This window comes from Zalophus californianus, chromosome 4 (genome assembly GCF_009762305.2).
Source record: "Zalophus californianus isolate mZalCal1 chromosome 4, mZalCal1.pri.v2, whole genome shotgun sequence".
Taxonomy (NCBI): domain Eukaryota; kingdom Metazoa; phylum Chordata; class Mammalia; order Carnivora; family Otariidae; genus Zalophus; species Zalophus californianus.
In genome coordinates, this window is record NC_045598.1 from 45,476,822 (window position 1) to 45,732,010 (window position 255,189).

General features: G+C 40.3%; 2 protein-coding genes and 2 pseudogenes across 5 annotated transcripts; 2 read left to right on the forward strand and 2 right to left on the reverse strand.

Moving 5' to 3' along the window:
* Positions 1-3,366: 3,366 nt before the first annotated feature.
* On the forward strand, positions 3,367-80,086 carry PRKAA2 (protein kinase AMP-activated catalytic subunit alpha 2). Of its 4 annotated transcripts, XM_027605111.2 has the most exons (11): positions 3,411-3,547; positions 13,109-13,229; positions 21,338-21,497; positions 35,765-35,906; positions 55,981-56,074; positions 56,975-57,119; positions 58,534-58,621; positions 60,032-60,256; positions 69,538-70,042; positions 71,465-71,591; positions 72,820-73,058. In XM_027605111.2, exons 3-11 carry the CDS (start codon positions 21,488-21,490, stop codon positions 73,056-73,058), a joined length of 1,575 nt encoding a protein of 524 aa, XP_027460912.1. In that variant the 5' UTR covers positions 3,411-3,547; positions 13,109-13,229; positions 21,338-21,487. The 4 variants fall into 4 exon arrangements, 3 of the variants coding, with proteins under 3 accessions (XP_027460912.1, XP_027460920.1, XP_027460901.1); XM_027605119.2 differs by lacking the exon at positions 21,338-21,497 and having other exon boundaries at positions 72,820-80,086; XR_003521989.1 differs by lacking the exons at positions 13,109-13,229; positions 21,338-21,497 and having other exon boundaries at positions 3,367-3,547; positions 71,465-71,679; positions 72,820-72,957.
* Positions 17,563-17,901, reverse strand: LOC113928880 (annotated as a pseudogene).
* A 6,478-nt stretch (positions 80,087-86,564) lies between the features above and the next one.
* On the reverse strand, positions 86,565-218,263 carry FYB2 (FYN binding protein 2). The gene is made up of 20 exons (XM_027569484.1): positions 218,135-218,263; positions 188,275-189,019; positions 185,015-185,176; positions 181,989-182,022; positions 151,611-151,711; positions 140,784-140,818; positions 138,081-138,112; positions 133,629-133,737; positions 130,817-130,976; positions 123,175-123,289; positions 123,024-123,064; positions 121,231-121,294; positions 120,095-120,193; positions 115,162-115,190; positions 113,481-113,541; positions 95,638-95,724; positions 93,071-93,152; positions 89,977-90,133; positions 89,832-89,865; positions 86,565-89,582 (listed from the first exon to the last, which is right to left on the reverse strand). The coding sequence occupies exons 1-20, from the start codon at positions 218,141-218,143 to the stop codon at positions 89,561-89,563; spliced, it is 2,178 nt and encodes a 725-aa protein (XP_027425285.1). The 5' UTR covers positions 218,144-218,263; the 3' UTR covers positions 86,565-89,560.
* Positions 99,233-99,673, forward strand: LOC113908890 (annotated as a pseudogene).
* Positions 218,264-255,189: the final 36,926 nt, after the last annotated feature.

Here is a 255,189-nt window from a genome sequence, read left to right on the forward strand (position 1 = left end):
AAACTATAGAAAACAAGTATTATAAAGGTTTGTGGGATATTAATTTATAAAAATATGTTATTTTCCTGGATTTAAGGATGTTTGTGTTATTTGTCAGCTTCAAAAAATCTGTAGTTATGTTCTCTATTTTCAAATAAACATTCACTTTCATACCTTATTTTCTATTTGTTTTTCCTTAATCAGCTCCCCCTCATTATATAAACTTCAGGTGCCACACAACCTGAATCCACGTGGGTGCCTATAATTTGGTAGACACTGTTCTGGGAGCTAAGGGTCTGTCAGTGAACAAAACAGAGAGAAATCCCCTCTCTCTTATGAAGCTTACATTTTAATTGGGAGAGACAGACGAAACAAAAACATAATAAACAAGGAAATTCAATAGTACTGTAGAAAGTAAGTGCCATGGAAAACAGTTGCGAAGGGTTAGGAGTATGGAGAGTGCAGGGCAAGGAGTGCGGGTGAGCTGGAACTGCAATGTTAAATAAGGTAGTCGGAGTAGGGAAGTCTCACGGAGAAGGTGACTCCGAGCAGACTTGAAGAAACTGGTTATTGAGAATACCAGTGGAATCTAGTGTAGCATATTAGTTTAGTGGTACTCCATTATTCTCTTATTCAGGTCCTGCCTTAGAGTATTTGAAATAAAATAACCCCAAGGACCCAACACCAGTGGGGAAAGCAGTAACAGCTGGATCAGGGTTAAGAACTGAATGGTCGTCTAGGACACTGCTCATAGAGATTGGTACTAAAGAACATAGGGACACTACAACATCACAGAAAAATAAAAAAGGGGAATATGATATTTACCAAAACATCTCTGGTAGCTGGGGTGAGAACCCCAAGGGGCATGGCACTGAAGGAGATCTGGTCTGATGAACTATCAGGTTTGTACTGCTGAGTAGGGTGAAGCAATAGGGAATCACATCTGAAATGCGTGGGCGACCACTTTGCTGTCACTGGCAGTGACAATGGTGCTTTCCCACCCTTCCCACCCCGTAGCATTCAATCATGCCACCACACAGAAATCAGGAAGACAGCTAAATATGTAAGCTTAAAGTATACGTTGTCAGCCTGCCCTTGAAATAATAACTATGGGAACGAGACTATAATTGTGAATATTTTAAATGTTCTTAGAGCATCATGTTTGTTTGTTTTTCTTTGGCAGCTGTGGTATAGTAGAAAGACAAAAGGACAAGTCAGAACTGGAAATGAGTTCTGAGTCTGCCACTTAGCTGATTAGCCTTGGGCAAACCAGAAAGTGAAAAACTAAATTTTATCATCTATAAAATGGGGGCAGTAATAAGTTTCTTTTGTGGCAATCAAATGAGGTAATTGTGTTTAAATGAACTTTTTAAAAAAATATTTTATTTATTTGAGATTGAGAGAGAGAGAAAGAGAGCGAGAGCGAGCAGGAGCAGGGGTAAGGGCAGAGGGAGAGGGAGAAGCAGACTCCCCACTGAGCGGGGAGCCCGATGCAGGATTCTGTCCCAGGACCCTGAGATCATGACCTAAGCCCAAGGCAGCCGTTTAACCAACAGAGCCACTCAGGTGCCCTAAATGAACTTTTTAATCAACAAAGTATCATATTCTTTTCAGCATAATAATAAAGGTACAAGGTTGTTCACAGTTGCTAGGTAAGGATTACAGTTATGATGTAATAACAAGTTGTAATAATCAGCGAATAGTTAAGACAGCATGTCAAAGGCTTTAAAAATCTCTATAATCTGCCTTCACTCAATTCAATAAAACAATTGAACAGACTTTTCAATGTTTTTTAATGGTATATTAGAACAAGAAACAGACAAACATATTTCAAAAGCAAAAATAGGTATTTTGTTTTCTTACTCACTTGAATGGATACTGAAGGAGTGACCCTTAACCAAATGAAGGTGCAGCATCAAAAATAACAGGCTATTTTCTCCAAATTGCCAGCTAGGTAGAGTGATTCTTAAATGATACTTCTTGTCAGCAAGAAAGATGATCCCAAGAATGAACAAAAATAGCCTCTGTTCAACAGCTGTGATATTTATAATTTATAAACTGATCATCTCTCATCAGATTGTCTTGGTGTCTAAACAAGAATGGATGTCTGTTTGCCATTTGTATATTTATCACTCTTCAGAAAACAAGCTTTTATTATATCTTACTCTTTCTGATCAATGCATTTCTCTCTTCACATATAAACAGTATGATAAGAAGCTTCTTGTTTGAGGAACATGACCTTGGAACTCCAGTGTCATGTACAATGTTAAAAATGTTCAACTAATCCTTAAACATTTATTTCCAATCAGCAAATACCTTTTAAGCACTGAAAGGCAAAACACTGAAGACTAGGATAACATGGAAGGAAGAAAGGGAAGTAGGGTGGGAGCGATAATCAATTCATTACTAAATTCTTGTCAGTCTCTAATACTCTGCCTGGGTGTCATGCTTCTAGTTTCCTCTTACGGTTCTTCCCCCACTTCTATTTTTCTTTAATTCGTGCCCTTCCATTGCCCTTGCTCTTCACCAATCTCTTTGTGCCCTATGTATTTTATTTGCTTTGCTCACTACATTGATTCCCTCTTCACTTCTTTCACTACTTCCCTCTTGTGCAGCCCTACGACAAGGTATTTCTACACTTTATACAAGCATGCGCTAAATTACAATTGAGCAAATTTCGTGACTCTCTCTTTCTTGGAGAACTTTGCGCAAATTAGAACTGAGAGCTCTGGAGGAGGGGGCTCTTGCATCCACAAGACAAGAGAACTGAGAATTATAAAATACGTGGGGGAGAACTGAGAGAGCACAGAACTGTGTCCTCCATGTGCCACGACCTGCATCAGAAATACCTCGCCCGTGACTCAAGAAACTTCCTGCAGCGCTCCGCGGACTGACCTTCGTTCGAGGCCCTTCCCCACCGCCGCCTCCCCCTGACTTCCCCTACACCCACATTTTCGTCTTCACGTCCCTCCCTCCCCACACTTCAGGCCCATTTCTCTTCAAATTCGACTCCCACCTTGCACGCCGAGATCTGGCCCCTCTCCGCTCCCATGTTCGCTCCCCTCGGTTTCTGTCACAGACCCCCCCCTCGAAGTCCCCCCCCCCGCTCGACGCCCCCCACAGGTGAAGGGCCAGTCTCCTCGCAGCCTCCTCCCCGCCCCTCCCCCGCACACCTGGCGGCCCCCTGCCTTCCCCTCCCCCTCCGGCGCCCCGCCTGGCCCACAGCCGCCGCCGCCGTCGCCGCCGCTCGCTCCCGCACGCCCCCACGCCGCCGCCACCCGCGCGCCGCGCCCGCCTCGCGCCCCTCGGCGTTTCGGTCCTCCCCCGCCCGGCCCCCCCCCCCCGCCCACCGCGGGCCCGCTGCACTGTGGGTAGGCGGCGGCCGCACTGAGGAGCCCGCGGCGGCGGCGGCGGCGGCGGCGGCCGCACTCGCACTGAGGAGCCGGCGGCGGAGCTAGGCTGCGCGCGCCGAAGATGGCTGAGAAGCAGAAGCACGACGGGCGGGTGAAGATCGGACACTACGTGTTGGGCGACACGCTGGGCGTCGGCACCTTCGGCAAAGTGAAGAGTTGAGTATGCGCCCGAGGCCAATACGCGGGGCTGTCCGCTCGCAGGAGGCCGGGCCGAGCGGCTGGAGCCGGGCGCCCAGGGCCGCGGGGCGGGCGCGGGCCTGGCGGCAGGTGGAGCGGGCCCAGGAGCCCCGCGACGGGGGCGGGGGGCGGCGGCGGGGACGACGGGAGTCCCGGGGTCTGTCGGGCGCTCGCGGACCTCAGTGCCCGGGTCGGTGAAACCGGAGGTCGGACTGTTGGGCAGGGTGCCTTCCAGCTGAGACGGTGTGGGCAGCACCGGGGAGTAATACCTGGTGCTGGTGATTGAGTTCCCAGCGCGCCAGGTGCCCTGCTGGGTGCTTTACTTGTGATCTCATTTAATCCTTACAGCGACTCGGGGCAGCTGTTGTCCTCACCTTGAAGGTGAGAAAACGCGGACCCCTAGAGGTTTGGGAACGTGCCCAAGGTCACACAGAAATTGGCAGAACCACGATGAAGTGTAAAATGTCTTCCAGTTCTGGCTAGGCCGGGGAGGTCCCTGCCATCTGACTCCTTCGTGCGCCAGGACTCGGGCGGGGTCGGTGGGGTCTACGCTGTGGGGCAGGTTCCGGGGGCCTGGAGGTGGGGGCGTGAACGCAGAAGGCCGCTGCATGGGCTCGGGGCTTAATTAGAGCTGGAGGTCCGAGGGGTGCTTGACCAGTGGAAAGAAGCCTAGGAAGGCTTCTGGGATGGGGGGAGGTTCCTTGGTGTTGGACCTTGGAGCGTGCGGGGCTGAGGAGGCCAGAACTGCTAAGGCGGACTCTGCTGAGGTCTCTTTTCTTGGTGACAGGAATCCCATTTTGGGTGTAGAAAAACAGGCTGTTTTTGAAATAGTTTTAACTTGTTACTAGTTAAGTATTGAACTTTCCTCCTTTTGCGGTTAATAACAGTCACATGGGATTTAATTAATCTGCCCTCTCTCCTGAACTAGAGCCAGCTTATTAATATTTTACGGTTGATTGTTATAAATTCAGAATTGTAAGTCAAACGTTAGCTTTTCTCGTTTTGCTGTAAAAATGTTGGGTAGGCAGTCTGGAGAATGTATCTCAGGCCTCTATTTCCTTGTAAAATACGTATTTTAACCTCAAGTCATGGGTGTTAAATAGGTAGAAGGAACTCATTCATTCCTGTGGCAAAGATCAGCTCCTATTTACTTCCACGTATCTGAAGCTCTTCTCTTCGGAAAACCCTTACTGAGCACCTGCACTGTGCTAGACACTGTTCTCGGCAACGGGGATACAATAAGGAGCATAAACCACATTCAAATCTCTCCTGTGGAGCGTATATTCCAGTAGGGGAACACAAAAAATAATCAGAATATATATGTAAAATACGTAGTATGTTTAGTGCTACTGAGAAAAATGAATCAGGGAAGGGAGAATGAGTTTTGTGAGGTTAACAGTTTTCAATAAGGTGATCCGGCAAGGTCTCACAGGCAAGGTGGTATTTGTGTAAAGACCTGAAAAGTTTATAAAAATCTTTGAAGTCCTATGTGGGCCATAAAGTCCTGGGGTATTTATGAAAGACTTTATAAGTAGAGTGGATAGCTAAGAGAATATATTTAGAATGAATATAGGAAGATCCAGGCATTAGGTTAATGCCTGAAAGGTTACCTGTCATTAAATATCATTACTGAGGACTGCTGTGTTACGATATTATTCAGTTACTCAGGCAAACTGTGCCTTTGCCATCTGGGTATGTACACTCTCAAAATTACATAACTTACCCTACATCCTTTCAAACTGTGTTAAAATGTTTGTCTTTTTTAATTCTTCTGTACTCTGAATGTAGACTAAAACACCCATCAGATCAGTTGGCCCATTGTCAAGGACAACCTAAATCTCTTTTTGTATATATTCTTGTGCTGCTTCCAGCCACTGGCTTCTTAAATATAAACCAATGGAAGGTACGTTGGTTTATGAGAAATCCTTTTACTGGAGGACCCAGTCTAATGGGCATCCAATCAGAGGCGTGTTTTTAACACTACGTTAGAGCCTCTCTCATGTTATGCTGTGATTTCCTATCCAGGATTAGAGTTAGTACCATTGTTCAATAAAAATGATGGAAGTTGCTGCAGTTCAGTTATTTAATTCTTCAGGGGACAAGAAATAAAAGTACATGTATTTTTAAAAGTAAAAATATGCCTTTTTTGTGGTATATTGTACATATCATTCACCCATTCCAAGTGTACAATACAGTGATTTTTTTTTTTGTAACTTTACTGAATGATGCAACCGTCATCATAGGTGCAACCAACATCAATTTAAAAAAAAATTTATCGCCACAGTAAGGTCCTTCATGCTCATTTACAGTTCATCTTTGTTCCCACCACCAACTTCAGGAAACCCTGAATCTGTTTTCTGTGTGTATAAACTTGTTTTCTCTGGATACTTCTGATAAATGGGATCATTCAATATGGAGTCTTTCATATTTCCTTTAACAATGTTTTTAGGTTTATGGATGAGATAGCATGTGTCAATAGTTTATTCCTTTTTATTGCTAATAATATTCCATTGCGTGGATATGCCACCTTCGTCTATACATTCACAAGTTGTTTTTGGTTTGGGACTGTTAAAAATAATGCTGCTACAAGTATTTGCATGCAAGACTTTGGGCACATGTTTTCATGTATCTTGGTTAGGCACTGAGGAGAAGAATTGCTTGGTCCTATCGTAGTTTCATGTTTAGCTTTTTGAGAAACTGCAAACTATTTTCAAAAGTGGTTGTACCATTTTGCAATCCTACCAACAGTGGATGAGGGTTCTCCCTTTCTCCGCATCCTCACCAGCATTTGTTGTAGGCTGTTTTAAAGGCATTCTAATGGTGTGAAATGATGTCCCATTGTGGCTTTAATTTGCATTTCTTTAATGAGTAATGAATGATATTGAACATCTTTAGGTACTTATTAGTCATTCATATATCTTATTGGGTGAGATGTCTGTTCATATCTTTTGCTTATTTCATGAACTGAATTATAAGAATTCTTTGTAAATTCTGGATTTGAGTCCCTTATTAGATAAAGTTTGTAAATATTTTCTCCCAGTCTTTTTCATTTTCTTCATGTGTCTTTTGAAGTCTAAAAGTTATGAATTTTCATGAGGTCCAATTTATTGACCTTTTTTTTCTTTTTATGGACCTTGCTTTTGGTGTTATAGCCCCGAAATCTTTGCTTTAGATTTCAAGGATTTTCTCTCATGTTGTCTTCTAAATATCTTCTAAATTTTATTGTTTTAGCCCTTACATTTAAGTATATGACCCATTTTGAGTTAATTTTTGAGTATGGTATAAGATGAGGTTTTAAGATCAGCTTTTTGAATGAATATCCAATTGTCCCAGCACAGTTGAAATGTATATGTTGAAAACACATGCACTTTTAACTGTTACATAATTTAGACTTTGTAAAGTTAATTTTTACTAAAAAACTTAATAGATGATTTAGTTATATATATATACATATGTATCTTAAGATTTTATTTATTTATTTGTCAGAGAGAGAGACACAAGCCCCGGGGGATGGGGGAAGCAGCAACAGAGGGAGAAAGCATGCTCCCCTCTGAGCAAGGAGCCTAATGTGTGGGACTCTATCCCTGGGATCATGACCTGAGCCGAAGGCAGACACTTAACCAACTGAGCCACCCAGGCATCCCATAGATGATTTAGTGTTTTTTTTTTTTTTAAAGACTTTATTTATTTGACAGAGAGAGACACAGCGAGAGAGGGAACACAAGCAGAGGGAGTGGGAGAGGGAGAAGCAGGCTTCCCACTGAGCAGGGAGGCTGATGTGGGGCTGGATCCCAGGATCCTGGGATCATGACCTGAGCGGAAGGCAGATGCTTAACAACTGAGCCACTCAGGCGCCCCGATGATTTAGTTTTATATGGCTCTAAAAACATGGAGATGGAGGAATGAATAGCATTTTTTGCCTTTTCTCTTAACTGTTAGGCTAGTTGTAGATTTTGAAAAATTTAACTGCCCTTGTTGATGTACCAATTTATAGACTGAAGTTAGGTACAATAAGTGAAAATTCAGAGTGGCATAATTTTCATTTGATTGCACTCATTTCAAGGTATTTTTATTTTTATTTTTAAAGATTTTATTTGACACCCACACACAGAGAACAAACTGGGGATAGTAGCAGAGGGAGTGGGGGAAGCAGGCTCCCCACTGAGCAAAGAGCTGGATGCCAGGGCTTCATCCCAGGACCCCAGGATCATGACCTGAGCCAGAGGCAGATGCTTAACCGACTGAGCCACCCAGGCACCCCTCGTTATTTTTAAAAAAGTATGTAGAAATCCTCTATTTGCTGTTAAATAATGAAAGGCTTATTTTAAATGTTCTAAACTGATTTTCTTCATTCTGTTGTTTTGCTAGATTACCAGTGGAGTGCTATCAAAACAAATTATGGGGGCTGACAGAATTTAAAAGTAAATGTTTTTTCTCTACTTAAATTTTTTCTGCACGTTGATTTAGTTCATACTCTTTTCAGGGTGGGGTAGAGCTGCTGTTTAAGAACTCTTGTAATTAGACTTGTTCAATTCTTACCTAAATAGTAAAGGTGATAGAAATGATAGAAGAATAGATTTGTTGCTTGTGTTATACAAAGACTGGTTCAAGAAAAATATACATAATATACTGCTAATTACTTATTTAAAAAGAAGCCTGCTTTTTCAAGGTGAGTACTGATAGATTTGCTTTATGAAATATTTATTCATCAGAATTGTACACCAAGGGATACTTTGTAATCACACTAGCCTCTTTCTAGCCAGCAGAGTCTCACCAAGGAATTACCTTCTCTGTTTTTCAAATAGTTACTTGGATGACCCACAGAATTGGCTTTCAAGAAATTAAGTATATTACTAATTCCTCACTTATTTTTGAGATAACAGGAAAGATAAACAGATGGACTTTTTATTACATTTTTTTTTTTTAAACAAGGAGTGTTAACCTTCTTTGAAATACCAAGTTCCAAATGATAAATTGAATTTTGGACAACTACCTGGTTAGTTGGTGGACCTGAATGTTGTACCTGTGGCATATTGGGCCCTTGCTCTGATTGTTTTTTGACTTCCATGTAGTGTCACGGTCCTGAATAAAACCTTTAACCTCTCTGGGCCTTTTTTTTTTTTCTCCTAAAGGAGAGCACTGGAACATGTAATGTATCAGGTCCTTTACAACTTTATCATTAAACTGATTTTTTAAAAAGATTTAATTCCCCTAAATGGATATTTTTAAATTGTTCCTTCTAGACTCATGGAAATTTGAGTAACTGAAGATCAGAGCTGAAATGTCCATGTAATGGAGAAAAGAAAGGGGAAACACATTTGTAACACTTTAATGACAAAAGCTACAACTTGACTCAGTTTTTGTATTTTAAATACTATGTGATGCACTTAATTTTATGTATTCCCCAGAGTAACCCTGAGTTTGGTATTATCTCCATTTTACAAATGAAGAAATTGAGAATCTATACCTTAAGTGACTCGCCCAAGGTCACAGTACTAAGTGGCAGAATTGGCAATCATAACCAGGATTTTCTGACTCCAGAATCTGTGCTGTATGCAATGTAAAGTCAAAAGGCATAGGGCATTATCTTGAGTTTCAAATCTATAAGACTGCAATCTTACATGTCTGTAGATATTTAGCAATAATTGAAAAAAATATTTAAATGTCTTTTTTTAGTTCACATTGAGATAGAATAAGTCCCCCCCCCCCCCGGAAAATCCATCATATACACATGTGATTAAAATTTATATTTTCATATTCCTGACTTTTATGCCTCAATTTATTTTCTTATATGGATGAATGTGCTGAATTCTAACAATATTAACCCAAATTTCTTGGAAATACCAGGTAATTCTTTTTTTTTTCTTACTATGAAAGTAACCCTGACTAAAGAATACCAGTAACCTTTAGTAACCAGAGTAAAGAGAATTTACAAAAATGATTTGATGTCCAAGAAGGAACATATGGTGTAGGAAGGCATTAGCCCTGGATTTTAATTCCATTCCACTACGAGTTATATGGCTTTGGGAAAACTATTAAGCTTCTCTGAGCCTCTGTTTCCTCCTTTGTAAAACGGCAATAACAACACTTGGTCTACCTACCTTCTAGAATTTTTATGAGGATTAAATTAGTCGAAGTACATAAAATGGCTTGAAGAATGATAAATTGCCGTACAGATAAGTGGCAGTATCGTGGAGCTGACTAGGTGCATGGCTCTTGTGAGTCAGTTCTGTAACGCGTGGAGTGTTAACTGTTCGCTGTGTTTAGAAATGCCTTCAGTTCTGATAGAGACATTGAGACAGAGCTGTAATAATCTGCCAGTGTACTTTGGATGCATGCATTGAAGAAAGTTCTAAATGACTAACTTATTTTTGTTATGTGAGACTTAATTATTAGCTTTTTATTAAAATCCAGTAGTCCTTCTTGAATAAGTCATGTAATTCCCCCCCACAAATGTGAAAAATGAATAAAATAAGAATGAAAAGGAAATAACAGTGAATGTTCATTTAAGTTACTAGCTGAATTGATTTTACTTTTAAAATTATGCAAGTTCTAAATGAGTGGTAAACAGTAGTTCCAAATAATAAAGTTATATTTCTTCTCACATACTAGAAGGTTAGTGTTGAATCAAAATCAATACTGATTCTCTCAAAAATTAGGTAAATATTCACTTATCTTGTCATCCATGTTACTTCTCCTTAAAGTATTTTGTAGTATTTGTAATGGTGAGACTGCCCCATTTAGTCTTCCAAGATTCCTATGGTTTCCTTGATGACAGGGAAAGCATTTTGTAGAGAAAGGAGTTAATTTTTTAAAGTCAAGCTGGTAATTTAATCTGACTTACAGAAAATCTAATCACAAATCAAAAGTCTCTTAATTCACCCTTTTTTTTTTGCTGACTTAAATATCATTTATGTGATTTTGATATAGGTAACTTGGTCCTTAATTTCTGAATGGATTTTGTTCATTTTGTGTAATCAGTTCACTGACTCTGAAAAGATATTTTCCCATAAGAAACAATGTTATAAATGGGGGATAGGTTCAGGGTAAGTCCACAGGGACATCATGGTATATAGTACAAAGAACACTGGATTTGGAAGACCTGGTGTGGAACTTTTGCTGTGCTGTAAGCCAGCTGTGTGGCCTTAAATCAAAGACTTGATCTATAAAAAAGGAAATAATAACACTTGTTCTCTTACACTGTTGTGAGAAAAATATGAAAAAAATGTAGTTAGTACTCATAAGTATTTAACTCTTATGTAATCTTATGTAATTAGGTCCTGTTATGTACTTTAACTCTCAATTGCTGAATTCTGAGAATAACCTGTGATCTAGTTCTGAGACCAAAATTTATTTAATGAGGGGGGAGGAAGAGTTTACTATCTTCTTCTTCTTCTTCTTTAAGATTTTATTTATTTATTTGGCAGAGAGAGACACAGCGAGAGAGGGAACACAAGCAGGGGCTGCAGCAGAGGGAGAGGGAGAAGCAGGCTTCCCGCGGAGCAGGGAGCCCGATGCAGGGCTCTATCCCAGGACCCTGGGATCATGACCTGAGCCAAAGGCAGACGCTTAAGGACTGAGCCACCCAGGCGCCCCAAGAGTTTACTATCTTCTGTTTTTTGTTTTTCTCAGGTCTCCTTTTATATTTCATTCTGATATGTTCAGAAAACTCAGTCTCTAAATATTGCTTACTGTCACCCTCTCCTAGACACCACTCCCAATGCATATGTGTGAACGTGTAATTTATATTCCAGATCCTGTGGCAGTGATCACAGAGCTCTTGAAAGAAAGAGGCAAAAGTTAGGAGAAGGAAGAGAATATGAACAGCAGCTGGCAGCTTTTATTTATGGGATTTTTGAAGTTGACCATATACCTCAATTACCTTAGTTCTTTGGACTTTGATCCGTTTCCCATGCTGACACAGCACTGCTTTATCTAGGGTTTTTTTGTTTTTTGTTTTTTGTTTTTGTAAAAACATGCCAGAATACTCATTTATCTTGTCATCCATGTTAGTTTTCCTTAAAGCATTTGGTAGTATTTGTAATGGTGACACTGCCCCATTTAGTCTTCGGAGATTCCTGTAGTTTCCTTGATGACAGGGAAAATATTTTGTAGAGAAAGTAGTTAATTTTTTTAAGTCAAGCTGATAATTTAATTTGACCTAGCGGAAGATCTAATCTCAAATCCTCTAAGACATAATGAGTAAGTGGGTGGCACAAGACTCCTAAAATAGTGAATATGTTATAAATAGAGCAAATCTACCTGGTACGTATTAGACACAAATATAAGAGCACCTTGAATCAGGTTGATTTTTATGGATTTTTATTTATCAAATGACTGAAATGCATATATAAAGCAATGTGTTTATTTTGAAATGTAGTGAACCATTTTATTTTTAGTATAGTGTATTAAGGAAAGAATTTCAGGCAGCTCTTATCTCTGCTAATAATAGAAACTTTTTCACCCCTTTAAGGGAACAGTATTCTTGCTTAAGTGCTGCCTTATGTTTAACCATGTTTGCCTTGCCTCTGATAAATTTTACCATATTTCTTTAGACGGTGCCTTTGTTTTTAAAGTGGTAATAATCCTTTTAATTCTGCCCTTAGATTTTTTTATTTTTTTAAAATACTTTATTTATTTGAGAGAGAGAGAATGAGAGAGAGCACAAGAGGGAAGAAGATCAGAGGGAGAAGCAGACTCCCTGCTGAGCAGGGAGCCCGATGTGGGACTCGATCCCGGGACTCGAGGATCATGACCTGAGCCGAAGGCAGTCGCTTAACCAACTGAGCCACCCAGGCGCTCTGCCCTTAGATTTTTTTTAAACAACCTTTTATATGGTTAAAGAGATTATCCTATCTTGCAAGAAACATGTGTCATTCTGCATGCCAATGTGTTGACTTATTAAGATGCTCTTTTCAGAATTTTTTCTTCATATTATTCATGTAATTTTATGTATTATCAAAAACATGAGTCATGTGTTCTCATTTAACATCACTCAACTCCTAAAGTATAAATTAGTTACAAGGCAGTTATATAGCTGTCATAATTGAAAATCATGAATTAAAAATTTTAAATATACCATAAATTTTTTCCACATTCTTACTTTGCTTGATAAATACCATAAATATTAGTTAATTTCATTTTCTTTTTAAATGTTTTTGAATATGACTTGGCACTATAAAGTATTCCATAATTCACTTCTCCCATTCTTAGTTAATGAAATAATAAAAACCATATATATTTAACATTTATTGTGTTTAGTCATGTTGGATTTAAAGCAAAATATTTTTACTTGTGGCAATGACACTACTACAGATGATTTACTAATTTAAAATAAAGTGGGAAGTAATCATCAAGAATTTACTTAAATGAGTCTTGTCTCACATTTGAATTCGAAGCCAAATATATAAGTCTACCTTTTACTCAGATTTACACCAGGATGTACTTAGTGCTCTACTAATTCACAGTTAGATAATATAACAGGTATACTATATGCTGTAAACTTGATTTCAGCAAGAATTTGACTTTATGTCTTACAGTAGCTTTGTGGATAAGATGAAGAAATGTGCTCTATATGGCTTATTGCTGCTGAATAACTATTCCCAAGGAAATTAGGTGTCATCCTAAAGGGAAATCTTGGACATTGACTCTAATAATAAGGTTAGTAATATTTCTTATTTGGGCTGGTACAAGGCTAGATGAGGTGATTAATAGACAAATTACAGAAGCAGAATTTAAATTTATATTGACTCTTGGATTGCTAGGCAAAACCCAAGAAGGTGAAATTTAATAGGGACAAGTGTCAAATCTAGCACTTAAGTTAAAAATAGAAAACAGGTGCATAAAAGTAGAACAGTTGATAGTAGTTCCTGAGATGCTGAAGTTTTAACTGACCACAAGCTTAGGAATTATATGTTTTTTTTTTTTTTTTTTAAGATTTTATTTATTTACTTGACAGAGAGAGACACAGCGAGAGAGGGAACACAAGCAGGGGGAGTGGGAGAGGGAGAAGCAGGCTTCCCGCGGAGCAGGGAGCCTGATGCGGGGCTTGATCCCAGGACGCTGGGACCATGACCTGAGCCGAAGGCAGACGCTTAAGGACTGAGCCACCCAGGCGCCCCAGGAATTATATGTTTTGAATGCTTTAAATGTAAAAATTGTTGTTGGAATGGAAACGTGTATTAATTGTTAGTTTTAGAGGTAGCATAGTTCCTGCTGTACTTTGGATTAAGCTAAAGTTTGAATATTGAGTTCATTTCTTGGTGCTACAATTTGTTAAACTTAGCCAATTACATTTCATTCAGAGAATGACCAATAAGGGGAGCCCCAAAAGAATGCCATATGAGATAGGGTAAAGGAAACATTTTTTATACTATTAATTAGAACATGTATTTTAAGTGTGATAGCTGTTTTTAAATAGCTAAAGTACCATCATCTAGAAAGAGGCACCATATTCAGTGATGTTTTGAAGGATACAATGTGACCATTGGGTGGATATTTTAGGGAGGCAAATTATAGTCCAGAATAATGAGGATCTTTCTACAATGTGACCACTGGCTGGATATTTTAGGGAGGCAAATTATAGTCCAGAATAATGAGGATCTTTCTATCAAGGAGCTTGTTTAAGAATGGTACAGCTGGGGGCGCCTGGGTGGCTCAGTCCTTAAGCGTCTGCCTTCGGCTCAGGTCATGATCCCAGGGTCCTGGGATCGAGCCCTGCATCGGGCTCGCTGCTCCGCGGGAAGCCTGCTTCTCCCTCTCGCACTCCCCCTGCTTGTGTTACCTCTCTCACTGTCTCTCTCTGTCAAATAAATAAATAAAATCTTTAAAAAAAAAAATGGTACAACTGGGGTGCCTGGGTGGCTCAGTTGGTTTAGTGTCTGCCTTCAGCTCAGGTCATGATCCCAGGGTCCTGGGATCGAGTCCCACATTGGCCTTCCTGCTCAGTGAGGAGTCTGCCTTTCCCTCTCGCTCTCCCTCTGTGCTCTCCCTCTCCCTCTGTCTTTCAAATAAATAAATCTTAAAAAAAAAAGTAATGGCACACCTCGTACTCCAAATCAGTTAGATTTCTGTCATTGACATATTAGGTTCTAGATGGTTATCAAGATTCTTACTACAAAATTTCAATTTTTAAAAAAAAATATTTAAGAGTGTGTGCATGTGAGCATGACTGGGGTGGAGGGCAGAGGGAGAAAGATAAGCAGACTCTCTGCTGAGCAGGGAGCCTGATGTGGGGCTTGATCCCCGGGCCTGGAGATCATGACCTGAGCCGAAGGCAGATGCTTAACCAACTGAGCCACCCTGGTGCCCCACAAAATTCCAATTTTGAATGGAAAGTTGGCATAAATAATTTATAAAATGTTTTTTAACTTTAATATTCAATAATTGCCAAAATAGTTTTTCTAATGTGATTAATTTCCACACCTGCTATGACTTCAAACTTGTATTAAATCAACCTTATAGTCAAGAACAATTAAAAAAAATTATAAAACCTGTAGAAAATACAAAAATCTATTTGAAGTCAGCCAGGACTTCGGTGGTCAGTATCTTCCAGTGAGAAGAAAAATGCACTGGAGTAAGTCTGTTATTTTGTTTGGCTTTTCTGTTTGAACCATTTGCTAATTTGTCATTATGGTACAAGTAAGAAGCCAAACAACAATGGCTGAAAGGCAGAAAAGATAAGCAGAATTTGAGTCTTGGGGAGAAAGCTGTTGGAGTTCACAACTTACTAAGGATGAGAGCTGCTGGTAAACAGTGGGTTTATGGTTGCAACCCTCTGAGGACCGAAATCCTTTTTAGAATCAGCTTAATTGCACACTTATTAAGATGATCTGCCTCCTATCTTTATTCTTTGGAGGAAAATCAAATCAGCTGGAGCTTCTACAGTTTTTTCATGTACAGTGTTGAACATTCCAGGAGACAAGGCCAAGATAATAGAAACAGACTCATGGGTGATTCACATGTTAAAGTTACGAGACATGCACTTTAACTGTGATTAGTATGTTGAAGATGGAGAGTTGTATCAGAGATCTGGAATCTCTAAAGAAAATAAAGGGAATTCTGTGACTGGAACATATAATAATTGAGTTAGGACTCCATGGATGCTTTAACAGCAGATTAGATGAAGAAAGAATTGGTGAACTAGAAGATAGGTCAGAAGAAATATCCTGACTGAAGCATAGGGAGACAAAATGATAGAATGTGTAAGAGACCTATAGAAAAACAGTGAAAAGTCTAACATGTATTTTTGGGACGTGTAGGTAAAAAGATCCTTGTAGGCTTAGGACTTTTTTTTTCTTGTAGAAAGATGACATCAGGTTTACCTTCTTTTGATATAGTTTTTCTTATGATATACCAAGATAAATGTGATTTCTCAGTTCTGTTACCGTAATACAAGTATTTATTTTGAAAACGACCTGTGATTATTGAATTACATCTGGACTGAGAGGTCTCTGAAGGGACATGTAATTCTCCAAGGAACTATATTACTACTTCATTGTTCCACCAGCATAAAACTTGTACAGAAAAAGATATTCCAGCTTCCCTTTATGATGTCTCTTCTAACTCAGTGCACCCCCTGTGGGAGGCTTAGAAGCTGCATGAATGGGCAGTTATTTGATGTGGTTACTGTTTGAGACACACAAATGCCGGAATAGATTGTATCCATTCATGTGAGTGTCATCCCCCACAACCTACTCTGTGTGTGTGATGTGGGGTTAGGGAAGCAGGGATTAGATGTTTTAAGAACTGAAAAAGATGTATTTGATTCGGCCATACTGATAAGCTGTGTTTCTAGTCCTAAATCTTTCTAAAAAAACTAAGTAAAACTGGTGTTAGATCACTACCTATTGTGTTCTGTGAACATGAATGTTATTTTGAACCCAAGACTACTGATGATTATATAGAGTGGACATTATGCAGTTCCAGAGGGAGGAGAGAGGGAATGGGGCAGAAGCAGCATTTGAAGACGTAAGAGCAGAAAGTTTTCCAAAACTGATAAGCATGTCAAGCCACAGAGTCAGAGCTCTATGAACCCCAAGCGGAATAAATACAGGAAAATAATTCCTAGGTTCATCATTTGAAAACTGCTCAAAACTGGTTCCCTTTGCTTGAGGCTTTCCTATACTGGAGTGGACTGCATCTGTCTATGCAGAAATGAGAGAAGATGTTAAGAGAAAATCTTAAAAATATCCAGGAGATGCCATCTTCAAAGGAACAATAAACCAATTTTCTCAACAGAGCAAGGAAACAGTAGAATGATATCTTCAGAGAGGTGAAAGAAATGAACCACCAGCCTATAATTTTGTACCCAACAAAAATATCCTTCAAAAATAAAGGCAAAATATATTTCAGATAAGCATAATTTGAGAGAATTTGTCACCCGCAGACCCACAGTAAAGGGAGCATCAAAGGGGATTCTTTCAGGCAGAAAGAAAACGATGCTTCCCCAGAAGGAAGCAGGAAGAAATGAAGAGCATTACAAAGGGCAAACATGTGGGTAACTATATAGATACTGACTATACAAAATAATGTCTTGTGAGATATAAAATATATATAGGAATAAAATACAACAACAGAAAGAGTGGGAGAGGAAACATAGAGCTAGTGTTCTGAAGTCATTGATTGTCTAGGAAATGATAAAGATACTAATTTATACTAGATTTCTGGTAAGCCGGAGATGCTTGTTGTAATCTCTAGGGTAACCACTGAAATGAAAACCTAAAGGTCCTAGAGATAAAAAGTAGTTTGGTTCTCATTTTGTTTTGGAATGCTGTCATTTACTTTTTTTTTTTTCAGAAGGTTCTAATGTATTTTTATTTAGAATTGTGTAGAGTTTGTCATCTTTCTATCATACATATAATATACAGTAATATTCAATATCTGATAACTAACATAACTTACTGACCAATTCCAATACTGAACACAGACTGTTCTATATTAACAATAAAAACAAAACCAGTGAGTTTATCTTAGAAAATTTAAATTCAGGTCATTATTTCACAATCTGGAAATCTGAGTAATCCAATTTTACGATGACTTTCTCATTCCTGAAGTTTGCTCTGTCGACGTGTGATTTGGGACTTCCTCATGTCTCAAGCCATTCCTGCATATGACGCACTTTGGAGATGGGACCTTGCAATTGTCCTTGCACTGTGCCCTGGTCAGTGTTCTGGACCCAGCCAACCAATCCCAGCTTTTTACCCTCAGCCTGAGTGTACTTGCGGAAAAATACCCCTTGGATCGTCCCAAAAATTTCATAATCCACTGATATCAGGGTGTCCCCTTCTGCCATGTTCATGCCCACGCCCTCCTCGTTCTCCTCTCGGGCGCCTGTGACTACACTGGTGACCAGCACGCCCTCATTTACTTTGCTTTTTAAGTAAGCTCTACTGAAAAATACTTTAACGTTTTTACAGTGTAAAGCCAGTATAAACATGAGTTTTAAAAATGAAGCTGAATACAACATATTATGTAATCAGTTCTCAAACAGGTTAGCTGAAGAACAAGTCTTTGCCAAAAATTCACATCTTTAGGCTTTCCTGATGTATTAAAAATAGCACATTTTCCCACCTCCACCCTGTCACTCATACTGTATTTTCATTGTTCTCCATTATATTACCATTATATGTTGTTTATATTCTCCACCTGAATGTAAGTTCCATTTATACGTGTTTTTTCAGCATTTGGAGGAATCCCTAGTACACATTAGATACTCAGAAAATATTTGTCAAGTGAATGAATGAACAAATGGATGCTCAGACCAACAGGGTAAAAACAACTAGGAGAAAAAGATCTTGAAGGATATGGGTTTGTTCTCTCAATAAAAATAGAGTGTTGGGGCACCTGGGTGGTTCAGTCGTTAAGCATCTGCCTTCGGCTCAGGTCATGATCCCAGGGTCCTGGGATCGAGCCCCACATCGGGCTCCTTTCTTGACGGGGCCCTGCTTCTCCCTCTCCCGCTCCCCCTGCTTGTGTTCCCTCTCGCTGTGTCTCTGTCAAATAAATAAATAAAATCTTTTAAAAAAATAAAGATTTAAAAAAAATAGAGTGCATGTTACATACTGTATTATGGGACAGTTTCAGTCTGTGTTTTATTTTCTTGACATTTGGCAGCTCTTGATGAATACCTTTAGTCTGTCTGATCCACAGCAAAGGCTACAGCCCCACTCCAGCCTGCATTTTGACTGAACACAGCAATTTTTCTTACTTGATTCTTCTCATCCTTTGTCCCTCCTTAGCCTATCGCTGTTAGGTTTCATCCCTTTAGGGCCCTAATTTCTCAACTCAAGTGCTGGAGATAAAAGGATTAACACGCAGTAAGCACTCATGTTATGTTATAATCAAGAGAGGCTGGTTGTTGGGAAGGTGGGAGGTAAAATAGTGTGAATTTTGAGCTTGGGCACTGCAGGCAGGTATAGCATCTTGCCACTCACGGTTGTCTAATCCCTAATTTCTTCATCTGTAAACTGGGTGTAATAATATTTACTTTATAGAGTTCTGGGAATTAAATAAGACATATAAAGCACTTAGTAGTACTTGTTTAATCAGTGGTAGATAAAAAGGAATAAAGTCTTCTTGCTTCCTGTTCAGAACTATCCTTAGAGACCTTTAAAGCTCTTTCAGGGAAAGCAAATTTGGAGAAAAGCAATGAGTCTGTGTTTTGTTTCACCATGGGTGAAGAAGAAAGGAGCCTTGTGTTATTTTGGCAGAAGTCTGGAGATGGTAGAGGTCAGAACATCTGTGCCTCAGAAGTCTTTCCTGACTCCAGAGGGAAAACTCTTGGTACAGTTGAGTAGGGGTGGCTGTTGCCTGCCGGGGCCCTGCTTGCTGACACATGTGGTGCTTCTTGGACCTGTCATAGCCTAAGTATGGATACAGTGTCATCCATACATTCTTCCTTAACTTTTTTATCAAGCTCTACTACACGTACAAGAGGTACATACATTCTAAATGATTTTTTTTTTTTACCTAGATCCTCAATGGATAGTCACAAAGTAAACAAACACAACCACTAAAGACACAAAATTACCAGCATCCCACAGACCACCAATTTGGGCCCCATTTTAGTTACTGTTTCCATCCTCCACCCCCACTAAGGGTAACTACTCTGGATACAGTGTCATCCATACATTCTTCCTTAACTTTTTTATTAAGCTCTACTACCGGTACAAAGAGGTACATACATTCTAAGTCATTTTTGTTTTTTTACCTAAATCCTCAATGGATATTCACAAACTAAACAAACACAACCACTAAAGACACAAAATGACCAGCATCCCACAAACCACCAATTTGGGCCCCATTTTAGTTACTGTTTCCATCCTCCACCCCCACCAAGGGTAACTACTATCCGATTAGTTTCACCTATTTTTAAACTTTGTAGAAACAGTTTTGTTTTGTTTTAACATTTTATTTATTTGACAGAAAGTGCAAGCAGGGAGAGCAGCAGAGGGAGAGGGAGAAGCAGGCTCCTCCCTGAGCAGAGAGCCCAGTGCGGGGCTTGATCCTAGGACCTTGGGATCATGACCTAAGCTGAAGGCAGACGCTTAAAGGACTGAGCCACCCAGGAGCCCCTGTAGAAACAGTTCTATTTGTGCCTGGCTTCTTTCACTTGAGCTTATGTCTGTTGCAAGTTGCAGCATATAATTGTAATTTGTTCTTGTTGCTGTATATTATTACATTAAGACTATACCATTATTTATCCATTCTTTTTTTTTTTTTCTTTCACTGCGGAGCTTGAACTCATGACGCTGAGATCACGACCTGAGCTGAGATCAAGAGTCATATGCTTAACCCACTGAGCCACCAAGGCACCACTTTTTATCTATTCTGATATTGATGGTCCTGTGGGTAGTTCTTACATTTTGGTTATTATGAATAATGCTCCTTTACACATTCTTATACATGTCTTTTTTTCTATTCATGATATATTACTGTATAGGTAACATTCAAAATCATATAAATATTTTAGAAATGTTTTTTTCCTACTTTTCAGATTTTTGTCATTAATAGGGCTACTTTTTTCTTTCTTTTAAAGATTTTATTTGTTAGAGCACAAGCAGGGGGAGTGGCAGGCAGAGGGAGAAGCAGGCTCCCCACTGAGCAAGGAGCCCGATTCAGGACTTGATTCCAGGACCCTGGGATCATGACCTGAGCCAAGGGCAGCCGCTTAGCAGACTGAGCCACCTGGGTGTCCCACGAGGGCTACTTTTTGAATCATCAACTATAGTTTTCTAGAGTACCTATGCATTTTTGTTTAAGTTATTTTGAATCTGTGAACAGTACTATAACAGGTACCCACTAACATAACATTAGAGCTTTCGGTTTTTTCATTTGTCTTGTAGAGTTACACTTAGAAACTTCACAGTGTTGTAAACACAAAATATATTGCTTTTTAAAAAATCTTTGATCTTATAAGGCTTATTTAAGATGATATTCTACATTTGTAAGTATGAAATCACTGTTCAGGAATAATTGTCATATTATCCTATCCTTGATAGATATCCTTTTTGTTGTTTACTAATTTGGTCAAGTGTTTTTTCTCAGCTAATGATTGATACATGTTTAGGCAAATGTGTCTTTTGTACATAGTCATTCAAAATAATTTAGAAATAACCTTTCTAAATATGAAAGTTTTATGAGACCTTGAATTTGAGAAGAAACTTTTTTCTGGAGTATAACTTTTGGTTTAAAAAAATCAAGTTTTATTTGGAACATATGGTATGTCTTTGAGAAAAGGATTTTGTTGTGTGTTTTTTTTTTTTTAGTCGAAGTGCTGTTTCCAGTCATTTTGCCAGTGGCAACAGAACTCTTTAAAAAACAGAACAATTGAAAAATGAGAAAGCAAACTCTGCCCCCTGAGAATAGCTTTGGAGATAGCAAGATATTGAATCACAATTCTAACATTAATTTCTTATATGAATTTGGGTAAGTTTCTTAAGTTCTGTGATCTCAGTTTTCCCCACAAAAGTCCTTATGGCATTTAAATAAGAAAATGTATATAAAGTGGGGCGCCTGGGTGGTTCAGTCGGTTAAGCGTCTGCCTTCTGCTAAGGTCATGATCTCTGGGTCCTGGGATCAAGCCCCACATCAGGCTCCCTGTTCAGAGGGGAGCCTGCTTCTCCCTCTCCCTCTCTCCCTGCTCATGCTCGCGCTCTCTCTCTGTATCTCTGTGTCTCAAATGAATAAATAAAATCTTAAAAAAAAATGTATGTAAAGTACTTAATACACATGTAGGTACACACGTACATACCAAGTGCCCAGTATGCTGTAAGCACTCATTATTATCATATGCCTTTGAGAAATACCTTTCTTCCTATTGATATCATAGCCACCTTTCTCAAAATTGCTTTACTTCCTGAGCCCCAAACTTGTCTGCTTCTTTCACCCTGCTTTTGGAGATTCACTCTGGTTCCTTTCCTCAGCACCCTGTACTTTTCCTTACGTTTCTTAGATCTTTGCTGCTGAAAGCCTAAGTGCATGGACAAGCAGAATAGAGAGCTTTTTATAAAGATCTCAAAGGTCTTGAGAACTCTATACATTTCTGCTGGTTATATACTTAGAAGTGGATCACTGAGTCAGAGTATACATGTTCAGTTTTAGTAGTTACTGCGTGTTCTGCACCAATTTACACTTTTCCCAGGTGTTTGCAGTAATTTATATTCCCACCATCAATAGAAAAGTTCCAGTTACTCTGTATTTTCACCAGGGCTTGGTATTATCTGTTTTTTTAATTGTTGCTGGGGGGGCATGTTGTGATATTGTATGATATTGTGGTTTTAATTTACATTTCCTTGGTGACTAAAAATACTGAGCGTCTTTTCATGTGTTTATTGACTAGCTACAACTCCTCTTTTCCAAATTTATTTTCCTGGAAGACATTTAATTTCTTTTGAAATGACTAGACTTTAAGTAAATTGCAGTCCTGGTGCTGATGGTTATTTCTTCTATCAATACTTTTCCACATTTAGGAACTCCTGGAATGTAGTACCACAAGGGATTCCTTGGGACTTAAAATGTATAGATAATACTTTTTCTCTGACAGATGTTTGTTGTTTTTTCTCAGATATGAGAGATTAGCACACCCAGTTTGAATTCCCTTCTCAAATTCTAAAGCTGCAATATGAGTAGTGTATGAAACCTAAATTATATGTTCAAACAACCAAATATTAATGTCAGTCATGCATTCCATCCATACAGAAAGTAGTTACTGAACGTCAGTTATATGTCAGGCACTGTGCCAGATGCTGGGGATACAAAGATAAATGAGACACAGACCCCGCTATGAAGGAGCTGATTGGTTTAAAGAGGGAGATCAATAACAACAACCAAATAGGTAATTACAGCACTTGATGTTAAGTGCCATCATGAAGAGGAGCTGTGGTTGTACATTGGAGGGTCATTTAATCCAGATAGTTGAATTGTTGGAATGATGGGGGGAATGGGGATGGTGTTTAGGGAATGCTTACTGGAATAGTACTTGAGGTGAACTTCGAAAGACAAATGAAACTTGGGTAAGTGAAACATTGGAGATTGGTGATTAGGGACACAAATGGTTCACATGTTTAACTGAATTCATTTACTATGCTCAATAAAATTCTACTGAAATTTACTGAATGCTTGTCATGGACTAGATATATTAGCCTTGCAGATGAGAGAAAGCACAGCCCTGATGGAGAATTCAGAATGGTTCTGAATGACCAAAGTATACCACTTGAGGTGAGGGAATGGTGAAAGTTGGTACTGGAAAGGTACGCAGATGCCTAACTGTGTATTACATAAATACTCTGTGTGCATCTATGAAGCTAAATGAAGCCTCCACTATTAGTCATTCAAAATACCTCCTCGTTCCAATTTTCCAACTAAGTGCAGAGAACATGCTAGGATAGGTTCTAGCTTTCTAGTATCAGTGGAACCTTCATTTTGTGTGGTACCATAATTTGACCTGTCTCCCAGAACTTCTGTCCAACACCATTATGAGAAGTTCTTGAATCTTTCCTTTGCTTTTTATTTCAGTCGTCTTGCCTTACCTTCACCTGGAGGGTATACAGAAGACTAATCTTTCTTGCTATTGAGTATTTCATAATGTATCCCCAAATTTCCCCCTTGCTCCTTAAACCTAGGGCCAGTTTCAAGGTCTCACAGTAAGATCATTAGAGCCATGAAAGGAATCTTATAGCTAGGGTGATAAAAAAAATCCCACTGTAACTAGAAGACTATGTCCCTAGCATCTGGATTTGGAATTCTGAGTCCCACTGCACCCAACCCCAAGTCATTATTACATATAGTGTTTAGATTCTATAATACTTCTAACATAATAGTATTATTTTAGACATGAGTGAAATCTTCTGGGTAATCATGGGACGCAGTGTGCTCTGTAATCAATATATAATCGTTATGAACTAGGTTTTAGAATCAGACAGACTTGGATTTAAATATGGATTTAAAAAAAAGATTTTATTTATTTCAGACACAGAGAGAGAGAGAGCACAAGAGGTTGGGGGGGGGGGGAGAGGGAGAGGGATAAGCAGACTCCCAGCTGAGCAAAGAGCTTGACGCAGGGCTCGATCCCAGTACCCAGAGATCATGACCTGAGCCAAAGGCAGCTGCATAACTGACTGAGGCACCCAGGTGCCCCTTAAATACTGATTTTGTTTATTACTAGTCTTTTTTTTTTTTTTAAAGATTTTATTTATTTATTCATGAGAGAGGGAGAGAGAGGGAGAGAGAGAGAGAAGCAGAGGGAGAAGCAGGCTCCCAAGGAGCAGGGAGCCTGATGCGGGACTCGATCCCAGGACCCCGGGATCATGACCTGAGCCGAAGGCAGACGCTTAACCATCTGAGCCACCCAGGCACCCTATTACTAGTCATTTTTAATGTCTGTAAGCCTCAGTTTCCTATAAAATTTCCTCATGGGTTATAAGGTTAAAATGAAGTAATGTATGTAAAAATGTTTAGCATGTGTGCATATATATAGACATATAGCTGCTAGTTGTTCTCAGATTAGTGGAAAAGAACCATTAACTATCCTCAAATACCCCCCACTAGATATCACACAGGAGCTTACTATCTGAAGTTTGTGCTTGCTTCTGAGAAAGACCTGGATTGCAATTAAATCCTGTAGTCATGGGGCACCTGGATAGGTCAGCAGTTAAGCATCTGCCTTTGGCACAGGTCATGATCCCGGGGTCCTGGGATCAAGCCCCGCATGAGGGACCCCGCTCAGCAGAGAGCCTGCTTCTCCCTCTCCATCTGCTGCTCCCCCTGCTTTTGCTCTCTCTCTGTCTCTCTCTCTGTCAAATAAATAATATCTTAAAAAAAAAAAATCCTGTAGTCATGTTGAAGAATGATGCCCATCTCTTTTGTAGTCTCTCCTGTGCTTTCTTCCTTTCTTTCTTTTTTTTTTTTTTTTTTAGATTTTATTTATTTGACAGAGAGAGACACAGCAAGAGAGGGAACACAAGCAGGGGGAGTGGGAGAGGGAGAAGCAGGCTTCCCGTGGAGCAGGGAGCCAGATGTAGGACTCAATCCTAGGACCCTGGGATCATGACCTGAGCCGAAGGCAGATGCTTAACCAGCTCAGCCACCCAGGCGCCCCTCTCCTGTGCTTTCACTTAGAGACCCTCCTGAGGGATTTTAGTGTACATTTTTGTGGCCTAAATTTTAAGTCCGGTCATCCCAAATGCACCCTGAAAATTATAGGAAACTTCTTTATCTACACTCAGTAATATGGTGATAGACTTGATTTTATTTGTTTAGGCTAATAATTTTGTGGGAGCATAGCACTACACATGCCATGTTCCAATGAGGTAATATTTTTCAAGTGCCAAAAAAGAAACCCACAAATTTTGTACATAGGTCAGGGACTTTGTATAGGAATAAGAAATATCACATGTAGCTATTGGGCCTGTGAAGCATATAAAATAAATTTTTCGTGGACTGAAGCTTTGTCTTTGCTGACATAGTTCAAATTATTATATAATATGTTCACGACCTTTACAGCAGAGGGACATTTGTGACAACCCTTTGCTTTTGTTTGAGCTGAGCAGAGAAATAGATCATAATTCAGGCCTAAAATAATACTTTGTTTTGTAATTGTTCCTTTTCTTTGTTTTACTAGATATAGTAATAAATATATTAAAATTGAATGAAAAAGTAGTTACTATGAATTAATATGGAATATATAGGAAAAGAGTGTTTCCCATTATACTTGATGAAATTGTAGGGCCTGTGCTTGTAAAAAATGCTAGACTTTATTAGGAATAATACTAGAAATTTGAAAAATTAATTTTATCTTTGTACAAAACAGTCACGTATTTACAACTACATAACACAGTTATATGAAGTCCTACATGTTGTGCATCCAGAAAAATGTAGAGCTGGAAAACATCCAGGAAATGGCAACCAAAATCATCGGGAGACTAGAGTTGCTTAAAAGACTTAAACCCTTCAGTGTGGAATGATACTTAGGGGTATAATTAGAAAAATCTTAGATTTGGAAGGGGAATTAACCTTGATCTAGTTCAACCTGTAACTTAATGCAGGAATCTATCAAATGGCAATCTTGACAAATGGGTGAGCTTCTTCTGTTTGAGTATTGGACAGTATATGCTGCTGGGTTTGAATACTGGCCTTACCACATCATAGCTGAACAACTGTGGGAAAACCTTAACCTCTCTGTGCCCCATTTTCCAGGCTTGCTAGTTATTGCCACTAGCTTTGTCCCTTGCAATAGATGAAGACTATGGGGGACCTGACCTCCAGTCCCCTCCCATCTACCATTGAGAGATGAACTGAGAATTGAGTAAATGTTAGTGTTGCACAGGCTGTGAAAAAGGTATACTCAGTATTTAATTTCACTCATATGTGGAATTTAAGAAACAAAACAAACAAGCAAAGGGGAAAAAACCAAAAAGGCAAACCAAGAAACAGACTATAGAGAACAAACTGATGGTTACCACTGGGGAGGTTGGTTGGGGGATAGGTTAAACAGGTGATGGTGATTAAGGAGAGCACTTGTCCTGATGAGTGTTGGATGATGTATGGAAGTGTTGAATCACTATACTGTACACCTGAAACTAATATTACACTGTATGTTAACTAACTGGAACTTAAAACTTTAAAAAATTGGCAAAAGATTCGAACACTTTTTTAAATAAGAGATATGGATGTCTGATAAACACATGAAAAGATGCTCAACAGCATGAATCATTAGGGAAATGCAAATTAGGAGATGTCACTACACACCTAGTGAAATGGCTAAAAAAAATGCTGACAAACCAAGTGCTGGGAAGAATGAAATAGAACTCTTTTTTTTTTTTTCCAAAGATTTTATTTATTTGTCAGAGAGAGAGAGAGAAAGAGCACAAGCAGGGGGAGCGGCAGACAGAAGCAGGCTCCCCACTGAGGCAAAGAGCCCAATGTGGGACTTGATCCCAGGACTCTGGGATCTTGACCTGAGCCGAAGGCAGACGTTTAACCACCTGAGCCACCCAGGCATCCCTGAACTAGAGCTCAGATATACCACTGGTGAGAATACAAAGTGGTACATATGCTGGGAAACAGTTTGGTAGTTCAAATATAAACTTAATCATACAACCCAGCAATCCAATACCTAGAAATCTACCCAAAAGAAATGAAGACACATTGGCCTCACCTATGCACCCTGACCACAAACACAAATAGCAGACTTATTCATAATCTCTGAAAACTGGAAACTACCCATATGTCCATCAACTGGTGAATGGATAAACAAATTGTATGATACACATACAAGGGAACATTACTCAGCAATAAAATAGAATAAACTGGGGCGCCTGGGTGGCTCAGTCGTTAAGCGTCTGCCTTCAGCTCAGGTCATGATCCCAGGGTCCTGGGATCCAGCCCTGCATTGGGCTCCCTGCTCCGCGGGAAAGCCTGCTTCTCCCTCTCCCACTCCCCCTGCTTGTGTTCCCTCTCTTGCTGTGTCTCTCTCTGTCAAGTAAATACAATCTTTAAAACAATAAATAGAATAAACTGATATGTGCAAAAAGAAAAAATCCACAAAAGTGGATGAATTTCAAAAGCATTAACACAAAAGAAGCCAGAGTTGAAAGGCTACATACTATATGGTTTCCTTTATAGAATATTCAGAAAAATACTATAGTAACAGAAAACAGATCAGTAGTTGGCAGGGGTTGGGGTGGAGGAAAGGGACTAACTACGAAAGAGTATGATGGAATTTTTATATGATGGTGGAAGTGAGCTCCATTTGATTTTAGTGACAGTTACATGACCATATATGTTTGCAAAAATTCATGGTACTATATGAGGGGCAAATTTTAAATCTCAGTAAAATGACTTTAAAAAAAAGTTATACTCAGGGTACAGTATTATATTAAGTGGGAAATTTTTTGTGGGGGGTAATTTTCAGTATAGGTTGGAGTGGTGAAAAAGGGAGATGTGGAGAGGGTTCCTAGAGCAGCTGACTGTTGAAAGACTTTTTTTTTTTTAAGAATTTATTTTTCAGAGAGAGCACGAGTGAGAGAGCACAAGCAGGGGGAGCAGCAGAGGGAGAAGGAAAAGTAAACTCCCCACTAAGCAGGGAGCCCGATGGGGGGCTTGATCCCAGGACCCAAGATCATGACCTGAGCCAAAGGCAGACACTTAACTGACTGAACCACCTCGTCCCCCAGTTATTCCCAGTTCTTCTTGAACAATATAAATCAGTTTCATTCTTCTGCCTGACACCTCTTCACCTTATCAAATGTAAAATCCTAAAAAGCATAGACAGTGTAAGTATGGATTTTTTCCCATAAAATTCCATAACTTTAGAGAGTATTTTGTATAATTTGGCTGTAATTTAGGAAAAGCAAAATGAAACACGAGTGGTAAATTTGTAGAACTCTTTAATTCAAGAAATTGTGTGGGCTATGAATTTATTTCCGTTAGTTCAGGGATGGTAGTTGAGCAAAATTGGAAATTTGAAGTAAGTTCAAACCTTTTGAGTTTTAAAGAATGCTAAAATAGTGAATTAATTCTATTCAGCTGTGAATGGCAGACATCAAAAAAAAGAGTGGCTTAAACAAGATAGTATTTTGCTCTCTTACAACAGTCTGAGCAGGTGGTTCAGAATGTTGTTGTACCCAGTGGCATCAAAAGCATGGGCTTCTCTCTTCTGTTGCTCCCACCTGCCTAACCCTGTCCTCAAGGTTCAAGATGGTGGCTTTGGAATTCCAGGCTTTAGGATGGAGAAGGGGATGAAGAATAAGCTTGTGAGGGACATTTCTGCTTACATATTATTGGCCAGAATATAGTGACAGGGCCACATCTAGTTAAAAGAGATGCTAGGATGCTGTCTCTACTCTGGGCAGCCATGTGCTCAGGTGTAATTTGGGAGTCTTTATGTCTGGGAAGGAAGGGTGGGATAAATACTGGGTATGACAGAACTACTCTGCTCACTTCTCAAGTGTTTAGTACAGTGCTTACCATAGTAGGCATTCATTAAATAGTTGTTCCATTTATTGCTTGTATTGATCTGGATATTTACTCTGAATACATGATAAATCATGGCAAATTTGTCTATCACTGGCATTTTTTTTTATTGTTCTTTCTTATCTGTGTTCTCCCTTTACAAAGAAGGTATTCCTAATAGCCTGCAGACAGATTTAATACCATACAGAATTTATTTTAGCTCCTTTACTGCTGATGTTTCTTCCCCTATAAAATTTGGAATCCTGTTAAACCTCTTTTTTCGTGTGTATTTGATCAACATAGTCCTGGCGTGTGAAAAGTACCCAGTAAATGTGTTTAGACAGAATAAATGAATAGAAATAAAACTGATGAATCCAAGCCTTTTTTTTCCAGTTACTTCCCTAGAAGAGTTTATGGCTATAATACAGAAGAAATTCTTGGTCTTAAATCTGTTTTTCTTAGAGGATTTTAGGAATATTCCTTTGGCTTTCACGTAGAATATGATGAGATAATTTGGATTTAATTAATTATTACTAAGTACTAATTCACTTACCAAGTTATTAGGCAATAGGGGCTAATATAGTTCAGCAAAAAGAAGAGGCATTCACAATATATTTGACTTTTTTTTTTAAGGTTTTATTTTTAAGCAATCACACCCAACGTGGTACTCGAACTCACAACCCCAAGATCAAGAGTTGCAGGTTCCACAAATTGAGCCAGCTGGGCTCCCCTCAATATATTTGACTCTTGATATCAGATATTCAGTTAACTTATCAGCATCCCTGTTTCAAGAGATAATGTCCTTTCTTTTCCAGTGTTTCATGGGGAAAAATTTCTTTAGATATAAAGAGTAATAAGTCAGTTATTTCCTCAGATGTCATAAAGTCATGCTTTTTTTTAAAAAAATTACTTTTAGTTAGAAGTTTTTCTCAGATTTATTGAGGTATGATTGATAAAATTGTAAGATATTTAAAGTGTATATCATGATTTGATATATGTATACATTGTGAAAGGATTTCTCCCATCTAGTTAACACACCTATCTCACATTTTATTTATATATGTAAAAATATATATGAAAATATAAATATGTATATATTTATATATGATATATATTTGTATATATATGAACATTTAAATTCTCTTCTTAGCAAATTTCAGTTATACAGTGTTTTTTTTTTTAAAGATTTTATTTATTTATTTGGCAGAGAGAGATAGTGAGAGCAGGAACACAAGCAGGGGGAGTGGGAAGAGGGAGAAGCAGGCTCTCTACTGAGCAGGGAGCCTGATGCGGGGCTCGATCCCAGTACCCTGGGATCATGACCTGAGCCGAAGGCAGACGCTTAATGACTGAACCACCCAGGTGCCAAGTTGTACAGTGTTTTCAACTATAGTCACCAAGTTTTACATTAGATCCTCAGATCTTACTAATCTTCTAGATGAAAGTTTGTACACTTTTACCAAGCTCCCCTTTTCTACAAGTTTGACTTTTTTAAAGATTCCACATATAAGCAATACCATGCAGTGTTTGTCTTTATTTGGCTGATTTCATAAGCCAGAGGCATAATGCCTCAAAGTCCATCCATGCTGTCACAAACAGAACTTTCTTCTTTCTCATGGTTGAATGATAATGTGTGTGTGTGTGTGTGTGTGTGTGTGTGTGTGTGTCACATCTTTATGCATTTATTGACAGACACCTAGGTAGTTCCATGTCTTGGCTGTTGTGAATAATGCTGCAGTGAACATGGAAGTGCTGGTATTTCTCTGATATCATGTTTTCATTTTTTTTTATACATATTCAGAAATGGGATTGCTGGATCATATGGTAGTTCTATTGATTTTTAAAGGAACCTCTATACTGCTTTTTATAGTGGTTGCACCAATTTATATTCCCACCAACAGTGCATAGGAGTTCCCTTTTTTTTACATCCTTGGCAACACTTATATCTTGTCTTTTTGGTGACAGCTGTTCTAGCAGATATGAGGTGATATACATTGTGCTTTTGACTTGCATTTTCCTGATGATTATTGACGTTGTGCACCTTTTTATGTATTTGTTGGCCATTTGTACGTCTTTGGAAAAAAGTTTATTCATTTCCTCTATTTTTTAATCAGACTTTTTTTTTTTTGCTATTTGGTTGTGTGAGTTCTTTATATATTTCGGATATTAACCCCTTATCAGATATATGATTTGCAAATATTTTCTCCCATTCTGTAGGTTGTCTTTTCATTTTGTTTCCTTTTCTGAGCAAAAATTTTTTTAGTTTGAAGTAGTCCTACTTGTTTATTTTTGCTTTTGTTGTCTTGGCTTTTTTTGCCATATCCAAAAAAATCATTATCAAGACTTATGTCAAGGAACTTACCACCTATGTTTTCTTCTAGGAGTTTTATGGTTTCATAATTTGTGATGTGTAAGATAGGTTTCTAGTTTCATTCTTTTATATTTGGCTGTCCAGTTTTCTCAGCACCATTTATTGTAGAGATGATCCTTTCCCTCTTGTATATTCATGACTCCTTTGTTGTAAATTAACTGGCCCATATAAGCGTAGGTTTATTTCTGGGTTCTCAGTCCTATTCCATTGACCTGTGTGTCTATTTTTATGCCAGTATTAGACTATTTTGATTACTATAGCTTTGTAATATGGCTTGAAGTTGAGAAGTGTGATTCTTCTAGCTTTGTTGTTCTTTCTCAGAATTGCCTTGGCTTTTTGGGTCTTTTGTGGTTCCATATAAACTTTAGGATTTTTTTTTCCTGTTTCTTTGAAAAATGCTATTAGAGTTTTGATGGGGATTGCATTGAATCTGTAGGTTGCTTTGTTTGTAGAGACATTTTAACATTATCAGTTCTTCTGTCTATGAGCGTGGTATGTCTATTGTGTCTTCTTTATCAGTGTCTTATAATTTTCAGTGTATAGATCTTTCACCTCCTTGGTTAAATTTATTCTTTTTTTTAAATTTAATTTTATTATGTTATGTTAATCACCATACATTACATCATTAGTTTTTGATGTAGTGTTCCATGAGTCATTGTTTGCGTATAACACCCAGTGCTCCATTCAATATGTGCCCTCTTTAATACCCATCACCAGGCTAACCCATCCCCCCAGCCCCGTCCCCTAGAACCCTCAGTTTGTTTCTCAGAGTCCATAGTCTCTCATGGTTCATCTCCCCCTCCGATTCCCCCACCTTCATTTTTCCCTTCCTACTACTTTTTTTTTTTTTTTAACATATAATGTATTATTTGTTTCAGAGGTACAGGTCTATGATTCAACAGTCTTACACAATTCACAGCACTCACCATAGCCCATACCCTCCCCAGTGTCTATCACCCAGCCACCACATCCCTCCTACCCCCCACCACTCCAGCAACCCTGTTTCCAGAGATTAAGAATTCCTCATATCAGTGAGATCATATGATACATGTCTTTCCTTGATTGACTTATTTCGCTTAGCATAATGCCCTCTAGTTCCATCCACATTGTGGTTAAATTTATTCTTAAGTATTTTATTCTTTTGATACAATTGTTAGATTGTTTTCTTAATTTCTCTGATAGTTCATTGTTAGTGTATAGAAACACAACTGATTTTTGTATATTTTGTATACGGCAGCTTTATTGAATTTGTTGGCAAAGTAATACTTCATCATTAAATTGTTTTGAGTAATTTCATTCACTTTCTGGTTTCTTTGTTTTTTGGTTTAAGCATATAGCATTAAAAACAAAACATCTGTTTGACTGGTAGAGTCTTTGCTCTTATCTTTTTGATCTGGAAAGAGCACATATGTTCTCAGTAGTCAGTAGTTTCAATTATCAAATGGGGAAGGAGGAATTGAACTCTTTTTTTTTTTATTGTATTGACAAGGGGATGCAGCATTGGTTACTTTCATTGAGGCTGTCTGGGAGTTGAGGAGAAAGACCTATTTTTTAGGCCATGCAGGCAAGTGTTTGGGTATTACGAAATTCCCAAAGGTGAGTAGTAAACTACCCAGGCATCAAGAAACCAGTTAGTTTATTTTAATTGAGTAGAAAGTCCCTGAAATTGATTCAGCCATAAAAAAGAATGAAGTCTTGCCATTTGCAACAGCATGGATAGATCTAGAACATGCAATGCTAAGTGAAGTCAGTCAGAGAAAGACAAATACCATATGATTTCACTCATGTGGAATTTAAGAAACAAATGAACAAAGAAAAAGAACAAAACAGACTGTTAAATACAAAGAACAAACTGGTGGTTACCAGAGGGGAGGAGGGTAGGTGGTTGGGTGAAATAGATGAAGGGGATTAAGAGTACACTTATCATGATGAGCACTGAGTAATGTATAGAATTGTTGAATCACTATATTGTACACCTGAAATTAATATAACACTGTATGTAAATTGTTCTGGAATTTAAAAAATTAATTTAAAAAAGTCCCTGAAATTGGTAATTTTTTCAGGAGTTCTGGAGACATATTTTGGAATGTTAGGATAGATTGCTTGAACTTGATATGATGGCTCCCAATTTGTTTCATATGTAGGTAAAATAACTTTCGAGCTTCACTAAAGTTTTTGAGATGATAATTTACTACTTGAGAAGGTTATAAAGGTAAAAATAATCTCTAGTGACAAGAAACTCATTTCTTCCTAGGTCAGCCCATTTCCTGGTTGGATTGTTCTGACTGGGGGCATTATTATAATCTACACATAATAATGTGTGGATCTTTCTTGCTTCCTGTAATTGAAGCGAGGGAGCTTGAGATCACGTGTTGTGCCACCTCGTAGGGCATCACCTCCGATGAGTTACTTCTCTGTGCTTCAGGTTTCTCATTTCTACAATGGAGGACAATACTTCATAGAGTTGTTCGGCTGAGTGAGCAGAGTAGTTAGTACTTAGAATAATAAAACAATAAGTGTCGTCACTTCTGTCATTGTTATTAATGTATTTGTTTTAATGATTTGAAACTTGATTCCAAGAATATTTAGGAGATATTGTCACCTCTTTGATTTCTAGCATATAGGCTGTGTGTCATCACATGAAATTGAGGACGTAGGTTTGGTGGAGGAAGGGGAAGAGAATGCTGAGTTTACTTCTGAACATGCTGAATTTGAGGTGTTTGTGGAATAATACTAGGACTGAGATACCCGAATTTGAAGAAGAGGGCAGAGTCCTTGGCACATGGGTGATAATTAAAACTATGAGAGATGGGCTAGATCACTTAAGGATCTATTTTGGTTATATATTAGAAACCTGGGGACCCTAAACTTTAAAGAACAGGTGGAAGCCATAAAGCATACCATCTGAGTTAGTAGAAGAACCAGGAGTGAGAAGTGCCACCAAAAAGGGAGAATAATCAGTGTTGTCTGTTGCAGTAATCTGAAAACTGGAAAGTATACATGGCTTGAAAATTAATGGGTCTTTTGTGACCCTTTGGTTTTGGTAGAGGAGTAGAGGTGGAAGCCAGAGAGCAGTAATGTTAGGAGGGTGAAAAGCAAGGAACAGACGATAAATATACACTACTGTTTTGAGAAATGTTGGTGAGACAAATGTTGAAAACTGAAGGAAGATGCAGGGTAAATGGAAGATTTGGGGGCAGGACAGGATATTGATGGGCTAAGGAAAAAGGAGCTATTAGGAAAGAAAATGATTGAGTATAAGGAGAGTGTAGAAGAGGTGAGTTCAAGGCCACAAGTTGATGATATTGGCCTTGAACAGGAGGAGGGTGAAAACATCTGAGACTGGAGCAAAGAGAGATGTGGATATAACCAAGCCTGAAGATAGAGGAAATCATTCCTATGGACTTCGTTTTCTCCCAAGAAATGGAAGGGGAATTTGCTGTAAGGAGTTATGGGTTGACTAGGTGTTGTGAGGAGAATGATCAATGTTTAGAATAGTAATTGAGGGAAATAGGAGGGGAGGCTGACAAATTTGTTTTCTAATGGAGGGATTTTTCATTTGAATATTACTAGTAGTGTGGATACTATGAATGTGTTATATGAAAGGGGAAGGACTATTGTTTCATTTAATGCAACATATATTTAGCATGTATTATGTATAAAATACTGTGCCATGTACTTCTGGGAGAGTCAGATGAATACTGACTGCCTTACTCAAGGTGGGGGTGGGTATGACGTCATAGCTCATGTCATATGATTTGTTAAAACCACAAATGTTTACAATAGCCTAAAAATGATAAATGATACATGAGCTTTGTAAACATATTTATAAGGGTTTGAAAGAAGTAGAGATCCCATTGAATAGGGGGAAATAGGAAGGCTTTATGGAAAAGGCAAATAAATACATAAAATAAAGGCTATATAAATATATTTTCTAATGAAATAGTAATTAAACCAGTTATAAGTTTTTAATTACAGCAATCATTTATTCTTCTATAATACAATGATTGGCATTTACCAGAAATGAAGAAATAAAGAGATTAACATAGTGAAGTCTGCTCTATCCAAAAGATGTTCCACATTTGGTTATTTTTTTGTGGTAATATAGAATTCAGTAATCCTTTCAACAAATATTTAATGAACATCTCCTGTTGGGTACTGAGGATACAGAGAAGACCAAGATGCAGTTTCTTTCCTCAAGGAGTACATACTCTACTAGAAGAAACAAGTAAAAAAAAACTTAAGTTCTATACAATAAATGATATAAAAGTGGTATATATGAGTAGAGAAATTTGGGGTTCTAAGTGGAAGGAAGAATGAATAAATGATTATGTTGCTATGACAGCAAGTTTTTTCCTTTTCTTTTCTTTAGTTGGAGAACATCAATTGACAGGCCATAAAGTGGCAGTTAAAATCTTAAATAGACAGAAGATTCGCAGTTTAGATGTTGTTGGGAAAATAAAACGAGAAATTCAAAATCTGAAACTCTTTCGTCATCCTCATATTATCAAACTGTAAGTATTTTTGTACCTGATAATGCAAAAGAGAAACTGTCTTGAAATATTTCCTATGAATTTACAAATAATTATCTTTAGTTAACTTTTTATGAAAGTATAAATCTTTAATACTTATATTCAGCAAGTGTTAATTCATTTAACCTCCATCAATCCTTTCTTGCATACGTTTAGTTTATAATTAAAAGTCAGTTTTTCAAAATTGGTACTGTTTTCAACTGATGAATGCAGCCTTGGGAGTTGACTCTTCTCTAGTATTCACTTTAAAGGGCCTTTAGGACTTCGATGTTCCTAGATTCATTTTCTAATTTTTTTCTAGTCTCGTTTCATTAACATTACAGTGATTTCTTTTTGGAAAAGGTAAAATGTAACTTTAATATTATCCACCATTGTATATTACTTGCAAAACTGCAATAATTACTGTGATTACTGATAGCAGAGCTCTTAGGAAGGCAGGTGGATTTTTTTTTTTCTTGATAGGACAAGTTACAAACTTAAAAGATAATATGAAGAGATTGATAAAGCTGATTAATTATATTGAAAGAAAGAATTTAAAATTGATTAGAGCTAGAAAAAGTAGATATTGAGTATGTAACAGTATCCTTTGAAATCATTTAAATCATTAATATTTACTGAGAAAATGTAATACACTAACCACTGAAAATTGTCTTTACTTTATGTCTTAAAGCTTGGATAGAGTTTTATAGAATAAATATTAATCTTGTTGAGTACCTGCTAGTGGCTAGGAACTGTGTTGAGCATTTTATAAGCTTTATTATTTTTTTATTTATTTATGAGCAATATATAATTTCACTTTATCCTCATGATAAGCCTGTAGGGTAGGTATTGTTTTCAATTAATAAATAAAGAAATTCCATATCTAAAGAGTATCAGCAACGTGTCCAAGGTCAAAGAGCCAGTAGGTTGTGGAGCTGGTAGTTGAGTTCATATCTGACTCCAAATGCCATGCTATTAATGCTTTACTCCAGTACTCCAGTCTTTCTCAAAACAAAGTTATATGAACTCCTTTTAAGGAAAAAATAAATTTGTGGATCCCTGGTTTTGACTTAATTATTTTTAGTATATTGTTACTTAAGTATACAGGAACAAAGAATTCGGTATAATAAACTCCATATGCTTATAGCTTTGACACAGTTATGAAACCAAGATAAATTCACAATTTAAATATAAGACAAGTCAAAGAAATTCAAAGTAATATCTATAGTATAATGTGATGAATAATTTTTTCAAAATTTTTGAAATTTTGAAATTTTTCAAAACCATTTTTCAAAAACCAAATCATTGTTAGTTTAATAGAAGGACATCCATATTTATATTTTGATTCAAATAATATTGAAGAGAAAGCCTGTTCATATGAGTATATTGTAAAAAAAATCATTATTAATGTCTTTGAGGCTTTGTTTGCTAGTTCACTGTAATCAGATATTCTTTTTAGCCTAAACTTTGTTAGTGAGCCGTCTTTGGATGTCAGTGTTAACAAGGAACAACTTGATAATCTGCAGAGGTACATTATTTGCCTCACGACAAGGCTAGCATAGTAGCTGTGATAGGCTGATTAATGCCCCCCCCAAGACATCCTAATCCGCAGAATCTTTGAATATGTTATATTACATGGCAAAGGGGAATTAAAGTTATAGATGGATTTAAAGTTTCTAATCAGCTGATCTTATAATAGGGAAATTTTCCTTGATTTTCTGGATGCGCCAGTAGTAATCACAGTGGTCCTTAAAAGTGAAAGAGGGAGTCAGAAGACTCAGAGAAAGCGATTTGAGAGTGAAGCGAGGGCAGAGTGATAAAATGTGAGAAGGACTCAACTGGCTGTTGCTGACTTTGAAGATGGAGAAAGAGGGCCATGAGCCAAGAAATGCCGGCACTCTAAAAGTTGGAAAATACAAATATTTTCCTCTAGAGCCTTGCTGCCAACCTTGATGTTAGCCCAGTGAGACCTGTCAGACTTCTATAAAACTACAAGGTAATACATTTTGTTGTTTTAAGCCACCAAATTTGAACTATGGTAGCAGTAGGAAACTAATACAGGAGCATTCCTGAAATCCTTAAATGAGTGGCTTATCCAGTTATTATTGCTGGGATTGGGAACATGCATTTAGTCTTTACTCATACTAGCTACATTTATTGTTAGTGAACTGTTGCAGATTGGTATGTTCAGTGCATCTTACCAACAATATGAATATGTGCCTAACTGTTCAGGAAGGCTTTTTCTGGAGGGCCTTGGTCTGCTGTTGGGTAGCAGAGATGACTCAGGTCTCACACTGTTACCATGAGATGTGCATTCTAACAGTGAGCGTCAGTGTCCTTTCATCTTCATGTGAAGTTCACTTGTTCATCAACATGAAGAAATGAGGTCTCTAAAATAACATGACAGTGCATGATTGATTACAAGGTTATCGTCTAGGACCTACATTCTAGATGATTCAGGATATGTATATGCAGGTTTTTTAAGATTAGCATAAGAAATAAAATGCCACCTACTACCTTGGTAACTCACCTCTCATATTCTTTGTTTCCTTAATTTTAAAGTGGGGATGTGTTTGCACTGGTATAATGCCTGGTATTTGATGAGCATCGGCCTAAAGTAGGAGTAGGTAACCTACAAGCTGATATTTCAGTCCACTTTCATGATTCTTAACTGTTTTTCCCCTACTTGAAACAGTTCATAAATAACTTTGACTCCATGCTGATAATGACTTTATTCTAGTTACTGAGTGGCTTCTAAGCTAAATCTTTTTGCTCTTCCTTACTGAGCGGCCACTTCCTATAAGAGGAGAAAGCTGGGAAGCCAGACTAAAAGTGTCACATGCCAGAATGAGAGTGAAGGGGGAGATCTCTGTATTTCCCTTGTTCCTTGACCTCATCCCTTTTAGAATGCCAGCCTGAAAGACCCCAGAGAAATTTTGTCCACTTAGGGTATGAATCCTAGTTCCTGTTGTGTTCCTGCAAACACAAATCAGATTTTGTCAGTAAGCAGTTGCAACTGTCATGAGGATTTAAAAGCTTATTTTTGATGTCATATCTACCAGTGTTTTCTTGCCTTCATTTCTATAATGATAATTTCAAATTTTGGTTTAGCTAATTATCTTATTCTGGTTTAGAATTATTTAAGTATTTGCTATTTTGTTTTGTGAGAGAGATGTAGAACATTCTCAGGGTTGATCAGAAAGTAATTAGCAGAGGTGAATATAATGTCTAAAGCTTCTGGCTTCCAGCCTTGGGCTTAATCCATTCAGCCAGATTGCCTCTTCAATTGTGGACTGAATTAAAAAAAAGAAAAAGTACTCAAGTATCCTTGCTATAGAACAAGCTTATTGACATAGCCTCTAACAGTGTTAGTGATTTAAACAGGGAGAGAGACCTGATCCTTTTAGTGGTTTTGTTTGTTTTGTGCAGTCTTGGACTAACTGCCAAGAATAGTTCCCTTGTTACAGAATGGGCCTCTAGTTTCTTTAGTAGTAAAGCTTGAAAACCAAAAACCAAGAATGTAGGATATTTATTGCATGATTTCTCTATTAACTCAAATTGTAAAATCCCACTGAAAATTGAAAAGAGTAAACAGGATTCACAGGAAACTCCAAACTTTCCCATGAACTAGAATTTGTTGATTAGACTTTTGTCTTTGTCCCTCCCCCCCACCCCCCCGCCCCCCGTAGTTCTTAGGGAACTTCACTTTAATGAATCAGAAGATCAGTACTTATTTGGTAGAGCTGGTTTTGCCTGTTTACTTTTTATTAAGAAAGTTTTATCTTACTCAACCTATAGACAGCTCTTTAACATTATTCACCACCACCACCTTGAAATGTTGTATTCTCTGAGTTTCTATAACATCACAGTCTTCTGATTTTCTGATTCTTTCGTCTTCTTAAGACTTTCTTTTATGGGCCTCTTCATCTTCATGGCCATTAAATATTGATCCATGTCTGCATTGTGAGCTAGGGTAGTGTTAGTGAACCACCTTTGGGTGACCCCATCTATTACAATGGTTGTCATTTGTCATCTTTGTGCTAAAGATTTCCAAAACCATATTTCTGGGCCAGATATTTCTCCTGAATCCTGAACACACTTATTGAACTCTTTATTGGATGTTTCCATTCTGAAGTCATTGAATCATCTGAAACTAAGTTGAACTTTTCTTTCTTTCCCAAACTTCTTTCTTTTTTTTTCTGTTTTTTGTTTTGTTTTGAGCAAAAATACCATTCATGCAATTTTCTAAGCCAAAACTTAGGGATCATCTTTAATTCCATTTCCCTCATCTTTATATATAATCAATCATTGAGTTCTGCAGGTCTTATCCCTAAGTATCTTCTTAGTCTATTTCTTTCTGCTTTTATTGCACCATCCTCTTTTGCTTGTTGTCATTCAGCTATTGTCTCTACTTAGAAAGCTTTTTCTACACCTCCCTTCCCCTAGGTTTCCAATTCCAATTTACCATTTAGATTTTAGCCTTTACAGGTGATTATCTCTAGAAAACCTGTTTACTCTGTAAGTCTGTGTTAGGCATCATCCTCTCTGTACCACAGCAGTCAGCCTTTCCAAAGCCCTTGACATTACTTTGAACTTGCTCATTTGTTTGTATTAGTATCTCCCACAAGAGCAAGTTCTTTAGAAGCAGGAATTATGTTTGTTTTTTCTTTTATTTAACACATTTTTACTGAGTACCTGCTGTCTAATAGGAACTGTTGTAGGCATTGGGGATATGATAGTGAAAGACAAGGTTTCTGCCCTTATGGAGCTTCTGTTCTAGAGCTACCTAGCAGTTCTAGATAGTGAGTAAGCAAAGTAACAGGATTACTTTAGGCAGTGATAAGTGCTTTGAGGAGAATGAGTGCTGTTCTAGATTGTGACTAGCAAGGAGTAAGTGTTAATTCAGATTAAGTTGTGGGAAGGCCTCACAGAAGAGGTAAAGTTTGAGCTAAGACCTGGAAGATTATTAATATCTAGCCAACTGGTGAGATGATATGACTGTAGTATAGAATGGGTATGGGGGCAGAAGTGGATGCAGACCAGTTAAGAAGCTATTGTTGTGTCGTCCAGCTAAGAGATTATGATTATGGAGGCTTTAATCAAAGTGATAGTCTAGATTTGTGCTGTCCGGTGTAGTAGCCATTGGCTACATGTAGCATAAATTTAAATTAATTAAAATATTTAATTCTCTAGTCAAGCAAGCCATATTTCAAGTGTTTAATAGCAATGTGTGGCTAATGGCTATTTTAAGAGGCTATATAAAACATTTCTATTATTGCAGAAAGTTCTATTTGATACCACTGGTCTAGGGAGAGAGAAATCTATGGATTCAATATATATTTTGTAGGTAAAGTTAATGAGTTGCTGAGGAATTTTTTTTTTTTTGGCCTGAGCAACTGGGATTTTGGATTTTGGCTTGAGCAACTAGGTGCTGATAATGAGGCTATTTTTTGAGATAGGAAGAATGGAAGAGAGTCATGTTGGGGTATAGGTGGATGTTAAGCATACTAGTTTTGGCCGTGTTAAGTTGAGAATCCCATTAGATCTAAATGGAGATGTTAGATATCATCTTTATCTCCCTAGCACCTAGTATAGTAGTAGGTATTTACTAATTACTTATAGCATGTATAAGTAAAGAGGTGACATTTGAACAAGGTCCTGATGGTTCTATGAGGACAACAAGAGCAAAATAATGAAAGTATAAAGAACATGGCCTGTTGGGAACATACAGTATGTGTAGGGAAATGGAGGAAAACAAGGCCAGAAAGTTAGCTTGTTCATCCCTTCATTTAGCAGATGGCACCACTGAGTCACTTGGGATATATCTGCAAACAAAAAGATGACATGACAACAAAATCTCTGCTGTTATGGAGCTTCTGTTCACGTGTGTGTGTGTATAGTTGCGGGGGGGGTGGTGAGTAGATAGACAATAAAACTTATGTTAGTAAAATATATTGTAAGTTAGACTGTGAAAAGGTGAGGGACTATCCCATGCATATTATCTGGAGGAGGAAAGTAACAAATGGAGGGAATAGTAAATATAAAGGCTCTGAGGTGGAAATACAGGCCAGAGATCAAGGGAGCAGAGTAATCTAGGGGGAATTGGACTAAGAGATGAGGACAGAGACCTAAAAGGGAGCCAGATTTTGTAGGGTATTATAGACCATTGTAAGGACTTTGGCTTTTACTCTGAGTCAGATGGGAAGCCATTAGAAAGTTTTGGTCAGAGGTATGATATGACCTGACTTATGGTGAAGCAGGGAAACAAATTAGGAGTCAACTGCAGTATTGTGGGTAAAAGAGTTGGTGGCTTAGAGCATAATCTGGAGGGTGTTGAGAAGTAAGCATCTTCTCTATATACTTTTGAGGTAGGGTAACAGCATTTGCTTAGAGATTAAATGTGGGTTGTGAAAGAAGAGAAGGCAGTGATTGACTCCAAGGTTATCTGGCTTGGGCAAATAAAAGAATAGAGTTGCTATTAAGTGAAATGGAGAAAATTATAGGAGGAATAAGTTAGAGGTGTGGGGTGTTGGAGGGTGGTATCAAGAATTTGATATTGGTTTTATGATATTGAGATGCTTATTAGGCATCTAAGTAGAGATATAAGTAGGTTATTAAGTAAATGACTCCAGAGTTAAGGGGACAGGCATAAGATAAAGAGAAATTTGGAAGTCATCAGCATATAGATGGTAGTTAAGATATTTTAAAGTCCTAAGACTGGATGAGATCACCAAGTATAGAGTATAGATAAATAAGAAATCTAAGGATTGATCTCTAGGGCATGATGATGTTAAGATATCCAAGATGAGGAGGAACCAGCAAAGGAGAATGAAAATGAACAGTTAAAAGAGGTTGGAAGAAAACCAGGAGAATATGCTATCTTGAAGCCAAGTGAAGAATATATTTGAAGAAAGAGAGATTATTAACAATTCCTTATACTGCTGAATATTGAGTAAGATGAGACTGAGAATTGACCCATTAGATTTGGCAAGGTGGAGGCTGCTGGTGTCTTTGAAAAGGACCACTTTATTGTAATGATGAAGGCAAAATCCTGTTTTGAGGGGCTTAGGAGAGAATTTGAGCTGAAGAAGGGGAGTTATAATAGACAATTCAGAAATTTTATTAAAAGGCGAGAAGAGAAATAGTGATAATGGGAGAGGAAATGTGGGGTCTAAACAGGGTTTGTTTTTTTAAGATGAAAGGTATTATAGAATGCTTGTACACCAAAGGGGATGATTTGGTCAAGATGGAGAGACTGATACAGGAGAAAGAAAAGCTAATTGTAGAAACCAAGTCCTTTAGTTAGGTGGGAGGAAGGAATCCAGTGCATAATTGGAAGAGTTAGTGTTTGATGGTGTATGACCACGGAGTGAGTGGCTGGGTGTGGTGGAGGATGAGGAGGTCAGGAAATTAGAGGCCATGTATTGGACAGATCACCCATGTGTATATCATGTACAACAGTAGCAATGGGGGAAGAAGACATTAAGTCAGAATGAAAAGGAGTTAGGTTGATGACTGTAACAAAAAAAGGGTATTGGGTGTGTAATCTGATGGACTGCACTTCAGAGACAGTGGAGTTTTTGAGGAATGAGGTTTTGAGGATTTCCTTTAGAACATAATATATTATTAGACTATGCAAATTGGCTAGCATTTAAAATTTTCTTATGAATTAATAAATTGAGGATCTGATCAGCAATGGTGCTGATTTCTCAAAAAAGAGAGACAGATATTACAGGCCTTTGCTTGGAGGTGCACAGCACCATCTAGTCTTTCAAAGGAAAATAAAAGTCAAAATGAAATCTGATCTAGTCTCTAGATCTAAGAGGGTGCTATAAATTGTGCATTATGTTGCCATAAAGGATGGATCAGCCAAGTGAGAGCAGGGAATCCTCTGCAGGACAAGCCAGCCAGCTCCTTCAACAAAATAATGCATGAAAAGAAAAAAACAGATGGAGGAGCAGCCTATAAATTAAAAGAAACATGAGAGATATATCAGTCAGTTGCAGTGTATGGATTATAATTGGATCCTAATTTAATCAAAATATTAAAACAAAAACCAAAAAAAACATTATAAGCTAATCAGGAAACCTCATTGGATATTTGATGACATTCATGATTTGTTAAATTTATGCATGATGACAGTATTGCATGGGTATATACACATACATTTTTTAAGGCTATTATTTTTTAGAGATATATACAGATCTCTTTACAGAGAAAATGAAAGACATACTCAGTGTGAATTGATTGAAAATGTATACTTTTTATGAAGTTAATAATCAAGGCATACTAATAATCTTATACTCTAGAATGTTAGAAAAGATACTGACTTATTCTGTATATCCATGCATAAATAAAGCAAGATCAAGTTAATAAAAATGGGCAAAGTACAGGAGTGAGCATTTAATAAGAAATGTGTATGGTGTTTTGCAGGAGTTGGAGAATATATAAATCCACAAACTTTGTAAAGATTTCAGCATTGCCAAAATCTTTTGGAAAATAGTTGGCATTAGCTCTTACAATTGGACAGTCACATGAACTATGACTCAGCAATTCCACTCAGATATATATCAAAGAGAAAATCTTGCCATGTATAAGAATGTTTGCAGCAGCACTATTATAATAGCAAAATGTGGAAACGATTTACCCTCCAGTGGTAGATTGGATGGATAAATAAATAGCCTCTAGATTGGATGAATAAATAAATAGCCTCTCTGGTAAAAGGAGAGATCAATAAATACAATGAAATATCATGCAATGGTCACATCAGATAACTAGAAAACACAACAGTCTGGATGAATCTCAATAAAACAGGCCCCAAAATACTAAATATAGCCTGATACTCTTTTTTATTTTTTAAAAGATTTATTTATTTGAGAGAGAGAGGGCATACAATCAGAGGAGAGAGAGAATCCTCAAGCAGACTCAATCCCAGGACCCTGAGGTCATGACCTGACCTTAAATCAAGGGTCCGACACTTAACTGACTGAGCCAGCCACAGGCCACACCTGATACCCTTTTTTAAGAGCTCTTTTGCTAAGAGCAATTAAAATAAAAATATACATAAGAGTATGAATTTTACGTATATATGAAGACAATGGGATACACATGTATATACGTATATAAATAAAACCGTATAAAAGAGAAAGCAAGGGAAGCCGGAAGGGGATTCAGGATGATGGGAAACTTGGTTGAGGGGAAGCAGTGGGAGGGGGAAAATGACTCCACTGTATGGTTAGATGGAAGGTATTGTTGAGGTCCTATGTATTTTGTTTGGGTGATGGGTTTGTAGGTGCTTATTATAGTATTAAAAATAGTAATTAAATAAAAGTAGGCCATTCAAGGACCAATAAAGACAGGTGCCATGAACGAAGGGTAATGATTACTACATTTCTTTAATAACTGACTTCTAAATAAAGAAAAATATTATTCTGATATGCAGCTATATAAATAATGTTTTGAAATCTCTATGGATATAACCATCAAAAAGGCATACTCATGAATATTGACTTTTGCCTAACTTTGGAAAGATTTTTCCTGAGTTCTATAGGCTATTTAACTGGATAATGCCTAGAAATGCATATAACTTGGTCACCTGGAGAATGCTTGAGGTTTTTGTGGATACTTGAATTTATTTTGATTAATTAGAAATACTTTTTTCTGAAAAAAAATTTTAAAGCATGTTAGTTTACTCTTCTGCTGTTTTAAATATATGAATTTCATGATTGAATTTTTTTCATTTTTTATTGTTATGTTAATCACCATACATTACATCATTAGTTTTTAAAATTTTTTTATTGTTATGTTAATCACCATATATTACATCATTAGTTTTTGATGTAGTGTTCCATGAGTCATTGTTTGTGCATAATACCCAGTGCTCCATGCAGAACATGCCCTCTTTAATACCCATCACCAGTCTAACCCATCCTCCCACCCCCTCCCCTCTAGAAGCCTCAGTTTGTTTTTCAGAGTCCATCATCTCTCATGGTTTGAGAGATTCCCCCCCTTCATTCTGCCCCTCCTGCTGTCTTTTTTTTTCCTTATACTGCATTATTTGTGTCAGAGGTACAGATCTGTGATTCAATAGTCTTGCACACTTCACAGAGCTCACCATAGCACATACCCTCCCCAATGTCTATCACCCAGCCACCCCATCCCTCCCACCCCCCCACAGTCCAGCAACCCTCAGTTTGTTTCTTGAGATTAAGAATTCCTCATATCAGTGAGGTCATATGATACATGTCTTTCTCTGATTGACTTATTTCACTCAGCATAACACCCTCCAGCTCTATCCACGTCGTTGCAAATGGCAAGATCTCATTCCTTTTGATGGCTGCATAATATTCCATTGTGTATATATACCCCATCTTCTTTAACCATTCATCTGTCGATGGACATCTTGACTCTTTCCACAGTTTGGCTATTGTGGACATTGCTGCTATAAACATTGGGGTTCACATACCCCTTTGGGTCCCTACATTTGTATCTTTGGGGTAAATGCCCAGTAGTGCAATTGCTGGATCGTATGGTAGCTCTATTTTCAACTGTTTGAGGAACCTCCATGCTGCCTTCCAGAGTGGCTGCACCAGCTTGCATTCCCACCAACAGGGTAGGAGGGTTCCCCTTTCTCCGCATCCCCGCCAACATCTGTCGTTTCCTGACTTGTTCATTTTAGCCAATCTGACTGGTGTGAGGTGGTATCTCATTGAGGTTTTGATTTGGATTTCCCTGATGCCGAGCGATGTTGAGCACTTTTTCATGTGTCTGTTGGCCATTTGGATGTCTGGAAAAATGTCTGTTCATGTCTTCTGCCCATTTCTTGATTGGATTATTAGTTCTTTGGGTGTTGAGTTTGATAAGGTCTTTATAGATTTTGGATACTAGCCCTTTATCTGATATGTCATTGGCAAATATTTTCTCCCATTCTGTCGGTTGTCTTTTGGTTTTGTGGACTGTTTCTTTTGCTGTGCAAAAGCTTTTTATCTTGATCAAATCCCAAGAGTTCATTTTTGCCCTTGCTTCCCTTGTCTTTGGCGATGTTTCTAGGAAGAAGTTGCTGCGGCTGAGGTCGAAGAGGTTGCTACCTGTGTTCTCCTTTAGGATTTTGATGGACTCCTGTCTCACGTTTAGGTCTTTCAACTATTTGGAGTCCATTTTTGTGTGTGGTGTAAGGAAATGGTCCAGTTTCATTCTTCTGCATGTGGCTGTCCAATTTTCCCAACACCATTTGTTGAAGAGACTGTCTTTTTTCCATTGGACATTCTTTTCTGCTTTGTCAAAGATGAGTTGACCATAGACTTGAGGGTCCATTTCTGGGCTCTCGATTCTGTTCCATTGATCTATGTGTCTGTTTTTGTGCCAATACCATACTGTCTGGATGATGACAGCTTTGTAATGGAGCTGGAAGTCTGGAATTGTGATGCAGCCAGCTTTGCTTTTCTTTTTCAATATTCCTCTGGCTATTCGGGGTCTCTTCTGGTTCTATACAAATTTTAGGATTATTTGTTCCATTTCTTTGAAAAAAGTGGATGGTATTTTGATGGGGATTGCATTGAATGTGTAGATTGCTCTAGGTAGCATTGACGTCTTCACAATGTTTGTTCTTCCAATCCATGAGCATGGAACGTTTTTCCATTTCTTTGTGTCTTCCTCAATTTCTTTCATGAGTATTTTATAGTTTTCTGAGTACAGATCCTTTGCCTCTTTGGTTAGATTTATTCCTAGGTATCTTATGGTTTTGGGTGCAATTGTAAATGGGATCGACTCCTTAATTTGTCTCTCTTCTGTCTTGTTGTTGGTGTATAGGAATGCCACTGATTTCTGTGCATTGATTTTATATCCTGCCACTTTACTGAATTCCTGTATGAGTTCTAGCAGTTTTGGGGTGGAGTCTTTTGGGTTTTCCACATACAGTATCATATCATCTGCAAAGAGTGAGAATTTGACTTCCTCTTTGCCGATTTGGATGCCTTTGATTTTTTTGTTGTTGTTGTCTGATTGCTGTGGCTAGGACTTCTACTACTATGTTGAATAGCAGTGGTGATAGTGGACATCCCTGCCACGTTCCTGACCTTAGGGGGGGAAAGCTCTCAGCTTTTCCACATTGAGAATGATATTGCCTGTAGGTTTTTCATAGATGACATTTATGATATTGAGTTATGTACCCTCTATCCCTATCCTCTGAAGAGTTTTGATCAAGAAAGGATGCTGTACTTTGTCAAATGCTTTTTCTGCATCTATTGAGAGGATCATATGATTCTTGCTCTTTCTTTTGTTAATGTATTGTATCACGTTGATTGATTTGCGGATGTTGAACCAACCTTGCAGCCCAGGGATAAATCCCACTTGGTCATGGTGAATAATCCTTTTAATGTACTGTTGGACCATATTGGCTAGTATTTTGGTGAGAATTTTTGCATCCCTGTTCATCAAGGAAATTGGTCTGTAATTCTCCTTTTTGATGGGGTCTTTGTCTGGTTTTGGGATCAAGGTAATGGTGGCCTCATAAAATGAGTTTGGAAGTTTTCCTTCCATTTCTATTTTTTGGAACAGTTTCAGGAGAATAGGTATTAATTCTTCTTTAAATGTTTGGTAGTATTCCCCTGGGAAGCCATCTGGCCCTGGGCTTTTGTTTGTTGGGAGATTTTTGAGGACTGCTTCAATTTCCTTAGTGGTTATAGGTCTGTTCAGGTTTTCTATTTCTTCCTGGTTCAATTTTGGTAGTTGATACATCTCTAGGAATGCACCCATTTCTTCCAGGTTATCTAATTTGCTGGCATAGAGTTGCTCCTAATATGTTCTTATAATTGTTTGTATGTCTTTGGTGTTGGTTGTGATCTCTCCCCTTTCATTCATGATTTTTTTGATTTGGGTCATTTCTCTTTTCTTTTGATAAGTCTGGCCAGGGGTTTATCCATCTTGTGAATTCTTTCAAAGAACCAGCTCCTAGTTTCGTTGATCTGTTCTACTGTTCTTTTGGTTTCTATTTCATTGATTTCTGCTCTGGTCTTTATTATTTCTCTTCTCCTTCTGGGTTTAGGCTTTATTTGCTGTTTTTTCTCTAGCTCCTTTAGGTGTAGGCTTAGGTTGTGTATTTGAGACCTTTCTTGTTTCTTGAGAAAGACTTGTATTGCTATATACTTTCCTCTCAGGACTGCCTTTGCTGCATCCCAAAGATTTTGAACAGTTGTGTTTTCATTTTCATTGGTTTCCATGAATTTTTTTAATTCTTCTTTAATTTCCTGGTTGACCCATTCATTCTTTAGTAGGATGCTCTTTAGCCTCCATGTATTTGAGTTCTTTCCAACTTTCCTCTTGTGATTGAGTTCTAGTTTCAAAGCATTGTGGTCTGAAAATATGCAGGGAATGATCCCAGTCTTTTGGTGCCGGTTGAGACCTGATTTGTGACCTAGGATGTGATCAATTCTGGAGAATGTTCCATGGGCACTAGAGAAGAATGTGTATTCCATTGCTTTGGGATGGAATGTTCTGAATATGTCCGTGATGTCCATTTGGTCCAGTGTTTCATTTAAAGTCTTTATTTCCTTGTTGATCTTTTGCTTAGATGATCTGTCCATTTCAGTCAGGGGGGTGTTAAAGTCCCCCACTATTAATGTATTGTTGTCAATGTGTTTCTTTGCTTTTGTTATTAATTACCTTATAAAATTGGCTGCTCCCATGTTAGGGGCATAGATCTTTACAATTGTTAGATCTTCTTGTTGGATAGACCCTTTAAGTAGGATATAGTGTCCTTCTTCCTCTCTTATTACAGTCTTTGTTTTAAAATCTAATTTGTCTGATAGAAGGATTGCCACCCCAGCTTTCTTTGGGTGTCCATTAGCATGGTAAATGGTTTTCCACCCCCTCACTTTCAATGTGGGGCTGTCTTTGGGTCTAAAATGATTCTCTTGCAGACAGCATATCGATGGGTCTTGTTTTTTAATCTAATCTGATAGCCTGTGTCTTTTGATTGGGGCATTTAGCCCATTTACATTCAGGGTAACTATTGAAAGATAGGAATTTAGTGCCATTGTATTGCCTGTAAGGTGGCTGTTACTGTATATTGTCTGTGTTCCTTTCTGGTCTGCTTTTAGGCTCTCTCTTTGCTTAGAGGACCCCTTTCAATATTTCTTCTAGGGCTGGTTTCGGTTTGCAAATTCCTTTAGTTTTTGTTTGTCCTGGAAGCCTTTTATCTCTCCTTCTATTTTCAATGAGAGCCTAGCTGGATATAGTATTCTTGGCTGCATATTTTTCTCGTTTAGTGCTCTGAAGATATCATGCCAGTCCTTTCTGGCCTGCCAGGTCTCTGTGGATAGGTCTGTTGCCATTCTAATGTTCCTACCATTGTAGGTTATAGATCTCTTCTCCCGAGCTCCTTTCAGGATTTTCTCTTTGTCATTGAGACTCGTAAGTTTTACTATTAGTTGTCGTGGTGTTGACCTATTTTTATTGATTTTGAGAGGGGTTCTCTGTGCCTCCTGGATTTTGATGACTGTTTCCTTCCCCACATTAGGGAAGTTCTCTGCTATAATTTGCTCCAATATACTTTCTGCCCCTCTCTCTCTTTCTTCTTCTAGGATCCCAATTATTCTAACGTTGTTTCATCTTATGGTATTGCTTATCTCTCGAATTCTGCCCTCATGATCCAGTAGTTGTTTATCTTTTTCTCAGCTTCTCTATTTTCCATGAATTGGTCTTCTGTATCACTGATTCTCTCTTCTGCCTCATTTATCCTAGCAGTTAGCGCCCCCATTTTTTATTGCACCTCATTAATAGCCTTTTTGATTTCGACTTGGTTAGATTTTAGTTCTTTTATTTCTCCAGAAAGGGTTTCTCTCATAACTTCCATGCTTTTTTCAAGCTCAGCTAGTATCTTTAAAATCATGATTCTGAACTCTAGATCCGACATTGTACTAATGTCCGTATTGAGTAGGTCCCTGGCAGTCGGTACTACCTCTTGTTCTTTTTGTTGAGGTGATTTTTCCCATCTTGTCATTTTGTCCAGAGGAGAATAGATGAATGAGAGAACAAAATGCTAACAGGGTAACAACGTCCCCAGAAAATATATTCTAAACAAATCAGAAAAGACCTGAAACCAGGGGAAAAAAAAGGGAAAGAAAGAAAAAAGAAAAAGAAAAAAAAAAAGAAAGAAAAAGTTAAAAACAAAACAAAACAAAAAAACAGAATATGATCACATATGATCAGGCTGGTGCATAGATCAGTGGAACACTCTAGATTTTGGGTGTATTTTGGTCTCTTAGAAGAAAGTGCCTCCCAAAATTTTGAGGAAAGAAAAATTTATATATGTACAAAAATAAGGGTTGATACGATGAAGGATGGAATATGACTGTAAAGATGAAAATTATAAAAAATTTTATAAAAGGAATTGGTAAGTTGTTTGAAAAAGGAGAGAAGAGGATTTAAAAAAAAAAAAGGGAGAGAATGTGATCAGGCAGGAGACTAGAACAAAGCCATACACTAGAGATTTAGGGTATATTTTGATCTGTTAGAAGAAACCGTATCTCAAAATTTTAAAGAGAGAACAACTTATATATATATGCCAAAAATAAGGGTAACTACTACAAAGGGATAGAATATGACTCTAAAAATGAAAAACAAAAATGTTTTTTAAAAAAGGGATTGATAAGCTGTTGGTTGAAAAAGGGAAAAAGAAAAATTAAAAAAAAAAAGAAAAAAATTAACTTTGAAAGACTAAAGAATCATGGTAAAAAGCCATGGATTCTAGGTGCAGTATTCCCCTAGCTCTGGAGTACTGCCGTTCTCATTGATCAGTAAACTTGGTCTTGGGTGGCTGTTCTTGCTGATCTTCTGGGGTAGGGGCCTGTTGCTGTGGTTCCCAAATGTCTTTGCTGGAGGTGGAATTGCCCTGCCCTTGCTGGTCTGGGCTACGTAATCTGCTGGGGTGTGCTCTCGACTCGGGAGCTTTTGTTCCCTGCAAGCTTTCGGTACATCTTTGGAGGACGAGAGTGAAAATGGCGGCCTCCCAATCTCCACCCCTGGAGGAGCTGAGAACTGGGGCCCCACTCCTCAGTGTGCCCCCAGAGAAAAGCAGTCAATCACTCCCGTCTCCCCGCTCTCCGACCACACTCCGTGCTCACCTGGCCTGTGACCGAGCGTTTCTATCTCTGGCACCCCATCCATGTGGAGTCACCAAACCCAGCAGATCCCTGCTGTGCGCTCCTGCACTGCTCCTCCCTGGGGAAGGGGAATCTCCCCGGATCTGCTGTGTTGGGTCCTTGCTGGAGGAGCAGTGGTCCGGCTGGGCCGAGGATCACGGTTTATGGCAGCCCCAAGCTGAGAGCCTGCTCCTCGGCTCCGTCTCTGCAGCCGGCTTCCCCACTCCGATACCTGGGAGCTCTGCTGCACTCAGGCACCCCCGGTCTTCCTGTGACCCCGAGGATCCTGAGATCACACTGTCACACGATGGTTCCACCCCCGCTTAGCCATGGGAACAACATCCCTCAGCAGAGCAGACTTCTAAGAGTTCCGATTTTGTGCTCCGCTGCTCTATCACTTGCCAGAAGCGGCCGACAGAGGCCCCCTCCCCTGCCATCTATTCTCCCGAATATCGCCTCGGATTCACTTTTCTGCACGTCCTACCTTCTGGAAAGTGGTCGCTTTTCTGTTTAGAGAGTTGTTGCTATTCTTTTCTTCGATCTCCTGTTGAGTTTGTAGGTGTTCAGATTGGTTTGATCCCTATCCAGCTGAATTCCTGAGACCAGACGAAATCCAGGTCTCCTACTCCTCTGCCATCTTGCTCCGCCCCCTCATGATTGAATTTCTTATAATGCTTCAATGTGATTATTTTGGAGTGTGCAAAAATTTGGCTTACTTGGCTAGATATAAGAACATAATCCTGGAATTGGCCTTTTTCCCTAAGTCCCAATATGAAGCTGTTTTCTTAGGATTTATTTCTTTTAAAAATCATGTTTCCTTTTGTCTTGGCTTCATGCTAGTTAATTGACATTTTATTCATTGAATTTTTATTGTAATGTTGCTATAATTTCTGTTTCAGATTATTCTGGTTTTGGCTCTGAGCTGCTCACATTATTTAAAAGTGCTGCTTTATATATTTACTTAAATGCCTACTTCATTATAGATACTTTGCTAGGTGCACACTAACTGTATAAACACAAACTGAGGCACATGGTCTCAAGCTAAGGGAGTGCTTCTGTGAAAGCAAAAAGGGCTGACCTTTAAGCGGAGCTAGAAAGATTGACGGGTAGACTGTTAAACGGCAGAGTACAGGTCAGGTACGGGATTCAGGTTAGCAGAAACTGCTTATACAAAGATGCCGTGGCGGAAGGAAGTGCAGTACAACTAATGAAAGAAAGAAATAGTGCACTGCAGTGGTGCGAATCAAAGAGGAGATAGTACAGACTCAGACGGGGGCCTGATTCACTCAGGACCTAAGAGCAATGGGAACCCCCTGAAGATTTTTTATTAGGAGACTACTGAAGAAAAGATTCATATTTTGAAAAGAATACTTGTCTAATATGTGTGTTCCTGAATAGACCGTAGGCTCCGCAAGTAGGAGGAGGAGATGTTGATCTCATCAAGTGCAATACAAGTAGGTTTTCAACAAATAGTAAATGTCACTATTTAATAGCTCAGTGTCTGGCACATGGTAAGTACTCATAATGTTGGTTGTGGTTTTCATTGATCTAGATTGGCCTTTGATATGGACAGTGGCTGCTTTGGAGTTAGAGGTTTCATGAAGTAGTTCAATCCAACAGTATCCACTGAAGACCTGTGATATACTTGGAAGAATCAGCAGCTAAATATATTAAAATTTCATCACTTTTTTTTCTCATATGCCCCAAAGATGTAGCAGAGCAGAAAAGTGATGGAGAATTCTGTAAATAAATCAGATTAGCCTACAGTGAGGTGAATAGGTGCTCCTGCTTCACACTATTCATTTTTTTCAGTTAGAGTTTCGTGCCTGGTAAGATTGCTTTTATAGAACCATTTCTTCTGGAATTCTCAGGTAAAATTCCCTTTTCATAGTTCATTTGAAGTAATTTCAACCTTATTCCTCAGTTATATTAGTTTATTTTATATAAAGTGAGTTCCTTGTCATTTTTCATCCCAAAGACTAAAGATTGCTATTAGAAATATTTCTTCTGAAACTCTATAATCATTTTCATACTATAGCTTTAATATTTTACTTTTTTCAAGTGTTTATATGTGATGTGTTTTTTCTTAAAATGTACAGTATGTAGGTTATATCACCAATGACCTGGCCATTTTTTCTTTCCTCTTTAATAGTAGCCAGAACCACCATGTAGCACATAGTTGCTATTGTGCACATTAATAAAAAGTACCCCATCTGGGTGGACTAATTTACCAGGAAGGTCCCCTGCTTCTGATACCTTCTAAAGGGTGCCATCAGGGCCACTTTTCAGCTCCTGCTTGTGCCTTCAGTGGGTGCCTGTAAGCCATGTAGAAACTGCACAGCTATACTTAGTGTCCCTAAATAGTAACTCAGTATAAGTTAGATATTGCTTATAAGCAACCAGATTATAGATAATCCTTTATAAACAAGGCAAACTATTTTAAAAAGTCAATCAGTTGTTCATTTATGTGTGTTAAATGTAACCTTCAGTTAAAACAATAATTATATTTAACTTGTTTTCAGAACTTTGGTAAAATTGGATATATGGGGGGAAGTTGTCTTTTAAGAAAATTTTTTTCAAATACAGCTTAGATTCTTACTTTTTAATGTTCTCAGCTTTGAGTGCCTAGAAGTAAATTAAAAAAAAATACATTCATCTGTCTGTCTACTTAACTTTTTACTATGAAACTTTTTAAAAAAGATTTATTAATTTGAGAGAGAATGAGAGAGAGCATGGTGGGGAGGGGCAAAGGGCGAGGGAGAGGTAGAGAGAGAAAGTCTTAAGCAGACTCTATGCCGAGCTTGGAGCCTGATGCGGGGCTTGATCTCAGGACCCTGAGATCATGACCTGAGCTGAAACCAAGAGTTGGTTGCTTAACTGACTGTGCCACCCAGATGCCCCACTATGGAATGTTTTTAATGTATAGGAAAGCAAAGTGATGAAGCCTCAAGTATCTGTCATTTGGCTTCAGCAGTTGCCAGTTTATTGTTTTACCTGCTTCTTCCCACTTTTTCCATCACAAATTATTTTGAAGCAAATCCCAAATATTATGATTTTATTCTGAAACTTGTCAGTATCTACTCTGAAACATAGACTCTTTTAGTAATACAAGCACAGTTCATTATCACACCTAAAAAAATGATAATATCAACCATCCAGTCAGTATTCAGACTTTGTTTCATAAGTGGTTTAAAATTGGTGTGTTGGAGTCAGAATCAAAATAAGTCTTGGGGCGCCTGGGTGGCTCGGTCGTTAAGCGTCCAACTCTTGGTTTCAGCTCAGGTCATGATCTCAGGGTCCTGGAATCCAGCTCAGCATTAGGCTTTCATTCAGGGTGGCGTCTGCTTGAGATTCTTTCGCTCCGTCTCCTTTTGCCCGTCCCCCTGGGTGTGCATGCATGCTCTCTTTCTCTAAAATAAATCTTTAAAAAAAAATCAAAACAAATCTCTGTAGTATAATAGGTCAATTTGTCTTTTGATTTACTATTAGTCTATAGCTTCCCTTACCCCTTTTCTCACATTTTATTTGTTGAAGAAAGGATCATTTGACCACTTTCTGCATTTTGCTGATTAAATCTCTTGTGGTATCATTTAGGCTTAACAAGAATATTTTTAACTTATGTTTAAATATGATACCTGATCTCTATAGACTGTAAAAAATTTTTTTGTTTAAATGGAGAAATGAATGCTTAGTTATTGAAGAATGAAGGATTCCAAAGATTTTATAAACATGAAAGGGAGGATCTGAAGAAAAGTCCATAAGCCTCAGAAAGCAGAGAATTTTTTAAAGCTGTGTTTATAGCTCTGTGATTGTTTTGATAACATAATTTGTTGCCATCTTAAAATATTATAAAACATTAGAATATAAAATTGTAGCAATAATACACTAGCTTGATTTTTTTAAAAACTAACATTTTTTATTTTTCATTTACAAAAAAGATACCAGGTGATCAGCACTCCAACAGATTTTTTTATGGTAATGGAATATGTGTCTGGTGGTGAATTATTTGACTACATCTGTAAACATGGCCGGGTGAGTAACTTACTATCTAGTACAATAAGCCCCTAAGCTAAAAAAGAGGGTAGTAGGAAATAGCAAACCACAAAGATATCTTCAAAGTCTGGGTTGCTTCTGTAATAAAGCCCAATTAAAGATACAGAATATTAGACGTCTTTTCTTTCTTAAAAAATACACGTTTCAAGGGGCGCCTGGTAGTGTCAGTCGGTGGAGCATGTGACTCTTGATCTTGTGGTTGTAAGTTCGAGCCCCACATTGGGTGTAGAGATTGTTTAAAAATAAAATCTTTAAAAAAATACACCTTTTGGGGCACCTGGGTGCCTCATTCGGTTAAGTGTCTGCCTTCGGCTCAGGTCCTGATCCCAGGGTCCTGGGATGGAGCCCTGTGTTGGGTTCCCTGCTCAGAGGGGAAACTGCTTTTCCCCTCCCCCTGCCCCTACTCTCTTGCTCTGTCTCTCAGATAAATAAATAAAATCTTAAAAAGAAAAAAAACCTTTCAAAATACTGATTTTAGGGAACATGTTCCACTTAATTGCCAACATAATGTCAGTGCTTTTCAGAGTGAAAAATCTGTTCCATGACATTATGTTGAAGCTTCAAGGATTTCCTTTTCTTAGCACTTTCACATTAATTCTGTTTTACATTATGTTTTACTTGTTGATTGCCTAAAACACTGTGCACATTTAGTAATATTAATTGAAAATTAAATCTTACTACCTAGCAGCAAAGAAGAGCCTTGTTAACTTACATGTTGAACTCTAATGCAAGTTTTTGGTTTGTTTGTCTGATTTGTTGAGAATTCTAGCCTGATTCTAATTAGCTTGCTCAGTTACATTTAGGCTGATTATGAAACTAAAACTCTTGCTATGTACATGTCCCAAATATTCTTAGTGCAGCTTCTTTTATACTTGCTAGGTTGAAGAGGTGGAAGCAAGGCGGCTCTTTCAGCAGATTCTATCAGCTGTGGATTACTGTCATAGGCATATGGTGGTTCATCGAGACCTGAAACCAGAGAATGTGCTGTTGGATGCTCACATGAATGCCAAGATAGCTGATTTTGGTATGTAACTCCAAGGTTGTTCAGAAATGTACTAGTTGCCTTTTAAAGTGTGTCAGTAGCAACTGTTAAAGAAATATGAACTTGCAGTTTCAACTTTATAAATCTTGTACCTTGAAAAAAAGGGATTAATGCTTGTTCTATTCATTTAAACACAATTTTAAAAATGCACATGCTTCTAGAGAAGTTTAGAGGGCCAGTTTCAAGGTAAATCCATTTAATCTGCATTTCTTCCTGAAGGAAAACTTAACTGTCTTTTTTTTTTTTTTTTTTTTTGGTGGGGGTCACAAACTCCTTTGAAAATCTAAATGAAAATATGGGCACTTCCCTTGATGAATGCACTTAAAGAGAAATACATGAAAATTGCATGCAGTTTTGAAGACTTACGGTCTTTCTGATTGGATCAAGGGTGGATTTCAGGGTAAAATCTAACCATGTGCTAAAAAGAATAGGAGTTTTTGTCAGGAGTAAAACAAAGAAACAAAAAACAAAATGAAATCTAAATGCACCAAACACTTTCTGGGGTAAACATACCTGGAAACAGTACCATAGTAGGGTGTTTGGCAAAAGGATTAGGAAGTGAGAGGTTATAGAAAGAGAGATGGAAATGTGCCAGAGTTCAGTGTTGCTTATTTAAAATTTTTGCCTGTACCTTGTCTTTAATCTAAAAACTAGGAAACTAGTTTCCCTATTTCTCTTCCTTCTCTAAATCGCAAAACTCTTTAGTATGATAGTTCAACTAGATTTTTGGTTCCATAGATTATTTTTTCTATGTTGAATTAAAGCTTTCCAAATTAAAAGCATTTGGAACATAATCTTTATAAATTGGAGCCTGATTTCTACTTAGAGATTTTTTAAAAAGGCTTTGAAAACACAGGATAAAAAGTAATGGTCTCTATTTCATTCTTTCAACTGTAGAAATGGGTATATAATATTTTGATGCTTTTATGTTTGGCAAAGTTCATACAATTTGGAATAACCTCGTATTTGTGAAGTGAATCAACATTTTCAAAAAAGATTTATTTATTTTAGAGCATGGGGGTGAGGGAAGGGCAGGGAAGAGGGGGAGAGAGAGAATCCCAAGCAGACTCCACGCTGAGCATGGAGCCCAACACGGGGCTTGATCCCAGGACCTTGAGATCATGACCTGAGCCGAAACCAAGAGTCAGGATGCTCAACCAACAGCCACCCAGGCGCCCCAAGTGAAGGAATTTAATTCCTATCATACATGATGTGCTTTATCTTTTTTGTTAGAGTGTAAGCACTTTAAAATGGTCTTCTAGTTTCTCAGGTGCTTTCCACTGTTTTAAAATAATTATAAAATATGATATATAGAACATTGAAGACTTGACATTTTTCTTCATGTATTTATCTACTTTTAAAAATAGCACAAAGTAAATATTACTCTTATTTTCAGGATTGTCTAATATGATGTCAGATGGTGAATTTCTGAGAACTAGTTGTGGATCTCCAAATTATGCAGCACCGGAAGTCATCTCAGGCAGGTAATAATAGATCAGTGGAGAGTAAGCTCTTTATAATCTTTTGTTCATTCTAGTAACATTTAATTAAAATATATTCTGTTCAGAGGATGAGATTGTTAACATAATAGGAACAAATTGTCCCTTTAATTTTTCCATTTTTGAAGAGAGAATAGGTATATGAAACAATTTTTTTAAACATTTGGTTTAGATTTTGTTATGAGTATATTTAAGGAGTTCTTCCATTAAAAAAATGACTGAAACAAATCTTGATTTTCTTCATTTTGGAAAAGTACAGATAAGAGAAAGCATTTGTTAAATTCAAGCTAGTGTCGTTATTTTCTTACCAGACATAGTCCTTAAATAATAATTTACATATTATTTTGTAAGTTACCAAATAAAGTATTATTTTATGTTTTGTCTTTACAAGAATGAGGTTTTTCAGGGACAGTATTGTCATTTCATGAAATTAAACTGTGTAAGTAGAGGTTGGAACTTACTCATTGGTATATTCAAAAAACGTTTATACAGATTGTAGTGGTAAACCAAAGATTTTTTTTTACAGTGACCAATGTCTGATTTAAAAAGTTAACAGAATTCTCCAAGAGAAAATAAAGAAAAGGTATTATTGCAAGGAGCCAGGTATAGGAGTTTTGGACAAGTACAGCAAATGATATAAATGATGGACAGCAATTTTTTGAAATGGATTGTGTTCTTTTAATTGGAATTGTAAAGATTTACTTTGTTACCTCAGACCCAGGTTTGAGTTTGTCAGTGGGGTGGGTATCAGAGGCATTTTAATACTGCAGAAAGGTCAGAGAAAAAAGGAATAATATTCCAGGCATAGGTTATGTGGAGCAAAGCTAATCTTAGTCCCATGAGCTAACCTAACAAGTGATTAGAATGAAAGTCACACTCAGGATAATGTGATATAGAACAAATAGTGTCAAAGAGATCCTGCAGGACTAGTTCGGCACTTTAATGTTTCAAATACTCTTTAAAATAGGCATGTCAGGGATAAAAATTCTATTTTATATGCATTTTTTTTCTTGTAGTTTTGTGGCTAAAAGGGTTTAGCCTAAACACTATAGTATTATTTTTTCAAGTTTATGGCCATTTACTTTGATGTTTCCATAAAAAAATCAACCATAGTAAGTTTTATATTTTTTTAATTAGTCAATTAGTAGGTTCAGTGAGTTTGTGACAAATAAAGAAAAGTACCACTTTCTCTTGGAAAACTTGAATAGTAATTGCTGAGACCGATTCTCTATGGTGAACAAGCATTGAGTGTTGGGGTGTGGCCATGGACTTCATAAAAGACTTGCTAATCAATATACACCAAGTCTATACCATGTGTATATAGAAGCAGGGTATATGTGGATGAGAAAAAGTGGCACTTGCATTCCAGGTTTGTGTTGTCATCTTTTTTCTTAGATTGTATGCAGGTCCTGAAGTTGATATTTGGAGCTGTGGTGTTATTTTGTATGCCCTTCTTTGTGGCACCCTCCCATTTGATGATGAGCATGTACCTACGTTATTTAAGAAGATCCGAGGGGGTGTTTTTTATATCCCAGAATATCTCAATCGTTCTGTTGCCACTCTCTTGATGCATATGCTGCAGGTTGACCCTCTGAAACGAGCGACCATCAAAGATATAAGGTGATTCTTCTTTTCATTACTGTTATGTACATTTTATAGTATTAATAGTACCACTAATTGAGTGCCTGCTTTATGTTAGACTCTGTAATACTTATTGTATAGGAATTTTGCTTTCCTTTTTACACAAACCTGATCATGTCACTCATCTTTTAAATATTTCAGGTTGTTTCCCATACTTTTTACTTGAGGTAGCAAATCCTCTGAGGCCCTTCCTCATGAGGCTCCATTTCCTACTCCTGAGGTCTCACTCCTGCACTCACCACCGCACCCATTGGTACCAGTGCTTCAGCTACACTCAGCTTTTCCTTCTTCCTCAAATATAACATATATTTTATGCCTTCATGTTCTAATTTATATTACTGCCTCTGATGCCATTTCTGACTTTTTTGACCTGACAGATTTCTGTTCATCCTTTAAAATTCTGCCTTCATAGGACCTCCTTTGTGAAATCAATTCGGATTCCCCTAGGCAATGTTAATTGCTTCCACTTTTGTGATTTCCACATTTGGTTTATGGTTTTATTTTTTCATTATCATTTCATATGTAGCTATTATTATTTCGTGCGTGTTTCACCAGTCCTAAATTGTAACTCCATAAGGGTAGAGAGAGTGTCTTGCTCACCTTAGTACACACAATGCTAGATGGCCTACAAATGTAGTATATGTTGAGAAACTATTTGAATAAATTTTATACATAATACAGACAGAGTTTTATGTATTTTACATATGGTTGATGAAATAAAGCATTAAAAGTTTTGTTAAGATTTTGAATCCAAAAATAGCTGCTAGCACTGTGAAGGATTTCTTGTTATGTGAGAAACTTTGGAACTTGCAGTGGCTGGTGTTACTGTGAATATGACCTTTATATAGCACACACAAGCCACAATAATTCATTGCCTTCTACTCTTATCAGGTTATGTTTCTTAGAGGTTTTTTTGTTCTTACCTAACATTTCATCAGTTATTCATTTACAAACACATTCTTTTGCCATCTTTCCAGAATCTCTCCTCTTATCTTCATAAACCAGAATGGCTGTTTAGAGACCTATGACTCCTGGAATGTTTAAACGATGACATGGTTTTTTATGTGATTGCTGCCAATCTCTTAGACTGCAAGAAGGGGCTGATTCTTTTTGCATTTGTACACTGTTTTGTTCTCCCAGCCTTTCTTAAGCTCTCCAGGCCTCATGCATAAAATAAGTGTGTAATTATAAGTTAGTACCAACTATAGTTATGGAAATGCACTTAGCAGGAAAAAACCTTTTGTGTTCACAGTACTTGGTTTTTCTTTTTTTCTTTTCTTTTTAATAAGTAAGTTCTGCACCCAACATGGGGCTTGAATTCACAACCCCGAGGTCAAGAGTCACATGTTCTACTGACCTAGCCAGCTAGGCGCCTCAGTCACTTAATTGGCTTTTCCTTAGAAAGAAAATTACATATGCTTCCTGTGAGTTATTCATTCTGTAACTGGAAGCCTGCATCTCCCTCTCCCCTTCACCCATTTTGCCTATCCTCCCAACTCCCGCCCCCCAGTAGCCATTGGTTCTCTATAGGTCTGATGCTGCTTTTTGTTTATTAGTTTATTCATATCATTTTTTAGATTCCACCTATGAGTGAAATCACATGGTATTTATTTTCCCAGATTTATTTTACTTAGCACAGTACCCTCTAGGTCCATTCATTTTGTTGCAAATAGCACAATCTCATCTTTTCTTAAGGCTACACAGTACTCCATTGTATATGTATACCACATGTCCCTTACCATTTGTTGATAGACACTTAGGTTGCTTCCATATCTTAGCTATTGTAAATAATGCTGCAATAAAACATAGGAGTGCATATATTTTTTTGAATTAATGTTTTTTCCTCTGGGTAAATAACCAGTAGTGGAATTATTGGATCATATGGTATTTCTTTTTTAAATTTTTTGAGGAACTTCCGTACTGTTTTTCAGAGACTATACCAATTTACATTCCCACTAGCAGTGTGGGATTCCTTTTTCTCTGCATCCTTGTCAACACTATTATTTCTTGTCTTTTTTATTTTAGCCACTCTGACTGGTATAACATGGTATCTTATTGTGGTTTTGATTTGCATTTCCCTGATTACAGATGTTGAGCATCTTTTCACGTGTCTGTTGGCAATCTGTATGTCTTCTTTGGAAAAATGTCTATTCAGGTCCTCTGCCTGTTTTTTTTTTTTTTTTAAAGATTTTATTTATTTATTTGAGAGAGAGAATGAGATAGAGAGAGAGCATGAGAGGGGAGAGGGTCAGAGGGAGAAGCAGACTCCCCACCAAGCAGGGAGCCTGATGCGGGACCCGATCCCAGGACTCCAGGATCATGACCTGAGCCGAAGGCAGTCGCTTAACCAACTGAGCCACCCAGGCGCCCTGCCTGTTTTTTAATTGTTTTTTTGTTTTTTTTGTTGAGTTGTGTAGATTCTTTATATATTTTGACCATTAACCCCTTATTGGATATATAATTTGCAAGTATCTTCTCCCATTTAGTAGGGTGTCTTTTTGTTTTGTTGATGGTTTCCTTCACTGTGCAAAAGCTTTTTATTTGATGTAGTCCTGATAGTTTATTTTTGCTTTTGTTCCCTTGCCTTAGGAGACATATTTAGAAAAATGTTATTATGGCTTGTATGAGAGATATTACTGCCTGTGTTTTTCCTAGGAATTTTATGGTTTCAGATCTCATATTAGAGATATGGTCTTTAGAGTTTATTTTTGTGTATGATGTTAAAAAGTGGTCCAGTTTCATTCTTTTACATATAGCTGTCCAGTTTTCCCAGCACCATTTATTGAAGAGACTATCTTTTCTTCATTGTATAATTCTTGCCTTTGTCATAGATTAATTGACCATATAAACATAGGTTTATTTCTGGGCTTTCTATTCTGTTCTGTTTATGTGTCTATTTTTGTGCCAGTACCACTGTTTTAATTATTATAGCTTTATATTATATCTTGAAATCTGGGATTGTGATACTTCCAGCTTTATTTTTCTTTTTCAAGATTGCTTTGGCTATTTGAGGTCTTCTATAGTTCCATACAAATTTCAGGATTGTTTGTTCTAGTTCTGTGAAAAATGCTGTTGGTATTTTGATAGGGATTGCATGGAATCTGTAGATAGCTTTGGGTAGTATGGACATTTTAACAATACTAATTCTTCCAGTCCATGAGCATAGTGGTTCACTTCCTTGGTTAAATTTATTCCTAGGTATTTTATTATTTCTGGTGCAGTTGTAAATGGAATTGTTTTCTTAATTTCTCTTTCTAGTACTTTGTTATTAGTGTATAGAAATGCTACTGACTTCTAGGTATCCTGCAGTTTCACTGAATTTATTCTAGTAGTTTTTTGGTGGAGTCTTTAGGATTTTTTATGTATAATGTCATGTCATCTGCGAATAGTGACAGTTTAACAGCTTCTTTACCAGTATGGATGCCTTTTATTTCTTTTTCTTGTCTGATTGCTGTAGTTAAGACTTCCAGGACCATATTGAATAAAAGTGGTGAGGTTGGATGTCCTTGTCTTGTTCCTGATCTTAGGGGAAAAGCTCTCAGTGTTTCACCATTGAGTATGATGTTAGCTGCAGGTTTTTCATATATGGCTTTTATTATGTTGAGATATGTTCCCTTTAAACCCACTTTGTTGAGAGTTTTATCATGAGTGGATGTTGAATTTTGTCAGATGCTTTTTCTGCATCTGTGAGAGGATCATATGATTTTTATTCTTTGTTTTGTTGTGGTATATTATGTTGATTCATTTGCAAATATTGAACCATCCTTGCATCTCCCTGAATAAATCCCACTTGATTGTGGTGAATGATCCTTTTAATGTGTTGTTGAATGTGGTTTGCTTATGTTTTGTGAGGATTTTTGCATCTTTGTTCATCCAGGGATATTGGCTGCTAGTTTTCTGTTTTTGTGGTGTCTTTGTCTGGTTTTGGTATCAGAGTAATACTAGCCTTATAGAATGTATTTGGAAGCTTTCCTTCCTCATCTATTTTTTGGAATAGTTTGAGGAGAATAGGTATTAACTATTCTTGAAATGTTTGGTAGAATTCAACTGTGACTCCATCTCATTCTGGGTTTTTATTTTTTGGTTATTGATTCAGTTTTTTATGCTAATTTGGCCTGTTTAGATTTTCTATTTCTTCCTGATTTAGTTTTGAAAGATTGTATCTTTCTAGGAATTTATCCATTTCTTCTAGATTGTCTAGTTTGTTGGCATATGATTTGGGTAATATTTTCTTATAGTCCTTTGTATTTCTTGGTGTTGATACCTCTCCTCTTTTCTGATTTTGAGTCCTTTCTCTGTTTTCCTGATCAGTCTGGCTAAGGGTTTATCAATTTTGTTTATCTTTTCAAAGAACCAGCTCTTGATTTTATTGATTTTTTTTATTTTTTACTTAAGAATTTTTTTTTTTTAATTTATTTAAGTAATCTCTACACCCCTTGTGAGGCTTGATCTCAGCAACCCCCAAGGTCAAGTCACATGCTCTTCTTACTAGGCAAGCTAGGTGCCCCTTACTAATTTTTTTCTATTGTTTTTAAATTTTTATGTCATTTATTTCTGCTCTGATCTTTATTATTTTCTTCAACTCACCTTGGACTTTGTTCTTCTTTTTCTAGTTCCTTTACGTGCAAGTGTAGGTTATTTGAGCTTTTTCTTATTTCTTGAGGTAGGGCTGTATTTCTGTATATTTCCCTCTTAGAACTGCTCTTGCTGCATCTCAAAGATGTTGGATTATTGTGTTTTCATTTTCATGTGTCTCCATAACTCATTTAAGTCATTTAGTCTTAAGTACCAAAATTGAGTATCAGGTAATAGTGATAGAAAGACTTAATTTCTGATGGCTGTGTAGTAACCCGTGGGAAATGAACTGATTTTGACTCAGGTGAACCCTCATAAACATTCTGGTTACTGCTTATCTTGATAGAGTTAATTCAGAAACTGACTCCTGAAAACAAAAGCTGAGTATGACTTTTTAATTGGCAATTTTCTTATGGTAAAGAATTGTGGCCCTTTGTGTGAATGAATTAGAAATAAAAATTTAGATTATTTCCCTATTTATCATTCTTTATTTTTTTATTTTTAAAGATTCTATTATTTGACAGAGAGATTGAGGGATAACACAAGCAGGCAGAGCAGCAGGCAGAGGGAGAGGGAGAAGCAGGCTCCCCACTGAGCCAGGAGCCCGATGTGGGGCTCGATCCCAGGTCCCTGGGATCATGACCTGAGCCAAAGGCAGACGCTTAACCGACTGAGCCACCCAGGCGCCCCACTATTTATCATTTCTTAAACATTCATTTATATTATTGATATAATTCACATACCATAAGTTTGTCCCTTTAAATTGTATAATTCACTGGTTCTTAGTATATTCACGAAGTTGTACAGTCATCACCATTTTCTAATTCCCTTAAACTCTATGCACATTAGCAGTCATTACCCATTTCCCTCTCCTTTTATCCCTTGGAAGCCAGTAATCTTTCTGCCTTTATGGATTTGCCTATTCTCGAAATTTCATATAAATGGAATCCTATAGCATGTAGCCTTTTGAGTGTGGCTACTTTCACACAGCATGTTTTCAGGGTTCATTCATGGTGTAGCATGTATAGTACTTCATTCCTTTATTCTTTAAAAATACTCCATTGTACAGATATACAACATTTTGTTTATCCGTCCATCAGTTAATGGATATTCGAGTTGTTTCCACTTTTGGGCTCTTAAGAATAATGTTGCTATGAACATTCATGTACAAGTTTTTTATGGTCACATGTTCCTATTTCTTTTGGGTGTATGCCTTGAGTTTGTAATTCTTGTTGCTGTTCCTTTTGTTAGTGATTTTACTAAACTAATTCCACAAATTTTGTACTCTTTGTCATGGTTGGCCACTGAAATCTCTGATTAGTTAGCTTTAATGGTCATCTTATTATTAGAGCTTTCCTTAAATGCCTTGATCTAATAAGTCTCCCAGCCTTTGCTGAGTGACTGTGTGTGCATGTTGGAGTATGTCTTCATTGCTCCAAAGAGAAGCTTGTAACTCTGATTTAGTCTTCACTCTGCATTAGCAGAGAGCCTCAAAGTCAGCCAGTGATTAGAAATGAGAGTCTTCTTGAGCAAGGACACAGCCCTGCATATGTGCATGGCCTTCTTGAGTCCCAGGAATATATCAAGAGTATTTCAAAGACCTCAGTGGAACTCCTATTCCTGAACTTTTCATTTTAAGGTTTTTGGTTAGCTTCTTGTTTGCTCCAACTCTTACTGCCTCTTTAGGCAGCTGGGATGTCACTGTTGCCATTGGTTGTTTTGACAAATGTCCTGGGGAGAAGGTTATTTGCAGTGAGGGAACTCTGAATCAGGTCAGAAAAAGACAAGGCCTGCCAAATGGAGATTTCCAGGGAACTTCCAGACATGTCAAATAATGACAGTTCTTTGAGGATAGGACTTTTGGAGAATTCTGAACCTATTCTGCTCTAACTCTAAACCTATCTCCCCCTTAGTGGTTGCTAGGTTGCTGGTTTTCTGGGCTACCATGATTGTGAGACTGTTGGTTTTGTGAGACTGTTGGTTTTCAAGGCTACCATAGAAATAGGGAAAGGGAGATGGATATAGGGCAACTTAAAATGTCTCAGATCTCACTGTTGTTACTGAGATCAGCTACTTTCTTGAGTAAATACTTCTCAGATTGTTGCAGGCTTTTGGTTAATTTCCAGGGTTCTGGAAAAGTTGATTTTGGTGATTTTTGCTAGTGGTCTGAATGCTTTCATGTAAGAGTGAATTTTTGGAGTTCATTCAGAAGTGCTCAGCTTCCCTATTTGTCATTAATATTTTTTAAAATGTTAGATATATAATGTCTTCTGTTTCTGTTGAAAAAATTAATATATCACATTTTTATTACTAAGCCTTTGGTGCTTAGTATGATACAGGAAATAAACACATTAAATAAATGACAAATACATAAAATATCATTAATTTATTATTCTGCATTTATTGAACATTTACATTGTGTTGGGTAGTGGAATACAGCCGAATAAGGCATGGTCCCTGTTTCAAGGAGCTCTGAGTTTGGTGGGTAAGATTAAGAAAAAAATCAACACCTATAAGAAAGTGTGAGTGTTAAAATAGAAAGATCTACTAGAAGCGGTAGAAGATTCATCTTTGTATCCTTCTCAGGGCCTGGCACACCATAATTTCTCACTTGGACTATTTCACCAGTATCATCAACATCATCATTATTTTTGTCTTTTCAGTTTCCATATCACAAGCAAGATGATCTTTACGGAATGCAAATTAGATCATGTCACCCCCGTCTCTGTAAAGTCTTTCAGTGATTTTCATCAAGCATAGATTGTAGTCCCAGAATCTCTCTTCTAGCCTATAGCTCTCAGAAATATTTGATAGCTTTTGCCCCTCCAACCTATAACTCCTCTTTTCAGGATAGTGGCCTCAGTCCTGTTCCTGGAATATGGCACAACTCTTTCTTGTCTCAGTCTTCACATACATTGTTTTTTTGTGCTGGGAATACCTGTTTCCTAGCTCTCTGCTCCCACCTGACCTCTAATCAGTCTGATATCTGCTTAAATATTACTTAGTAGCTTCCCTAACTACATGGCTGTCATTCTGATTTATATATTCTTATTTTACCCTGTGTTTTCCTCTTATAATCTTTATCACAGGATTTTCATATTTGTATATTTGAAACCATATATTTATTTTTGTGAATATTTGTTTTATCTGTATTTAGCTTAGGATATAATCTCTGTGAGGAGGAGTGTCTTTTTGCCACAGTATACCCTTAGTTAATATTCATAAGTGAGACAATCAGTCAATAGAAAGCATTCAAGCAAAATATATATTGATCTGAATTTAGCTTAGAGGGTGCCTGGTTCTACCATGTAGCAATGCTTGTGCAGTCTCGAAGGAATAGTACATGTTAGATGAAAAGGGGTGGGAAGTTCTTGGATGGCAATAGTAACATCAAGTGCAAAGGCCCAGGAGTGTGAGAAAATAAGATTTAGGAGACTGATTGTCAAATTTTTTGGTTTTAGTACTCCTTTACAAGTCTTAAAATTGAGGATTCCAAATAGTTGTGGGTTTTGTTTTTTTAAAGATTTTATTTATTCGAGACGTAGAGATAAAGAGAGCATGAGCAGTGGGAGAGGGAGAGGGAGAAGCAGGCTCCCTGCTGAGCAAGGAGCCCGATGTGGGGCTCGATCCCAGGTCCCTGGGATCATGACCTGAGCCGAAGGCAGACGTTTAACCATTTGAGCCACCCAGGCCTCCCAAGAGTTGTGTTTTTTAATGAGGTTATATTAATATTTATCATATAAGAAATTAAAACTGAGAAACTTAAAAAAAACACTTAATTCACTTAAAAATAGCAGTAAAGCTACTACATTGTTAATCTAAATAACATATCTTTTATGAAAAATAACCTAAAAAATGGTAACAAGAGTGGTATTATTTTACATTTTCAAATTCTCTTAAGTATTGGCCTTACTCAGAGACAGCAGCTAGGTTCTTAGTCTACTTCTTCATTCAGTCTGTTGCAATATGTTGTATTAGTTGCAGTCTATGAGGAAAATCTGACACCACTCAAATAAGTGATTGGAAAAGGAGGAACATTTTAACAGTCTTTCAGATAGTTGTGGATATTCTTCTTTGATATTAAGCCAAAGCTTAACTTGTTAGTTACAGTATCAAATGAGAAAACATCTCGGTGTACTTTTGTATTTTATTACATTAAAATCCATTGTGTTTTTTTGTGTTTTGTGGATATTTTACCCGTGTATGATTCTGAAACATCATGCCTTGGTCATTTTGAAAGTAACCGGGTTATTGAGTTAAAAAGATTTTCCAATTGGTGACATGTTCATTATAAAGTATTAGAAATCATGTTGATTTTTATCATTATAAAGTTATTAGAGAATCTTTGAGTAGTAGGAAGCTGTCAAACTCATGGAGGCAGATACAAATTATATAAAATTCTAAAAATTTGCTTGAAAGGTTGAACTTTATCATTGGCAAAAAAGTACTGCCAGTTGTTTCCTTTGAAGTGATAGGCTCATTTTACTAATTTTTCAGAAAATGTCAGCCAAATACCCAAGTCTGAATAATCATAGTTATTCAAGGGTGGGGGTTAATTAACTTATCCAGGGTCACACAGAGAACAGGTCTTTCTGATTCTGTTATATTTTATTGCCCCATGTCTAAATTATTTGGGACTTGCCAAAGCATGTTCTTACAATAGTGTATTGTGGTATTTTTCCTAGAGAGCATGAATGGTTTAAACAAGATTTGCCCAGTTACTTATTTCCTGAAGACCCCTCCTATGATGCTAACGTCATTGATGATGAGGCTGTGAAAGAAGTGTGTGAAAAATTTGAGTGTACAGAATCAGAAGTAATGAACAGTTTATATAGTGGTGACCCTCAAGACCAGCTTGCAGTGGCTTATCATCTTATCATTGACAATCGGAGAATAATGAACCAAGCCAGTGAGTTCTACCTCGCCTCTAGTCCCCCAACTGGTTCTTTTATGGATGATAGTACCATGCATATTCCCCCAGGCCTGAAACCTCATCCAGAAAGGATGCCACCTCTTATAGCAGACAGCCCTAAAGCGAGATGTCCATTGGATGCACTGAATACAACTAAGCCCAAATCTTTAGCTGTGAAAAAAGCCAAGTGGCATCTTGGAATCAGAAGTCAAAGCAAACCGTATGACATTATGGCTGAAGTCTACCGAGCTATGAAGCAGCTGGATTTTGAATGGAAGGTAGGAAATTGTAGTATATTAAGATCATTTGTAAAAGTTTGCTTTTTTGTTTTTTTGTATAGTAAGCTGCTCTGATCTACTGAGTTGAGTACTTAGGTCAATAAAAAAGTTGTTTTTGATTTAGATACAAATTTAGTGGTCTTGATGCTTCTGAATCATAAACCCCATTTTTCCATTAATACCAAGTGCATTCAATACTAAACAAAATTCTGAAACCATGAAGAATTGTTGGTGCTGAGGACCTACAATATTTTTTTATTGAGTCTAGCATTCTTGGCCAAGAAACAGAAAGTATTCAACCTGAAATCACCTGAGAAAATAGTCCACCTATTTCCACCTGCATCATAGCAATAAAAAGTCATGTGTCTTTGAAGATGCTATGTTTTTACTTTTCTCTCTTTTCTTTTTCCCACTAGCTATACAGCTAGGGGTCAATACAAATGATACCATCAGGACATATTTATTCAATCAACAAGTACCTTTCTCTAGGTTAAAAAAATCTTTTATTTGGCTAGTGCTTTTAATCCTTGGTTATGTATATTTTTCTTACTCTTAGCCCCCAATTTTTTTTTTTTAAATAGTGCTCAAATTCATTGCAATTCTATTTGAGTATATGTGGGAGGGAAAGCATTTTTCTCATTTCAGATATCTTTTCACTCTTGTTCCTTTCTTGAGGATTATGAATGTATTTTTAAAGGAAGAATTTTTAAAAATGTTCAAATATACCCTGTATATATTCATTTGACATGTTTGAAACATCTGTCATTTCCATTTTATTTGTACATGAAATGAATAAACAAGATAATAGTTCCTTAAAACCATTTAAAAACCAGATCCCCCTTTGCTTAAGTAATTTAGTTAAGAGAGACACTAATGTCTTTAAAATTTCATACAGAAAAGAATTTGGAACTCATTTGATAGATGTTTTGAAAACCCAGAATCGTCTTTATCTGAGCTGCAGTTTTCTTCTCTTCAAAAGGCAAATAATACTTCTTCACAGGATTATTGGGATACATAAGTTTTGTGACAGTACCTGTTTATATTGCCTAATGCAAACCATTAACATGTTAGTTCTCTTTTATTCCTCCTACTCCATATTAATAGGTAAAGGTATTCAAATTGAGGCTGGGTGACCAGAATTATTGTTGACATTTGAGAGCAGAGGCATCGCTAGAATGAAGGCTAGACTGTATATAATCTCTGAGTTCCCTTTAAATTTCTGTTGATCTGCACAGACAATACTATTAGTGGAGATTAAATAAATACTAAACTGTCATGTAATATAAAAAGATCATTCAGGAATTCCTTCTCTACCCCACCTCTGTCCATTATTTCTTTTGATATTCTTTGCAATAACATAAGGGGGATATTGTGTAGTTTGTTTTTTTAACATTTTTCCTTAAAAAAGATTTCACATTTTAGGTAGTGAATGCATACCATCTTCGTGTAAGAAGAAAAAATCCAGTGACTGGCAATTATGTGAAAATGAGCTTACAACTTTACCTGGTTGACAATAGAAGCTATCTTTTGGACTTTAAAAGCATTGATGGTAAGGAAGCTATGCAGGCATGAGCCCTGAGAAGATAAAACTTGGCACTAGTTGACAAGATGTTAAAATCATCTCAAAGACATGGTGGGTAGGTCTTCTATACTGGTTCTTAAGTAATCTAGAGTTAACTAAAAATGCAAGTGAAGTGAAAAGGATTGAAGATGTGGACTTTCTCTAACCCAGCACCTCTCCAAAAGATGTGCCTCCTTGGCATAAAAAACTCACTTGGAGTGTTGGCTGTGGAGCAAAAGTAAGGAATAACAGGGAGGCAATTTTAAAATTGCCGGATGTTAAGTTCTTTGTCACATTTCTTCATTCATATTTTATTATTGTTAGGATTGTAATATCTAAACTTCTCCATTCATCAACTTCCCTCATCCTGGTTGGCCAAATGAGCCTCTCCCTGTATTCAGGTTGGATTTTGATGCCCCAGCCATTCAGGAGACGAAGGAGTCAGGGAGGTATGGGTTGTATCTAAGTATTTAGTGAGTGCCGAAGTCAAACTCCCATGAACCAAATATGCTTGTTCAGTTCAGAGGCCCAGGTGGGATAAAAACAGTAAACCAGGGGTCAGGTGCTGGATAGAACCAGAGGAGAACTGAGTTCAGAGTTAGGGAAGTTGTTTTCAATACAACAGTTAAATTTTATTCTTGAGCTACCACTGGCTGTCTTCAGAAGTACCATCATCAGAATTATCTAGCGTTCTTATTAAAATGCAGATTGTTGGGAACTACCCCCGGATCTACCAAGTCAGAATTTATTTCTAGAGGTGAGTCCTGGGAAACTGGAAATCTTTATTTTTAACAAGATTTTCCTCACCCCATTCCCAGGCAGTGTGTACTGAAGGTTCAGAACCACTGTATAATGGTAACTTTTATTTTTATTTTAATGATATTTTTTGTTAATATGCTGCAAGAAGATATCCTTCAGGGATCTGCTTTCTTCAAATGGGATATCAGTTTTGATTTCAAGGCTGACGCCAAATACTGTGTTGAGAAGGATTTAGGGGTGACATTTTGACTGTTAGTGTTGTGGTTGATGAGTGATGTCTGTTATAATTGTGGGAGGAAAGGGGTATTGCCACTCCTGCTCTTAAAACTCTGAAACATGACATCTGTGAAGTTGCGCTTGTTCAGATATGTTTACTCAGTTTTCTGAATGTAGCATCTTCATAGGACTTGGGCAAATATACCGTTCATATAAATTGCTCTTCTTTCATCCATTTCAGATGAGGTGGTGGAGCAGAGGTCTGGTTCTTCAACACCTCAGCGTTCCTGTTCTGCTGCTGGCTTACATAGACCAAGATCAAGTTTTGATTCTGTAACTGCGGAGAGCCATTCACTTTCTGGCTCTCTCACTGGCTCTTTGACCGGAAACACATTGTCTTCAGTTCCACCCCGCCTAGGCAGTCACACCATGGATTTTTTTGAAATGTGTGCCAGTCTGATCACTACTTTAGCCCGTTGATGATGTTTCTCTAGTTTCTTTCTGTTATTGCACTGTGAAAATCAGATAGATTCTTGAAATTGTTATTTTACTTATGGATATCATATACTCTGGAATACTGATGGAGAGTCATGTATATTTCCAGGGGACAGTCAATGCCATTGAAATTACTGAAAACAAAACATCTGACATTTTATTTACCTGTAGACATCTGTAATTCTATTTTGCCTATGATAAATTTATAGAGGCAGTATCTTTAATTGGTGAACATTGATGAAGATTATTGTTACTTTAAAATTGTGAGTTCACTACAGATGATTAATACACCTTCACTGGTGAATCATCTCATCAAAGGGTGGTTTGGCAACACCTCTTTGCTTAACTATTTAATGTAGGTAAATCCACTTTATTTCCTAAAGTTCAGCAGGCTTTAAGCTGTGTTTATGCACCCAGTTCTCTTGCACAAGATAAAAAAAACAAAAAACAAAAAACAGCCATTAATAAGATGATATTTAAATGTTGAAGCCTTAAAGGCTGGCCCCCAAAATTTCAGAAGCCAAGTTCTAGTAGTTTTAGCTTTTGCAAATACTGCCTAGTGTTGAATAGAAGGGCTGTGGTCCTGAAACAGGTAACTGGTTTCCAGGTTCATTAAAAACAGCTTATAACCAGCTAGTGGTTTTATTTCGAGATTTCCTTGAATAACATTTATCTTAAGAGTCTTCAGTGTTCTACTCAGTATTGGAACATCTGGAATTGGAACAATTTTTGTGTTTTTCATAAACTTAACATTTTTTAAAAAACTTAACATCATTTTAAAATATGCCTTCAGAACTACCTTTCTCAAATTCTTTTTGGCTCTATTTATTTTTGTATTTTACCAAGCATGATAAAATAGTTAAATGAAACAAAGCAAAATATCAACAGTCCCTTAAAAGAGAACTCTTATCTTTGATTTAATGTATGTGGTGGTGGGGAGTGTGTGCGTATGTCCCCCTGCATCCCACAATGCTAATTCCTCATCTGAAGTTCAAGTTTGTCATCACAGCCACCCCTCTCCCCCACCTTCCCACCACCACTTACTTTGTTGTTTGATCCTTGGTGGCTGATTGACTTAGCTTTTAAATCTTTCTGGTTCCCTTTCTTTGTTCTATATCTTGGTTGCTAGCCATCCAGTTTGAAAACACTGTTTTGGCCCTAAGGGCTTTTGTGTACTTCCAAAGCTTGTTAGGCTGTGACCTTCACTGTTGAGGCTGTTAGGATAGGGAAGCCTTAAACCTTTAAAAAAAAAAAAAATCTCTCTTGAATAAATGTATGTGTTGTTTACATATATACATATATGTATTCACACACCAGTGCTTTTAAAGGAAAATTAGTTTCTTTGTTTTGCTTCGTGCAGGTTTTTTTTTTAAAGATTAAAAAGAAACCTGTATACAGCAGAGTTAGCTCATTGCTTATATTGCTTTAGTGAAAGTATTTAATTTTTAAATTATGTGTAATTTATCTAATTTGTATTTATTTATGTTTAATATGTTATAATTAACACTCTCATTCACCTGACTTACCCTAGAAAAGATTAAGCTCTTGAAAACAGGTTTCTCTTTGCCAAAAATAATGTTTTCTACCAAGAAGCAAATGAAAATCTTTGGCCAAGTTTCTCTTATGTTTATGGAAGATAAGCATATCTGTCTTTAAGTAGTTTTGAGTCAGGAGTTTGCGGTGTGTCACATCATATTGGTTTATAGAACTTTTTAAAAATGGTGTTAAGTAACTTTTAAGTCTGACTTCTTAATATCAAAAGGAATCTTTGCTTGCCAATTTGGGAAAAAGGGTGGGTTTGCATTAAACTGTTTTAAGTTTAAACCTTTGAAAGATTGCCATCTAGTGGCACCAAAGGGTACTTTTTGTGATTGTTTTTCTAGGGATAAGCAGTCCTGCTGTGCATTATAGATAGGGCATAATTTTGACCTCTCCAAACGTGTAAATACCTCTTTTGGGAAAAACAGGGCCACCTCATAATATTTGCTTGACTATGATTGACCTTATAAATAGGAATTAATCTGATGATTCCTTATCCCCAATGACAAAATCCCTAACAATTTTGAAGGTGGAGAAACAACAGCAAGGAAGGAATACAGTAGCATTTTAGCTTTGTTAGCCGAATAAAAATTACTTTATATTGGTGATTATCATGTTTATTGAGAATTAAAAATATTATATACTGTTTTCTCATTCTTGCCAGTGTTTGTGAATATCTACATTTTGATGGTTATCTGTTGAATTTTAGGAGAACCAGGGTTGCAATTTTGGTTCTTGGATGCTTATGTTTTTAAAGTATAGCTACTCTGAATCTAGAAGGCATAGTAAATTGCTTTATATAGAGAAGATTTCAGGAGGCTCAGTCCAGCATAATAGGGGCTGGAACATTGTCAAAGGTTTTTGTTACTAATGGGCAGAAAGAGGGAAAGAATTAGTTGCTAAATGCCCACATTTCAGTCTTGTAAGCTGGTTAATTGTGGATGTGGTATGTGGTTGTTAGATCTTGGGTGGGAAGAATTTCTTCAAGTTAAGATTTTAGAGGAGAGCTTCTATTATTAGGTTATAAAGACTTAGCTAAATCATGGAAATGGACTCCATATGGTTCTATAGTAGCATTTCCCGCACTGTATCCCTGAGGTGCTCTGCTGAAAAACGAGTCCATTGAGCAAGTTTGGAAAATGTTATATGCCATACTCCTGCTTGAGGATGAAAATGGATATGAGCATTAAAGACTTTGAAAAGTGCTTCAGTGAAAAAAAGAAAACTTTAACCCTGCTTTGCCCAAATTAATTTAACTACTGTTAAGCTTAATATCCCATGGGAAAAGGCAAATTTGGAAAATACTATTTTAGGAAAATTATTGTCCAAGGTTGCTATAATTAGTTATATATGTAATACATATATTACATATATAATAATACATATGTAATTAATTATAATTAACATAGGGAAGAAGAGAATTAAGATACCTTTTCTTATCAGTTGTAGAGAATATGGTTCAGAATCAGAAAAATTTCATTTTAACTGTGGACATACTCATTTTGAGCAAATGCTGGACTAAACAGAATTTCGTATGTCCGTGATGTGTTTCATAGCACCTTGATTTTCTTAATCAGGTTGTGGTATTGTTTGGGAGCAAAATTTATTTTGTTGTGTTTAATGGATAGCTGAAACACCTTAAACCAGATTACTTGTAAAAAAAGGCCTAAGAAATTAGTGACTAATGCTTATGGCTCTGCGGCTCTGTGGGCAGTGAGTCTATGACATTGATTCTCACTTTCAAAATGTATAGTCAGTGAACATTTTCTAAGTACAGGACACCATACTTAGATCTAATTCCTGGAATCTTTAACGTAGGAACAGATAACAAATTGAATAGGGAGGTAGGCAAACTATTTCAAGTCGGGTTTTTGTTTTGATCAACAAACTTTTGGCACACTTTTGTAACCTCAAGTGTTTGCACTCCTTAGTATTAGCCGTCTATACTAGGATCCTAAATTAATCGGAAGTACCAGTATTTCTCTGTCAGGGAACTGGCTATATGTTTTACAGACAATTCTCCATTTTCTGCGAATAGGGTTCCCATGACAGTTACATAATTGTGGGCTTACTTTTTCTTATTCTCTAGCCAGTTTGTACTCAGGGAACATAAATTGTTTTTTTTATATTAGAAGAGACATAATTGAGGAAATAATCGTAGACAACTGTTACAGGTTTTTTGACTATTTGAATTTATCTGTAGCTTCTATTAATGTGCAGTATACTGAGTTAATATAAGCACTGTACCTTCCATTTATAAAATATAAAAGCTTAGAATGTGCCTACCACAGACACAGTATGTTTGTCTATTCACTGGTTAATAATTTAAATCCTGTTACTGGCTGTGAAATCCCAATATCTAAATGCTAACCATGTTCACAGTTTTGTCTGGTTTTGTTTTTAAAGAACTCCACCTTTTCACTCTGGCATTTCTTTACCTGCTCATTCTGTCACTCTGTGACTTTTTAAATAGGGAAGGTAATTTATTTTAATAATAGTTCTCAGAGGCTGTATTAGAAATTCTGGATGAGGGATATGTGCAATTGGTTAGTAAGTCACACCTATGTTGGACCTCAGTTAGTAACCTCTAAAGTGGGAGGAATAGTCTAAAAGGCCTCCGAGGTACCTTTGAAAGCTTTAAAGTTCTGTCTTTGCTTTTTCGTGTGATTTGTATCAGTGTTCACTTTTTATATATTTAGAGATTTTATACTAGTGTGAATGTTCTGTATTTGGTGAGGCATTTTAAAGGTATATACTTGAAAAAAAAATTTAAATACAGCTGTCCTCTGGAATATAAATGGCAAAAATCATCCAGAAAACCAAACACATTAAAACATGTGCACTTGGCATAAGCAAAATATTACTAATTTGAAGTATTGGAAGTGTTCCATACATTTTTATAGTGATTTTTAGATCCAGAGACCGTATCTATTAACTTAGTTAATACACTTCAGTAACCTTGTGAGGTATAACCATTTTCCAGTTGAGGAAGCAGGACCACAAAGCTCTTCATAAAGCTTTAATGGCATACAAGTATTCAGCGATGATCACTGCTTTTTCTATGCCACCTTCCTCTAGGGGAGAACAGTCTGAATCACCGAAACATCTGAGGGTTAGATAATAAAGATAAACACAGATGTATTGCTTTCAAGTCTTAGAGTGACATAATTTAGTCTTAACTGTATATTTCTTAGTTTAATTATTTGAACCGGTTGATTGTACTAAATAAAATTATCTGAAGTATTTATGATTAGCATACTGATATTTATAAGTACTTCTGAGTTATTGAGGGTGCTTATAAAATACTGAAGAAACTTTTAGGCATGATTCTTTAATTTTATTTACATGATCCTTGTAGCATAGTCTTTTATAAAAAGTAAAACTAGCCCCAGCCCCTGTCTTAAATTATCATAGTTTTTGACTGTTATCTGAATTGGGCTTATCTAAATTTCATATGCAGATTGATGATTTTTCATTTTGTATGGGTATTTAGAAGATAAACACTGTTTTCATCGAGTATATCTCTGTTCACAAACTACTTATTGTTGGCTTGACAGTCTCCCAAATCTTATAGAACTTTGAAATGTAATTTGTTTGATGAGCTTTAAAAATGGTATGTTACTTAAACAAGTTGCAGGCATCCTTACTAGCCTTTCCACATATAATCTTGATGGATTTGATGCAACTGTACAGTAATAGCATAAAGAACAGGACTCACAGTCTAGACTGGATTGAGTTTTAATTAAACTTTTTCAGCCATAACCTGATAAGAATCAGGTTGGGTCTAGAAGTTACCAGACTGTGGGCCTGTATTAACTTAGTCAGCCAGTGTTCCTGTTTACTGCCACCCTTGCAGAGCAGTGCCAGTTTGTAAGCCATGACTGTGATGGGGCTTTGGGTAACTATTCTTTATATCCAAAGCAGTTTAGATTTTATGGAAGTAGCTCATGATTATTTGGACAAGCAAGGTAGGTAAATTTCAATTACATTTAAAGTGCAATTAAGGAAACCCCAGAGTAGTGTGTTCTTTCTAGGAAAAAAAGCTTAAGTATTTGTAGGACTATCCTAGCATGAAAACTTTTCTGAACAGACACAGAGTTTTGACAAGGTTAACTACTTTGTGTTGATTTAAAATTTCAAGGAGGAATAGGAATGTTCTAACCAAGGAGAACTACATAGTTAGTTTTTTGCTGCTTATAAGCATTATTTCTCACAGCTCAAAATCCCTTTTAAGTTTTGTTACAAAGAAAGGCCGTTCTTCTAGACGAATAACATTTTCCTGAATGGGAAAAACAAAAACAAAAATCTATTGCTCTAAACAAAACACCTTAATTGTGCCTTCTCAAATTATAGGAATATTAATAATTAGTCAAAAATTTGTCTGAAGTCATTTTTCTAATTGCTCTCATTTTTCCTTAGTTCTGCCCTCCACAAATGGTTACATTGTTTGCTTTTGCCTGTTTGCTTTTCAAGCTCCTTTGGCCATACCTCACCCTATCACTGTCAGAAGCTGTTCACTGGATGTATTTTTCTTTTCCTTTTATGTTGCTTCACTTTTTAAGTCACTTTGGTGAAATTTTGGCTGCTTTCTCATGTTTTTAAAATGAATGCAGTGATTAACAGTCTTTACATTTCAACCCTTTAAAATGTTTGTAAAGGCAAGAAATAATGCAGAGCAAAGAACAAAAATCTAATTTGGAATTGATTCTCAGTTTGGTTGGATTTCCTCATCTACAAAATGTGGACGATAACCTACCTCACAGATGTGTGTGAGTAACTGTTTGAAGGCCCTCACTTAAATACAGGGTTTATCATCATATTTAAGGTAAATCCCTTCCTTTTTTTTTCTTAATAGAAATCTTTGATACTGATAGGATGAATATCTTGATTTTAGGTAAGTCTCATGTGGTAAGAATATAGTGGTAAAAACGTTTTGAGACCACAGTTTCACAAATAATGCTTTTCTTATTTTAAGTGACTTAAAATTTCTTGAAAATATCAAATATTCAAATTTGAACTTGTCTTTTGTGGCAACAAATATTCAGAACTTCTTAAAATGTTGGCTGAAGCTGCCTTAATGTACCAAAATACAGCTTTCTCTCAAGACTGTTCACAAATATCTGGTTGTACAGTGTTTTGTGTGTTTAATGTAAAATTGTTAGAGAACTGTGAACTCTAAGCAGAGTAATCTAAATATTGTTTTAAGAAGAATGCCTGTGTTCTTTGTCATGTATGCTTAAATATCATACAGTGGATTTTGAGTTCAACAAATAAAACTGAAAGCTGATAGCCATTAGGTTATGGCCATGACAATCATAAGAAAATGTAAGATTGGATATTAATTAGTCAAAAAATTTTCAAGAATATCCTGCGTTCATTTTTTCTTAGCCTATTTTTGAAAAAGAAAATTCCCCATATTCACCTGTTGAAGCACTTGATACATATCTATTAAAATGTTTTTAAAACTTTTGAAATTGGGATCACTTTTTATAATTTATTTCAGGAAAAAGGAAAAAAGCCCCGACTTCGAATGCTTTTGTGTTTTAATAACCATAGATTCAAATTTCAGTTTTGTTTGTTATATATTTTTTGTGGGTGTTAAATGATTGGTGGGAAGGCTCTGTCTTCCAGTAACCACATGGTAAAGATGTCATCTTGAATTACACAGCATTTCATAGTTACAGGTTCTCCCTGATTAATATTTGCACTGTGCGTGCTTATAGATAACAAACACAAAAGAGGAAAAGCAGCTTGATTGCTTATAAGCTTTTTTCACAAAATCAAATTAAAGTCTCTGGTTAATGTGAAAGCTATTTTTGTTTCTGCTCAGTCATTAAGCTAATATTCTACATGTCAATTAGTAGTTACAGAGAAAGCTTTTGTAGAAAATGATTGCCTAAGATTCCTTGAAGAATTCATACCACTTTTGTCATACATTGTGGTTTCTAACTTTAGTCATTGTATTTTCTATTGATGCTATGGCAGATTACTACAAACTTAGTGACTTAACACAAATTTATTATCTTACAGTTCTGTAAGAAGTTCGGTGTTGATTCTTCAGGTCACACGAGGCTGAAAACCAAATCACTGGTAGGGTAGGGCTCTAGGGAATAGTCTGTTTCAAGGCTCTTTCAGGTTATCGGCTGAATTTAGTTCCATGCTGCTGTGGGATTGAAGTCCCATTTCTTTCGTGGCTCTTGGCTAGGGATCATTTACAGCTTCTAGAGGCCACCATCATTCCCAGGCCTGTGGTTTCCTTCATCCTCAAGGCCAGCAACAGGGGACTCATGCTTTGAATCTCTCCTGCCTCTTCTGTCACTACATTTCTCTGACTGGGCGGCTGACTCTTCTGCTTTCCTCTTCTGATTTTAAGGGCCGCTGTGATTAAATTGGGCTCACCTGGATAATCTCTCGGTTTTAAGGCTAGCAACCTTAATTTCATCTGTAAAGTCCCATTTGCCAAGTCACATGTTTACAAGAATAACACCAGGGCATAAAGATCACAGAGGAAAAAAATCTGTTTACCATAGCCATAGAATAGGAAGGAAAAAGACCTCAGACTAGCAGTAGAAAGTCACACTAAAGGCTGCCTAGGCTAGAGAATGAACAATGTAGATGTGAGCCTATGTATTTATAATGGTACGCCATTCATACTTATCTAAATGAAACTATCTAAAAAACATTGTTACTCTAACCTTCATTAAAACATATATAAGTAATGATTTCAATTTGCTTTATGCAAACTTTAAAGAGATTTGTTTTTATTAGTTAAAATGTTTTTCCTTTATTTCCTAAATTGCATGGGTATGGATGCTTATTGTGGGGAAATTTGAAAAGAAAACGGACGCTGGAAGAAACTGAAGAAAATATCATCCCTACCCTTTTACCCCAAAACAAGCACTTCCTAGGAATGCTGTTATATTTTCCTTGTTTTCTCCTCCTGTTTTTTCCCTTAGAATCTATGTTTTTTTTTTTTTTTTTTTTAAGATTTTATTTATTTGACAGAGCATGCACGCACAAGCAGGGGGAGCAGCAGAGGGAGAAGCAGGCTCCCCGCTGAGCAGAGAGCCTGATGTGGGCCTCAATCCCAGGGTCCTGGGGTCATGAACTGAAGGCAGAGAGACGCTTAACTGAGCCATGCAGGTGCCCCAGAATCTATGTTTTAAAAGTTCTAAAGATGTGTGGAAGAGGGCCTGGTCAAGGGAATGCTCTGTCATCTTGGAGGAGCAAGTGTTTCACTAGAGGCACTCAAAAGGAGGAAGGGAAGGTTTTGTTGGTACATGTTTACAGGTTGCTGGAGGTCTGGCCCTATAAATGAATTGGAGTGTGCCAGTGTTAGCCTCTGTTAGGATCAAGTTCCTTTGAATGCTGTTGTCTATTTATATTGGTATATATTATATGATTATATAGAATTATAATTTATATACAAAGATATGTATTATCTTTTTGTACAAAATCAAAATAGTCCATCTTTAAGTATTATGCTAGGTTATGGTTTCTAGAAGACAGATGGCATCTGCTTGGACAGCAGCAATATTACAGTGTTTACATTAAAAAACCTGGTACATCAGTGAGAAATTTAGTTTGAATGCTAGGATTTAAAGAATGGAAGAAATGCGGCTGACATTAGTGAAATAGAAATATAACCACATTGATTATAGATAGAATGGATAGAAGCAATTCTTCTTCCTAAAAACCTATTTCATATCAATACATAGTAATTAGGTACTAGCTTCTATTAGACCAAATAATTCATATTTTAAAAACATAGAAAATACTCAGTTTACCTATAATATCCCAACCATTCTTTCAAGTCTTAAGATTTGAATGTCAAAACCATATTTTTGTTTCTAACATCTTTCAACTACAGAAAGGCCAGGTATTAAAATAATATTTATACAGTATTACATATTGAGGATTTTAGGACATTTTTATCTATATTATTATATTACAGCCTGGTTACAACACTGTGAAGTAGACAAGTTGAGTGTTACTAGCACTGTTTTACTGAGGAAATTGAGGCTTAGACCTGAGCTACTAAATTAGAACAAGAGACCATGTGATGAGGTGGCAAGAGTGAATCGTAATTTCTTATTCTATTGGACAGGATTGTTGCAGGAAAGGTCTCTGCTTAGCCTGTCTCTCTCACTTAAACCACCTTGCCCACAGGCCATACTTAGCCTCACCTTCTACCGTGCACTTCAGACAGGTCTTTTCTCGGAGTGTGGGGAGGGCTGCGCTTGCCTCTCATTGAGTAGCAGATTTAGTTCAGAGGGGTCCAAGCAGAAATGTCACTTTATCTGTAAAACATGTCTAAATCTTCTAGGCATTTCATTCATATCTTGTTCATTATCATTGTTTTTATAATTTTCTACCTATTTTCCTCTCTGAACTCTATGAATACTTTTTTTTTTAAGTTTTTGTTCACCCTGTGCTCATCATGACAAGTGCACTCTTTAATCCCCATCACCTATTTCACCCATCCCCCCACCCACCTCCCCGCTGGTAACCATGAGTTCGTTCTCTATAGCTGAGAGTCTGTTTCTTGGTTTTTCTCTTTTTTTCCCCTTTGCTCATTTGTTTTTTAAATTCCACATATGAGTGAAATCATATTTGTCTTTCTCGGATTTGGTTCACTTGGCATTATACTCTGTAGAATTATACATGTCATTGCAGATGGTAAGGTTTCATTCTTTTTTATGGCTGAGTAATATTCCACTACACACCCAAACACGCCCATGCACACACACACACACACACACACACACACACACACACACACACCCCACATCTTCTTTATCCAGTCATCAGTTGATGGACATTGATGGACATTTGGGCTGCTTCCATAATTTGGCTATTGGGTGCATGTACCCCTTTGAATTGATGTTTTTGTATTCTTTGAGTAAATACCCAGAGTGGGATTGCTGGGTAATATGGTAATTTTATTTTGAACTTTTTGAGGAAACTTCATATGGTTTTCCATAGTGGCTGTACCAGTTTGCATTCCCACCAACAGTGCCTGAGGGTTCCTTGTTGGCCATCTGTATGTCTTCTTTGGAGAAATGTCTGTTCATGTCTTTGGCCCATTTTTTAATTGGATTATTTGGGGGTTTTTGGGTGGGGGGTGAGTTTTATTAGTTCTTTATGTATTCTGGATATCAACTCTTTATCAGGTATGTCATTTGTAAATATCTTCTCCCATTCTGTAGGTTGCCTTTTAGATTTGTTGATTGTTTCCTTCACTGTGGAGAAGCTTTTTATTTTGATGTCGTCCTAATAGTTAAGTTTTGCTTTTGTTTCCCTTGCCCCAGGATCATATCTAGAAAAAAGTTGCTATGGCCAATGCCAGAAAAAGTACTGCCTGTGCTCTCTTCTAGGATTTTTATGGTTTCAGATCTCACATTTAGGTCTTTAGTCTATTTTGAATTTATTTTTGTGTATGGTATAAGAAAATGGTCCAGTTTCTTTCTTTTGCATGTTGCTGTCCATTTTTCCCAACACCCATTTGTTGTAAGAGACGGTCTTTTTCCTGTTGGATGTTTTTTTCCTGCTTTGTGGAAGATTAATTGACCTTCTAATTGTGGGTTTATTTCTGGATTTTCTATTCTGTTCCACTGATCTATGTGTCTGTTTCTTTTTTTATTCTTTATTTAAATTCAATTTATTTAACATGTATTATTAGTTTTAGGGGTAGAATTTAATGATTCATCAGTTGCATACAACGCCCAGTGCTCATTATATTGAGTGCCCTCCTTAATGCCTATCACCCAATTATCCCTTTCCCCACCTACCTCCTCTCCCCTCCAGCAACCCTCAGTTTGTTTCCTAGAGTTCAATATCTCCTATGGTTTGCCTCCCTTTCTATTTTCATCTTATTTTTCCTTCCCTTCCCCTGTGTTCATCTGTTTTTTTTTCTTAAATTCCACATGAATGAAATCGTATGGTATTTGTCTTTCTCTGCCTGACTTATTTCACTTAGCATAATACCCTCTGGTTCCATCCACGTCATGGCAAATAGCAAGATTTCATTCCTTTGATGACTGAGTAATAATCCATTGTATATATAGACCACATCTTTATCCATTCATCCATCGATGGACATCTGGGCTCTTTCCATAGTTTGGCTATTGTGGACATTGCTGCTACAAACATTGAGGTACATGTGCCCTGTCAAATCACTATGTTTGTATCCTTTGGTTAAATACCTAGTAGTGCAATTGCTGGGTCATAGGGTAGTTCTATTTTTAACTTTTTGAGGAACCTCCATATTGGCTGCACCAGTTTGCTTTCCCATCAACAGTGTAAGAGGGTTCCCCTTTCTCCACATCCTTGCCAACATCTGTTATTTCCTGAGTTGTTCATTTTAGCCATTCTGACTGGTATAAGGTGGTATCTCATTGTGTGTTTTTTTTTTTTCTCATTGTGGTTTTGGTTTGTATTTACCTGATGTCAAGTGATACAGAGCATTTTTTCATGTGTCTGTTGGCCATTTGTATGTCTTTGGAGAAATGCCTGTTTATGTCTTCTGCTCATTTCTTGACTAGATTTTTTGGTTTTCGGGTGTTGAGTTTGATAAGTTCTTTATAGATTTCTGGATACTAGCCCTTTATCTGATAAGACATTTGCATATATCTTCTCCCATTCCGTAGGTTGACTTAGTATTGTTGACTGTTTCCTTTGCTGTAAAAGCATTTTATCTTGATGAAGTCCCAATTGTTCATTTTTGCTTTTGTTTCTCTTACCTTTGGAGACCTGTCTACCAAGAAGTTGCTGTGGCCAAGGTCAGAGAGGTAGCTGCCTGTGTTCTGGATTCCTTTCTCACATTTAGGTCTTTCACCCATTTTGAGTCTATTTTCGTGTATGGTGTAAGGAAATGGTCCAGTTTCATTCTTCTTCATGTGGCTGTCCAATTTTCCCAACACCATTTGTTGAAGAGACTGTCTTTTTTCCATTGGACATTCTTTCCTGCTTTGTCAAAAATTAGTTGACCACAGAGTTGAGGGTCCATTTCTGGGTTCTCTATTCTGTTCCATTGATCTGTGTGTCTGTTCTTGTGCTAGTACCATACTGTCTTGATGATGACAGCTTTGTAATACAGCTTGAAGTCTGGAATTGTGATGCCACCAGCTTTGGTTTTCTTTTTCAACATTCCTTTGGCTACTCAAGGGTCTTTTCTGGTTCCATACAAATGTTAGGATTGTTTGTTCCAGCTCTGTGAAAAACTGATGATATTTTGATAGGGATTGCATTGAATGTGTAGATTGCTTTGGGTAGCATAGACATTTTAACAATATTTGTTCTTCCAATCCACGAGCGTGGGATGTTTTTCCATTTCTTTGTGTCTTCCTCAATTTCATTCATAAGTGTTCTGTAGTTTTCAGAGTACATATCCTTTACCTCTTTGGTTAGGTCTCTTCCTAGATATATCATGGTTTTTGGTGCAGTTGTTAAATAGGATCGATTCCTTGATTTCTCTTTTTTCTGCCTCATTGGTAGTGTATAGAAATGCATCTGGCCTGTGTGCATAGATTTTATATCTAGTGACTTTGCTGAATTCCTGTAGCAGTTCTAGCAAATTTTTTGCTGGAGTCTTTTGGGTTTTCTATTTAGGTATCTGTTTTTGTGTCAGTTTTTATTACGGTTTTGATTACTACAGCTTTGTAATATAACTTTAAGTATGGAATTGTGATGTCTCCAGCTTTGCTTTGCTTTTTCAAGATTGCTTTGGCTAACTGGGATTTGTGGTCCCATACAAATATTAGGATTGTTTGTTTTAGTTCTGTGAAAAATGCTGTTGGTATTATGACAGGGTTTGCATTAAATGTGTAGATTGCTTTGGGTAATATAGACATTTCAGCATTATTTGTTCTTCCAATCCATGAGTCCCCTTTAATATTTCTTGCAGGGCTGATTTAGTGGTCATGAACTCCTTTAGTTTTTGTTTGTCTGGGAAACTCTCTCTCCTGTATTCTGAATGATAGCCTTGCTGGTTAGAGTATTCTTGGCTGATTTTTCCCATCCAGCACTTTGAATATCATGCCACTCTCTTCTGGTTTGCAAAGTTTCTGCGGAAAAATCCACTGATAGCCTCATGGGGTTTCCATTGTATTTAACAGTCTTTTGCCTTGCTGCTTTTAAGAGTTATAATTACAATATGTCTTGGTATAGATCTGCTTTGTTGGGGGTTCTCTGTGCCTCCTGGATGTGGCTATTTCCTTCTCCAGATTAGGGATGTTTTCAGCTATTTTGTCAAATAAATTCTCTACCCCCCTTTTCTCTCTCTTCTGTGACGCCTATAATATGAATGTTATGTTTGATGGAGTCATTAAGTTCCCTAAGTCTGTATAATTCTTCTTGTAGTCAGCTCGATTACTTTCCCATAGTCTGTCTTCTAGGTCATTAATTCATTCCTGTGCTTTCTCCAGCCTGCTGTTCATTCCACCAAGCATATTTCTCATTTCATTTATTGAGTCCTTTATCTCTGCTGTGTTACAGGTCTCACTGATAACCTCCGCTCTTTTCTCAAGTCCTGTGAGTATCCTTATGATTGTTGCTTTAAATTCTCTATCAGGCATGTTACTTGTATCTGTTTTGCTTAGATTTCCAGCCATGGCTTGTCCTTTTTTTCCTTTGGGACAAATTCTTGTTTCTTCTCATTTTGCCTAAGTCTCTATACCTGTTTCTGTGTTAGGAAAGTGAGCTACATCTCCTATTCTTGAGGGTAATAGCTTTATGAAGTCCTATAGTATCCTGCAGTGTAGTATCCCCTGTTCTCCAGGCCTGGCACTTCTGGGAGTGTCTCCACAGCTCTGGCTGCTTTATCTTCAGGCCAGTTGTCTGCAGAGGCTCTCTTTGCTTTTTGTGGGCTGTGGCCCTGGCCTGAATGTGGTGTTTTTAACTAGAAATGAGACCTGTCACTGTTGCCACTGGAATTGAAGTCTCACAAAACTCCCAGGTTGGGAGATGGGGTGTTGCCAGGGGTTTGGGCTGGTCTTCTAGGGGATGGGACTTGCCACCCTACTGAGCGGACTAGGAAAAGTAGTTCTTCCGGAGCTTGGGTAGGTGGGGCTTGGTGTAAGCAAGGTAGGTAGTGAGTATTGAGTTGTGCTGGTTCCTGCAGGTGGCTCTGTGCTTATGCTGAAGGGGAGGGGAGGGAAATGGCACCTGTCAGTTCCTTTGTTCCTGGAGGGGTCTTGCCCTGAATGCTGTCTCACTGAGACATGCTTAGAGCTAAGCAACTAACCTCCCTACTGTGTGCCCCAGATACTCTTCAGATGGCTGTTTCCACACTCTTCTTTTCTCCAAGAGCAGCCTCAGTATCCTCCATGCTGTCTCAGAGCCAAGCACACTGACCTTTAAAACTCCAGGCTTTAAGCCCTGCTGGAATTTGGCTCCACTCCCATTCCAAGCCAATTTCTCTGGGAATTCATCTTGCCCTTTTTGACAACAGACAACTGTGGTTCCCTTCCCACCACAGCGGCCATGATCCATTTCTCTCCCAAGCTGTGTTTCTGTACTTTCTACCTTGTTCTCTACCTTTAATTGTGGCGTTTGTTCTGCCAGTCTTCAGGTCAATTTCTGGGGTATTTAGGATGATGTATTCGTGGGATGAAACGAGCCTAGAGTTCTTGTATTCTGCCATATTCCCCTTTCATGTGTGAATACTTCTGCTGCCTGGCTTTTATTGGTAAGTACCTAGAAGCTTAAAAAACAGTCTCACAGCAAACCGTAAGAGACTGTTAACTATAGAAAACACACTGAGAATTGCTGGAGGGGAGGTGTGGGGGGTGATGGCATTAAGGAGGGCACGTGTTGTAATGAGCACTGGGTGTTACATGCAACTGATGAGTCACTGAACTCTGCTTCTGAAAGTAATATACTGTATGTTAATTTAAAATAAAATTTAAAAAATCTCACAGTATAAAGAATGAGGTCATGGGACCAATTCCATCACACCCTTGAAGGCTAAAGAACACAGCAAAGGGGTGCCCGGGTGGCTTGTTGGTTAAGCATCTGACTCCTGGCTTCAGGTCAGATAGTGATCTTGGGGTTATGAGATAGAGGCCTGCATCATGCTCCACGCTGAGCGCAGAGTCTGCTCTCTCAAATAAATAAATCTTAAAAAAAAAAAAATACAATGGAGCAAAATTGTTCAGTGTTGAAAATGCCAACATATTTTAAAACAGCTGTATGCCTCTGTAGAATTTATCTCATGGATAGGCAGTGCACAGCATGTAAAAATAGAATGTTATTTACAGCTTTTATTTTTTCTTTAATTCTATTTGACTCGGTGTTCAGGCGTAGAATTATTTTTCTTTGGACAACAGGATGTTTTAAATTGACAGCATATGTATATTATTTAAATTGTGTTAAATATATTTAGGCCCTTCCTTTAGGAATAAATTACTTTTCAGCATCCTATTCCCAAAAGAAGCCAATATTGAACAGCATTTGTCTGATATTTTCGATAAAGGAGGACACTTATAGACTGAGCCATAATTACATTTTAAGATTATGCTTTAAATCTGAGTATTTTAAAGACCTTGGTTACACTATTTACTTTTCAGAATTACACCCAATTTAAATGCACAACATCTTCTAGAAATTATAAACAGTCGTGTACTAATATTAGAAGCAAACTAACCATCTGCACAGCTGCCTAGGTGCCATAAGGCGTGATTTCCAACTTTGGCTATGGCTCATTAAATAAATGCTCAAATGCTAACACACACTGTTTCACACTCTCTTGAGCCAGCAGTGAAACAGATACTGACATAGACATTGAAAGATAACCATTTAGGAGTAAAACCAACATCTGAATGTGGTGGAGGATTTGTTTTTCTCTTCTCCATTTCCACAGATCCCACCATCCCATTTGACGTCAGCGAACTGAACATGAGGTGAGGCAGTACTGAGGTCTCAGATTAGACCACTGGAGCTTGATCTTCCTAAGGTGACCAGCCTTGATTCCTGAGAAAACAGAAAAGTAGAGGCCAGCAGAGTAGTGAGTGGCAGATTTCTTACCCAATTTGATCGTTATGCTCTGTAGAGAAGTCTGATGCTATACTCAGGAGACACAAGAATAAAGTCTCTTCCAGAGTAATTCTCAGAACTTCCTGAATTTAAATAAATTCCGTAGTCTTTCTTTGAGACTAATGTACACAACAGTGTATTAAGTATTTAGAATTCATGATTGTAGTATAAAATCAAACTACTTACTTGAAATCTAGATGTTCAATTAGTACATATCCATCTGTAGAAACAAAAATTACTATTACTAATCTGAAAGTTATAGAGAGAATGCTTGGAAATTTTTTTTAACAGTGACTGAAATTTTATGGGTGATAAGCCGGTAACTTCTTACATTTGCCTTTGGAATTGCGACAAATCACTAGATTTTCTTCAGTGGTATCAATGACTTGCAGTTCTTCTCCAGGGGTTATTGGCAAATCGAATATTCCATTTCTTGAATTACTGGAACATGCCACTGCTGTGTTGATGACAGTAATCTCTTTGTCATACTGAAAGAAGAAATTACTAATCAGACTGTATGTGCAGTTTTTATTCTAACAAAATTAATGGAGGACATAATATAGTAACCTCAAACTCAAGATGCTAAATATTAAATAACATCTAAAGGAATAGAAAAATAGTAGTAAAATGCCACAATCTTACATTTAATTTGGTACAGTCCTATTTTCAAAGTGTTTTCACACCTCTTATCCAATTGTACTAGAATGAATTCCGGTGGATGAGATGTCTGTAACATGGGTATAAATTAAGTTCCATGGATGTTAGGTTAGCTGTTCCAGTAATAAGGTTACCACCAAACTTGGGAATGGAGAAGTTTAAAAAAAGAGGGAAAGAGAAAAACCTCTTTTTGTGTAGTGCTTTAGAATTCATGATGTTTTTACATACCTAGCAGTTCTAGATGGCACTCTCTTTTTTTGTTTGTTTGTTTGTTTGTTTTTAGATGGCACTCTTTCTACCCTTCCTCTCTGGGTGGGCTTATATATAATTATATATAAAGTAGTAGGTATGGAGGGCAATTCCCACTCTCCTTCTGGGGTCAAAGACAGGCATTTGTGGAAAAAAAAAAACTGATGAGAAATTCAACTTACGACCTTAAGGGAGGTTTTTTCCTGTGTGATAAACTAGCCAGCTTATACATCTATAGGTATATCACCTTCTAATGTATTGATACGTTGACTCAGAAAAAGTTCCAGAATACAAAGCTTATGTTTACAGACGTCTACTTAACCAAATTAGGGTGGCCAGACATCTCCCTCTGCTCAGGACAGTCTGCTTATATCTAGTATCTCTCCACAGAATTAGGATTAGGTATGCCTTCTTCCACTCTCAGAAGTTTGCTGAATTTGAATGATAAAGTGTATCACTCTATACCAAATGGGATCTGATCCACAAGATCGATTTTTCTTTTGCCTAACAAAGTAATAGCTTCCTCACTGATTTCTTACCATTTTCCCAGCCATTGTTCATTATGAATAGTGATTTCTTAAAATGAAAATCTAATCAGGTCACTTTCCTTTTTGTCAAACTAAAGATTCTTCATTGCTTTCATAAGATCCACATTTTTCAGCTTGACATTCAAGTTCCTTGGCATAAGTTCCTTGGCATACTGTCATTTCCCATGCTCCTATTTCTGCCCCATTAATGAAGCCACATCAAGCTGAATATACCAGGTGTCTTTTATATAGGCCAATGCTCATGTGGTTTTCTCTGCCTGAAATACCTTTTACTCTTAACCACTTCTAATGAAGACTTTCAGAACTGCAATGTATAATTTTCTGTTTAACTACACTTAGTATATACTTCTATTACAGCATTTAATAACCATCTTAAAATGGAAGAGTTTTATTCAACCTTGTACTCTTAATGCCTAGCACAAATGAGGCACTAATCTTTTGTGATTTGAGCTTATGAATAAAAATTACTGATATGGCATAGGTTTTCTAATGATATATAAGGAAAACGCACCACAGGTATAAGGAAGAATGGAATCATATACACGAGATAGGAGACAGTCACAAAGTGAGAAAAGCACTAAATGGAATGTAGGGTCATTTTAGCAAGTAATTGTTACACTGTTGCTTTTCAGTTAAACTAATAACATCACAATTGCAGTAAATAATTTCATACCATGGCTTCTAGATATAATAATCCTAATCAGCTTTGGTCCAAAGCAGGAGTTATTAATGATTATGAGGGATTTGTGTATATTCTTTTTTAGTACAGTCCAAAAACATTTTTGGACATTTACAAAGGTAATTTTATTCTGCTCTACACATGGATATAAAGATAAGATAACCCTTATCTGTCCTCCAAGAGCTCATGGTTTAATTGGTGAACATATAATTGCAATAATGTTAGTGCTCGTGATAAGCTCAGATTAGAGGTATATAGAGGAAGAGTAATTGCCTTAATGAGCAAGTGTGGGTCAGTCTTCTGGAGGAGAGGAGATGCCTTGACTGGGTGTTGCTAAGTGAACGAAAGCTAGTCAGATGGGGAAAAGTAACAAGAGTATCACCAGGTAGTTGGAGCAGACCAAGTAAATGCCTAGAGGAAAGGAGTGGCGGGATGGGGACTGAAGGGGATGTTCATTGAAGGGACCGAATTGAGTAGTTTGTTGCCAAAGCCTGAAGTGCAAGGTGAAGAATGGCAGGAAATAGAATCTGCAAGACAAGGAGAAATTATGACAGGAAGAGCTTTATATGTCATGTTAAGAAGCCTAATCTTTATCCATCTTTTAATGGGGAATTGTAGTGACTTGGAGAAATGTTGTGAGCAGGATGCCCACATTCTCTCTCTCAATCCAGTATCTGGGACCTGGGAGCTATTCAAAGTCTTTCTTAATAAATTCTCAGGGTGGCAGTGTATGAAATTACAAGGAAGGTCTGTTTGAACCTTGGAATTGAGGAAGTACTCCATGGATTCATAATGACAGAAGTCAAGGAGGTTCAGATACACTGCTTCCTTCATTCACTCATTGGTTTCATTTGTTTATCTAGTCATTCATTCACTCAGCAAACACTGTGTCCAGATATGTTGGGAGGCAAGGAGCAATCTTGAATGAGACAGAGTCTCAGAGAGGACTGGAGTCTAGCTCAGAATACATACACAGGCTGCGTTATATCCGACCAGTGTTAGAACAGATATGTGTATAACAGATAGATAAAATGTGCTGAATAACTTTCCCAGGAAGAGTGGATGACATTTGAACAGAGCCTTAAGAATAACTTAGGAGTTTTTCCAGGCAGAGGGGATAGCAAGCGTAAAGGCATGATGCTAGAGAAATGCATCAGGAAAAGCCTGTATCCGCTGTTGAGTCGTGGATCCTGTCTGTCCCAGAGCCAGAGGTACAGCACTCTTAAAGGATCTGTAGTAATATTAAAAGCTAGGAATTCATTTATAACTTGTACCTTCCGAGGAGAACATACCTTAAATTGTTCTCGAAAACGTTTTTCTTCTTTTTCCATTCTCATCTTTTCTAAGTTTTGCTTCTTGGTTCTGAAGAAATTTCTAGGAGATAAAGTGGCAAGAAATATGCAGGTCAGGTTAAATGTGCCATAATAAAACTCTAGGTTCCCAAATCTATAAACTCATGCTACTTCAGGATAAATCCAGGTCTAATTTTGTATGTATATATGTTTACATAAAATCATAAATATATATATAATCCTATATGATGTGGGTATTTGTAGATGATTATATACATAACACATATTTCCAGTAGAGCACAGTGTCAGAACAGTTGAACAGGGTAATACCCATTGCTTTTTCCTATAATTAAAAAGGTTGTGGGGGTGCCTGGGTGGCTCAGTTAAGCATCTGCCTTCAGCTCAGGTCATGATCCCAGGGTCCCAGGATCAAGCCCTACATCCAGCTCCTTGTAAAGCAGGGAGTCTGCTTCTCCCTCTCTCTACCCCTCCACCCCCACCCCCCTGCTCGTGCTTTTTTTCTCTCTCAGATAAATAAAGTCTTTGAAAAAATTAAAAGGTTGTGTTTTTTTTTTTTTTTTGGATACCAAGATAATAATTTGGAATAAAATCAAACTGGTTAAGCAGTTTAAGTTAAAAAATTCCTCTGAGTCAGGGTTCAAAGTATAGCTTGTTAAAAAAATCATAAATCTTTGTGCTTCAATCAGAGAACTGTTCTGTTTGCTGGATGGTTCTGGAGAAGAATCTAAGAAAATAAAGATACCACAAAATAAGTGCAAAAATTGTCAGCACATAAAAGTTGACAGATAACCCTACAGCAGAGGCAGATTACACTCTTAATCCTCCCTTTTCCTCCCTCCTGCTCTTCACATGGGGGTTGGTGCTGCTTTTTAGCAGTTTAATATATTGACAGAAGGAAAAAAAGCAAGTCCTGTTAGTTTGATTCAGAAGTGTCTCCTACATCTTTTTCATTCTGTCCCAAGATTATAGCCACTGCCACATTTCACTTCTAACCTGAAATAACATCTTCCTCTTGCCTCTCCTTCCTCAAATCCCATCTGCATACTTGCCTCCCGAGTCATCTTTCTAAAATGTAATTGATGTCACGCTTTTGCTTAAAACCTTTAATTTGTCCCTAGTGCCCATAAGATAGTCAAATTCCTTAGCGTGGCACATAGGGCATTTTATAAGCTAGCCCCAACCTACCTTTCCAGCTTCACACACACGCACACACACGCACACACACATACGTGTTACAACATTAAGCATCTGCCTTCAGCTCAGGTACTGATCCCAGGAGTGTCAGAACGGGCAATTTCTATGCCTTTATACTTGGGATAACCTTCCCCAACTTCTCTGAAAATTTGCCATCATCTTTGATTCATAAAGGGATCATAAAAGGGTTGAACTAATATAGAATGCATTTCTTATTGGTGGAACAAGTTATGGTAGAAACCATTTAAAAGAACAAAAAGCACTAGAAATTGATACATCAATCTACAGGAATATGATCGCCCCAATATCACATTTTAAAATTTACTCAGTTGAAAGTAAAAGTAAACTATAATATCAGTTTGTTGTAAGAAAAAATGCACTAGAAAATTGTTTCCTGAAAGACTTATGTGTACATTAAGGTACTAAACATATTTTTTTGTGGAGTAGTGTCAAAAATTTCACTGGTATTTTCTCTCTTGAAATTCTGTTTTGCTATGCTATGTAAAAGTATGAGGTTTAAGCTAGAGAGATGCTTTTCCAGTCTGTGAATACATCTTTTGAACTTGGGAAAAGTAAGTTACATCAAGTCTAATCCCAAATAAAATAAGGTAATGGAAAGGGCCATCCTATGCTATCCTCTGTGTTTAAATATGGTATAGATAGATGTCTGCTTTCTTTTGGGGTTCCCCTTCAGGACTTTTCTAGACAGGTTTCCCAGAGCAGACAGACCACACAGTGTTCCCATCCCAGTGGCTGTTGAGACAAGGATTTCCCCCAAGGCAACTGTTAAAAGTATCTCAGATCCTGTGCCCTGTCCTCCAGAGCACAGATCACATAGTAACCATCTGAGACAGTAAAAACATCACCTCCCCCAACAGCCAGCTGGGTACTTGAATCACAAGAATGAGGGTTCGATCAGGAGTTGATAACACATTCTTTTTTAATTCTAACACTAATGTAGTCATAACTAGAATTGTATTTTAGGGAAATTAGTCTTGTTATGTGATCGTAGTTTCTCAATGTTTAAGTTCTAATTGGTGTATTATTTAAGTTCCCATCTATAGGGGAAAAGTTCTTACAGCCTAAAAGACCAAGTTTTTTCATATGGCTGGCTTGAAATCTTTCCTTACTCCCTATTTTCCAAAGTCTGGGTGATGACAGTGAAGAGAAGTGTGTGTGGTGCTTTACATTTTCATATTCTTTTTCTCTTTTAATCCTCTCAACTATAGAGTGATGTAGGTGCTATTACTCTCATTTTATAGGACAAATTTAATGACTTGCCTAAAGTCACACAGCTCTAAGGTATAAATTTCAGCAGATAAGCTGTAATTTAGGTATACCTGTGTACCTACCTTTCTGATTCTTCAGCACCTTTTCTCTCTTTTTTTTCCTTTGCCATCAAAAACTTGGGTTTCCAAGTTTTTAGTTTATCTTCCTCTCTGAGGAGAAAAGTATTTTGAGCAAGTAAATATTGAATTAAAACTTACGGAAACATCAGTACTTTCTGGACAATTAGGTTTTATAAAAAAGTTAAAACACTGTCTAGAAGTATATTTGGATAATCGGTGTCAAGACCAGATTGTAAATACCTTAAGCTTTGCAAGCTATACCATCTTTGTGGTAATTACTAAACTCTGCGGTTGTGACTGTATTTACAAAAGCAAGTGGCCAGCTGTTTTGGCCCACAGGCCATAGTCTGCTGACCCCGGATGCGTGGTGATCCAAATTTGAAACCGGAAGCAAGAGATCAACCTGCTTATGATCACATTTCCCTTCCAGGGCCTCAGTTTCTTTGCCTCTAAAACATGAATAATATTAACCATTACCTTGAGACAAGACAAATCTCGTGTTTAGCACTAGTAGAAAAGGATGCAGGGAGGAGCTGAGGAAGATGGCAGAGTTGGAAGACCCTAAGCTCGCCTCATCCCATGGATACAACTAGATAACATCCACATTAGTGTAAATAACCCAGCACGTGATCTGAAGACTGGTAGAACAGACTTCATAGCTAAATGTAGAGAAAAGGCTATATTGAAGAGTGTAGGAAGGGCAGAGTCACTGTAGGGAGCCAAACAGACCCTTAGGACTATATACAGGAGGGAGGGATGCTATGGGCACGGAGACCAGAAAAGAAAGACACCCCAGGCATAGGGAAGATGAACACCCCCCACCCCCCGCCACAAAACATTTGGTTTGAAAACCAGAGGGGCCAAATTTCATGAGTTCTTACAATCAGTGGGACTTAACACCTGGAACTTTAAAAATCAGCAGGCTCAAGTCTGGGAGAATCAAATGGACTAGAGGAAGCTGAGTCCTTGCCCTTAAAGAGAAAGCCCAACAGCTCCAAGGAGATACAGTCTAGAAGCAACAGTTTGAAAAACACCTGGGGCATGCAGGAGGGAGAGTTGTTTGTTTATATCAGAACAGGCATTGGCGGGACAAAGATCTTCTCCAGAAACAAAGGAGCAGGCTGGCACCATTTCCTCCCCTGCCCCCCTGCCTTGACACCTATGGAAACCAGTGCTGTGAAGGCTCTCCACCTAGCTTGCTAATACCACTCACCTGCCCTCATGCATTTCTGTGGATCCACCCCCTCCAACCTTGCCTACCTCAGTCTGGAGGTTGCAGGTCCCCTCCCATGGCGCATGGTGCGAGGGGAGACTTTGCTGGCACTGCACCCACCCTTGTCTTCTATGAACCTGCCCCTCCAATATGCACTTGGCTATGAACCTGCCCCCTCCAATATGCAGCCTGGCAGTGTGCAAGCAGCCCCAGCAGGGGCCAGCACCACTGCAAAGTGATAAGGGAAAAATCATACACAGGGGTCATACTGTGGCTCCAGCAGTGGCCTGGGGGGCAGACATCTGGTCTGACTGCAGGCCCCGCCCACCAACGAAAGCTTCTTAGGGGACAACACAGGGGAACTGCCCTGCAGTTCAGTGCTACTGCATCTCTGGCAAATGCCTAATCAAACCCAAGGCAGTTCCAGACTGGCCCACTAGTAACACAGGGACCACACCCTGCCTACGGTAGGTTAGAGAGCCATTGCAGATGACTGGACTGAAGGCCAATGTGGCTCAGCCACAACAGCAAGACAGAAACAACACACATAGGAGAGACCACAGAAGCACCAGGTTCTGGCGAACAGGGGACACAACACTGCAGGACACTATAGGACTTCTTCTTCATAAAGCCCCTACTTTCAAAAACAGGAGATGTAGGTGACTTTTGTAAGACATAAACACACAAAGAGTTAGACAACATAGGAGACAGAGGAATTGTCCAAAATGAAAGAACAGGACAAAATCACAGCAACAGACCTAAGCAAAATGGAGATAAGTAATATGCATGATAGGGAATTTAAAGTAATGGTCATAAAGATACTGGACTTGAGAAGAGTGGAAGACATCAGTGAGACCCTTTACAAAGAGACATAAAAAATCAGAGATGAAGAACTCAATAACTGAAATTAAAAATACACTAGATGGAGGGGCACCTGGGTGGATCAGTCAGCTAAGCGTCTGACTCTGGGTTTTGGCTCAGGTCATGATCTCATGGGTGGTGAGATGGAGCCCCACTTCAGCCTCTGTGCTCAACATGGAGTCTACTTGAGATTCTGTCTCTGCCCCTCCCCTGGTTCATGTTCTCTCTCTCTCAAATAAATAAATAAAATCTTTATTTTATTTATATTAATAAATATATTAATAAAAATACACTAGATGGAATAAAGGGTTGACTAGAGGAATCAGAATAACTGATCAAAGACCTGAAGGACAAAGTGGTGGAAAGCAATTAAGCTGAATAGGAGAAAAAGAAATATGAGAAGAGACTTAGGGAATTCAATGACACCATGAGGTACATTAACATATCACTTTATAGGGATCCCAGAAGGAGAAGAGAAAGAAAAGGGGGGCAAAAATTTATTTGAAGAAATAATAAACTTCTGGAATCTGGGGAAGGAAACACATTCAGAGTCAGGAGGTACAGCAAGTTCCCTATAAAATCCCTCCAGGAGGTCCACACCAAGACACATATTGATTAAAATGGCAAAAAAATAGTGATGAGAGAATTTTAAAAGCAGCAAGAGAAAAAAAAAACGTTACATACAAGTGAAACAATATAAGGCTATCAGCTGATTTTTCAGCAGAAATTTTGCAGGCCAGAAGAGAATGAGATGATATATTCAAAGTGCTGAAAGAAAAATAATAACCACCACAAACCAACAAAAAAAACCCAAAACGCTGCCACCAAGAATACTCTATCCAGCAAGGCTATCATTCAGACTAGAAGGAGAAATAAAGAGTTTCTCAGACAAAAGTTAAAGAAATTCATGACCATGAAACCAATTTTACAAGAAAGATTAAAGGAGATTCTTTGAGTGGAAAGAGCATAAGTAGGAGTAAGAAAAATAGGAAGCAAAAAAGCAGTAAAAATATCTATAAAAATCAGTCAAGGGATTCACAAAATAAGAGGATATAAGGTATGACACCATATACCTAAAATGGGAGGAGGGAATAAAGAATGGGTTCAAACTTAAGCAACCATCAACTTAGAAGAGACTGCTACATGCAGAAGGTGTTATATATAAAGCTAATGGTAACCATAAGTAAAAAAAAAAAAAAAAAAAAAACTAATAGATATGCAAAGAATAAAGAGAATCTAAGTATATCACTAAATAAAGCCAGCAAACTGTAAGAGAAGAGGGCAAGAGAAGAACAGAGAAAAACTACAAAAACAACCAAAAAACAAGTAACAAAATGGTAATAAATATATATGTATCATAAATTACTTTGAATGTAAATGGACTAAACACTCCAATCAAAAGACATGGTGACAGAATGGATAAAAATGCAAGACCTGGCGCCCAGGTAAACGTCAGTGTTGGGTGCAAACAGCGACGATGAGGCTTGCTGGTAATGTTTAGTCTTGGTTCCCTCCTTGTGAACCATGGAGAGTGACTTTTATCTGCATTACTATGTGGGTCATAAGGGCAAATTTGGCCATAAGTTCCTGGAGTTCGAGTTCTGACCCGACAGGAAATTGAGATATACTAACAACAGCAATTACAAAAATGATGTCATGATCAGAAAAGAGGCTTATGTACATAAAAGTGTAATGGAGGAACTGAAGAGAATAATTGATGACAGTGAAATTACCAAAGAGGATGATGCCTTGTGGCCTCCCTCTGACCGAGTGGGATGGCAGGAGATTGAAATTGTCAATTGGAGATGAACACATTTCTTTCACAACATCAAAAATTGGTTCTCTTATTGATGTCAATCAATCCAAGGATCCAGAAGGCTTATGAGTATTTTATTATCTTGTCCAGGACCTGAAGTGTTTGGTCTTCAGTCTTATTGATTACATTTCAAGATTAAGCCAATCTAGATTGAAAATTGGTGTGAACACAAGGGTTGGGAGTACCTGTTTTTAATTACCATTATCGGGAAATTTTTGTGTATATCAGGGCAATATTTTGAAGGGATGGAAAAGCATTTATCATGCAAGTGGAAGTGAAAAGAGAGCCAGGGTTGCAAGGCTTATATCAGAAAAAAAATAGACTTTAAAACAAAAACTGTAACAAGAGACAAAGAAGGACACTATATACTCATAAAGGGAATGATTCAAAAAGAAGATATAACAATTGTAAATATACATCCAACATGGGAGCACCCAAATACATGAAAAAGCTAATAACAAACATAAAGGAAGTAACTCATAGTAATACAATGGTAGGGTACATTAACACCCCACTTATATCAATGGACATATCATCTAAATAGAATCAACAAGGACACTGTGGCTTTGAATGATACACTGAATCAGATGGATCTAGCAGATACATTCAGAACATTCCATCCTAAAACAGCAGAATACAATTCTTTCCATGTGCACATGGAACATTCTCTGGAATAGATCACATATTAGGCCACAAAACAAGCCTCAATAAACTCAAAAATATCAAAGTCATACCATGCATCTTTTCTGATCATGACACTATAAAACTAGAAATCAACTACAAGAAAAAATCTAAAAAGAACACAAATACATGGAGGTTAAATAACATGCCACTAAACAATGAATGGGTCAACCAAGAAATCAAAGAAGAAATCAAAAAGATACATGGAGAGAAATGAAAATGAAAACACAATGGTCCCAAATCTTTGGGATGCAGCAAAAGCTGTTCTAAGAGGGAAGTTTATAGCAACACAGGCCTACCTCAAGAAGCAAAAATCTCAAACGACCCAACCTTATACCTAAAGGAGCTAGAAAAAGAACAAAGAAAACCCCAAACCAGTAGAAGGAAGGAAGGAAATAAGATCAGATAAACAATATAGAAATTAAAAATAATAGAGCAGATCAATAAAAAGATCAACGAAATTGATAAGAACTCCTAGCTAGACTCATAAAAAAAGAGAAATCAGAAATAAAAGAGGAGAAACAACCACAGACACCACAAAAATTCAAAGGATTTTAAGAGAATATTTTGAAAACTTACATGTCAACAGATTGGGAAACCTAAAAGAAATGGATAAATTCCTAAGAACATATAGGCTACCAAAACTGAATCAGGAAGAAATAGAAAATTGGAACACTTTGATTACCAGCAATGAAATTGAATCAGTAATCAAAAAATTCCCAACAAACAGAAGCCCAGGACAAGATAGCTGTGGTGAATTCTATCAAACATTCAAAGAAGAGTTAATACCCATTCTTCTCAAGCTATTCCAAGAAATAGAAGAGGAAGGAAAGCTTCTAAATTCATTCTATGAGGCCAGCATTATCCTTATTCCAAAACCAAATGAAGACGCTACCAAAAAGAACTACAGGCCAATATCGCTGATGAACACAGATGCAAAAATCCTCAACAAAATATTATCAAACCAAATCCAACAATACATTTAAAAAATCACTCACCATGGTCAAGTGGGATTTGTTCATGGGATGCAAGTGTGGTTCAATATTCACAAATCAATCAACATGATCTGTCACATCAACAAGAGAAAGTATAAGAACCATATGATAATTTTAATAGATGCAGAAAAAAACATTTGACAAACTACAACATCCATCCATGATAAAAACCCTCAACAAACTAGGTTTAGAGGGAACATACCTCAACATAATAAAGGCCATAACTGAAAAAAAACCAGAACATCATCCTCACTGGTGAAAAACTGAGAGCTTTCCTTCTAAGATCAGGCACAAGACAAATACGTCCACTCTCACCACTCTTAATTCAACATTGTTTGGCTAGGACAACAACCAGAGAAGAAAAAAGGAATAAAAAGCATCCAAACTGGTAAAAAGTAAAACTTTCACTGTTTGCAGATGATCTGATTCTCTATATAGAAAACCCAAAAGACTCCACCAAAAAACTCCTAGAACTGATAAATGAATTCAGTAAGATTGCAGAATACAAAAATCAAAATAAAGAAATCTGTTGCATCTCTATACACCAATAATGAACCAGCAGAAAAAGAAATTAAGAAAGCAATCCCATTTATAATTGCACAAAAATAATAAAATATCTAGGAATAAACTGAACCAAGGAGATGAAAGACCTATAATCTGAGATCTACAAAACACTGATTAAAGAAATTGAAAATGACACAACCAAATGGAAAGGTATTCCATGCTCATGGATTGGCATAACCAGTATAGTTAAAATATCCAAACTACCCAAAGAAATTTAGAAATTTAATGCAATCCCTATCAAAATAGCAACAGCATTTTTCACAGAACCAGAACAGACAATCCTAAACTTTGTATGGAACCACAAAAGACCCTGAATAGGCAAAGCAATCTTTAAATAGATAAACAAACTGGAGGTATCACAATCTCAGATTTCAAGATATACTACAAAGCTATAGGAATCAAAGCAGTATGGTAGTGGCACAAAAAGACACACAGATCAATGGAACAGAATAGAAAAATCCAGAAATAAACTCACAATTATATGGTCAATTAATCTTTGACAAGGAAGCAAGAATATGCAATGGGAAAACGTGTATTTAACAAATGGTGTTGGGAAAACTGGATAGCAATATGCAAAAGAATGAAATGACCACTTTCTTATACTACACACAAAAACTCAAAATAGATTAAGGACATAAGTGTGAGACCTGAAACCATAACAATTCTAGGAGAAAGCCCAGGCAATAATTTCTCTGACATTGGCCCTAGTAACATTTTTCTAGTTATGTCTCTGGAGGCAAGGGAAATAAAAGCAAAAATAAACTACTAGGACTACATAAAAATTAAAAGCTTCTGCATAGCAAAGGAAACAACAAAACCAAAAGCCAACCTACTGAATGAGAGAAGATATTTGTAAATGACATAACTGATAAAGGGTTAGTATCCAAAATATATGAAGAACTCATATACTTCAACATGAAAAATATCCAAATAATCCAATTAAAAAATGGGCAGAAGACCTGAACAGTTTTTCCAAAGAAGATATACTGACAGATGAAAAGATGCTCAACATCATTCATCATCAGGGAAATGCAAACCAAAACCACAATGAAATACCATCTCACACCTGTCAGAATGGCTAAAATAAAAAACACAAGAAACAAGTATTTGTCATGATGTGGAGAAAAAGGACCCTCATGCACTATTGGTGGGAATACAAACTGCTGCAGCCACTGTGGAAAGCAACATGGAGATTCCTCAAAAAGGTAAAAATAGAACTACCATATGATCCAGTAATTCCACTACTGGGTATTTACCCTCCAAATTGAAAACGCTAACTCAAAAAAAGATATATGCACCACTGTGTTTATTGCAGCATTATTTACAATAGTCAAGATATGGAAGCAGCCCAAGTGTCCATCAATAGATGAATGGGTAAAGAAGTGGTATATAACAATAACAGAAAAGAATTGGTGTATACACACATGCATGTGTGTGCATGAATGCACACACACATAACACAATGGACTATTAGCCATAACAAAGAATGAAATCTTGCCATTTGCAACAGCATGGATGGGTCGAGGGAGTATAATGCTAAGTGAAATAAGTCAGAGAAGGACAAATACCTTATGATTTTCCTCAAGTGGAATTTTAAGAAACAAAACAAATGAACAACAACAAAAAAGACAAAGCAAAAAATACTTTTAACTATAGAGAACAAACTGGTGGTTACCAGAGGGGAGGTGGGTGGGCGGATGGGTGAAATGGTGAAGGGGATTAAGAGTACACTTATCATGATGTAATGTATAGGATTGTTGAATCACTATATTGTACATCTGAAACTAATATAATTATGCTAATTTTTTAAAATACTGGAGATGGGGAGGTAGGTGACAGTGTAAACAAGTTTGGTCACAAACTAGTAATTTTTAAAGCTGGGTATTGGGTACATAAGGGTTCATTATAAGATTCTTTTGATTATTCTGTTTAGAATTCTCAGTAATAAAATTTTTTTAACTAAGATCATTAAAAAAAAGAAAATGAGTTTCTGGGAGCAAGATGGCGGAGGAGTAGAAGACCTGGATTTCGTCTGGTCTCAGGAATTCAGCTGAATAAGGATCAAACCATTTTGAACACCTACGAACTCAACAGGAGATCAAAGAAGAGAGTAGCAACAACTCTCTGAACAGAGAAGCGACCACTTACTAGAAGGTAGGACGTGCAGAGAAGTGAATCCGAGGCGATATTCGGGAGGATAGACGGTGGGGGAGGGGGCCTCCGTCGGCCGCTTCTGGCAAGTGATAGAGCCGTGGAGCACAAAATTGGAACTTTTAGAAGTCGGTTCCTCTAAGGGACGTCACTCCAGTGGCTAAGCGGGAGGTGGAAACCTCGCGGGACAATGTGGACTCAGGACCCTTGGGGTCACAGAAAGACTGGGGGTGCCTGAGTGCAGCAGAGCTCCCAGGTATTGGAGCTAGGAAGCCAGCTGCAGAGACGTAGCCGAGGCACAGGCTCACAGCTCGGGGTGGCTGCTCCTCCAGCAGGGACCCAACAAGCGGCAGATCCGGGGAGACTCCCCTCCCTCCCCCAGGAGGAGCGGCACGGGAGTGCACCACGGGGATCTGCTGGGTTTGGAGAGACCACACGGGGTTGGGTGCCAGAGATAGAAATGCTCGGTCACAGGCCGGGTGAGCACGGAGTGCGGCCGGAGACCGGGGAGATGGGAGTGATTGACTGCTTTTCTCTGGGGGCGCACTGAGGAGTGGGGCCCGAGTTCTCAGCTCCTCGGGGCAGAGAGTGGGAGGCCACCATTTTCACCCTGGTCCTCCAAAGCTGTACCGAGAGCTTGCAGGGAACAAAAGCTACTGAGAGCAAACCCAAGCAGCTTGCTTAGCCCGGACTGACAAGGGCGGGGCAATTCCGCCTCCAGCAAAGACATTTGGGAACCACGGCAACAGGCCCCTCCCCCAGAAGATCAGCATGAACAACCAGCAAGCCAAGACCAAGTTTACCAATCAAGGAAAACGGGAGAACTCCAGCGCTATGGGAATACTGCACATAGAATTCATGGCTTTTTTACCATGATTCATTAGTTTTTCAAAGTTAATTTTTTTAACTGTTTTTTGTTTTTGTTTTTGTTTTGAATTTTTCTTTTCCCTTTTTCAACCATCTTATCAATCCCTTTTTTAAAAAAAAATTTTTATTTTTCATTTTTAGAGTCATATTTTATCCCTTCATAGTATAGTTACCCTTATTTTTGGCATATATATATAAGTTGTTCTCTCTTTAAAATTTTGATATACAGTTTCTTCTAACAGATCAAAATATACCCTAAATCACTAGTGTATGGCTTTGTTCTAGTCTCCTTCCTGATCACAGTCTCTCCCATTTTTTTTTCTTTTCTTTTTTCTTTTTTTTAAATCTTCTTCTTTCTTCTTTCAAACATCTTATCCATTCCGTTTATAAAACCTTTTATAAGTTTCATCTTTACAGTCATCTTCCATCCCTTCATTGTATCAACCCTTATTTTGTACATATATAAGTCTTTCTTCCTTTAAAATTGTAGGAGGCACTTTCTTCCAACAGACCAAAATACACCCAAAATCTAGTGTGTGGCACTGATCTATGCACTAACCTGATCATATTTGATATATTCTGTTTTTTTTTGTTTTGTTCTGTTTTTTTTTGTTTTTATCTTTTTCTTTTTTTTCTCTTTCTTTTTTCTTTCTTTCCCTTTCTTTTCCCCTGGTTTCAGGTCTTTTCTGACTTGTATAGAGAATATTTGCTGGGGACGTTGTTAACCTGTTAGCATTTTGTTCTCTCATTTATCTGTTCTTCTCTGGACAAAATGACAAGACGAAAAAAATCACCTCAGCAAAAAGAACAAGAGGTGGTACTGTCTGCCAGGGACCTACTCAATACTGACATTAGTACGATGTCGGACCTAAAGTTCAGAATCCTGACTTTAAAGATACTAGCTGGGCTTGAAAAAAGTGTGGAAGTTATTAGAGAAACCCTTTCTGGAGAAATAAAAGAACTAAATCTAACCAAGTCGAAATCAAAAAGGCTATTAATGAGGTGCAATCAAAAATGGGGGCACTAACTGCGAGGATAAATGAGGCAGAAGAGAGAATCAGTGATATAGAAGACCAAATGATGGAAAATAAAGAGGCTGAGAAAAAGAGAGAGAAACAACTACAGGATCACGAGGGCAGAATTCAAGAGATAAGCGATACGATAAGACGAAACAACATTAGAATAATTGGGATCCCAGAAGAAGAAGAAAGAGAGAGAGGGGCAGAAGGTATATTGGAGCAAATTATAGCAGAGAACTTCCCTACTGTGGGGAAGGAAACAGGCATCAAATCCAGGAGGCACAGAGAACCCCTCTCAAAATCAATAAAAATAGGTCAACACCCCGACATCTAATAGTAAAACTTATGAGTCTCAGAGACAAAGAGAAAATCCTGAAAGCAGCTCGGGAGAAGAGATATGTAACCTACAATGGTAGAAACATTAGATTGGCAACAGACCTCTCCACAGAGACCTGGCAGGCCAGAAAGGACTGCATGATATCTTCAGAGCACTAAACGAGAAAAATATGCAGCCAAGAATACTATATCCAGCAAGGCTGTCATTGAAAATAGAAGGAGAGATAAAAAGCTTCCAGGACAAACAAAAACTAAAGGAATTTGCAAACACAAAACCAGCCCTACAAGAAATATTGAAAGGGGTCCTCTAAGCAAAGAGAGAGCCTAAAAGCAGCATAGATCAGAACGGAACACAGACAATATACAGTCACAGTCACCTTACAGGCAATACAATGGCACTAAATTCCTATCTTTCAATAGTTACCCTGAATGTAAATGGGCTTAATGCCCCAATCAAAGGACACAGGCTATCAGATTGGATTAAAAAACAAGACGCATCGATATGCTGTCTGCAAGAGACTCATTTTAGACCCAAAGACACCCCCAGGTTGAAAATGAGGGGGTGGAAAACCATTTACCATGCTAATGGACACCAAAAGAAAGCTGGGGTGGCAATCCTTATATCAGACAAATTAGATTTTAAAACAAAGACTGTAATAAGAGGTGAAGAAGGACACTGTATCCTACTTAAAGGGTCTATCCAACAAGAAGATTTAGCATTGTAAATATCTATGCCCCTAACATGGGAGCAGCCAATTTTATAAGGCAATTAATAACAAAAGCAAAGAAACACATTGACAACAATACATTAATAGTGGGGGACTTTAACACCCCCCTGACTGAAATGGACAGATCATCTAAGCAAAAGATCAACAAGGAAATAAAGACTTTAAATGAAACACTGGACCAAATGGACTTCAAAGACATATTCAGAACACTCCATCCCAAAGCAACGGAATACACATTCTTCTCTAGTGCCCATGGAATATTCTCCAGAATTGATCACATACTAGGTCACAAATCAGGTCTCAACTAATACCAAAAGATTGGGATTATTCCCTGCATATTTTCAGACCATAGTGCTTTGAAACTAGAACTCAATCACAAGAGGAAAGTCGGAAAGAACTCAAACACATGGAGGCTAAGAGCACCCTACTAAAGAATGAATGGGTCAACCAGGAAATTAAAGAAGATTTAAAAAAAATTCATGGAAACCAATGAAAATGAAAACACAACTGTTCAAAATCTTTGGGATACAGCAAAGGCAGTCCTGAGAGGAAAGTATAGAGCAATACAAGCCTTTCTCAAGAAACAAGAAAGGTCTCAAATACACAACCTAACCCTACACCTAAAGGAGCTAGAGAAAGAACAGCAAATAAAGCCTAAACCCAGCAGGAGAAGAGAAATAATAAAGATCAGAGCAGAAATCAATGAAATAGAAACCAAAAGAACAGTAGAACAGATCAACGAAACTAGGAGCTGGTTCTTTGAAAGAATTCACAAGATGGATAAACCCCTGGCCAGACTTATCAAAAAGAAGAGAGAAATGACCCAAATCAACAAAATCCTGAATGAAAGAGGAGAGATCACAACCAACACCAAAGAAATACAAACAATTATAAGAACATATTATGAGCAACTCTATGCCAGCAAATTAGATAACCTGGAAGAAATGGGTGCATTCCTAGAGATGTATCAACCACCAAAACTGAACCAGGAAGAAATAGAAAACCTGAACAGACCTATAACCACTAAGGAAATTGAAGCAGTCCTCAAAAATCTCCCAACAAACAAAAGCCCAGGGCCAGATGGCTTCCCAGGGGAATTCTATCTAATATTTAAAGAAGAATTAATACCTATTCTCCTGAAACTGTTCCAAAAAATAGAAATGGAAGGAAAACTTCCAAACTCATTTTATGAGGCCACCATTACCTTGATCCCAAAACCAGACAAAGACCCCATCAAAAAGGAGAATTACAGACCAATATCCTTGATGAACATGGATGCAAAAATTCTCACCAAAATACTAGCCAATAGGGTCCAACAGTACATTAAAAGGATTATTCACCATGACCAAGTGGGATTTATCCCTGGGCTGCAAGGTTGGTTCAACATCCGCAAATCAATCAACGTGATACAATACATTAACAAAAGAAAGAACAGCCATCATATGATCCTCTCAATAGATGCAGAAAAAGCATTTGACAAAGTACAGCATCCTTTCTTGATCAAAACTCTTCACAGTATAGGGATAGAGGGTACATACATCAAGATCATAAAAGCCATCTATGAAAAACCTACAGCGAATATCATTCTCAAGGGGGAAAAGCTGAGAGCTTTTCCCCTAAGGTCAGGAACGTGGCAGGGATGTCCACAGTCACCACTGCTATTCAACATAGTAGTAGAAGTCCTAGCCACAGCAATCAGACAACAAAAAGAAATCAAAGGCAACCAAATCAGCAAAGAAGAAGTCAAACTCTCACTCTTTGCAGATGATATGATACTGTATGTGGAAAACCCAAAAGACTCCACCCCAAAACTGCTAGAACTCATTCAGGAATTCAGTAAAGTAGAAGGATATAAAATCAGTGCACAGAAATCAGTGGCATTCCTATACACCAACAACAAGACAGAAGAGAGACAAATGAAGGAGTTGATCCCATTTATAACTGCACCCAAAACCATAAGATACCTAGGAATAAATTTAACCAAAGAGGCAAAGGATCTGTACTCAGAAAACTATAAAACACTCATGAAAGAAATGAAGAAGACACAAAGAAATGGAAAAACGTTCCATGCGCATGGATTGGAAGAACAAACATTGTGAAGATGTCAATGCTACCTAGAGCAATCTACACATTCAGTGCAATCCCCATCAAAATACCATCCGCTTTTTTCAAAGAAATGGAACAAAAAATCCTAAAATTTGTATAGAACCAGAAGAGACCCCGAATAGCCAGAGGAATATTGAAAAAGAAAAGCAAAGCTGGCGGCATCACAATTCCAGACTTCCAGCTCTATCACAAAGCTGTCATCATCAAGACAGTATGGTACTGGCACAAAAACAGACACATAGATCAATGGAACAGAATAGAGAGCCCAGAAATGGACCCTCAACTCTAGGGTCAGGTCATCTTTGACAAAGCAGGAAAGAATGTCCAATGGCAAAAAGACAGTCTCTTCAACAAATGGTGTTGGGAAAATTGGACAGCCAGATGCAGAAGAATGAAACTGGACCATTTCCTTACACCACACACAAAAATAGACTCCAAATGGTTGAAAGACCTAAACATGAGACAGGAGTCCATCAGCATCCTAAAGGAGAACACAGGTAGCAACCTCTTCGACCTCAGCTGCAGCAACTTCTTCCTAGAAACATCGCCAAAGGCAAGGGAAACAAGGGCAAAAATGAACTCTTGGGGTTTCATCAAGATAAAAAGCTTTTGCACAGCAAAAGAGACAGTCCACAAAACCAAAAGACAACCGACAGAATGGGAGAAAATATTTGCAAATGACATATCAGATAAAGGGCTAGTATCCAATATCTATAAAGAACTTATCAAACTCAACACCCAAAGAACAAATAATCCAATCAAGAAATGGGCAGAAGACATGAACAGACATTTTTCCAAAGAAGACATCCAAATGGCCAACAGACACATGAAAAAGTGCTCAACATCGCTCGGCATCAGGGAAATCCAAATCAAAAGCTCAATGAGATACCACCTCACACCAGTCAGAATGGCTAGAATTAACAAGTCAGGAAACGACAGATGTTGGCGGGGATATGGAGAAAGGGGAACCCTCCTACACTGTTGGTGGGAATGGAAGCTGGTGCAGCCACTCTGGAAAACAGTATGGAGGTTCCTCAAACAGTTGAAAATAGAGCTACCATACGATCCAGCCATTGCTGGGTATTTACCACAAAGATACAAATGTAGGGATCCGAAGGGGTACGTGCACCCCAATGTTTATAGCAGCAATGTCCACAATAGCCAAACTGTGGAAAGAGCCAAGATGTCCATCAACAGATGAATGGATAAAGAAGATGGGGTATATATACACAATGGAATATTATGCAGCCATCAAAAGGAATGAGATCTTGCCATTTGCAACGACGTGGATGGAACTGGAGGGTGTTATGCTGAATGAAATAAGTCAATCAGAGAAAGACATGTATCATATGACCTCGCTGATATGAGGAATTTTTAACCTCAGGAAATAAACTGAGGGTTGCTGGAGTGGTGGGGGGTGGGAAGGATGGGGTGGCTGGGTGACAGACATTGAGTAGGGTATGTGCTATGGTGAGCGCTGTGAATTGTGCAAGACTGTTGAATCACAGATCAGTACTTCTGAAACAAATAATGCGATATATGTTAAGAAAAAAAAGAAGAAGATAGCAGGAGGGGAAAATGAAGGGGAGTAAGTCAGAGGGGGAGACGAACCATGAGAGACGATGGACTCTGAAAAACAAACAGCGTTCTAGAGGGGAGGGGGTTGGGGGGATGGGTTAGCCTGGTTACGGGTATTAAAGAGGGCACGTTCTGCGTGGAGCACTGGGTGTTATGCACAAACAATTAATCATGGAACACTACATCAAACACTGATGTATGGTGATTAACATAACAATAAAAAATTAAAAAAAAAGAAAATGATTCAGGGAAGGGAGAAGGTATTATAAAAGGAACTAATACTTTTTGAGCACCTACATGTCAAGTTTTATGCTGGCATTTTATATATTAACTAATTTAGTTTTTATAGCAAGCATTGGAACAATTCGAGTGTTTAAAAAGTTGGAAGAAGTAGAGAAGAGACAAATTAAGCATAATCTGACCTCTCAAAGACATCTAAGTTTCCTTCAAAACATCTTTCCAAGCACTTTTAAAAAGTGAATTGAGATCATACGATACATATAAACTTGCATTCTGCTATTTTTCTATTATCATTATAGTGTAAGCACTCCTCCATGCCATTGGAAATCTTTAGCATCTATTTAGCATATATTTAAAAGGTCAGGTTGAGTACTATAATTAGCAGATTACTATATATTTTGATGTTTGGGTGGGTGGTTTTAAACATCTTTTTTATAAATACCCTGAGATACACATTTTTATGCATGAAATTTTTTTGTTTCCTTTTTCACCAGAGCCCATTGCTTGAGCTGGGATTTGCTGGGTTAAGTAAATGGTGTGGGTATTTTGGATACATACTGCCAAATTATACTTTCAGAGAGATCATACCAATTTAGACCCATACTAGCCATGTGAACATTCTGGCCAACTCTTTGCCCCTTGGTCAACTAATTTTAGTTTTCTAGGGATCTCATTAGGGAGCTTAATAAATCTGGCAGGATGAGGATTTTTATTACGAAATCATAGGTTAAGAAACTAAGGTTCAGAGAAGTAAGAGGATATGCTACAAGTCCCATTGGTGCCATGGTATAGAAGTTGTACCAGTATCCTTTTTGAGATCCCCCTCTTCTTCCTTCCCTTGCTAACTCTCTAGGAGACAGTCTAATGAACAAAAGGAAATGAAAAGTAGAGGTCTGGAATATCTAGCGACCATAATCTAGAGCTGTTTCAGCTTCTCCTCAATCTAATACCTACCTACCAAGCTGTGACATGCAAACTAGCCAAGTTTGGGGAGAAACTGACTCATCTACCATGTTTATGTAAGATTTCAACCTATTTCTTTCAAATATTGATGAGTAAAACATCTAAAAATTCACAAATCTATAGATTTTTAACAAGAGAATGATTTAAAGAACATAAGTTGATCCTCGTACCAAACAAGTAGAGAAGTCATATTTTTCTAAACTGCACAAAGAACATTTATGAAAATTGACCACACACTAGGCATAAATCATGTCTTAGAACATGTCAAGGCACTGATATCAACTACTCTCTCAGTGTACTAATATTTTATTAGTACTTTTATATCTTATTACTTTAGTACTTACTAATTATTTAGTACTTACTAATATCTTATTTCTTTTCTCAGAGCACCATGCAATTAAGATGAAAAGGACAATGGAATAGGGAGCATGGACACAGATTTCAGACATAGGGAAACCTGGTATGACAAAGATGGCATTGTACCTCCATGGGGAAAGGTGGGACTGTTCAATTTATCATGCAGGACATTTATCCATATGGTAGAAAATTTAATTGGATTGCTAGCTACTTCATTATAGTACCAAAACACAAAAATCAATTCTAGATAGGTCTAAGGTTTAAACGTAAAAGGCAAAAAGTTTAGCAGTTTTAGAAGAAAATATGATCTTGGGATAAATATTTATTTAAAAGATATAAAAAGGAACAATCAATTGATAAATTCAAATACATTAAACTTAAGAATTTCTATTCATTAGAAGACTAGGAAGAACATTGCAAAGTCAAGTTACAATGTAGGAGAAGGTGTCTGCAATATATGTAACTGACAAAGGAATAGTATCTAGAATACATTAAAAAATCTATAAATAAATAAGAAAAAGACCATCAATCCAATAGGAAAATAGGAAAAAGGTTATCAACAGGCCTTCTACAGAAGGAAAGATACGTATGGTGAATAAACATATTAAAAGGGGCTCAACATTGAGTATTTTATACCCACTAAATTGGTGAAAATTAAGAATTTCCTCTTTGCTAAATGTTGGTGAGAAGGTGGATCAACATTCCCCTTAGAAATGGCTGGGAAGGGTGTAAATTGGTACAACCACATTGAAAAACAAGTTGGCATTTTTCTTATAAATTTGCATTCCCTACATAATTTGCATTTCCCTTCCCTTACGTATCTCCTAGAAAAATTCTTGGACATATTCACAGAAGAGATGAGTAAGAATATTTATAGCAATAGTGTTCATAAGTGCAAAAATTTGGAACCCTAAGTGAATCAAAAAGGAGCAGAGGGGACCTTTATTTTTAGTCATCTAGTTGAGAGAGAAAGGATAGATAACAAATAGCTAGAGAGGGGGCATCGAGTTTAGGACAGTTTCTTGATATAGTTATTTCATCTTTGAGAACAGACTGTTCTGTCATACAGTGCTTGCTATCCTCCAGGTTGCCTTGTACATAAGAGGTTATTAAATAAGGGTGTGTTGCATTGAAATGAGTTTCAAGTCTCTAGATTCAAAGATATGAAACAGATTGAAAAGCCCCAGTAACTTCTGAATCACCTACTACTGTTAAGTGACTCAGACTACTAACTGTCTATGTTATATCACAAGCTGACTTTTCATTCAGTCTCTAAGGCTCTAAAAAGGTGGCCCTCTGACCATACTTAACAAAGCATTGGAAAATGGGTTGCATATCAGTAGGGATAACCAATGAGGTAAAATGACTTACCTTGACTCTTTTTCATTTATGTCCATATTATCATAGATAATAACTTCCTGAGACCTAAGTTCTGGGTTCAAGACAGGATCAAAATAGTCATTAGGTATGATTTATACAATCCCTTGTTTTCCAAATTATTCACAATACCCAATTATCCAGGTGCATCCCCACATCTGTTCATAGATCTGATCACAGAATATAGATAGGCTGGAAGGATCAAAGAACAAAAAGAATTTCAATTTGGGAAGAAATTTAAATGAGAGATTAAAAAAATAGTGGCATGCCCTAGTATCTCAAACACAGACATATATATTTATATCAATTTAATTTCATGCAGATTTTCAGAAAATATGAGTTGCTGAAAGGATCATTTTTAGAGTAGGTTCCCCTCATCGTGGAACTGGACGAAGATATTCTACTTCTAGACTAGTAAGAGGGCTTTTCCTAATTCCTGGGAAAAAGACAGTTTAAGTAGAATATTCATATTGATTTTTCTTCCATTATTTTTATTTCAAACCACAGGCAACTGTTCTTCTATAATAATATTGCATAAAATTGAATCTTAGTGCATTATCATAATTAGACATTTTCAGTTTAGGATATTCACATTCCTGGGGCTCAACATAGAATTCCATCATTTTTTTAAAGAGGTGAGGGTAGGGTAGAGGAAGAGAGAAAGAGAGAATCTTAAGCAGGTTCCACACCCAGTTGTGGAGCCCGACGCGGGGCTCTATCTCACAACCCTGAGATCATGACCTGAGCTGAAATCAAGAGTCAGATACTTAACTAACTAAGCTACACAGGTGTCCCAGAATTCCATAATGCTTAAGTGATTTACCACTTGAGTGAGTTGGAGACCTTCTGGTATAATTATTCATAATTCCTATTTGTTCATAAATTTGGGTGGGAGTACAATGCATGCCTATTCTAAGTTGGCTTTTTAGATTTTTATATGGACCAAGGGAGTTTTGGGAGACCTGTGATTTTACCAGGTTTTTTATAGAACCTTCATTTGTTTAGTGTAGCAAACTCATATTTCTGGAATATAATATACATTTGAATTGCCTATTCAGAATGAACTCAAAGTACCATCATGGCTAGAGCTCAGAAAGAAAAACCAACAAACAACACAGCCCTCTTTTATTGACAGATTCAACTTACTGAACATGTATTGTGATCATACTATATATCAGGCAATATGCTAATTTCTGCACTATTGTTTTTATAGCAAAGCAAAGAATATTCCAATGACCTATCCTTGATGCAATTAGTATGTGTACTGCAATGTGATCCTGCCCAACTTATTATGTATTAATTAGGGTGATTTGGCTTTCAAATCCTTCAAGAGGCTGTGTGGTATAATGTAAAATACACAAGCTTTGTAATCAGAGAGACTTGAGTACAAATCCCAGATCACCAAAGTATGGATGTGGGTCCTAGAGCCTCCCTAAAAAGATTATACTTATTTTTCTGGGATTTTAAGAGGGCTGGTATACAGTAGGTATTTAAGAAATATTACTCATCTTCCCTAAAGTAAGTAATACTGTTTTGTAAAATGTCTTCTTTGATTTTTATGTATCAATTTTTCATTAAATGTGGAATGAAGGAAGGCTTACTACTTCTCTGTCCATGCCCCTGAATATGCTAATGCTGAGTAGTTTTGTACCAGCAATTAGTGAATGTCACTTACCTAAATCAGGCATCGAAATTGAAAATGCACTGTAGATTGACAAAAGACACAAAAGGGTTATGAAAAAAAGCCAGGTTCAGAGAGATTAGTTGATCCATCTCAAATAACATATTGATGACTAGGTTTCTTGATGCAGGTGTTTCTAGGCAAAGATGTGAAGCAAACCTTTCCTACAGCTTTGTTCTGATTAACCTTCTCCTCGCTTCCACACCACCATTTAAAAATGAGCTTATATATCTCCAGGGACCACCCATTATCCACTCTCCCTTTCCTAACTAGACAACCTCAGGCTCTGCCTTTGTCCATCCACAAGATCCTGTTTCTGCCTTCTAACCTTCCAAGATGCTCACCAAATACAGGAATGCCTTGTTTTATTGCCCTTGGTTTTATTGCACTTCATACATACTGTGGTTTTTTTATAAATGGAAGGTTTATGATAACCCTACATCAAGCAAATCTATCAGTGCTATTTTTCCAACAGCATTTTCTTAGTTTGTGTCTCTGTTATATTTTGGTAATTCTCACAATATTTCAAACTTTTTCACTATGATTATATTTGTTATGTTGATCTGTGGTCAGTGATTATGACTCACTAAAGCTCAGATGATGGTTAGCATTTTTTAGCAATAGAGTACCTTTTAATTAAGGTGTGTACATTTTTTTAGACATGGTTCACACAACAGACCACACTATAGTATAAATATAACTTTTATATGAACTGGGAAACCAAAAAAATTAATTCAATTTATTGTAACATTTGCTTTGTTGTAGTGGTCTGGAACCCAACCCATGATATCTTTGAGGTGCACTTGGATATCCACTGTAAGATAAATATGGTGAGAGAGAACTACCCTCTGCAGACACAGGACCCTGCCTATGTATATGGTTAAGCCAAAAGGATATCTTGAGAGCAGAGCTCCAGGCCAGGGGGAAATGGAAGATAGCAGACTGCTAAGTGGGAGAGGACATTTGGCCCAAGTAGACTGTTTGGTTACACAGTTAAGGAGATGGAAGGAAGTATGATGTGGTAGAAAAAAAAATTCATGTATTTTAAACAATTTAAGTTCAGTCCGACAGGTATTAGGGGGACGCTGACCATGGGCCAGGCCCATGTGCTGGGCATACAAAATGATCAAAGTTTCTACCCCAAAGTAGCTTAGCATTTAATGAGGGAGACCAAAAGTAAATTAGTACAACACTGTGTGATAAGACCATAATACAGGATTGTCCAAAGAAACAGCACTTTTGGGAAAAATCAGCTAACCTTTATGCAAGCCTTGGTCTCTTCCTTTCTAAAGTGCATACCAGCTCTATCTTGCAGGGTGAGTATTAGAGCTGGATGGGGTGTACCTAACCCTGGCAAAGGAGCTGAGGATGCTCACTGGTCTCTGCTGTCAGTAACTGTGTGACCAGACTGGGTGCTGTCAGAATAGAGGAGAAGCAGTACCTTGTCCCTGGAGTCAGAGAGAGCTGAATCTGACTCTTAGTTCTGCCACTTACCCACTTACCCTGTGCAAGCCACATAACTTCTCAAAGCCTTAATTTTTCATCTGGGAAATGGAGAAAAGAGTTCCTATCTCATGGGGTTCTTGTAAAGATTGGAGAGAGAACACATGTGAAGCACTTCACCCTCCCTGTCCCCAATGCCTAGTTAGCATGTATCCTTGGCCTCTCCACTCAAGGGCTCCTGGCTCAACAAAGCCTTTCTTAACACCAATTCCCTTCCTCTATTTTAAGTGGGCCAGGGTGGTGGTAGCTCCTATTTAAACCTAGAAATTGAGGCTACAAAAAATCTAGAATGAGGAGTGCCTGGGTGGCTCAGTCGTTAAGCATCTGCCTTCAGCTCAGATCATGATCCCAGGGTCCTGGGATCGAGCCCTGCATCAGGCTCCCTGCTCAGCGGGGAGTCTGCTTCTCTCTCTCCCACTCCCCCCTGCTTGTGTTCCCTCTCTCGCTGTGTCTCTCTGTCAAATAAATAAATAAAATCTTTAAAAAAATCTAGAATATTTCCTTCCTCTAGGTTATTCATTCAATAGCCATTTATTGAGTACCTATCATGTCCCAGGCATGGCTCTTTATGTTGGAGATACAGCAATGGACAGAACAGTCAATATCCCTGCCTGCATGGGTTCTAGTAGGGTGAAGCAGACAAAACAAGGAAATTTATGTTCTGTCATGTGAGGAGTTAAGGACAATTGAAAAAAGTAGAGCAAGATAAGGGAGCAGGAGAGCTGAAGGTGAAGGTTGGCTTGCCGTTTTTCAGAAGATGGTCAGGGAAGGGTTTACTGGTAAGGTGGCTTGAGTAGAATCCTGAAGGGAGTCAGGAAGTGAGCCACGCAGTTATCTGAGTAAGAGTATTCTAGGAAAGGGAAGAACAAATACAGAAACCTTCAGGCAGAGGTGTGCCTGGTCCTTTAAAGAAAAGCAAGGAAGTCAGTGCATCTGGAACAGAGGGAGTGAGAACAGGTTTAACATCTAATTCCCATGTAAAATTCATAGCATAGCTAAGGCTGGTGGCATTTAATTCCTGACTTATTTATACCTAAATCAAGCCATTGAATGACTACCCTAATAGGCAGTGTGTGTGTCTGAGACAAAGAGAGGGTAAAGAGCCTTACTCTGTTTTTGTTTTGTTTCATTTTGTTTTTGGAAGAGACACTCTTTTTAAATGTCACATTACCATGGCTGCAACTTCCCTCTGAAGGTAATCAACTAGGAGTTGGTGTTCAAGAGAGGAGCCCTCAATCAAAAGGCTCAACAGAAGATAATAAAATTCTGTTCTGTCTTGTTATATCTACATGTTATTAAATGAAAAATTAAGGCAGAGAGGCAGATTTTGCCAAAATTTATGGGAAAAAATCTTAATAGACCTTCCTAAAGATGAAACATCTTTCTCTGCAGGTGGTAACTTCTCTTTTATAGAGGTGTGCAGGCACAGATATTTGGCTCGTTAGGAAGTTTGCAGAGAAGCTTGTGTACTGGGTTGGACTAGATAATATGGATTTCTCTTGTTACCCTGAGACTCTCTGACTCTAAGAAAAAAGGTTTCTCAGGAGATGTTGCAAGACATGCTCCGGATGTTAGGGAGATACACAGGACAGACAGGTGATCCAGGTTTGGGTAGAGGGGTTCAGGGAAGATGTCCCAGAAGGGATACTATTTGACCATATTTTAAAGGAAGACTAGAACTTTGATAATCAAAGGGGGTTGGAGGAGGGCAGATGCATTCAAGACCAAGGGAAGGTCCTGGTTAAAGTGAAGAGGCATGCAGTACGATGGCAGAGTTAGATCTGTGGGGGTATTTATATGGCATAGTAGAGAGTGGAAATCATAGATAAACAAACAAACAAACAAAAAACTGGACAGGTAAGAAGGCAGCTGCCATAAAGTATTTACTTGCCATAGGAGGGACTGGTTATTTGTTTTAAAGGTTGTAAGGAGTCACTGAATAGTTCTAAGAAAAAGGAAAGCAGATTTGCATTTAAAAATATGTGCATTCTCGCCTAGATCAATTTTTAAAAAATATTTATTTTAGAGAGAGCATGAGTGGTGGGGGGCAGAGGGAGAGAGAGTCCCAAGCAGACTCCATGGCAAGTGCAAAGCCCAACGTGGACCTTAATCCCATGACCCCAAGATCATGACCTGAGCTGAAACCAAGGTGGGACACTTAGGGGCGCCTGGGTGGCTCAGTCAGTTAAGTGACTGCCTTCAGCTTGGGTCATGATCCCGGAGTCCCAGGATCGAGTCCCACATCGGGCTCCTTGCTCAGCAAGGAGTCTCCTTCTCCCTCTGACCCTCCCCTCTGTTGTGCTCTTTCTCTCATCCTCTCTCTCAAATAAATAAATAAAATCTTAAAAAAATTATTAAAAATAAAGAGTGGGACACTTAACGGACTGCACCATCCAGGTGCCCCTCACCTGGATCAAATTTCTAAGGGACCACAGGCATCATAATTTTTTGTCAGAAGCATCTAACCTGCTAGGCCCAGACAATGCCTTTGTGCATAGGTCTTATTGACCACTGCAGCTCTAGTTCCATGGTCAGGACTATAATTTATGAACCCCATGTTCTGTTAGATCTCTTGGTAGATCTAGATCCAGCAGACAATTGGACTTAAAATCACATAACTTCGAAGTTTTATGATTGACAAGAACTTCAAGGTAGAGTAACAATTCCACGCCAGTATACCTGATGACCCTGGGGAAATTATTTTACCATCCCCTGCCTCTTAAAACAGATCTATCCATTTCTACATATTAGAGAAGTACCTCTGAGTCTCCCTTGTATGCAAGAGGAAACGTGGGCTGGATCATGATTTGCCCCCAACTGCACAATGAATAAATTGCAGAGCTGAAACTAGAACCCAGAATTCAGGCCTCCCATCTCTACTGCTAGTAAATCTGTAACCTTCTCAAACACTGGTAATTAGCTGGGAAAGAGAGGGTCCTCTCCAGGTCTAAGACCTTGAGATATATGACCCACTCAGCTGGAAAGTTCATCACCCCTCTCTACACACTGCCTCACTCCAGAGAGGCAAATTAGAATACAAAATGTAGACAACTAAAACCACTGGAACTTGTAGGGCTAAGAAAGCATAAAAGGATACAATTAATAATATAATAGTTAGTGATAATAGGAATATATGCCAAAGGTGATGAGGAAAAATTTCCTTTCTAGACTTCCTTCTACCCTTGTTTACAACCCTTTATCATCAGTTTTTTTTTTTTTTTCCAAAAGGGATATTGTCACTGTCTTATTAGTATCTGTGGGTATGGTTCACTCACAAATTGAAAAGGAAGAGGCAGGTGTTAACCAGGGCCTTTGGTTTTACTTTCAGATATCCCCTGCACTGTTTCTGAGACTAGGATGTAAAACTACCAGGTTAGAACTGCTAGGCCTCTCCTGGAAAGAAAAAGTAAGAAAGACTTTTTACCTCATGTTTTCTTTCAACTTGTTTTTCTTCATTTTAAACCTATCCTTTTCTTTCTTGAAGAATTTCCGCAGTCTTTTAAGTGCTTCTTTTCCATCTAAACTAAGAGGAATCAGAGGATATAAATAACATGGCATTTCACAGAGTACTGGAGATGGACGAGGCTCATTCCAGAACACATCTCACTCCAGGAAGAGACAGGAAATGCCTTATCGACATCTGTGCTCTTCTTTGTTGAGGTACCAATATGAAATAACACATACCAGTCAGCTATGAAGGGGATTATACTTCAATACAAACTTTCATCCACCCCAAATGGTCTCTATTTTGAGGATACAAAGCAAGGTCTTCCTTTTAGAGAAGGTGACTTTGGGAAGCATAGTTTATAAACTATACTGGAAAAATGTTTTGAAATTCCTGGCTCCTGAAATCTACATCACTGACTTAATTTATTGAATGATGTCACCACAATGGTGGTACATTTACTGCCCGGTTAAGGATTACAATTCTTCCAAATATGCTCTCAGGTTTTTTAGGAGGTAGGGAGAGGGAATGATACACCCACACCATCCCACCCAGTATGGATCCCTACCCTTCCCTTCAACCCTAAACTTTCTTGCTTTTGACCATTGCTGTTTCCTTTCCACAATGTGCCCCAATAACTAAACTTGATGAATAATGCCCATTTGAACAAATGTTCCTGGTAATGTGGAATTCTTAGATATTAAATTAAGCCAAAATCCCAGAGACAGTCTTATTAACTTGCAAAGACATAGGTTAAGTCATAACCATTGATTTCTTCTGGAAATGCTGATAGAACTGAAGCCAAGTTTTACTGATATTTACTTCTCCTTTCTCACTTATTTCCTAACACAATATTAAAGCCCTCTACCTTGAGAGGAGGACACTTTCTCAAAAGAGGAAGCAATATAATTAAAAATTATAGCATATGATTGTATACAATCACAAGTCTCTTATTCATCACAGGGTAGTATTAAAATATCTTATCTCTACTCTTGATGCAAATCCTCCCTAAGGATGATAGGGTCAAGGGAAGGGCATTGTTTCTTCAACTCTGGTTTTCCTACACTAACAGGGAAGTACCATTAGCTACAAAGCTGAGAAAGAGAGAAACTCACTCTATGTCTGGGTAGTTGCTCTTTGTTTTATAGACCTCTTCATATACTTCTTCACTATTTTCTTCTGAAATTAAAAAAAAACTATTTTCATTTATTATAATGACAGTAGTTCAGATTCATATTTCATAAGAAATTACTGGATACCTATCAGGTGCTAAGTACAATTTGATGTCAAGCACAATTTTTTTTAATAAGCATATGGTAAAAATAGTTAAACCTCTATAAAAGTATGTACAAAGTGAAAATTCATATTTGCTTCTACCCAGTTCCAAGTCTGATCTGATGTAGTAGAAGAAAGCTCATTTATTAACAGATTCCATCCTTCTACTCTCATCCTTTGCATATTTCATTTATAACATTCAGAGTCTACTAAACAGCACACACTGTGCTGAGTGCTGGGGCAATAATGGAGAGCCAAAGCATCTTGAATAATCTTTCTCTTGATAGCATGGCTTTAGCCTAGCCCAACACATGAGCTTAAAGTATACAGATACGCTTTGAGGCTACCCAGCAATGGAGGATTTTCAAGTTTAAAATGTGACTCACACACAGTGAGTTTAGGAGAGTCACTTAACTTCTCCATGCCTTAGTTCCTTTCTATAATGGCATACTAGATTTCATGATCTCTAAGGTTGTTTCACCATCTAAAATTCTGACATTCTAAGGAAGACAAAAGCAACAGAGGATTATCCCTCCTCTGTTATTTCCTTATCCATTCACATTCAATAAATATTTTTTGTGTATCTCACATGTGCTTGGCATTATGCTAGGGGCTAGGAAAAATAGCAAGCATAAAGAAAATAACAATCTAGGAGGGAAGACAGTTATTAATGGAAGAATCACATACATATAAAATTATAACTGTAAAGTGCTGAGAGAGAGGACCATGGTACTAGGAGATAGATGAGACTGTACACCAAGGGGAATATTCCCTGGGGCAATAATGAAGGAGTTGGGATTGGAGGAAACATTAAGAGTCACATAGGCAAAGGGGCCCAGGGGAGGGAAGAGCACTCCAAAAAGGAGGAGGAGCACATGAGAACACCCTGTGGTGGAGCTTGGCAAGTCAGAGAAGCTAAAAGGAGGTAGGCATGAATGGATCTCAAGGATGAAGACTAAGTATGGTGTGAAAAGTCCTCAGTAGCAGGTAGAGGCAAACCACTCAAGGCTCTAGACCATGTAAGAGTTGATCTTAAAAGTATTGGGAAACCATGATAGTGTGTTAAGTAAACAACATTCCTGGAATTTAAGAAAGAAAACAGATGAACATGTGGGAAGGGGAAAAGAAACAAAGGAGAGAGGGAAGCAAGCCCTAAATGACTCTTCATGATAGAGAACAAACTGAGGGTTGATGGAGGGAGGTGGGTGTGGGATGGGCTAGAAGGGTGATAGGGATTAAGGAGGGTACTTGTGATGAGCACTGGGTGTTGAATGTAAGTCATGAACCACCAAATCCTATCCCTGAAACCAATATTGCCCTGTGTATTAACAAAATTTAAATTAAAAAAAAATTCCTATAACCAGACCTGCATTGTGAAGCAGTCAGGAAGGAGGACATTTCACAGTGAATTTGCTTTATTGCCACAAGAGCCCCATCATTAGCGTCTTCACCTTCATGATTCTAAGTGCATTTGTTAGCACATACCTTGGACCACTTCTCCCACCTAGCTTATCATCACCTTGCCTGACTGGCATTATTAAAAGTATATAAAGATAAAAGACACCTTACACTATCAGCCACAGAAGCACTCAGCAGTTCCTACCGACAGTTTCAAATGTCTTCTTATACTTACCATTATCGGAAGCAAATGAGTTACAGAGGTCTGACTGTGGTCTGCAGGGGAGAAATAATGCAAAGACCCTTAGCCTATTGTGTTGTACCTTTAGTCTCGCCACAGTCATCTCTAGTCTCACCACACTGCTGAAGGGCTGACGTGCACTTACCCCGCTCTCCCGGGGTACTCAACATCATCATAGGTCTCCTCTGAGATGGAGTGAGGCTTACAGGCCCCGCTGCCTAGAGCTTCTGTAGTGACCTCCAAGGCCTCCACATACCCACCTGTAAAGAAAACAGAGAAAATCCTGAAGAATAGCTCATCAACTGCTACCATAAATGCATTTACACATGCCATGGCAGTGGAGGCAAGAATAAGTAAGGCAGATTTCATACCCTGAAACTGGGTTATAATCTTGGTATGTATGCTTCTTTGGCGCCCCACTTCACCTTGCAGAGACTCAGTTATGGTTCTCTGAAGTTGGGACAATAATAACACCAACTCTTATATGATGGTGGCAAGGATGAATATGTATTTATAAAGAGTGCTAGCCTAGTGACCAGTAACTCTTCTTTTGATGGCTGTTCTCTAATCTCTGACCTCAGATGGTGAGATCCTCCAGGGTACAGCCCTGGAGTTTGTATTTTTTTCCTAAAGATTTATTTATTTATTTGAGCGAGAGAGCAAGCGAGCATGGGGGAAGGGCAGAGGAAGAGGGAGAGAGAATCTCAAGCAGATTCCCCACTGAGTGCAGAGTCCAATGACGCAGAGTTCAATCCCATGACACTGACTGAGATCATGACTTGAGTCAAAACCAAGAGTCACAGGCTCAACTGACAGAGCCACCCAGGATCCCCTTCTCTCTCTTTAAATCTAGATGACCTTATCCAGTTTTGTGGCATTTTATCTTCAAATTTCTTAGACAAGTTGTTTGAGCATGTTAACATTTCTTATTTCTTAGTGATGGAATTAGCCAGAAGATGGTGTGCCAGGTTGAAAAATGCACAGGGATTGTTGACACAAGTAGCTAGTTGCAGGTGCTGCTTTATTTCACAGAGCTGTAAACTTGTCATAACCATAAAATTGCCACATTTTTATCAGTTGGTGTGGGTTAATATTTCGAGTATGGGTGATTCAGAACCATTTTCACACATGAACTATTATTCAGAAAGAAGAAGTGATGCATCTGAGAAGTAAGCAATGAGCAAATTGACTTATGTCAATTAAATGAACCAACCAAGCAACAAGATTTTATCCCCTAATAAGAAGTCAGTTAGCATGTAGACCCTGAACCGTCTCAAGCATGTCAGCTCCTTAAGCCATAAAGTGCTGCTTTTCCTTAAGGCGTTACCAGTAAATTTCTGCAGCACAAAGCAGAGATGCCGAACACCCAGGTGCTTAATTCCCAGTTCAAGACATTTTCTTTTTTCCTTTCTGAATCCTTCCTTTTGGCTGCAACGTATATAAAAGTTTGTGGCTTCTTTTTAAAAACACAGACAACTCCCAAATTTACATCTCTAACTTAGACATTTTTCATGAATTCTAGATACTCCATCAGCCTTCACACCACTCCCATTTGGTTGTCTAAACACATTATGCTCCAAACCAAACTCACACTTTCTCTCTGCAAATCTGCTTTTCCTGAAGTCGGCTCCATCTCAATAAAAAATGGCCACACGGCCTTTCAATTGTTCAGGTCCCAAACACAAAGACGTCCTTGACTCCCTTCTCTACTTCCAAATTCTATCCTGAATCCAAACGCATCTCAACAAGTCTGCCACGTATGCTCCTCCGAGCTCCAGTCATTTCTCTCACATTAGCGCAACAAGCTCCTAACAGGTCCCTGATTTATCCCTTCGCATTTCTTCTTTCATGACTTCGGCCAGGATGATTCTTTAAATACAATCAGATCATTCTGTTCTTGTGCTCAAAGCCTCTCAGTCATTCTGAAAAATCTGTCAGAGGAAACGCCAAAGTTCTTGGAATGGTCTACAGAAGCTCCCACACTATCTGGCCCTTATCATGTCTCTGACCTCATCTCCTACTACACCCTGCTCCAGCCACACAGCCTCCCTGCTGTTCTGCCCCCACATCTGGTAGGTTCCTGCCTCAGGATATTTGCATTTCTTCTCCCCTCCCCAGGACATGCTTACCCTAGATACACTTGGCTCTCACCTACTTTACATCTTTGGAGTCACCTATGAACACTTTAAAATTACAACTCCTACTACCTCCACTTGCTTTCTTGATTCTCTTTCCTTGCTTTACTTTTTCCCATAACATTTACTACCATAGCATTCCACAGAGTGGATATTTTATCTTTTATATATTTACCATCTGTCTCCTCTGATCAGAATGCAACTTCCATGAGCATAGGGATTTTTGTCAGTTTTGTCTACTGCTATACCCCCAGCACCTAGAATAGAGCCAGGCACATAAAAGGCACTCCAGTTTTTTTTTAATATTGAATGATTTGAATGCATATGTCTTCTAACTAGAGTGTTTTGCATATTAATAGTGTTTACTGATATATTAAATTTTACATCTTCTATCTCATTACATACTTTTTATATGTTCTGTTCCCCCCCCATCTTCCTCTTTCTTGACTGATATTTCTTCTCTTCATTCTTCTTTGTTTTCTATTTGTTTGGAAGGAATATGTGCTATCTTTTAATAGTTATCCTAGTACGTTTTAAATTTTAATGATAACATACAGGAAAAAGCACAAATCATAAGAGTACAGCTCAATGGATTTTCCCAAATTGAACATATTCATGTACATAGATCAAAAACCTAACACTGCCAGTGCCCCCAAGCCCTTCCCATGCTCTGTTCTAGTCCTCATTCCCTCCCACAATGGGAGCCACCATAGTACTGCCTAATATCAGAGGTCAGTTCTGCTTATTTCTGAACTTTATATTAATGGAATAATTCAGAATGTTCTCTTTGGTGTTGCCTACTTCCCTTCAATACTAAGTGACATTCATCTGTGCTGTTGCGTATGGTTGTAATTTGTTCACTCCTGTAATGATTCCATTGTGTGAACATGCTACATTTATCCTTTCTACTTTAGATGGACATGTGGATGGTTTCCAGTTTGAGGTTATTATAAAAAGTTCTGCTATGAACATCTTGTATATGTCTTGGTAAATTGAAGTATGCATTTCTATTGGGTATAAGAATAGTCATGGGGTTGCTAGTCATAGGAGATGCATATGCTGGGCTTTAATAGATACTGCCAGACAGTTTTCCAAAGTGATTACCCCAGTTACAGTCCCAGCAGTGTAGGAGAGTTCTAGTTGTTCCATAACTTCACTAAGACTTGATATTTTTAGTGGTTTTTATTTTAGCCATTTGAGTGGGCGTGTAGTGATATCACATTGTAGGTTTCATTTGCATTTCCCTGAGACTTAATGAAGGTGAACAGCCCTTCCATAATGTATTTGCTTTTTTTAAAAAATATATTTGCTTTTTGAATATCTTCTTAAGTACCTCTTCAAGTATTTTCCCAATTTCTCCAATTTTTTTTCTGATTTTTATATTTTCTGGATACAGTGATGTTTATAGAAGATTTATATATTCCATATCAGGGTCTTTGTCAAACATATATATAAATCAAGTAACTTCTTCCACTCTGTGCCTTGCTTTTTCACTCTGACTGGTATCTTTTGATGAATATATATCCTAGCTACTCTCTTTTAAAGCTAGCGTAAATTACTATTGTTACAATTTAAAACCTTAGAATGCTTTGAGTTACCTTCCCAAAGTATGTGCTATTAATGTTCAATATTTTTTCCCCTCTCCCCAGTTTGATGTTATTGTTTTATTCAGTTGACACTTTTGCTATTCTTTCTTGCATCCGGAATTCTCTATCTGGGATTATCTTCTTTCTGCCTGAACTACATGCTTTAGAATCTCCTTGAGAAGGTTTCATTTGGTGATTAAAATCTCTCACTTTTTATTTGTCTGAAAATATAATAATTTTTTGTCCATTCCTGACATGCATTTTCACTAGTTATACAATTCTGGATAGACATTCAATATTTTTCAGCAGCACTGTATTCAAGTTACGCACTCTTGTTGAGAACTCAGCAATCAGCCTGCTTGTTTCTTTCTGGGTGATTGGCCTTTTCCTTTGTCTGCTTTTAAGATATTTTAAGATATTCTCTTATTCTTCAATATTCTTCCATTTCCTTAAGATATAACTAGGTGTGGAGTTCTTTTATTTATCCTAGTTGAGAACTTAAGGGCTTCTGGATCTATAAATTTATACCTTTCAACAATTCTAGAAAATTATCAGGCATTATCTCTTTATTCTCTTTATTTTATCCTCCTTCCCACTCTTTCTAGGACCCTTTTGTAGAATGCTGATTTGATGTTATTTTAAGACTTCTTTTATCCTTGAGGATTCTTATCCTCTCGTTCATTCTTTCCTATCACTTCTCCTGTGGAATATATTTTGGATAGTTTCTCTAGATTTATCTTTTTGTTCCTTAATTTCTTCACCTGTGTCTAATCTGATGTATAATTCATTCACTGCATTTCTATATCAATTTATCAAATTATTTATCTTTTTCAAATCTGTTTATTCCCTGTTCATATTTAATTTTTAAAATATGTTAAATATTATGTTTTGTGTTTAATAATTTTAATATCTGTACTATCTTTCAGGTTGGCTCCTAGATCTGTTATTTTGCTGGTTTCCAATCACTGTGACTTGTTTGCTTGTATGTTTAGTAATTTTTGTCTACGAACTGTTAATTTTTAAAAATATATATTGTTGAATTATCTGAAACCTGGAATAGAAGTTGGTTCCATCAAAGAGGATTTTGTTTGCTTCTACCAGTTGTCTGGGAGGGCTACCAAGCTGATACCACATTAGATTACTTTGGGTTTCTTTTGGACCACACACATTGTAGTGGGGATTTGAACCGCTGATGGACATGAGGATCAGCTTATGGTAATCATTTTTTTTTCCTTCACCCAGCACCAGGGTCAAAATGGACCAGTTTCCTTCTGATTACCAGGGCTTATGTTTTGTTAATTTTTTTGTCTACCAAAAGAAGTGATACTTTTATTTCATTCATTTTTTCAAGAGGCCTATTTGCACAGGAGGAGTATAGAAAGACACTCTATTGTATTTTTCTTCTCAAAACTTTGATTTCATGCCAACTCTCCTTGACTAAGCATTTTGTGCTACTCAAACAAGTATTGGAAAGAACTATTAATGGACTCAGCAACTCCCTTTGTGCTTTAGCAGCATGTACAGATTACTCAGAATAATCCTCTTTGGACTGTTTTCTTCATGGTATAATCCTCAAATCTATAGTGACTCTTCACGGACAGTACATAATTGCATGAAAATACTTTTCAGCCCCATATTCAGGGCTCTCCCGTAACTCTTTAATTCACTTCAACTGGTCTTCCTCTCACTTCTATTTTTTTTCTATACTCCAAATTAAATCTACCCACTTCTCAATTTAAGGCATGGTTTTTGGTTTTATGCCACCTCTGTGCTTTCTTATGTGTCATTAATATCAAAAATATCCTTCTTTCTCCCTTTTTCATTTTTGAAAAAATTTTTATTGTGTTCAGCATGCTTGAGATCTACCCTTTTTATAACAAATTTATAAGTACACACTATAACGTTTTTAACTATACGCACAGTCTTATTCATTCTGTGTGGACATAATCCTCTGAGGTCCTGACTTTATACAGAAGTCTCCAATTATGAGCTTACTTGGGGCAGGTCCTGGGATATATCTCCTGTCCTCTGCACATCACACCATCAAAATAGGAGTTCAAGAGATTCAGAGCTCAGTAAAAACCCTTAGGGCAAGAGTAGCTCTGGCACTCACCTTCCAGGGTTCCTGGTTCCTGCGAATATATGGATGCTTTCTTTTGACATCAGTTCTGTGATACTTTAATACATTTTCCAAAAATTCATTCTTTACTTTTCTTAGTCAAGAGAATTATTCATGTTGTCAAATCTACTGTAGTCTCACTGGAGTTGGATTTATTCTTTTATTCCTTTCTTTAACAAAGTTTTGTTGGGGGATCTCCAGTGTGCCAGACACTGTGCCAGGTTGCAGAAATACAGAGAAAAATACCAAATGGTCTCTAATCACATGGTGCCCACCATGTACTATGGGAGGCAAACACGTACCCCATGTATTATAATGTAAGGTATGCTATACTATTTTTAGAGAAGGAAATAAATGAAGAGAACAGTTACTGAGCACATGAAATATACACTTTATATACAATGACAAATAGCCCTGGAAAATAAGTAGTATTAACCCCATTTGTATATGAAAGTCTGTAAATTTCCTAAGATTATGGGATTAGTATATAGGGGTCCTGGGTCTCAGAAATGCTTAACTGCAAAGCCTAATATGGAGATGGGGTCACTTGGTTGCTGTTTCAGTGCCATGGAAACAAAAAGGAGTGGGGAATTGTGGTCCCAGGAGAGCAGGGAAGAGGTGGATGGATGGAGGTAAGTGAGGCCTCAGAAGAAGTGACTTCTGAGATAGATCTTAAAGGATGCCTAGGATATCAGCAGGTAGCTAATTCCAGACAGAGATCAGGTAAAATTACAGGGGCATTTAAACACATGATGCAGGAAATGCAGAATGCTGCAGAGTATGCAGGGAAGGACCTGTGAGGCAGGGATGTGGCCAACTAGCCCAGAGGCACATTTTAAGGGACCCGGAGTCCATCTTATGATCACTGCGTATTTATTCTTCTCATAACTGTTTTGTAACATGTGAAATGTCAGTGGTCTGCCATGGTTTATTGGGCTGGAGTGGATATCTGTTTTCTTTGTCTACCCAATACCTATCCCCCTCCCCAACAGCCCTTTTCTTTTGCTTGGGAAATCAATCCTTCAATCTGATATTATGTACTTTTGGTAGAATGGACTCTGCCTGCAGCTCCTGGGATGAGTTTATGACATGGGCTGAGCCAACCAGAGCATTCTAATCCCCAGTCATAATGACTGGTTTAGAGATGACATGTGACCCAGTCAGAGCCAATAAGACCCAGATCTGGGCCTTTTCTCATAATTATTGAGAAGGTACAAATTTCTAGTTGTCCTCTGGGGTTCCTAAGAGGACAGGGTATAAGCTTGTTACAACTGGATGTCATATTGCCTCCAAAAGGGTAGGGTCTGTCTGAAAATGGAGCCAAGCCAGCCAGGGAGACAAAAACCTAGAGAAGAAGCAATTTTGAGTCCTTGGTATCGTTTGTGTATGTGGACCCCGTCACCACCAGACTTTCCTTGAGGTGAGTCTCCTTTTTGCTCAACACAATATGATCACTGTTACCTGTAATCAAGAGTCTTGACTAACATGAAGGTAAAATACAACCTAAATAAAGTCAACTAATGATATCCTAACTATATCATCAGTGTATCGATTATTTTGGTCTACAAAAATCAATAGGAGCTGGTAGATACACAAAGAAAGAAGTAAATATTTGCTGAGTACCTATTATGTGACCTACTGTCAGATTTGGCCCTCACAAATCCCCTGTGAGGCCCATAGTGTGATCCCTTTTTATCAATGAAGAAATGGAGTTGCAGGAATATGAAGTTATGGCTAATAAGTATTAGAGGCTAGATTTGACCTCTGGTCTTCTCTTTCTAAATCCAGTGCTCTTTCCATGACTGCCCAACTGCCTGACTAGGGCAAGTTTCCTTATACATAATAAATGTTCAATAGATATTTATAAAAGAAACTAACATCTTGGACACCCACAACTTTAAAATCATTTGGTGACAGTGAAGAGAACCAGGAAGAAAGGCAACTTACAGTGGCCTAGGGAGTGCCTGGCCAGCTTCGGGTCTTGGGGCCAGGCCTTTGTCTGGACAGCATCGCTCACAGGGCCCTGCTTCCTGGGCAGCATTCTCCTGCTGCCTCCGAGGACTTTCATCACCTGCTTTCTTCCCCGCATCCCTCCACGGGCAGCCCCCTAAACACATGCAACAGGGAGAGTGCTGTAGAGCTCGGACTTACCTGCTCCGTTTGCCGCTTACTTCTGTTCTGTTCTTCAGTCATTCACGCTTCATGGAGAGCAACGATATATTGTGGTACTGAACACAGTCTCCCTAGACTAAGTTTCACAAGGATGCACACCAAGTTTTTGGCTCGCCTCTGAATGGCCACCGAATGACCAGTGCAGAGGCAGCCCCACAGAAAGCAGCCAGCATGTAACAGAGCACTGCCTACAAAGCAGGTTCTTCATATATCTGATCTCACCTCATCTCCATGACACCCCGATGGGAAAGTATCATTGGTCCATGTGATAAAGAGTTTCGAAAGGTTAAATAAAGGGCCTCCAAATCCTCTGGTCTCACAGCCAGTGGTCTACCAAGGCAGGACTTGAGCCCTGTGCTCTTGACCACCAAGCAATGCTGCGTTCCTTTTGCCTGACATTTCATCTCTCCCCTGGCCATTCTTCTGTTCCTCCTCACTTCCTTTCCCACTCCCACCCTGCAGTGTTTGCCAGACACGAATGCTGAGTTCCAGAGGTAGAGAGACACCATGGGCACGGTGGCCTACACACTGATCACAGAGACATTACACACAAATATTAAGATACAGTGTGGCAAGAACCATTTGCAGTTGTGTTGTTCACTGAGACAGAAATAGAGGAGGGGAGGTCAGTTCGCTCGACTGGGAGACAGGGTGGAGGAAGATTTCCAAAGCAGGTCTTACTAAAGAGTATTTTAAAATATAAGGACTCTTCCTTGACTGAGGGGATGAAGGAGTACCTGGCAGATAAGTCAGCATGAGCAAAGGCATGGGTATCTGGAGAAGTGTTAGGGTCCTCAGACAGGTGTATGGAGGCTGATGCTGAGGGAAGACTGGAAGGGACAGGGAAAAAAGACAAGGCGAGAAAGATGTGACAGAATGAGGCTGAGTAATGCAGGGTCATGCATGCAAGTTTCAGTGTGGGCCTCACTGAGCCCCAGGCAGCAATCTGAGCAGATGTTCATTTCAGAAAGATCTGGATGGACTGCCAGGAATAGACACTGGAAACCAAGGAGCATTACAGCCTTTCTGGCCATTTATCAGATGACAATGGGAGAGGAGATTACTGTACTTTGGATGTCAAGTGGACAGGAGAGTTGACTATGACAGTACATCTGAAAGTACTTGGAAGAAGCTGAAGTACTTAACAGATATTAAGTATGGGATTTCCTGAGTTCTTGGTGGGGTCTGGGCAAACTAAAAGGAGAATATAAGGAGGGGCATTCTTTCAAGTCACACAGACAAGAATGAATTTTTTAATGGGGAAAAATGACAAAAATAAGTCAGAGTTTCACACAAATGCAGTGACTACCTTCCTTCACCATGGCCCCTAATAAGGCAGTGTATGGGTTCCCCTTGGCCTGTCCTTGGGAATGCTTCCTAGGGTCAGTTTGAATCACAGGGGATTCTGTATCTACTGACTTACCATTTACATCTGACCCCAAACAGCACTGCCCAGCTACACTGCCCACCACATTTACCTAACATAATCCAAGTCACTTTTAACAAGTTCCCAAACTCAAATCTACACCACAAAAGCAGGAATATGTCCCTTTGGTGGTAGCCTGACCCCATACCTGGCTCTTATCAAACGGCCAGCACTGATAGAGAACATATCCCTGCTTTGGCTTTTTCATGGTCAATATCCCTAACCACGATCCCCCATTGTCTTTCTCGTGCTTCTGATTAACGCCTTTCTGATCTCTGGCCTCATCACCCACTTGTGGCCTCATCCTCCCTCTGGCCTTGGCATGTAATGCCACTTCCCTAACTTTCACGATTAGTGACTTACTTCTTCCTTGAATTATGCTGCTTTGTGATCCTCTATAAACACACATCCTGATCCATCCTGGCCTGGGCCTACCCACCGGGTCAGGCCCATGCCACCACCAAGCTGTTTGATTTACCTGAGCCCTGCAAATGGGACGGGAACAATCTGATACTCTAAGATAGGCACATCTCCAAATAGGTTTTTAGAATGTTCTGAGCAGACCACTCTAGCTGTCTGAAGGGGACAGTGTCAACTGGATATGAATACACACACATACAGTATCTACCAATAAGTAAGAATACATTTTTATGGTATTTTATCGTTTACATAGCACTTTCACACACATTATCTTATCAGCACAAACAAGACAGAATCAGGGTGGGACTGGGTATGGTAATTGGGTAGGGATTATTTATTCTTCTCTTACAGATGAAATGACTGAGCTCAGAGAATAAGTCGTTCTAAGCAGGGCCTTCTAGCACACACCTTAAGGAGGCCCTCCTTCCGGGGTCATTCAGTTGCAGGGTACAGCCCCCAAATGAGTGTCTGTGTTTTGCCCTCTGGATGCCTTGCTGAACTCACACTAGTCCCAGCCCCACTCCTAAGGCCTGCTTCATGGCTAATAAGTAGAAAACCTGAGGCTAGAGCTCAGTGTTACTGTCAAGTTCCTTTTTTTGAGAAAACACCCAACAGCCACAGGGTCTTCCGACTCTGTCTCTGGAGACCTGCTGTCTCAGCCTCTAAAAGTTCAGTCCATGAACTACTCCTATGACATGCCTGAACTCTACTGTTTGGCCTGGAACCCTAGAACACTGATACCTTGAAGAGATGGCTTGAAGGTAGATCCTTTTCTGGTTTTTGAGGTTCCAATTCATGTGGCTCTTTTTCCTTCTCCTTTTTATCTTCATCTTCATCTTCATGTTTAGGGCTTAGATGTGAAGAGATACCAGGGGAAAAGTGAGGTTTAGAGTGTTTAGATCATAGTGTACCACCCAATCCTAAATGAAATGAATGGAAAAAGTGAATGTAAACAACACAAATAATCCCCCCACCTCTCCCCACCTTCTTCTAAGATGAGGATCAGGTCACCCATTAGATCATTTCACTGAGTTTCTACCTACTCCAAGCAATGCCAGAACGAATCCCTGCTTAAAATCTCCTAGGAACTCCCCATTGCCTGTAGGATAAAATCTAAGCCTATCGTGATCTGGCCGAAACCTTTCTTTCCAACACCATCTACTTCTGCTCCTTCCCTCCACTTTTGCTGTAGACTCTCTCGTTCCCCAAACCAACCATCCTACTTCGAGCAACTCTCCATTTTTAGTTGCGATTTCCCTTGACAGACATGCCTTCCACATCTTGCTAGAAAACACCACACCCTTCTCAATTTGTCTGAATCATCTTACTTCTGAGAATCCTTCCTTGATTCTCCCAGTCATACCTTCTTATCCATTGCCCCAATACTTTGTCCTTCTATCTTGTATTCTAAAGCACTGTCTATGGATCTGCCTCCAGTTCCTCCACTTTGCCTTGTAAATGAACAATCAAGTTATAAGGAGGCAGAGCTCTGCTATTTCTCTACGTATCCCCAGCACTAATGCTGTGTAATCTAGAGAAGCAATAGCATGGGGCCTGGCACAGGGCGGTAAGGTACTTAGCCAGTCTTCCCTAAGGAAATGAAGGACTGCCGTGCACCACAGTATACAGATGGCAGCTGCACTGGAGGGAGTATGAGAGAGAAGGGCAAGGTGGACAGTGTCATGAAAAACCTGAGAACCAAGGACAGAATGCTGGGGAACCATCAACCCCCAAATGAGGACTTCTGTTCTGGCACAGTGAACTAGATTTACAACCACATTCATACAGAAGGCAGAAAAAGAAGAGCCCTCAAAGAAACTCAGAAGAGGGGGTCATCAAGGGAGGAAAGCACCAGAGACAGTACTGTTCTGAAAGACAATGGAAAGAGTTGTCAGGAGTTTCATTCATTCATCTAATTACTGAGCACCGTGCCCCCCATTAAGGCCATCTGCTAGTTCTGTGATGATCAGGGGCAGTGAGGGAGGGCTGGCTTCTAATCCCCACTATATATCCCTCTTTCTGCTAGTCTACGATTAACCTTTCTAAAAAAAATCAAATTTTCTCATTTATAAATGAAAGGTCACAATGCCAATCTCCATGGTTGCCATGAGAATGAAATGTGAGAAAAATGCTGAAAGCCTAGCATTGTTCAGAGCATATAAAGGACCTGCAGTAATTGGGATCCTTGTCTTCATGGAAGCATTTGCTGTGTTACAATTACCCAATTCTTATTTCTCATTGCACATTGTTGATATTTCGCCTAAAACATAGCTGCCTTGTTGATGTACATGCCCTTGGTAATCCATCTTGCCCCTCAGGTCTTGTCCGGTAGTTTCTGTATAGCTGGATCTCCATAAACAATTATCAAATTAAACTCAATATGGTGACTTCTAGGAATACTATGAGGGGTTGGGGTACGTTATCTCTGCTTTGAAACTCTTTTGTGGCTCCGCCCTGACCTAGAATATAAAGTATAAATCTGTGCTGCCCAATTGTGGCCACTGTCCATGTGTGGCTATTGTGCATTTGAAATATATCTGGTCCAAACTGAGCTGTAAGTGTAAAACGTATTTGGATCTTGAAGACTTATTATGAAAAAAAAGACTATAAAATACACCAGTAACAGTTATTATATGGATTACATGTCAAAATGATAATATTTTGGATATACAGAGATTAATAAAATACATTATAATTAATTTTACCTGTTTCTTTTTACTTTTTAACATTTGGCTACTAGAAAAATTTTATTTTATTTTATTTTTTATTTTTTTTAAAGATTTTATTTATTCATTTGAGAGAGCAAGAATGAGAGAGAGAGAGAGCGCACATGAGAGGGGGGAGGGTCAGATGGAGAAGCAGACTCCCCGCTGAGCAGGGAGCGCGATGTGGGACTCGATCCCAGGACTCCAGGATCATGACCTGAGCCGAAGGCAGTCGCTTAACCAACTGAGCCACCCAGGCGCCCTGGCTACTAGAAAAATTTTAAATGACATCTATGGTTTGCCTTATAGTTCCATTGGACAGGGCTGGTCTAAATGGTAAATTAGGCCTGGAACATACATTCTGACATTTTCACCTGGCCAATTCCTACCGGTCTTTCAAGATTGAACTCACCTGTCAGCTCTTCAAGAAAGTATGCCCAGAGTCTCATCTCTGTGTTCCTACAACTACTTAGCAGTGATTATATTATATTGTAACTTCCTACTGAGACGGTCATTTCCCCCTCCAAATAGCCCCTTACCCCCAGCCATTCTGGCCTCCATGCCCATCTTGAACCAAGGGAAGAGAATATGTTCTATTTATTTCTGTATCTCAGAATCTAGCAGCATCTGAACAGAGTAAAAGCTCAATAAACAATGAAATCATGAGACATGGGCCTCCCAAGTGCCAAGCACCATGCTAGATGCCAGAGGGTAATTATGGGGGGGGCATGAATCGAGGCAGGCCAGAACTCAAGGAGAGAGATGAAACAGGCGTCCCCCATGACCCAGTGCTTCTGTGTTTAGCCTCAGCCAGGGAATTTTGATACTTGCTTCTCCAGACCTCACCAACCATGTTTACTCTAATGCATTAAAAGTAACTCTAGGGGAGACAGTATGGAGGTTCCTCAAACAGTTGAAAATAGAGCTACCATAATGATCCAGCCATTGCACTACTGGGTATTTACCACAAAGATACAAATGTAGGGATCCGAAGGGGTACGTGCACCCCAATGTTTATAGCAGCAATGTCCACAATAGCCAAACTGTGGAAAGAGCCAAGATGTCCATCGACAGATGAATGGATAAAGAAGATGGGGTATATATACACAATGGAATATTATGCAGCCATCAAAAGGAATGAGATCTTGCCATTTGCAACGACGTGGATGGAACTGGAGGGTGTTATGCTGAGTGAAATAAGTCAATCAGAGAAAGACATGTATCATATGACCTTGCTGATATGAGGAATTTTTAACCTCAGGAAATAAACTGAGGGTTGCTGGAGTGGTGGGGGGTGGGAAGGATGGGGTGGCTGGGTGACAGACATTGAGTAGGGTATGTGCTATGGTGAGCGCTGTGAATTGTGCAAGACTGTTGAATCACAGATCAGTACTTCTGAAACAAATAATGCAACATATGTTAAGAAAAAAGAAAAAGAAGAAGATAGCAGGAGGGGAAGAATGAAGGGGAGTAAGTCGGAGGGGGAGACGAACCATGAGAGACGATGGACTCTGAAAAACAGAGGGTTCTAGAGGGGAGGGGGTGGGGGGATGGGTTAGCTTGGTGATGGGTATTAAAGAGGGCATGTTCTGCGTGGAGCGCTGGGTGTTATGCACAAACAATGAACCATGGACCACTACATCAAGAACTAATGATGCAATGTATGGTGATTAACATAACAATAGAAAATTAAAAAAAAAGTAACTCTGGGGGAAGAATGATAGACACAGACTCTGAAGAGGTGGGTCAGAGCACAGCCTTGCCAAGGTCCTGCTTTGGACCCAGAAGTATGAGCGGTATCAGGAACACCAAGAACAAGAAAACACAGGCCCTTCTCACAAGGAGCTCACACACAAGGAGGGGTGAAGAAAAGGAGAGTGAGGACGAACTGGCAGGTTAGCAAACCGGTGACACACAGGGATGTTAGTGCAAACTCATGAACCTTACAGGGAGGAGCCTGGCTACTTCTCTCCAAGGAGGGGGCTTAGGAAGGCTTCTTTTAGGTGGGAATGTTTGAAGGTCAGTAGAGGTTTACCAGATCGTTAAGTTGGGGTGAATTAATGAATTAAGGCAGCAAAGGCACAGAGATTTGAAACAGCATGGTGCATTTTGGAAACTAAGTTCTTTGGCAGCCACATGACGGTTATATGCCCAGTTGACTGTGTGATTCCCACAGTCCAGGAGCCCCTGAGGGTAGTGGCCAGGTCGCCATCACTGCTACCGCCCCAGTGGTTAGCAAGTGGCTGGCCCATGCTGGAGACTCAGTAAGTGTTTACTGATGAGTGTGGTGTGGGCTGGAACAAGGCAGGAGGGAAAGGCCGGGCAGGACCCCTGAGTACCTTCTCTGCACCAGGCACCTTATGAGGTGCTGGGGAAGCTGAACCGGGTCAGTCTCTGCAAGCATAGCTGACCCATTGAGGTAAACTAGTTCATTCATCAGAGGGCCAGTGCTTGGATTAATTCTTTTCCATTTGAAGATAAAACTCACCGAAGTTCTTGATGGAGACCATTCTTCCAAGGCTGAAAGTAAAGAGGGAAATGGTCATTTTCATAAACCAATCCAAACCATGCCTTTGTTGTGTGATTACAGATCTTTAGAGACTTGACCAAAAGACCAGGCAGGTGAGGTCTCAGCACGGAGCAAAGGTGCACACTGACAACAAAAACTTCCAGGAATCCTGGCCGGTGGAAATGAAGGTCAGTGGGAAAGGAAGAGAAGTATTCCCCATGTGACAGTGCATGCCAGAGGGAATGTACTATCTGACTTAGAATAATAAATTGTCCTCTGCATGCTTTTCCAGGAATGTGCCTGTAGAATAAAGCTTTCCCATCATTTGGGGAAATACGCACTTGTGATATCGGAGCAATGTTACAGCGGGCAGAAGTGGTGACACAAGTGAGTGAGTCATGCTGGGAACTCTCCCTGGCTGGCTGTGCACCCCCTGATCCAAAATTCGCTCATATAATCTAGATTTGGCTCCATTAAGATTATGTCCCAGTGACCACAATGTAGCTCATTTATTCAGTTGTCACCGAGATCTGATCCGTTCATTATTTTGAATCTAGACAAGAATGCTGAAGAAAACAGAAAATAGCTAAGCCTTGAAAATGCTGCTCCCAAGACCAGCCTAAAAGCTCATTTGCCCTCCTATGAGGAAAGCCCCGCAGGCCTTCATTCAGGGATGACCGGTTTTTATTTTCCATATAATTCTAACAACGTGGATGGTAGACTGACAAGTCAGATGGACCTCAGCTACATTATTTACAGGAGGCTGAGCCTCTCTGAGCCCCCAGTTCTCCCCTGTAAAATGCAAGCAGTGAAACTAGCTCACCGGGGAGCACAGAGGATGAAGCGCTCCCACGTTTGCACAAATGCCTGACACACAACAAGGACTTGGTACAGGCTTTTCCACGTGACAGACTCCCTGCTAGACGCAAAGATATTGACAGAGAAAGCAAAACTGTCAGAGAACAGAAAACAATGACAGCAAACAGACTTGGGGTTTTGTGGGAAGACAACTAGCTCTGAACACCTAACAAGGGACTAAAATCATCATTATCATTTTTTTTAAAGATTTAGCACAAGCAGGGGGAGGGGCAGAGGCAGAGGGAGAAGCAGGCTCCCTGCTGAGCAGAGAGCCCGATGCGGGGCTCAATCCCAGGACCCTGGGATCATGACCTGACCTAAGGCAGATGCTTAACTGACTGAGCCACCCAGGTGTCCCAAGGCACTAAGAGCATCTTATAAAGAAGAGTGTGAACTGTAGCCATTCAATCCCATATGTTCCAGAGGATTCCATGTTATGAAGACAGGGTGAGATCAGATTCCACCCACCAAAACAAGAATACTGAGATGAACACAATACATGTCTGAAAGTTAAGATTTAAAAGTTAAAAATACGGAGCGCCTGGGTGATGTAGTCAGCTAAGCGTCCGACTCTTTATTTTGGCTCAGGTTGTGATTTCAGGGTTGTGGGATCCAGTCCCGTGTTGGCCTCTGAGCTCAGCACAGAGTCTGCTGGAGATTCTCTCTCTCTCCCTCTGTCCTTTCCCCCATCATCTCTCTCTCTTAAATTAAATCTTTTTAAAAGAAATTAAAAATAATTTAATGCTTTTTATCTTTTGAATGAGATAAACTCTAGTTATTTACAGAGTTCACTTGTGCAGAAAAGTTTATTATTTTAGAGATATTGCTGGATAATTGAAGCATTTTAATAGAATGTTTCTACTCTTGTTAATAAGAATAATCATGTGTAGTTTTCTAGCTAGAAAGTGTACCTAGGACAGTCCTTTCTAGTAGGTGTAAGAAAACAAGCAGAAAGATGAAAGATCTTGACTAAATGAACCCCGTGAGAAAAGAGTGAACCTTCATTGGTGCAGTTACAACACGAAGCAAACACCCACTGTGTGCCAAGCGCTGTACTGGGAGCTTAGCTACTTTTGAGTTCTCTCAGCAATTCAGTGAAACAAGTATGAACCCTCTTATTTATTGAGTGTCTACTATGGCAGATGTGGTCACCACAGGGCATCGGCTTCCTGCTCTCACGGAGAAAACACCATTTTCCAGAAGACACAGCTGGAGCCCAGAGAGGTAAAATGCCTGGGAGAGATGCAGGCATTTACTATCGAATGGTTTCTCTGAATTTACCTTACTCTCGTTCCCACAATGACCCCAGATGTGGGTACTTCTATTACCTCTATTTTACAGGTGAGGAAATGGAGGTTCTAGATCACACGGGCAGGTGCTGGGACTGAGGCCAGCAGGGACTCTGCTTGGGCCCTAACCAAGTTGCTTCAAGGTGGCACCTTGCACCATGCCCACCAGGAGCCAGAAAATGCACCTTCAAAGAGCTGGTCATCCTCCCGAAAGCGCAAGAGATACAAATTTGGCTTGTGCCACAGCACTCCTCTCTCTGAAGGGACCGTTATTAAAGGCCAGTTGATGCTGGCCACCATAGATAACAGGCCGGGAATGGATGAGGGCCAGCTTCCCCCTCCTCCCCACAACATCTTTTCTATCTCTGTTATTACAGGAGACAGAATCTTAGCAGCTGGAGTCTTGGAAAAGCCTCAGGAATCGGGAGAAAATGGAAAACAAAGACCTTTCTCCTTGCTCATAAAAGAAATCCCTTTACAGTCAATTCTGTATACCTGTTATAGTTATAAAGTTGGTAAAAAGAGGAAACAATACCTTTCGGGGTTCTTCAATTTCGACTTCGTAAGTTGCTAAAATAAATATGAAAAAAATGATATCAGAGGCAGTTTATTCACTGTTTCTTACAGCACCCAGGATTCAAGCAATTATGAGGGATGGCAGAGTTCAGTTTTCTCAGCCTCCAGAACATGGATCTGTGTGAGGTTTTGTCCGGGTGGTCTGGGGAATTCTCGGGTCACTGACCATGGCTTTAATCTCTGTGGGGATTTCCAGGATGGAATGTATGGTCAGTGAAAACACGTGAAACAATTTTCAGTTTCCTGTTTCTGTAAATAGATATATACTCCATACTTAAGAGACAGCACTGAAATTTAGTGGTTGCAATCGGAAGGGGAACGTGAAAAGGAAGGGAAAGGAAAAAAGCCCCCCTCCAAAAAAAAAAAAAGCCTAGATCCCACTTCAACAAAATGAAGTCCATAGCACGCTTGTAAGTGTTTTATTCCTTGACTGTTGTTTCCCCAGCACAGCTTGAAAAGAGGAGACTGGCCACCAACTGAGGTTTGAATTCCTTTTGATTTTTTTCTGATCGTTCTGTGGATTTTATTGAACGATGTGATGCCAACCTTAATTATCAACAAACACAAGTAGTGGCAAGAATGTGGGTTCAGAGCCCAGTCCTGCCATTTCCTACCTGTGGGATTGCGGACAAATTACTTCATTTCCTTGAGTCTCAGTTTGTTCACTTGAGAAATGCAGTCAATTAGTACCCACCTTACACAGTTAATGGGGAGATTAAAGGAGATGATGTAAAAAATGGGACATACCTAGCAGAGCACCAGATATTGTACAGAAAGTGATGGGTTTTTGATAAAATTGATTATTTGATTTTTCTTTGCTGAAATATCATCTCTAAAAGTTTCCCCCTACTGTTAATGAATATCCATGCATAATAAGTAGGACTCTCCCTGTTTTTCTTCTCTTTCTTGCTGCTAGGGTCCTGAAGCTTTAGTTTAGAAAAGTGACCAAAAAACATGTTGCATTTTTTTTTTTTTAAAGTAGGCTCCATGCCCAGTAAGGAGCGCAGTGCGGGCCTTCAACTCATGACCCTAAGATCAAGACCTGAGCTGAGACCAAGAGTTGGATGTTTAACCGACTGAGCCACCCGGCGCCCCTCATGTTGCATTTCAAGGTCATTATTATTCTATACATACAATCCATTGATAAAACAAATGAAATTCTAGGTTTTCTTTAGGGACTGCCTGCACGTGATTGTTTGACACATAGACCTAAAATTCTTAGTAGATGATTAATACTACGCACTTCAACTGGAGTCATTGTACACTTTTATTTTTACTGATTTTTGAATCAAAATGTATTATTTTGCCATTGCTTACTTTAAAGTATTTGTTTAGCTATTAATACATAATAAATATTTGCTTATGATGCATAAGCATATTTCCTCCATATCCATTCCAAATATGGATTTCTTTTCCAATTTTAAAAATAATAAGTCCCCTCCCCGAACTGATATATCATTCTTTGTTTTTCAAAGAAATAACAAATCATGATGTTTCTGCTTCTCACTGCCACCTGGGGAGAGGGGAGATATTATTATTCTGTCTTAGAAATGGGGAAACCAAGGCTCAGAGGAAGCTTATTTGTCAAGGCCGCTATACAAAAATACACACTGAATAATGCATTCATAATTTGATTATGATTTTTTTAACAAACTAGAGGTTCTCCAGAGATAAGTTTTGCCATCACAACTTGCTCCCAAGGAAGGAATATAAAGGACGAAGGACTGTACCCCAGGGGGTCAGGAAGGGACAAGGAATCATAACAGGAGGATGCAACCCACAGCCCTGGAGCGCATTCTCCCCACTGACGAACTTTATTCCAGCTGGCGGAAAGGACACACATCACAAGATGGTCCTCAGTTCCCTCCAACTGCTGGGACCATAACATGACCACAGCTTCCAGGCTTTTTCTCCATGTACTAACTCCCTGTGCGACCTTGGAAAACCAGGAGGTGAGAGGACTATTACTAATAATATAAAAACAATAATAAAAAGCAGCTAGCATTTTTTACACTTACAAATAGCAGGGACTATGCTACGTGTTTAAATGTATGATTTCACGTAATTCACACAACGATCACTACTGACACCCCCCTTTCACTGAGGAGGAAGCAGAGGCCCAAAGAGTGAAATAACTTGCCCAAGGTCAACTCTGTTAGCAAATGGCTTTCAAACTTCCTCCCAGCTACAGAATCATTCATTTAAGTGGAATATTGCCCACGAGCATACACAGAACTTCTCTGGTTGATGTTATCCTCAAGGTCTCCACTACCCCTCAGGACAGTCCTAGCGCCTAGGAAGCATAGTCTGAATGGCTGGTCTGGATGACCTCTGAGGACAATTCTGCAGAACTTCTAGAACAGCCTATATCCTGCTTACTCACATTCTATATAAAAGGGCAAAGCCTCAGAAAGGCACCCATGCTGAGCTGTGCACCCCCAAGGGGATGGTCTTTGTTTTCCTGGGATCGTTTAAGAGACAAACTCATACAATGGTGACAGTGAAAGCTAACCAGCTCGTCCTTCTTTTCCCCCGTGTCTCTCCCCCTCTCCTCCAGAAAGGTAGCATTTAGATTCCTCACCCTTGGTGGACAGAATGAAAGAACGATCCATTTTGAGTTAATCTTTGTAGAAGATGGGAGACTTACATTGAGATTGATTGATTTTTACCTATGGATATCCAATTGCTCCAACACCATGAAAGGCTAATGTTTCCTCCATTAAATTCCCTCTTACAATTTTGTAAAAAAAAAAAAAAATCAGTTGGACACACTTGTGTAGGTCTCAGTTCTGGGTTCTTGATTCTGTTTCATCATGCTATGTGTCCTTCCTTGCCAATGCCACGTAGTTTTGATTACTACAGATATAATTCTTGAAATTAGGTAGTCTGCTACCTCCCAATTTTTCAGGTTTTTGTTGTTGTTGTTGTTGTTTTTAGCTATTCTAGTTCTTTTGCTGTTCTATATACATTTTAGAATAGTTTTGTCAATATATTAAAAAAGAAAAGATCTTGCTGGGATTTTTTATAGGAATTACATTAATCTATCAACCTGGGGAGAATATTTTTTCTACATGGAATTTTCCAATCCATAAACATTGCTGGGAATGGCCAGCAATCCCTGTACCGACGGATGAAAGATTACTCCAAACTTTGCTGTGAAAGAGAGGAGAAGGCAAGGGGGTCAGAGACGAAGACCCTTTGCTCTTCTTTGCTCCCGCTTTTATTGGTCCTTCAGGATAATCACAAATCCTAATCACTGTTTCTCAAGCACGTGATGTGTGACAAGGGATCTTACTGAAACTAGGAGGATCTGTTTACAGGAAAGATACGACATGCTAATCCGTGTGTTCTATGAGTTCTGCTAAACATAGCCTAAGGGACAATGCATATGTCTCTTAGATCACAGGGCGGCTGTTTGGGCTAAGAAAGCTTCGGGGAAGGCAACTCCCCGTGGCATTCCAACGGCAGAGGCAGAATGGTCACATGGGCCTCAGCTTTCCAAAGGCCTATGCCCTTCTCCGAAACCCTCTCTGTCCTTAGCGGCCTTTGTGTTTCATTTTAGCAAGTCAGGTTATTACAGCTGATTCCATGCTCTACATTAACCCCAACAAAACATGGTATATCTCCCCCATTTATGTAGGTTTCCTTTGAATTATTTCATCAGCAATTTGTAGTTTTCAAAATTTAAGTCTTGTAACATTTTGTTAGAGTCAAGTTAATTTCTCTTTCTTTAGCTATTGTGAATGTTATAGTATTTTCTGATTTTAGTGTGTTCATTGCTAGTATATAGAAATAGGATTTTTTAATTCTATTTTGTAGCCTCTGACATTGTTGAACTCATTTATTCTTCCAAGATTTTTTTCTTTTTTTGTAAATTCCCTGGAATTTTCTATCTAGGCAATCCTGTCATCAGCAAATAAGGACAGTTTAATTCTTTGTTTGATTTGTATATCTTTTATTTCCTTTTCTTGACTTGTTACACTGGCTATAACTTCCAGCACTCTGTTGAATAGGAGTGGTAAGAGTGGACATCCTTGCCTTCCTTGTTCCCAGTCTCAGGGGGAAAGTATTCAATGTTTCTCCATTAAGTATCTTATTAGCTATAGGCTTTCTTTTCTTTTTCTTTTTTTGCAAACGCTCTTTTTTTCAAGTTGAGAAAGTTGCCCTCTATTCTTATTTTTCTGAAGGTTTTTACCATAAATGGGTCCTGAATTTGTCAAATGCGTTTTCTGCATAGACTGATGATTGTGTGATTTTTCTTCTTTAGGCTGTCAATAAAGATTTTATTGATGATTGAGTTTTTTGAGTGATCTTTGAAAATCGAACTAGCTTTGCATCCCTGCAATAAACAGCATTTAGTTATGGTATAATTCTATTTTATGTCTTGCTGAATTCTATTTGCTAATATTTTGCAAAGGATTTTTATGACTATACTCATGAAGGATGTTAATCTGCAGTTTTCTTGCGCACGTCTCTGTCTGGTTTGCTATTAGGGTAATACCAGCTTCTTAAAATGAATCAGTAAGTGTTTCCTCCTCTTCCATTTTTCTTGGAAAGATTGTGTAGAATTGGTGTTAATTCATTTTTAAACATTTGGTAGAATTCTCAAGTGAAATCTCCCAGGACTTTGAGATGACCTTTTTGGAAGTTCTATTTTCTGTTAATTTATTTTTAAATTTTAATTCCAGTATAGTTAACATACAGTGTCATAGCTTTTTTCTTTTTTTTTTTTTGTGAATTTTAAAATTATGGATTCAATGTCCTTAACAGTTACAGGGCTATTCAAATGATTTATATTGAGTGACTTGAGGTAATTTGAGTTTTTGAGGAATTGTTCCATCTTTAAGTTGTCAAATTTAGATATGTAGAGTTGTTCATAATATCTTCTTATTGTCCTTTTGAAGTCTGCAAAGTTTGTAATGATATCTTTGTTTCATTCTTGATACTGTTTGTTTGTATCTTCTTTCTGTTTCTTTGTTAGACTTGCTAGAGGTTTGTCAATTTTATTGATCTTTTCAAAGAACAAGATTTTCCTTTCATTGATTTTCTCTACTCTTTTCTGTTTTCAATTTCATTTATTTCTGTTCTTAATCTTTATTCTTTCCTCCCTTTCACTTACTTCAGATTTATTTTTCTCTTCTTTTTCTATGTTCTTCAGGTAGGATCTTAGATTTAAAGATTTTCCTCTTTAATGTAAGCATTTAGTGCTATGAATTTCTCCTCTGCATTCTTTAGGCTATGTCCCACAGATTTTTATATATTTTCATTTTCATTCAGTTCAATATATATTTTGATTTCCTTTTAGAAATGTGTGCTTTTGTTTCTAAGTGTTTAGAGAGTTTTCTGTTATCCTTTAGTTACTGATTTCTAGCCTGATTACACTGTGGTCAGAAAATACACTACGATTTCAATTTTTCAAAATGTGCTGTTGTATGGCCCAGAATACGGTCTTAGTATATGTTTATGGATGCTTGAAAAGTATATGTATTCTGCTCCTGTTGCACCTTCTATAGATATCAGTTAGATCCTGTTGCCGATGGTGTTGCTGAATTCTGTATCCTTGCTGATTTTCAGAGTAGGTGTTCTGTCAATGTGGAGAGAGGGGTGTTAAAGTCTCAAACTATGAGTCCATTTGTCTATTTCTTCTTTCAGTTTGTGCTTCACATGTATTACAGTTCTGGAGCTTGGTGCACACACACGATTGTTTTGTCTTCTTGATGGATTGACCCTATTATCATTACATAATGTCCCTCTGCATCTCTTGTAATTTTCTTTGCTCTGAAGTTTACTTTGTCAGTTATTACTACAGTCACACTGATATTCTTTAGATTAAATTTACATCTTCCAATCTCTCACTTTTAATTGGTATATTTAGGTAATTTACATTTAATGTAATTAATGCAATTATTGCTATATTAGGGCTTAAGTCTGCCCTTTATTTTTTATTTTGTGTTTGTTCTGTTTTTGTTTTGTTTTGTTTTTTGCTTCTCTGTTTGATATTTCCTGCTTTCTTGTGGGTTACTTGAACATTTTTTAGAATTATTTTTTATTTACCTATAGTTTTTTTTTTTTTAATATCTCACTGTATAGCTGCTTTAGTGGTTGCTCTAGGGATTATACTATATAGACACATAACATCACAGTCTACTGGTATGGACATTTTATCAGTTCATGTGAAGTATAGAAACCTTATTTCCCTTTATGTCCCTTAACCCTTTCCTTATAATGGCCTTATGTATTTCTTTTACATACATTTAGAACTATATCAGATAATGTTAAGAGTTTTTGCTTCAACCATCAAACATAATTTAAAAAACTCAAAAGAAAGAAAATATGTCACATTTACTCACATTTGTATTCTTTCCATTTTTCTTTCTTCTGAAGTGACAGTCCAAGGTTCTTCCTTTTATCATTTCTTTTCTGTCTAGAAAGCTTCCTTTAGCCATTCTTTTAGGATAGGTCTGCTGGAGCAAATTTTCTTAGTTTTCCTTCATCTGAGAATATCTTGATTTCCCCTTCAGTCTTGAAGGATATTTTCACTGGTAATAGGATTCTGGATTGATAGTTCTTTTCTTCTTGTACTTGAAAAATGTTGTGCCACTTTCTTCTGGCTTTTATGGTTTCTGATGAGAAATTCAGTCATTCAAATAGTTTTTCACCTATAGGTAATGTATCATTTCTTTTGCTGCCTTCAAGATTTTTACTTTTTATGTTTTTTTTTAGAAGTTTGATTGTGTTTTTGTGTGGATTGGGTTTATCCTGTTTCGGATTTTCTTGGCTCCTTCAATCTTTTGTTTAATGTCTTTTACCAGATTGGGGAAGTTTTCAATTTCTTCATGTACGTGTCCATTTGCATCTCTTTCCCCTTTCTTTCCAGTACTGCAATTTAAGACTTGCATTATAGTCCCACAGATCCTTGAAGCTCTGTTCATTTTCTTCCCCCAGTCTGTTTTCTCCTTATTGTTCAGATTGGGTAATTTCTATCATTTCTTTCAAGTTTATGGATTCTTCTATTCTCCCCATTCTGCTGTTGAGCCCACCCAGTGAGCTTTTTATTTTTCTCATTGTATTCTTCACTTCTAAATTTCTATTTCTTTTTCTTTACACCTTCCATTTCTCTGCAGAGACATTCTATTTCTTCTAAAAATAGAGTAAAACTCTATTTTTTGTGTGTTTCAATCATGTTCATAATTGCTCATTGAAGTATTAAGAGCTGCTTTAAAGTCTCTGTCAGAACATGCTAATACTTCAGTTGTCTCAGTGTTGGCATCTATTGATCATCTCTTCATTCAAGTTTAGACTTAGACTTTCTTGGTTCTTGTTATCATGAGTAATTTTCTTTTGAAACCCGGACATTTTAAGTATTATGTTATGAGACTGGATATTTTTTAAAGCTTCTGTTTTAGTTGGCTTTTCCTGGTGACAGAAATGGGATGACTTTTTTCTGCCTGCTGAGGGTACAAATCTAGGTTCTCCACTTCTTGGCCTCCCAATACCCAAGTGAGGGCAGGGCTCCTCACTACTCCTGGGCCAGAGCGGGTACTCCAGTTCCCCACTCAGCTTCTGCTGATAACACCCTGGCTAAGAGTGGTAGAAGTGCTTGTTTTTGCTCCCCATTGGGTAGTTGTGAAAGTCCTGATTCTCCACTGGGTCTTCTCTAACAACATCCCAACAGGGAGAAAAAGGGGCACCTTCTGCTGGGTGGGAGACTGGAATATAAGCTCCCCACAAGGTCTTCATTGTAGGTGGAGTTTTGTTACTCCTGGAAGGGATGAAAGTCCCAGCTTCTGACTTAGCTTTCTCTGCACCACCTCAGCAGAGGGGTTGGGGTGCATAATTGCAAGCTGATGAGGGTGGGTGTCTGGGATCCCCACTCAGCATTGGCTGGTGGGGTAGAGCCATAGATTTGTGATGTTTGGCTGGAGTAGAACAGTTATTGTCTAAGGCTTTTTGTTTTTCTAGAGGGCCCCTTCTCTGGTCCTTAGGGCCAGAGAGAACAGGCTTTTGCTGTAGATGTTTCTGTTTGTACCCCCTGGTGTTTCTGGATTGCTGGCTTCTTTAGCTCAAAGTCTGGGATATATAAGGCAAGAAGAAAACCCAAGGAATTCACCACCTATTCTTCCTTGGGTTCCTAGGTCTCTAGCTGGTCTACCTTCTTATTTCTACCTTTTCAGAGTCTTCCAGTTTTCTTATGTTTGTTTTACATATGATATCCAACAGTTTTAGTTGTACTTAGCAGGGGGAATAGGGAAGAGTATATATGCTCCATCTTTCCAGAAGCAGAATTCCACTTGACTTTAAATGTATTGTTTTACCAAACTCTCAGAACAATGCCATGAAGGTGATATTATACCCATTTTTCAGATGAAGACACCGAGGTTCAGATGTCATTCACCCAGTAAGTGGTATAAAGATAATTGGAAGACAAATGGGGTAAGAGTCAAATGAGTAAATACAAGTGGGGGCAAAATAGCTCACTCCCTTCTTGTTTGTTTGTTGTTGTTGTTTTTTCTAACTGCATCTTGGTCCTTTAAAGAGGAACAAGGAAAGGGGTGGGGACATGTAACAAGATCCTTTTGATCCCAGCCTATAGTTCTTCAGTTTCTTTAGCCCTGACAGGTCTAGTCCTATCTCCCACCAGAATGTTCTTTCTGGCAAGGGACACCCTCACCACCCTCACCTGTCTCCCACCTTCTTCCCTTTCTGCTACCCTATGCTCTGTTACTCTAAATTGCATCAGTGGCTTATTTTCTGAGCCCTTTCTCTTTCAGCCATAAACACTTGCCTCTTTCTGAAGTACATGAAGAATCCCTCAGTGAAATACTGAAGAGAGGCTTGAGGTAGTGGCTCCTTCTTTGGGTACCTCAGGTGATGTCCCCTGGCAGGCCACCTTGAACATTTGTGGCCTGGGAAGAACAAATACAGGCCTCTGGTCCACCTTCCCACTTTCAAGCCTCAGCTTCACCCTACATGACAAGGGGCCTTGCATAGGTCCAAATCCCATCCACACCAGCCCCCATGAACTGCTCTCCCTGCATCCCAGTCTGTCCTGGGACTCAGGGAAGAGACCCAAGCAGGACCTCAGACAGCCACTTGGGAGGGGGCTTTCTGGGAGCCTCATGTGTCCAGAAAGAGAAGGTATAGGCTCCAATGAGAGCATCTAAATAGCCCTATAAGCCCTTTGTAGAAAGGCATGCAGTTGGAATTTAGTCCCAATGGGGTCCATGGCCTTTCTATTGAAAGCATGGTTTATAAACCAGCAGCATCAGCACCACCAGGGAACTTGTTAGAAATGAAGATTCTCAGGCCCAACCCCACAGTTACTCAACCAGAATATGTTAAACAAGATCCCCAGATGATTCATATTTTAAGTGTTAGAATTTGAGAAGCCATATTCTGAGGCAGGTGCCCAAGAACAGAACAATATTGCCTTATGGGGGTGAGAGGGGACAGGAGTTGCTTGTCTTAGGACTAGTATTTTATAAGCCGTATGGGAGAATGTAGACTTTGCCCAGTCTAAGAGAAAGAGAGATGGAGCTTTTCCAGTAGTTCTACAACGCTTTATTTCCTGGGGGAGGGGAGGGAAATTTCAATGGATCATAACTCCTACCCCACAAACCTCTTATGTATGTATTCCCAGGCAAATGACTTCTCCCAGACTCTCGGGCTTTTTTCTCCACACAATAAAGAAGTTGAACCAGGTGATCTCTCTCTAACCCTCCCTCCAGGGAAGCAAAACGTCCTCGAATGGGAAGCAGCATAAAACTGTGAAAACAGCATGCATCTTTTCTTTTTATTATGTTATGTTAATCACCATACATTACATCATTAGTTTTTGATGTAGTGTTCCATGATTCATTGTTTGCGTATAACACCCAGTGCTCCATGCAGAATGAAAACAGCATGCATCTTAGAGGCAGACTGAGCCTGTTTCACATTATAGCTCGACCATATATTCCTTGTGGGACCCTGTACAACTCAGCCTCTCTGGTCCTGAGTTTTCTGTCTCAAAAAGTGGGCTAATAAAACTGCTGTATCAGCAGGGATGCACACAGAGGACCTACTACAGAACTGTGGCCTATAGTATAGGTTCAGAAAATACTAATGTTTATTCCAGCACAAATGTTTATACCTTTTGTAGAGAATCGGCTGATCCTACAGGCAGAACAAAGACACAGAAACTTGTAGAAATGTTATGAGTCCCTGCTTCTTCATTTTCTTACCTGACAGGGTCTCTTTCTTCATAGAAAGGTCTGAGCTTTGTCGACAATACCAGAAGCGGGAAGACTTAGCTCTGAACCAGTGGTCAGATCCATTAAATGAATTCTCTGTTCCTATTCAGACTAAACACAGGGACCTAATTCTCACAGTCTGTTATCTCCCTCTCCACACACGGAGTTACCAGGGGAGTTCAAGAAAGACACCACAAGGAGAGAGATGAAGTTTCTATAGGAGGAGAAGGAAGAAAAATGAATTGCCGTATCTTGATTTTCCCTCCCACATACCTACAGAAGGCAAGGCATCTAAGTAGATTGGTGAAGGAGAGAATAGAAGAGGTAGAGAGAAGGCAGCACTAGGAGTTGTGAGATAGCATTGATGCCCAACTGGATGTATTTATATTTTTAAGAGACCAGGCAGGGGGTAAAAAAAAAAAAAAAAGAAACGAGATGGTAGAGCAGCATGGCTGTGAATTTTTAAACTTATAGTTAGCTAGAGGGAAAATACCATTTTTGCCACATTTTCATTCCACACAGGGTTACAATATTAATTGGCTTAGCAGACTTACAATCAGCAATTTCTTTTGCAGTGCACAGGTTAATGGAGTTGCCAGAGTGTTTCAGATATGAAATTGTTGCCTCATAATTATGTGGTTCTTCAAATTCAGCACTGAGAAGCATAGAGAAAAAGGTTACTTAAAATAAAACATTACTTTAAACATATTTTAAAACTTTTTGTATTTTTTCTTCATTAGAGAGGTAATATGTCTGATGAATGTGGTGATTTAAACAGATATGGAAGGCACACCACCCCTACTCTAAACTATAGAAATTCTGAAAAATATAACACAAAGAATTATATGAAGAATACAGAACTCATCTAGAAATCAGTAAAGTCTCCAGGTGCCATATATAGGGAGGAAAGCACAACTAAAGATGTAAGTGAGAATTACATGCAAAGGGAAACTGAGACAGATAAAGAAAAATCTTAATGACTGGGTGGCTGAGGATTTATTTTGAGTCAGAAGTAATGGGAAGCTAGAACTAAGCTATCAGCATAAAGTTCAGAGTCAAAAATGCCATTTCATCTGTAAAACAAATTGTAAAAAATATGTGTACACTTTCCCAGGGAATAGCAGGGAAGGTCGGTATCCAGCTATGACTGTTGGAGCTAAAAGAACCACTCATGAGAAATCAGAAACTTGAAAACCAAGTACAGGTGAGGTTCTAAATGTATACGGTGTATTTCAGAGACTCAGAGACAAAATGGTGCTTGCAATCCAACCCTCTCTTGTACAGCAAATCTGAAATCATTCTGTAAAGATGCTTCCACAACCCAAGGCACCTATGGTGGCCAAAGGAAACAATTCCCACCTAAAACAAGCTTATAGTAAAAAAAAATGCAAACCACACAAAGAGATGAGCTACCACACATAGTCAGAAGATATAACAGAATGACAGAATTAAACAACAGAAAGACATGAAAGTGACTTTAAAATAAGTATTTTTTTAAACGTTCAAAGAAATAAAGGAATAAAAGTCATTAGGTAAAAAACAAAACAAACAAAAAACTCAAGAGCATGAAAAAAGAATGTAGCTTTAGGGACAGGAGAAAGGAGTTACAGAAATCATTAGTTCTTGTAATAAAAAATTTAATGCAGAAGTTGAAAAAGAGATTAGACACAGCAGAAGAGAGAACTGGGGAATTAGTTAGATTTAAGGAAGTCACTCAGAATGTAGCACAGAGAGATGAAGAGATGGAAAATAATAAAAGAGAAGTTAACACAGTGGAGAAGATATAATGGGAAGGTTCATCATATATAGACCAGGGAATCCAAAAGGGAAAAAGGAAAGGGATGATGAAAAGGAGTCAGTATTCACATGATAATACCCAAGACTTTTAAAATTAAAAAGGGACATAAATCCTTCAATTGAAGTAGCTTCAACAATAAGAAATAATGATAAATCCACACTTACATACTTTGTAATAAGTTAGCATAAGTCAAAAGAAAAAAAAAGTAAAAGCTGTGTGAGAGAAAAGATAGATTACCAAGGAATAGCAGACTGGCAAGGGGCTTCTCATTAGCAGCAATAGGTGGTGGAGATTGTGGATAATATCTTAAGGGCTGAGGAAAGATATCAGTATCAAATTATCTTCTAGCTAAATTGTCATTAAACCTGAGGGAGAAACAAAGACCTTTTCAGAATACCAGTACACATATGTATTGCTCATAGATTCTTGCTGAAATACATCAAATCATTCAAATAAATTGAACTAGTAATGAAGTAGGATATAAGAAACAATGGTGGGGGAGTATCTAGAAAAGATGGCAGAGCAGGAAATCCTGAACTCACCCGGTCCCACAGACACAGTGAGATAACAACTGCATCTATCGAACGAACTCTGAAATTGACCTCAAGACTGGCAAGACAGACCTTCCACTATTAATTGGACAGAGACCACATGGAAAATGGTAAGGGGGTGGAGACATAGTTGGGAAGCAAATCCTCAGCAAGACTAACCACAAATGGGAGGGACACCACAAACAGGAAGAAGCAGAAGGATCAGATCCCCACCCCCCCCCGGCACCAGGGACCTACATTGGGAAGACGAGTCCTCATAACATCTGGATTTGAAAACCAGTGGGGCTTAACTTCTGGAGCTTTTAAAATCAGCAGGTTTAATTCTGGGAGAGCTGGAGGGTGAAAAGAAACCGAGTTGCTGAACTGAAAGAGCCAGCATAATAAATAACTTGGATGAGACACAGCACAGAAGCAGCAGTTGGAAAGGTGCCAGGGGTAGATGTCAGTTTTTATTTACTACTGTCAGAATGGGTGCTGGTGGTGCAGGAATCTTCAGGAAATTTCTCCAGGTACCAAAGCAGTGGCAGGCACCATTTCTCCTCCCCCTCCCCCACTCTAGATGATCAGACACTTGTAGGAGCCAGCTCTAAAACTCTCAATCTAACTTGCTAGCACCACATGCCACCCCTGTGTTCACCTGCAGACACGCCCCATCCAACCCACCCAACCCAGCAGGTGTCCCTTCAAAGCACTCCTGCCTGGCCATACCCTACATGTGGCCCCAGCAGAAACCATTATCATTCCAAAGTGACTCCTACCCTGGAGAGAAGGGGGAGATAATACTACACACCAGCATGCCCACAGTTCCGACTGGCTGTGCAGGAAGTGGGCCGTGCTGTGGGGTGAGCCTGCAACTGTGGCAGAGAGGCTAATTGCAGACATCCAGTCTGACTGCTGACCCTGCCCCCCATAGGAGCCCCCTCTGGTCTCAGACAGGCCTCTCAACAGCTGAGGGACCAAACCTTGAGGTTGTGCTCACAACAGGGAAAGTGGGCCATTGCAGCCAGCTGGACTGAAAGCAATCACAGCTCAGACACAACAGTAAGGCACACACAGCCCACAAGAGAGAGATCCCTGCAGTGCCTGGTTCTTGGGACCTGGAGGGATTATGCTACAAGACATGATAGGACCTCTTCTACACAAGACCACTACTTTTAAGACCAGGAGATGTAGCTGACCTCCCTAATATATAGAAACATAGGGAGTTAGACAAAATGAAGGGACAGGCAAATATGTCCCAAATAAAAGGATAAGACAAAAATCACAGCAAAAGAGCTAAATGAAACAGAGATAAACAATATGCTTGATAAAGACTTCAAAGTAATGGTCATAAAGACATTCACTGGACTTGAGGAAAGAGTTGATGATCTCAGTGAGAACTTCAATAAAGAGATAAAATATATATAAAAAAGAACCAGTCAGAGATGAAGAATTCAATAACTGAAATAAGAAATACATGAGAGGAGGGGCACCTGGGTGGTTCAGCTGATTAAACGTCTGAATCTTGATTTCAGCTCAGGTCATGATCTCAGTGTTGTGAGATTTAGCCCCACATTGGGCTTCACACTGGGCACAGAGCCTGCTTAGGATTTCCTCTCTCCCTCTCCCTCTACCATTCCCCCACTTTAAAAAATACGAGAGGGAATGAAAAACAGATTAGAGGACACAGAAGAACAGATCAGCAATCTGGAAGACAGGGTGATAGAAAGCACCCAAGCTGAATGGCAAAAAGAAAAAAAAAAGAGAATAGATAAAGGAAACTCAGTGACATAACCTAATGCAAAAACATTCACATTATAGGGGTCCCAGAAGGAGAAGGAAAGAGAAAAGGGGAAACAAAAAACTTATTTGAAGAAATAATAGCTGCAAACTTCCTGAATCTGGGGAAGGATACAGAAATCCAGATCCAGAAGACAAAGAGAGACTCCAGCATAATTAATCCAAGGAGGTCCACACCAAGACACATAATAATTAAAGTGGCAAAAAGTAAGGATAAAGAGAAAATTTTAAAGGCAGCAATAGAAGAGAGTTACATACAAGGGAAACCCCATAAGGCTATTAGCTGATTTTTCAGCAGAAATTTTATAGGCGAAAGGGGATGGCATGATATATCAAAATACTGAGGGAAAAAAAATTCCGCAACCCATAATAACCTACCCATCTGTCGACCTCAGAGAGTCGGGGACCTGGGGCAGCAAAGGAACTGAGAAAAAGAGACAACAATATAGCGAGGCACAGGGGACCCCGAGCGAACAACCCGAGGTCCCGAGGTTTATTTTCCATAATCTTATATAACTTCTACAACAATATAGATCTATAATGATTTACAGCAGGGGTGTAGTAACGCACATTCCTCCATGTACCCAGGATTAGTCAAGCACATAAGAATTTTTAAAACAGAATAAAGGAACAAAGAGGGGAGTGTCCAGTGTGCTATTTACAGGATAAGGGAACAAAGAGGGGAGTACACAGCGTGCTGTTTACAGCTGGCTTCCTATCTACAAAACATCTTCTGCTGCGTACTTTAGAACTGACCACACACGTTCCAAGGGCATTTTCCTCTGATTCTTTCGGGTTATTTTTAACCCTGCAATCTCGTTTTCTTAGAGATCTCAGAGTCTGAGCGAATATGCACCAGTGGTGGTTGTGGCGTTCTGTTTCCCACACCCATCAAGGTTATCATTCAGAATAGGACAGGTTAAAAATTTCTCAAACAAAAGGTAAAGGAGTTCATCACCACTAAACCAGATTTACAAGAAATGTTAAAGTGAATACTTTGGAAAGAAAAGGCCATGACTAGAAGAAAATCATTAATGGAAAAAATTTCACAGGTAAAAGCAAACATATAGTGAAGGTAGTAGATGAATCACTGATAAAGCCAATATGGAGGTTAAAACACAAAAGTAGTAAAATCAATATCTATAAATAACAGTCAAGGAATACACAAAATAAAAAGATGCAAAATATGGTATATACAAAACACCTGGAGAGGGGAGTAAAAATTGAGCGCTTTTAGAATGTGTTTAAACTTCAGTGAGCATCAACTTAATAAAGACAGCTATATACATAAGATGTTATATATGAACCCAATGGTAACCACAAATAAGAAACATTCAACAGATACAAAAAAGTAATAAAAAACAACATAAAAAGAAAGGAATACAAGTATAACACTAAATAAAGACATCAAACCACAAGGGAAAAGAGTAAGAGAAAAGGAACAAAGAATTACAAAAACATACAGAAAACAATTAACAAAATGACAGTAAGTACATACCTATCAATAATTACTTTAAATGTAAATATACTAAATGCTCCAATCAAAAGACATAGGCTGACTGAATGGATATAGAAACAAACCCATGTATATGCTGCCTATAAGAGACTTACTTAAGATCTAAAGACACATACAGACTGAAAGTGAAGGTCTGGAAAACATATATCATTTAAATGAAAGTGAAAAAAAAAAAAAAGCCAGGGAAGCAATACTTATATCAGACAAAATAGACTTGAAAACAAAGACTAGCAAAAGACAAAGAAGGGCACTACATAATGATAAGGGGATCAACCCAACAAGAGGCCATAACAATTATAAATATCTATGCACCCAAATTGGAGCACCTAAATAAATAAAGCAAATATTAACAGACTTAAAGGTAGAAACTGACAGTAATACAATAATAGTAGGGGACTTTAACACCTGTTTCCATCAATGGATAAATCATACAGACAGAAAATCAACAAGGAAACAGTAGTTTTGAAGCACACATTAGACCCAATGGACCTAAAAGATATATACAGAATATTCCATCCAAAAACAGCAGAATACACATTCTTTTCAAGTACACATGAACATTCTCCAGGACAGATCATATTAGGCCACAAAAGAAGTCTCAATAAATTTAAGAAAACTGAAACCATACCAAGGATCTTTTCCAACCACAACAATATAAAACTAGAAATCAATTACAAGAAAAAATCTGGAAGGAACACAACTACAGGAGGCTATATAATATGCTACTCCATAATGAATGAGGCAAACAAGAAATAAAGGAAAAAATAAACACACGGAGATAAATGAAAATGAAACACAATGGTCTAAAAACTGTCCAAGGCAGTGCAGTACAGGCCTACCTCAAGAAACAAGAAAAATCTCAAATAAAAGACCTAACTTTATATACCTAGAAGAGTTAAGAAAACATCAAACAAAGCACAAAGCTAATAGAAGGAAGGAAATAATAAAGATTAGAGCAGAAATAAATGAACTTGAGACAAAAAAAAATAGAAAAAATCGACGAAACCAGAAGCCAGTTCTTCAAAATGATAAACAAAAGTGATAAGCCTTTAGCCAAATTTATCAAGAAACAAGAGGAGTTAAGTAAATATAATTAGAAATGGAGAAGAACTGACAGTACATAAATACAAAGGATTATAAGAGACCATTATGAACAATTTTATGCCGAAAAATTGGACAACCTAGAAGAAATGGATAAAATCCTAGAGATTTATCATCTTCAGAAACTAAATTAGGAAGAATTACAAAATTTAAACAGACTGATTACTAGTAATCAGGAATCTAAACTGATTCAGTAATAAAAAAATTCCCAACAAACAGAAGTCCAAAATCAGATAGTTTCAGGATGAATTCTATCAACTATTTAAAGAAGAGTTAATATCTATTCTTCTCAAACTATACCAAAAAATAGAAGAGAAAGTAAAACTTCCAAGTTCATTCTATGAGGTCAGCATGACCCTGATACCAAAACCAAACATAAACACTACAAAAAAAGGAAACTATAGGTCAACATCTCTGATAAACATAGATACCAAAAATCCTCAACAAAATACTAACAAACCAAATCCAACAATATATTAAAAAAATCAAGATCGAGTAGGATTTATTCCAGAATGCAAGTGTGGTTCAATATTTGCAAATCAATCAGTGTGATACATCACCTTAATAAGAGAAAGGATAAAAACCTTATGATCATTTCAACAGATGCAAAAAAAAAAAAAAGGGCATTTGAAAAAATACATCTAAAAAAAGAAAAGAAAAAATACATCTATTTATGACTTAAAAAAAAAATCTCAACAAAGTGGGTTTAGGGGTAATACACCTGAACATAAAAGGCCACATATGAAAAACAGATAACATTATACTCAAAGATGAAAAGCTGAAACTTTCCCTCTAAGATCAGGAAGAAGACAAGGATGTTTTCTCTAACCACTTTTATTCAACACAATACTGGAAATCCTAACCACAGCAATCAGACAAGAAAAAGAAATAAAAGGCAATTCAAATTGGTAAAGAACAACTTACTATTTGCAGATGACATAATACTATATATAGAAAACCCTAAAGACTCCACCAAAAAACTATTCAAACTGATAAATGGTTCAGTGAAGTTGCAGGATACAAATAAGTATACAGATATCTGTTGCATTTCTATACAATAACAGTGAAGTAGCAGAAAAAGAAATTAACAATTCCATTTACAAATGCACCAAAAAGAATAAGATACCTAGGAATAAATCAACCAAGGAGGTGAAAGACCTGTACTCTGAAAACTCTAAAACACTGATGAAAAAGATAGAAGATGAGACAAATGGAAAGATACACTATGCTCATAGATTGGCAGAATTCATATTGTTAAAACGTCCATACTACCCAAAGCAATCTAGATTCAATGCAATTTCTATCAAAATACCAATAACATTTTTCACAGAACTAGAATAATTGTATGTAAATCACATGCATGTAAAATATTTACAGTATATAAAATATACAAATTAAAAAATTTGTATGTAATTACAAAAAGACCTTGAATATCCAAACCAATCTTGAGAAAGAAGGACGAAGCTAGAGGTATCACAATCCCCAATTTCAAGATGTACCATAAAGCTATAATAATCAAGAAAATATGGTGCTGGCACAAAATTAGACACATAGATCAACAGAACAGGGCAGAAAGCCCAGCAATAAACCCACGCTTATATGCTCAGTTAATCTATGACAAAGAAGGCAAGAATATACAATGGGGAAAAGACAATCTATTCAACAAATGGTGCTGGGAAAACTGGACAGCTGCATGCAAAAGAATGAAACTGGACAACTTTCTCATGACAGACACAAAAATAAACTCAAATGGATTAAAGATCTAAATGTGAGGCCTGAAACCATAAAACTCCTAGAAGAAAACATAGGCAGTAATCCCTTTGCCATTGGCCTTAGCAATATATTTATCGATAGGTCTCCTCAGGTAAGGGAAACAAAAGCAAAAATAAACTATTGGTATTTCATCAAAATAAAATGCTTTTGCACAAAAAAGGAAACCATCAACAAAACAAAAAGGCTTGGAGAAGATATTTTTAAATGACATATCTGATAAGGGTTAATATCCAAAACATATAAAAAAGCTTACACATCTCAAAACTGAAAAATTAATAATCCAATTAAAAATGGGCAGAGGGGGGCACCTGGATGGCTCAGTCAGTTAAGCATCTGCCTTCAGCTCAGGACATGATCTCAGGGTCCTGGGATGGAGCCCTGCATCGGGTTCCCTGCTCAGCAGGGAAGCCTGCTTCTCCCTCTGCCGGTCCACCTGCTTGTGCTCTCTCACTTGCACATGCTCTTTCTCGAATAAATAAATAAAATCTTTAAAAAAAATGGGCAGAGGACCTGAATAGACATTTTCCCAGAGAAGACATACAGATGGCCAACAGACACATGAAAAGATGCTCAACATCACTCATCATCAGGGAAATGAAATTAAAACCATGATGAGATATTACTTTATACCTGTCAGAATGGCTAGAACCAAAAAGACAAGAAATAACAAATGTTTGCAAGGCTGTAGAGAAAAAGGAACACTCATGTACCATTGGTGGAAATGTAAATTGGTACAGCCAGTGTGGAAAACAGTATGGAGGTTCCTCAAAAAATTAAAAATAGAATTACCAGACAATCCAGTAATTCCACTACTAGGTATTTACTCAAGAAAAATGAAAACACTAATTTGAAAAGGTATACACACCCCTATGTTTACTGCAGCATTATTTACAATAACCAAGTTATGGGAGCAGCCCAAGTGTCATCAATAGATGAATGGATAAAGAACAAGTGGTATGTATATACAATGGAACATTACTTATCCATAAAAAGGAATGCAATCTTGCCATTTGTGTCAACATGAATGGACCCAGAGGGTATAATGCTAAGTGAAATAAGTCAAAGGCAAAGACAAATACCATATGATTTCACATATATGTGGAATCTAACAAACAAACAAATGTATAAACAAAGAGGAAACAGACACGTAAATACAGAGAACAAACTGGTGGTTACCAGAGGGGTGGTTGGTGGGGGAATGGGGGAAATAGGTGAAGGAGATTAAGAGGTACAAACTTCCAGGTATAAATAAATAAGTCATGGAGAGGAAAGTACAGCATAGGGAATATAGTCAGTAATAATGTCATAATACCGCGTGGTGACAGATGGTGACTACACTTATTGTGGTGAGCATCGAGTAACACAGAATTGTTGAATCAGTATGATGTGTACCTGAAACTAATAAGACACTGTATGTTAACTATATTTCAATTAAAAAAAGAAATAATTGTGATCAAATAAATTAATAAAGCTATTGGTAAGTCTAAATACATATCAACTATAAAAATGACTAATTTGTAGAAGAGTAAGATGGAATTAAAAATATTAAATAATAATATGAAAAATAGTGGGAGAGGGCTATGAGAGTTATGCTCACATCTTTGTATCATTTAGGAGCAAGAGAGAGATTTTGATTAATATCAGACTTAGTTAATTGGATGTCAAAATTTAACTGTAACTACTAAAAAGAATAGAAATAGAGTGTTTAACTTCTCAATTGGTAGTAGGAGACTATGGAAATGAGAAAACTTAAATATTAAAGAAGAAGGCAGAAAAGGAAAAAATATACATGTAAAAAAATTTCATAATATACTTAAAACAAAATGAGAAAAAATCCAAATAGATCAAGAATCACAATAAACGCAAACAGATTTCTTTAATAAAATAATATCTGCATGTTGTTAAAATCTAGCTAATACTGCCAAAAAGCAAATCAAATCTCCTTTATAAATGAATGGAAAAAGATATGCAAACCAAATACTAACCAAAAGAAATCTTAGGTAGGTTTATTAATATTAGACCATACTTTAGCATGACTGATCAAGAAAATGAGAGAAGGTACACACATGCATGCATATACACACATGCACACAAATTATGGGTAAGGAAGACAACAAAACTAGAGAGAGATTTAGGTTTTCAGAAATCTAAGAAAATGTTATGATAAGCTTTCTGCTGAAGAAAGCAGAAATTTGAAAATTCAGGGAAAACTGGTGAACTTATAAATATAAAATTACCCCAGTGACTGAAGAACTATATACAAAGGCTGATAGGCCAATAAAACATTCATGAGCCTGATTCAATAGTACACACATCCACTCTCCCTCCCACTTACCTTCACACTCAATCCATCCCTCTCTTTCTCCTCCACCAAATAGTTTTATGGGCAAGTTTGAGTGAATAGTTTCAGAGAACAGAAAAAGAGAAAAGCATCCTACTCATTTTAAGAGGGCAGTATGACTTTGATATGAAAACTACAACATGACCAAAAATTAAATATATAGCTCAATCTCACTTAAAAGATTTTAGCCCAAACTCACTAAATACTAAAAAAAATAAAATGAGTTAATCAGTATTAAAATTAACTCAAGAACACCTAAAATTTATTCAAGATGTCAATGATGTCATCAGAAAGTCTACTTAATCACACTTTTCTCTTATGAGAAAACCAGATTATTTTAATAGATGCAAAAAAACCATTCCACACAAACTTTCTTAACTAGATTAATCTCCAGTATCATACTTAATGGTGAACTGTAGCAAAGAATTAATACCTCAACTCCACTGGAAACTTCTGCAATAGGGAAAAAAGACAAACTCATAGAAAATTGGACAAATGGATATTATAGACATCACAAAAGAAATTTTGAATAGCTTATAAAAATAAATTCACACACAAAAAAATAAAAAATAAATTCACAACCATGTAGTAAAGAGGAAATGTAATTGAGACAATGAGAATTAGTTCACACCCATCAGTTTAAGTAAGAATCCCAAAGTTTGAAAATAATATCTCATTTGGCAAGAAGAAACTGGAACTTTATACTAGCTTGAGAATATAAACTGGCACAGCCACTTTGGAATATATTTTTCAATATCTAGTAAAACTGAAGTTGTTTACTATTATTTAGAAATTTTATTTCTTAGTAAATAACCTAGGGGAAACCTGGTTTTATATATATATGAGATGATTATTATAGCATCATTTGAAAGGGTGAACATTCAAAACTGGAATGTCTCTCAGTAAAGGAACACATGAACAAATTGTGGTATGTTCATATGATGGAATATCTACAACATGCAATTATATTGACTAAACTAGACTTATATGCATTAACATAGATAGAATATGAAAACACAGCTTTGAAAAAATATATTACAGGATAATAAGATGCCATTTATAAAAAAATGTAAAATACCGTATTTGTAACAAATATGAATTTGTAGTTAAGTATAAAATATACACTAAATGGATACATTCCTGTATCCATATTACAATTTGCTGCTGGGAGGGAGAATGAGATTGAGACTGAGGAGTGGAATGAAGGGGACTTCATCTGTATCTGCAACAAATGGAAAATCACTACTTCACTAAATGTGGAACATAGGAGAGGGAGGCAAAGAATCACCCATGACCTTCCCACCTTTTAACACAAGTGAGGTCTTAGTATTTTAGTATTCTTCCTGATTTTTTCCATTTATAGGTATATTAGTATACTTGCTGTTACAAACAATGAAGAGGTTGGAGTTCTCTCTTTTCTTGTCCCCCCCTTTCCCATTTATTATTACAAGCACATTCCACCCAATTGTTTTCCCTCATTTGACCAGCTTGAGTATTTTCAGATTTTTTTAAAAATCATACTCTCTAAAGATGTATGAATAGTTCATTTTGCTGAAAAGGAAAAATTATGAACTCTAATGCATCAGTAGTTTCTCCCCTATTTTGTTTCCCTTCCCTATCATAAAGTAATCGAGAGAAACTTCCTTAAATTATAGACTATGCCATGTATCTCATGCTCCAATGACCTAACAATCTCATCAGGTCTATGGTAAATTAACTTTAGTAATAAGAAACAATTTGTGGAAAAATTGAAAGAAGATGTCTAATCAATTTCTTGGACAATTTTTGTCAGAAATGAATAAGTATCTGACTTTAGATGATCAAAAAGAATTTCAACTGAATATTAAAAAAAAGCATCTTTCAGATCAATCGTCTTTACAGAGGGACAGTCCCAGGATTAATGTTAAAAATGAAAAAAGATATTGTAGATGTATTTAAACCTCCTTTTTTACTACATGAAAATACTTTTTATCCTTTTCCTGGTCCATTAAAACCAGATCTGAAATCTGTCTTGATTTAATACCAGTGTGGGTCAATATAAAGAACTTGGATTGCAGGGAAGAAATAACAATGATTTAAATAAATCTATGTATCAATTTTTTTGTTTCCACATTTATTAAAATATCTGTCTACAGTCTGTCTCCAGAACTATAGCTATTATTGGGAGGCAGCACAGAATTATAGACAAACTTGGAACTTGGGATCAGACAGATATAAACTTGAATCTTAGCTCTTCTACTTTCTAATTATAAAGTACTGAATAAATACCTTAATCTCAGTTTCCTACTTTATAAAATAGTGATAATAAAATCTACTTTAAAGGTGTATTGTTGATATTGAATGAAATATTTGCTTTCTGCACATAGGCATTCCAATAAAGTGTGCTAGTAATATTATATTGGAAGACAGAAATTATAATATTAAAAAAAGTAAGTTTTGATACACATCTGACGGGTGACAATGATCCCTTCCAGAGACCTTGGAGGGTGGGTACTATCTTCGTGCTCTCCCTCTGCTGTGCTCCAGGCATGCAAGTATTTCTCAGAGGGGAGCTCTTACACACATCTGGTTTTTAGTCTAGTGCCATGGTTTTTGTGGCTGCTATCCAGAAAATGCCCCTTGATCACCTGATTCTGGTGGCCAGGAGAGCTTATGTTCCTGTGTCCCACAGGACTGTAACAATTGGAGAGACAGTTCTTGGCCTGCTGTTATCCCTAGGGCATTGCATAAACATCAGACTGAAACACAACCCCAGTTATTCTATTAAAGAGGCCCATTTGCTTATCCTGCAGTTTTGGCCTGAGGGCCAGGCTTCAGGTGTGCCACACATATAGAGGCCTATGGAGGGGCTCTCAGGGGACATAGGCCAGTGGCCACCATCTTTGTACTCTCTCTCTGCCTCGCTACTACTCACAGGCATCTCCCAGAAAGGAGCCCATACATTCATCTGGAGCCCTGATTGTTCTGTCACCCAGGGGACACCTCCAGATTGCCTAGCTCTGGTAGCCAGAGGGGCTTATGTTTGCAGTCACACAAGACTGTAGATATTTGAATACTCTAAAAGCTGCTGCCAGAGGGTCTGGCTCCTAATCAGCCTGAGGCTGGGTGCTGACTGAGGTCCTCTCCTTTGGGACACTGACAGGTCTTGGCATAGCCTCACTACTGGGGAGCTATTAACAATATAATAGGCTGCTTGGATGATCAGAAAAGTTTGAGAACATCAGATGCTAGGGCAGGGTTGAATGATAAGGTTTATCTCCTACACAAGGCCACTCCTTCAAGACTGGGAGAGGTGGCCATTTCATCTACTATATAGAAACCAACACAGAGAGTCAAGCCAAATGAAGAAACAGAGGAATATGTTCTGAAAAAAAAAAAAAAAAAACTCACAAGAGAAAACCATGGGAAAAAACCTTAATAGAATAGAGATAATCTAACTAATAAAGAGTTCAAAGTAATGGTCATCAAGATGCTTACTGAACTTAGAAGAATGGATGAACACAGTAAGAACTTAAAGAGAAAATATAAATAGTACCAGTGGAAGTCACAAAGCTGAAGAACACAATAACTGAGCTGAAAAGTACACTAAAGGGATTCAATAGCAGAGCAGATGAAGCAGGACAAAGGATCAGTGACCTCAAAGACTAGACACTGGAACTTATTCAATCAGAGCAGTAAAAAGAAAAAAGAATGAAAAAGAGTGAAGAAAGCTTAAAGGACTTGTAGGACAACATCAAGCTGACTAATGTACACATTATAGGGGTCCCAGGAGAAAAGAGAGAAAGGGTCAAAAAAATTTCTTTAACCTGGAGGGAAAAAAAAAACACACATGTAGATCTAGGAAGACCAGAGAGTTCCAAATGAAATAAACCCAAGGAGACTCACACAAAGGCACATTATAATTAATAGGTTGAAAATTAAAGAGAATGCTGCAAGCAGGAAGAAAAAAACAACTTGTTACATACAAAGGGAACACACCTAAAACTATGCGATTTCTTCAGTAGAAACTTTGTAGACCAGAACAGAACGACATGATTTATTCATATTCATGAAGAAAAAAACTTCGACCAAGAATATTCCATCTGGCAAAGTTGATGTTAAGAACTGAAGGAGAGATAGAGTTTTCCAAACCAGCAAAAGGTAAAAGAGTTCATCACCACCTAACCAACTTTACCAAAAATGTTAAAGGAACTTCTTTATATGAAAAGAAAGGGCACTAATTAGTAATAAGAAAATTTATAAAAGTATAGGTAAAGGTAAGTATATGGTAAAGGTAAATATATAATAAGGTAGTAGATTAATCACATAAAGCCAATATGAATGTTAAAAAAAAGTAGTAATAGTAATAATAACTGTAATTGTAATAATTAGTTAAGAGATATACAACATAAAAAAGATGTAAAATGTGACATCGAAAACATAAAACATGGGGATAGAGTAAAAACGTAGAGCTTTAGAATGTGTTCGAACTTAAGGTGTCAACTTAAGATAGACTGTTATCAATCTAAATTGTTATTTGTAAGCCTCATGGTAACCACAAAGCAAAAACCTATTGTATATACACAAAAGATAATGAAGAAGAAATATAAGCATACCACTAAAGAAAGTCATCAAACCACAAATGGAAAGAGAAAGAGGAAAATAAAGGAAAAGGGGAAACTATAGAACACCGAGAAAACAATTAACAGAATGGCAAGAAATATGTATCAATAATTACTTAAATGTAAATGGATGAAATTCTCTAATCAAAAGACATAGAGTGGCTGAATGAATGAGAAAACAAGACCCACCTATATGCTACCTACAAGAGACTAATCTTTAGATTTAAGGACACACAGACTGAAAGTGAAGGGTTGGAGAAAGATACTCCATGCAAATGAAAACCAAAAGAAAGCTGGGGTAGCTATACCTATATCAGACAAAATAGACTTTAAAACAAAGATTGTAATAAGAGACAAAGAAAGCATTACATAATGATAAAGGGGCCAATCCAATAAGAGGATACAACATTTGTAAATATTTATGTGCCCAACACAGGAACACCTTAATATATATATAACAAATATTAACAGACCTAAAGGGAGAAACAGACAGTAATACAATAATAGTAGGGACTTTGATACCCCACTTCCACCAATGGATAGATCATTCAAACAGAAAATCAATAAGGAAACATTGGCCTTAAATGACACATTAGACCAGATGGACTTAACTGATATATAAGAACATTCCACTCAACAGCAGCAGAATATACATTTTTCTCAAGTGTGACTAGAACATTCTCCAGGATAGATCATATGTTAAACCACAAAACAAGTCTTAACAAATTAAAGAATACTGAAATCATTATTGAGCATCGTTTCTGACCACAATGGTATAAAACTAGAAATTATAAAAAGAAAATTGGAAAGTTCACAAATATATTTTTATAGAGATTAAACAACATGTTACTGGTCAAAGATGAAAAGAGAAATAAAAAAATACCTTGAGAGAAATGAAAATGGGAATACAACATAAACTTATGGGATGCAGCAAAAGCAGTTCTAAGAGCAAAGTTCATAGAGATAAATGCCTACCTCAAGAAACAAGAAAAATCTCAGACGAACAACCTAACATTACCCCCCAAGGAATTAGAAAAAGAAGAATGAATGAAGCTCAAAGTTAGGAGAAGGAAGGAAATTACAAAGATTGAAGAGGAACTAAATGAAACAAAAAGACAACAGAAAAGATCAATGAATATGAGCTGATTCTCTGAAAAGATAAATTTTGCACAGTGAAGAAAACCATCAACAAAATAAAAAAGCAACCTACTGAATGGGAGAGAATATTTGCAAATTAGATATATGATAAGGGATCAACATCCAAAATAAAGAACTTCTACAACTCAATAGCAAAAACTCCCAAACAATCCAATTGAGAAATGGGCAGGATATCTGAAAAGACTTTTTTTTTTTTCCAGAGAAGACATGGAGATGGCCAATAGGTACTTAAAAGATGTTTAACATCACTAATCAGAGAAATGCAAATCAGAACCACAGTATTACCTCATACCTCTTAGAATGGCTATTATCAAAAGAGAAGAAAGAACAAATGTTAATGTGATGTGGAGAAAAGGGAACTCTTGTGAGCTGTTACATGAGAATGTAAATTGGTGCAGTCATTACAGAAAACAAAATGGAGTTTCCACAATAAATTAAAAATAGAACAACCATATGATCCAGCAATTCCACTTCTGAGTTTTTATCTGAAGTCTACAAAAATATTAACTCAAAAAGATATATGAGCACCCTCATGCTCATTGTACCATTATTTACAATAGCAAAGATAGGGAAGCAATCTAAATGTCCACTGATGGATGGTTAAGGAAATGTGGTACATATATACAATGAATACACACACAGAGAGAGCCATAAAAAAAAAGAAATCTTGCCATTTGTGACAATATGGAAGGACCTTGAGAACATTATGCTAGGTAAAATAAGCAGACAGAGAAAGACAAATACCATATGATCTCACTTACATGTGTCATCTAAAAAAAAGAAAAGAAAGCAAGCTTCGAACTCATAGATACAGAGAACAGAATGATGGTTGACAAAGGTGCAGGGTGGAGTTTGGATAAATGGGTGAAGGTTGGTGGTCAAAGGTACATACTTCCAGTTATAAAATAAATCATGGGGATATAATGTACATCATGTTGATTACAGTTAATAATACTGTATTGCATATCTGAAAGTTGCTACCATATATAGAGCTTAGAAGATCTTATCACAAGAAAAAAATTGTAACTATGTACGGTGACAGACGTTAATAAACTTATTGTGACCATTTTACAATATAGACACAAATAATGAATCATTATGATGTACACCTGAAAATTATATAATATTATATGTCAATTATACCCAACTGAAAAAGATTTTTTTGAAGTTTGCATTTTGGAAAGTTCTTTTTATTACTGACATAGCATCAACTTTCTCTATTTTCTGACTTTCTCATAGAAAACCTCTAATAACTTAAGTATTACATTGTTTCTTAATGATATCTTCAACATTATGTATGTTCAAGAAGAAACAACAGCTCTGTAAATGCAGCGTTAGTATGACAGATGATTTACAAAAGAAATTTTTCTCATTGTGTTTGAATTCTTGGAATTCTATCTTCAAAATCAGTTTTTGAACAGAGGGGTCTCTCTTTGAATCATGGACTTGTGACTTCCTCTAATGGTTGTTTCTACTTGCCATGTCAACCCCTAGACCACAGCTGTCTTTTGGAAAATAATTTAGTCAACCTCTGTGTGAAGCTGTACATTCTAGAGAAGTGGCTCACACAGCTCATTCTAATACCCGTTCACTTGGTCAAACAGTGAAACAGCCCATCACAGAATTAGCTACAATTGTTGAGTGTTTGCCATGTGCTAGGCACTGTACTTAAGATTCATCACGTCCATCTCTTACTGACTGTGTGGGTCTCAGGCAGTCATTTAAGATCCCAGAGCCTTAATTTCTTTACTGGCTCACTGTGGCCATTTAGTGTAGGAATAACTCAGTTAACATGTGGTCAATGCCTGACAAATACATATTCTCTCTCATTTTCTCCTGTTCCACACGACAAGAGGGTAAGTTGAAAATTTTCAGGGCAAGAAGGCTCTGGAAAATCTAAAGAAGAGCTTACGTTAGGTGGAAAAACTGAGACTTGAACAGCAAAACCTGTTAGGTGCACTTTTGTATTTATTTTATTAGGGAGGTAAAGCGAAGTTGAAAACCCAGCTTCTTTCACTTCTCCTTTCAGTGGGCCACCCATTTTGGAGATAAGAACAGGGGTAGCTTAGCCAGGAGTGGCTGTGTGTGACATTCCACAGGTGCCTGGTGACAAAGAAGTATAAAACCGTCTGATTTCTCAATTACCCAATGTCCCAAACTGGGCAAGTTCCATCTCCAATAAATAACTTTCGGTAAGACTGCTCTTCCCACAGGGCTTCACCTTAAGAACTCCTCCTCTTGAGTTAAGTGACTGGTGACGAGACTTTTAAAAAAGACTAGGACTAGATGCTACAATGGATCTCGGAATGCATTTATGCCAGGTTCACAAAAATACGTGATACATTTTCAAGGACACTCTTCTTTCACAAGCTATTGAAACTCTGTCTTCTACGTTTCCTCTTCTACTACTTCTGCTACTCCATGCTCCTGCCACCACCTCAACCACTTCCTTCATTTCAACAGAACACACACACACGGGTTTGTGCGTATATATCTCTGTATATGATACATGTGGTTTAAATGTGTATATATACATATGTGTGTATATACAGATACATATGTATGCATATGGATGTGTGTGTATATGTGTGTAAGCTCAACCTTACTAGTACATGTTTCATGACCTTACTAATTCTCCTTTGATTTCAACAACAACAGCAACAAACAACAAATACGATGCCTCCAACATCACTTTGGACAGTAGGAATTTCTTTGTTTTTAATCTATGAATATATACCTCCATTCTTCCTATAAAGGGCCACAAAACTATGATGACTCTGGTAATTAATTTTATGTGTTAACTTGACTGGCCACAGGATGTGCAAATTAAATCTTATTTCTTTCCTTTTTTTTTAAAAAAAAGCTTATTTATTTATTTGAGAGAGCAAGTGAGCATGCACAAGTGGGGGGGGGCAGATGGAGAAGAGAGAGAGAATCCTGAAGCAGACTCCCTGCTGAGCGCAGAGCCCAATGTCGGGCTCGATCTCCCAACCCTGAGCTCAATCAAGAGTTGGCTGCCCAACAAACTGAACCACCCAGGTGCCCTTAGGCTTGACTTTATTAAAGCACTCTGACTTCTAATGCCACCACTAAAGCAGATTCTTACTTAACCACTGGCAACTTCTGTAGCCTAAAACAAAATAGCCTTAAGCCCTCATTTTCATTAGTAAGGTCAACTTGTAAAATATCAGCTTTTCAAACTTCAGGGTGTCTCTTTGAGGTGGCCATAATATCCAACCCCACCTGTTTCACAGAAAGGTAGAGTAGGTTATCCTCAGAACTAGAGGCAGGCTTTCAGTAGGAACCCTGTCTGCTGACTCCAGCCCTTCTGTAGCATTAGACCTTGTTACAGACAAACCCCGCTCCTACCAACAAACAGCAAAGAGCTGCCATTTATCAAGTGTTGACAACACTGCCCGACACTCTGTGGAATTACAGATATTCATCTCAATCCTCACAGCGATCCTAGGAGGTAGGATTTATTGATTTCACCATCTCCCATGTGAGGAAATGGGATGCCCAGAGATATTAAATTACTTTTCTAAGATCACACAGCTCATGTGTAGAGCTCAAAATAGGAATCTGAGGTCATTTAACCCAAAGTCTATGCTCTTAAACCTTTATAATGTACTCCCTGGATCTTCTAATTTTCAAGGGTTGCAAAAGCATTCCATTTAAGCAAACTTCAATTATGTAGCTGGTAAGAGGTGGTAGATCCTCTACCTGCTTTCAAAGAATTTATAATTTAAACAGGAAGGTGAGGAACACCCAAGAATCTGGGAAATAATAAAAACAGGCTGTATATAATCATATATAGTTAAGTATATGTACCATCTGAGTCCATACTATAATTCAGCCAACACTTAATGAACTATTCCATGCTGCACTGCCCCCCTCACATCCCAATACTATCCATTCTAAACATGTCAGATTACGGTTCCTGAACACACCAGGATGCTTTCTGCTGCTGTATTTCCTTATATGTGGCTCTCCTGATTGTCAGATCCTTACCACCAATGGACTCTTCACAAACTCCGACTTTTTCTTTTAAATACAAATTGTCATTCTCTTTGCTCCTTCTATAATCTATTCTCTACAAAGTGGTCAGAATGATCTTTTATTTATTTTTTTAAATTTTATTATGTTAGTCACCATACACTACATCATTAGTTTTTGATGTGGTGTTCCACGATCCATTGTTTTCATATAACACCCAGTGCTCCATGCAGTACGTGCCCTCCTTAATACCCATCACTGGGCTAAGGGGAACCCTCTTACACTGTTGGTGGGAATGCAAGTTGGTACAGCCACTTTGGAAAACAGTGTGGAGGTTCCTCAAAAAGTTCAAAATAGAGCTACCCTATGACTCAGCCAATTGCACTCCTGGGTGTTTACCCCAAAGACACAGATGTAGTGAAAAGAAGGGCCATATGCACCCCAATGTTCATAGCAGCAATGTCCGCAATAGCCAAACTGTGGAAAGAGCCGAGATGCTCTTCAACAGATGAATGGATAAAGACGATGTGGTCCATATATACAATGGAATATTACTCAGCCATCAGAAAGGATGAATACCCAACTTTTACATCAACATGGATGGGACTGCAGAATGATCTTTTAAAAAGAGGATTTGAACCTTATCACAATCCTGCTTAAGACTCTTCTGAGGCTTCTTAGTATTCCTTTTTTTTTTTTTTTTTTAAAGCAGGCTCCATGCCCAGCATGGAACCCAATGCGGGACTCCATCTCACGACCCAGAGATCAAGACCTGAGCTGAGATCAAGAATCAAATGCTTAACTGACTGGCCACCCAGGCTCCCCCTTCCTATGATTCTTAATGAAAAACAGCAACAACGACAAAACCATCAAGTGCCTCCCCTTTATTATCTCACTTCCAGTCATCTCTCCAAACTCCGGTCAACCATTCTCCTCCTCCCCCAGGACACTCTGACCGCACTGGCCTCCTCTCTCTCTTGCAAGGATGCCACGCTCTCTCCCACCTCAAGGACTTTGCAAATGCTGTTCCTGCCACCTGGAATGCCTCTGTATGGCCAGCTCTTTCTCAACCATCAGGTCTCCCCTTATAGGTTGCCTTCAAGAAAGTCCTTCTTCTACTTCCTTTTCCAAATAGCCCACTTTCCCACCATCTCTAACTATATAACCTTTTGCTTTATACAATTCTTAGTAGTTGTCCTCATCTTTTAAATCATTTCATTACTTTTTATTACTTTAACTTTTTCTCTTTTGCTCTGCGATCTTGTAGATTACTCACTGCTGGGTCTGACAAATACAATGCCTGGCACATTATAGGCTCCCGGTTGTCTGGATCCTCCTCTGATGCTCACAGTGATACTAAAAACTCCTACACAGACAGACAGATGATGTCCCATCATGAACATTTTCACTGAGCTCCTCCTCTGTGCCAAGCCCTGTTCTAGAATATAAAAGCAAATAAGAGACAAGGTCCTTGAACTCAAGACTCTCATGGTGTAGAATAACAAAGAAAATAAACCAGAATAATTATTTTTTGAAGCATTAGTAAGTACTAACAGAAGAATTAAGCAGGTCTCTGCATGGAACAGATGGTACCTTGGGACAGGAGACACAGGTGTCTCCTGTCGGGGAAGTGGACATGTAAGCATTTATCATTGCCTTACATTTTATCATTATTTGCTTCTCTGTCCTTTTCCCCAACTAAAAGGTATATTCACAAGGGCAGAGACTGTGTTTTCTGTTGCATTATCAGCATCCAGAACCATGTCTGGCACATAGCTGGGGCTCAATAAACATTCACTGACTAACTGACGGACTGAACGAATCCTGCACAATGAAAAGAAGCCATCAGCTAAAGATCTGGGAGGAGATCACCCTGCACACAGGAAGAAGCAAACATCTGTGCTTGGTAAGAACATGCTTGCTGTGTTTGAGGAGAGGCCAAAAGGCCAGTCAGGGGGCTGAAGACAGTGAGCAAGGGAGAGAGTAGAGAGTAGCCAGAACATGGAGGGCCTTCTTGGCCCTGGTAAGGAGTTTGGGGTTTCTGAATTTTATTTTAAATGTAAAATAGAAGCGAAGTGCTCAGTGATTAGTTTGAGTAAATAACTACTGAATGGGACATGAGAGGGGAGTGCTTCCAAGATGGCTAAAATAATAAGAACAAGCTTCCTGGCAGTGTCACTTGGAGCTGAATGCTAGACTAAGAAGGAGCAGAGGACAGAGAAGCTTTCGTGTGAGTCCGCGTCTTACCATGGCAAGAGCCCTTCCTTGATACGCAAGGGCAAACAAGGGCTCAGATTGCTCTAATTATTTGGCTTTGTTTAATATTAGAAGGACAGGATACTGGACATGCAGATCAATGCAAAATATACAGATGAGAGACCCTAGGAATGCTTTCTTTATTTATATAAAAGTTCATGGAAGGTGGTATCATTTTATCTGTCTATCCTTCTCCCTCAATCTGTCACTCAATTGGTCCATCCCTTACTCAGTCATTAAATAATTATTACTTGTGCATCTACTTCCCGGTGGTGAGAAAGGTGAGAAAGACAATCATGGAATTTAGGATCTAACAGATAACCTTCAAAAATCTCTCATGTTGGGAAAATTCTTTTTTTTTTTTTCCACATTGGGAAAATTCTGAGACAGGATAGTGTAGTTGAAAATCCTTATAAACATCCACTCCTGAGTTCACATCCCAGATTAGCTCTGTATTATCTTATACTTTAGGGCAAGTCATGAAAAATCTCTGAGCCCTCAGTTTTTTGCTTTCCAAAGATGATCATGGGGCCACCATGAGTCCGACAGGTGTAAAGGGCTAAGCAATGCCCAGCACGTGGTCATACTCAAAGATTAGTTTCCATTCAACCTTTCTGAATAAACCTATGTACAAAAATAGGCTCCAAGTCTGCAACTTTATTGCCTGATTTCTTCCTAAGTCATGAATTTTTCCAGCTTGTCATCTGAATGCCACTAAAGAGAAAAGGTGAGACTTGGCTCCAAACACTTTGATACTTTAGCTCCACCCTGGCCAGGCTCCCTCACTCAGACCTTTCTGCAGACAGAAAAAGAAATCCTAAGGCAGGAGAGGTATTCAAGAGCACCTGCCTGGGGAATGTCTAGGCTCAATTTGTAGAGCAGGCCATGCATCTGTTAAACCTTGCCCTCTTTGTAGGTAAAGATCCAACGTGAATCCTCAGGAAGGCAGTCTGCAGCAGTGGTTGAGAGGTGATGCTCTGGAGCCCTGTTGACCAGGTCAAACTGGTCAAACTGCAAGGGTGATGATCCAGCTGCATCACCTTGGATTCCTTAACCTGACTCTGTGGTCAGAGTCTGATAACCACCAACTTCATGGGGTGGTTTTGGTTGGGAGTTTTAAAATGAGAGATTGGACATTAAGTATGGAGAACAAGCCTTTGTCTATGGTAAGTGTTCAATAAAGAGAATCTATAGGTGAATTTCTTTTTAAAGGAGGAATACTTGAAAATACGAAAGAAGACCCCCAAATAAAGATTGTTCTTGCCGACAATGCCCTTAGAAAAATAGGCCAAACAGTGGCCTTGTTGTGTTTCTGAAACCCAATTAAAAAGGGATAATAATTCATTGAAGTGGCTTGAGCTGAAGCCACCTGAGTATTCTGGGTCTAAAACTTATAAGGCACAGGGTTAAAAAATTCCCCTGTCTGCATTCTTGCCCCATGGTGATTCAATTTAGCACACTGGGATGTGAGGGCCCCCCTTCACTTCCCAGATACCATCAGGAGGAACCTGATTTGCTGTTGGTCAGTCAGAGCAGGTCTATACCAGTCTTGACTACCTGAAATGCAGCCATTTACAAAAGAACACTAGTTCCAAACAACTTAAAAACTAGTCCTAAGAGGTTCTGGTCTTACATGCACATGTAAGACAGGCTTGTTTTAAGTAAAAAATCCCAAACAGCTTTCAGGAAGGGTCAGTATTGTACTGAGCACTGATGATGTGCCAAGGACTCCACACATGCTGATGCCAACAATGATGGAAACAGCAAATCACCTGGAAATGGTCTTATATTCCTCTCTTGCCCACCTGTCTCATTCTCCACAGCTGATCTCACAATCACTCCTTTTCCTCCAAAATACATCTTGAGGCCCTTTTTTAAAAAAAAATCCCTATTTCTACCATCTTGCCCATATCAAGTGATTAAATCTCCTTGTGCCTCAGTTTCCTCATCTATAAAATTGGAATATCATCTACCTCAGGATTGTCATAAATGGAGTCATATATTTAAAGTGCTTAGAACACCACCAATATGAATGCCGATTGTTCTATTTATTGTTACTGTTTTGTTGTTGCAATGGCTTCTGAAGCTGTTTCTACCTGTTTTCACACTAAGTCTATTATTTATGTAGCCTCCAGAGTGATCTTTACAAAATACATGTCAGCTCATGTCACTCCCTGGTTTAAAACTCCTCTGGTTTCCCAACATATTTAGAGAGCAGCGTCCAAATTCACTCTACAGCTCTCAAGACAACCACCATTCCACCAGCACACTGTACTTTAGCTCTTGCCCCCCCTCCTTCCTCCCAACGTGCAGACACAGGTCTCCCCGAGACACTGCTCCAGCCATTCCCTCTCCTGGAATGTCCATCTCCTAGACCTCTCATGACTGGGTCCCCATGATGCAGGTCTCAACCCAAATGTCACCACCTCAGGCCTTTCCTGATCATCCTACACATCCTTTATGCCACTCCCCATCCCCAGTTACTATCTGAATGCTCTTTGAAACATTCTCTTTATAGCACTCACCACTATTCAAATAAAGATTACAGATGCATTTTGCTTTACCACAGTGTTGTTGTTCTATCAATATTTTACTTGAATACCTTGGGTAAGGCATTTCTTCCCATTTCCACAGGATCTCTCCTTCACTGTTGTCTAACACAGGTTCTAGACATAGTCACATAATCTGCCCAGCCCTAGGAGGAGTTTGTGTTTGTGATATTTCTTCTACCCCCTACTCGGCAGGGGGTAGAAATATCAAAAACACAAATACAAAAATGTGTTCCAAAATATTAGGTTGAAAGAGATCATCTGGAAGACTCAAAATAGGCTTACAGTATCTTTTAAAGACTATCATTAAGATGAAATACAAAATTTAAAACTTCAGGAGAGAAAATGGTGGACTCCTGAGACCTACCCATGGAGCCTCGTCTGAGAAACACTATACTGTATGAATCTTCTCTCCTGAAATAGGCAGGCTCTCCCTTCCTTAATATCTGAGTCAGAGATTTCCTGAGTCAGGACTACCCTCTGACACTTCTTAATGGGAGAAAAGCCATATTTATAGCTAATGAATAAAATATTAGCCGACTCTGCTAAGTACTGACAGAGACCTAGCGTTAATTGCTGCCCCGGGACTAACCTGCTTTGCTCATACAAATAGGGGCTGCTTATTCAAGAGGGATGCCAGCCAACTTGGTTTGCATGAAAGAGTGATGACAGAGAATAATCTCCAAAGAGTCATTGCACTCTTGGGAACTAATGAGATATTTATTCCAGATATAACAAGGGATGGAGAGGCCAAGGGTTGAGGACACCAAAACTCATTGAGCATCTTCTGTATACTCCATGCTTTATGCAATTTATCTCATTTAGTCTTCATGACAATCAATGAAGTACTATTGTGTCCACTTCACAGATGTATATATCAAAGCTCTGAGCTGTCGTAGGTGTAAAGGAGGGGTCTGACTCTATGGGAATCTGACTCCAGACTTGTACTCGTTGCAGGACACAATGCAGGATGTGAAGGTTCAAAAGTGAAAGTAGCTACTGTAAATGCACTGAATTTCTAACAAGATGATTAAAAACATATATCTATAAAAATATGGGTAAAACATAGACTCCTATTTTGGGAATAATGGTTGAAAGTGATGAAAGTTTTATTTAACAGAATGTAGTCCTTAGATGTTTTAAGAACTGTCAGGTAAGGGAGGGGTAAAGACCCTGTCTATTCTACCAATGAGCAGATCTTGGACAGATGGCTGGGAATCTGGGGTAGGGATGTGAGTTTTTGGTCCCAGCTCACCTTGGACTTTTGAATAAATAAAACAAATGTGTGTGTGCACATATGTGTGCATGCATGTAAGATACTTCAGCCTACTCTATACCCTGCTATGTTCTCAATGTATATGAGAGGGTCTGGCATATAGTAGACAGTCAAATATATGTTGAATGTGCAACTGAGGAATTGTTGAACACTACATCTGAAACTAATGATATACTATATGTTGGCTAATTGAATTTAAATAAAAAAAATACGTTAAATGAATAAAATCTGCCCCAACAAGAAAAACATATTACTTGTTTAAGTTAACTCATCACTGAAAGCTACGGTCCCAACTCCTCAGCATGGCACCTAATTAACTTTAGGATCCAACCTTATCTCCTATTCTTCAGGGAATGAACTCCTCCTCAAAGGACTTTTGAAGAGATTAAGGTTCTGAGCATGGATTCCTGCCTTTGGAGGGGGTTATATGATAGCTAAGCAAGCTTTATGGAACACTCTCTAGATGCTCGGTACTGCACTCAACACTTTACAATTATTGTTGCATTTAACATCACCACAACTATATGAGTTAGGTCTTATCAGCCTCCCATTTTACATAAGTAGAAAGTAAGGTTTGCAGAGGTTAAGGCATTTGGCCAAGGTTATGTAGGTGTTAAGTGGTAGCGCTCAGATTAAAAACCCCAGATTTGTTAATAATTGCCAGGTCCCCTTCCAGTAATGAGACCCAATATATTCTGTTCCTAATCTAGTATCTGTACTGAAGATTAATACCATGACCACAGGAGATGTTCTTTCCAAACAAGCACTGGTTTCCATGGAAATTGTATCTAAGGCTGCTCAGCATCATGGCATTTACTTGTTTAAACTCATCACTGCAAGCTATGGTCCTAAATCCTCAGCATGGCATGTAATTAACATTAGGATCCAACCTTGTCTCTTATTCTTCCACATCAGAATACTTTGTGTCTGTTCATCCTCCACTTTATTACTACTGCCTTGTTTTCAGTCATGTTCTATCTCTATACTGAACATCCATTGGTCTATCCATCATCCATTAACCAATGATAAGTCAGGAATGTGGTCATTTCTGGGAACAATGCCCTGCCTTCACCTACTGTACAGTTTCACAAAAGGGAATAAGTAAACCTACTAATTCTGACCCATCATGCAGGAGACATCTGAAGATCTTTCCTCCTCCATGAAGCCTCCCCTAAGTATCCCAGGTCCCTCTTTGTCTGTTTTGCTTTGTACTCTGACAACACTATGGTCCATATCATAACTGAGGTACAACAAACCTCATTTCTGATGATGGTTAGGTTCTAAAGCCAGTGTGAAAGGACACAACAGTCCAATTGCCCTCCCAAATCCCTTAGGAAGAAGCTGTTACATTGGAGACTTGCCACTGTTTCCCAGTACTTGCCCATCAAGCAAGCTTGTCCTCCATGTGGAAACAGACTGCTGTCTTTGATTAAAGGGCCAGAGAAGAAGTCAGCTTAGTTCAGAGCCAAACTGTAGGAAGAATATCTATCTAGTTATACACTACAATCACAGCACACATACAGTCACGCTGAGATGCTCACAGAATGTGAGTCCTGAGGGAGCCAAGACTGGCTCAGAGCACAGCAGAATTACATTGTCCCCTCAAACTGTCACACTGAGGGGCCCATGTTCATCGAGTAAGCAGGGCAAATCATTGCCTTAGCTGTCTGAATTTTCTCTTTTGCATAAATGCACATAGAATGTGGCTTCACCATGTGCAGTCACTTAACTCTTCTAAATGGGCGACTAAACTAGGAGTTCCTGGGACACATGAACCATGCCCAACACCCATGGTCAATTCCTTGGTGAATAAGAACCTCCAAGATTTGGTCGCTGTCTTCCCCTGCAATAGCATTTCTCTCCATTCATACCACCCTTTCCACACCAATTCTACTTACCTATTTCTAATTTTCACCATTGAGACCTGCTTCCTTACACTTCCCGCCTCTGCCTATAGCAACCCTCCCTATGGTACCCAGCACATGTCTATCCTCGGTACTCCCTGCAAATATTTCCTTCCTGGGTCCCTGACCCTTTTTAGGTAAAGTTTTGGCATCCTCCCACTCTGAAGCTGGGCCATGTGACTTTCTTTGACCAAGAGGATGTTAGCAAATGTGACACAGCAGAGTTGAAAAAGTGTTTGTGCAATGGGGATTGTCCTGCTTGTCTGCTGTGGCTATAGATCGTTCCTCAGCTAACCTGCTGGAGGGTGAGACAGCTGGTGCTAAGTCAGGTTGCCCCACTCATGTCAGCCAAGGCAATCCGAGATCAGCCGGCTGCAGGCTGACCCCCCCTACACATGAGCAACCGGTATCAGCAAAACTGCCTCGGTAGTTTGCAACATACTAGCAATAGCAGCTGAGCTCAGTCCAGATCAGCCAAACCCATACTCCTGCTGTGTGCTATGGATATTTTGTTGCTTATCATGTAGTATGATTGTAGCAAAAGATAACGGATACATTTTCTACCAAGACTTCATTGGCCCTCCCAAGGACAATCACTCCCATATTTGCGAAACCTCTAAATCTTGTGCTTTCCCCTATTAGAAAACTTAACACACTCTACTATTATAAACATTTGGTAAATAATATGATTATTTGTTTTTATGCCTACTTCTTTTTTTTAAAAAAGATTTTATTTATTTATTTGACAGAGAAAGACACAGTGAGAGAGGGAACACAAGCAGGGGGAGTGCGAGAGGGAGAAGCAGGCTTCCCGCGGAGCAGGGAGCTGGATGCGAGGCCTGATCCCACAACCCTAGGATCATGACCTGAGCCAAAGGCAGACGCTTTACAACTGAGCCACCCAGGCACCCTTATGCTTACTTCTTCTAAGGCTGACCTTCTTGAGAAAAGGAACATCTTTGTGAGGGAAGTGATGTGATATAATCAAAACAGTTTGGGCGTACCTGTTAGTACAGCCATTACAGAAAAGAGTATTGAGGTTCGATTAAGAATTGAACTGCCATATGATCCAGCACTCCCGGGTATGTGTCTGAAGAAAATGAAGTCAGCACCTTGAAGAGAGACTGCTACACTCATGTTAACACTACAGCATTATTCACAATAGCCAAGATACGGAAACAACCCAAGTGTCCATCAACAGATGAATGGATAAAGAAGATGTGAAGTAGATGTACAATAGAATGTTATTTAGCCACAAGAAGAAAATCCTGTCATCTGTGACAACATGGATGGACTTTGGTAGCATTATGCTAAGTGAGATAAGTCAGAAAAACAATTACTGTATAGTATCACTTATACATGAAACCTAAAAAACCGAACCTTGTAAAAACAGAGTAAATTGTAGTTACCAGGGGCTGAGGGGTGAGTAAATTGGGGAGATGTTGTTTAAGGGTACAAACTTACAACTAGTAGATAAGTTCTGGAGATTTAATGTACAAAGAGTGATTATGGTAAAAAGTATGTGTTATAACTTTTAAAGTTGCTAACTGTTCTCAACACAAAAAAAGAAATGAGAATTATGTGAGGTGATCAAGGTGTTAGCTAACACTACTGGAGTAGTCATACTGTGATTTATATATGTATGAAACTAACACCTTGTATACCTCCAATTTACACAATCTTATGTTTCCATTATATTCAATAGAAAAAATAGTTTGGGGGTACTTGGGCTGGAATCATGTTTCTGCAAGTGGCCAGACTTTCTGAGCCCAAGTACCTTTAACTATAAAATGAGGCCAGCAGCAGCAATTTTGCAGCCTTGAGAAAAGGAAGCAAGAAAATCTGTAAAAAGTAGCCAGTTCAATGTATGACACATCAAAGGACTCAACAGATATATTTGGTTGAGTGAATTAACAACCTGACACTTACATGGCAAAATTCTCAGAATAAGTACAGCAAAAACAGAAGGTCTTTTGTCCCATTACCAAGTCCTAACATCACACCAATGCCCACAGCATTCTGCAGCCTCTAATTTGATTTATTACTATGGAGGCTGATGTTTCAATTTACTGAACCCAGCTGTATAATAAATAAAAGTACCTCAGAGGACCACCTTTGCAACTTAACGTCAGCACAGCAGTTAAATGCAGTTTATTTAATCTCGCCTCTAAAACAAAAGTTGCAGTTTGTGGCTTATAAATCTGTTCTTCCTGCAACCCTTCTGAGATATGCAGACACCTGCCTTGTGCTTTTTGCCTGCTCTCAGGCTGGCTAAACAGCCTGTCAATGCGCCATGCGCTATGATCCCCCATAATTAAGAAACAGGTACTCACCTCTCTGGAGGCAGGCAGGTCTCTTCTACGGCTGCTGCAAGAGCAAGAGGCACAGTGAAAAGGGGCGTAGGTGGCAGCCTACGTGAAGTTCATGAAAGTGAACTTTGTCTGTGCAATGCCCTGGCCCCAGAGACAAAATGAGGAGTGGCAACTCATTGGTGCCCCAAGCCTCCCTGCCCCTCGACACCTAGGAGGCCCTCCGTCCTGCAGCGCAGCACTCACCCACACTATATGGTGTTTCTATATGAATACGATCTTGATCTTTCGGATGAGACTCTGACCTTCTGGAGCACCAGAACTTGTGTGTGGGGGGGTGGGGTGGGGGGCGTTTCTCTCCTTAACTCTCATGTCTCTCACAGCACCCAGGGCAAAGAGAGTGTGGCTGCTCAACACGAGCTTACAATAGTGATAGCGTGCATTTACTGAGAGCTTACTGGTGTGCCAAGCATTGTTTAAACCCTTTCCATGACTCATCTCATTTATGCTCACAAAAACCCTGAGAGATGAGTGTTACTGTCATCCCCACTTTACAGATAAGGACAATGAGGCTCAGTGAGTAAGATGCCCAAACTTAAATAGCTAGTGAGTTGGGGAGCTGGGATTTACAAAGGCCATTTTACTACAGAAGACTTGGTGCTTTGTTCTATGTTCTCTGACAACATTCTTTGCTTTCAGAGAGAGGGTTTGAGGTCTGAATTATTTAGTGTTTATAAAAATCATACTTAGCCTTCTCTGTTATGGAGGTGGCCAAATTATTATTAAAGTATACTTATAAGAGAGTTCTTTTGTTTTTTTTTTCTTTTTTTTTTTTAACCAGGCAAAGACCTTCATTAACCTTGTTTCAAACTTCCCAGACTTCTCCAGGTTAATGAGCTGCAAGGAACGAATAGTGTCTAAGCAAAAACTGAAAAGTGCTGCAGTGTCCAAGGGGCTTGGGCTTAAAAATACTAGAGATCTCGAGTCCGTCAGATCCATAAACAAAATTTTAAAAAGCAGTCATCATATAAAACAGCAGCTCCTAGTCACTTCCTCAAGTTTCATCTTCTTCAGAAGTTGACTTAATTCAGTTTGCTTCATTCTTGGAAGCTTCGTCAAAATTCTCCACAAGGTCTGGAACCTCCTCCCCTTCCTCCTCCTCTCTGGTAGCAAGTGGTGCATTTCCATCCACGCATCGTGTGTGCAGAGCTTCAGCCAGTCGTCCTCAACTAGTCAGATGGTCTGCACCAAGTTGGTTTAAGACACTGGTAGCATTTCTGTCACCTGCTTCCTCAGCATGGCCTGTGATGGTGAGGGCCGTCGCTGCCCCCGATGCCTGGACTTCAGGCTTGTGGAAAGGGATCGTGGTTCCTTGGTTTGTAACTATATTCATTTCTTCAATACCAGAGATATTGTTTACCCCTCACTTCTTTAAGGAGAACTAAGGTTTGGGGCACCTGGGTGGCTCAGCCGGTTAAGGGTATGTCCTTATCTGTAAAGTGGGGATGACAGTAACACTCATCTCTCAGGGTTTTTGTGAGCATAAATGAGATGAGTCATGGAAAGGGTTTAAACAATGCTTGGCACACCAGTAAGCTCTCAGTAAATGCACGCTATCACTTTGGCTCAGGTCATGATCCTGGGATCGAGCTCCGCATCGGGCTCCCTGCTCGGTGGGGAGTCTGCTTCTCCCTCTGCCCCTCTCCCACCCCATGCATGCTCTCTCACGCTCTCTCTCAAATAAATGAATAAAATCTTAAACCCCCCCCCCCCCAAAAAAAAGGAGAACTAGGGCTGTAGCCGTTCTATGAACCACCTTTTTCTGGCAAGCGGTTCCTTTCTCACCAATGTGCACCTGGGCTTGCAGTCTGGTGAGTTTCTCCTGGTTCATCTTGGTGGAGCGGAAATGGGACCTTGGGGGACTAGGGTTGGCACTTAGGGGGTCTTGGCCAAATCAACTGAGATTAGGTGCATGCACGAGGGGACACAAGATGAACTTCCTTTTAGGATAAGACAAGAGGACTTGCAGCAGTGGTTCTCCAAGTATGATCCCTCAACCAGCAACATCAGCATCCCCCCCGGGAAACTTGTTAAAAAGGCAAATTCTTAGGCACCCAATCTAGACCGAATAAACCAGAAAACTCTGGGAATAGGACCCTGTGATTTGTGTCTTGACAAGTCCTCAAGGTGACTCTGGTGCAGGCTGAACTTTGAGAACTACTGAGTGAGTTCAAGAAATTTAACTGCCATGAGGTTGTTCAAAGCAGTCAAATGAACAATGCAGATGGCATCAGCTCTCTGAGTGTACCATCTGCTGACGCTCGTGGCCACAGTAAGACAAATGTCAGCGCGGCACTACATACCACCCCAAAGTGTGTGTTCGTCTCATGTTTCATTAGCGCAAACATAAGCAAAGGCATTTGAAGTGTCAACAAGATCAGAGCACGGTGCAGGTGGAGAGGGAATGAGAAGGTGTTTCTTTAAGTAGCAGAGGAAAACACAAAACAGCACAGAAAAAGGACTTCCCAGGACGCTTCAGTTCCTGGAAAGGGCCAGTGGGGGCTGGGGTGGGGGCCCTTCAGCTAATTACCAAAGGCAGATCAGAGAGGCCTGAGGGACCCGCATTAGGATCACAGGTCAAGTTCACAGTGCCTTTCCTCCCTTTTCACTCTCTCCCCTCTCCTACTGCACTGATTGTGTTGACAACACAGGCTTTGTAGGAAACACAAAAGCTCCCTGCTCCGTGCTCGACTACTTTTCTTTTTCTTCCTCTTGGACAGATTCCCAGTGATCAAATGCAATGCTCTCAGGGGAAGCGGGCTGGCCCAGGAGCGATAAGGGGCCAATTCCCACAGATTTGTCATTTCACGGGCAAGCTGCCACAGCCTGTATGTGAAATAACCAGTGATGGATGTCCAGCCCCATGGAAAAGCAGCTGAGCATTATCATCTGGGAGTTGACACAGAGAGGGAGGTAACAGGGGGGACACGGGCGCTGGAACCATGACTCCTGCTGGCTGGCTGTGTGCGGGGCCCTGTGCATTTCCTTACCTTCCCTGTGGGCCTTGGAAATTGCAGCTGCCTGCCTCTGGAAGGCCTGGAGGTTCACGACTGGGGGCTTCGGAGGCTTTGGGGGAGGAGGACCCAGGGACTTGATGGAAGGCAGTGGTTTCATTTTGAGAAATTGGTGATGCCTATCAACTGGCTGTTTTTCTAAGCATGGATTATAAAAAGAAAATGCAGGTTATTACTATCTCCATTTCATGGCTTCTTGGGTGAAACTGACCAGTCCTTGCCTCAGTCTCTCTCCCCTCTATTCTCTTCCTACTGGCCAGAGTGCCCTGATCAAAACGCAAATCAGGCTGATCATGTCACCAGCCTGCTGCCCGAGGCTGAAGCCTGGCTTCCTCGGCAGGACGTCCATGTATGTACCTCATCCTCTGGCATATAAATACCACATGACCCCAATCCACATTTCCAGATTCTTCTCTTACCACCGTTTACCATCCTACTTTCCCAACCTCGAGCCCAAATATCTTTCATTCACACCGATGGCTTCTCAATTCTCCAGATTTGATTTAAAAAGCCATCGTATATCCAAGACTTTGTTCATGCCCTTCTTGGTTCTGGGATGCTCTCCCCTCACTTCTTTCTTAGAAAGCTCTGACTCATTTTTTAAGGTCCTGTTCCAATGACACCTCCTCTGGGAAGCTTTATTTGATTTCAAAATCGAGGTGAGAATTAACCACTCTCTGTTTTGTACCCCCACAATGTACTGTTAACACCTCTCTCTCAGTGTTGTGGCATATGAGAGGGGCGGGTCCATCTTCCCATCGAGTGATAGCTGCTTGTGTGCAGGCACCAGGCCACACCAATCTCCTGCCAGCATCGAGCATGGTGCCTACTTCCAAGGAAATGGATGGTGACTATCCCCCTAAAGGATGCCTCAATCACTTAGGACATGCAAATAACATGGGGGCTATAAAGAGGACGAATTGATCTCCGATTTCCAGGACTCATAGCCTAGGGCAAGCTTTAAGGCTAACTTTGAGGTACGTGGGCACCTGTGGATTTTGGGGTTTTGAGTCCTGGAATTTTCCAGGACAATCTCAATTTCATACATTTCATCCTTCTGTGCTCAGAAGCCAAACTCCAAAAGAAATTCCAATGTTATACATGAAAAATCGTATCTGCCTCTTACAGTGAAAATAGCACAAAACCTTGTATGATCCAAGGGCCTTGATTTGGGGTTCACATAATACAGTGGTTGACTACATGTACCATCCATGCCAAAAAGTAAAGACGTTGGCCTCTGTACAACTTCCTCAGAGCCCTGTTGCCTTCTAAGAGCAAAGAGGCCAGGGGTGGGGTGGGGTGGGGAGGGAAGCTTCCTCTTGCCCCACTAGCAGGGGTTACATCAGTCAGGACCAAGTCCTCTCTTCTTAGGCTTTGATTATAAGTCATGATGTCAGAAATTTCAGTTTTTATCAAGTTAAGGAGAAAATGTAGTGAAAATGAATGATCCCTTACAAACTGGGTTCCTAATTTTTACCAGGCACTGTGCTAAGAGATGGACATGGGTCATCTCATTTAATCCCCTCAACAGCTCCTTCTTTCCTTCCCCCCATTCACTCTACTTTCCTATCCCCTCATCAATAACAATTTATCTACTACAGTCCAGGCATCATTCTAGAAGCTGGGTATAGAGTTAAGAACAAGAACAGACAGAGCCTTGCCCTCAGGAATTTTCATTCTAATAGGAGGAGACTGATGAGAAACACACAAACAAGGTAATCACAGAGACTTGTCAGTTCTATGAAAGAAATAGAACAGGCTGATAGGAAAGAATGCCAACTGCTCATGGTGAGGCAGTGGTCTTTAGATACAGAGGTTAGAGAAAGATTATCTGAGAAAGTGTCATGTGAACTCAGACCTAAATGTAGCTACAGAGAGCTCAAAGAAGAGTTTTCTAGGAAGAGAAAGAGCAAATGTAAATGTCCCGAGCATAATAAAGTCTCTTCATGGAATAGCAAGAAATCCAGTGTGTCCACGTGTGAGCCAGGGCAGCAGTAAGTCAGATCCATAAGCAGGGCCCAGAAGGTGCAGAGCCATGAAATCAGTGGTAAGTAGTTTAGATTCTACTCTAAATACATATACGGTTGTAAGCAGGAGATCCCTCCACCCACCCGTCCATCCACCCATTCATTCAAGTATTCAATAAATAGGTTTTGAGGACCTGTTGAACCTGGCCTTGTTCTTTTAGGTGCTGGGGATATGGTGATAAGGAAGAGAGTTTTTAATCCTTATGTAACTTACATTTGACTGAGGCAAGCAAACAGATATGTAACAATATACAAGGTAGGGATGGGCAATGAAGAAAACCAAAGCAACGTAAGAAGACAGAGACTGACGGAGGAGGGGTGGTTATTGTAGATGGCGACTCACAAATTCCACTCACAACAGGTGACCCTAGCAGAGACCATGATGAAGTGAGGGAGTGAGACATCAAAGACGGGGGAAGCTTGTGCCAGGCAGAGAGATCAGCAAGTGTAAAGAACCTGGGGTGGAACTAGCTTGGTTTATCTAAGGAAAAGCAAAAAGGCCAAGGTAGTAGAAGGAGAGGTAGGAAGGGCCAAATGGCATCAGCTGGTGTGAGATGGCTAGGGTTGAATTTGAGCAGGGGAGTGATGTGATCTAATTTGTGCTTTAGAGGATCACTGTGCCTGCTGGGAGAACAGGGTCGTGGAGGGCAAGAGTGTGGAAGCAGAGAAACCAGCTGGACCACTGTGGTCCAGGTGAGAGATGACAGTGATATAGACAGGGCAGAGGGCAGAAATGGGCCAAAGTGGAGAGATACAGAACATATTTTGGTGGTAGAACCAAGAGCTTGCTGATGGAGTGGATGCAAAGAATGAGAGGGAGAGAGGAATAGAGTATGGCTCCTAGGTTTTTGGCCTGAGCAGCTAGGAGGATGGCTGTGCTGTTTACCAAGTTGGGGCAGATTGGTGATGAATCTGATTTACAGGAGAGCAGACCAGGCTATAAGAGGTTAAGTAGACTGCCCAAGTTCATGCATGTTGTAAGAAGTAGAGCTAGGATTCAAACCCAAGCTTGCCCAAACTATCTTTCAATAGAATTCCAGGAGATTAAGCACTTTACCCAAACCTGAAATTACAATTTGGCAGATGGGCCTAGAATACCTGCCCTGGCATTTGGGGCAAAATTCACCCAGATCATACATGGTCTTCATAGGCTCTAAATTAGAAAAACACAGTGGCCCCTCCCCTGGGCCCACAGGGATTACATCTCACCTGGGGCCTGGTTGGCAAGTTCACTCTCATAGATAGGCTGGCAGGAGCCCCTCACTGGGCTCCTCTCAGGAAGAGGATTTTCTAGGCTCTTCCTGCCATGTTGAACAAGTAGAAAAGTGGGATCTTCAGGAGAGGCAAGTGATTCTCTTTGGGCCATCAAGTGCCTCTGGGAAGGCAGGGTCTGTGGTCCTTTTATTTCCAGCTTTCTCCTGGGTTCCTTTGGAGGAAGCCCTCTGCTTTTCTCCTCCTCCAGATGGAAGGCCCTGCGTGCGCAACTGGCAAGGAGAGAGGCTGAAGACAACTCACTCTTCTGAGATGAAACCTTCTCCCAGTTCCAGAGCTTATCTTTGAAGCTCTTGTTCACCACGACTCTCCTTTTGTTGGTTATCTCGGCATTCGACTGACTCATGTCTAACAGGAAAGAAGTTTTCTGGGAATTTACTGCAGAACCAGGAGACCTTTCCGGAGGTCCTGGGGAATTCGAACATTTCTGAATCTCACCCCTCTGGGCTAACTTTGTTTCCTGGGGTTTTAGAAGCTGGGGTTCCACACTAGAACAGCATGGTGGGAGCGGATTTTGGTTGGACAAGAGGAGTTTCCCATTGGCCAAAATTCTTGTTGATTGTGTGCTTCCAATATCACCCTTTTGAGGAACGCCTGCTGAGAATTTAATAGGTCCTGGAAGAGATGGCACATCAAACTTTTGAAATTTGGCTCGAAGTTCCTTGAAGTTTCTTAACCCTTCCTAAAGCATCAGAGAAAACAAAACAAAACAAAATGTCTTATTATTCTAGGAAAAAAGCCAGTGAGGTTAGCTGACTTCACTGTGCATGTAAGCGGGTCTAAGCACCGATACGCCACCATTGCTCACCTAGTGGGCGGTGTCAGCTGGTGATGCCTCTGGAAGATGCAATGAAAACAAACATCTCCTCTTTGAAACACTTCAGATATGTTTAATTTCTTCACAACATGTAAAGAATACTTATAAAGGAGACAATATTGACAATTGCTGATAAATCCTTTGATACAAATTTTTGGTGGTACCTTGTTGTCTATGTAAGTAAGTTCTAATCCTCTTAGTCCAGGTCCAGCATTCAAAGTTCTTTATCATCTGGTGGAATTATGGTCTCCAGCCACAGCTGAATGCAACTAGCCTTAAACCAAACAGGATTATTTATCGTTTTCCAGAAATCTGTGTTCTCCACCATCCTGACTTTGCTTATGTGTTCTTGCTTCACAAAATGCACCCTCTATCTACCTGTCAATTGCTTTCTTGCAACTTTGGTGCCCCCCCTTTCTGCATGAAGATTTTCCCAGGGGTTGATGGGTAGAGCTAACTTCTTCCTTGTCTCCTCATGCTTCCATAGCTCTGTATAACTTGGCTGTTGAATTCAACTTTGGAAATAGACAAATTCTGACTCTGTTCTTTATCACCTAGGCAAATACTCTGGTAAATGTGGTATTACCTCTCAGTGTAGTCTCATCATAAAAAGTTGTCAAGTGGTGGGCTACTATATGTGAGGTGTCCATCAAAATTCCAGTAAGCCGGTGATAAATAAGAGCTATTTTGAAGAGGCTAGCTGATCCTTTTGTATTTTTGACTCCCCTTGGGAGAGTGTGCTTACCTTCTAAATTCAGTATATGAAAATGCTGGTAGGAATAGCAGCCCAACCCTTGGGGCTGAGGAAGGATGTGCCCGGCATTACATGGGGAGCTGGTGGTCTGGGCAAGTAGGATTGGGCTTGACTCGTGCTCAGTGCTGTTTCCACCGCTCCGCCTTTCTCTCACTAGGTCTGATTTAGTTTTGTAAGCACATTTTGTCATCTTTCGTCTCCCCAGGAGGTAGGAAGCGGTGGAGGTAGGGTGTGAGAGGACAGCTAATGGAGCCATTTCAAAGGGAGCCATGGTCTTTCCTGGTCATCTTAAAGGGCTGAGTTCCATGTAGCCAGACAATCTCCACGCCAGTCAATTCTCATTTTGCCATCTGAGGGACTACTGGGTGACCTTTTCTCATCATGTTTACAGTTGACTCACACCTGCCCTCTGAAGATTCAGGGAGGGAGGGAAATTGAAGTAGCATGAAGCAGGTGGCTGGGAGCTTGCTTGCATGCTCCCCCAGTCCACCCCCCCCTCACACACATGCACACACACACACACACACACGTATACACATGTACACATTTATAGTCTTTTTTCCCCCCATGAATTGCTAAGTCTCAATCTCTTGCATATATTTCAACCAGAGGTCAAATTAATTCAACTATACATCCTCTCCCCTGATGTGAGGGAAGCCAGCATTGGGCATGGAACCAGGAGATCCGAGTATGAGGCTCTGCTTCACCATTTTCTAGTTATGTGCCTTGGGCAATTCACTTCACTTCCCTGAGCCTTATCTCCCTCACTATAAAATGGGACCATTCTAACAGTTCAAGGTTATTATAAGGATCAAAGGAAAGAGCTATACATACCTCAGTGGTTCATATTTTTTTAAACTGTGGTAAGATACACATAATTTAAAATTCACCATCTTAACCATTTTCATGTGTACAATGCAGTGGTGTTAAGGACACTCACATTGTTGCAAGTGTCCAGAACCCTTTTCATCTTGCAAAAGTAGAACTCCATAGCCATTCCACAATAATTCTCCACTCTCTCTACCCCCTACCCTCAGCAACCACCATTCTACTTTCTGTCTCTATGATTCTGACTACTCCGAGTACCTCATATAAGTGGAATCGTACAGTAATTGTCCTTTTGTGTCTGGCTTATTTCACTTAGCATACTGTCCTCAAGGTTCATTCATGGTGTAGCATGTGGCAAAATTTTCTCCTTTTTAAGGCTGAATAATATTCCATTGTATGCATCTACCACATTTACCCATTCATCTGTTGGTGGACACTTGTCTTGCTTCCACATGTTAGGTATTTTAAATAATGCTCTTTGAAGGTGGATATGCAAATCTGTCTTTGAAACCCTGCTTCTAATTCTTTTGGGTGTTTGCCCAGAAGTGGAATTACTGAATCATATGGTAATTCTATGTTTAATTTTTCGAGCAACCACCATACTGTTTTCCGTAACAGCTGTACCATCCTACATTCCCACTAACAGTGGGTAGGATTCCAACTGCTCCACATTCTTGTAACACAGTAGTTTTACAGTAGCCATCACAATAGGTATGAGGTGGTCAGTGGTTACTACTTTTAAAGGAATGTAACGATGATTATTTTTAGCTCTTCACTATCTGAAGCCACATGAGCTACAGTTATTATTGGGTGGTTGATTTTAGTCTCTGCAGGAATGATTAGGAAAAACCCTAGCAGGAAACAGAATTATGGATGGATACCCTCCAAACCCAAGTCCTGTGTAAAGATCACTGGTTCAGGAGGAAGCAAGCCTGATTACACCTGGTCTATTCCTCTTTCAATAAATGCCCATTGAGTGTCTATCATGTGGGCAAAACGCTGTTTTTGACAGACGAGGGCTCAGCTATTAAATATTACATTCTAAGGTAAGGGAGAGGCAGAAAATAAGCAAATACACATGAAAATATTAGAGACGAATGCCATGTAGAGAACTGAATAGCTGATTCAATAAAGGGTGGCTGGGTGCCCACCAGAGATTTTCTGAGCTACCAGAGTGAAGTCATTCCCGTGTCTGGGCTTAGTCGTCTATCACACAAGGCAATTGGCCCAAGTGATCTCTAAGGTACCCCCAGCATTAAAGTGTGGATTTCACTTCCCTTATTATGGGAAATAGATGTGACATATTCTGTTGTTGATTATTCATTACCCCTGGAAGGGAGGTCAAGGTTGAGGGCATGAGGCAAGGTATGTGAGGATGGGTTGGGAGGTACCCAGGGGGCATTCCAATGAATACCACGCTTCATTTTTCTGGGCCTGCAGCAGGTCAGTTTCCACATCCTACTGATGTCAAGTGTTTGTTGTTGTTGTTGTTGTTGTTTTAAAGTAGGCTCCATGCCCATCATGGGGCTCAGATTCATGACCATGAGATCAAGACCTGAACTGAGATCAAGAGTCAGACACTTAGCCAACTGAACCATCCAGGCGCCCCACTGATGTCAAATCTTAAGAAGCCCATAGGCCTGTCCCTTCTTCATGCCATGGCCCCTGCCTCTGAGTCCTCCTCATGCATTGCAGTGACTTCTTTGTGGTCTGTCTGCTTCTACTCTGGGCCCGTCCAATCCACCACTTACCCAGCTGTTAGGCAAAGCTGATAAAAAACACACATCTGATCAGGTATGTCCCCTATTTGAAGTTCTTCAATGTGGCTTCCCCAAAGCTTTCACATCAACAGAAAATCTTTTGCTTAGCGCATAAGGCCCTCCCAAACACTATTTTCTGTTCGTTTTTGGACAAGATAGTGGGCCCTTCCCCAACATGCTTTCTTCCTTTTGGCCTCGTTGAATTACCCATGTTTTCCTACCTTTTCTGCTTTTTCATGCCTTTTCCTTTGAGTGTACCATTTCCTCTGCCTGGAAAGCCCATCTCTCTCCCACTTTCTGGAATTAGCATGTTCCTGCTTGTTCACCATTCAACTCACATCACCTCAAAATGCTCATTGGTTTCCTGCTATGTCCAGGCACGAGGGTTACCAAGATGAGTAAGCTTTCCTGACCTTTCAGAGCTAGTGGAACAAAGGAGCAGACACAACCCAATCACTTTCCTGTAGGAGAGACTGTTATTGGGTACCTGGCATGACATCTGCAAGAACATGCAGGATGGGTCATGATGCCAGCAGGGGTGCAAAGAAGGCCCCCTAAAGATAAATCTGCTGGAAGAGGCAGGCAAGTGAGGATGCCAGGACGTGGCCCTGACATCAAGACGGGCAGGAACAGAGAAGCCATGGCAGTGTGAAGCAGCATGGTGTAGACCGGAATACGCAATTCCATGGTACTGAAGCCCCAGTGTTCAGTATGGGAGGCTGGAGAAGAAAGTCGAAGGCAAGTCTCCTTAAAGTAATTGGGCTTAATCTTCAGAGTCGATGGGGAGCTACTGATGAATTTGACACAGGGCTAGGACAGACTTCGATTTGTATTTCATGCAGATTAGAGACCAGGAACCAATCAGGAGACAACTAGAAGGGCCAAGTAAAAATGATGCAAGGTGGGACTTGGGCAGTGTTGGTAGGAATGCAGAAGAGAAATGTGCAGGAGGTGGTATGGACTAGACCTAGAAAGGGGAGGGAGGACTCCAGGATGATCCCCAGGTTTCTAAATTGGGTGAGAGGATGGATGTTAGTCCCTGAAACTAAGACTGAGGGCAGAAGATAAAAGTATTGGGGAAAGATGATCAGCCCAGTTTTGGATGTGATGGTTTATCTTCTTAGGGGAGTCATCTAACAGGTAGTTATGTATGGGAATGTTTTGGGGGGTTAGAAATTTAAATTGTTATTTACTCATTTCTTGGTGCCCACAGAGCTTGAAAACATAAACCCTGAAGTCCAGCTGCCTAAGTTTAAATTCTAATCCTGCCATTTATTGGCTTTATGACCTGAGCAAATGACCTAACCTCTCTGCGTTTGTTGCCTTCTCTGGGATAATAACTGCACTCCACCTCATATGGTTGTTTTGGTAGGTAGAATGACGGCCCCTTAAAGAAGTCCACATCCTAATCCCTGAAATCTGTTAATGTCACCCTGCGTGCTAGAAGGGACTCTGGGGTGTAATTAAGTTAAGGATCTTCAGATGGGGAGATGATTCTGGATTATCTGGGTGGGCCCAGTGTAATCATAAGGGCCCTTAAAAGTGGAATGCAAGAGACAAGGAGATGGGACAATGAAACAAAGACGAGGGTATGGGGGTTGAAGATGCTACGTGCTAGTTTTGAAGATGGAGGAAGGGTCCAGGAGCCAGGGAATGCAGGTAGCCTCCAGAAGCTGGAAAAGGCAGGAAATAGGTTCTTCCCTAGAGCCTCCAGAAGGAATGCTGTCCTGCCAATGCCTTGATTTTAGACATCTGGCTTCCTCAACTATAAGATAATAACTTTGTGCTGTTTTCAGCTACTCAATTTGTGGTCAGTTGGTGCAGCAGGATTATGCTGGAAATGAATACAATTGTTATGAGGATTTAATTAATAAGTACATGTAAAGCCTTTAGAAGGCAATAATAGGTGAATGAGTGCCCAGCAGTGGCCAGCGCAGCAGAGAAGTTCTAGAAGATAAAGAGGGAAAAATGCCTGGTGCAATCTGTCAAGATGGAAACCATTCCATGGACATCACGAAAGAATGCCACTGCAGGAGCCCAAGTGCAGGGGGCCCCAGAGTGAATGGGAGGGGAGGCAAAAATAAATGACTAGCTTTGTTGTTTTCATTTTCGTGTTTTAGGAAGCTGGCATGACGAAAGGAGAGGGGATAATCAGAATGGGATTCAGGGTCGACCGAAGGCTGTAATGAATTTTTCTTTCTAGTGAATCTTCCCCTAAGCCAGATCCTGGAAAGCTCGGAGCTATACTTCCCAGGAGCTCTTGCAGCTAGAACTCTGCCAGGCAGAGGCATCCAGGGAGGCATGGGGGATGAGCCCGGGAGGGGACTGTGGCTCACAGGGGAGCAGATCTCGGGGGAGCAGCTACAGATGCTCCCGTGCTGTGCAGAGGGCAGCAACGTGAATGCGTTCCTACTGGAAAAATCCCACATGGACGCTGGACTTCTCCCTTACCTGTAGCATACAAGCTCCTCCCCAGCCCCTCTGGAAACTCCTAAAATAACCTATTATAAGCTCCTTTCTGCTCAAACTGGCAACAGACTTGGTTGTCTCCAACAAAAAACACTGAGGAATACATTCTGGTTTGCTTTTCCTCATAGCACCTATCAGCCCCCAACCTACTGCCTATCTCCCTCCATCAGGATGTAAGCTCCCTGAGGACAGGAGCCTTGTCAGGATTGTTCACTGTCTTAACACCAGTGCCTGGAAGCATATTTGGCCCATAGTGGGTGCTCAATAAAAATCTGGTGAAGGAATGAATCCTTGACAGACAAGTCTTTAGCAGCCCTGCACAAGACGGGGACAGTGTCTTATCTATCTCCGTACGCCCATTACTAGCGCCGGGGCTCACAAAATGTTTGGTGAATGAATTGGTGAATAAACATTTAGAAAAATTAGCAGGTTCACATACTTCATGAACTGTAACTGTACAGAATTTTGGTGCTTTTTTTGCTAAGGGCAGCTTAGAATGCACACAGAAACAAATTCTCTAATGGCTGTAATGTCAGAAGAAGACCGGAAAACAGCCCTGAAGGCAGCCTTGACACTTCTGATCTGGACTGGGTGGCCTTCAAATACCTCATCTGGGAAACAAAGGCCAGAAGAATTTCAGAGATGTTGTGGAACAACCTAAGATAAAAGACAGTGGCGTCCTCTAAACACCAAGGGTTTATCTCTTTGATATGGAAATTGACCAAGGGGGTAGCAACCAGCCTGGAGAACAAAGATACTGCTGTTTTAGACACATGGGGAGACCAGTGTGAAACAGTTATAAGCTTTATAAGCCTGAATGTCAGGTCTTTAAATGCAGTATTATATTTAGCCCAAGTAGGGGACAAGACTCCATCAGACACAGGTCTCTCATTCAATATTTATTTTATACAAATCTAAGAAACGATAATAACAAAAGTCGGCACTTATGCCTAGTACACACACACACTTTATATGACATTGCCACGTGCCAGACTCTATTCTAAGCACTAACCTCATTTAAACCTTAGGTCTAGCCCAGTGCATTCCCAAGATACAGACCAGAATATTGAGGCATAGGCAACCTGTGCAAGGTCACAGCAAGGAATGGTCAAAGCTGGGATTCAAACTCACACAATCTGGGTCCAGAACCCATGCTCTATCCTGGACTCCTTAAACCCAAGAATTTGTTGGTGGGTTTATAATTTTTTTTTTTTTTTTTTTTTTTTTTTTTAGAAACAAGCTAATATTTGATCAGAAGAATACAGACACTGTATTATTAGCTTCCTGGGAAGTCTTTTCTACTTTGCCAGTTTCAGAGAATTGATAACTCTATTTTCTTCTCTTATCCCTATCATCCTTATTAACAACTCTTATGTATAATCTCTACAATAACCCTACAGAGCAGGTATTGTTACTGCCCTAGACAGATACACAGACACTGAGTAACTTTTCCTAGTTTGCTCAGTTAGAAATCAGGAATTTGAATCTGAGTCTGTTTGACGGTAGAACTGATCTTACCTATTCTAATATGCCTTATTTATAAATTTAACTTACAATTCTTTTGTTATCTCATAGGCATCTTTTCTTTTTAAAGATTTTATTTATTTATTTGAGAGAGAGAGAATGAGAGAGAGAGCATGAGAGGGGGGAGGGTCAGAGGGAGAAGCAGACTCCCCGCTGAGCAGGGAGCCCGACGCGGGACTCGATCCCGGGACTCCAGGATCATGACCTGAGCCGAAGGCAGCCGCTTAACCAACTGAGCCACCCAGGCGCCCCTCTCATTTCATAATCAAATTTGCCTATGTCATACTTACTTTAGAAATGATGTAACAAATGTACCTCTAATCATATTTCTAAACAAACAAATAATAATTCCGGGAACCAATTCGCATTTGCCTTTAAAACACTCCCTCACATTTTGCTATTTATACAGAGATAAGCAAAACATTGGATCTAATGCATTGCTGTAATGGGATTTTAAAAATTTCTTAATAAGTTATAGGACTTTGTGACTGTATCCTGGATTTTCAAGCTAGTTCTGATTTAATGTAATTTAAAGGTGATACAAAGATGCAGAACCAGACAACAAAATACAATTTAGTGCTACACTCTTTCAAAATAGATCTGCAAATGAGAATCAGTCCTGTGTCAGATCACATGTCCTGACTCTCGGTTTATAAACTATCGTACAGATAACTGCTCTACTCTCTCTGGAGTTTCCCTGTCTCGGCATCTTCATCATAAAAATATACATAAAATAAGTTCCAAAGGGAGAAGACACTGTTTTGATGCATATTTCTTGATTTAAGAAAAAAAAAAGTGACTCATTTCCGAACGTCTGCAAATTGCTCAATATTGCCTTCCGCGAGGGAGGGACAATGGCAGCATCAATGGTCATGGTTTATCACACATTTCACATTCTTCCCCTGATAAGCAAATGCAAGGGCCTTAAGGAAAAATGCAGACTCAAAATCCAAAGTCCAGAGAAAGGCAGCAGAAGCTAAGAAATTATGAGTGCAAAAAGAAAGGCAGTAATAGCTGTCAAACCTTTCCTAAGATGGAAAGAAAGAAAAGTCGATTAAGAATAGCATCTGAGTCATCCTTCATGAATAAAAGAGCTTCGATCCAACCTTCGCTACTACTAGAGCTATAATGATGGTGAAACGGCCTTGTGTTCCTGGTACCAGTGATTAATTCCAAAGCCCCTAAGAAGGGGTAGGAGCAAGAGAGCAGAGAAGGGCTGTTAGAATCCTCCCACCTGCCCTCTGAACAGATACAGTACAGAAACATTAAAGCTTCCATCATAAAGGTGTAAGAATCAATAACTGCCCACCCCATTACCTATCAGGCCAAATTAGTACTTTTCATCCCTCAGTTTATGTATGGGCAAGAGTCCCAGCTCTGCTAGATGTGTGACCTTGAGCAAGCTACTGAATCTCTCTGCATCTGTAAAATGGGGCTAATGATGCCCACCACCTGGGGCTATCAGGTTTCACTTATGCGTGTTTAAGGCCTCGTAGGTGTCTGGCCCCTGGCAGGTGCCCTTGGTAAGACTGCCACTCCTCTAGTGGCAACCTCCATGCTGCATGTGAGGAAGGAGAGATCTAGAGCTCCCCGGGCTACCCGTAAAATCTCTCCTCATCCAGCTGTGACGCTGCCCACTGCTGAGTTTCGAGCAGCCCATTGAGTCCTGCATGGTCCTAATAAAACCACCAAGCCTCCCGCCCACCCCCGAACACTGCTGCGTCACTATTAAAACTGCCTAAGGCCCCCAATTCTTACTAGTGGGCACTAGGGAACCAAGGACTCCTGTTTCTCTAAAGCAACAGGCCACCATGCCTCACCTCTCTGTTTACCTTACTCATCATGAGAAAGCCAAGCTAGTCCATTAACAAAGGGCCCCATCTCCCGCAGGCCTCTTTAATGTCCCCAACGGATCTCATTTCTCACACTTCCCTCACCTCCCAATGCTTCCATGTAGTTCTCTGGAACTCAGTCTGCGGTTAGCTAAATCCCTCTTGTTCTCCACCTCTTTGCTGTAACTCAAACTCACACGTCCCCTCAAGACCCAGCTTCCCCTGATGCTCTCCCAAGTGTGGCTCTTGTCTCCTACACTCCCCTACCCCGGAGCCAGGAGAGGGGTGAAGTGTTCTCTGAGCTCCTCACTTCTGCTTCATCACAGATAGCAGCTCCTACTAATGGTAAACCGAACTAAACCCACTGCACCCTATTGAAGGGGTCTTAGTATTCCTGGCCACTCGCCTTCATTTACTGAAGCTTTTAGCACCCGCTCACTCCTCTCCCTCCAGTACCACTCCCATGACCATAAGCACATTTAGAATCCATATAGATAACCCTCGCAACAGGCTGGTTTCATTCCTACTGATCTTGTCTTCCACCCTAACTCAGCCACCACTCTGCATGCAGCCACCTTAGACCCCGCCATTACCAGTGAGTGGACCATCTCCAGTGCATCAATTTCAAGATCTTCCTCTTGGATCACCATCCCTTCTCTCACCCACTTGCCTCTTCCGGTTCCCCAGCTCTAGAAGACTGCTGGCTCCCCTGAATGAATCCCTGGGCCTCAATACTTCTTCCCTGGCTACTCTCCCCTGTAGCCTAAAAGGTCTCCCTTCTCAGACCACGTTCTTAGATCTGGCTGTGCCCTGGAAGGTCCTGAGGACTTCTGAACCTGCCCCCCCCCCCGCCCCCGAAACAGAATCTCTGGGGAGTCCATATTTCATGAACCACCCGGAATGCCTACTGTAAGGTCAGCTCAGCACCTGGTCCAAGGAATCGATTGGGAAACATGTCTTATAGCATCTCAGCTGCAAACCTCTTACAGTCTCATGCCTCTCACCATTTCCTGTGTCCTACTGCAATTACTGAGGGAGATGTCCCAACTTCCCCGACAGTCTGTGAACTCCTTGAAGGCAGCTAGAAAGACATACTTATCTTTGTAGAGCTCACGGGCTCCAGAATGACTCTTTACTCTTAGTAAGTCCTCAGTAAGTATTTGCCAAACTAGCATTGAATAAAACAAATGAATGGATTTCTGGGCTAAGGACCTAGAGGGAATGTCCTTTAGAAGAGCTATCTGAAGAGACCTACAAATGAAATCCATGCTAATGATGCATCTAAACTGCAGGTTGGATTACATCCTCCTCTTAAAACCTTTCAAATGGCCCCCATCATCTTGCTGGTAAATTATTCTGTAGCCATACACCTAAGTCCCTTGATCTTTTTCTGCCTCCATCTCCAACTTCAGGTCCCACCACTTCCTGCCTCTAGCTCACCCTTCAGTAAAACTGGACTTGCCCCTGTGCATTTGCTCATGCTGTGCCCTCTGCCTGGAATGCCTTTTCCACACTTATTAGCCTAGCTAAGCTTATTCATCTTCAGAGATTCAGCTAAGTTATCAACCCCTCCCAGGAGCTTTTTCCCATGCGTAGGCTGGGCTAAGAACGCCTGCTCCCTGCTCTATAGCACTCTTGGTTTAATCATCTATGTGTCTGCTTCCCCTGAGCCCCACTTATACTGATGTCCTCGGGGTGTGGACCAGACTGTACCCTTTCCCACCCATGTTTCTATCACTATACCTAGGTACACAGTGTAGACAACAATACTTTTTAATTGAACTGAGCTGATTAGAAAGCGTTGGATGCATTTATGGACAGAGGGGACGGAGGAGAAATTAGGAGGAATTCTAGATAAAAGAATATGAAAAATGCACTGAATTTTGAGTATGCTACATCTTACTATGTTAGTATCGTTCCAAGCCCTGTGCACAGCCACTTGCGGACTTCATCTCAACTACTGTCACCCTTACCGTGGGCTTCAGAGTAGAGCAGACAAAATCAAGGGTCAGGTTGGCTGAGGTCTGATAAAGTAAAGGACATTTTCAACTTTTCATGTTTGTGGGCCTCGCTCCTGGGCTCCTAGGGAAGCTATACTTGAACATTTACCAAGGTCAAAATGACTCCGCAAAACCTCAAAGCATGGGCTCTATTTCTGTCCCAACACACACCGTACAACTATTTCGTTAAAAAAATAACCAAAAAGGAATATCCCAAACATAAAGATAAGAGAAAACCTCCCTGACTCCCAGAAGATTAAAGGCATGCAGCCTTGCACATGGGAAAAGCATAAGATAAAGTCTGTAACTTTCTGGAATATCTTTGGTTAGGATGATTTGTAACTCTATGTAAAAATAAACAAACAAACAAAAAAACACATATATAACCCTGCACCAAATGTGCCTTCCTTGGAGCATTGTCTTCTTTGTGAAGATTGTGTATCCCGGGCTATCCTAACTTGGGCTCAGATACAACTTTTTATCCTTTTGCTCTGAAATTTAAAAAAAAAAGGTTGGTTCATTTTGCATCAACATTTCATATGGCTAATGAGTGTCTGAGCTAAGGTTAGGGAACTCAGCCCCGATGCCAAAGCCTGGGGGTATTTTTGGTTTTTTGTTTGTTTGGTTTGTTTTGTTTTTAATGAACTTTTTTCCTTGGAGTGATTTTAGGTTTACAGAGAAGCTGCAGAGAGGATCCTACATGGCCTCATCTGGGTGGCAAGTGTGATGCCCAAGCTGCTTCGTGTGGCGCCGAGGACAAGGGTCAGGGACATTAAAATGAACTCTGCCACAGCATGCCTTTTCTCCAGGGACAAGTCTTCATTCGTCCACTCCCAAGTTTATCCAATGATCATTTGTTGCATGCCTACAACGGGTCACGTCAATGAGTAAGACAGACAACAGGCCTTGCCATAATGGGGTCCAGAGTCTTACGGAAAAGCTGGACAAGGAACCAGACAATCACAGGACCCCATGGTCACGGCTGTGACAGGACAGCACTGGGTGCAGGCCGGGCAGGAAACCAAACTGGGCTTGGGGAGCGCAGAGACCTTCCCAGAGAAAGCCAGATGTGGAGAACAGGTGGGGGGCGCACGACAGAGGGGAGGCATTTGTGAGCCCCAAGGCCTGAGAGAGCATGGCCAGTCTGGGTTTCCCTAGTGGGGCCTGCAGCTGAAATGTGAGCTGAAATGTGAGATGGGAGGGAGCGAATCGGGCCTGAGTCCACCTGAAAGGCCCTGCAAGCCATTAAAAAACTTTTCAACGCACACTTGCATTTTATGGTTCAAAATACCTTCACAGACTGTACAGGGAGAGGGTGAATTAAAATTGGTATTCTTCAGCCTCCAAATCCCCTCAATCAAGACACTAAACCCTCAAGCACAGTGGAGGAAAAAAAAGGAAGGGGGGTATTAAGGAAATCCTAAAACAAGACGAACCCCCCTGCCCCGGCCACACACACACACCCCGTCAAAAACAAAAAAACACAGTGGGTTCCAGATTGCTTCAAGATAGGAAAATGTTGCTTAACTGCATTTTGTGGTGGGGGTAAGGGTCTCAGAGGAAAAACTGGGTTATGCATTCTCAGATGCTAAGTTCAAAACACAGCTCCCAGCAAAGGGGCTCCAGCTGGACTCAGCGGACTAGGGATAAGGTCCTGAGGTCAGATGGATGATCTCTGCACACAGGCCCGCCCTCAAACTACCCCATTACCAGCTTCCCCATTACGTTGGTCTGCTCGTCTGGTACCGCGTTTTGGGGGGAGAACCAGGAGGCTTCCCTAGAAACCTGTTGCCAGCAAGCTGGAAAAATCAAATACAGAGCATCCTTATTTGAGGGGGCTTCCTGCCCTCCGCACTGCCCTCTTGGGCCCAGACAAAACAGTTGCTCAGTGTCCTCGGGGTTCATGACAGTTTTATTTAAAGTGAAATTTACTGAAAGCTGAAAAGTGAAGGGTTGAAGAACTTCTTTGAGCCACTTTACTGCCTTCACCCCCCTCCAGCTTATGATGTAAACTCCTTAGCCAACATGGCCATTTTAATTTCTTAGGTCTTTCTTTCTTTCTTTCAAAATATTTTATTTATTTATTTGACAGAGAGAGAGACAGCAAGAGAGGGAACACAAGCAGGGGGAGTGGGAGAGGGAGAAGCAGGCTCCTGCCTGAGCAGGGAGCCCGATGCGGGGCTCGATCCCAGGACCCTGGGGTCATGACCCGAGCCGAAGACAGATGCTTAATGACCGAGCCATTACATTTGTTTTTCATGTTAGAGTCCCAGTTGCATGAAGAAACAATCAAAGAATTCAAAGACACCAACACAAAGGTAATTGGGACAGATCTTATAGGTGTTAGATGTTTTTGTTTCCTTTTTCCTTCCTGCCTGCCTTCCATGTAGGTTCCATGTCCAGCCTGGAACCCAGTGCAGGGCTTGAACTCATGACCCTGTGATCAAGACCTGAGCTGATATCAAGAGTCGGACGCTTACTGACTGAGCCACCCAGACGCCCCTTGTTTTGTTTTATTAAATACGAGAAAGCAGCTTCTGTCTGGTCCCCTGTCTGTTCAGTACCTTCCTTGCCCAGTACCAGTAGTGGGCGTCATCTCAGAGGTGGTGGGCCACTGTCATCATTGTCACGGACCCTCCTCCTCCCCCCACCACACCTACCACCCCATTCGCTGAGCTTTTACGACCGTAATCCGTGCTTTCCAGACAGAAGCTCAGACTCTCCTAACAGCCTGACCGGGCAAGTGTTACTATCCCCATTTTATAGGTAAGAAAATTGAGGCCTGGAGAGCAAGCAGTTTAGCTTAGAGACTAATAAACCATACTGTAGACTTCAGAGTCAGTGTTCAGGTCCTGGCCTTTTCACTTTCAACCAGGAGACTGAGCCTTACCTTCATTACCTCAGCTCCTGTCAATCCCATGGTCACAGGAATGGTATTTACCACTACTGTTGCCTGTTTATTTGGGCAAACCATGTGAAGGTTTAGCACAGTGCTTGGAACATAGTATATTTTCTATAAAAGCTAGCTGACTACTATTACTATCGTTGTTGTTGTTGTTGCTAGTCAAAGTTGCATCGTTATTAATTGGCAAATTTGGGTTTAAAAATGAGGTCTGAGTCTAAAATTCAAGCTCTATCCTACCATGTTGGGTTCGTCCCTTTCATACTCCATTTTGTTTACTCTTTCACCATGGGCAATGGAGAAGTGATTAGCTTTCTTTTACAGATGAAGGCACTAAAGCTGGAGGGGCCCAGTCGCTTGCCCACAATTGGCGAGCTAATAAATGACTAGCTAGACCTCTGACCTCACTCCCCTAGCTCCTACGAACACACCAACACAGCCTCAGTTGGTGCCTGCCAGTGGTCAGAAAATGCAACCGAAGAGCGCTTTCAAAGCCTTTTTATCTGCGACAAAATTTCTTCAGCCAAAATTGATGCTTGACAGTCTTTGTGCTCTCTAAATATGTATCCTGCTAATCCACTCACCAAACCTCAGACTCTTCTTTACTCCAAGAACGAGAGAAGCCAGAGCCACTTGTGAGAGAGCTTTCCGGCAGCAATCAGTCACACACTGTCCCTGACAGAGGCTCCGGCACCCGCTCCCCGTCGCCTTCGCCTTGGGAGGCTGCCAGGTCTGCGGGGCCAACGCCACATTCTGCAGCCCAGCTGTTTCCCAGGAGAGCAGCATCCTCGGCCTCTTGGAGGGAACCATGAACTGATGGAAGTCACAGAGAAACTGCGTGCTGTGGTAGTAAGCACCAGCCAGGAGAGGCCCGGGTCTTGCACTCACTAGATGGGCGTGTTGAGGCTGGTGCTGTAAGTCTCTTCTCTACTCGGCAGGGAGAGGATGCCGATTTCCAGCAGAGTTAACAGATGCTCACTGGGTAACAGTAATCTCTGTCTACCTGTCCTTCCACCTTCTTCATTCAGTCACTTATTCAGTTTACAAATGTTAATCCCCTAAACCAGACCTGACCCCACTCCCCCACGCCACACATCTGCAGGGGCACTAGTCACACTGTGGTCACACGGACCCCTCAGACGGACTGCCACGTGAGCGGCTCCCCCTGGAGTTGTGGGACTCAGGGGCCCCACTGCAGATACAAGTGGTGATAGGCGTGAGTGAGTATTCTTCATCCTCATGGAATTACAAGCCACTGCATTATTTTAAAGGTCAACAGAGATTATTCAATCAGAAACTAATTGAGTGCCTACTACAGGTTACGATCTAGGCATGTGAAGGTGCATTGTAAAGCATCATACAGGAATGTTATTAACAGCTTATTTTCCTCTCATCATCCCCTCTAAATACGGTTATTGATGGTTCTTGAAGCTTCCATTCTTATCTCCCCTAGTTCATGCCCTGCACTGGATGCACTCTTCTGTCTCCTGTTCACCCGTGGGTTTTCTAACATGGTGCCTGGAACAGAGGAGACAGTAAGCATTTGTTGGAGAACTGCACACCTCTGTGCCTTTGCACACATTTCACACACTGCCTTGAGCGCTCTTCTCCCTTTTCATTGTCTGAAAAATGTTTGTCTTGCTTGACTTGGCTCAGTTGCAACTCCTTGAGGAAGCCTTCCATCAGGTATGCAGCAAGAGATTTCATCCCCCTGTGCTTCAAGATGCCTTGCATTTCTCTCATCTGCAGTGCTGGTTCTTGCACTGTTCTTGCACTCTACACTGTTCCTGTTTTTTACCTTCTTCCCTTCCTCCCTAGACTAAGAGCTACTTCGAGTGCAGCAATAGGATGAAGAACATCCATTCTGGGGTTGAAAAGTCTTAGATTGGAATCCTAGCTCTATGAATTCAGGCTCTGTCTCCTTGACAAGGCTATTTCAGTTCACTGTTCCCTATTTCCTGATGAATAAAATGGGCACACGACGATTCACATCCTAGGACTGCCATGGACATCAGTGCCGGCCCGGTGCCTGGCACAAGGAGGCCCACAGTAATGGTATCTTGATGAGGACAGTTGGGATATGGATAATGAGACAGATGAGGAGGAGGAGGAGGCAGATGAGGAGAGGGACAATGATATGGATGATGATCCTGATTAGCATGGTGATCCTGACAATGATGAAATGCTTATCTGTGACAGTGAGTACACACTTAGGAAATATGCACAGAATTAACTGACGTCATGGGTTCAGATGGGAAAATTTTATCTATTCAAGGTGGCCATTTTAGTTTCCAATAATAGAAATGCTTCCATTTTGGCCTCCTTCTTCTTCTGACACACAGTATCCATGGGTTTTCTTGGAGCTTACATTCCAGTCTACTGCCTGGTCCTACTCATTTTGTGAAATGACCCTATGAAATCGACCTCTTTCCCTCATTGCCCACTCCATTTTCCCACCTTGTACCCCAGCCAAGCCAACAATACCAGTTCAGAACAATGGACAGCAACACAGGACCCACCCTTCAAGCATTTAGTTCTGCTCTCCTTTAACTCAATCCATGCACCCAATTTTGCACTCATTCCTGGAGGCTTCTCTTAACTTATCGTCAGCTAAATCTGGAAAATACCAAAGGGGACCCTAGCAAGAAAAAAAAAAATGACAAAGGCAACTAGATGGATATGGTCTTGAATTGATCTTATGGGTGCGGTGTCAGACTTAATTACTTAGGTCAGAGATACTAGCTTGTGGTAAACAGCCAAAATACTTGAAGGGCACATTGAGTCAGGCTCTGCTGATGAGAATGCACGGCTTCATAGAACATTAAATGAGATTTTTCTGCGTGAATTGACAAGAAGAAATAATAAGGCTTTAATACCAGGATGCTGGCAAAAAGAAAAAAATCATAGGCGATTACTTAGCTTTGAGAAAGAAAAGTGAAGAGGTACTCTAGCTTTCTGATTTGTAAGGTGTGTAACCTTGGGTCCTCAAGAATACTGTATAAGCTTTTGACTCATTGAGGCTAAAATGAAAATAGAAATAATAGTGGAATCAACTCAGGGTCTGAATATCGGCTATGTCACTCTGTGACCTTGGAGAAGTCACCCAGCTTCTTAGAGCCTCAATTTGCTCATTTATAGAATGGGATACCTTCTGGTTTGAAAGCTTGTGGTAAGGATTCGAAATCCCTGAGTCTAGCTTGTGACCTGTCAGAGGAAACAGCAAATTCCTGTCGACTAAATAAACATGCATATGTGAAATTCGTTAATCACAATCTTATATAGCTGTATAGAAATTAATTATTTCTTGCAGAAATTATTTCATGACCTGAGAAAATTAGCAAAAATCCTTGTTGATGAATTGAAGATATAGAATCCCAGTCTTTTTTTGGCAATACTTAAAACATAAATAATCGTATTTGTCCTGTCTACCTCACAAGATTCTTATATCAAATAAAATGAAATATGACAATACTTTGAACAGAATAAAAATAAAAACAGAATCCAACACAGATTGAAGACATTATCTTTAAGTATGTATAAATGCTGTACAATTGACACAGAAGAATTTTCCAGATGGGAAGCTCAGTTAACCCTTGGAAATAGCTTACCAAAGAGAAGGAGTTGGGATTTCAGGGTCTCACACAGCACCTACCACATGGAAAGTACTCAAAAAATACATACTAAATTTATGAACGGATGAATAAACCTCACGGGAGCTGGGGTGTTGGGGAGAAGAGGCGAGTGGTTTAAAGCAGGGCTCATTATAATGATTCTATGAAACTCTATCTCAAACTTTGAAACAAAGCAAATGTCTAACCACATCCTCACTGGCTTATGAGCCACGTGAGCTTTGTGAACTCAGCCCCGAGTGTATCTTTCCTGCCAGCCACCTACAGCTGCTCTTCACCCTTGCACTTGTCCAGTGCTGTGTGGAGCACGCCATCCTTAGCAGGGGCACCGGACTATCCAAGTTTCTCTTCTGCCCATGTCCCTCTGGCCCCAGACATGCCATGCTATTTCCTGCTTGGGGTCCTTCACATATGCTATTCTGTGTGCCTGGAATGCCTTTCCCTCTCCATCATCAATTGCTTGGTGAACACCTTTCATCTTTTAAAACTGGAAGAAAGAATGATCACCCTTGGGAAAGCCTTTGCTGACTCACCCAAGTTGAGTACAAACATTTTTAAAACGTTCTTCCTCTCTGCTCCCTCCCTTACTTGAACATACGGACAATACTGTCCATATTACATTAAAGTTGTCACACCATATTATAATGTTTTTGTACATCTTTCCTTTTAAACTCTGAGCAATCTGAGGGAGGTCTAAATCATGTTTTATTTCTTAGGCTTTTGGTACATTTCCTGTTAACTGAAAGATCTCTTCGATCAGACAGGCTTGGGTTCAGCTACTGGACTGATCACTTAGTAGTTGGGTGGCCTTGCGGGCTGGTTCCTTAAACCTACTTAGGTTTAGTCTCTCCACCTGAAAAGAGGAATCCTAACGCTCCATATTCTTGCCAGACTGTTGTACAGATTAAATTTTTAAAAAAGATTTTATTTATTTGAGAGAGAGCACAGAGGCAGAGGGAGAAGCAGACTCCCCGCTGAGCAGGGATTCCCAAAGCAGGGCTTGATCCCAGGACCCCTGAATCATGACCTGAGTCAAAGTCAGATGCTTAACCGACTGAGCAACCCAGGTGCCCCTGTGAAGATTAAATTATATTATTCATAGGAATGGGGCCTCACCCCTAAAGTGTTATCCATTGTCATCATTGTTGTTAACCATTTAAGCCATCAGGAGAGAGAACACTGACTAAGAAATAGGCACGGTCTCTAAGAATGGGAGAAATTAAATAGATATTTACACTCTTTTCCTTTCCCTTTTTTTCCTAAACAATTGTGGCACATGCTCTGAAAAATAAGACAGCTTTGGGGTGAATAATGGTCATGATAGTCTCAGACTGTGGGAGGCTAAATAATGCCTCCTCCCAAAGATGTCCATGCCCTAATCCTCAGAACCTGTGGATAAGTTACCTTCCATGGTAAAAGGGGATCTGGAAATGTGGTTGGAGTTGAAGTTCTTGACATGGGGAAATTATCTTGGAGCGCCTAGTGAGTGCAATGTAATTATAAGGGTCCTTAGAAAGGGGGGTGGGAATTAGAGTCTTAGAAGATATAAGGATGGAAGCAGAGGTCAGAAAGAAGAGAAGGTGCTACGCTGCTGAGGAAGGGGCCAGAGACCCATGAATGTGAGTGGCTTCTAAACTGAAAAAGGCAAGGCAAACGATTCTTTCCTACAGCCTCCAAGAACGCAGCCCTGCAGACCTGCGGAGACTCCTGACCTCCAGAACTGGAAGAGAGTGAATTTGTGCGGCTTTAAGCTACCAACTTTGTGGTCATTTCTTATAGCAGCAATAGAAAACTAACATACTTGCTCTGTAAACAGCACTTTGGGGTATATAGGGGTCAGGCTAGGTTTTATTGTAACCAAGCAACACCTAATCTCAGTGATTTAACCTAAAGATCTCTCTCGTGCACGTGTGTGCATGCACACACACGCTAACAGCCCAACGGGAGCTGGAGGAGGCTCTGCTCCTTATGCTTACTCAGGGCTCTACATCCAGTGACCCAACACATGGCTTGAAAGTCACGGGGCCAGAATTTGAACCAAATGTTTGACTTGAGGCTATCAGACACTTAGTACTATCAGACTACATTTTGAACTCACCAGCCAGAGAAGCATAAACAGACATGGAGACAATTAAGCCAAAAGTTGTTTCAAATTCTACTTGGAGTAAAACCGTGGGTTTACAACAAATAAAACAAGCATCACTAATCTTGACCTTCCCATGAGCCAGACATCTCCTTTGATAGCAGGTATAACCTTTTACAATGTCAGCACTCAGAGCGGTGCTTGATGACTCTCTGATTCAACCCATCGTCTTACAGATGAAGATTCTGAAGACTTGCCCAAAGTCACATGGACCTGCGGCCAGGACCATGATCGGCTTCTGAAACAGTACTTTTCCTACCTGTTTGGGTGGGAGAACTGAATGAGATAAAGGCATTTCCTGTAAATCTTTGAATGATCTTAAAAAGATATACCCATGTCTTATCACTCTAACGTTTCAGACAGGAAATCTGATGGTTCGTGTCCAGAGAGGTGGAGCCTAAACTTGGAATTTTGGAGCCCTGTCCACGCGCTTAACCTGTACTACGCAGCTTCCTGTGCAGGGACATGGCCTGCTCTCACCCAGCCCTGCAGGCACGGGAGGGCAGTCAGTGAGATTCCTTCCCGCAATGAGTGGGATTCCTCACAGCCCCCAGGTCCACACTGCGTTCCTGGGTTGGAGCAGAACACCGGGGTTTTATGGCAAACATTCCCAACAGGGAGTCTAGAATTTGAATATGTTTTCCTACATCAGTCTTGCAAAGCTGAAAGTCAGTTTAAGTACTTCCTCAGCAGTAAAGATGAGAGGTTCATAGCCCCTGAGGTAAAGATGAACGCCTTTACCTGTTGGTCCTTTAAGGCCTTAACTGGGAAGGTTTGCAATAGTTGTAGTCAAACCACCTTTTAGGTGAAGGGTATTGCCTGGCTCTGTTCTTTTGCTGGGAGAGTTTTCACTGGTTTTCATTGTGAATGCCTGACATGAAGGGAGGGCTTTTTCTGAAAGAGCGGCTTGCGGGACAGCAAGAATGTTTTGACTAGGGCATTCTACCTGCGGGTTGTTTTATTTTCCCAAGCAGAAAGTCAGAGGCAAACTGCGTTCTTGGGTTTCATGGCTTTGGTGTGTTAGGTGCCTCTCTGTTTTTAGCTAGTTCCGTACTTTCGGCAGCATGATACCACTATCCAGGAGGTTCTGGGGGAAGAGGAACTCTTGCAGAAGGTGTCCTTGAAACCTCCAGCTCTGGGTTCAAATTCCAGGGTCACCACCTACTGGCTGTGTGTCCTTTAGCAAGTGACACACCCTCTCTGGGTCTCTCAATGGCAGGGCTTACTCTAGAGCTGCGGTGAGTTAATACATATAAAGTCCTTAGAATCATGCCTAACATACATAAGCGCTCAGTGTCAGCTGCTACGTTAATAATGAGGACGAAATCATGCAACCCTAAAGAACTTGTTTCTTCCTGTAAAATGGGGAGAATCTCCAGCTCACATGACTTGTGAGGCTTAAATGAGAGAGTACATCTAGGTGGCTCCTTCACCAGAATTAGCCTTCTTCCTTTTTGGGACATTAGTTCAACAAAGTAGTCAGTAAGTAAGGCACTGTGGTGGACACCAAGGGGAATTAAGTGCACGGAGCCAGGGAGCACATTACTGGTAATTCATTCGTTTTTGAGAATTACAGAACCAGGGACAAGTTCCCTTGCTCATGACGTAGAAAGCAGAATAAGGCAGAAACATCCCCAATTTTTCCTAAGGTCTCCACCACCCACCTCACAAGGGACTAGCACGTCAGACCAACATTGCATGGACGTGTCTGATGCTACGTGCTTTCCTCAATAGGACATCTCATTCATTAAATCCTAGTTGGTAAGTGAGTCGGAGGCCCACAGAGGTGAAATATTTGCCTGAGGGCATACAGGCATGAGTGGCAGGGACTAAATTCAGGCAGAGGTCCGTGGGCTCCCAATTCAGTGCTCGCTCTCCTGCCTACCACAGTCTGGAGACACAGTGCAAGTGCCTCTGCTCAGAAGCAGCACAGAGGGAAAAACAGAAGACCAGCGGGCAACTTTTTTAAGGGTGTGGAAGATGGCATTTCTGTGTTGATCCTTTAAAAGTTTAAATAATGCTATTCTGTTTTTAATTACTGACTTCATATTGTTACAAAATGTCTCTCAACTAGGATTTTCTTAAGGTCACAGGCTGATCTCTGAGATGAGCTATTGGCTGGTTCATAGAAAGTGGGGGAGGCAGAACGCTGAGAGTGGTTTGAGTGCTCAGGTCCTCTCTGCTCGAATTTGGGATTGGGAAATTCTGATGATCTCAACAACTATGAATATTTGTACAGGATTTTATTTACAATGCTACGAGCAAATGTTTTATGTAATCCTCATAGACAAAATATCAAGTATCATTGGACACACTTAGAAACAAGAAAACTAGGGGAAGGGGGTGGGGGATGGATTAGCCTGGTGATGGGTATTAAAGAGGGCACATTCTGCGTAGAGCACTGGGTGTTATGCACAAACAATGAATCATGGAACACTACATCCAAAACTAATGATGTAATGTATGGTGATTAACACAACAATAAAAAAATTAAAAAAAAGAAACAAGAAACAAGAAAACTGAACCCCAGAGAGGATCAGTGGCTTGTTCAAGGCCACCTAACAAGTGGGTAGAAGGCCTAGACTTAAATTTAAGTCTAAAAAATTTTTAAAGGGGCACCTGGGTGGCTCAGCTGGTTAAGCTCTGACTCTTGGTTTTGGCTCAGGGCTATGCTCTCAGGGCTGTGGGACGGAGCCCTGTGTCAGGCTCTGTGCTCAATCGGGAGTCTGCTTGAGATTTTCTCTCTCCCTGCTCTCCCTTTGTCCCTCCCCCGCTCTCTCTCTAAAATAAATAAGTCTTTAAAAAAAAAATTTTTTTTAAAACCTCTGTCCAACATCCCGCTCACTGTGATCATGATAAAATGAAACCAGGTTGGGGCGCCTGGGTGGCTCAGTCGTTAAACGACGGTCTTCAGCTCAGGTCGTGATCCCGGGGTCCTGGGATCGAGCCCCACATCGGGCTCCCTGCTCAGTGGGAAGCCTGCTTCTCCCTCTCCCACTCCCCACTGCTTGTGTTCCTGCTCTCACTTTGTCTCTGTCAAATAAAGAAAATCTTAAAAAAACAAAAATGAAACCAGGTTAAGAACAGGGTCTCTGGGGCACCTGGGTGGCTCAGTTGGTTAAGAAACTGCCTTCGGCTCAGGTCATGATCCTGGAGTCCTGGGATCGAGTCCCACATCGGGCTTCCTGCTCAGCAGGGAGTCTGCTTCTCCCTCTGACCCTCTTCCCTCTCCTGCTTTCTATCTCTCATTCTCTCTCTCTAAAAAAAAAAAAAAAAAAAAAAAAAGAACAGGGTCTCTGGAGTCAAATAGGAATTTGACTCCTGATTCTACCTCACCTACAAAATGGTGATGGAAACAGTAGTATTAATAGTAACGGGGAAGAGCAGTAAGTAAAACTTTGACGTTTTCGTGTTAGGGTCCAAAAATTGCTTAATTATTGCTTCTGAAGCACATTATTTGTAACTTCTTTGTATTTGGTATGTCCTAAGAGAAGGTTAGGGTTAATCTTTAAAAACCACCCCAGAGTCTGCTACCTGAGATTTTTACAGATGAGGAAAACCAAATCCACGAGTCTGTGATCAGGGAGGAATAGTGACAGTGGTCCCCAGATCCCTTTCATTCATTTCCCACGCCGAGCGGTAATAAACACTTCTCAGATTTCTTCTCTGCAGAGCTAAGCACAGCTGTTGTTTTCAGAGAGGTCAACCTAACACCACGGTCAAAACACTTCCCAGATGGGTGTGGGGGAGGTCACAGCGTATCCTCATTAACTCTCTCAATTTGCTGAGAGGCTCCATGTAGGAGCTGGTGGGCCTGCCACAACAAGGAACAGCAGACTGTGTGGCTGAAGAGACAGAAATTGATTGCCTCACAGTTTCGGAGCCTGGAAGGCTGAGCCCCAGGTGTGGGCAGGGTTGGCTCCTTCTGAGGGCTTCGAGGGAAGGCCCCGCTGGCCTCTCTCCATGGCTTGTGTGGACGTCTCCCTCTGGGTCTTCACCCTCTGGGTCTGTCACTATGTCCACACCCCTCCTATTCAGCAGTCATGTTGGAAGGGGCCTGCCCTAGTAACCTCACTTTAACTTCCCTCTATAAAGACCCGATCTCCAAATAAGCTCACTTCTGAGGTACTAGGGGTGAGGACTTCGACGTATGGATTTGGGAGGATGGGACACAGAAGTTTATTATTATAATAACTTACTGTTACTTTAGTGTGTAGAATTACCCGCCTTTTTGAGCTGTTCAAGCTCTTGATATGTATTAACTTATTTAAACCCTAGTTGAGGGCTAAGACGTCAATACCATTATGTTTCTTTGCAAGTGAGGTAAGTGGGCCACGGAGGGATTCAGCAACTGGCTCTAGGCTGAACAGCTAGTAAATGGCAGAGCCAGAAACGGAGACCAGTCTGGCTGCTCAGAGTCCGCGCTTTCAGGTGCCAGGCTGGGCTGCCTCTGTGAGCAAAACCTAGTCGTTGCTCTCTGCAAGCTCCTAGTCTGAACTCAGGTCTGCGTCTGCTCAAAGGGCTGAGCTCCTGCCAAGTGAGGAGAGACCATTTGTGACCAAGGGGCTGGGGCAGGTTTCTCAGGGAGGTAACAGTGGAGTAGAGTCTTAGCGTGGAAGTCAGCATTCTGGAGAGAAGCGTTCCTTGGGGAGATGCCAGACTGGGGCACAAGGGACGGGGCTGGGGGATGGCCAGGGGGAAGGAGTGGGAGCACCTTGGCAGTATCAGCCAGGCCACGGGGCTGGGGCTTTACCCCTCAGACAGTGGGGAAGCACCAAAGGGGAGTCAGGGGAGCGACAGGATCAGATGCACCTGTGAGGACCATTTCTAGCAGACGAATGAGGGTATATGGTTGGAGCGGGGGAGACTGGACTCAATGTGAAGGTCACTCAGTTCTGGGGTCCGTGCTTTTGGGTAACACCGTCTCTGCACTTGTGCACGTCACTTAAACACCTCACCGAAAAGGACTCAATAACACAGTTCAAGAGAACTCCGCATAGACAGGAGTGATGTGGCCAGTCTTTCAGAACTGTGAATAACTGAGTGAGCTTCCCTAGTCCCCTCCTCAGAGATTCTTCTGGAACTCATAGGAAACCCTGGCAATCTGATCTCAATCCCCAGCACACACTGCTCTCCCAGGAGCAAGCTCTTAATAGCAGATGGCCCTTTCCAGGACCATCCCTCTCCATGGGCTGGGCCACCTTCTTTTTCTTTTTTTTAACATACCCTGTCGTGTGTCTTACTCATTAAAAGTCAGACTATTCAGAAAAACAAAATAAAACCCTCTGAAATCGAGCTTGAGGGCTTGCTAAGTAGTTTTACAGGCATTTAGAACCTGGGTTCTAGACTCAGCTCTGTCAAAAATAAGCCACCTGTGACTCTGAAAAAGTCCTGTGGTCCAAGAGTTTCAGAGCATGACAAGACTTTAGGGGGACATTTAGTTCACTCTTCCCATTTTGGAGGTGAGGTCCCTCTGTGGTGCTCTTGGCTTATAGGATAAAGTACATACGCTATTCAGTCTTTCAATATCTGGCCATCTTGCAATTTGATTCTGGCTGTGTTCTCTTTGTCTCTCGGTCTGTGTCTCCCTGTCTCTGTCTCCCTCCCTCCCTCTCCCCGCCCCCCAGCTCTCATCAATTTTTCTAAGGAGCCTGGGATGAACCCCACCCTGGATTAGGCACCCATTCTCAGTGCTTCCCATCAAAACTTACAGATTTCTTCATCATTCTGCTTTTCACTTAATACCCAAATTGTCTGTTTTCTTGACATTCTCCCCTGCAAGATGGAGTAACTAGATGGCATCTCTGATCGAGCCCTCCAAAATCAACAAGAACAGCCACGGGGCATCCACTGTATGTGTGGCCCCAAGCTTCCCCACCTCTAAAATGGGAGTTGTTAGACTGCTTGGTCTTTGAGAAATCTCCCAACTCCTACATTTTATTATTCAAGGACTTGCTGAAATCACTTGACTAATAAGAGACAGAGGTAAACATCAATACAGGTCTTTCGACTGCAACTCCAATGCTCATTCATCAAAACTCAAGTACCATTTGGTAAGCATCCCGACTGAAAAAGCATTCCCAGTTAAAAATGCTGTGGTTCTCTCTTGCCAACACCGTGTGAGGAAGTACAAATCTACCTGGCTGAGGGAGCACACAGAGGCATCACTCCACGATAGCTTTGGAGAAAGACTCCTCAACCTTTGCGTCTGGGTGCCTAGACGGTATAATAAAATATATTCTTATAGAATTCTCTCGAGCCTTCTATCTATGCAGGAGAAGGATACATTTTTTTAGGACTAAAAACAGTGTAGGATACCTAATTGTTCACTTATCTATTGATACAGAAGAAACCACTCCAAAACTGAGTGGCCTAAAGCAACAATCATTTTTCCGTAACCCACAACGGAAATGTAAAACTAACTCCTGATCTTGTAAACATGTTCAATCCTAAGTCATCTCATTCAAATTCTTCCAGGTGCTCAGGCTTTGTACCTTGGAGTCATGGACGATTCCTCATTCCCCCCCCCCATTGTTTATCCACTCCATCAGTAAATCCTTTTGACCCTACTTTGATGCTGTATCCCCTATCTAAGCATTTCTAGCCACCTTTACTGCTAAGACCCTGGCTTGTGTCACCACGCCCTCTTGCTTGGAGGAGGGCAGTCACCTCCTCACAGGTCAGCCAGAGTTGGCTCTTATTCTCCCTATCATCTATTTTCAAAACAACAGCCAGGTGATCCTTTTAAAATGTAAGCTGGATCATTCCATTATGCCACTCACAACACTCAGCTGGAGCTCCCTCTCTCTCTCAGGAAAATTGGAATTCCCAGGGCCCGACATGATCTGACCACTCTCTGCTTCCCCCACGCCAGCCATTCAGGACATTTTGCTACTCCTGCACACACCGACAGGCTTCTGCCTCAGGGCTTTTGCATTTACTGTTCTCTCTCTGTAGAATGTTTTCCCCTAAGATATCCACATGGCCAACTCCCTCACTTCCTTCAAGTTTCTGCTCAAATGTCACCTGTGGATGCCTCTCTTGAAACTATCCCATTTAAAATAGACTTACCCAGAGGCACCTGGGTGGTTCAGTTGGTTAAGCATCTGATTCTTGATTTCACTCAGCTGGTGATCTCAGGGTGGGGAGATCGAGCCCCGCATTGGGATCTGCCCTCAGTGAGTGAGTGAGTGAGTGAGTGTGGGGGGGGTGCTGGATATTCTCTCTCTCTCCCCCTCCCTCCACTCGTGCACACTCTCTCTCTAAAACAAACAAATCTTTAAAAATAAAATAAAATAGCCTTATCTGCTGTCTCAGTATTCTTAAACCCTTCCCTACTTTGTGTTTCTACATTGCAATCACTGCCATTTGACCTAATATGTGTATATTTTATATATAATGTCCATTATATATTATATAATGTATATTGTTACATATAATGTATATTACATATAATATAGTGTATAATACTATATATATATATTTTGTTTCCTTGGCTAGAATAGGTTTTTATAAAGGCAGCATTTTTGGCTGGCTCACTGCTGCATCTGCAGCACCCGAATCAGGCCCTGACAACACAGTGCAGGTGCTCAGGACACACAGGCTGCATTGATGAATATTTTGTCAACTTTTTAAAAATAAAAAAAAATCCTCTAAGATGAGAAATGACCCATATTGCTCTGATTTTTTTCCTTTGCATAAGCAGAAAGTTGCATAACCACATTAGCTAACATGCCTTTTTCTTTTTGCTAAATTGCCTAACATTCTGCTTGTTTTCCTGGCGATACCTGGCTTACAGTTGCCACTTAATATTTGTTATTGACCAATCCCTGCTCATGTTCCAGCACTGCTACTGACCCACTGTATGATACGGATGAAGTGACGTTCTGACCATCAGTTTCCTCCCTTAGGAAAACAAACACCACCAACCAAAATGGGGCAAATGGCATTGACCTGCGATGACATGTGGATAAACTCAAATGGATGTCAGTGCATGCCTTGGTAGATCAGAGAGGGCAAAATATAAGTCACTTTCTTTTTCTTACAACCACACTAAATCTACTCAGCCTGACATTTCTCCATCAAGGAGGAGCTTCTCAAATGTTGCTGAACTGCAAGTTAGGGGGGAGAGAGAATTCAAAAGGGAGATGGAATACCAGCGTGCCCTTGCTCACTCTTCTCCAAACTCAGCTGGTTGGACTGCTCAGCCAGAGAGACGGGTCTCCTGCCCTGGGCAGGATAAGAGGGAGCATTTTTCTGATGGGTGACAGATGAAATGGGTCCTGCCTTTCAATTTAAAACCAAACCTCTGGGAGGGAAGCCACATGATTCACAGGAGAAAATGACTTGACTCCAAATATCTAATAAAGAACATATGGAAGCAAAACACCTCTCTGTCCCCCTTGGGAAGAAATGGACTTTGAAGATGGGAAAATAGGGGAGTAGAGAATTGGAGGAGGCAACAGAGGAGAGCATTCCCCTGAGAAATTCTGCGACCTCGCCAACCGCGTGTGCGGGAACGCAGGTCCACCTGGCTTGGTGCTTGACACTCGCCCACGGGTCATCTCTATTTTTATAAGCACCTCCAATAATCTCACCAACTAGTTACTCTAACAGCCATCCTATTTTATGAGCGAGGAGCCCAGTGGGCGCAGGAGGATGAAGGCACTTGCCCCAGACCACACAGCTAATAAGGAACAGAGCCCGCAGTAAAGCCACAAGCCACAGAAGAGCACCAGGCAGCCGGGCCCTCAGACCAGGAAGCCCGCTTATCACCAGGGGGACCAACACAGTCCACAAGGACAAACAAACAGAGAAAAGCCAACAGGCACATAGCCCCAGGGTTGGGAAATAGGTTCGAAACCCAGCGGGGGGGAAGGGCGGGGAGAGATAGGACCCCTCATGCCACCATTCCCCAGAGCCCCTAGCTCCCTCACCCCCGACGGTGGCAGGAGGCACACCGTTCCCACAGCCCCAGCCCCCCCACCCCAGAGCCAGGCCAGGGTGAACCGCCTCGCACCGCACAAGCACCACACATGTTCATCCCTCTCCAGGAGGCAGGGGCAGCCCTTTCCCACAGCTGTTGGCAGGCACCCGAAAGGACACAGAGAAAGTCCACGACCGAACTGACAGGCCTTACCCCTTCCATGGCCTTCCTCCGAGTCAGAGTCTAGGAGACAAAGGCAGTTTCCCAGAGCTGTATCCTGGGGCCAAGAATGTGCTTTAGTTTGCCAGCACCTGCCAGGGAGCAATCACTTCCCAGAGCCCGGGACACACCTGAGCCCAGGTGCCCCACCTGCCCCACCTGCCCCACCTGGGGAGCAGCTCCTCCCCTCCCTGGGCTGGAGCTTTCCCGGCGCTGGCTGGGCGCGGACCAGCCTCCATCTGCCAAGTTTTGCAGGACACCAGGCACCTGCAGCAGGAAGGGGTCCTCTCTCTCCTGGGACTCACCAACCCTGCCCTTTGCAGCAAGCGGCTCTCCCCCAGGCTGGTCCAACAGTCACTCTCTGGAGGAGTTTACTTTGTACCCGAGGCACAGGGGAGCTGCTGAGGAATGGGGGTGGCAGGACTCCTGTTAGAACAAAATGCTCGGGCTGGACAATGTAATCTCCGTGAATGACAGCCTTGGCCCAGCTGCACCCCTGAGATGGCTATTTAACTTCACCTAAGGCTCCCAAAGGGGACAGAGCCTACCTAGGCTTGCAGGGCGGTACGGTGGGGGCCAGAAAGGGAGCTGCTATAGCAGAGAACCTGTTTGGGGGCTGACACTATCTAAGCCTGTGGACACGTTATTACATTAAATCCTGCCATACCCTTGGGAAGTGCTATTATTCTCACTTAAATGGTGAGGACACTGGGGCTCAGAGAAATCCTATAACCTACCCGTGGTCACAAGGCTCAGGGCCTGAACTTAGGTCTGGCTGACTGAAAGGTGGCTTTGTTTTTCTGGTGTGTGTGTGTTGGGGGCGTGCGTGGGGGAGGGTTTTTTTTGTTGTTGTTGTTGTTTTGCTTTTGTGTTTTGGACAGTTGGTGCTGGAAACCCAATCCTTATCTCCCAGTTCTTAAGAGCTCAGGGCTGTCCTGGGGTTGGAGGCCGGCGGGGCAGGCAGCCTACGCTGCTCCAAGCCAGGTCTCTGTGACTTCTCCTGCTTTGTTAGGGCTCTGCTCGAGCGGGAAGCCGTCTGGGAAAAGGAGGTAGAAGGCAGGTGAGGAAAGCCCACCTGCGTACCCATGACCTCTAACAGGTGCTTCTTCTAGCTGGCTGATCACCACCACTGCCAGGGGGGTCTATGAAAAATACAGGTTCAAGTTCCCAAGGCAGATAAGAATCAGTTCTCGTCTAGGGTCTGGGAATCTGGATTTTAAGTAAGCTTTTCAGGTTTGTTTTAATAATTAATGACTTGCAAGAGGATATATCTTCTACATCATGACCCCGCACACACACATGCATACCCACGTCCTAAAATAAAATTTTCTCAAAACGAGAATCGCTCTTACTATGGGTGTGATCGCGCTGTTACTTTCCATTCTTTTCTGAGTCATTATGTGCCATTAAATTAAAACCTCAATGGTCGGCACACCTCACTGCATGGATTTCATAACTCCGTCTGATCCACGCTGCTGCGCTGCTCACAGTCAGATTGGAGGCCCACTCTTCCAAGCGTAACAGGCACAGTCCAAAGACTAGAACTTTCCCTCTCACTCTGTTCTCACTGCAGTTCAAGGCAATGAGGTCTCCTATACGTTTGTAAATGCTATGATGGAGGAAGCTCTCAAGAGAATAAGGAGGTTCCTCCCAACAGCAGCTGACCATGGGGTTGTCAAATTCCCTCTGCTCTTAACTCAAGGGCTTCCCCTGATGGCTTGAGACCAGCCTACAAAGGTGGAAGTAGGGTGGGGGCGATGGGAGAATGGGGTTGGGAGATAGAGTGGGTTGGGAGGGTTCTCACCTCCTTGCACCTGGAAGGACTACCAGCTCTGTGCTCTTCGGGTTTGGTTCAGGACAAGCTACAATGGTAGGTGATAGGAGGTAGGAGACACCGAATATTGAGTTGCTAGGATTGTTTTGCAAGTAGGCCTAAGAACCGTGACTCGTGGAACCCCATAAGATCTCCTGTTATTACCTTGTGATCCTCTAGGTGCTAGACTCTTGTTTCCCCCTAGCTGTTGGCCTTGGGGATGTCAACAGTCGTCTCTGAGATGTATGCTCCTTATCTGCAAAACTCGGTAAGAGGCTGGCAGTGAACCTAAGGGTTCATGTGCCACGTGAGTATCTCCACTGTGCTGAGCATGAAATAGGCACCAACAATGCCCGTTCCTCTTTACTTCCCTCTCTCCTCAATTCATGGTGGCTGTGTCACTGTCATCCTGCAACATGCTGCACACGGGTGTACAAATGTTGTTGTCTTATTGTATTGCCCTCTAATGATCTCATTTTGCTCACAGGCCCCCATCCCATGGTGGCAGGTCCTTGCATCAAGCTTGATGCAGGAACTCATACACATGTACGTGGCAGGGTGGGGGCAGAAAAGGCAGATACAAAGTACAGACGTGGTGGGGAGGGGTCGAGCTGTGAAATCAGGGGTTTGATCTGAGTTTAGACAGATCTCATTACACCTTAGGAATAAAGAATTCAATTGAATAAAGGAGAGTAGGATCCTACTATAGATACAAAGGGCTTTGGTGGCCTGCCTCTAGCTTCAGACCAGGAGGACTCGCCCCGTGCCCCCCACTTCATCATGGACAGGAAATAACTGCCTGACCTGCCTACTGCCCACCCACCGAGGACAGCGCCCCAGCCCTTACAGACGCCACCTCGTGTAGTCCTTATCATGACACCCATTGTCCCGCTGAGGCAACTGAGGCACATAAGAGTTCATCACCGATTCGGGGAAATGCAGTTAGCAAGTAGAAGGACACACATTCCAACCCAGACAGCCTGACTCCAGAGCCCGCCCCGACCCCACCCGCATTCTGCTTGCTTCCATTTACATCTTAGAGAAATACAGAATGATAAACACAGAAATCTGAAAGCTTGAAGGTTTCTTCGCAGCCATTTTTTCCAAACTCAAGTTTGAAAGAAGTTAGCAGAAAGCTTAGCAGATCCTTGGGCTGATACTTAGCAGATACTTCTAGACATTTCTGTCTTTCAAGGGCCTGGTTTCAGTTTGCTTCTCCTGGGAATGGGGATGAGGTGCCATACTCTCCAATGAGGTCCATTTTGTTAGTCTACTGAGCAATAGAAATCAGGATTTCCAGCACATTCTTGATGCTTCCCAACTTTACGCTCAATCTCAGGTACTGCTTGCAGCTTTGCAGTATTCCCGTTCATGTCTGTCTTTCATTTCCTGGCAAACACCTTGCCTACACTTTGCCCCACAAGTAACGGTTTGTAGCAGAATTCTCTGATGTAAAAAAGGAGGATTTAAAAGATATCTGGAAATGGGAAATTATGTGCACTCAGCTCTTTCTTGGTAAACTTTGAGCACTATGTGTTATGATGACAGAGCTGGAGCACGTAGATTGATGGTCAGAATTAGGATGGTGCTGCCGAAGTAACCTATTATTAATATTATTATTGGTTACAGTAATCGTTTCTGAGGATTTCCAGGGTAACGTGTAATTTATTTATGTACAATTTATCTCCCAACTATTTTTAAAAGGAGAAGGAAGGACTAAAGGAACTTAAATTTATGGAGAGTCTGTTGTGTGACAAAGGTACATGGTCTGCATGTACTTTCCTGTGCTCTTCATGACCATGTGGTGAGATCACCGATGTCAGCCCTAGCTGATGAGCAGAGGCGGAGCTCAGGATGACCAAGGCAGATGCCCTGGCTATGCCGAGTACAGGTCTGATTCTCTGCTGGGATCTGCTCTGCCCTCATCTATCGCTCCTTCCTCCATTCTGAGCTGCCCCCGGAAGGACTTGAGGGAGTGGGCAACACAGGGCCAAGTACAGTAGGATGGTTAAAAGTGAAGCGGGTAGCCACACATAGGACAGGGCGGATAGGAAGGTTAGGAAGCTGTGGAAAAATAGCACAGAAATAAGTTATGATTACTGCAAGACATACAATTATTGGAAGGCAAATTATTTAAGGATAAAATGCCTAAAATTATCTTGGGACGTATGTGAGCTCAAGAAAGGGTCTCTTTCCTTTTTACCAGCTTGTGAAAACTATAATCCAGCTGGTTTCTCTTTCACCTTGAAGGAAGCTCACATCTCAATTCTGTGCTCATCGAAGTATTCATCTTAATAGGATATTGTGATTTAGTAAGAGCTTTCTTAAAGGATGCTAAGCAAACATGACCAAGGCAAGCTGCTTTCCTTTTAATAGCTTTTTAACCAAGGATCTGAGCACCTACTCTGTGCCAGGTCCCGTGTTTGGAGCTGGGGATGTAGCAGCACTTTAGATTCTTGTAAGGAAACTGGCTTCTTCCACTAGCGCCATTACATTATGTATGCATCACTCAGATGAATTATTAAGATGCTTTCTGATATGCTTATTTTGTTGAGATCGAAGGAAGACCACTCCCCTGTGGGAAGGAGATGGGGCTTGCCTGGAAGTATGGAATCATCCCCAATATCAACCACTTTCATGTTCCGTCATTCAGAAAAGTGAGTCCTCAGATGGGAAATTCAAGCAGGGAACTCTCTCTCTCTCTTTGGGTCTTGTTTTCTTGGGTCTGGACTTGAAGGCATAGAAATACTACATGACTGCAGTGCTTGGAGGCTCAGAGTACTAGGATAGAGGAGAGGTAGGTCTCCCCAAGAAATCTCCAGGCCAATTGGCATGTGACTTGTGAATCATAATTTGGGGAACTGATTTCCTATGTGTCTGAAAGCTCTATTTAAGTAGAAGAGTTAGGACTGCTTTCCTTGCAAGGAGTAAGGGGGCATAACCTCTCTCCTGCACCCATGGACACATCCCCTTCTCTCTCTAACTGCTCCCTCGTAAACACCATGCCTGTGCTTTGGGGACTTAAGAAGACACATGTGTGGGCATTCCTGGGTAGTAGGGGTCAGAGGCTTCTGACCTGTGACTGCAGGACAGGAGTGTGGCAGGCAAGTGGTCTCAGGGAAGATTCAAGCTGAGGATGCATAAACTCTATTACAAAAATAAGCAAATTAGTGGGGGCACCCGGTTGGCTCAGTCAGTCAAGCATCTACCTTTGGCTTAGGTCATGATCCCAGGTCGGGCTCCCTGCTCAGCGGGGAGTCTGCTTCTCTCTCCCCCACTCCCCCTGCTTGTGTGCTCTCTCTCCCTCTCTCAAATAAATAAATAAAATCTTTAAAAAAAAAATCTTAAAAGAAAATAAGCAAAGTAGCAAAGCAGGAATTCTGTTTATTCCTCATGTGTCATTCCCCCGATCTTTGGTAAAATCTAGTATAGTCAGACATTTAACCTTAGCTATGACAGTGAAAAAGGAAGTAGCTTGGTCCACATTTAGGATGGACTGTTAAATAAAGGGGGAGGGAGAGCAGCATCCTCTGAGGTCAGCCTGGCCACAGCACTGGTTCCTGAGAGACTCTGCAGGGCTGATGGGACGGAGGAGAGCTGATGGGAGCTTCAGGTGGCTGAGGTACCTCTCCTCACCTGCTGGGGCTTCTGGAGGCTATTTTATTAAGGGAGGTAAGATGGGCAGAGAAAAATGCTTTGTGTTCACCAAGTCCCAGTTCTTGGGGATATGATAAAACTGTATTTTCCAACCTCCCTTATGATTAGATTTGGCTATGTGACCAGGTTCTGGTCCATGGGCTGAGGAAGAAGGAATGCATGTTCCTCCAAGACCTGCTCAATTGTCCATTTCTCCTCTTCTCCTTTGGCAGCAATCTCAGAAGAGGATCTTTGCCCTGGAGACACTCACTAAACCACGCAATCAGCGCCCGATTAGAAATATGGAGAAAGAGCCGTGTAAACACTGTGTATATATGATTTTTGACCAATCTTGGCTCCACCATTCACTAGATATATCTTTGACCAAGTGACTTGTGTCTTCGACCCTCACTCAGGTTTCCGATCTGTAAAACTGGGCTAACAGACTCCACCTTGCAGACGGTTCTATGTATGAAACGGTAGGAGGTACATGAAGAATCACACAGAGTCGTCGACAACTAATCGGCACTCGGTAAAGCCTGGATCTGTCCTCTCTTTCCTGTCCATTGAGGAGGAGGTGTCTGTGTCTGCCCAGACGGCAAAGAGAGGCTTCACCATGGGAACAAGGCTTGATTTTAGTCCGGGATGAGGTAGTCCAGAGGGAGAGAACAGCTTGTGCAACGACTGCCTTCAACAATAAAGTCCAAGTGGACCCTTCAGGGAGATAAACATTTTAAAGAGCGTGATCTGTGTTTGCAGGAGTCGCTGTTCCCGACCCTTCATCCTCCTGAAAGCAGCCATCGGGGTCGTGCCTCCTTTTCTGCTTTTAATGTCTGCTTTCCGCGCTCACGAGCCCTATTACCAGAGTAGCCAGCAGTGCGGGCTGAAAGCTGTCAGGGGCTGGGGCAACAGCTTGCAGGGAGGTAGGCTGCAGCCAGGCCCCCCTAGCATGGCCCCGTGTGACAGATCTCGGGCAGCTCTGAATGCGGCGTTGGATGGGACAGGCCATTTGGCCCTTGTTCAGGCTGCAAGATGAGAGTTTTTTGTATTGAAATGAAGGGTTTCCTGTGAAGGGAGGTGGTGTGTGTCAAAGCGATCTTCTCTCCCACTGCTTCCCAGCGCAGGGGATGCTGCTCCACGCCATGTGGAACTGAGCGTGGAGGTCAGTGTCTTTATTCAGAGGTATTTATCACTGTGGCATTTAACCACCTACATAAACATTTGTTGAACGGAATGAGCTCGTTAATGCTCCTGGCCACCAGGAAAGCGGGCAGGGTACACAATAAATCCCCATTTCGCAGATGAGAGAACAGCAGCTCAGAGAGGGATCTGAGAGAACTGCATCGAGGCTGGACCCTGGGGATGCAGCACATGGAGGAGGAGGAGGCAAGTGAAATTTGAAGACGAGTGTTACCAACAAGTCACTTGCAATGTGAAAGCTCCATGCCTGATCTAGTCACCAGCTTGTCATGACCCATAGTTTCTCTCGGCTTCCACCTACATCCTGTCCGTGCCCATGTCCACATCCCTAGCCCTTCATTAATTCAACAAATATTTACCTAATCTCTACCGTGGGCTAGGTTAGGCCAAGACATAGCTAACCGTACTCTAGTTAGGGAGTCAGGCACTGAACACGTGAGTCCTTATATGATTGCTCATACCTGTGAGTACTATGAAGGAAAATGACAGGGAGTGATAGAACAAGGGGCCCCACTTTGTAGAAGGTGTTCAAGGAGTCTAGGTCCCTCCTGAACTCCAGACCCATTCACTCATTCATTAAGCCAACCAATATTTATCGAGTAAACTACTCAGTGCGTTGAGCTAGGCATCGTTCTATGTGGTGAGGAGTCACGGTGTGCGTCCATAAAACTACCGGCTGGACTGCTCACGTCGGGGTTCCACAGATACTCCCAACTCAAGCAAAGCCATAACTGAACCAATGACCTGATCTCCTAAACCAAGCCTCATCCAGTTCTCCAAACAGAAACCTTGGGCTTTCCCAACTCCCATCAATCCTTCACCTTCCAAACACGATTGGTTGTGCTTCATCTAGTGATCTTCAGGAAATATTTACTCCGTGCCCATTCTTGTTAGGCACTTGATATTCTCTGGCACAGAAGAGGTACAGTCCTTGCCATCAAGGGACTTCTGGTCTCGTTTCACCTCAGGAAATGACTATTTAGAAATCTCTGCTCAATCACTTTGCTTCCCTGTTGCTCTATGAGGGGGTTGTCGATTTAGGGTTGTGGTGCCCCTGCCTCCAATCTTCCACCTCACACCTAATTAGCCTTCTTAGTGTTACCCAAGGGATCTTTCCCAAGACAAATCTGACCATGTTCTCTACCACTAAAAACCTCCTCTGACTCTCTCATGCCACCAGGAAAAGCCTGGACTCTGTCCCAGGACACACAAGGCTCTTCAGAGTTAGCCCCGTGGAGCTTCTCCAGCCTTAGCTCGTGTCACTTGACTCCCTACATACCTGCCATACTGAATTTCTTCATTCTTGGGCTCACACTGCTATTTCTTGCCACTGGATACTCGCCTATCCCATTTCTTCTGCCTGGAATGCTGTGCCCTGGCATGCCTGCCATCCACCCATGCATCCCCTCAACCTTTAAGAACTAGTGTAGGCGATCGCTGGCATGGAGACTTTCCTGATGATTGCAGGCCAGGTGATTTACTCGATCCTCTGTTCTCATAATTCCTGCATCATTGATCTCATAACCCAACCGTGACCACACAAATGGTCCTGTTTATGTCCATGTGATAATATCTCTGACTCCTCTATAAACTCCTCACCCTCCCAGGAGTTCTGAGGATCTTCAAAAGGGGCTCAGTGGGTGCCCACCAAGCAGGCAGTCAGCTGGAGTCACCACTTAATGTCACCATGGTCTTCCTTTCCAGCCCTGGTTCCTCCTTGCAATGTCCAGAGCCCATGAAGCGATTGGTGGAGCCTCACTACTGCCATCAGTGAGGATGCCTATCATGGCAACATCAGTGTCCTTGGGTTCACATTGCATCAGGCAAGGTATGAAGAACTTTCTGTGCATAAACTCATTTTATACTCACAACATCTATGAGGCAGGCACTAAATCCTCCTTTATAGCTGAGAAAGCTGAGACTCAGAGACGCTGAAGTCACACAGGCCAAGGTCACCAGGCTGGGAAGTGTGCGAGCTGGGAACAGCCTCTGACCTGACTCACCCAGAGCATGATTCTGATGTCGGCCTCACGCAGAACATCTGGGCTTTGGCTCAGCCCATCAGCCTGCCTTTGTCCCTCAGTCTGTGTTAGTCTCTCCCCCGTAGACAGCAGGGTAGGAGTTGGTTCTTACTTATTCTAACCTTCTGTATCCAACTCAGTGCAAAGCACAATAAATGTGTTACCTCTCAGGTGAGATTTCAAGAAGTTGTGTAATTTTCCTTTTCCCCATCAGTGCTAAGAGTGTTCTCAATAGCTGCTCAACCTCATTTATGGCCACACCCATGAGGGGGTCTAGGTGAGCTGAGAGATGCGTGGAGCAGGAGGGGGCAGAAAGGTGGGCTGCACCATCCTCTTCACTGTAGCAGAAACTTTAACCCGCAGCCATTCCCAGATCCCTTCCAAATGCTATTTTGTATTCACGTGGCTTCCAGATTGTGGAAATAAAGTAATGCTCTGGGCAGCTCTGAGGAGACCATCCGGGCCGTGGGCTGGCTTCACGCACAGGGGAGCATTTTAGCAGCCGGTCCAATACCCAAATATTCCACTTTGGCCACAAATGTGCATCTTCCTTTTATCTGCAAATTGCACTGGGCTCCGGGAATAATTGTAAATTGGCCTGGCTCTGGCTTAAGTCATATATCAGACCTGAAGAGTGGAAAGATAATGAATCCTTCACCACTGTCCTATGGGTCGCAGCCAACAACCTCGGTTTTTGGATTCTGCAACTGTTCTAATCTTGATGATCTCACTCTGGACCCAATGTCTTCGCCATCTGTCAGCAATGCAGATGCCATGCAGGACCCACGTATGGGTTAACTTGGACAAGGGCTTTGAGGTTGGGAAACCCAGTTAGGAAAAGTGGATAGAACTTGAAAAAAAAAGATAGCTTTGGCCATGGGAGGAAAAAGAGATTGACAGGAAGAGCCATGAAAATATTTTAGAAAGTGGACATATAAAAACTATGTATGACATATAAACATAGCTGTCTATCCATTCACTGAGTCATTCATGAAATGAACCATTCTCAACTGCTACTTGAGGAGAAGAGCTGATGTGTCAGTCGGGGTCCAGTTAGGACAACAGAAATCACTCTAAACATTTGAAACAGAGGGGATTTAGTGCAGAGACTTGGTTACATCAGGAATGGAAGAGTAAGGGACCAAAATGGTGACTAAGGAAACCTAGAGATTAGCAACAGTTGGAAGCCTCTAGGTTGGAGGGACAAAGCAGAGGTGGTGTCACCAGAGCCCAGAAGCTGGGATCACCCAGAGGAGATTGGAACCACTGAAGGACAGAAAGGGCCATGAGCACATATAGCTCCTGAGGCTTCTAGAGAAGGGACGAAATATTCAGGCTTCTCCCTTCCTCCCGTCCTTCAGTCTCCTGTCAGAGCCTCCCACTGGCCAAATTCAGGCACAGCCAGCTGACACAGGTGTCTGAGTCATGCAGCCTGCAGGGGTCAGACACCCTGCCATGCAGAAAAGAGCCGGGCTGGCGTGAACAATAGATCTGTGGGCAATCCGTCCTAGACCAAGCATACACGATAAATGAAAATAGTACAAGAGAAAAAGTAAGTGCTATAATAGACTTTTTAAAAAAGCTACAAGATCAGAAAAGAAAGAACAACAAAGTCCTTTTTTTTATGGTAACAAGGATTAGGAAAAATTTTGGAGATGACAGATGAGCTGGGTCTTGAGTGAGGCATGAAAGCAGGGAGGTCAGGGGATGTGATGGCATGAGTAGAACCACAGTGTAAATCTCACGTTCTCTCCTCAGTACTCACTCTTTACTGCTTATTCAGAATATTTTTGCAATTCTTCAGTGACAATTATCTTCCGATCCCAAGCTATGTTATCTGAAAAGGCAAATCTTGGCTTTGGAAGATCGATTCATTTTGTTGAAGATCTTGTAAGGGACTGGGAATCGAACTGGATATGTAGTATGGGTCGATCGAGTTGCTGCACTTTTTTGGTTAAAATTGAAGTGTAATCAATACAATTTGAGCTACAGCTACATCACTGAAATATGAACAGCACATCTTTAGGTGACTGCTCAGAAGAGCAGCACACATTCAGGTATCTATGCAGTCAGTTCAAAAATCTCTCATTATTTTATGATTATGTATCATATGATTTACTTTAGGCATGAAGAGCCGATGAGAAGAATAATTCGTCCCAATTGTATAGCATCTTATGCTTTCTAAAACCCTTGCACAAAATCAAAGGAAGGTACAAAGAAACAAAGAGGGGAAAAGAAAGCAGAAGAGTGAGAAAGTAAATTATTCTTGAGACTTTTTTTTTTTTTTTACACTGCACTGTCAAGAAAGACAGGAAGTCAATATCTGAGTATATTTCAAGAAGTCAATATGTAAGGATATTTTAGGGAACTTATTGTCTGAGATTAGGAAGTTGAAAACCATAATGTCCATTTAACTTACAGATTTCTGAAAGGTTGGATCACTCAAAGTAATCACCAAATAACATTTACTATCTACCAGTACAACTTGTTTTTTGCTTCAAGGGAAATAAACATAACCATTGTAGCACACAGGTTTGGTAGCTTACCTAGCATTCATTCCCCCCTGCTCCTTCTTTCCTCTGCTTAAAAACATCCTTTTAAAAAAATGTGTGCTCTCATTCTTTCCCCGGCAGATTATGTGATTTAAGGAAAGCTGATCCCATCCCTGGCTCTAGGTATGGGTCGTGATAGGCAGGTCATCAGCACGTTTTCCACCCAACAAAGTAATTGATTCCAGGGTGAGCATGTGATCCAAGCCAGTACAATCAGAGGAATCAGAGGATTCTTCCTTAGAGTAGTGGGATGAGATATCTTCTTGCTCCCTAAGTAAGCTAGGAACGTGTAGTAGTAATAGTAGGGGCTACTGACAACCACCTTTGACCACTAGAAGAGTCAGGTTTAGATTAAAACTTACTAGGCAGAAGAAAGAGTAAAGCCACAGAAAGGACCTGCGTCCTCAAGCTGCTGGCTGGATTCAACCAGCCCTATGGCTTAGCCTACACTTGAAGTTTCCAGCTCTGGTAGCCAGTGAAATCTCCATTTGGCTTGCCAGTTAGAGTTGGGTCTTCTTTTTCTTGCACCAGGAACCTTTGGGATACCAACAAAAATATACTTTCAGAATGAAAATGTTGCTTATGTGAAACACAACTGCTTTTAACCAGCATGTATTGACCGACCCCAAGTCTGCCTTTCTTGCACCAGGAACCTTTGGGATACCAAAAAAATATACTTTCAGAATGAAAATGTTGCTTATGTGAAACACAACTGCTTTTAACCAGCATGTATTGACCGACCCCAAGTCTGCCAAATGTATGTTTTCACATACATTGTTTCACCGAATCTTCTACAGGTCCTATTTTCAGTTGAGGAAACTGTGGCTAAGACTTGCTTTAATAGGGTAATTAACGCTGGTTGCTATAACAAATGCCCCTCACATCCCCATGGCTTAGCAAATACAAGTTTATTTCTTGCTCACATCACAGTTTGAAGAGAAGCAGGTGACTCTCCTGGACAAGTGTCCTTTAAGTGATGAGTCACGGATTTGGCTGTTTTCCCTGGTGTGACTCTGACATCTTGGATTACTTTGTTTCCAATGGTGTGGATACAGAGATGAGTGTGTGAAAAATGACTAGGGATGCCTTAGGGGCAAGGCCCATCCCTTCCCACAGAGCTCAGTTACACGGCTCCTAGCTGCAAGCAGGGCTGGGAAATAGCCTTCCTTTGTGCCCAGGGGAAAAGGGAGGGGGGTCTGTACCCTTGTGGAGGGCCATCTTAGGATGCTGCCTACCGCAGCTTGTAAGTGGAGCCAGGATTCCAAGCTAAGCGTGGCATTTCCATGGGCTTCTCTTTCTTCTGCTCCCCCCTCTACCCCCACTCTACACACGTTCATGTTTCTTTAATACCCTTAGTAAGTAGCTACCCTGCTTATGTGAAGATCAATTTGTATTTTTTTCTCAGTATCTTCTTTTTTTTTAAGATTTTATTTATTTATTTGACAGAAAGAGTGAGAGACCACAAGCAGGGGGAGCAGGAGAAGGAGAGCGAGAAGCAGGCTTCCCACTGAGCAGGGAGCCCGATGCGGGACTCGATCCCAGGACCCTGGGATCATGACCTGAGCCGAAGGCAGACGCTTAACCATCTGAGCCACCCAGGCACCCTCTCAGTATCTTCTTAAGGAAAGAAGAAACCCCCAGCCTCCCTGACATTTGGTAGAACCACAGAAGCTGTTACTAACTCACAGAAATGTTCACTGCATGATAATGTATATGAGGGATTGATCATTTACTTATCCTCAAAGCAGATGGACTTTATAAGGAGAAGTGCTCTGTAATGCAGACATGACTGTGAAGAATAAATCAAATTTCTCTGTGTACTTAGGGGAGAAAGAATTATTCAAATGCCGGTCTGCAGCTTCAGGTCCTTTTACCGAACCCGCAATCCTGCACAATGGCCACCAGGGGGAGCGCTAGGCCCGTCCCGGCACAAGCAGTTATTTTTAGAGGTTGCTTCTAGCCCCAAGGAAGAAGCCAAAGAAATAAAAGACCATGATATATATATTTTTTTCAAACCGGACCAACTTATAAATTATTTGTGAGTCCAATAAAAGGCAATTATCAACATTTCCTACTATTTCAAGAGTAATACATTCTATGTTAGAAAAAGATTCAATTTATTCCATGGCTATATTTCAGACAATGGAAATTGGAAGAAGCCACAACCAAAAAAAAAAAAAAAAGATTGTAATCCTGTGTAAATCTCTGTCTTTAAAACTCAAATCAGAGGATGTGAATTCTGGCCCTGGTGGGCATGAGATATTTGCCCTGAGGCAGTGGAATTTGATGGACTTGGGGGAGATGGCTGGAGAAGGGTGCGCATGTGTGCGTGTGTATGTGTGCATGTGTGTGTGCCACCACAGTAAATGTGAATCCTTATTCTTTCCCCAGCACAAGGGAGGTAAGTCAGAATCATCTTGTCCAAACAACTGAATAATGAACATTATACAATTATTTTAGGAAGCATAGTTTCATTATTTTCAGCTCCACAGACGTACAATATAATGGAACAGAAGATCTTGGCTTTCATAAACCAGGCTGCTGTGTGAGAAAGAGCCCTTGGGCCCTCCCCAACCAGTCCAGCAAGCAGCACCTTTTTTTTGCCAAGCAGCAGCATGGTATAATGGAACGAGTGCGGGCTTGGCTCCAGAGAGTCAGAGCATGAATCTTGCCTCTGTGAAGCATTAAATGCGAAAGTTTGGGCAAATTAACCTCTCTGCTATTCAGTTTCTACAATACTCATCTCACAGAATGGACGTAAAGATGAAACGAAATAGTATACATGAGCACCTAGCCTATCATGGCCAGTCAATAAATATTAGCTTTATTCTTTGATCTGTTCTCCTTTTCCTAAAGATGGCAACAAATAAATTCAAACTGAGTCTGGGTCTACATTTCCAGAAATTCTGAATCCATGGGCCTGGATTCCTGAGGATTTACTCTGTGCCAGCCACGGCAGGAATGAGGAGTGGGGGACAGAAGGGCCCACCTGCGTGGGGGAGTTGTCTCGCTGAACCCCCTTAACAAGGACACCGGCAGGCTGTTTGAGGAGGTGTGGGTCGTCCAGAGAACTGGGCACTTCAGTGAGCTGAGAAGTGTTTTGTCAAGGACAGGGAACAAAGCAGCAGAGAGCGGGAACGAGAACATGCAAACCCTAAGCTCTCCATCAGCTGCAGTGACCACTTAGACACCCTTCTCCTGATGGTGTGAAAAGCAGAACAACAGGAGCTGATCAAGTTGAGAGGCTCAGCTAGTATCTGGGGACATTGAACTGCAAGGGCTTGGAACGAGGGTGAATTGCGGGCATCCCGGGGAGTGCCAGTATGGGGGGGGGGTCAAGTCAGCGCTCCACACGGGAGACAAAACCGACGGTTCTAGAAGGAAAGCCCCCTGTGCCACAAGGACTGCCACTGAGCCGCACGGTGAGCTCAGCATCGGCTCTCCGTCTATGAGGTCGGTCCTGAACACTCTCCTCTGTTCACTGCCACTGCTGATCTGAGCCCTGTTTGTGGCCAGGCTCAAGTCCGGAACCTCACGCTCATCCCCTGCCCCTACACACCCTGCCCGCCCTCTCTCAGTCTTTCTCCGAGCCTGGGGAAGTTAGCCCACCCAGACCTCACCACCTGGAAGGCAGCTACGCTAACCATGAGGCCACCCATGCAGGCTGCACCGCCTGGACTTCCTTGCTGCCTGGCTCAGGTTGAGAAGCACCAGCAGGAAGTCCCAAGATGAGATGAAAATGAAGTCAGGGCATTTCTCCCCGACCCTCTCCCTGCTTGGGAGTGGTGTCCATCCTTCCGTCGTTGGGCTCCCACCACCCTCGTGGCCCAGCACCCACAGGACTCTAGTCTTTATCTTTCCTCTCCCATCCCTCCAGCCATCTGGATGATAATGGCGTCTTGCTCTTGCTAATCTCTGGGCACCTCACCGTCCCTTGACAGTGCCTTCCACCTCGTCCGTACCTCCATGAGAACACCCGTGTTCAACTCTCACCTTTTGAACCACCTGAAGGGATTTCTGTTTTCCACCAGGGCCCTGGCTTTTCCCTTTGTGAAAATCTATTTATTGACATATTATCTTGTTTTAGAAAGGAGCTTATCAGGATATAGGAAATGTGCAAGCGCCAAAAGTAAAAGTAGAATAAAAAAAAAAAAATGGGAACAAATGCATGCATTGGAACCGAAGATAAAACTAAGAAAAAACTACACAGCATCATCACCTCTCCACTTGATTATTGGCAGGCCACACCTGTAACCCCTTTTTTTCCAAATGCCTGTGGATATGTCTATAAAATACAAATCAGCCCATTCCCCCACACAACTACAAGTGTGTGGAGGTGGAAGTCTTAGTAATACTCTTAGTTGTAATGAAAAGAGACTTATGTCGACAGCACTGGAAGGAAGGAGGAGGGCCAGGTGTCACCATAAGGATGCCCTTGGCAATGAGTGAGAAGGAGCTACCCCGGAAGTCCAAGAGCAGGAACCAGAGTGTGGCCAGGCCTCCCAGTTGAGGCGCCTGGATCCAGGGCAGAAAGGCTCGCTGGATCTCCCTCCCAGTGTTGCCTTTGGCACAGCTCAGCTCTATGCAAGTATTGCCTTCTCTCTGCTTCTCTTCCTGCCAACAACTGGTTTCCTCACATGTCCTTGGTCTTCCTCAGAGCCTCTGCTTACTTGGGTTTTCATGTTTTCATAATTTTTACTGCACATCATATTAATTTAATCAGGGTCTCCATTCTACCTGATAACCTTTCTCTGGGCATCCAACCAACCTTGGTTTCTGCTACAAATAACTGGATTTTCCTTACATCTTTCAATTCAGGTTCCCCGAATAGAAATCTGATTGGCCAGCTCACCCCTCTCTGGACAGAGCTTTTCATGTTTGGCTACATTATAGCTGGCCCTGGGTCAGGTGTCCACACCTAGCACAGTTGGGAGCTACCAAGGAGTCACATGTTGAACATGTCAGCTCAGGGGCCATGGTGTGTGTGGGCAGGGCCACTTGCCTTTAGAAGAGGACAGTGGACAAGGAAGACAGTGGAAATCCTGTATGCTCTTCATAAAGACACTGTGAATAATTTGTGAATATCTGTAGATTCTGGTCCCTTGAGGCTCCTGGGAGTCTCCATCATGGGTCAGTCCTCTCTGTCAGGAATTCTTCTGATCTACTCTAGCCTTGAGAGCAGGATGAAGAAAGCAGAGGGAATGTGGCCAGGGCTGAAATAGTAGGCATTGAGCTTGGTGAGGTCATTGGTCCTCAGGCACACCAGAAAGTGAGCTGGAGGCTGCAAGACAAAAGATGGATACCATCTGCTGGTGAGGACAGAGCCTGCTCTGAACTGACTCAGGACATGGAGAAAGTGAGCCATGGATGGAGGTCTTTCAGCTGAGCATGGCTGGGGAAGGCTCAATCAGTCTGGATAGCATGTTCTTCTAGAGTGTGGACAGCCATCAGAGAATTTTCCCAGACAGTTTAGCAATGGTCAATGATGGTAGAACTGAAATTCTGACTCTGTCATTGCCAGAGAAGGTATACAGATGGCCAACAGATGCAGGAAAAGACCCTCAACATCACAAACCGTCAGGGAAATGCAAATTAAAACCACAATGAGAAATCACCTTACACCTGTTCAGAACCACAAGAAATTACAAATGTTGGAGAGGAACAACTCTAACGAAAAAGGAACCCTCATACACTTGTGCAGCCACTATGGAAAACAGTATGGCAGTTACTCAAAAAATTAAAAAAAAATAGAATTACCATATAAGCCAGCAATTCTACTTGTAGGTATTTCTCCAAAGGACATGAAAACATGAACTCAAAAAGCCATATGCACCCCTCTGTTCATTGTAGCATTATTTACAATAGCTGAGATAGGGAAGCAGCCCAAGTGTTCGCTGAAAGATGAATGGATAAAGAAGATGTAGTGTATATACACAATGGAATGTTACTCAACCATAAAAAGGAACAAAATCTTGCCATTCGTAACAATATAGATGGACCTAGAGGGTATTCTAAGTGAAATAAATCAGAAAGAGAAAGACAAAAATCATATGATTTCACTTATGTAACTAAAAAACAAAACAAACAAACAAACAAAAAACCAGAAACAGACTCATAGATACAGAGAACAGATTGGTGGTTGCCAGATGGGAGGAGGATGGGAAGGATGGGGGAAAAAGGTGACTGAGATTAAGAGGTACAAACTTCCAGTTATGAAATAAATAAGTCATGGGGATATACTGTACAGCATCAAAGATACAGTCAATAATATTATAAAAACTGTGCATTGTGACTGATGGTAACTAGACTCATTCTGGTGATCATCTCATAATGTATATAAATATCGAATCACTATTCTGTGCACCTAAAACTAATACAATATTGTATATCAATTATCCTTCAATAAAAACATCCTAACTCTGCCACATATTAGCTCTGTGGCCTTAGACAAATTACTTGGTTATTGAACCTCTTTCTGCATATATGAAATAACAGACATTAAGATCTACCTTTTGGAGTCAAAGCAACAAATACATGGCATAGTGGTTATTAAGTCCTTGGAGACTAAGCTCTCAAAAACAGATAGTAATTTTTATGATGATGATTATGATTACTGGTGGAGCTGTTGACCTGTTTTCTAATTTTGCAATGGGACTTGGGCCACTGGGAGGACAGTTGTCTTGCAAACCAGCCTGGGGAACTGTGCCTATGACCACACAGCCATGGCATCTTGGGATCAACAGGGCTGGGTATGTGCTACGTGCAGCTCAGTTGGCTGTGGGTTGAATGATCTATTGCAAGGCCTAGATTTGAAAATAAAATTTTTTTTAAAAGGCAGTGGTACAAGAAAAGATAACAGTTCTCCCCAGAGGCACAGCAGGCTAGAAAGCATTTCCCTGCATGGAGACATCAGGATAGCTCCATCACAGCATTACCCTGCCTCTGAAATCCAGGAGGTGGTGAGGGAAAGCACAGGCAACCTTGACCTCACATTGCAGATGCCATCTCTCAAGATGGCCCTCCCCACCCCTGCCTGTAGCCGAGATCCTTTGTTCAAGTGAGAATGTGAGTGGTGAGTCTCTGAATTCTACCTGTTCTGTCTGGCAAGGGCTTCAGGGGCGGGGGGAGGCTTAAGATCTCTCGCCTCTGCCTCCCTCAGGAAGACAGTTACCCTCCAGTCCAGGGAAGAAGGGAGGGAGCCCCTGCGTGGTCTTGCTGCCAGGCGCAGGCTGAATTATCTTGCAAGAGCAATTGGAGCCTGCCTTGGCAGAAGTCAGTGAGGTTGTAAAATCACTTCCCTGAGGCACTCCAGCACCCAATTTGGAGATGAGTGGGGATTTACATGATTCAACAGAATGTTTCTTTCCAGTATCGGGGCTCAGTCAGTCGTGAAGGAGGAATTTGTGAGCAAAGCTTACTGGCTGTGGCTTGAGCTTTATTCTTGTCCAGAGGGGCTGCAGGAGTGGAGGCACAAGGGCTAAATCTTTGAGGAGGTTAAAATAAATGAGGCTCAGGGGTAGAATGCATCTGTCTCATCACGACCCTAGGGAGCTCTCTCTCTTTAGGGTCAGGAGGAATGAGTGAAGAAAACTCTTCTTGCTGAGTCCTCAATGTTAGGAATATTGAATGTGCTGAGTATTTATTTGGGGCCAGGTACTGTGTTAAGTCATTTACCGATATGTCCTCCTTTGATCCTTACAACAACCCTATGAGGCTGATGGCATTTTGTCCTTATCTTATGGAAAAGGAAACTGAGGATCAGGGAAGTTAAGTGATGAGCCCAGCCAGAAAGTTGCTTAGCTGATCCCCTACCCCAGGGGGCACTCCTTGGAATTGTGCCTGGTATTCAAACTTGGATGCGTTTATTATTCCCAAATAAGCATCATGTAGCCTAAAAACAGAATGGGTTGGTACACTTGTCTTATACTTACAATCCTTGCAGGATCTTCATAGAAAAGGGTTAACAGGTGGTTAGGATCTGGAGAATGGTTGTCTCTACCTCACTGCCCCATGGTTTAGGGGATTGGAGAATTTATCCAGATTGAATTCAAATCCATGCTGATCCACTTATTAGACACGGGATCTCAGGTGAGTCACGTATCTCTTCTGAGCCTTGGTTTCTTCATCTGGTTTGAGTGGATTGCTATAAGAATTCAAAATGATTGTCAATGAAATAACTTTGGCATATAGTAGAGGCTCCATGGACAATCAGATTCATCTCTCTTCCAATTATCCACTGCTGTGTATCTAAGCACCCCAAAACACAGCAGCATAAAACTGTAACAATCATTTATTTTGTTTATGAATCTGCAGTTTCGTCAGGGCTTAGCTGAGACATCTCACCCCCCGTTCCATGCTGTGCTGCCTGGGCTGGCTCATCTGGGGACCTCTTCACAGACAGCTCACTCCCATGCCTAGCAAAGCTGCCTGTCAGCTCCCCTCCATGTGGGTCTCCCCACAGTGTGGCTTGGGTTTCCTCACAGTGTGGTGGCTAGGTTGGAAGGGTAAGTGACCCAAGACACAGGAAGTGAAAACTGTCCATTCATTAAATCCCGGCCCTGAAACTAATACAACGCCCCTTCTGTCATATTCTATTGGTCAAGCAGTCCCAGAGTCCAGATTTGGGGGGACGGGACAGAGACTCCTTCCACTCCTAAGGGAAGAATATCAACAAGTTGGGATCAGGTTTGAAAACAGCCATGCCCCAGTTCTGCCCACTGGCAACAAATTATTTACATTTATTATGTAATTATTTTCTAATTTCACCCCCACCTCCCAATATCCCCCCAAGGTTTCACCCCATGATGGTGTTAGGTTTGGGCTCAATGTTCAGGGCCTTGTCATCCAGTCTGGCTGAGGTATCATGAGGCTCCTTGGATATAGTTCCTCAGAGACAGGTCCCTCTTGATCAGAAGTCCATGTTGCTATTCCGGCTACTCCGACCTTTTGTCCCCAATTGAGACTGGTTTGCTCATCTACTCCAGAAATGTTTTCTAGCACCAAACATTTGGAATGCAAGATTTGAGTGGTACTCCATGTAGGTTACATGGAGTTTTGATGAAGGTTTCCATGAAGGTTTGATGAAGAATGATCTGGGCTCCAGCAAACTGATTGTATGGGCAGTGGTGAATGTGTCACACCACCACCCAAATCCTTAATTTCCTTTTCTTCGAGATGGGAATAATAATCTCTACTTCATAGGTACTTTGTGAGATTTAAGTGAGGTCTTGTACTAGAAACTGCCCAGAAAGTTCCCTGGCATATTCTAGGTCTCTTATAAAAGAGAGCTGAATTTGAAATCTGAGATATGCAAATACTTTGGGCATAATGATATTTATATCATAGAGTGGATGCAAGAATCAAAATATATGAAAGGTACCTGTAAACTCTAAAGTTTTGTGAATGAAGGAATAATATGTGTGTGTGTTTCTTTGGTTAAGACCCATTGGCTGCTCCCCAAAGGCCCACAATCAGCAGCATGGGGTTCCCTCTGCCTTGAGGCTGGTGGCGGTCTGGTCTCTGAGGCAGAGGCTAGGTGAGGGAGTTGCTAGTTGGACAGTAACTAGAAGTCACTGGACTTTTCCTTTCCTTTTGTGCTTGCCTTTGTCCTGGGGTCACCTACATGGAGTACCACTCAAATCTTGCATTCCAAATGTTTGGTGCTAGAAAACATTTCTGGAGTAGATGAGCAAACCAGTCTCAATTGGGGACAAAAGTTCAGAGTAGTCGGAATAGCAACATGGTTTCTGTTTCTGGGAGACAATCATGAAGCAGAAGGAATAGGAGTTTAGAATCAGGCAGACCAGTTCAAATCCTGACACTATTTCTTCTTGACTGTGTGATGTGAGAAAATCCTTCACCCACTAGATCAACGTTCTCTTCTAACAAACGGGAAAATAACCATTCCAGCTGATGGGGCTGTGGGGAGGCATTGAGGCAAGGCCTGCAAAGAGCTCCATTCAATGCCCGATGCAGAGGCAGTGCCAAACAGATGTTGCTTTATTATTACTGGAAGAACAGGGGATAATCATACCCACCTAATCAGCTGGTATGAAGATTGGCTAGATCTCATACAGAACACCTCTATAGAGCTAGGCGTGCAGAAAGTGCTCAGGAAATGGTAGCTGTTACTGCTGCCACTAATAGTTTTAATTTTAGCAGTAACAGTGTTGATCACACTTGAATACATTCCTAATATTCCTTGGAAGTTCCTCTAAGACAAGGTTTAAATTATGTATATATTCAAACACCATTTGAAAGATTTCTCTTGCAAAAGCCAGGTATACAAGCAACAGATTGATACAAGACAAGGAAATAAAACAGAAACAAAAAGGGAGCCATATCAAGACCAGTGTCCACAATTTTATATATGGTTTAGATGAAAGAGCATAGAATGACATTGCCCATTGAAGGTGACACTGATATTTTAAGGGAGAGAATTACTAAGTGGAACAGAATTATTGAAAAATTGGAATGAAGGGTATAAACCAGATACAGTTTTAGGTATTTTCCTGTCACTGCCTTTAGCTAAGCTGTTTAGATAGAGTTTCTTACATCTTATGGGTAAATCCATAGCTTTTTGGTCAGTTTCAGCAATTAGGATAGACTTAATCCAGTATTTTAACTTCCTGGTCCCAACCACACTACTCCATGGCCCTTACTCAACCGCTTGTGTGGGTTACTCTGGTTCCCAAATATCGATGGTATCTCTCTCGAAATTTTTCTTATGTTCTCTTCCGTATTAGGGTGGTCCTGGGTGGACACCTTAGATTCTACAGCTCCGTTGACAGCAGACTGGGGAATACGAGGCGTATTGGTTAGCTGTTGCCACATAATGCCGCATAACAGCAACACCAAAACTCAGCGCTTTTCTGAGGTCAGCTAAGGAGCTCTGCTTCAAGCTGTGACGGCTAGAGTGAGTCTGGATCTGACTGAACAACTCTGTTTCAAGTTGAAGGTCCTTAGGCTGCCTGAGTTTTTCAGTCCATGGGTTTCTTTTGCTCTGGGACCAGAGGGTTATCCAGAGCACGTTCTTGTCAGGACATGACAACAGGTGTAAAAGGCATCTCCAAGTATCATGCCCTCATACAACTATGTCCAAAAGTAGGAAGGGAAACAAGGATTCCTCTGGCATACTTTTTCTTTTGATCGAGGGAGATAGTCTTCCTCAGAAGTTACCCAACAGATTTGCAGCTCATCTACATCTCATCTGCCAGAACTGGGTCCATGTCAGCCTCCAAATGTATCCCTGGAAAAGGGAAGGAGGTTACTGCAATGGGCTTAGGAAAATGCTCATTGAGTGAATGGATTCTTACAGAGATGAGTAATCCTCCTTTAAGCTCCAACATCACTTTTAGGAATAAGAAAAAATATACCCAGGTTTAGGGAAGCCACGTTAAAAAGAAAGGCATAGTGGAAGAGGAGAAAGAGGGATTCATCTTCATGTTTTGTTGCTGACTCAGCTATTCAAACACAATTGTGTAGCTTCAGAAATACAGAGGGTTAATATGCTTAGAGTTTGAAGGATACTCCAAAGCGTCCCTAGCATGGGGTTCTCATTTCATATTCCAAAAAATAAAGGCAGTCACAGTAAGGAACTTAATAATAATTATGGTAATATGCTATAATTAATGTTTAGCTATCACTAATATGTAAGAAGTACAAACTAAGCACCAGGCACATTTCTAACTGCTTTACATATATAAGTTCATTATTAAGTATTGCTCATGAAGATCCATGTGACCAACTGATCTCTGTGAACCTTATTTCCTGATACGTACACCCTTGGGCGGTCCCCTCTCCCACTGATCTGGGTTTGGCCATGCAACTTGCTTTGCCAATGGGACGTTAGCAAGTGTGATAGGAGCAGAAGCATTTTCTCTGGGAAGTCAGCAGATAGGCTGGGAAGAAGCCTAGGCTAGACTACTGGTGATGAGGGTATCATGAGTGTTCCAGCCTCAGCCAAGCTCTCAGCTGAATGCAGCCCCATCCGTAACTGACCTCCTGCAGAATCCTGAGAAATAATAAATCAATGTTGTTTCTAGCCACTGAGTTTTGTGGTGGTTTGTTACACAGCAACTGAAATGGAAACAATCGGTAGAACAAATGTGTGCAAATCCCTCAGACAATTTACATGAAGGACTTGCTTTTCCTTTCTTACTGCTTGTGATCAGCCAGAAAAGCCAAGGGGATGGTGGTAAGTCTCATAGGGGTGGTGCACACACTTGACAAGTATTTACAGAGTGCCTGCTCTGTTCCAGGCAGTGTTCCTGGTGCTGGGATATTGTAGGGAGTACAGCCTCTGCCTTCATGATGATTATGGTTCATGACGTGGACTCATCATCCTTAATGCCCTATGAAAATATTAGTAGTGCCCCCCAAATATTTCATTTGTGTTCTTAATAGCCTACAATGTATCTGTTGTCCCCCATTTAAAGCTGATTCTAATCTGCTTATAATTTGAGAAACAGGGAGCCTAGGCAGACTAAATGTCAGAGCAACTTGGCCTCAAATCCTCTCCCCCTCCCATCTCCTTCTTCTGGTCTCAGACTCCTCATCTTTGGAGTGGGTATAAGAATTCTCAGCTAAAGCTACCGTCAAGATTACGAGAAGAGCACAAATGCTCATAAACATTAGCACTCTTTCTTCTACTCCCATAGAGGGAAAACCTGCTTCTGATTTCAGGGCAATTTTCATCAGAGGGCAGTTCAGGGGGGCATCGGGTCTGTTCCCCCACCCCCATCCTCTAGGACTCTGATGCTGATGAGAATTTGGAACCTGGCCTTCCTGCGTGCTCTGTATCTACCCCGACTCCTTGCCCCTTTGCGCTGGAAAGCTGAGCCCATCATCCTTGACACTGGCCCCTTGCCTGCAGAGCTTTACCAAAAACTCTCATGTACATTATCTCAATTACTTTTTCCAGCAGGCCTGCGAGGCAGGTGTTCTCAGCCTCATTTTACAGTTGAGATACCTGAGTCTCAGAGAGCTGAAGTGACTTTTGCAAGGTTACAAAGAAAATTAGTGGCTGAACTTCCCTTGAAACCCAGGTGCCCATCTCCTGCCTCAGGCTTTCTTAGGTTCTTTGCACTGCCGCCTGACCCCAGTGCCCCATGCTGCGTCACAGGGATGCTGGAGAAGCATTCGCAAGAGAGGGAGGCACGCGCGATTCTCTTCTTGCACCGTGTACGTAGGAGGCATTAACATTCACCCAGGAGCTGCAGAAATCCACTCAACTGGAACCGAGACTGGCGAGAAGGAGACTGACCACATTTGTTTACAGTGGGCTAATCCGGCTCCGTCTCTCGCTCCACACAGCCTGGCTTTATGAGCAGGAGAAAGTCTAATTACAGACTGACAGCCCAGAGTGTCTCATGGGAGGACAAGTTCTGAATAAAAGTATTAAGAGAGACTTGACTGGTTTGGAAATAGATATCTATTTATTGCCTAGTTCTGCAGTTCGACGGGGAGTGTCTTAGATCAGGGCTCTCCGTGCATACGATTTCAGCCTGGAGGAGGCAGTAGAGATGAACCGGCCCTCAGGTGTGGACACCGAGGTCCAGAGAAGTCAAGTGACTGTCCCAGGGTCATGCAGGTGTAATCCTGTAGAGGCCAGCGCACGGATCCGAGGCCTGACTCGGGAGCTTCTGGATTCCCACTGTTCCCTTTTGTCCCTCAGCGTTTCCCCTCGCATGTCCGGTGTGCAGGGTTCCAGTGCCTGGGAGTCTGTCCCAAGCTGGTTTCTCTGCTTCCTCTCCATCCTCCGTGTGTCCCCCAGAGTGTAAAGTACAGGCTGATCATGGGGCTCTGTTGCCTCAGTTTATTCAGTAGCTCCTCCACATCCTTAGCAATGGAATGAATTGAAATCTTAGTCTTGGCAAAAAAAAAAAAAAATTAGAAGAAGCCCTTTGATGTGGCCTTTGTCTACCCTTTTGCCCACCAAGTAGCTAGCTGGTCCCCAAACTGGCCGTGTCCCTTTGGCATCTTCATGGTTTTGCTCATGCTGTTTTCTCTGTCTAGAATGCCCTTCCTTCCTCTGTCTACAGACCTCTACCTGCCTGCCTGCCTCCTTCAAGCCCAAACCACAGGAAGCAGCTGTTCTGGATGTTCCCAGTTTGGTCTCTGCAGATCTCCATGGCATTTGGTCTGGGGCGTGCACTGTGATGGCGGGGGCTGTATTCTCTTCATCTCTGGGTGTTTAGTGCCCGGCACTGTACCTAACCCCAGCCCCCAGTGGAGCCAATGCAATACGTGATCGCTTATAATGTGCAGCTACTTTGTTATGTAATGGTGAACAAGATGGGCGTGGCCAGCCTCCCAGCGCTTCTGTTCTGACTGACCAATCCACTGGGTCACTGTTGGTTTGAGGCTGAGAGACCACAATATCTTTAAGAAGCATCATTTAAGCAGTAAATACCTGTGGCTGGATAGCATAAAGATGCCTAAAATATATAGGAAAATGGCACACACATATGTCTACTGCATCAGTCTCTCCGTGATCCTCCCTCCATTACCAATTCCTCAGATGGCACCATGAGCACCAGCTGAGAGCAAGCTCCTGAATGGCCCAGGGAGGGTGCTTACAGAGCACAGGCCGTGACAGAGAGGGCAGGAAGCAAGGGGATTACAAAGAGAAACAGCATCCGTAATGAATATTTGTTAGGTATGATGTATGTGCAACATATATATTTGTTATATTTGTATATATGAAACCATCAAACCCATTATACAGGAGGGGTAATTGAGGCAGTGTTCAAAGTTGCACAGTTGATTAATGGTGGTACTTGGACTTCAATCCAGGTATGTTGTACTTGAAAGCTGCAGTTTTCCTACTGGGCTTCATAAAACCCAAGTATGGAGTACCTACTAAGTACCAGCCCTTGGGTACAAGTCATTTAAAACCAGCCCCTGTCCCCCTGAAGCTCCCAGTGTAGTGGGAGATAGAAAGTATCTGAATCTCTCAGTGTGATGCCTTTTTTTTTTTTTTTTAATAATATCTGTGCACACACTGCAGTCCCTTATTGCCTGCTCATGGGGCACGTGGAGTCGGCCTGGCAGTGGAAAGCTAGCTCCATTCACAGACTCTTACATCTGGTGCACACAGACTCTGGGCCAACACAGCCCTGTCTTCAAGTGTTCCCAGAAATCACAAGTGGGATAAACCCCAAAGCACCAAGTAGGTGGTCTTTCAGAGAGGGAGCTGCAGCCAGGGTGCTGTGGGAACAGGGGTGAGGTGCAGATCACACCATGCTGTGGGGGGAGGCATGGCAGAAAAGACAGTGGATCCATGGATGAAGCCTGGAGAACTTGCTCAGGTGTAAAATGGACTCCGGTCTTTATTGCAGCCAAATTCCAATAGGAATTTCCCAAAGGACCACCCAGATTTGGCCTGAGCTGCTTCCAATGCTCAATGCCTTCTTTGAGAAAAGATCTTGCATTTCTATGCTAATGAGCCAGAAGCTGGCTCCTTCTCATCCCACCCCTTAAATGTAAATGCAGAGCTTCAACATGAAGTGGGAAGCAGTAGGCATGCATTAGCCCATCCTTTATGAAGCCTCTGATTGAGATCAATTACTTAAACCAGCCCTACTTCATTTCCAGCTGAAAACCCACCACCACCATCTGCTGGCTGCAGCCCTGGCCTGATGAAAGGAACCGGAGGGAAAACAAATATCACAGACATTCAATCTCACAAAAGGTTGAGAGAGGAGGTGGGGGAAGGCAAACGAGTGGACTGGGGGTGCTCACTGACTGTCTGCAGACATTGTGCCTGGTGTTGTGTTGAATATTTTGTAGGTTTCTCCAGCGAGGGAGCAGATTATCATCATCATCACCACACACACACACACACACACACACACATGCTTCTGGAGACATACCTCAAACAAACTCACAAAACTGTCTGCTCTGCCATCCACGTGGATTGTCAACCAGTAAACTGCTTGGAGAAACTTCGTTTGCTTCTGGCCATCTCAAGATTGGGCATTTCCAAGCTAAAGTTACTACTCTGAGGTGCTCCCCAAGTTTTCAAGCTTTGAGGTGCTGGCATGGTACAGGAGCCTAGGCAGAGACGCGGAAGCTGGTCCTTCTACCACAGGGTCACCTGGCCCTCCCTGCAGAAGCCCTCAGAGTCAGCCCTGCGCACCTGAACGGGAACGTCCCACCTTCTCTCCTCCATTCTTCTCCTTGTCAGTCCCCTCCTTTCTTCCACTTTCCCCCTTTACTGGCAGGTGAAGGAGCCCATGTCTATGAGAGGAGACAGATACTTGGGAGGAGAAGCAGACAGAAGCAGAAGCACTGCTAACATACATGAGCAGCAGCTATTCAGAATTCTCAGTTGAGGCTAGATTTCCTTCTTCAGTCTTCTATTCTGCAATACAAGCCTGATAGGTATCATTTTATCCATTTTACAGATGAAGAAATTGAGGCTGGGTGACAATAACTGATCAGTGGCACTTTCTGACCTACAACTGTGTTCTTTCCATTCCAGTAAATTGTCTCCAATTGCATTAGATGTGCAGAGTTTTGATCCACTGTGTGCACTGGGCAAGCTGCAGGCCCAGCATAGGGGAACGAGGTGCAGAGCGTCAAAGGTTTTTCAAAGAGCACTGACCTGGATGTCAGTCTGGGCCAACACAGGACAGGTGCCACTCTGAGGCTGTAACTCACAGGCTGATCTAGATAGTGGAAAGTGTTTCCCCAAGACAAGCAATGCATCTTCAAAATGAATTGCCATCTTGCTGTCTCTTCTGCATGGTATTTTATAACTATCTGTCTTTGATAACAGAACACTGCAATTAATGTGAAATCCACATATGCAAACCTAACAATTTTTTGGTGTTTCCCATTCATCTTAGAACATTTTGGCTGAAAATAGATGAATATCCTGCCCAACACACACACACACACACACACACACACACACACACACACACAGAGTCATAGAGGCCCAACATGATCCCATTTGACTTAGCTTCTCTCTTGCTTCTATTCTGTGATTACCCCTCCATTCACTCTAGCTTCTTTCTTTGTCTTGGGAAATGATACTCATTCTCAGACCTAAGGCATAATGGACAGAGAACAAGACCCACAGCTAGAAGACTCAGGCCCTGTCCTGATATGCCACTTAGTAGTCATGTAACCAGACCACAAAAGGTCTCAGGTTTTGAAGTTGAACAGATTATCAATCCATGACTCTGAGACTCACCAGCTGTGTGATTGCAGGCGGAACTCAATATCCTCATTTTCAAAATAGCACCATGACTACTGGCCTTGTGAGATCACTGTGAAGATTAAATGGATTGAAAAAGATTATTAAAAAAACATGCAAAGTGGCAGGTACAGGGCTTGGTACTCTATCTACCTTGTTTTCCTTTTCCCTCTTAATCACTGTCTCTCTGTCAGGATTCTCTTGAGGATAATATTTATCTCACAAGATTATTTTGAAGATTAAATGAGAAAATACACTTGAAAGTATTATGAATAGTAAACTATCTTTAGTTGACTCACTTACAGATTCACTCAATCAAATATTTCTTATTAAAGATTCAGTGTTAAGTGATATGGATGATTACAGAGAAAATCAGACATAGGATTTACCCTAGAGAAACTTTCTTTACTGAGATGTACCCCATGCCACTAGAAAAACATAGTATGAGTCAAAACTGGAAAGTTCTGGTATGCATTTGCGAGGTTCAAAGATAACATGAAGGTACCTTCCAGATGGGACCGTCAACCAAGGATCCATGATGGACATGCTATTTGAGAAGACAGTGGGCGGAAGGGTAGAAGAAGATGGATAAAGGTAGTCCAGGTAAGGGTCCAGCATGGACAAAGTCACAGCGATGAGAAAGTATGAGGAAGGTCAGGAGAACCTAGCCTAGAATGTCAGGGATAATTTGAGGGTGGTGGTTGATGAAGGTTGCAAATATGGCTTTGGACCCATGTGCGGAGGAATTTGGACTTCCAATTTTATAGACAATGAGGGAGACACTGAAGGTTTCTGAGCAGGAGACTTAGGTTGACAGGAGCTGTTTTCTTGACGATGAATCCAGTGGTAATGCACAGGCAGATCTGGCCTGAGGAGAAAAACAGAGGCCCACTAGGAGTCTATCGTGATCATTTCAGGAAGAGCACAGGTCCCGAAATGGATCCAAGGGTGATAATGAAGGAGAGAAACTTTGAAGGGAAAACATTACAGAGGAAAGATGACAGAATTTAGGGGACCATGTCAGGGGTTGGAGAGTGAGAGAGGTGAGCAGAGGTTAAGGAGGATTCCTGAAGGCCACTAACATCTTGGGTGAGGAGAAAAGGCATCAGGGAAATCTCAAGAAGGAGCTGGTCTGGGAAGGAAGATGGTATTATCTATATGTAAAAAGAAGAAAATCAATTCACCAGAATCCTAGGCATCAGGGGAGGGCAGTAGCTTTTTTGTGGGGTAGTGTTTCCCAACTTTGACACTATTGACATTTGGAGCCAGATAATTCCTTGTTGGGGTCAGGGGGTGCTGTCCCATGCTTTGTAGGGTGTTTGGCACCCACTGGATGCCAGGAGCACAACCTCCAAAGTTGTGACAACCATAAATGTCTCTGGATGTTAACAAAAGTCCTCTCAAGGCCAAAATTACTCCTAGTTGAGACCAATGTTATAGACTCCTAGTAGGCCCCTGTTTTTCTCCTCAGACCAGATCTGCCTGTGCATTACCACTGGACTCATTGTCAAGAAAACAGCTCCTGACAACCTAGGTCTCCTGCTCAGAAACCTTCAGTGGCTCCCCCTTGCCTATAAAATTAGAAGTCTAAATTCCTCCACGCATGGGAGAGAGACACAGAAATCAGGGACTTCAGGGGTTTTTTAGAATCCAGAATCAGTCTCCACTTCTGTCAAATGTTTCCTCAAATGTCTGAAAAATAGAGGCAGTAACAACTGGGTGCCTTATTAAAATCTCCACATTTAAATCAGACACAAATTTCTTTTTTTTTACTCAATTTTTTTTATTGTTATGTTCATCAACATACATTACATCATTAGTTTTTGATGTAGTGTTCCATGATTCATCGTTTGTGCATAACACCCAATGCTCCACACAGAACGTGCCCTCTTTAATACCCATCACCAGGCTAACCCATCCTCCCAACCCCCTCCCCTCTAGAACCCTCAGTTTGTTTTTCAGAGTCCATCGTCTCTCATGGTTCGTCTCCCGCTCCAATTTACTCCCCTTCATTCTTCCCCTCCTGCTATCTTCTTCTTTTTTTTCTTAACATAAATTGCATTATTTGTTTCAGAGATACAGATCTGTGATTCAACAGTCTTGCACAATTCACAGCACTCACCGTAGCACATACCCTCCCCAATGTCTATCACCCAGCCACCCCATCCCTCCCACACCCCCCACCAATCCAGCAACCCTGAGTTTGTTTCCTGAGATTAAGAATTCCTCATATCAGTGAGGTCATATGATACATGTCTTTCTCTGATTGACTTATTTCGCTCAGCATAACACCCTCCAGTTCCATCCACGTTGTTGCAAATGGCAAGATCTCATTCCTTTTGATGGCTGCATAATATTCCATTGTGTATATATACCCCATCTTCTTTATCCATTCATCTGTCAATGGACATCTTGGCTCTTTCCACAGTTTGGCTATTGTGGACATTGCTGCTATAAACATCGGGGTGCACATACCCCTTCGGATCCCTACATTTGTATCTTTGTGGTAAATACCCAGTAGTGCAATTGCTGGATCAAACGGTAGCTCTATTTTCAACTGTTTGAGGAACCTCCATACTGTTTTCCAGAGTGGCTGCACCAGCTTCCATTCCCACCAACAGTGTAGGAGGGTTCCCCTTTCTCTGCATCCCTGCCAACATCTGGTGTTTCCTGACTTGTTCATTTCAGCCAATCTGACTGGTGTGAGGTGGTATCTCATTGAGGTTTTGATTTGGATTTCCCTGATGCCGAGCGATGTTGAGCACTTTTTCATGTGTCTGTTGGCCATTTGGATGTCTTCTTTGGAAAAATGTCTGTTCATGTCTCCTGCCCATTTCTTGATTGGATTATTTGTTCTTTGGGTTTTGAGTTTGATAAGTTCTTTATAGATTTTGGATACTAGCCCTTTATCTGATATGTCATTTGCAAATATTTTCTCCCATTCTGTCGGTTGTCTTTTGGTTTTGTGGACTGTTTCTTTTGCTGTGCAAAAGCTTTTTATCTTGATGAAATCCCAATAGTTCATTTTTGCCCTTGCTTCCCTTGCCCTTGGCAATGTTTCTAGGAAGAAGTTGCTGCAGCTGAGGTCAAAGAGGTTGCTGCCTGTGTTCTCCTTTAGGATGTTGATGGACTCCTGTCTCACGTTTAGGTCTTTCAACCATTTGGAGTCTATTTTTGTGTGTGGTGTAAGGAAATGGTCCAGTTTCATTCTTCTGCATGTGGCTGTCCAATTTTCCCAACACCATTTGTTGAAGAGACTGTCTTTTTTCCATTGGACATTCTTTCCTGCTTTGTCAAAGATGAGTTGACCCTAGAGTTGAGGGTCCATTTCTGGGCTCTCTATTCTGTTCCACTGATCGATGTGTCTGTTTTTGTGACAGTACCATACTGTCTTGATGATGACAGCTTTGTAATAGAGCTGGAAGTCTGGAATTGTGATGCCGCCAGCTTTGCTTTTCTTTTCTTTTTCAACATTCCTCTGGTTATTCGGGGTCTCTTCTGGTTCCATACAAATTTTAGGATTATTTGTTCCATTTCTTTGAAAACAGTGGATGGTATTTTGATGGGGATTGCTGAATGTGTAGATTGCTCTAGGTAGCACTGACATCTTCACAATGTTTGTTCTTCCAATCCATGAGCATGGAACGTTTTTCCATTTCTTTGCGTCTTCCTCAATTTCTTTCATGAGTATTTTGTAGTTTTCTGAGTACAGATCCTTTGCCTCTTTGGTTAAATTTTTCCTAGGTATCTTATGGTTTTGGGTGCAATTGTAAATGGGATCGACTCCTTGATTTGTCTCTCTTCTGTCTTGTTGTTGGTGTACAGGAATGCCACTGATTTCTGTGCATTGATTTTATGTCCTGCCACTTTACTGAATTCCTGTATGAGTTCTAGCAGTTTTGGGATGGAGTCTTTTGGGTTTTCCACATAAAGTATCATATCATCTGCAAAGAGTGAGAGTTTGACTTCCTCTTTGCCAGTTTGGATGCCTTTGATATTTTTTGTTGTCTGATTGCTGTGGCTAGGACTTCTAATACTATGTTGAATAGCAGTGGTGATAGTGGACATCTCTGCCACGTTCCTGACCTTAGGGGGAAAGCTCTCAGCTTTTCCCCATTGAGAATGATATTCGCTGTAGGTTTTTCATAGATGGCTTTTATGATCTTGAGGTATGTACCCTCTATCCCTATACTCTGAAGAGTTTTGATCAAGAAAGGATGCTGTACTTTGTCAAATGCTCTTTCTGCATCTATTGAGAGGATCATATGATTCTTGTTCTTTCTTTTGTTAATATATTGTATCATGTTGATTGATTTGCAGATGTTGAACCAATCTTGCAGCCCAGCGATAAATCCCACTTGGTCATGGTGAATAATCCTTTTAATGTACTGTTGGATCCTATTGGCTAGTATTTTGGTGAGAATTTTTGCATCCATGTTCATCAAGGATATTGGTCTGTAATTCTCCTTTTTGATGGGGTCTTTGTCTGGTTTTGGGATCAAGGTAATGGTGGCCTCATAAAATGAGTTTGGAAGGTTTTCTTCCATTTCTATTTTTTGGAACAGTTTCAGGAGAATAGGTATTAATTCTTCTTTAAATGTTTGGTAGCATCCCCTGGGAAGCCATCTGGCCCTGGGCTTTTGTTTGTTGGGAGATTTTTGATGACTGCTTCAATTTCCTTAGTGGTTATAGGTCTGTTCAGGTTTTCTATTTCTTCCTGGTTCAATTTTGATAGTTGATACATCTCTAGGAATGCATCCATTTCTTCCAGGTTATCTAATTTGCTGGCATAGAGTTGCTCATAATATGTTCTTATAACTGTTTGTATTTCTTTGGTGTTGGTTGTGATCTCTCCTCTTTCATTCATGATTTTGTTGATTTGGGTCCTTTCTCTTTTCTTTTTGATAAGTCTGGCCAGGGGTTTATCAATCTTGTGAATTCTTTCAAAGAACCACCTCCTAGTTTCGTTGATCTGTTCTACTGTTCTTTTGGTTTCTATTTCATTGATTTCTGCTCTGATCTTTATTATTTCTCTTCTCCTGCTGGGTTTAGGCTTTATTTGCTGTTATTTTCTAGCTCCTTTAGGTGTAGGGTTAGGTTGTGTATTTCAGACCTTTCTTGTTTCTTGAGAAAGGCTTGTATTGCTATATACTTTCCTCTTAGGACTGCCTTTGCTGTATCCCAAAGATTTTGAACAGTTGTGTTTTCATTTTCATTGGTTTCCATGAATTTTTTTAATTCTTCTTTAATTTTCTTGTTGACCCATTCATTCTTTAGTAGGATGCTCTTTAGCCTCCATGTATTTGAGTTCTTTCCGACTTTCCTCTTGTGATTGCATTCTAGTTTCACAGCACTGTGGTCTGAGAATTTGCAGGGAATAATCCCAATCTTTTGGTACCACTTGAGACCTGATTTGTGACCTAGGATGTGATCTATTCTGGAGAATGTTCCATGGGCACTAGAAAAGAGTGTGTATTCCGTTGCTTTGGGTTGGAATGTTCTGAGTATGTCTATGAAGTCCATTTGGTCCAGTGTGTATTTAAAGTCTTTATTTCCTTGTTGATCTTTTGCTTAGATGATCTGTCCATTTCTGTCAGGGGGCTGTTAAAGTCCCCTACTATTAATGTATTGTGGTCAATGTGTTTCTTTGCTTTTGTTATTAATTGCCTTATATAATTGGCTGCTCCCATGTTCGGGGCATAGATCTTTACAATTGTTAAATCTTCTTGTTCGATAGACCCTTTAAGTAGGATATAGTGTCCTTCCTCATCTCTTATTACAGTCTTTGTTTTAAAATCTAATTTGTCTGATAGAAGGATTGCCACCCCAGCTTTCTTTTGGTGTCCATTAGCATGTTAAATGGCTTTCCAGCCCCTCACTTTCAATCTGGGGGTGTCTTTGGGTCTAAAATGACTCTCTTGCAGACAGCATATCGATGGGTCTTGTTTTTTAATCCAATCTGATAGCCTGTGTCTTTTGATTGGGACATTTAGCCCATTTACATTCAGGGTAACTATTGAAAGATATGAATTTAGTGCCATTGAATTGCCTGTAAGGTGACTGTTACTGTATATTGTCTGTGTTCCTTTCTGGTCTATGCTGCTTTTAGGCTCTCCTTTTGCTTAGAGGACCCCTTTCAATATTTCTTGTAGGGGTGGTTTCATGTTTGCAAATTCCTTTAGTGTTTTTTGTCCTGGAAGCTTTTTATCTCTCCTTCAATTTTCAATGAGAGCCTAGCTGGATGTAGTATTCTTGGCTGCATATTTTTCTTGTTTAGTGCTCTGAATATATCATGCCAGTCCTTTCTGGCCTGCCAGGTCTCTGTGGATACGTCTGTTGCCAATGTAATGTTTCTACCCTTATAGGTTACATATCTCTTCTCCCGAGCTGCTTTTAAGATTTTCTCTTTGTCTCTGAGACTCGTAAGTTTTACTATTAGATGTTGGGGTGTTGACCTATTTTTATTGATTTTGAGAGGGGGTCTCTGTGCTTCCTGGATTTTGATGCCTGTTTCCTTCCCCACATTAGGGAAGTTCTCTGCTATAATTTGCTCCAGTATACCTTCTGCCCCTCTCTCTCTTTCTTCTTGTTCTGGGATCCCAATTATTCTAATGTTGTTTCGTCTTATTGTATCGCTTATCTCTCAAATTCTGCCCTCGTGATCCAGTAGTTGTTTATCTCTCTTTTTCTCAGCTTCTTTCTTTTCCATCATTTGGTCTTCTATATCGCTGATTCTCTCTTCTGCCTCATTTATCCTAGCAGTTAGTGCCCCCATTTTTTATTGCACCTCATTAATAGCCTTTTTGATTTTGACTTGGTTAGATTTTAGTTCTTTATTTCTCCAGGAAGGGTGTCTCTAATAACTTCCATGCTTTTATTCAAGCCCAGCTAGTATCTTTAAAATCATGATTCTGAACTCTAGGTCCGACATCGTACTAATGTCCGTATTGAGTAGGTCCCTGGCAGACGGTACTACCTCTTGTTCCTTTTGCTGAGGCGATTTTTTTTATCTTGTCATTTTGTCCAGAGGAGGATAGATGAATGAGAGAACAAAATGCTAACAGGTTAACAACATCCCTAGCAAATTATACTCTAAACAAATCAGAAAAGACCTGAAACCAGGGGAAAAGAAAGGGAAAGAAAGAAAAAAGAAAGAGAGAAAAAAAGAAAAAGATAAAGATAAAAAGAAAGAAAAACAGAACAGAAGGAAAGAAAACCAGAATATGATCAAATATGATCAGGCTGGTGCATAGATCAGTGTCACACATTAGATTTTGGGTGTATTTTGGTCTGTTAGAAGAAAGTGCCTCCTAAAATTTTACAGAAAGAAAGACTTATATGTGTACAAAATAAGGGTTGATACAATGAAGGGATGGAAGATGACTGTAAAGATGAAAATTATAAAAGATTTTATAAAAGGAATTGATAAGAGAAGAAGTTGTTTGAAAAAGAAAGAAGATTTAAAAAAAAGAAAGAAAAATAAGGGAGAGAATGTGATCAGGCAGGAGACTAGAACAAAGCCATACACTAGTGATTTAGGGTATATTTTGATCTGTTAGAAGAAAGTGTATCTCAAAACTTTAAAGAGAGAACAACTTGTATATATATGCCAAAAATAAGGGTAACTACTATGAAGGGATAGAATAGGACTCTAAAAATGAAAAATAAAAATCTTTTTTTTAAAAAAAGGGTTTGATAAGATGTTCGTTAAAAAAGGGAAAAAGAAAAATTCAAAAAAAAAACAGTTAAAAAAATTAACTTTGAAAAACTAACGAATCGTGGTAAAAAAGCCATGAATTCTATGTGCAGTATTCCCCTATTGCTGGAGTTCTCCCATTCTCCTTGATCGGTAAACCTGGTCTTGGCTTGCTGGCTGTTTGTGCTGATCTTCTGGGGGAGGGGCTTGTTGCTGTGGTTCCCAAATGTTTTTTGCTGGAGGCGGAATCGCCAGGCTCTTGCCGGTCCAGGCTAAGCAATCCGCTTGGGTTTGCTCTCGGGAGCTTTTGTTGCCTGCAAGCTTTCCGTACAGCGTTGGAGGACCAGGGTGAAAATGGTGGCCTCCCAATCTCTGCCCGGAGGAGCTGAGAACTCGGGGCCCCGCTCCTCAGTGCGCCCCCAGAGAAAAGCAGTCACTCCCGTGTCCCCGGTCTCCGGCTGCACTCCATGCTCACCCGGCCTGTGACCGAGCGTTTCTATGTCTGGCACCCGGCCCCGTGTGGAGTCTCCAAACCCAGCAGATCCCTGCGGTGCGCTCCCGCGCCGCTCCTCCTGGGGGAGGAAGGGAAGTCTCCCCGGATCTGTGGCTTGTTGGGTCCCTGCTGGAGGAGCAGTGGCCCGACTGGGCTGCGGATCACAGTTTATGGCAACCCTGAGCTGAGAGCCCGCGACTCGGCTCCGTCCTTGCAGCTGGCTTCCCCGCTCCGATACCTGGGAGCTCTGCCGCCCTCAGGCTCCCCCGGTGTTTCCGTGACGCCGAGGGTCCTGAGACCACACTGTCCCGCGAGGGTTCCACCTCCCGCTTAGCCACTGGAGCGACGTCCTTCAGCGGAGCCGACTTCTGAATGTTCCGATTTTGTGCTCCGCAGCTCTATCACTTGCCAGAAGCGGCCGATGGAGGCCCC

Coding starts and splice junctions, on each gene's coding strand:
- PRKAA2 (XM_027605100.2), top strand. CDS start 3,454: ATGGCTGAGAAGCAGAAGCACGACGGGCGGGTGAAGATCGGACACTAC. Junction 3,548..35,764: donor CACCTTCGGCAAAGTGAAGA/GTTGAGTATGCG, acceptor TCTTTTCTTTAG/TTGGAGAACATCAATTGACA. Junction 58,622..60,031: donor CCGGAAGTCATCTCAGGCAG/GTAATAATAGAT, acceptor CTTTTTTCTTAG/ATTGTATGCAGGTCCTGAAG.
- FYB2 (XM_027569484.1), bottom strand. Junction 151,712..181,988: donor ACCTGCCTGCCTCCAGAGAG/GTGAGTACCTGT, acceptor TATGCTTCTCAG/TGCTGAATTTGAAGAACCAC. Junction 140,819..151,610: donor TGCAAAAGAAATTGCTGATT/GTAAGTCTGCTA, acceptor TATTTATTTTAG/CAACTTACGAAGTCGAAATT.